We start from the raw sequence: 242,237 nt of genomic DNA on the forward strand, positions 1-242,237 counted from the left end.
TACCTTCTTTTTACCTCCCTTCCCCTGCTTATGTGTAGTTTGATTCACAAACCCATTCTTAAGCCTTTACCTCCTCAGCTCCAACAGCAGAAGTAAATTATCCTTCTATACAGTTGGGATGGTTGTCCCTCCTCCCCTTTTACTTGTGAACCACAGTCTTCTGGAAAAGATTAAATTAGATAGGCTGAGGGCCGGCCCCGTGGCTTAGCGGTTAAGTGCGCGTGCTCCACTGCTGGTGGCCTGGGTTCGGATCCCGGGCGCGCACCCACGCACCGCTTCTCCGGCCATGCTGAGGCCGTGTCCCACGTACAGCAACTAGAAGGATGTGCATCTATGACATACAACTATCTACTGGGGCTTTGGGGGAAAAAATAAATAAAATAAAATTTAAATTATAGGCTGACTATGCCAGAACCATTCATTAACATTTCTCCCCCTTCTTTTCTAGAGCTGGTACTCAAGGTGAGGATTCAGAACCCATCTCTTCGAGAAAATGATTTCATTGAAATTGAACTGGACCGACAGGAGCTCACCTACCAAGAACTGCTCAGAGTGAGTTGCTGTGAGCTGGGTGTTAATCCAGATCAAGTGGAGAAGATCAGAAAGTTACCCAATACTCTGGTAAGAAAGGTAAGAAAGGTCTGTTAGGCATGAGTGAATGGTTGGTTGCTTTTTGCATTTGGAAAATACCAGCTTCCTCCTTCGTTATATGGGTCATAGTTGAAAAAATGAAAAGAGAAGAGAAAAGGAGCAAAGGGTGGTTTTCCAAATGTAATCATTGAGCTTTCTTTCCCTCTACTGGGTCTATATTGACATTGGCATTTTTTCTTTTTTTAACAATCTTTTTTTTTTGTGTGAGGAAGATCAGCCCTGAGCTAACATCCATGCTAATCCTCCTCTTTTTGCTGAGGAAGACCAGCTCTGAGCTAGCATCTATTGCCAATCCTCCTCCTTTTTTTTTTTCCTCCCCAAAGCCCCAGTAGATAGTTGTATGTCATAGTTGCACATCCTTCTAGTTGCTGTATGTGGGACACGGCCTCAGCATGGCCGGAGAAGCGGTGCGTCGGTGCGCGCCCGGGATCTGAACCCGGGCTGCCAGTAGCGGAGCACGCGCTCTTAACCGCTAAGCCACGGGGCTGGCCCGACATTGGCATTTTTGAAAGTTGTAGGATACTAGAGAGAATTTTCTGAATTACCATTCACATGTACCTGTTTTCGGTAGTTTCCGTGGCGATCTGTAAGGGTTACCTTAGTGCTCTATCAGAAGTGCCTTGTGTTTTATAACATAAGAACCAGGTTAAATTGTAGGGCCAACCCACATAGATACATGTGTGCTCCTTCAACTTGTCTGGGTTCCTTGAACATCATTAAGCTTCTAGCTTCTTAGGGCATCTGAGGAAAACTGCTCCCTGAATTGCCTCTTCCTTCAAGGTGTGCTCATCCTGTAGCACTGTGGTTGAGGGCTCCACCATGCCACCCCAACTTCTGCCCCTGGGGACTCTCCTGCCCTTTCGCTGACAGCCTGCCACAGGGATATTGATGTATTTTCTTGCTTCTAGGCTTTAAAACGAGCCAGGATACTAGTATCAAAACAGCACACCAAACATATAGAGACAAGTGGCTCCTCCTAATCTGTTTAACTTGTTTGTTTTAGGACAAAGATGTTGCTCGACTTCAAGATTTCCAAGAGCTGGAATTGGTTCTAATGATAAGTGAAAATAACTTTCTGTTCAGAAATGCTGCATCCACACTGACTGAGCGGCCTTGCTACAACAGGAGAGCTTCAAAACTGACTTACTAATGCAGCAGGACTTTTATCACTGAGTGTTGTGACAGTGTGTTATCTCTGGGCCAAGGACAAGCCATTGATCTAAATGCCTTGGATGCCCGGGAGGGCCCCTGGTGCCACCACGTAGCATACACTAACATCATTCTGCCAAGGTAGGAAGCCCCTGACCCCGAGCAGCGGTGCCACACTTCTAAGCCTCTTGGTGCACAATAAACCTATTGCTTGAAGCTGTGAACAGCTGAGGAGTGGTCTGGAGAGGCAGAGGCCGGCGGTTCTGTACCCGGTGTGTTTTAGTGCAGAGTGTAAGGGTGGTCTGAGCAGAAGCTGCGAGAGAGCGGAGCCTGCTTCTAGCCACTCCTGTTGACAGCGCACCTGAAGGGCCGGGATGCACTTTTGGTGTTGCATGCTCACAACTCTCCTGAAGTGTGACCTGACTAGAGAGGAAACTGGGGAAAGCACAGGTACTGGACAAGGGAATTTTAGTGTGACTTGTGGCTGTGAGGTTTCACATAACATATTTATAAATGTTACTCAGGTTAAAGTATTTAGGAATACAGTTACCTAATTGTAAATACGCTGTTAACCAAAAGAGCTTCCCCTCCCCCACTTTTTCCTTTGTAAACACTCATGACTGCTTCTCTGTCTGCAGTCTACCTTTGCCTAGACAGTCATCTCTGCATTAACTCCCCTTCGTGGTCACTAGAGGGCTCTCTGATGCTTTCCAAAAGAGCAACTGCTTTTTTTTTTTTTTTTTTAAACTCTGAAGTGATTCCTGTCATCTACACATTTAATCGCACCGAATGAGAAGAGCACAAACATTGCCAGTCAGTCTTCTCCACTTTCATTGTCTACTAGGAATGAAAAGCAATTTTTGAGACTGAATCTGTTGCTGTTTTAAAGGTTATTGTGGGAAACTGAGCTAAAGAAGTTAGCATCTTTATTTTTGTATCAAAGATAAAGGTTATTTTGAAATTATTAGGATTTTTACACAACGCTGAAGTCTGTTGCTTTTGTAAACAAATTGTTTGATCTTAGGGATCCCCTACAAGCACCACCAATCCACTTAACAAAGTCAATTGTGAGTCTACTGGGCATTGTTCTGGAAAACACAAACACACATCTGATTAAACTCTTCAGCATGGCATAAGAATTTTTTTGAAGAATGCATTCAAGGATTCTTTTCCCTTCCTTCAGTGTCATTACTGTTAAAAGCCACTGTCTTATTGAAACAAACAGCTTAACTCTAGAAATAAGAAAGAGCACACTTAGACAAACAGGAGAACAGGGGTTCAAAGCCAGCTGTTGAAGAGCCTCCCTGCTGTCTTAAGAAGCTTTTCCCCATAGTGCCTATAGTTTCCAAAGAAACTTAACTTCCTAACTGGGTTAATTTTATTGGAACGCCACGACTGAGAGACATCGTGCAGAAGGTGTCAGTGGAAGAGGACGTCGTGCTAGGATAATGGCCTCCTGCTGCCGCCTAAATGCTGAGCTGAGGTTGAGGTGTGTTCAAGGCCGACTTCATGGAGTCACTGTTCAGTGACTTAATTGTATTCCACCAATTAGTGATGGTGAGTTACTCACCCTTTACAGTGTTTGCATAGCAGAGTAAAGGTTACTTATGACCCTCTGTCTATGAAGTGCTTTCAAGAAGAAACCTCCCTTGTGTTTCAACCAGTCAGAAGCTAGTTTATCTAGACATACTAACCTCTTTTTCCCTTTCCTTTGAAAAAAATTACAATTTACTGATAAATTAAGGCTAGTTCTATCCTGGAATCAATAAATTCAGTATTAACTCATTTCTAAATCACTGGGGTTAAAACTCTTCCAGCCATCCAGATCAATTCAAGATTCTCAGAAGCAGTGGAGGCCCCTGGCTGGGAGGTAGTCTACACAGGAGTAGCTCCAGGGCTTTCCTGGGCCTAGAAACAGAGGCCAGCGAGGGGCTTGGCGCCTCCAGTGAGAGATGAGCCAACACTGGTCTCCTCTTCTCCTTTATAAAGTCCTCTGGGGTCAACTGACTCCTGTATACGGCAGTGGGATAAGACTGCACATTGCTGGTAGGTGAGTTTAAAGTCTTAATCTATGCATTCAGAGAAATATTTTTATATGCTTTGTGTATTTTATAACAAGGATTTTTTTTTAGCTTTGTTAACTGTGAATTCACCCCTCCTTCTCCACTGCATATTTACAGCATGTGTTCACACTGTGTGTAAACATTCACTGAAGATTTTTTGTGTGTGCATTGCTGACTGTTCAAACGTAACAACTATTATTAAAATTAAATATTAACTGACTGAGCCCATATTCTGTAATTTTGGCCTCCTACACAGCACTATACTTTTTTTTTTTTTTAAAGATTTTATTTATTTATTTTTTCCCCCCAAAGCCCCAGTAGATAGTTGTATGTCATAGTTGCACATCCTTCTAGTTGCTGTATGTGGGACGCGGCCTCAGCATGGCCGGACAAGCGGTGCGTCCGTGTGCGCCGGGATCCGAACCCGGGCCGCCAGCAGCGGAGCTCACGCACTTAACCGCTAAGCCACAGGGCCGGCCCAGCACTATACTTCTAATCACAGGGGGTTCAAATTGTTGGACAGCCCAGGGACAAGACGCACTGGGGAAGAAGAGAAGGCCTGTTCCCCACCGGAGCCTGTTCCACCCCGCTGCTGCCCCGTGCTCAGGCCGTTAGTGGCGCCTGGAGACAGACACTTTGTGCGCTGTCTTTCCTCCCATTCACAGCCGTCAGCTTCATTTCCCCGGAGTAGCTGAGCCAGCTAGATAGAGGTCATCCTCTAGTAACCACATTTTTTGATTATCCTATTTACTTTACACAACTGAGCCTCTCCTTTGGGCTGTCAGCACCTGTCAGGGCCTCAGTGAGCTCAGAAGCAAACTCCCGAGACAGGAGAGGAAATATAGCCCACCAGCCGTATACCTTCAGATCTTCAGCTGAGAAGGATGCCGAATGAATCTGCGTTTCTGTTGGTTTAGGGTAGCGAGAGCCTCACAAAGCAGATGTCATGCCAAATTGGCCTAATAAATCAGGGAGCATAGCAGAGACCTTCTCTTAGCGCCAAGGAGAGGCGGAATAATTTGGGCATTTGTGCTTTCATACTTGCTTTATCACAAGGATGGAAGTCTTCTTCTATACACTCATAAACATCCTGGGAAACAGCCTGCCAAAAAAAATGTGATTAACCTTTAACAAATGGTCCTGCAGCACAGGCCGACCCAATGCATGGAGAAAAACCAGATCAAAGGAGCCATCTCCACACCTACTGAAAACCATTTAGGGTGGGGGAGAAAAAAACAAACCATCACTCACAACCAGTCACATCATACTAAGAATAAAGGTTGAGGAAATGAGAGAGTCAGAGGAGACCAGAAAACTCAGGAAGGTAAGAGAGAGAAGAGATCCATTCCAAATATAAGGCCTTGTGCCGGGTTGACTGACCTGCAGAAAATAAACACTTCACTGGCTTGCTCAAGAAAGCACATTTAATTCACCTCATCTCCTTTACTAGCCTTGACTGTCAGGGCAGGGGGCAGCCTCTGGGCTCTCCTGTGCTCCCACATTCAGCTTCTGCCCGACTGAGGAAGGGGAATGACGCGGAGGCCTCACTGGTAGTGGGGACCTGTCTGGAACAGACTTCTAAAGGAACAGGGAAATAAAGCACCGTGCACTTCTCAGCCCCTAGAGAAGCAGGCTGAGAGGTCTGAGGACCGACATATACATGTAGGTGTTCACAGCAGCTTTCCCAAGAGGCCTCGGGTCAGATTTCAGGGGCTTTATTTCTCCCCTTTGTACAGTAGCTGCACAGCAGAGCAGGAACTACTGGCAATTTCCCAGTGAATTTTGGCTGTGGAGACATTTCCAGCCAAAAGCTCTCGGGTCTTAAGTTTTCAGATAATTCCAGCCATGTAGATGTGTGTCAAGTCTGCCTCCTCCAAAGGTCCTAACCCCCAACCTTGTGAACAGGCAGAGAAAGGCTCCATTGGGGTGTATACTGTTGACCACGTAGCTTTATTTCATCAGTGCTCCATTTTTAATGGATTCAGGCCAGCACCCCAGAGTACAGGATTCAGTTCCTAGGGACGGCCTGACCCGGCAGTCTTCTGTTCCAGGAGGAAAAGGCTTTATTTAAAAAAAAAAACTTTAGAGTCAAAAATATGAAAAATCAAAGGGGGTAGGGAAGTCATTCCATGAAATGATTGAAAACAGTGAAGTCTGGGAATCACACGAGATTGGGGAGCAGGAGACCCGGGGACTAGTCTGGGCTCTGCCTCAGACTAGCTGTGACGGTTATCCTGTGAGGCACTTTACAGGGGCAAAATCTAACAGATGCCCCCAGCATTTGCTGTCAAGTCCATTCTGCAGACATATTTGGTGTCCTTTCTCTTCCTGATAAAGCCAGGAGTGGCCAGGAGGAAAGCCCAGGAATATACTTTAGGCAAGTCCAGCGTCCTTGGCCATCCCGTAGAAGATGCCTCTGGCTGCAATGAGGTGGGTTGGAGAATCAAATTCGGCTACTGTCCCTTTGTCCAGGACCAGGACTCTGGCCAAAGAAAAGAAGTGGTCAGGTCTCCATCAGCCCAGACTTGGCCTCAGAGTCCAGTACCCTGCCCTTCTGGGTACTGCTCAGGCCCCGCAGTGACATGCCAACCCTCCCACTTCAGTCAACCCACCCAACACAGCCGCTACGCCGCATGGGCACGCTTGCAAGAGTGGTTATTTTAGCTGCTCGGTTTGCTCTCCTGGCAGATGAGGCCGTTTCTGGGATCAAACACAAGGTTCCTATTCATCTCTGCTCGTCGGGGCTCCAAAAACCTTCCCTAATGAGCCCTTCCCCTCGCTGGGGTCACCGGACTGTGCACAGGGAGCCACGGGCCTGTGTGCTGGGCCCTGTGCGCTTGCATCTGCTTTGTGCCAACTCACAAAGGCACACAGCGGGAAACCGGGCTGCAGTGAGGCCTGACACTGGAATCTGGGACTTGGGCTGCAAATCTGGCTGCTGCTGATGGGTGGGTATTCCCCACCCCCCACCCCCGTCCAATACACACAGTCAGGCCTGGGCCTGGAATTAGAATCTCTCGCCAACCAAATGCAGGGTGCACCTGGTGCAGGGCCAATAGCCTGGCTCCCAGGGTGAGGCAGGAGTGAAAAGGGCTCTACCAAGCCCGGGAAGATGCTTCTCGAGGGGAGGGAGCAGACTGCACTCTGTTTCCCCACCTACGGAGCTCCCTGAAACGTGTCCTGGGAAGGAGTTTGTCTGTGGACATCGCTGCCTGGCCACTGCCCAAATTGGAGCCCAGGAGACAGCCGCCCTCCCTTCAGTGGCTTCTTATTGCTCTTAGGGTAAGGATCAAATGCTTTACCATGGTCCTTAAAGTGCAGCAGTGGGGCCTGTCCCCCTCTCCCCCTCATCTTGGTTCTACTGCCCCCTTTGCCCTTTGCATTCCAGCCTCATGTGTCCTCCTCCTGAAGAGCCTTTGCATGTGTTGCATCCTTTGCCTGAAATTTCCAGCTCCTTCCCTACCCCATCTCCTCCCCTGCTCCCCAACTCTTACTCATCCTTTAGGGCCAGGCTGGTACTCCTTCCTTAGGAGAGAAAGTGTCCTAGCTGCCCTGTGTGCACTGGCTTCCTCTGCCTGCACACATGGACCCCTGCTTCCTTCCCGCAGGCTCTAATTACCTGTTCAGTAGCATGATTATTTAATTTCTGCCTGCCCCACTAGAGTGAATGAATTCCCAACCCCCAAAGTCAGTTTGAACCTTCTACCCTCAGGGCTGCTGGTGAAAATCATGTTTAGTTAGGCCTGGGAACAGATCCTCTTAGCCAGCTCTGTCCTTTGTCTGGACGCAGGGCCCAGCACTTCCTGCCACCTTCCCTTTTCCCAGTGGGTCCTGGAAGGGAGTGGGGTGGGGTAGGGATACAACAGACAGAGGGTAGCATCAGGCATGCTCAGCTTGGTTCCCAAGCCGCTGGGGGCTGTGTGGGGACACTCCTGAGAGAGGGACAAGGTCTGCCCCACTGCCCTTTCCATGGTACCCTCCCCACCTCCCCATGCCCTGTGGGTGTTTGTTTTGTGAACGGAGGCCTGTTGATGTACTCCACCACATTCCTTCAACATAGGTTTGTTGCAGCTTCCTGCCTCCTCTTCCTCACTCTGAGCTCCCGTGTCTGCAAGGGGAGGGCCAGCTCACTTCCGTGAGGCCTCTGAGTCACACAGCAGCCCCCTTGCCCTCCTGCACCACACCTTGACACTGGGCACAATGAGGGACTAGGTCACAATTTTTCCTTTTGGCTGAGTGGCCTACCTCCCCAAGGAAGGAATAAGATTCCGAGGTCAAGACCCCTCCCCTAATCCTGTGAGGGACTGGGGCTAGGGAGAATTACAGTCAGGGGCTGGGGAGGAAACTAACATCTCCCAGGACCGCCTGCACTTTCAAGGCTTTATTTCATTGACTCCTTACAACAACCCTGAGCGAGTCATGATTTTGTGAACTGCCCAAGGTCACACAGCAGTCAGCAGCTGAGTGGGGCCTGGGACTCGGCCCTCTGCTCTCCGACCACAGGGCGTCTGCCCCTTGTGGTGCTGTCAGGGTCCAGCCCACCAAGGCAGGGACCCAAGCATTACGCACCTTCCCTCAGGGGCTGCCTCATCTGCACACCCACCTCATGGGGTGGGAGGGAGGCGCAAATGAGGTAAAGGCCACGCGGGCATTCTGTAAACGGGTCCTCAGGGATTGATGGGATTTGGCATGAAGGACCCAGTTCCCCTCATCTCAGAGCGTTAATAGGAGGCTGGAGGGAGGCGGCCTGTGCACAATTCACCAGAGCCCCAGTGTGCCCCGTCCCCACACGTTGGTACCCCCAAAGTGCCCCCTGTGTCTCAGAAAACCTCACTGTGCCCCCGTGCCCCCATAACCCCACTCTGTTCTGCCCCTTATCCATAACTTGGGAAGCCTTGCTCTGCCCCCCCACAACCTAGACAATCCCACGAGCTCTCCCATGTCCAGATAACTTTAATCTGCCTGCCCCTTCCCGATGGCCCAGGCGACCCCACCAGGCCCCTCCCTGCTGGGTTCTGGTGCCCCACCTGTCATAGTCCATGATGGTGTTGAGCCGGTGTGCGATGGTCAGCACCGTGCAGGCCTCAAACTGGGTGCGGATGGTGGCCTGGATGAGGTCGTCAGTCTCCAGGTCGACGGCGGCCGTGGCCTCGTCTAAAACCAGGATGCGGCTCTTGCGGAGCAGGGCTCGGGCCAGGCACACGAGCTGCCGCTGGCCCACGCTGGGAATGGGGAAGGCAGGCATCTCCAGCTGGGCGCCCTTAACCTGCCTCCAGCCTCACTCCCCAAACTGTTTCTGTCTCCGCTCCACCCCAATGGCCCAGGACTGGCTTTCTGTCTAACCTCTTCCATTTCTGCCTCAGCCAGGTCCTCCTGGAACATCGAGGTCTGGACACCACAGGGAGAATGAGGGGCCTTTGGGTGGAGCTAGTGCTCAAAAACATTGTGAAATCCTCAGTCTGTCTCTGGCACCCCCGGCCTCCTCCTTCTATACTTTCTTCCTTGTCCTCACTCCTCAACTAGTGTCATGATGTTTCTCTGCTTCACTCGATCAGTCATTTACACCTTAGTAAGAACACAATTAAAAGGCTCTTCCTGGATATTTGCACACATTATGCCATCTTGCTGAGCCTAATATCAGACTGTCATCTCCCACCCCCATAGGGAATACAGGCCAGGGCTCTGTTTTGAGAATAAGGAAGGGGTAGGGTAGGAGAGGACCTGGGGACTCCCTCGTGTCTGGTCAGTAGGGAAGTAGAGGAGGGGCGGGATGCATACCTTCAACCTCCCGCCTTGGAAGCCAGAGCTAGGGAACAAAGTGAGGCTGTGTTCCCAACCACAGAGGCTGCTGCACCCCCACAGCCAAGGCCAAATACCTCAGCCTTTCCCAAAGGGGTGAGTCACCACAGTGCGGGTCAAGGCCGGGCTCTCTCCCTGGCCCATTCCCGCAACTAATGAAGGTTTTGGCAGCAGAATGAGCCACCAGATAGAACTCAGGGCTGATTTACGGTGGGACTGGCACAGGATACAGATTATACTTAAAGTGGCTACAAGCTCAGTGAGGGAGGAGGGAGCCGATTTCTGTCTCAGATCCTGGTGTATGTGGGGCTGGAGGAGGTGCTCTGGGGGAGGAGCAGGGAGAGAAGAATGGACCAAAAAAGAGCTATGGGGTGCAGGGTCTGGAAGCCTATGCTTGTCCACCAGCCACCCCAACGTGGATGTGTAAGTGAAATCCAGTTAAAATGCACATTCAGTCTTTCGGGGCTGCCTGGGGAGGCGGTGGCGTCCCACTGGTGGCTATGATGCAGCCAGGAAAGGTTTGGGGCAAAAGTCCCCACTTCCCTGAGTCCCTGCCCCTCCCCTCGCTAGCTGAGCAGCTTTGGGCAAATGTATACTTCAGAGCCTCATTTCGGGCCCATGGGACTGCAGTCAAGATGAAACAAGATAGTGGACGCCAAAGTGCTTTGAACACTTACAGTGCTGAGCAAATGTAAAGGTTTTTGTTTTTGTTGTTGAGGTCTGGAGAGAGTCCATGGGTATAGACTCAAAGAGAGCAGAATAAGAATAGCTATATTTCTCAGGAGACTTTTCAGGTGATGTGCTTTCCATCTCATCACACAAATCACACATCACATCACAGTGACCCTAAGACCGCTCTGTTCCAAGGTAGCCCCCGGCCACATGTGGCTACTGAGCACTTGCAGTGTGGCTAGTCTGAATTGGGATGTGCTGTAAATGTAAAAATACACATGGGACTTCAAACTTACCATGAAAAGATGCAAAGTATCCCTAATAACTTTTATATCAATTACATGTTGAAATGATAATATTTTCGATAGATGAGGCTAAATAAAATACATGATGAAAATTTATTTTACTCATTTCTTTTTGCTTTTTTTAAGGTGGCTACTAGAAAAAATTTTAATTACACATATGTGGCTCACATATTTTTATTGGGCAGCATGGTGCCAAGAGGTATGGGTATTATTATCCCCATTTTAGAGTGAAGGAAAAGGAGGCACAGAGAGGTTAAGTGACGTGCCCAAAATCACACAGCTAACACAGGCACAGGAATCTCAACCCTTCAGACTCAGTGAAAAGTGACTTCTGGCCCTCCCTGATGCACAGCCCAGTGGCTGGGGATATAAAATCTGGGGCTATAACAAAGCAAAGAAGGGCCTGGAGAGCTCACTCTGTCCTCTCCTAAACCACAGACGAGACTGCGTCCATCTTGGAAAATATCTATGATTTCCCTAAAGCACTGTGGATTTCCTCTCACCTGCTCTGCAGGTTGAGTCCACACCCCTCTCCTCAGGCCAAGCACAGAACCTCACAAGACAGGACTGAATAGGGCTCTAGAATCTCCCAGACCTGGTTCAAATCCCAGGCATGCCTCCTCCCAGCTATGTGACTTTGGCCCTGCCTCAGTTTCCTCATCTGTGAAGTGGGACCATGGACCACCTCTGGGGCTTGTGTGGTAGTGCGATGTGCCTGGCACACAGAATATGCTCGATACAAAACAAGGCCCCCTAAGTTTACGCAGGCTGAGATGGGAGAGCAGAGGGCAGGAGGAGGCTGGAGTGGGAAGGGCAGGAGGGGGCTGGAGAGGGCTGGAGAGGGGAGGGCAGGAGGGGGCTGGAGAGGAGAGGGCAGGAGGAGGCTGGAGAGGAGAGGGCAGGAGGGTGGGCTGGAGAGGAGGGGGCGGGAGGGCAATGGAGAGGGGAGGGCAGGAGGGGGCTGGAAAGGAGAGGGCAGGAGGGCAACGGAGAGGAGAGGGCGGGAGGGGGCTGGAGAGGAGGGGGCGGGAGGGCAATGGAGAGGGGAGGGCAGGAGGGGGCTGGAGAGGACAGCGCAGGAGGGCAATGGAGAGGAGAGGGCAGGAGGGGGCTGGAGAGGAGAGGGCAGGAGGGGGCTGGAGAGGAGAGGGCAGGAGGGGGCTGGGGTGGACTCTGTGTCATTTGATGTTAGATCCTCTGGCTCCACAGAGTGCTGTTTCTTTATTTCCCTCTTTCTTTTTTTAAAATCATTTTATTGAAGTCATATTGCTTTATAACCTTGTGTAAATTTCAGGTGTACATTATTGTATGTCAGTTTCTGTATAGACTGCATTGTGCTCACCCCCAATAGTCTAGTTTTTATCAGTCACCATACATATGTGCTCCTTTACCCCTTTTGCCCTCCCCCGATCCCCTTCCCCTCTGGTAACCACCAATCTGTTCTCCTCATCCACATGTTTGTGCTGTTTCTGACCCACTCCCAGCTGTTACCTGAGATTCTCCCCGCCCTCGGAGCACTCGAAGTCCAGGCCTGCCGGCTGGGAGCTCACAAACGAATGCAGGTGGGACAGCTCCAAGGCTCGCCATATGTCTTCCTCCGAGTAACTGCTGGAGGGGTCCAGGTTCATACGCAGGGTCCCCGAGAACAGGATGGGGTCCTGGGGACACAACAATGCCTCAGAGCGGGGCAGCTCAGGCCCCATAAGGAGCCATGGGCCCCAGGGCCAGGGCCAGGGATAAAGAGAGGGATTGAGGTGGCAGCATTCCCACTCTGTCCCCAGCCCTCCAGGAGGGAGGCAATGGCCAAGGAGATACAAAAACGCCTGCGGGTAAGTGATAACCTCAGCCTTGCCGCACAAAGCCCTCCGCTAAAGCAGAGACTTGAGCCGCTAACCTGACTCCAAAGTGTCCAGTCAGCAGAAAAAATGCCCCAGAGGAGCCAGAAAAAGTGAAATGTAATTCTGAGCTGTGAAACAAGGAGACCAGGAGAGCATGTTTCAGGGGATGGGGTATTTGAGCCGTCCTGTGGTCCTGGTCCCATTTGCTGGCCCAGGAGGTAGGAGGGCAGGGTCCGATTGGGCCAGGGTGCGTCTGACCCTTCCAGATCCATGACAGGCGGCGACTCTGGGGCTCTGCTCCTGTTGGTCGGCTCTCCAGCCTCCCAGATAGAGGTCCCAGTTTTGGACCTCAAGCCACAGAACAGAGGTGCAGCCTGCTCCCCAGAGTCACTGGTCAGTGTGGTCGTCAGGCTGGTACCTGGGGGATGATGGTCAGCCGAGAACGCAGGTCATGGAGTCCGATGTCTCTCACGTTGAGGCCGTCAATGCAGATTTCACCCTCTGCGGCCTCCAGGACGCGGAAGAGGCCGAGGGTCATGGACGATTTGCCAGCCCCAGTGCGGCCCACGATCCCCACCTGGAGGAGGTACGGAAGGGCTGTCAGGGGTAGTCTGAGGGATCAGTGGGGGCATCTCCAGGACTCCCCTAGGGCGGCCGAGCAGACGTGTGGGCTGAAGCACCTGCTCTCCCACAGATCCAGGCTCTCCGCAAGTACAGCTTTCCCCGGCGCAAACCCACCCCACGCGCACCTTCTCGCCACCGCGCACGCGCAGACTCAGGTCTTTCAGCACCAGCTCCAGGCCCGGCCGGTAGCGCACAGAGTAATTCCGGAACTCCACGTCGCCCTGCGAGGGCCAGCCCGCGGGAGGGCGGCTGCCTTCCACCACCCAAGGGGCCTGGCGTGAGGGGAATACCGCTCTGCATCAGCGTGGCACTCTTCCCCAGCCGGCCCGCTCCCACTTTCCAGTCTCGCTCCCTCCCTCCCAAGGCCCCCTCCATCCTCACCCGCCTCGGTCCCTGGGGGAGAGTCCCTGGTGTCCCTCTGGCCCAACCTTGTGGTTCAAGGAATCTTTTCCCTCTGACTGTATTCCCCACAGAACTGCTCCAGAACCTCCCCATCCCGCCCTCTCCTACTCCCTCCTTGTGCCCCAGTCTCCTGAGCTGCCCCTCCCTGCCTGCCCTAGCTCCCCCTTTCACCACTCATTATTATTGAGTGGCTACTCCATGACAGGTACTGGGGTCACAGTGGTGAACAAGACAAAGTCCCTGCCCCCCCCCCGTGAGGGTTACATTCTAGTATGGGGGGCATACAATCAACAAATAAGCACATCCATATAATGTAAGAAGGTAATGAGTGCCAAGAAGGGCTTGGTATTGCTGTTCTGTACAGGGTGATCAGGGAAGGCTTCCTGGAGGAGGTGATATTTAAATAAAGACCTGAGGGAGGTGAGGGAATAAGCCAAGTAGATATCTGGGGGAAAGGCATGCCAGGCAGAGGGAACAGCAAGTACAAATGCCTCCAGGTGTGTTCTGGGGCACAGTGACAAAGGGGAGAAGTAGTTGGTGGCCCCCTCACATGGGGCCTTGCAGGCAATTTTAAGGACTACGGCTTTTACTCTGAGTAAGATGCAGAGCCATTAGAAGGCAATGCACAGAGGGATGACGTAATTTGATGTGTTTTTAAAGGATCCCTCTGGCTCCTGTGAAGGGAAGGGAGAGGGGAGGGTGGAAACAGGGAGGCTAGTTAGAAGGTTGTCAAAATAAGTTGGACATAAGATATGGTGGCTTCGAGACAGGACCAACTACATAATTTGGGAGGCCCAGTGCAAAATGAAAACAGGGGGCCCCTTGTTCAAAAATAATGAAGAACGTCCAGGTGGCGACAGCAGAGCATTAAACCACGCATGAGGCCCTTCTAAGCATGGAGACCCGTGTCCCCGCACAGGTCCCACACCCATGAAGCCAGCCCTGCTTCAAGACGGGGGAAGCCAGCCAATCAGCGGTCAGAAAGCAAAGCAGCCAGTACAGACGGCTCTTGAGGAGGAGGAGGAGTCAAAGAATGGGCAGCAGGGTTGGGGGCAGAATTGTTTAGGATATGGAGACAGGACCATGTGTACAGACATGGGAAAATGGGAATACCAGACATCAAGAGGCAGAATTGGAAGGTCCCAGAGAGTGTGGGGGGGGTGGGGGGGGACACCTGGGGAAGGCAGGGGTGGTGGAGGTCACAGGCCCAGGAGAGGCCAGGCTGGGAGGAACAGGTGGGATGGGGGCTCAGTGGAGACTGACAGGGCCAGGGCTGGAGTCACAGAGGCCATGAGGGAGGGCCTTCCAAGAAGAAGAGAGGGGTCTTTTCATCTGAATGTCACTGAGAGGTTGAATTAGAAAAGAACAGAAGTGTGTCCCCTAGGTTTGGAACCAAGGAGGTCCCTGGTGAGCGGCTGCAGTGGGGTGATGGGGCCAGACACCAGGCTGCAGGAGGCGGATGGGTTCAAGGGTGACGAGGAAGTGGGGAGAGCACATGTGGACCACATTTTAAAATAAGCTGCGCGACAAAGGAGAGCAGAGAAATGGGGCAGTAGGATGTAGGGGAAAGGGCGGGTTGGTTTGTGTGTCTAAATGGAAGACATGATGGCATATTTTTGCACGTGGATGGGAATCATCCAACAAAGGGAGCAAGACAGACGATGTAGGAGATAGAGCGTATAATTGGATGATGTAGGAGATACGGGGTGTAATGGAGGAAGTGAAGTCCTTCAGTGGCTGTGCAAAGAAACAGAGGGAGTGGACTTTGAAACAAGGAGGGACACTTCCTGTTATAAGAGAAAGAAAGAAGGTGAAAGGGCCACAGCAGCTTTGAAAGGTGGGAGACAGGAAGGTCAAGGGAGTTCACATCTTATTACCTGTTTTCTCATTGACCTGTCAGGGAGGCCGATGGCTGAGCACAGGGGAGAACGAGATGGGGGGCTTGAGGAAAGAATGTTCAAAACAGATCTTTCGGAAAGTGGGAACACATGCTTCTTGGGGAAGCAAAGCAGGAATACCCAGCAATGGTGTGGTTGTAAACTGGCAGTAGAAGCAGTGATGTTCTCCAGCAACATTTCAGCTGCTCAGTGCTGGCATGTGGAAGGTAGACAGATGGGCTCAGCTGGGGTGGGGTTTTGTAGGTGAGTACAACTGAGAGAGAGAAGGGCGGGGGAGTTGAGTGCTGGCATTGCTGGAACATAGAATCCAGGCTAGATAAGCTAATGGACGGGGAATAAAGGCAGGTCACCGGACTGGGGATCCCAATGAGGACAAAGTACCGTGACAATAGAAAGCTCAGGACACGCGAACTGGGAGGGATGGGAAGGGTGGTCTAAAAGTGGGAAGCTTGACATTGAGATCTCAGAGAGGCTGCAGCTTTGGGACATGAAGAAGGCTGGGGTGCAACCACAGGAGGTAGTGGGTGGAGAAAAGTCTGCAGCCCTCAGCAGAGGACAACTCCCTCTCCCCAACAAGGGCATGCTGCCCCACCACTCCTCCTTCGTCCAGTCCGATGTCTGTGGCTAAAACGCTTACCTGCCCTGCTCACCTGAGCTGAATGTCCCCCCTTATCTGCCCTCTTTGGGTGCACCACCCAGAGCTCTTGTCATCCACCGTAGAGCCCTGCAGTGTCTGACCTCTCCCACTAACTCAGAATCTGCTCGAGGGCAGACCCTGCCTTGCTCAACTCTGAATCCTCTACACTTTCTAGCACGGAACCTCTGGCTGATGCTCAGTAAAGGTTGAATGAATGGGCGAAGAGCCACCAGAACAGCTGGCCTTGGGCTATAGGGATGGCGGGCCACCAAGCACCCTTCCCCAGCTATTCCAGACTCCTCCTGCCCCAGGCTCATCCCAGTACGCACCTCCGTCTCCGTCTTGGAGTACTCCTTGACTCTCTCCACGGCCACAATATTAGACTCCAAGGCTGACATCATTCGTATCATCCAGTTCAGAACAAATGTTACCTGGCCAAAGAGACTGGGTCATGGGTAGGCTGATCTCCCTCCCTCTGCAACAGCTTTGGGAGGAGTTTGGACTCTTTGATTATGCTCCTATCCCATCTACGACCCTGGTGGGGCTAGGCAAGTCCATAGGGGTGCCACCTGGGGCTCTAATCACAACTGCACCTTAGGCAGTGGCAATGCAGACTTAACCAATGGCCACCTAGCCCAGTAATTCTCAAACTTTAATATGTATAAGAAAGACCTCCAGAGAATCTTGTTAAAATGCAGCTTCTGCTTCACAGGTCTGTGGTAGGACCTGAGATTCTGCCTGTCTAACAAGCTTCCAGATGATGTTGATGTGACTTGTCCCTGGGCCACACTTTGTAGACCAAGGAGTCTTGACAGACGTGCAGAATCCTGAGCCCCATTCTAGGCCTACTGTGTCAGAATCTCCACGTCAACAAGCTCTCCGTGTGATACAGATGCACGTTCAAGTTTGAGATGAATGGTCTGTCTGGATTGTCCTTTGTTTACCAAAGCATTCAAGACTTGAGCCATGTGAGGCATCAGAAATGTGATCTGATTCACACAGGTTCCATTGGCAATTATCTCCCCCTTTGACGACACAGGCTGCTATCAGCATGACCTGCCCCACCTCCAGCCCAGGCTCCGGTCACCTTCTCCATGTACTTTCTCCACCGGCACGTGAAAGGAGGGGTATTCCCTGTCCTGACCTCTGTCAGGTGGACCTTTTAGATCTTGTGCACAGGCAGGACAAGTTCAGTTTGTCTTTTGGGGCCAAGCTCCAAGATCATTTCTCCAACACCCCAAGGTAGAGAATCTCCTCCGGGTTCTTACAACATTTTGTTCCTCCCCCCACAAAGACCTGCCCACCCTGCATTATAATTCCCCGCGGCGGGGAGTGTCTCTCCATGCTGGACTGGGAGCTCACAGTCCTGGTGGGTAGCATCTGTGGCTGGTCCCCACACTGGGCAGAGTGAGGTGCTCACATGATGTCTGTGACACCTGTGTGTCCTCCGCCCCAGCAGTGGCCCTGCCCTGGGGCCCGGAGCCCTGCGTACCTGTAGGGCGTAGGACACAGAAAGGCCCACCAGCCCCGGACTCAGGCTGCTTCTCCCAATCACAGCAAAGAGTGCAGCAAAGAGCACAATACAGTTCCCCGTGAACTCCACGTGGATCCCCAGCCACCTGTGGGGATCAGACAAGGGGGAAGTGGGGCAGGTGCAGGGAGAGGGCACTTTTCTGTTTAAGGGGAAGGAGGGGCTAGGACCCAGAACCACAGAGACTCTGGTGGGAACTCCTGGAGGAGCAGGGGGTAAGGGGCGCAGGTTTCTGACCGGTTGGAGGCAATGTCCACGTAGCAGCTCCTCTGGTTCTTGTCCACCTTAGCGTCATTGATGGCCTGGAAGTCCTGGCTGCGGCCGTAGGCCCGGATGACGCTAGTGCCAGTTACCGTCTCCGAAAAGTGGGAGTAAATGGGTGAGCGACTGACCGATTCCAGACGCTTCAGTTGCCGTGATGTGGCTGCATAGAAGCGCTGACGGAGGATGGAGAAAGAGCTTGGGGTCAGAACTATGGAAGCCTGACTCAGTCCTGCATGCCCTCTGAACCCGTCCATTTCCCTCCAGGCCTCCTCCCAGACAGCCCCACTCCCCCATAAGACCTTGCTCCCTCCCCCTACCTCCAAGGACACAAGACTTAGGGTCCCGATGTGGCTCCATGATCTCATTCTCCCCCATTCTCTCTGCTCATCTCTGCTCCGTCTTCCAGGCCACTTCCTCCATGAAGCCTTTCCTGATTCCCTCTCAGCCCCTGACCCCCTCACCCTCTGTGGGGGCCTGGATTACAGCACTGATCTTGCCTGGCTCCTAAATCAGTGAATAAGCCTAGCTCCACCTAGGGGCCATAGCCATGTTCTCACACAGTCAACATTTTGCAAAGTTTGCAAAAATAAGATCATTTTGTATTCTTTTTCTTCAAGAGCCTCTCCCCACCCCACCCTCACTTCAGCTCCACAAAAACGTGGTTCTGCCTACAGCTTCCATCTTCTGCCCTGTGGGCCCCGAGATGGCCAGGGCCATACAGGTTACGTATCTGGGAGTCCCCTGTCCCAGCACAGAGCACAGCCCAGACCACGGTCTCTGCCCACAGGGGCTGAGCTTCTGGCCACCTTGTGGACGACCTGCATCAGTTGATTTATCCTGGCAAGACGGGTTCAGCAACGCAAATGCCTTTTACAGTTAGCTGTACCTGAATGTTATCAACTCATTCATGTTAAAACCTGCGTACAAGGCTAGAAGAGAATGGCATGATATATTTAAAGTGCTAAAAGGAAAAAACTTACAGCCAAGAATACTCTACCCAGCAAGGTTATCATTCAAAATGGAAGGAGAGATCAAAATTTTCCCAGATAAGCAAAAATTAAAGGAGTTTGTCACCAAGAAACCAGTGCTACAAGAAATGTTAAAGGGACTGATTTAAGGGGAAAAGAGAAGACCACAAATAGGAAAAATTATCTATTTCCATGATTAGAATGTAATGGATACAAATACACAAAAAAGAGGTTAGATATGATATCAAAAACATAAAAGGAGGGAGGAGGGGAGTTAAGAGTACAGCTTTCAGACAGAGGTCAAACTAAAGTGACCATCAATTCTGTATAGAAGAAGAAAGGAACAGAGAAGGACTACTAAAACACTGAGAAAAAAAAAAAAAGTTAAAAAATGGCAGTAAGTACATACTTATCAATAGCTACTTTAAACGTCAATGGACTAAATGCTCCAATTAAAAGGCATAGGGTGGCTGACTGGATAAAAAAACAAGACCCATATATATGCTGCATACAAGAGACACACTTCAGACCTAAAGACACTCACAAACTGAAAGTGAAGGGATGGAAAAAGATACTCCACGCAAATGGCAATGAAAACCTGCGTACATATATATGTTTATTTATTTATTTAGTTTTTGTGAGGAAGATCAGCCCTGAGCTAACATCCATGCTAATCCTCCTCTTTCTGCTAAGGAGACCAGCTCTGAGCTAACATCTATTGCCAATCCTCCTCCTTTTTTTTTCCCCCTCAAAGCCCCAGTAGATAGTTGTATGTCATAGTTGCACATCCTTCTAGTTGCTGCATGTGGGACGCGGCTTCAGCATGGCCAGAGAAGTGGTGCGTCGGTGCGTGCCTGGGATCTGAACCCGGGCCACCAGTAGTGGAGCACGCTCACTTAACCGCTAAGCCACGGGGCCAGACCCACATATATGTTTAGACAGGTATAAAAAGAAGGGAAGGATAATGTGGCTCAAACTGTTAATATTTTATTAAAAAACAGCGAGCATAGGGAGAGAATATTTGCAAAACATATATCTGACAAGGGGTTGATCTCCATAATATATAAAGAACTCACACAATTGAACAACAAAAAAACAAACAACCCGATCAAAAAATGGGCAGAGGAAATGAACAGACAATTCTCCAAAGAAGATATACAGATGGCCAATAGGCACATGAAAAGATGTTCAACATCACTAATCATCAGGGAAATGCAAAGCAAATCAAAACAACACTAAGATATCACCTCATGCCTGTTAGAATGGCTATAATCACCAAGAAAAAAAACAACAAATGTTGGAGAGGATGTGGAGAAACAGGAACCCCCATACACAGCTGGTGGGAATGCAAACTGGTGCAGCCTCTATGGAAAACAGTATGAAGATTCCTCAAAGAACTGAAAATAGAGATCCTCTATGATCCAGCTATCCCATTACTGGGAATCTATCCAACGAACCTGAAATCAACAATTCAAAGAGGCTTATGCACCCCTATGTTCATTGCAGCATTATTCACTATAGCCAAGAAGCAGAAGCAACCTAAGTGTCCCTCGACTGATGATTGGATCAAGAAGATGTGGTATATATATACTACTCAGCCATAAAAACAGACAAAATTGTCCCATTTGCTTGAACAACATGGATGGGCCTGGAGCGTATTACGTTAAGTGAAATAAGCCAGAAAGAGAAAGACAAACACTGTATGATCTCACTCATATGTGGACTATAAACCAACACATGGGGAGGAAACTGTATTGTGGTTACCAGGGGCAATGGGGGTGGGGGGTGGGCACAAGGGGTGAAGGGAGATATATATATGGTGATGGACAAACAAAAATGTACAACCCAAAATTTCACAATGTTATAAACTATTAAAACATCAATAAAAAAATAAAAAACAAAAAAACAAAAAAAAACCCAGCCAGCATACGGAGTTCCAGGGCCAGCTACAATTTGCAATGATTTCATTTTATCCAACAACAACCCTATGAGGTAGGTTCCATGAGTCTCTCTATTTTACAGGTGAGGAAAAGGAGTTTCAAAGAGCTAAGTAATTGACGTCTACCGTCCCTAAGCAAATCCAGCTGTGACACTGAAGTCCAGCCTCCTCACATCCCACCCCTGGTCCCCGCCCACACGAGAGCCAAGCCCACCCGCTGGCAGCGCACCTGCACCAAGATGTAGAGGACCGCCAGGGGCAGGATGACCACAGCGAAGAGCGGTGTGCTGGTCATGACGACCACGAGGATGGAGAGGGAGTTGAAGAAGGAACCCAGCAGCATGAGGATGGTGGGGGACAGAGCCTCGTCGATGACGTAGATGTCTTTGGAGAAGCGGTTGAGGATACGGCCTGAGGGCGTCGTGTCGAAGAAGGACTGTGGCGAGCGCATCTTGTTGTGTAGCAGCGCCTGGTGAAGCAAGCGCCCGGCTTGGACGCTGCCCACCACCATTGTGACGGCTGCCAGCAGCACCAGGAGCCCTGTTGGAGGAGGCAGAGGGACTTTCACTCACCTGGGCCAGGTGGCGGGCAGGCAGGGGCAGGTTCTGAGATAGGGGATAGCCAGGGTGGGCTAGGTGGGCTCAGAGGCAGGGGGACCGCTAGGGTGGGTTAAGGAGGCATTGGGGCGGGGCAATGGCTATGATGGTGGAGGGAGACTCAGAGGCGAGGGCATGGCTGGGGGACCCAGGAGCCCAGAGGTGAGGAAGGGGCTGTTGGAGCCCCTTCCAGGTATCTCTGTAGGCTCACCTTGCAGAATTCCCAAGGCGGCATAGACACCCAGCCTCAGGGAGGTGTTGTTCTGTCGACCCTCCACCATAGCCTCGTTGGTCCAGGCACTGAGCCACACGTTGGCCCCAATGGAAGCTGCACTCTGACCAGCGTATAGCAGACAGACGACCAGTGTTGTGCAGAGCCCCATGGCCTTGGCATAATCCCAGAACACACTCAGCTTCACCTGCACAGCCATGGGGGTCGGGGACAGAGGACTCCTGTGAGGCCCAGGACTGCTGGGGGCCTGCCCACCCTCTCCAGCCCTCCTGGTCCACCCTACTCACGGTGCCCGTCTCCATCTTCTCCTCCTGGACCAATGCCCCGCTCGCTTTTGCCTCTGCTGCCTGCACAACCTTTTCTGCTGGACCCACACGTCTCCGGGGCACAGGCCGACCCTGGCCCTCGCCTTCTGAGGACATGGCACTCAGCTGTCTGTAGAGAAAGCTGGTCAGGCCCAGAGAGGAAGCCTCCACCACACCCACAGGACAGAGCCCCAGGAGGAGGGTTCAGGCTGCAGCCGGAGGCCCAGGGTGTGAGTGTCAGGGAATATGCCCACCTGCACCCCACCTGGCAGACCTTGGGGAGCCCTGATGCAGCCTCCCAGGGGGCTGAGAGCACTCAGGAGCTCACCTCATAAACTGCTTCTGGACCTCATACATGACTGGCTCATTCTCCAAGTCTGTGTGACTGCTGAGCGTGTCTTCAATCGGCAGCGCCTCCTCATCGTCTACAATCTCCAAGGCTGCAGCGGGGTGAGAGGAAGGAGACAGAGGTCAGCCAGCTCCCTGCAAGCCCCTAGTATCCCCGAATGCCCCCTCCAATGACGAGGCCGGAATGGACAAGCATGAGAGAAGATGAGAGGTTTGGAAGGACAGCAAGAACAACAACAAAAATGAATGACGGTTTTGTGTTAGAAAAGAAACAAGGGCAGGGGCCAGCCCGGTGGCATAGTGGTTAAGTTTGTGCGCTCTGCTTCAGCGGCCCGGGTTCACGGGTTCGATCCTGGGCGTGGACATATGCACCACTCATCAAGCCATGCTGTGGCAGCATCCCACATAAAAAATGGAGGAAGATGGGCACGGATGTTAGCTCAGGGCCAATCTTCCTCAGCAAAAAGAGGAGGATTGGCGACAGATGTTAGCTCAGGGCCAGTCTTCCTCACACACAAAAAAAGGGCAGCAAGACTTAGGTTAGACAAGAAGAAACACTTCCCATCGGGGACTATGAGGAAGGGGACTCAAACATAAACGTTAGGAGCTAGGGCTCTGGAGTCAGACTGGCTGAGCTTAAATCTCACTTCCTCACTGCATGACTTTAGGCAGACATGTAAAACGGAGACGAGAATAGTACCTACTTCATCATGTCATTGTCATTATGAGGACTGAAGCAAAGAATGTGTGTCAAGTGCTTAGCGAGGGGCATGGCACTTACTCAACGCTCAAGACATGTTAGCTGTATATACAGCAAGAACACCATGGAGAAGGGCTGTGAGCCAGCCCAGAGTCTGGGGATGGGGAGCCAGGACTGGACCACAGGGAGGATCCCGTGAGCCCAGGGGCTTCAATACGTTCCATGAGGACAGGGATTTTTCTAATTGTTTGCTGCTCTCAATGCCTGGATATAGTAATTGCTCAATAAATATTTGTTGATAAATAAATGACTTTTCCCAGCACTCACATATTTGCAATTTATCTGAAACAGCCTTGCCATACAAGCTGGGTCCATAAGCCCTTTTGAGACTGGGGAAAATCGAGGCTCTGAGACCTGAGCTGTGGATCCCAGGTCACCCAGTTAGGGAAGAGGAGGAGGAGGGACCTGACTGCACCCAGTTCACTTTCCCTCTTGGTGGTGTCTGACTATCACACAGATGGTCCAAGTTTCCAGAACCTCCCTCGTACAACACTGGGCCTGTCCAGAGACATTCAGAGACCCCGAGACAGAGGAGACACTGGGAGGGCACGGGAATACGGAGGGCCAGGGAGGGCGCCTACCGGCCCTGCGGTCCTCCTCCAGGTGCTCCTCGTCCTCATCAGGTGCGTAGTTCCGGAGGAAGTTGGCAAAGGAGTCGTTGCGCTGCAGCAGGGCTGTGTAGGTGCCCACCTCAGACACCCGCCCGTCAGCCAGCACGATGATGAAGTCTGTCTGGGGCAGGAAGCTGATGCTGTGCGTCACCAGCACCCGTGTCTGGGGAGAAGACAGCAGGCTGTCACTCACACTGCCCTCAGCACGCCCCACCCGCCGCACAGGCTCAGGGCCACGGAGTGAGAGGCGCCCGTGTGCCGGGGTGCACAGACAGGCACATCAGTGGCTCACCCCATGCTTTCGGCAGCCGGCTCGGTGCCTCTGCAGTGTGTCCTTTCCTGGGTTTCCCCTCCCACCCAACCCACTCTCCTGCTTCTCAGGCCTCCCATACCTCCAGATCTCACCCAAACCCCTTGGCCTCCCACCAGTTCTCTCCCAGGGTCCTAGATCTCACCTTCGCCCCCTTAGCCTCCTGCAGGCCTCACCTTGCCTGCCAGCACACCTTCTGGCCCGATGACTTGGTCAAAGATGTGCTTGGCCACATGGGAGTCCACGGCTGACAGTGGGTCATCCAGCAAAAAAATGTCGGCAGCGCTGTAAACAGCTCGGGCCATACTGACCCGCTGCCGCTGGCCCCCAGACAGGTTAATGCCCTGGATGGAGGAGGGAGGGGAAGTGTTAGGGACTCAGACAGGCACAAGGGAGACAGCGCCCTGTCCACTGTCATTCAGCAAGGCAGACCACTGAATCCACATGTCATATGCTGGGTCCCGGCCCTGCGAAGCTCTGAGGCCACGGAGGAAGGGGAGGGGGCTCTGAGTCCTCCCAGAGTGGACGAGGACATCCTCCTCCCTCTGCTCCACCACCCTGCCCAGCAGGGTTCCCTGCCTGCCACCTTCACACTCTGGGAGGCTAGAAATCCCCAGAAGGTCCTTCATAGACCTTTTAATCTCCCATCGCCCACACAGTTTGCAGAAGACTTTCTTAACAATGATCTCCTTTGGTCCTCGTGTCAGTCCTTCTGGGGAGATATCATTAGCCCCACTTTCTAGACAAAGAAATTAGAGCCCAAGGTGTTAATGACTTTGTCCAAGGTCCTGAACTATTGAGGGCAGAAGCAAGGACTGAAACCCAGCATCTATCCCAGAATTCATAGACCCTGAGATTGTTCAGGTGCCAAACGGGAGGTTAGATCTCTCCTTTAACCCATGATGGGTAAACTGAGGCACATAGTGGCAGGGCTGGGCCCAGAGGGCAGACCCCAGAGGTACAGCCTGCTTTCCTACCACCATCTTTCCTCATTCCCTCTGAACAGGGCCCAGTTCTTTGGGGTACCCTGAGAAACTGACCCTTGAGGAGAGCAAGTGTGAGGTGGGAGCTGGAGCTGCTGGGGAGAAGCAGGGGGCAGACGTGCAGCTGTAGTGACTGAGGCATGCGAGCATGCCTGCATTTAACCAACCAGCCCTTCTTGAGTGCCTACTATGCACTGGGCACTAAATTAGGTTTGTGTGTGCAAAGTCAGTGCGGGTCCAGGGGAGATGGGAAGAAGGAGTTGTGTCGTAGATAGGGAGGTCTTCTCTGGGTTCCTGTAACCTCGGACTTCTACCTAGAAGTTTCCCATCCCCACTGCCAGGCTCAAACCCTCATCGCTTCCCCCAGACCCACCAGGAGCGGCTCCTCACTGGTTCCTGTGCCCGCAGGCCCCTCCACAATGCAGCCAGAGTGAGTTTTCAAAATGCAATTCCTGTCCCTGCTTAAAACCCTTCACTGACTAGTTGAGCATCAGGACAAATAATGATGGTAATGGATTATAACCCATTGAATTAAATCAGAATCCTTGAGTACATATTGATATAAAGAAATTAATGAATAAGTAAAAAATGGGGAAGGAGGGAGAACCTCTCTCTTAGAGTAGAATGCTAACTAATGACTATACAAGGAATGGAGTTAGGAAATCACTGTTTGGCAAAAGTCATAGTAAACACTGACTCAGGCAAGAAGCATCAATGAAAGTTACGAAATAAAATCATCAATGAAAGACACCACCTCAGTCAAGTGATCAAAGTTAACAGTGTCAATAAGGCATGAACTGACATCTTGTGCCTCCTGATATGATGCACCAAGAAGGACGCAACATCATTTCTTTGGTATGTTTCCCAAAAAAGCATATAGTCATGCATCATTAAGTGTCCCTGCACTTAATGACAGGGACATGTTTTGAGAAATGCATTGTTAGGTGATTTCGTTGTTGTGCTAATATCATAGAGTGTACTGAAGAGGAACAAAATTTGCTATCCCAAAATGTGTCTCTTTAACATGAGGATTATTTTAGGTTGATTTTTTTTTTCTTTTTTTTTTTTTTTTTTTAAAGATTTTATTTATTTTATTTTCCCAAAGCCCCAGTGGATAGTTGTGTGTCGTAGCTGCACATCCTTCTAGTTGTTGTATGTGGGACTCGGCCTCAGGATGAACGGAGAAGTGGTGCCTCGATGCGCACCCGGGATCCGAACCCGGGCCACCAGCATCGCAGCGCGCGCACTTAACCACCAAGCCACAGGGCCGGCCCATGATTTTTTTTTTTTTCTTTTGGTGAGGAAGATTGGCCCTGAACTAACATCCATACCCATCCTCCTCTATTTTCTATGTGGGATGCCATCACAGCATGGTTTGATGAGTGGTGCATAGGTCTGTGTCTGGGATCTGAACCTGCAAACCCCAGGCCCCCGAAGTAGAGTGCGTGAACTTAACCACTACACCACCAGGCCAGCCCCATAGGCTGATTATTTTATTTTATTTTTTTAAAATAATTTTTTATTTTTTTATTTTTCCCCCAAAGCCCCAGTAGATAGTTGTATGTCATCCTTCTAGTTGCTGTATGTGGGACGTGGCCTCAGCATGGCCGGAGAAGCGGTGTGTGGGTGCGCGCCCGTGATCCGAACCCGGGCCGCCAGTAGCGGAGCGCGCGCACTTAACCGCTAAACTACGGGGCCGGCCCATAGGCTGATTATTTTTAAGAAGCAAAAGACTCAGGAAGTTTTTCTTGTTACTTCTCCCTTAACTGCTGAAAAGAATTCAGATTAAAAAAAAATCTGTCTCAGGAAGCAACTGCTGAAAAGAATTCAGATTAAAAAAAAATCTGTCTCAGGAAGCAGCTATCCCCTCAGCATAACATGAACTAGGTGGTAGACAGGGAGGAACCTAGAAAAGCCTGTTTGTTGGGCTCCCCCTGTGTTCTTCTGTTTCTGTGTGGCCAAACAAACTCTTGTTTTTCAAAGTTTGCTCCTTTTCACCTACATGTGAATTGTCTTCCTTCCCTTTGAAGTCCCTGACTCTCCCCACTCCCAACATCTTTTGTCTTTAGCTGAGGATGGTATTTAAGGTGAAGGCTTCAGCCATTTTGGTGAGTTACTCAGTTTTCCTGGGTTTTTGCCTTGTATACATGTTATTAAACTTTTCTTTGTTTTCCTCCTGTTATTCTATATCTCATGTCAATTTAATTCTTAGACCCAGCCAGAAGAACCTAGAACTACAGTACTTACACAAACCTAGACGGTGTAGCCTATTACACACCTGGGCTGTATGGTACTAATCTTATGGGGCCACTGTCATATGTGCAGTCCGTCATCGACAGAAACATCGTTATGCGGGGCATGACTGTAATTCTGAATCTAATCATGCTCAAATTGAGAGACATTCTAGAAAATGACTGGCCTATACTCTTCAAATTGTCAAGATCATGAAAGACAAAGACTGAGGAATTATCCAGACTGATAGAGAATAAAGAAATACGACAACTAAATGCAACTCATGATCCTGAATTGGATCCTAGACCAGGAAAGGAAATAGCTTAAAAAGATGTTACTGGGACACCTGACGACATTTGAATGCAGATAGTGAATTAGATAACAATATTGTATCAATGTGAAATTTCTTGATTTTGATAGTCCCACTATAATTATGTAAGATAATGTCTTCATTTTGAGGTAATACTCACTGAAATCTTTAGGATAAAAACAAATGACGACAAAAAAACAAAAGAAGAAACTCTTAGAAGAAAACAGAGGGGCAAGTTTTATGGCAATGATTTCTTGGATATGACACCAAAAGCCTAGGCAACAAAATTAAAAATAGATAAATTAGACCACATCAAAATTAAAAACTTCTGTGCATCAAAGGACACAATGAACAGAGTGAAAAGGCAAACTATAGAGGAAAATATTTGCAACTCACATATCTGATGACGAGTTAATATCCAGTATATATAAAGAACTCCCACAACTCAACAACAAAACAAAACTTGATTAAAAAATGGGCAAAGGACTTGAATAGACAATTCTCCAAAGAAGATACACAAATGGCCAAGAAGCAGACGAAAAGATGCTCAACATCACTAATCATTAGGGAAATGTAACCAAAACCCCAATGAAATACCACCTCACATCCATTAGAATGACAACAAAAATAAAAACAGAAAATAACAAGTGTTGGCCAGGACATGGAGAAGTTGGAACCCTGGTGCATTGCTGGTGGGAATGTAAAATAGTACAGCCATTATGGAAAACAGTATGGCAGTTCCTCAAAAAATAAAAAAAATACAATTACCATATGATCTAGCAATTCCATTTCTGAGTATATACTCAAAAGAATTGAAAGCAGGGACTCTGAGAGATATTTGCACACCCACGTTCAAAGCAGCATTTTTCACAATCACCAAAAGCTGGAAGCAACCCAAGTGTCCATTGACAGGTGAATGGATGAGCATAATATGGTCTATACACACAATGGAATAGTATTCAGCCTTAAAGAGGAAAGTGATGGGGCCGGCCCCGTGGCATAGTGGTTAAGTGTGTGCGCTCTGCTGCTGCAGCCCGGGTTCAGATCTCGGGTGCGCACCGATGCACTGCTTGTCAGGTCATGCTGTGGCGGCGTCCCATATAAAGTGGAGGAAGATCGGTACCGATGTTAGCTTAGAGCCGCTCTTCCTCAGCAAAAAAAGAGGCGGATTGGCATGGATGTTAGCTCAGGGCTGATCTTCCTCACAAAAAAGGAAAAAAAAAAGAGGAAAGTCATTCTGACACATGCTACAGCCTGGATGAACCTGGAGGATATTATGCTAAGTGAAATAAGCCAGTTACAAAAAGACAATGCTGCCTGATTCTCCTTATATGAAGTACCTAGAATAATCAATTTTATTATTTTTTTTGGTGAGGAGATCAGCGCCGTGCTAACATCTGCCAATCCTCCTCTTTTTTTTTTTGCTGAGGAAGACTCGCCCTGGGCTAACATCCGTGCCCATCTTCCTCCACTTTATATGGGACGCCGCCACAGCATGGCTTGACAAGCAGTGCGTCGGTGCGTTCCCGGGATCTGAACTGGCGAACCCCGGGCTGCTGCAGTGGAGTGCGCACACTTAACCGCTTACACCACCTGGCCAGCCCCTCAAATTTTTAGAAATAGGAAGTAGAATGGTGGTTGCCAGGGGCTGGGGGGAGAGGGGAATGGGGAATTATTCTTTTTTTTTCTTTTTTTTTTTTTTTGTGAGGAACATCAGCCCTGAGCTAACATCCGTGCTAATCCTCCTCTTTTTGCTGAGGAAGACCGGCTCTGAGCTAACATCTATTGCCAATCCTCCTCCTTTACCCCCCGCCAAAGCCCCAGTAGAGAGTTGTGTGTCATAGCTGCACATCCTTCTAGTTGCTGTGTGTGGGACGCGGCCTCAGCATGGCCGGAGAAGCGGTGCGTAGGTGTGCGCCCGGGATCCGAACCTGGGCCGCCAGTAGCGGAGCGCGCGCACTTAACCGCTAAGCCACGGGGCCGGCCCGGGAATTATTTTTTAATAGATGTAGAGTTTCAGTTGTGCAAGACGAAAAGAGTTCTGGAGATTGGTTTTGTGAATGTACTTAACACTACTGACCTGTACACTTAAAAATGGTTAAGATGGTAAATTTTATGTTATGTATATTTTACAACAATTAAAAATAAATTCATTTAAAAAACTTTCACTGATGTCCCATAATTTTTAGGGTAAAGGCCAAAATCTTAACCAAGGTCTTCGAGGCTCTGCCTTGCATACCCTCCCCACCTGTCCCTAACCTCCAGTCACACCAAATTGCACCGGAATGGCTGTCTAGCCACCCTTCCTCAGCTCACACCTTCAAACGCTTTCCATCACTCTCGGTAAAAGCCATAGTCATCATAGGGTCCTGCAAGGCCCCATGTAACCTGGCTGCCTGGATGCCTCACTGGCCTCATCTCCTCCTCCTCACCCCTGCTCACTCCACTCCAGTCATGCTGGCCTCCTTGCTGGTCCTTGAACGCCCTAATCACACTTCTACCTCAGGGCCTTTGCACTTACTGTTCTCTCTGCCTTGAATGCCCTTCCCTCAAACAGGGCTCCATGTCCCCAGACCTGGCCCACTCCCTTGCTTTGCTCAGGTCTCCGATTCCCAGTAAGAAGCCACCCTACCAATATGGCCCGCACATATTCCTATATCCCTTCCCCATTCTGTTCTTTCCCCTTAGCATTTAGCTAAATATTATATATTTCACTTATTTATCTTGCTTATCATCTCTTTCCCCCACTAGAATGTAAGCTATATGAAGGCAGAGATTTTGGTCTGGTGTATTCACTACTGTATAATATTGCCTGGCATATAGTAGGTACGTAATAAAATCTGATGAATGAGTGAATGACTAGAAGAATGTTGAGCTCCTCTTCCTCAGCTGTTAAGATTCAGCTCAAAAGTGACACTTTCCCTTATGCAGACTCCCTCCTCAGTGCCCTCCCTGTATCCCACACAGGCCTTCAGCTTGGCCCCCAGGACATTCTACAGTCCCTACCGGTGCAAAGCCAGCCTCCCCCAGTGACAGATCTGTTTCCCCAGTGCCTAGCACAGAGCTGGGCATGACATTACATGAATGTGTGAAGGAATGAACGAACACATGGACCCCGGCTGGGCTGAGGTAGGCAGCTGTATGTGCCAACTCCCCAGGGGATGGGAGGGAACCCTGTACCTTCTCTCCAATCTCCGTCTGGTCCCTGCCAGGTAGCACCTCCAGGTCAGCTAGCAGGGCACAGGCCTCCAGGGCCCGTTGGTAGCGCTTGGGGTCCAGGGCTTGGCCAAACAGCACGTTTTCCTGGAGAGTGCAGTTCTGGATCCATGCCTGCTGGGGCACATAAGCCACGGAGCCCTGGCCACAGGAGGAGCTTACCTCAGGGTTTGCCCAAGGCCAGGCCCAGCTCCCCTTCCCAGGAGTCCCCACCGCTCTCACCTTCACATGCACCTTGCCTTCCAGCTTCTCCATCTCTCCCAGCAGGGCAGACACCAGGGAGGACTTCCCACAGCCCACGGGCCCCACCACGGCCACCAGTGCCCCTTTTGGCACTTGGATGTTTAAGCTGGGGGCAAGGAGCCCAGGAGCCAGTCAGAGACAGGAATCAGGTTTTTGGTCCCCAACCTTCTACCCAAAGACCCAAACCCCCCTCTCTTCCAGACACCACCTTGGCAAGCTGAGGCTCTTCCTGCTTTCCAGGCCAAAGACTAGGGGGTGAGGCAGGGGTTCTGCAATTCTTCTGACCTTTGCCCACTTAGATAGCTGAGAAGGGATGGGAAAAACTGGTACCTGTGCAGGATGGGGGGCAGGTCCTGGGCCCAGGTGAAGGTGCCATTGTGTATGGTGATGGCATGGCCTGGGAGGACCAAAGTGTACAGGGTCAGGGGGCCCAGGGGATGGAGAAGCAGGCAGGGAAGGGTGGGAGGAAGAGGAGGAGGGGGCGGGAAGCCTGGGCAAGGCGGAGGGGATCCCTGGGGGAGGGCAAGGGGAGAGAGGTATGGGGAGCTCTGGGGGAAGGGCCAAGGGGAGAAGGCAGAGAAGCTTGGGGGGCAAGGGAAGGGGCAAGAAGTTCTGGGCACGGGTGGGGGGAGCCCTAGGGAAGGAAAGAGACAGGGGGATACCTGGGGAGGCATGGAGAGGAGGAGAGCAGAGAGCTTTGAAGAGGGAGACAGTGGGGCATAGCGTTGAAGCAGATGTGAAAAGATGAAGAAGTAAAGGGGGCCACGAGAGAAAAGGTTAAAGCTTGGAACCGAGGGTTTTCTGGAGCCGGAGCTGGGGAGAGGGCAGCCCAGGTAGAGGGTGTCTGGACCTGGGGTGATGGTCTTTCTTTCCACACACTTGGGGTCAAGTTCATCTTGGCTCAGGAAATGCTGGATCCGTTTCAGAGACACACTGGTCTGCAGGAGGGTGTGAGTCAGCCCTGGAGGCCCCCACTCCCTCCCACCCTTGCTGGCCCCCAACTTGCTGGGCGAGGTGGGGCCCCTGAGGACCCAGATACCAGTGCTGAGGCCCCTCCCACGACTGAGTCTTCCCTGGCTTCCACTGCCGAAGACAGGATCCAGGTTGGTAAGAGGAGGCTGTCTCCAGAACTCAGGTTTCCAGGGACCCACATGACCTCAAATGACCCCTAATTCTAATGACCTCATTCAGCTTTGAACAATTCTTCTTAATGTCAAATGGCACCCCCTCCCATTCCAGTAACTCTCTTGGATTACCCCTTGACCCTAAATGACCCCAACAACTTGCCCTAATTCCAGCAGAACCCCAGCCCTACCCCGGGGTTACCTGGGCCATAAGGCTGATTAACTGGGGCAGCATGTTGAGGGGCATCTTTAAGATATTAAACAGGGATATGGTCACAAAGGCCTTCTCAGCGTCCAGCACGTTGTTCACATCCACAGACACGTATGTCCCCAGGGTGATCAGGGTCACCTGGGGAGTGGGGAGGATGGGTGTCAGAGTGGAGTCTGCTGGGACCAGAGGCCTGGGCTGGCCAGGCCAGTGGGAGGCAGGGGGCCAGGCCCAGTGGGAGAGCCTCACCAGGAAGGGGGTGCAGGTCCAGATGAAGGTAGATACGGCGTGGAAGTAGGCGGCCTTGCGCAGCAGCCGGAGCTCGTCCTGCCGGATGCCCTCCACCTGTTTCTGGAAGCTGGGCTCCCAGGCATACAGCTTCAGCACCTTGATGCCACTCAGGATCTCACTCATCAGCTTGGTGCGCGAGTCCTTGAATTTCATTTGCTTTACCTGTGGAAAGAGTGGTGGTGTCACATCCCACTCGCCTCCCCAGACCTCTGCCCACAGGGGCTGGTACCTTCCATGTACTCGCCTCCACTGCAGGCGTCTGGACTGTTCACCCTTCTTCCTCCCTCCTCCCTGCCAGCCAGCCTGGCCTCCCCCCCTCCTGAGCCTCCCCCCTCCTCTGTGTGACAAAATCCAGCTCCAATCTCAGTGCCTTGTCACTGACCCTCCCAGGCAGCATCCTCTGCCCCTTCCCTGGGTTTCTAAGGCTTGTTGTCCTTTTCTTTCATTCCCACGGCGATCCCTGTGCATGTGTGCTTCCCCAGTTAGACTGTGAGCCTCCCAAAGGTGTAGATCTCTTATTTCTCTTTGTTCCCCCAGACTCTAACCCAGAGGGAGGCACGCCAAATTAATTATCCATTCAACCCCCATTTACTGAGGGCCTACTATGTGCTAGACGTGGGGCAGATAATGATGAACAACTCAAACAAGGCCCATGCCACCAGGAAGCTGACAGTCTGATGGGGGAGGCAGATAGGAAGCAGACAATTCCCTGGATAAATACTTAACGAATTAGTATGTATACTCAAAGGGAAACAACAGGATTCTGTGAGAGAATAACGGAGTGGGGACTGGGAAATCAGAGTTTATGCTGGGAGGTGAAGGAAGAGGAGTTGGGCAAACAAGGAAGGGATGAAGTGCATTCCAGGGAACAGTGTGTGTGGTGCCCCAGAGGCACGCAGAGCTTGGTGCTTTGGAGAAAAGATAGAAGGCCAGACTGGATGAAACTTGGCCGTACCCCAGGGGGTAAGGGCTTGCAAGGTGAGCAGGGGTCTGGCGGGTGGTCCTAGGGAGTTTGTCATTTCTTCTATGTGCAATGGGGAGCTACTGAAGACTTCAATAAATGTTTGCAAAGAAAGGACTGAATGAATGGCTATTTACACTCAGCACAGTGTGGTGGGAGAAATACTCATTAGACCAGAAGATGCAGGTTTGAGTCCCAGCTCTGCCTGATTCTGGACTACCATAATCTCTCTGGGCCTTGGTTCCTCAGCTGCAAAATGAGAGTGTTTCTAACACCCCCTCAGGGTTTTTGTGAAGATAGAGTGAGCTAAGGTTTGAGAAAGGGGCTTGTAGTCATCCATACTCAGTAAGCCAGGTAGTTGGGAGGCCCCAGGTTAGTGAATGCCCTTCCCCAGGCACCTGGCAGGTCTGATAGCACCCACCTGGAAAGTACGAATCTTCATGGCCAAAGCTCCATTGAGTGGGATCAGCAAGACCATAAGAGCAACTCCAGCCAGGACGGAGGGCCCCAGGTTCTGAGGAGACATAATGGATATTTAAGACAGACGGATAGATAACCACAGTATGTAGACAGAACCCGACAGACAAACAAAGGCCTATTGACCTGAAACGTGGAGATGGGCAGGAAGCAAATGATGGTGGTCAGCCAAACAGATAGACAGCGAAAAGCAAACATACAGATGAAGCCAATGACGAAAACATTTGCAGAAGCAACCGCCATCAGATAATGACAACAGATAGGGACAAACGGGAAGACATAGAAGGGGTCCAGACACACAGGAAGGCAAATACAGACAGACAATGACAGCCAGAGTCACACCCACCCTGCCTCAAAGTCCCTCTTTCCCCCCCTGGGTTCTTCGAGAAGGATAATCGCACACGCTGGAAAGACTGGGTAGCAGACACAAGCATCCTTGCAGTCCTGTCCCCCACCCTAATATCCAGGGAAGCTCTTGTGTCCGTTATGCAGCCCCTCTGCTGACCCAGAACTCTCTCTTGTCCCTTCTCAGCAAGGTCAAGATCAGCAGAAGGGGACAGAGGTCGGGGTTCAAGAGTCACCTGCCAGAGGAAGTAGATTGCCAGGATGATCTGCACGGGTGCTGACCACAGCAGGTTGAGGAAGGGGGCAACTTCCATGAGGCGCTGGGCGTCCACTGACATGAGGTTGACAATTTCTCCCACAGTGGACTCACGTTTGACTGAATTGGTGATGATCAGAGCCTGCAGGTGGACAGCAGCGTGGTGGACTGGACCCGCGAGCCTCTCCAAAGCACCCCTGGGCCACCTCCCCAGCCCTCCACACCCTGCTCCAGCTGACCTTCCTGTAGACGACGCCTACCACTGCCGTACGAATCCTCAACCCCATGACAAAGATGCACTGGCAATACTGGTGTAGGATCAGAGTCTGCATCACGGAGCACACGAACATCAGCCCAGCCACCAGGAAGCCCCACCAGGCGGGGGCCATGGGGTTTGAAATAAATCTGATCAGGATGCTGCAAGAGGAGGAGAGAGGCATGAGGGGGGCAGGGGTCGCTCCGCTGCTCCGTCTACTGCTGCCCTCCCCTTTCTCCCTCAGCCTCCTCTCTGCCCCCGCCTCTGAAACCTCTCAGGTGGGGCCCGCTGGCCCTCCCCACCCGCCCAGGCCCAGGGGACTCGGCTCAGTGCTGCCTCAAGATCACAACCCTCCATCCTTGCTCCCTTCTGCCTTTACCTCCTTTCTCATCTACTGTGGTCCCCGCCGTCCACGCCTTCTATCACCACCAGCCTCACCAGCCTGCCTTCCTTGCCTCCTTGGATCACAAGGCAGGGAGAAATGCCCTGTGTCCATCGATTAGACTTTCCCGCACCTTCTCCTGGGCTCCTGAGGGCTCTAAGGCCCACCGCATGACTACACAGACTCTTGCCCTGCAAATCCACCCTCTCCGACATCAGCAGCCCCCAGTGCGGCCCTAATCCACCTCCTCCCACAGCCCTCTTCGCTTCTCTTCTCTTCCCTCCTGACCGTCCCCACTGCCCACCCCTCTCAGCAGTCACCCACTTAAGTTTTCCCATTCAACCACCCACAGAGAACTCCCTGCCAACCTCAAGCTTCCCTCCAAACACTGCCCCTCTTCCTTTTCTCTAGCCCCAGGAGAGGAGATGTCCATGTATCTTCTGAACCTGATCCTGCCCCCTGAGCCCTGGATCCCATCTGCCTCCTGAGGAACACGCTCCATCGGTGCCCTCCTTTCTCCTCAGCTTCAGTGTCTTCATCTCCACTGGCAACCCTGTACCTTCACCTACTGACAGGACCAAGTCTCTTCCACGTTGGGACAGACCTCCCCTCGACCTCACGGAGCTACCGCCATAGTTGAAGCCAGGCCTCTCCTGCTGTGGGTTGAGTTGTCTCCCAGAAAGATACGTTCAAGTCCTAACCTCTCATACCTGCAAATCTGACCTTATTTAGCAATAGAGTCTTTGCAGATGTAATCAAATTAAGATGAGGTCATATTGGAGTAGAGTGGGCCCTAATCCAGTTATTGGTGTCTTTACAAGAGAAAGGAGAGGGAAATTTGCACACAGAGACACAGATGCAAACACACACACAGTGGAAAACAGCATGGGAAGATGGAGGCAGAGATTGGAGTGATGCATCTACAAGCTTAGGAATGCCATGGGTTGCCAGCAACTACCAGAAGCTAGGAAGCATGGAACAGATTCTCATTCAGAGCCTCTAGAAGGAAGCAGCCCCGGCGACACCTTGATTTCAGACTTCTGCCCTCCAAAACTGTGAGACAATAAATTTCTGTTGTTTTAAGCCACCTAGTTTGTGGTGATTTGTTACGGCAGCTACGGGAAACTAATACACTTTTCTTTATGGAAGTTTCTAGACCTCCATGGCCTGTTTCCACTGCAGACCCCCTGCTCTCAAGCCCTTCCCCTCTGTCTCAGTCTCTATTCTTGGCAGTCACTGACAAACTCCATGGTGCCTTCCTCAGGCTCTATCTTACTGGCCAACATGCTTCACTGGAGGCCACGCCCCCCACCTCTCACTCTTGAACACTCTCTACGCTCTCTGTTCTTTTCCCAGCTCTGGCCCCAGTCTTCTGCTCAGCCCTCACCTGTCAGAATTCCCTAGAGTCCTGTCTGTGGCCTCTACATGAACTCTCTGGGAAAGCTTAGCCACAGATATGGGCCCCCGGGCTTCCACCTGGTGGCTCTGAAAAGGTGACCTCCAGCTAGCTAGGAATCTCCCCTGGGGGGGCCCCACGTGGCCGAGACTCAACTCATCACCGTGCCCAGCCCCCTTCTCCCGCTGACTTCATCCTCTCAGCAAAAGATCTGTCACCCTCCAGTCACCCAGGCCAGAACCCAGGTCACCCTTGACTGCTCCCTCTTCCTGGTGCACACACTCATCTCTGATTAGCTCCTGACTCCTATCTCATTCCTGGGTGGGACTCTCATCTGACCTGGTTTGCCCACTTCCATCTGGCCACCTGCCCTACATCCCGCATACTACAGGCAGAGGGATTCTTCCAAAATGCAAACCAGGTGCCCCTTCCCCCGCACTCCCTACACACAGCCCGGCTTCAAATCTTTTTTTTTTTGGTGAGGAAGATCAGCCCTGAGCTGACATCCATGCCAATCCTCCTCTTTTTGCTGAGGAAGACCGGCCCTGAGCTAACATCTATTGCCAATCCTCATCCTTTTTTTCCCTTTTTCTCCCCAAAGCCCCAGTAGATAGTTGTATGTCGTAGTTGCACATCCTTCTAGTTGCTGTACGTGGGACGCGGCCTCAGCACGGCCAGAGAAGCAGTGCGTCGGTGCGCGCCCTGGGTCTGAACCCAGGCCGCCAGTAGCGGAGCACGCGCACTTAACTGCTAAGCCACGGGGCCGGCCCCTCAAATCCTTCAAGGATTTCCTGAGCTCTCTCGCTCTCTTTGTTTTTCTGCCCCTCCCTCTGGTCACCCTCTCCTCCAGCATTCAGAAACACCTGGAGTTCTGGAGTCACGCTGCCTCAGGTCTTTGTGACTTTGCCTGGGCTGCACTTTCCCCTCCTTCCTCACCTAGTTAACTAATGCCTGCTTGTCCTTCCAAACTTGATAACCTCCTTAGCTGGCAAGCGTACCCTGCTGGTTTCCCTGCCCCTCCTGGGGTTTTCCAGACACCCGAGTATACCTCTGCCTGCAATGTACTGGATTTACACGTTGGCTTCTCCCACAAGACTTTAAGATCATATCTTATTTACTTCTGTATCATACTGTCTAGCACCATTCTGGTACCCTGGGGGCTCAATAGGTGTCTTTTGAATGAACGCATGGATGAATGCATGAATGCATGCATGAATGGAGGCACAAGGGATCGGGGGCTCAGCTGCCAGGCAGCTCTCCTCCCCACTCCCTCATTTGAGAGTCCTACTAGTCCAAGCTCTTCACGTGATGGATGACGGATTGCAGCAGAGCCCTGGACTCAAATCCAACTTTACCAGCTGTGTGCCCTCAGGCAAGTCACTTTACCTCTCTGAGTTTCTGCTTCCTCATTTTTTTTAGCTTTTAGTTTTCCAGCTTCTTCATTTGTAAAATGGGAATAGGGGCACCTCTCTGTAGGATCATTGGCAGGATTTCAAGAGAGAAGGTTTGTTAACACATCCACCCGGGTGCCTGGCACGTAGTATGTACCAGGTAAATAGAAGCTGAATGTGAATGGGGAAACTGAGGTGCAGAGGCATTGCCACTTGCCAAAGCTCCCACAGAGAGTGGGGACAGCCCCTTCAGTTCCCGGTCTGGGGTTCTTTTCACTCCATGTTATCCCTTCCTCTGGGCTCAGACCTGAGGGACAGGCAGGCAGCCCCCCAGCCCAGGGAAGGGCTGCAGCAAGAAAGAGTGTGGTGAGACCTGAGCAGCTGTGGATTGACGAAGGCGAGCAGGTCCTGGATCAGCTTGAAGCATGTGCCGATGAGGAGGCTGGGCCCAAAGGTGGCCAGCAGGGCCTTCAGGAAGGAGGGCTCCGGGGGCCTGGGCCGGGCCCCCAGCAGCACTTCATCCTCACTGGAGACTGTCTTCCCAGATGCCGCCTCAGGCTTGTGTCTGGCCCGGGGAGGAAGGAGCAGCGGGTAGGAACGGGCACCTGCGCCCAGGAAGCCAAGTGCTGGGGAGGAGTGGGGAGGAGTGTGGAGCTGCTTTCTTGGCTCTCAGAAGTGGGAGGGAGCGGACAACATGACGTCACAGCTACTTCCCTAGAGGTCTCTGTGTTCAGGTGCTAGAGGGCATATGACGGGTGCTCTAACTGCTGCTCCAGGAACAGGTCTATGGACACAGCAATTCCCAGCCCCCGGGCCTCCCCCTGCCTCCCCAGGGCTGGCTCCAGGGAGCATGCTGACACGGAAGGGACACATGGTCAGGGATGGCTAGCGGCCTAGTCACTGGGGAGCCGAGCAGGGAGGGGTGGGGTGGCAGGGAGGACAGAAAGGGGGTGCAGTAGGCAGACTGGGGGCCCTTAGGTCTTCCCAGAGGCTCCAAGCCACGAAAGCCAAGACACTGCAGATCAAGCCCAAGCCCCTGGCTCCTCCAACAGCCTGTTGGCAATCGGGGGCTCTGGCTGAACAAGCACTGAGCCCCGGGCCCCGAGTTGTGGGTGGGAGGGAAGAGGGTTCAGTCCTGGGGTCAGAAGCGGGTAGGGAAGGAGCCCCAGCTCCCTCGGCTGGGCAGTTGGCCAGAGAAAGGTTTCTGGGTCCTGGACCAGAGGCTGCCAGTGGGAAGGTCCCTCAGCCGGAGGGTCATCTCCTCTAGTCCCTGCTCCAGACAAGAGGAGGCAGGATTGAGAAGAGGGGCCAGCCTCAACCATCTTCCCTCGGCCCCTTCTCCTCCTGAGGGAAGTCCCTGGAATCTACCCTTCGAGTCAGGCAGGGTAGTGCAGTGGTAAGTGTGGGATGGATTCCAGCTCTGCCCACTACCAACTAGGGGACCTTGGGCACGTCATTAAACCTCTGTGCCTCAGTGTCCCCATCTGTAACACAGGGACAATAGAACTTACACTGTAGGGCTGTTGGGGATTGATTGAGTTAATCTACACACTTAGGGCCGTGCCTGGGACAGAGTAAGAGCTACGAAAGTGGCAGCCATTCTCCGGCCTCAGTAGAACTGGGGAGAGCTGGTCCCACCCAGGCCTGAGTGTCCCATCCCAGGACCACCTGCACCTGCTCTTCTCCCCACCCCCAGACATGTGATCACCCCAGATCTATTGACCCCCTCTGCAGGAGAGCTGGGGTGCGTGAAGGGGCTGGGGTGGAGGGGCAAGGGGAACCCGGGAGGGCCTCACCGCGCTGCCCCCTTCTGCTGCTTGTTCCACGCCTTGAGCAGCCTCTCCACCACCTTCTCCGAGCGGTCCTCCTTGTTCAGGGACCAGAGGTCCTGATCCTCCAGGGGGCGCCGGTAGCCGAGGATGGCCATCCTAGGGCAGCAGGCAGCCCCACATGGGGTCAGAATTTAGCAGCCTGGAGCTGGGGACCAGGGTCTCCAGAAAGGAGGGTCTCCCTAAAGTGCTGGGGTCAAGGGAGGGGTCTCTTTTATTCCCACAGTGAACAGGCTGGAGGTCACTGCTTCCCACCCCAAGTTCCTGTCTCAGCCCCTTCCCCCACTCCTCTCCAGATGTGCCACTGACCCCTGCGCCCTGGTGATGAAATCCATGCTGGCTGAGGCCCTGGGCGAGGACAAAGCCAGGTGGATGGAGCTGCAGCCCAGGTGCCTCCTCAGAGCAGCGTGGTTAATGAGCTCTTACTCAGGTCACAGACACAATTATCTTGCTCAGGCTGCTCTGAGGGGCGGCCGAGGAAATGACAAGCTGCAAGCTTATCCCAGACAGGAGAGCTCGGAACTAATTACAGTCTGCCTCCAGCCCCTGAGCCTGTCCCCACAGCCTGCCAGAGGCAGGGCTGGCCTGTGGCCTGGGATAGGAGCTGGGCCAGGTCCGGCCTCTGCGCTCAGCCCCTAGGCCAAACAGATAGGTTTCCCCAGCCTCGCCTGCCCCATGCCCGCAGGCGCAGGGGTTTGGGGTGGGGAGGCCAGCCAGGCCCAACTTCTCAGGCCCCTGAACTTCCAGCTGGCTCTCCCTCCTCCTTCTCAGCCCCATCTCCCCCTCCCTCAGGCCTAGGCTGGAGGAAGAGCCAACTCACTTTGTGAACCACCAGAAACACAGGCGGGAGAGGAAGCCAGCGCTGGCCTCTGGGCAGGGGTTCTAGAAGGTGAGAGGGTGGAATGGGAGAAATCAGGAGTGCCCACCACCCTCTCAAGGCAGAGTAGAGGGAGGAGGGGCCTGTTCCTTCCTGCTCCAAGCCCCGGTCAGCACACTGTGGAGATGACATGGAGATGGAAGGAACCAGAAAGGATGGGCGATGTCGTTAAGGGCTGGACTGAAGAGTGGGCTGTGGAACTCCCACTACCACCCGGCCTCCATGGAAAACTCACAGGGTCGACATCTTTTGGGGAGAAAAGCGGCGGCTTCTCCCTGAAGCAGGACAGGACGAGAGCAAAGAGCACCAGGGCGAACTGGATGTAGAAGGTGGTGAAGCGAAAGGGGTCTGAGATCTTGCCCTGGGGGAGGACGGGGCGGGGCATCAGAAGGTCGGGTTCCTCTGGGGTAGGAGGTGGCACCCGAGGGGCACACGGCTCCCCCTCCCAGAGGGTTCTGCAAGAGGGGAGGGGCGATAAGGGGGCTGCTGTTCAGTGAGGACTTGCCCCGCATCGTGCCAAGCACCTCACCTACACCCCCTTGTCCAGCCCTCTCTCTACAGGTGGGAAACCTTATGACACCCGGTTTGCAATGGAGGAAACCAGGCTGCAAAAGGCAAAGCAACTGGCCCAAGATCGCACAGAATAAGTGGATCATTCCAAGCCTGTGCTCTTACTGCCACGCTTGACTGCCTCCCCTTGAGATGGAGAAATGGGGAGACGCTGGATTGATGCCCAGTGTTCCTACCACCACCCCATCACCCCCACCCCCACCACCAAAGATGAAGAGGAAGGCCAGGAACTGAGGAAGGTGGGAAGAAAGGGAAGACAAGATAATGGGACTTCCAGGGAAGCCAGAACAATCCATGCATGTCTGCATACACCTGTTCGTCACACAGACACTGGTGGATGCTCCTGTCAGACACTGCACTTGGTGGTGGTGCCGGTGGAGGCTACAGAAGAGCCCGCCACACTCCCACGGACATCTAACAATGGCTGCGTCTTGCCCCATCCCCTGGGTTGCACTGGCCCTCACCCCCGCCCCCAGTCTGCTTCCTGGCAGAGATGCAGCCAGGAGGGAGTAACACAGAAGACTGAACAGCAGAGGGGCCCTGGGAGGTGGGGAGGGACAGAGGGGCGGAGCCTGGGACCCAGCAATGACCTTGAGCCCTGAGGTCACCCCTGAGGGAGAACATGCCTGACAGGTTCCCTTCTTCCCCCTTACCTTGGCCAAGGCAGAAAGGATCTTGGAGCGGAAGGGGATGACGCCACAGACCACACACAGGAACCAGAAGATGATGAGCACCCCTGAGGACTGCACCCCCCGCAGCCGCTCGTACTGGATCAGCAGCGTGGCCAGCAGCTGTGCAGGGAGGACAGGGGAGGCCCGGCCAGAACACACATGTCTGGACCTGCCTCCCTTCCTCCACACCCCATGTGGCCAGATGTTTCTGGGGTCACCCCCATTCTCTTCCCACTGCCTAGGTGTCCAGCCTTCTCCTCAGAGCCCGTGGCTCCCCCGTCACAATCCCACAACCCACTGGAGACCCTCCCCCATAAGCTTCCTGGGCCCCACACTGACCATGGTGACCCCCACCACCAAGGGGGTGACAAAGAAGACGGGGGCAGGGGCCCAGCCGTGGACCAGGCCATGGAAGGAGTAGAAGAGGTCAGCCCAGGAGACGCACCACAGCAGGAAGCCCAAGGCCTACAGACAGGGCACATGTTGGAGTCTCCATCCCCAAAGGTAGGGACTGCCCCGGTGGGGAGGGGCTTTGCTTCTGAAGCCACCAGACTCTCCCGGGGCCTGGCCCTGAGGGCTGGCTGGGCACTGGCTGGAAGCTTCTCGAGGGTGGGGAGAGTGTTGCTGAAGAACTTGCTTGAACTTCTCCAAGCAGGGAATATCTCTTGGCTGCAGACCCAATTGGCAGGCTGCCATGGCCCAGAGTGCAGGGCAGGTGGGGCTGGGGGACCCAGTCCAGCCGCTGAGGGTAGGGGAAGGGCTTCACTATAAGGAGACCCCGCAGGTCCCAGGCCCACCCGCAGGAGAGCCCCGAGCCCCTGACCGTCTTGAGCCTGGAGAGGGGGGAGAGGATGATGTAGCCTTGATGGTGGTGCTGCAGGTATAACAGGTAGCAGGGGAGGGTGACCCACAGGTAGATGCAGGGGACCCAGGCCAGCAGGGAGTTCTGGAAGCAGGGAGTGAGGTCCGGGTTGTCTGTGTGCACGGACAGATTGGAGTCCTGGGGACAGAGAGAACAATTCAGCACGGTGGCAGCATCCTGCAGAACTGGACTCTCCCTAGAGCGTGCTGGCTGGGCCAGAGAGACGCTCCATGCGTGATGGGGGTCGGAAGGTATTTGAAGATGAAGGAGGCTAAGTGTGCAAATGGGCAGGTGTCGTTCCGAGTGTGAGCTTTCCGAGGAGGCCGTGATTGCCCCATTTCCTCATATTCTCTCTCTCTCTCTAATTGAGGTATAATTTAAGTACAATAAACTGCACCCATTTAAAGTGCACAATCCAATGAGTTTGACAACTGTACACACTTGCAAAACCACAGCCACAATAAAGATATAGAATATTTCCATGATCCCACAGGTTCCCTTCTGCAGCCCATCCCTCCCAGGCAACCACTGATCTGCTTTCTGGCATTCTAGATTTCCACCCTTTTTTTTTTTTTTAATTAATTTTTTATTTTATCAAAGCAATATATGCACATGGTTGAAGAGCCCACTTCCTCCCGAAGCTTCTCCCAGGAAAGGAAGAGGGAGCTTCTCTGCGCTTTAGTTGTCTCTCCTTTAAAGTGGGAGAGGCCATCTCCTGCCCCACCTACCTCACCGGGTATGTGTGAGCTCAAAGAAGCAAGGGGATGTGGAAAGAGCTTTGCAAATCACAAAGCCTAGGGCAACCAGCCATCCTGGTCTGCGTGAGACGGTCCTGGTTCTAGCACTGACAGCCTGGGGTCCTGGAGAACCACTGAGTCCAGACAAGATCCCCTCTTGTCTTTGCATATAACTCTACTGAAGAACTTTCTTAGAAAGAGACGGGAGAATACATTCAAACGCATATTTTACTGAGATTGTTTCCTCCAAGGTCACCAATGAACTAATCTTTTTTTCCCTTCTTGCAAAGTATTAGACATTCTTTACAGAAAGCTCAGAAAATATAAACAAGTTAAAAAAAAAAAAAAACCCATTCACAATCCCATCCACCTAGAGACAACTGTTAACACCGGAGGATATAACCCCTCACCTTCTAAATGCCAATTTAAGGAATTATCATTTTTACTTTTGTCGAAGTTATGCATGCACATAATTTAAAAAGTCGAACTGTGGAAAAGAAAATGGTATCTTGCCTCATCACTCCCCACCCCTCATTCCATTTCCCGGGGATAAATATGTTCAAATATGCTAACTTTGTTCTGGTATCTACTTCCATATTTTTAAGCAATTTGCTTTTACTATTATTTTGATTTACCACTATTTGATCATCACTATTTTCTCCTGTTTTGAAAGGTGAGGCTGTACCTCTCTTATGTCCTCTCTACTTGAGCTCCCTTATCCTTCCAAGGTAGAAACAACCCAGGCTTTTGTTAAATAATATTCTGTTATTATTGTTATTGTTACTGTTATTATTCTCTGTTATTAACAGAGAATTAACAGAGAACATCTCTCTGGGCCTTGCTTTCTTCAAGGGTAACAATGGGATGATAACATCTCCCACATGGTCCCTCTCACCTGGCCCCTCAGCCATCATACTAGCCCAGGTCCTCACCTCTTCCTAAGCAATTTCCCTGGGGTTCTGGTCTCTTCCCTTCCATGCCCTAGGGGCCCAACTCACTGCCTACACTCTCCTGGTCTTCCCCTTCCTCCCTGGTCTTTCCTTCTAAGTCTCTTCCCTGGTTCCCCCCTTGGCACCGGAGTGCCCCAGGGCTCAGTCCTTTCCTTTTCTCTGTAGTCTTCTCCATCTGCACTCACCTCCTGGGCAATCTTATCCAGTCTCATCTACATGCCAAAGACTCCCATGTTTCTCTCTCCAGCCCACCACCCTCCAAATCCCCAACTCTATATCCAACTGCCGACTGGACATCTACACTTTACATACCCTACAGGAGCCTATGAGGACCTGCGCAGTGTCCCTTCCCACCAACCTGTGACTTCTCTCACTGCCTCTCCTGCAACACTCCAGCCAATGGCCTCCTTGCTGTTCCTGAACACACCAGGCACATTCCTGCCTCAGGGCCTTTGCACCTGCTGTTTCTTCTGCCTGAAGCACTCCTCCCTCAGACATCCTTAAGTCTTCCTTTCTCAGTGAGGCCTTCTCTGACCACCCTGTTTAATATTGCCACCTGCACCCCCCCTAGCATTCCCGATCCACTCTCCTTACCCTTTTCTGCTTTTTCATTTCTTTTTTTTTTTTTTGCTGAGGAAGATTTGCCTTGAACTAACATCTGTTGCCAATCTTCCTCTATTTTGTATGTGAGCCACTGCCACAGCACAGCCATTGATAGAGGAGTGGTGTAGGTCCACGCCTGGGAACCAAACCTGGGCTGCCAAAGTGGAGTGCGCTGAACTTAATCACTAGGCCACGGTGGCTGGCCCTGCTTTTTCATTTCTCTATAGCATGTGTCACCTTCTAATATGCGATATAATTTACTAGTTTATTATGTTTTCTCTCATCTCTTCCTGCTGGCATGTAAATTTCTTGAAGGAAAGAATCTTTATTTCATTTGTTGATGTATCCTAAGTACCTAAACAGTGCCTAAGGCATAGTAGGTGCTCCATAAAAATTTGCTTAAATAAGTTAAACAATTGTTGAATAAATGGATGAATGAACAAAAGGATAATCTTACACCCTCCCTCTAAACCTTCAGTGGCTCCCTACTGCCCAAGCATGGGCAAGTCCAAGCATGTTACTATGGCATTCAAGGTCCCCAGCTGGCCTTTAATTTCTATCTACATGAACTGTTGAACTATCTACGCACTTGAGTTCTCCCATCTTCAGAAAATATTTCGTGGAGTGCACACCCTGCTTCCCTTTCCTCAGCCGACTTTCACTCTTTAATCTCATCCGGGTCAGCCCTCTGTCCTCCAGTGCCCCTGCCCACTGCCGCGAGATGACTCTTCCTGAAATGCGGCTCTGTGCCCCTGCCCGCTGCCCACACACCCGCAGTGGCTCCTGCTGCTCACGGAGCCGCGTCAAGCATCCCACAGGCTTCTCTTTCCACCTCCCTTCCCACCACTCCTTCCCACCACTCCTTCCCTCCTGCCAAACGCACTTCTCCCAGCATCTGCTTGGAGAGTCCCCCTCCTACACCTTTGCTCAGTCGGGCCCCTCTTTCTTCCGCTTGTCAAAATCTCAACAACCACAGGGAAGCTGTGGTGGGCCCGCCTTAGGACCCACCTCTTCCATCCGGCACCCCCTTCCTCCTCTGACGTCAGCACCTTTCTGAGCGTGGGTCTTCCCCTTGCTGATGCTTTGGTGAGGGCCTGCTGTGCGTCACGCAGTGGGCTGGGCGCACCTGGGGCACACCTGTCCCTGCCTTTGGGAAGCGTGCAGTCCAGGGACATGCTGCTTTGGGGCATTTCACCCAAGCCCTGGTGGGCAGAGGTTGTACCACGTACATCTCGTATTCTAGAGCCCTGTATTCAGTAGTTGCTCAAGCAATGTGAGCTGAGGACTCACAGATTCTTGCTGAGCACCCGGCATGCTGGCCCAGGGCTGGGCACTGGGTCACAGAGCTGGGTACCCCACTAGGCCTGGTCAGGTGCCCCAGGGAGAGGAGAGGCAGACACAGCTAATCCAGCCTCAGCCCACATCTTTTTCCTTTGTGAAACATTTCTTATTCAAGTATAATACACTTACGGAAAAGTGCACACATCGTAAGTATACACCTCAATGAATTTTCACACACTGAACACATCTGTGTAACCAGCGTTCAAATCAAGAAAGAGAACATGCTGGCACCCAGAAACCCCCTCTTATGCCCCCCTCCCAGCCACTGCTCACTCCAGGAGAATGCCATCCTGACTTCTAACAACGTGGATTAATTTCGCCCATTTGGATCCTCCTATAAAGGAAATTGTACGGTATGTATCTTGCACATCTGGCTTCTTCCACTGAACACTGTGTTTGTGGGTGTCATCCTTGGGGTTGAGTGTGAATGAGGACACTCCCCCTTCACTTCTGCATGGTGATCCATGGTGTGAATGGACCCATGGATTTATCCATTCTACTGACACTGGGCAGCCCCACCCAGCTTTAAACTCAGTGAGCCCATTACAGTCACGTGCCATATAGTGACGTTTTGGTCAACGACAGACCATATATACAACGGTGGTCCCCTAAGATGAGGACCATATAGCCTAGGTGTGTAGTAGGCTACACCATCTAGTTTGTGTAAATACACTCTATGATGTTCACACAATGATGAAATCTCCTAATGGTGCATTTCTCAGAATGTAACCCCGTCATTAAGTGATGTGTGACTAATGCCATGCACTTAGTTGCCATCCAGACAGCCTGCCTGAGGCCACCCCTAACTCAGACCACTGGGCCTCCAGGCCTGGCGTGCATGTCCCACCTCTCTGGGCACAGCCTGAGCCTCACCTCCTACAGGAAGCCTTTCTGGGGCACCGCAGCCTCTGACGGGGTTTCTCCTTGCTTTATCTTGCATGGCCTTGGCAGCCAGGTGACTGTTACCCGAGAGTGATAAAGGCCCCTTACGTCTTAGTGGCATTTTATTATGGCACTTACATGGTCATTATCCGGTTGTTGATTCAGAACAACTTCCAGAAGTAGAAAGGATGAGCACTATTAGGACTGTGTGCAAAAGAGAAAGCCAGCTCCACCTGTCCTGGCAGGACCCCTGGCAGGAGGGAGCTGGGACTAGCACTCTGGCCTTGTGACGCCAAGCTGGGGTTTCTCCCCTGCCTGTGCCACCTGGACCCAGACCTGTGAACATACCCTCTCCTACAGCAACGTGAGCCCTTGAAGACAGACCCCGGGCCCTGCTCCTATTGTTCTCCTCTCCTCCCCACCCTCCAACTCCCAGCACAGGCCCAGGCACGCAGGAGCAGCCCAGATATGGTCTAGTCATTGACTGTCAGGGAGTGTGCGTGTAGCGGGAACGAGAGCCCAAATTTGAGAGCACAGCAGGGAATCACCACACGGGGCGGTGCAAGTCGGTGGCACGGCTCTTTGAGGCAAGAGGGGAGTGGCCACAAGAACCCCCTCTCTTTCTCTCACACCCTACATCCAACCCTTAGCAAATCCTGTCCCCTCTACCTTCAAATTACAGGCTGAACTCTATGAAAGTGCTACATTCAGTGTTCTTATGTACAAAAAGGCAACTTCATCTGGTTCTCCCTCATATATCCAGAATCCAACCACCTCTCTCCACTGCACTCACTCACCTGGATTCTTGCCGCAGCCCCCTCACCAGTCTTCCTGCTTACACCCCTGCCACCTGCCCAGGCAGTCTTTTCCAGCACAGCAGCTAGAGGCAGATCTCTATGAAATCTAAGTCAGACCACGCGACCATGTCACTCCTCTGATTACAACCTGCCAAGGGCCCTCCATTTCACCAAAGTCCCCACGTGGCCCTCAAGACCTCATTATGGCCACCCCCCCGCCCCCAAGTTTTTGCTCAGATCTCATCTCATGGACGTCCACCCTGACCTTCCTAATTAAAATTGTAATTCATTCCTACCCCCACCCTGTCCCTGCACCCCTATCCTTCTTAACCTGTCCTATTTTTCCCATAGGCCTTATCACCTTCTAGCATACTCTATAATTGAGTTATCATATTTATTGTTTCTGTTTCCTGCCACTGAAATATATGCTCCATGAGGGCAGGTCTGTTAGTTCTGTTGACCAGGGTATTCCCCACTGCCCAGAATAGTACCGGGGACAGCGCAACACGCATATGCATTTGTCGAACAAAAGAATGAATGAATGAAGGGTATTCTCTGAAGCCCAGCTTCTTTTTTATTATTTTTATTTTTTTGTGAGGAAGATCAGCCCTGAGCTAACATCCATGCCAACCCTTCTCTTTTTGCTGAGGAAGACTGGCCCTGGGCTAACATCCGTGCCGATCTTCCTCCACTTTATGTGGGACGCCGCCACAGCGGAGCGCGTGCACTTAACCGTTACGCCACGGGGCCGGCCCCTGAAGCCCAGCTTCTGCAGCTGCATGCCCAGGAGCACAGTTTGCTCTCTCCCTGCTGGTCCTTGGCGCACAAGGGGGTCTCTGACCCAAACAAGGTTAAGTGTAAAGAACAGGGTGGGTGGAGGTCCTTTCCTGGACCCCATGATACTCCCTGCAACCCCAAGAGGCAGGATGGATAGTCCCTTCTCAAACCACTGCCCCCCCTTCCCATTCTGAAGAGCACCGACTAGGCTGGGCTGGGCTGGGAGCTGGGCCCACAGCCCCTCCCCCGCTGTCGCCCACACAGTTTCCACAGCAACAACCACTTCCTTAATGATGTGATTAAACAGCTGGATGGGGCCGATAAGGTCTGGCACCCAGAATGGACCGCACGACAGAGGCCCCTTCGTGGGCACCAAGGCTGAAATCCCTGTAGACCCAAGCAGGGGACAGGGGAGGGAGAACCCCGGAGCCCTCTGCCCCGCTGGGCCACAGCTCTGTGACGGACTTCCCAGGCCCCTGGGGCTGCAGGCTTGCTGACAGCCTCTGTCTTGAGAAGAGTAACTACTTCCTTAATCTTGCGTGGTGGGGAGAGGGGATCAACTAACAAGTTCATTTATCTCAGCAGAAACGGAGGGACAGGAAGGGCAAGGGCACGCTCAGATCCCCGGTCACGCTCACTGACCCACGAGGGCTGAAACAGCAGCCTCTGGAAGGGCCTGGGGGCGGGGGGACAAAGCCTGGCCGTGCGGCCCGTCTATGGCTCAGAGGCCCGGCTGGCCCATCCACTTCTTAAAGGGGCCATGCCAGCCAACAACAGCTTGGCTAATTGAGTACCACTGTGTTCTAGGATTATCATTTAATGTTCATACAAGCTGAGACCCACAGACAGTGACGGGCCCCAGTTCACACGAGATGACGCCGGGATTTGAACCCAGGCAGTCTACTCCAGAGTCCAGGTCCCAGTTCCACTGCATTGCCTCTACACTCTGTAGGGCTCCCACATGACATCGACCTTAGGGATAGAACACCTCAGACCACCTGAGACATTAAACAACTCCTTTCAGCCACGCAGCCTGCCCCGGAATCACCTCTTCTCACAGAGCCGAGGGGCTGCCCTCACCGGGCAACAGACTTGCTGGGGTTCAGGGATCCACAGGACTAGAAACCACAGGACTAGAAATATCCAGTTGGAAGGAAAAATCCAATCCAAAGGTTAGGCCTCCATGAGCCGCCCCCTCAGCTCCACCTCCTGGACCCAGCCGTGGCAGAGGAACAGCTGCCCATGGGGGAGGGGAGAGCCTCCCAGCAGTGGCACACCCAGCCTCACCCCCTCCCAGGGATCCTGCCCCACCTGTCACCCCAGGGACAGCCTCCCTGGGGAGGGGCGGACACAGCCCAGGCACTCTGACCCTGCCTCCTGGGTAGGTCAGCTGGCAGGTTCTGCTGGGACCTCCCTCTCTGGGGGCTAGCCCGGTGCTCCAAGACCCGGCTGGTCTGGGGGGTCAGCAGGAGGGTTTGCCAAAGTTCCCTCCCAAATGCCACTTCCCTGACTCACTTCCTTCCCTAGGTCTCCAGCCCGCGACACCCAGGTCCAGGGGTCACGGGGGAGCAGCAGGGCTGGGGAGAAGTGACAGACACCAGGCCCTGCTCCCACTGCTCTCCTCTCCTCCCCACACCCTCCAGCTCCCAGCACAGGACCAGGTACACAGGAGCAGCCCAGATGGTTCAGGGTCGTGGGAGTTGGAGTTTTTCCCCATTTCACAGGGGGGGAAACTGAGGCTGTAAGGATAAGCTAGTGAAAAGCCTGGGTAGAGTAAATGAGTGGCCCAGAGGGGCCTGAACCATGCCCCCCACCGCCCCCACCATTCATGGCCACAGGGGACCAAATTCTGCCACCAGGAGCCAGGAACTCAGAGGTCACAGCCATCCAGCACCAGCTTTGCTGCCTCTAGCTGGGATGGAAGGAGGGGATTCTCGGGGGATGTTTTGGTGCCCAGTAGGCTGAGGGGTGCCCTCCTCCCCGCCACCTGCCTACTTCAGCCGCAGCTTTGCGTCTTCATCTGAGAGTCAAAGCATATTGAAATCAGAGCCTCAACCATTACACATATGTTCTGGCGGCTGCCTACTCATGTTGGCCAACACCCTAGGAGGAAGCCCAGGAAGACCCTGACACCCAGGAGCCCCAAAGCTCAGAGGCCTCAATTATGACCTTGGGCCCCCAGCCTGAGGTTCAGCCTCCCAGAATCAGCACTGGGCAACTAGACCTGAATGGGGCCCCAGAGCCCACGTAAACCCAGCTGGAGCCCAGACACGGTGAGTGATTTGCCCAAAGTCACACAGCTAGTGAGTGACAGAATGGGACTAGCTGGAACAGAGCAGGAGACACAGGGAGCTGCATCTCCAAGGGACTAGGGCTTTGCCCCTCCCTAGGGTGGGTAAACAGCCAAGGGAACAGTGAAGGTGCTGGCGCCCAACCAGTGAGAGACCCACCGACCTCTACCAAGAGCTGCTACGAGGTCAACTCCATGTCTAAAGTAGGGAGAGAATTTAAAGGGAAAGAGGAGTCTGGAAAGCTCAGAGGAGGAACTGGGAAATCTCCTATTGGCCACAGCTTCTCTCTTCCCAGTTGATCACAGAATTTGAGGGTGGGACCCCACCTCTTTCCTTGGCTTGAATCCTCTCTCCAGCATCCCCACCAAGTGGTCCCTAACCATGTGCTTGCACACCCCCAGTGATGGGGAGCTCACTACTTCCCAGGCAATCAGTGCCATCTTTGGACCACTCTCATCGTCAGGACTTTTGGATTTCTGAGCCAACATCAGCCTCCCAGGAGCTTCCTGGGGCCATTAGATCACGGCTAACACTGCAAACAGGTCAAGACGTCCTGAGGGTAAACGGCCCCAGGCCCTCCTCTGTGTACTCCTCACCACCTGGGTGCTCCTCTCCCTCCACTGCTCAGAACAGAGAGTAATCCTTCAGGCAGGGGACAATGGGACTCAGCAGAGGGACACCACCACCTCCTTTGTTCCAGGGGCATCTCTGGCCTAGGCAGTTTGGCCATAGCTCATTCTTTTTTTTTTTTTGTGAGGACGATCGGCCCTGAGCTAACATCTGCCAATCCTCCTCTTTTTGCTGAGGAAGACTGGCCCTGGGCTAACATCCGTGCCCACCTTCCTCCACTTTATATGGGATGTCGCCACAGCATGGCTCGACAAGTGGTGCCTCGGTGCGTGCCTGGGATCCGAACTGGCAAACCCTGGGCCGCTGCAGCGGAACGAGCGCACTTAACCACTTGCACCACCGGGCCGGCTCCCATAGCTCATTCTTTTGAAACGTATTTTCATGGAAACTCCCAAGGCACGCTCAGAGACGTTGGTAACCCGCCAAGGTAGGTAGAGGTGAGAGACAGAGTCAAAGAAAGCGATAAATGATTCAGCCGGTGCACACTGTGTGTGAGTCCAAGGAGTCAGGGGTACTCTCGGGCCTCCTACCCTCAGATTTAGCCGGGGCTGAGGCTGATGGATTCAGCCACAAACTCCCCAGCAAACAGCTGAAGTGGGAGCCCCTGGCCCAACAGCCCTGCCAGCCCCTTTCTTGTAGGTCTTCCCAGATCTAACACCCTCTTCTAACCTCATTTCCCTTTCTCTTCCCTCCTCTTTCCAGGAGTATCAGGACCTGTCACTCAGAGCTTTTTAGTTCTCAAAATTGTTTCACATTCCCTGTGTCATCTGATCTCCACAACAATCTCGTGATTGTTGGTGGTAGGAGAGGGGTTATTTCCCCATTTCACAGGGTGGGAAACTGAGACTGTGAGGATAAGCTAGTGAAAAGGCTTGGTAGAGTAAATGAGTGGCCCAGGGGACTGAACCATGCCCCTCACCGCCCCCACCTTTTCACTCCTGGCTCAGGTACTTCCTACAAGGTGGGTCACCCACAAGCCCCTCAGATAAAAGGTTCAGGGCAGGGGCTGGCCCAGTGGCGCAAGCAGTTAAGTGCACGCGCTCCACTGCAGCAGCCGGCCCGGGGTTCACCGGTTCGGATCCTGGCACGCACTGATGCACTGCTTGACAAACCATGCTGTGGCGGCGTCCCATATAAAGTGGAGGAAGATGGGCATGGATGTTAGCCCAGGGCCAGTCTTCCTCAGCAAATAAAGAGGAGGATTGGCAGATGTTAGCACAGGGCTGATCTCCTCACCAAAAAAAAAAAAGGTTCAGGGCAGGTGTACCTGAATAATATACAACGCAAATGAGATGCAAAATAGCCCACCACACTGAGTCCCCTTTTGTGTAACTGAGCTAGAGCCTCAGACCCTCCCTTGTCTTAGTTCTGCCAATGCTTGGAGGATGAGGAAGAGCTGGGAACCTTCCTGCTTTCTCCCCACCCCACCCCAGTCACCAACCACGCTGGGTGCAGCCTGGAACAGCTTTCAGGAGCCAAGAAGATAATGTGAGGCCGGCCCTGTGGTGTAGTGGTTAAGTTCGCATGCTCCGCTTCGGCGGCCTTGGGGTTCGCAGGTTCAGATCCCGGGCGTGGACTGACGCACCACTTGTCAAGCCATGCTATGGCGGCGTCCCATATAAAGTAGAGGAAGATGTGCACGGATGTTAGCCCAGGGCTAATCTTCCTTACAAAAAATTAAAAAAAAAAAAAAAGATAATGTGGAAGATGGAGGGTGTTTAGAGATCGGGATGAGGATGAGGAGTAGTCAGTTCCCTTGCCATTTGAGGTAACCAAGCAGAGACCCCACTATAGATACCGAATATAGATGAGCTGGTTCCCACGACCCTGAGGTCCTCCGAGGAGGTACATACAGCTCATTAGCAGCAAGAAGTTCCGGGACCAGGGGCCCAGAAGCCCAAAGGTAGGGGCACAGTCAGGCAATGGCAGAGTTGGAACCATATCTCAGGGGTCCAGCTTCCCAATCCAGCACGCTGCAACTGATTGTCGTATGACCTGGACAAGTCCATTCCCTCCCTGGCCCTCAGTTTCCCCAGCTCTGTAATGAGGGGCTGGGCTAGCTGCTCCAAGCCCCCAAGGGCTGACAATCTTGGATTCCGCAACATCACGGAAGGGTAGAGCCAGAGGATCTTTAAGCTTGGAACAAGAAGGGAGTCCTGAGTTCCCTAACTCCAAGTTCCTCGAAGCTTCTCTCTGTATAGTCCTAAGCTCTCAGGGTTAACTGTCCACCCAGGAACAGGAGCCCTTACCCTCAAGGCTTGGGCACAATTGCTCCCTTGATTTGCAAGTCCTCTGCCTGGCCACCGTAGACACGATGACCACGCCATGGCCACAGCAGCCAGGCTCAAGTGTGCAGGGAAAGGATATATACTCATAGGCCAAAGGGGCCACCTCTGGACTCTGGTGACAAGTGACCAGTCCAGGCTGGATGACAGACGGGGTTTCTGTGGGGCTGGGCAAGAGGGGAAGCTGCAGAGAAGTTATACCATCTCGGATTAACCCTTTAGTGACCCAGAGAAAAAGATCACCCCCCAAAAATAGAGATCCCCAAAGATACTTTTTTACAGATACTCCATTGCCCCAAGTTTCAAAAATCCATGTAACCCCCTCAGCCCATCCCAAACACGGCCTAAGAGCAGGGCTCCTGACTGTATATACACACTTATGTACACACATGCACACGCACCCACACAAGCACACACCCATGGAAAACACACACTGAGCATACACACACCAGGCACATATGTACAAATACTTGAAATGGGAAAAAGATTTAGAGGTTGGGATTCAGAGGCCCTGGATTTGAGACCAGCCTATCCAGGTATCCACTGGATGACTACAGACAAGCCCCTTTAATCTGAGCCCATCTGTAAAATGGAGACACACCACCACTTGCCTCCCAGAGCTGCAATGAAGATCAAGGGAGCTGCTGTGAATAGGTTTTGAAAGCTGTAAGAAAGCTCTCGGGCTGTCTACACTTAGTGCACCTGAAGTGTGCGGGGAACTGGGGTCAGCAGTCTGAAAAGCATCCTGATGTCTTAGAAAGAGATTTGGTGTGTGAGTCAAAAGGCCTGCTTTTCTAGTCCAGCTTTGCTTTCTTCCAACTGGTGATTTGAGCAATTCTTTTCCTTTTTCTGGACCTCCCTTCCCTCATCTGTAACAAAAGCAAGTTCAACCAGGGAATCCTGATATCCTGCACCTGTAAGGGCCTGTTGCCAGAGTGAGGTCTGCCTCTCCCTCCTGAGGCCAGGGCAGTGAGGATCGCCTGCTCTCCAGTGGCTCTTGCCAGGAGAAAAAAGGGTGGCAAGGACCGTTTTCAAGAAGGGCAGAGCCCAGCGGGGACCAGCCTCCCAAAGTAACAGGTTGAACAGGAGCTCTGGATGCCCTGGGCCCCCGGGGCTGGTGGGGGGTTGCACAACTGAGCCCTAGTCCATGGCGCAGGCGCTGAAGTGTCATCAGGAACGTAGCTAATGGGGAAATGCCCCTTCAGCACCCTGCGAGTCAGCCCCAGAGAGGGACTGGGGCGAGGCGGCAAGTGGGGGCACCTTCGATTTCGGGATGCCACCCATTGCGCCCTCGAGGAGTCTTGTGCCTCGCCTTCCCTGGCTCCTCCATGCAGCCGGGAGGGCAGGGCAGGTCCCGGACGCCGCGAGGGACCGGCTCTGGGTGGCGCGCCAGAACCCCTCCTGGCGTCGCATCGCCCCCTCCCCGCGGCCGTCTCAGGGGCTCACCGGTGCGCGCCCACGGTCCCGGGACACCTCCTTACCCAGAACTTGGAGCCGAGCTCCCCGGAGCCGCACAGGGCGTCCATGGGGCCGAAGCGCCGCGGCGAGGAAGGCAGGCGCGGTCGCCTACCCAGCCCGGGACAGAGCCGAGCAGCGCCGGGAGCCGCCTCCGCGCCCCGCGCTCCGCCCCGGCCCCGCCCCGCCGAATCCTACTCCCAGGGCCTTTGGGATGAATTCTCGCCTCCCCGCGAACTGCGACAGCGCCTCCCTGAAACGGCAGCTCCGGGAGGGACTTAGGGACAAGGGTGGGGGACACTGACACAGTGACATCCCCTTCGAGTGGCCACTGGGCCGCGCAGGAGAGATATCCCTTCAGATACTGAGGCTGATAGGCCTGGAGCAGGGTCTGTTTCCGAGGGGCACATACCCGCTTCCACCGGAGACATGGAAAGGGACTTAGCAAGACTCTCTCCGTGAATAAATCCTTGATAGGGTCCCGTTCATCTCTGGACCTCAGTATCTTCATCTGTGAAATGGGCACAACTTGTGTGCCCAGACAATCCGGAAGGCTACCTCTGCCCGGAAAGTTGCTGGAGAACCGGCAGACACAAACACATAATGTGCACGTGTGTGCTTGTGTACCCAGGAGAGGGGGCTGGAAGGGGGGCTCAGCATCCAGCATCCAGATGGTGGCTTCCGGTGATTCTCTTAAACTGCTGCCTTCCTGAGGTCCTGTGGCTCCCTGATCTTGTGCACGTTGCTTCAGTGCCACTCTGTGCCTCCACTTTCACGTCTGTAAAACGGGGATAATCATAGGACCTATCTCATAGGGTTACTCTGAAGATTTAATGGGAAAGATATGTAAAGCATCAAGCATATTCCCTGGCACACTTAGTAGGCACCCAACATGTGTTAATTTCCTCCACTTCAGCCTGGTCAGGGTGAGGGGTGGGCAGGGGAGGCCCCAGGAGGAGCCCCACATTCGCACCCTCTTCCTGAGGCTGAGTCTCCACATTCCCCATCTGTAAAATGGGTTTGGGGTCAGTGGCCTCCTTCTCCTGCTTCCGCGGCTTGGCCATCCTGGGATCCACCTTCTCACCCCCTCCGCAGCTTTCCTCCTGGCCCATGTCTCCCCTGCCCTCACCTCCCCAATGTTGTCCCTGTCTGCGGGGTCTGCCCAGGCTCACCCTGGGAAGGAAGGCACTTGTTCTCAAGAAAAGGTGTTTTCTTCCTTGGCTGCTCAGCAGCAGGCATGGGTGGGCGCCAGCAAGATTGCACAGAAGCAGCCAGCCACTGCCTGTCCCTCTGGGCAGGCAGGAAGTCACCGGAAGGAAGTCTCTTTAGCCATGGGCTAGCAGAACAAAGATGTGAGCCAGCACGGGGTGGGGCGTGGGAGCAGGGTGGACAAGGCTCCCCCTTCCCAGGCTGTGGGACCAGGGGCCTCTCCGCCTCCACGGGGCAAGTCCTCTCAGCCCTTCGTCTGTCCCCACCCCCTCCACTCACTCGGTCACACCCCCACCCCCCAACTCTGAGCCAAAGACCTTACCGAGCTTTCACCTCTCCTCACAGCGCACCTTCAGCTATGTTTAGTTGTGAAGAGTCTGTCTTGCCCACCCGTCTCAGAGGTCCCTGACAGCAGGGATGGACTGGGTCACCTCCAGTCCCCATCCATACCTTGGGCAGTACGTTCTGTGTACTGTGTGACCTCAACAAGCCCCTTGATGTCTCTGGGAGTCAGTTTCTTCAGAGCAGCTCGGGCAAGAAGCCATCTAAGGTCTCTTCCAGCCCCAGTGTTCTAGGCTTCTATGGTCAACAGTGGGGAATCCCCTCCAAACCATCCTCTAGTTCGGGGCCGGGACCCTTGGCTTCTGTCTTCAGCACTGAGGCTGAAGCGCCATCCCCTTTGGCCTCAGCCTTCTCACTTTGCCATTGGAGAGCCCTTCCCAAGTCTGCGGCCCTAGGTGGGAGCCTCCGAGGTCATGGTGGGAGACCTTGACAATCCTTGCCTCCTCTCGTCTCTCTTGAGACATTCATTGGGGGTTCGCCCTTCCTGGTCCCTTATGGAATGTGGCCCCTTTCTCACAGCCCTTGACAATAACCACAATGTTCCTAGGACATTAGAGTTTGGGTTGTTCTCACCAGAGCAAAAAAACTGAGGCCCTGAGACACCATATCCTGGCAGAGGCAAGATGAGCTCCAAATCTTCTGAATGCCGGGCTGCTTCCATGCAGCCTCCTTGGGCAGGATGCGTTTCCTGTATCCTTACCCATTGCACTCAGTGCCCCCTGGGCCACCTTCAAGGTTGCTTGCAGACTCTCTGCTCTATGCCTCGCTTCCCTTTCTTTTTTTTTTTAAAGATTTTTATTTATTTATTTTTCCCCCCAAAGCCCCAGTAGATAGTTGTATGTCATAGTTGCACATCCTTCTAGTTGCTGTATGTGGGACGCGGCCTCACCACAGCCGGAGAAGTGGTGCGTCGGTGCGCGCCAGCAGAGGAGCGCGCGCACTTAACCGCTAAACCATGGGGCCGGCCCTCGCTTCCCTTTCTGCACCTGGCAAACTACTCATCCTTGAAGATTTCGCTCAAGCCCCACCCACCTTGAAGACTTTCTTGAACCTCCCCACCCCAATCCTGGGCTAGGGACACTTCCTCTGCACAGCCTTCCTTGCCCCTGATGTATTGTATTCACTGATTATCTGCTTACCTCCCCCAGACAACAGTGGACACCTTAAGGCTAAGGACCAAGTCTTGTTTATCGCTGTATCCTCAGCACCCAGGACAGAGCCTGGCAAAGCTGGTCCTCGGGAAATGTTTGTTGACTGACTGAATAAGTATCTCCTGTCCTCAGGAGAGGTCATAAGTAGCAAGGCCACTGTGGCATGAGGTACAGTCCTAGCACTGGGCACTGTCCACTCTGCTTTTGAGTTTCAGAACCAAGATGTTTCCAGCTGGAGGCTCCTAAGAGAAGCAGTAAAGACCTGTGGGTTGGGCTGCAGCAGAGAGAGGAACGGAACCTCCCCCAGCTTCAGTGGCCCTAACCCCATCCTCCCTCCCCAGCTGACTGCAGCTCCAGGCAGGATGGACAGAGCATGTGCTGTGCCTCCCCCGCCAGTGAGCACCCCAGGGGAACCCAGCATCAGGGATTTCCTTGCAGGGATATGGAAAGATAAGATAATTGCAAGGTACAGCTCCAAGCAGGAATGACTGCAGAGAGAAGAAAGCAGAGCAAAAGAGGGATGGGGAGACCCAGGGCCAGGAAATGCTGCAAACAGGGAGAGTCAGGTGGGAGCTGACCAGACGGAGGGAGCGGCATGGAAAAGCAAAGGCAGGCTGCGGATTCTCCCCTCCACTCACTGCCTGATCCCTTTTAGCCCCTTGTGGCTCCTTGAAGGCCCAGAACACCCCCAAACCAGCCTCCAGCTCCCAAACTCCAGCCTCCCCATTCTCTCCTCCCATATAGTGGGGCGGGACCCGTTTCCTCCAGACTCCAGCCCCGTGGGGGCTACACTGGCTGCACTCCACCCCTGGCCTCAGCAAGGCTGCCCCTCCACCCCAATTTGCACGTGGTCTGATTTAGCATGCATGTGAGCACTGGCTGCTGTGCCTGATTCAGGAGTTTTCAAAGCAAGAATTAATTAGCTCCACGAGCCACAGTCAGCAATTCCCACACCTGGACCAGGGGTAAGATACACAGAATTCCAAGTTCCCTCCTGGGCATTCGCAGGAGCCGCCACCTCCTTGACCTACCTTGCCGTGCCCTCCGAGCAGGGCGCCAGCCCACAGCTAAACTCACTTTTTTAATTTTTAAAAAAAAATTTTTATAACAGTGTTTCAAAGAGCAAATAAATTATCAATTATTATTTTTAATTGTATGTGCAACTGTGTAGTGTTTGAGAAATCTTTGCCCATAAGCGAGATACGGTTTTTGCTATGTTTTCTTCTAGAAATGGTACAGTTACAATATATATATATATTTTTTATGGTGAGGAAGATTGGCCCTGAGCTAACATCTGTGCCAATCTTCCTCTATTTTGTATGGGGGATGCTGCAAAAGCATGGCTTGATGAGTGGTGTGTAGGTCCATGCCCAGGATCCGAAGCCACGAACCCTGGACCACAAAAGCAGAGCATGTGAACTTAAACACTACGCCACTGGGCCAGCCCCTAAACTCGTTTTTGAGAGTTATTTCCCTTCCTGGCAACCTGTCCTGGATTAGTCCTGGGTGTGCTGGCCTTAGGCAGGGATCACGGGGAACCATGGGCTCAGCACTCTGATGGCCGATTCCCCACGTACAGACAGGTCCTTCGTTGGGCCCTGCGAGCCTGTTTCCTCCTTTGAGGGGCTATACAGAGCACCTGTCCGTAGGTGTCCATCGGTGTCGATGTCCTCTCCCTGGCTAGGCTCCTCTCAGAGGGGGCACTGGAGTGGAGCCAGGTGAAGGTGCCTTGTACTGCCACATGGTGTCTGATGACCTCACTGCTCTGCTGTCACAGCCCCCCAGGCCAGGCTGCTCAGCTGGCCCAGGAAAGGGGAGAGGAGGCCATGGGGCACCAGGCTGTGATGGGTGGGGACCAGGGATGACGATGTAGGTGAAGGCTGTTTGGAAAGTGGGAGAGGTCTGGGTGGGGCAAGGGGAGAGGACAGGAAGAGACAAAGAGGTGGGAGGAGGAGCAGGAGAGCAGGTGCTGCGGGGTCCAAGGGCAGCCTCATGCCGGGGAAAGTAGTGCCTGGGAAACTGGGTGATTGCAGAGCCAGCCCTGGCCAGCCCTTGGACAAGCCCCTAGAGCTGAGGGACGCCTTCTCTTGTGCTTGAATCTCTCTCCCTACACAAGGTGGAGGGCTGTGGGCTTCTTTAAGCTGCTGAGTACACCAAGCTGGGAGCTTGAGTGTACATTTCTATGAACACAAATGTGACTGCTTTGGAAAAGGCCTCCCTTGCAAGTCATTTTGTGATCAGGATTCCTGGCACCATGTCCCATTCCCTCCACAACGAGAAGAGCCTGGGGTAGTGTGAAGCCAATGGGCTGGAAGTTGGCCAGACCTAGGATCAAATCCTAACTCTGCCTTTCCCTGGCTGTGTGATCTTCGGCAAGTCACTTAACCTCTCTGAATCCATTGCCTCATAGATTAAAAATCATAGCAATGGTACTTCCCTTGCTAGGGTGTTGTGAGGAGTAAGTGAGAGACTGCAGATGAGCCTCAGATTTGTTTTCAGCACCAGCTCAGCTTACTCATCTTCCTAGTCCCCCCGCCCCCAGACAGACCTTTTCCTGGAGTCTTGTGGTGGAGGAAGCAGAAGCAGCCAAGCCCAAGGTGGGGGCCTGCAGCTATCGACACAACTTCCTCTGAACCCCCAAGGAGAAGGCTGGGAGCAGAAGTGCCAGGGTAGATGTTCTCACCTCCGAAAGCCCCCCATCCCTGAAGTTCCTGGTCAGCCCCAGCTCCGCCCCCGGAGGCCCTAATCCAAGATCTGCTGCCTCCAGCAGCCCCTCCCCACCCCAGCCCCCTCAGACTCCTCCACTCCCCACGCCCGATATACCCTGGAGCAGAATCAAATAACCATCCAGACAAGCATCATGAGTCGGCATCATCGTTATTATTACTTCTGTCAATAAGATTCAGCAGCGTCATTATTTCCACTTCAAAACCCTTTTAATGAGACACAACGGTTTCCAGCATTGAAAAGATTTTACATTCTTGGGGGAGAGGCCACAATTCTCTCCCCCAAAATATCCACTTTGATTCTGGGGGATCCTGGGGGGAGCCTGGGATGGAGGGGAGGAGGTGACAGCCCAGCGCTCTGGCTTCATCACGACTCAGAATCTTCCAACCATTAGAAGAAAAAAAACCCCAGAGCCCTCCCCGAATCTCCCACCCGCATCAGGAATAGACAGCTACAGAATTCTACAAAAATATAAAAGCTTAATCTGTAGACCCAGGTGACAAAGCTCTGGGAATTTTGTAGTTTTGCTTTATATATATATATATATATATATATAAAAAGGCAGCTCTCTCTCCCCACCCAAGGAGGCCAGAGGAAAAAGAGTTCCAGGCTATTGCACACCCCAAGAGGATAAAACCAGGTGTTTGCTTCAAGGAGTGGTATCATTTCTGTCCAAAAGAGCAGTTAGAGAAACTTTCACCAGCTTAGAGAACTGGGGGTTGGACAAAGCCTGCAGGTCCATCCACCCAGCAGCCTGGCACCCTCAGCCCCCAGGTTCAGATGAGGGCTAGGAGTGAGGGCTGCCGAGATGCCTTCGAGGTTTCAAGAGTCCTGGGTTTTGAAGGCGCTGAGGGTGAGGGGGTGGGGATGTTCAAGGGAGTGGGAGTGGGGTGGATGTTTCGGGCTGGCTGGCTATGGACAGGCTGGCTGAGCCAGGTTGGTGCCCATGGCACCGCCTCTTGGCACCAGGGTTTCAGATAAGAGCATATTTGGTAGCACCCGAAAGGAGGATCTGGGCCATGCCACTAGTCCCTCCTCTTCTCCCCATCCTCCTCTCCTGCCCGCGGGTGGCTGCCTTCACCCCCTCCCTCCGCCGCTGGCTCCCACTGGGCAGGCAGCAGCAGACCGTGTAAACACCTTGATGGGGCTCATTCATTACCCCCCAAGGGGCCAACTCCCCACCCACCCAGCAGCCTGGCAGCTGACCCTACCAACTTCACTGGGAGGTCGCCTCTGGACCCTGGGCCCTGGCCCCCTAGATCTCGGGAGGGAGCGGCCTGCTATATTTGTACAGCTTCATCCCCTTGCCAGACCTGATGGGGCAGTGACCGCAGTGCCGGTCAGTGGGCCCCCCAAGGCGGGAAGGCTGAAGCCCAGACCGCTCAGGTCACCTGGGCTGGAGCCTGGGGAAGGAAAACCCAGAAGCGCTGGTCTCTCCCCCAACAACCCAGAAATCCCCATTGCAGCAGCCGAGGCCGCCTCCCCCAGCCTCAGTCGGCCCCATTAACCAAAACAGCTTCATTACGCCAATTTCCAGCTTTCAATGTGCAGCTGATAGCTGTCAGCAGAAATAAGAGTTAATCTGGAATTACTCACATTCACAGAGCTGCCTGGCCAAGAGGAAGCGATAAAGCTTTGATAGAAGCAGGAATAGAGCCTGGTGGCCCAGTCTTCTGCCAAGGGAGGGGCGTCTCTCCTCCTCCCTTGCCCCTAGGAGGTGAGGCTGCAGGGGTCAGCCCTCCAGGGAGAGGCGTTTAGTTCTCTCTCTCTCAGACACACACACACACACACACACACACACACATACACGTGCACACACACACCTCATACACACAGAGGCATCCGGGACCCCTTCCCTCCCGCCCACCCCCATCTCCAGGACTCTCTCCAGTGCCCTCTGGAAATGCCTAACTGTCCCTTCCGCTTTTACTCTGGACTGTGATTAACTTTTTATTTTGGAAAATTACTTTATTATATAGATATAGATATGTATGTATGTATATATAAAAAGGTTCCATTTCATTTGTAAAATCTTATTTTTTTTTCTCTTTTTCTCTTTTTTTTTTTCCTACAGAAAATGATGATGAGGTTAAAGGAGAAAATAAGTTACATTACAGTTTCCGAAATGGTTCTCGCTCTCCACTGAAGAAGGGTCACCGTCAGGGCCGTAATGCACTCGCGGTCCCAGCTTGTGCTTTGCAAGAAGAGGGAATATAACTAGACTGGTTATTTTAGGTTAAAATAGCCAAGAGACAGACGCCTTCGCCTCAAAAATATTCTGAGACACATAAAAGTAGAAGGAAACAAGTCTCTTCAGTCACAAAATGTCGTACATCCCGCATATACTAGATTCAATTAATTTAATAAAATAGAATATACATAGAGATTCTGCACAAACGTATTGCTTTCTCCCAACAGCTCCTAGTGTCGGGAAGCTCAGCTACACTGGGCCTCTCTCTTTCTGCCTGGAGCCGGGGTGGCCGGGGCTGCTGCTTTGAACTCTGGAAATTCTGCTTGCCAATGCCCAGAGCCACTGAGGCGGCGAGGAGCGCCCCCTTGGTGTCCAGATGGAACTTTTTTCAGGAACATAGCCCAGGAGGAGGAGCTAGGATTTGGCACCCAGTGGAGAAAGGTGAGTGGGAGAGTGGGACAGGGCTCAGGGGTCCAGGTCTGCCGGGTCAGAGGATAAACCGGAGAGGCTCAGCACGTCTTTCTTTGTGGGGGGCGAGGCAGCCATGCTGTCAGGGGGGCCAGAGGCCGAGGGATCCTTGGAGTCGCTGGACGGAGCCCTCCTCCGGAGGCAGACGCCAGGGCTGGGTGGGGGCCGAGGGCCCTGGCTCTCCGGGGGGTCTATGGAGATACTGGGCGGGCTGAGTTTTTTCTTGGGCCGGCTCCCAGGCCCCCCAAGAGGCTGGCCCCCGAGGGTAGAGGGGCTGGGGCCCAGGTGGGGTTGGGAGCCGCTGTCCAGGCAGCTGACTGCGATGGAGTGCCTCCTCTGTTCGTCCAGCCAGGACGCAGGCCGGCGCCGGCAGCTCTGGGCCTCGACGCTGTGGCACTTCTTCAGGTCCCGCGGGGACGGGGGCTCTTCCTGGCTGCCGACAGGCAGGAGGTCTCCTGAAACCCAGCTCAGCTCCGTGTCCAGCTCTAAGCTGCTTCTGGTCTCTGATGGGCCCGTGCCCCACGTGGGCTCTGGGCCTGAGCAGGGGGCTGGCAGGGGCATGTGCTTCGAGATCTTGCTCTGGTTGCGGGAATGCTGCTGCACCTGGGTGCTCAAGCGGCCCCAGAAGGAGGAGGCCCGGGCCAGAGGCGGAGAAGGCCCACTCACCTCTGACAGCAGGTCCTCCCGGCTGCCCAGGCCCTGAACGTCCAGGGAATCAGTCCTTATTGCTGCCTGTGTGGGGTAGAAGAGGGCTCAGCCCAGGGGCTTCCTCTCCCCTCAGAACGGTCCCACCTGTGAAGCCAGATAGCCCCTTCTTCCCTCTCCATGGAGCTGTAGGACCACCCTAAGCAGGGGTACCAGTATTTGCTCTTGTTGGGAGATGAGAGCCATGTGCAGTCTGACCTCTATTGTCCACCATGCCTTCCCCCCGCTCCCCTAAGCCTGCAGGAATCGCTCTCTACAGCTCCCAACCCCTGGGACACAAGAAAGCACTGGGCCAGCTCTGCTCCACAGCTGGCTCCGTCATGCCTCCTAGCCTCCACATAGGCTATTTCTTTGGCCTTAAATACCCTTCCCGAGTGGCAAGCACCCCTCGACTTTATGGACTCAGGTCCTCTATGACATAGTGCCTGACCATCGCCACCCCCAAGTAAAACTGGCTCCTTCCCCCTCTTTGCTCCCTGCTGCCCCGTGCACATGAGCTTCCCAGCAGCTGTGACCTGTCGCTGCAATGATCTGACAGGTGTATGTCTCCACTATTAGATCATGAGCCCCAGAGGGAGGGGCTGTCTCATTTGTCCGTGTCCCTGGGGCCTGGCACACAGAGGCTGCTCAGTGAATATTTGCAGAATGGACGAAGACTGTGCCTGCTCCCTGAAATATGTGGGATTGAGCGGATTCTCCCGTGGCCATGCTCACACATAAGGGCACCCACAGCATGGCTGTGGCCTTGTCACAGGGGGGCAGACAAGCCTCACTAGGCTACATGAGCCTCTGTTCTGTGCCCCTGGAGTGTGGGCTCTGAAAGGTCGCCCTGGGGCTTGGCCAAAGGTGGAGATACCTAAAACATGCCTCATGCCCCTTAACTAGGTCTAGAAGCACAGAGAATAGGGAGGCAGCCCTGGGCCGGGGAAAGGGGGTCCAGAGACCTGGGTTCTACCCCCAACTTGACATGTGTCCCTCGCAACCATGCCCCCCTCTGGCCTCCAGGCCTCCTCAGTGAAACAAGGGCACAGACCTCTTCTGCTTTGCCCAGTATCGTGGCCCTGGTACCTTGAACTCAGTCTGGCACATCATCAGCACACAATAAATGTTTGCCAGGAGAATGAAAGTGGCAACCCCAGTCATCACCAACAGCCTAGGATTCCAGGAGAGAGGCCAGCCCCCAGCCCCATGCCCACCTCTCCACACCTGCTCACCTGGCGTCGGAGTGGCCTCTGAGCCAAAGGTGAGCGGCCCGGCGGGGGCAGTTTAGGGATGGTGCCCCAGGTGGGAGTGCTGTGGGGCTGGAGCAGATGGGGTGCATCTTTGGGAAGCTGCAGGATGTAGCTGGTGTCTGCTGGCTGGGAGTGAACGGACAGGATGGAGCCTGTGGGGGGGGGAGTGGGGGGCGAGAAGAGAGAAGAGCTTGAGTCCCCTCCCTTCCACTCTCCCTCCCCCATCAGGGCCTCCATCCTCACCACATCACCCTCACCCTGCATTGAAAGCCACCCTCCTCAGTCTGGGGGCTCCTCAGAGGTAGGAGAGACCTCTTTTGCTGTCTCAGCCCCCCATTCCTGGGTGAGGACAAGGCTTAGGCAAGGATGGGGTCTCCTGTGTGAGCCGAGCCCGCCTGCCCCCAGCCCTGGTACCTGACTGAGCTTTGGGGAGCCCCCAGCCCCCATGTCCCAGGGACCCCTCGGCAGTGCTCCCATCCCGGCACATGTAGCTGTCATTGGGCAGAGAGTGCGTTCGGCTGACCCCAGACTTCCGCACAGTCAGCAGGTCTGGTCCCATCGAGAGGGGCACCTCCTCAGGGTGAGGCTCCATCTGCAAAAGGAACAGGGCAGGGAGGTGGGAGGAAGAGGGGTGGTCCGGATTGGGTAGCTGAGGCAGAGCTGGACAACAGAAACCAGAAGTCCCCCCAACCCGGGACCCTGGCCACCATCCCCTCCCTGGGCAAGGTGGGATAGGATGAGTGGTCGGGAAGAAGGGGCAGACACATGGATGAGCCCTCCACACTCAGGGAGGAAGCGGATGGGAGGAGACCCTGCCCCCAGAAAATGATCCATACTGCATCAGCTTGGAGCCTCCCAATGGGGATGGTGGAGGGGTGAGGCGGTGTCCAAAGGAGGGAGAGCAGCCCCCAGCCCTGCAGGTGGTTCAAGAGCTCATTCTCAAGGCCCCGTTGAGAGCCTCTGAAGCAGCACAGTGCAAGATTAAAAGCCAACAGCAGACCCCCGAGTCCCTGTGCTGGGGCTGTGGGGGTTGGGGAGTGGCAGAGACCCCCCCCCCCAGGGAGCAGGAGACTTGGTAGCCCAGACTGCCTGCAGAGCAGAGGCTGGTTCACCACCCAGTTCTTTAAGGCAGCCCCAGCACCCAGCACTGGGCATGGCTGGGGTACTGTGAGTTGAATGACAGATTAACACTGGGGGATGTCCCAGCTGGCTCACCCACCTGTCCCCCCCCTTATAATTACACAATGACACTGGTAGGTGGCAGGTGGGGGGCAAGGCCTGGGTACTATGGACTCAGGGTCCTCCCTTAGTGGACAGACTGAGGGTGGGAGTGGGTTTTTTGAATCTATTTTAAAGAAAGGCAATAATCAGCCTTTGACCCCAGCCGGAGGGAGATAAGGTTTGCTCCCAAGAGATTCCTCCATCACCCTGTCCGTTCTTAGTTCTCAGAGAGGCTGTAGGATTCCTGTCCCCACGAGGGCCCAGCCAGTTAGGCAGCCCCAGCAGGCCTGAGCACGGCTGTGTTGGAAGACAGTCTGGATCCTTTGCTGCCCCTCTCAGCCCCAGGCTCCATATCTGCCAGCCACCCCAAGACCCCTAGGGCTCCCCAGCCCGTGGTCAAGGCCCGCCCCAGCAGAGCCCTGCTGTGAGGAGGGGGCCTCTGTCCCTTCTTAAGTCTCTAGAGGAGGGGGAAGGCAGGGAGAAGGGGGCTGCTCATAGTCAGAAGGGGACAGGGAGCCGGCCAAGGGTTGGAGAAGCTGTCAAAACATGAAGAAGCCCCCCCAGGACGCAGGGACATACAGGGACAGTGACGAAAGAGACAGCACGGCCCCCCAGGTGGAGAAGGGCATGGTAGTGGCAGCAGAGATGTGGCTCTCACCCACTACGTGGTGGCAAATGGCTCATGTTAGGGGGTGGGGAGGAGGGGTGCAGGGTGGGGGAGGGCTGGCTTGCACAGGGCTCCACATACAGAGACTGACTCTGCATACAGGCAGGCCCTTTGGCCAGCTGCCTGATGCCACCTCTGTTTTGGGCTGTGTCACTCCTGGGTGTCTGGATTAAACCTTTCACGACTGCCACCCTTGGGCCCTTCTGGGAGGCCCCAGTGTAATCTTATCTGATTTCTTTGTCCACAGCGGGGACCTGAAAGACCTAGCAAAGCCTGGGGCACTAAGTGCCTGCTCCTTGTGTCTCTGGGTGGAGCCTGGTGTCACAGTGAGAGAAGGGGAGGAATGTGGAGCCCGGCAGCCAGCCCAGCCCCTGGGGAGGCCGGGGGAGCAGTGAGGGGCTGTGTGTATGTACATTGCTCTCCGGGGCACTAAGTAAGAGTGTGTGAGTGTCATCAGGCAAAGAGTCATCCGTCAGAGCTAGAGAGCAGGACGGTTCAGACACAATCTCTGACGTCAGAGACAGAGCCTCCATCTCAGCTAGAGGGATCTAGACAGGGAGAGAGACGATCAGGCATAAGAAACCAGGACAGCGCACGTTCCCGCGTGTGCACGCACACACATGCACAGGCACACACATGCGCGCGCACACACAGAGCCCCCCCTACCCCTTTTCACAAAGCACAGGGGAAAAAGGCCTCCCTTCCCTCTCCCCACCCCTTCCCCACGTAAACTGACAGCACCTTCCCTCTCTCCACCTCAGACCTCCCCATCCCCACCCCGCTCTGATCAGAGAGGCTGAGGCAGGCACGAAAGAGCCAGCGCAAACACTGACAAAGCAGGAGACACAGAAACAGATTCTAAAGATACCCCAGGACCCCGAACAGCCCCCTCCCACACTACCACCACCCAGGGAGGGAGCAGGGAGTAGGGAGGGCTTTTGACTCCCATAAAGATGATATCAGGAAAAAAAAAAAAGGAAGAAAGGCCAGCAAAGCGCCTCTCTGCTCTCGGCACAGACAGAGCAGCGTGGGGGGTGCTGAGGACAAAGCCGCCAATCTGACGGCTGTTTTCTGCCTATTCTCTCCGCTTCTAAAAGCTTGGCAGGACTTGGCCTGTCCCCAGATTCTGGCTTCTCCCCTCCTGGGCCCTCCTCCGCCTGCCGGCAGCGCCCGCCCTCTCCTGCTTGGGTTCTGGAGATGCTCTCCTCCCGCCGGCCTGCACGCGGGTGGGCCGCCTCACCATCTGGCTGGCTCACTTGGGATCTGCAGGGGGGCTTCAGCGCCTCCAGGACCCTGGGGGGGAGTGGGGCCACCATCCCAGATGATCTGGCTGTCATGGTCACCTTCTCATCATATCTTTTCTCCCAGCACCTTTTCCCAGGATCCTCCTTCAGGATGGGAGGCCTCTGGAAGGGACTAGCTCTCACATTGATCATTCTAGGCCATTGCCAGGTTCAGGTCCCTATAGCCTATCTGAGACTGAATCCCAACCAGAGGTCAGGAACCCTAGAGGCAAGGTCCCTTCCCATGTAAGGGTCACTGTCCATTTCTTTGGATCAGGCTACAGGTGTCCCTGGCACTGGGAACCTGCCTGCCCCCCCTTCCACGTGCAGAACACTAGGCTTTTCTAGTTACAGCTGACACCTGTCTCCTTGCCTCTCCTCCACATCCACTGGGGGCTCTCCTGCAGCCCCTGACCTAGGAGGAGGGACAGTGGGGTGCTCTGCAAGGGGAGGGGGTCAAAGGTAGCCAGACAGGTAGCAAAGGATAAAGAGGAGGGCAGGAGGACCCCAGAAAGCAGAAGATCCACGTTTAGATGGGACTGGAGGGGAAACATGTGGTGCTGTGGGAAGGGGCTGGGCTTGGGGAGGAAGCCAAGTCCTATTTCACACCGAGGTCCCCAGAATCCACTCCCACCTGGAGCCTTCCATTCCCTCTTGGGACCAGGTCAGAACTCCCTGGCTACTGACAGTACTCATCATGCCCAGTGGGTTCCATGACTTAAAAAGCCACCAAACAGAGGACTGGGGGTGGGTGCTGAATACAGAGAAGCAGACAGTGGCCTAAGACATGTCCCTCAGTGGGTCCCCTGGCCACCTGCACTATCCCCAGAGACCCTTCTCCCCTGGATCCAGCATCTTGCTTCCTCCACCCCTAAGGTGCCACTGCCAACTTGTCTTCTGCTCCATCCACCTCTTCTCTTCCAGCTTCTTTCTTACAAATGCCCTCTCCAAACCCCTCCTCTATCCATCCTTCTCCCTCAGAAGTGCAGTCTCAGCATCCCTACCTTATGTGTTCCAGAGGTTGATCTCAGCCTGAAGAACCCCTGGCTGCCTCCTGCCAAGCCCAAAGCTCAACTGAGGCCCTGAGGCTGCTCTTTTTCCAGATACCCAGTGGGCAGGAAATGCCCCCACCTCCCCAGAAGCATGGCACAGCATGGCACAGCCCGGCACGGTCAGAGGAGGGGGCACAGCACGGGGTCACGGTAACCTGTGGGTCGGAGCCGCCCAGGCTGCGGGCGGGAGGGAAGGCAGAGGGCTGGCCCCCGGGGCCTGCCAGCTCGTCCATCAGCTTCAGCTCCCCGTCCAGGGAGCCCTGGATCAGCAGGGATATGGTGTCAAACAGCTGTCTGTCCTGAGGAGGACCAGCCCGTGAGGGGAGCCGGAGAGTCGGGGGAGCCGGGGTCAGAGGGCAGTGATGGGAAGTGTTGTGGCAGGAGATTGACAAGAGACACAGAGGGAGAAAGAGGTCACACATACACACACAAACACACACATAGACACACATACACACAGCACCAAAGAGACAGAGAAAGAGGAAGAGATGGGGAAGGTGGCGGAGAGGAAGGTGTGGGAGGAGGAAGGAGAGATGGGAGATGGAAGATGAGCCGAACCCACAAGGAGATGGAGAAGGAAAGAAGATCAGGGGAAAGGATTGAGAGATGGACTCAGGCAGGTTGAAGGGTGGGAAGGAAAGAGGTTTGGCAATTGGGCAAGGGGAAGAAAGAAACGGGAAAGAAACAGAAAACTTAGCCTTGAACCTAAGAGCCAGGAAGGGCGGCCAGGCCGGGCTGGAGGTACAAGGGATGGATGAGCCAGCACACGTGCCGGTGGCTTGTGGGGTGGCCCTGTGCAGCGAGTATGGGCAGTCCCTCTGGGGATGGTCAGGGGACTGCTGGCCCCTCCACATCCAGGCAGGAGGGGCAGAAGGATCCAGGAGGAGCCTTTGGATCTGCTGTGCTGCCCATTCCCTGTACATCACCCACCCACTGAGCCACTGGCCACCGGGCCCACCCGTCCCATCCCTATACCCCCTCGCGGCAGGGCTGGGTGTGTGCTCACCGTGGAGTGCTCCAGGGAGAAGTGGGAGGCTGCTCCGGTGTGGGCCGTGGCGTGGGGGGCCCCAGATTTGGGGCTGTTGGGGCTATCAGGGCCCCCAGGCCAGAAGAAGGGGCTGCCCAGTGGCGAGTGAGGCTGCGGGCTAAGCGTCTTCATCTCCAGCTCCAGCTCGGCCTCCAGCTCGGCCTCCTCCTTGGCCTCCTTGTTGCTCTCCTCCAGATGCTTCATCAGTACGGCGATCACCACATTGACCAGCACAAACTGGGCAGTCAGCACGAAGGATACGAAGTAGATGGGGGAGATGACAGTGTTGTAGCAGGTGGACTCCTGGTCGCAGTCCCGGAGGGTATCCTGGGGGAGGCGGGTTAGAGGGGTGAGGCCAGGAGGACAGCAGATGGAGCCGTCATGGGAAATCGGGTCACCGGTGTCATGGAGCATGGAAGGAGGAGAAGGAAGGGCAGGAGGAGGGAGTCCTGGGGGCAGAGGAGCATTAGACACTGTCTTGGGAAGTGTGAGTCAGAACACGTCCCTGGGAGAGGGAGTTCCAGAGTGTTCCAGAATGGGGGATAGAAGGTCACATGCTCTTATTCATGTCCAATTCATCTTGTCAAGGAATCTTGGCTCAAGAAGTGGGGCTGTCTCCTTGGGGCCTGAGCCAGCCCTGGGAGGGACCCCACTGCGGTGGGCTCTCACCTTCATAATGCCGTTCCAGTTGTCACCTGTGGAGACTCGGAAGAGGGTCAGGAAGGCCATGCCAAAGTTCCGAAAGGTGGCATGCCGGCCCAGGCCCTCGCAGGGGTGCGTCTCATCACACTCTGGAGGAGGGAAGGGGAGAGAGGCCTGCGTTAGCCCAGGAGCCCCTGGGTCTCCAGCCCTGGCTCCTCCGCCCTCCCCACCCCAACTTACCCAGGTCTCCAAAGAGCTCCACGCCCAGAGCTGCAAAGATGAAAAACAACAACATGAAGAGAAGTCCCAGGTTCCCCACCTGGAAAAGAGGAGAAGAAATGGAAAAGGTGCCGCTGGATCTCCCAGCCAGCTTCCCTGAGCGGCCCATCCCTTTGGTGAGCACCTCCCTCCCCCAGAGGACACCTCCCACCTGCCTCCACCTCCCAGCTACCTGGGGCAGGGCCTGCATCACCGTGTCCAGCAGCGCCCGCATGCCCACAGCCATCTTCAGCAGCTTTAGCACTGCAGAACAGGACAAAGTCATGAGCTGGCCTGTCTGGGCCCCAGGTCACACATCTGGTGGAGCTGGGGCTGGGTCCAGGGCTGGGGCTGGTGGGATGGCCTACCCCGGCCAGCCAGGCTGCCGTGGTTCCACCCTCACCCTCAGCCCAGCCCCCAGCCTTCCCCTTTGGCAGAGGCAGAGGCTGGGAGAATGACCCATGGGAACCCACACCCATCCAGTCCCTGTGCAGCCACAGAGCTGACCCACGGGCCGGTCACCCTGGGAGGGTGGGTGTGGTGGGCAGGCAGCCAGGCACCGACCTCGGGCGATGCGCAGCACTCTCATGATGCGGATGATAGTGGGGTTGATGGGCAGCGAGGCATTAACCTCGATCTCCTCCAGTGTGATGCCCATGATGGACAGCAGCACAATGGCCAGGTCCAGCTGGTTCCACCTGGAAAGCCCAGGACACAGCTTCCTGAGTCGGGGGAGGCGCACTGCGGGGGAGGGGACAGTGTGGCAACACAAGTGGCTACAGAAAGGAGGGTGGAGGTCAGCTGGTCCAGCCTCCCCATCCTGCAGAGAAGGTGTGGCTTGTCTACAGTCACACAGCCATTAGTGGCACAGGTAGGGCTAGGACTTTAGCTTGAGGGCCTCTGCTTTTCATTTTTATTCATTCGCTTTTTTATTTAACACGTACATGGTATTTGCTGTGTGCCAAGCACTGTTTCAAGGGCTTTATGAATAGGAACTCATAATCTTCACAACTCTGTGATGTGGACACTGTTATTATCTCCCATTTTACAGATGAGGAAACAGAGGCACAGAGAGATTAAATAACTTACCCAAGGTCACCAGCTTCTAAGAGGTGGAGCCAGGATTTGAATCTGGTCCAGGCAGTCTGGCTCCAGGCTCTGCGCTCTTAAGCCCCAGTCTAGGCCACATTGATTTCCAGCTGCCAATGTCCCCCAGGTCCTGTCTTGTTAGGGTCCCTCTCTTCCCTCCTATCTCCCAGGCCCTGGATGCCCCCCGCCCCACCCCACCATCAGCCCTGGGTGGGTCCTAGAGTGGAGGCTGAACCTCAAGAGTCAAGAAAGGTCTTCAGGCACCAGATCCTTCCCTGGGAGACACGCCCGTTCCCCACTACCCCACACCCCTCCCTCTCTGTTACCTGTCCTGGAAGAACCGACGGAAGCCAAAGGCCACAAGTTTGAAAACGGACTCCAAGACGAAGATGACAGTGAAGATGTAGTTGCAGATCTTCAGAGCCTCGTCTAGGATCTGGCAGGGATGGGGGCAAGACGCAGGGTTTCCTAAGGCCAGGGCCATGCCTGCCCCTCCCCCTCCATCATGCCTCCCAGACCTGGGGACAGGGTGAGTCTGAGGGGACCCTTCTTCTCTGTTCCTGCCATGACGGCTGACCACTGGCAATCACGGCAGGATAGAGTAGGATCCTCATTCACATTTGTGCTAAAGGATCTCTCTCCTTGAGGGATGGTGAGGAGACCACAGGAGAATATGCTGGAAGGCACGGAATGCTAGAACCTGGAAGGGGCCTTGTGCATTACCAATTCAACATCCTCATTTTACAGATGGGGAAACTGAGGCCTGGAGGGCAGCCGACAGAGGCTGATTTGAAAAGTGGCAAGATCATGGGTGAGTTTTGGAGCTGGACACTGACTAGAATCTAAACTCCAGAAGGTCAGGCGCTGGTCTGCCTTCTTTACCCTCAAAGGTCCAGAGCCCAGTACACTCAATAAATATTTGCTGGGTGAGGAAATCAGGTCCTCCTCTTCCTAGCAGTGTGACCTTGATCTAGTCAACTAACCTCTCTGAGCCTCAGTGTCCTCATCTGTAACACCAAGATGATAGCCACCTCCGAGGGTCACTGCAAGGGGCATAAGAGGAACCCCTCAGAGTGCCCAGCACTTGCCTGAGGGCCCTGCCTCGGGCTGGGTGAGCCTCACCCCTGCAGCCCTACAGCTGGAGGCAGGGCCTGGATGGCTGGTCACTCGCTCCTACCTGAGGTTGCTGGTAGTGCTCCATGGCCATGGTGACCACGTTCAGCCCAATGACACCCGTGATGAAGAGATCCAGGTAGTGGCTGGTACACAGGTGGTGGACCAGGAGCCGGAAGCGGGAGTAGTCTGAGTAGTAGGGTTTGCACTGGGCTTCTGTGGGGCAGGGAGGAGAGCAGAGCAGCCATCGGGCCCCCGTCCCCTGTGCCCCCTCCACCCACAATCCCTCACAGCCGCCAGCCTCTATGCCAGAGCTGAAACATTCCAGTGTCATCAGCATCCTTGCCCTCCACACATTGCCCTTTTCCGGGGGTGGGGGCAGCTCTCTTGGCATCTCTCCACCAAGCATCCGTTCTGCTGGCTTGGTGCAGAAGGGGTCAGGACATGCAGAGCTCCCTACCCACATTAGACACCAGGTGAGCCCCCACCCCGAGGCAGCCTCCAGAATCCACCAGCCCCTCATAACGCCCTCGAAGCAGTGTTCTGCAGCGAGGCCAGATCAATAAGATGAAAAACAACCGGTCTTATTGGGCTCAGAGGAAGCCCATCAACGGAGAGGCGAAGGCTCTTGCTCTTCCACCAAGCTCGGCCCCTCGAGGGGAGCAGAGGAGATTACACAGAGCTGGGATTTGGAGATAAAACCGGAGATTGGAAATTGGACATCTTCTTGGCTGGCTGCACTGACCCACACAGAGGGCCTCTGTGGGGGCAGGGCCTGGGCCTCCTGCACCTTCATGCGGGGGAGGGCAGAGGGGAGGCCACAGGGCTCTGGCACATCCCAGACTCATCTGGGAGGGCCCACCGGAAGGACTCACCCAGTTTCTAATGAGGCAATGCCCAGCCTGCTCCTGGGTGTCAGGGCAGCATTAGACTGCAGGCTGGGCTGGAAGCACTGTCTGAGATCTGTCAGAGGCATAATATTTCTCTTATAATTAGTGAACCACTTAGTTATAAAAATCATGGTGCCAGAAGGTTGGCCTGCTAAGCAGGCAGAATGAATCTGGGGGCAGGAGGTTGCAGGGGGCCCTTCCTCCAGGTGCTGAGGAAAGGCCAGGCCAAGTTGGGGATCCATGTCACCTGGAGGCAGTTAACAGATTGGTCTCCACAAAGCCACAAAGAAAGAAGAGGCTCCCCAGAGGGAGGCTTGGGGCAGCCCCAGGTCCCAGACAGCCCTTCCTCCTCAGGAAGTCTAGGGCAGAAGCCAGCCAGCAAGGGCTGCAGCCTCTGAGGCCTGTGCCAGGGGTGGCTGGCTCAGGGGCGGCAGGAAGCTCTGAGCCCAGGCCAGCTCAGATACAATTGTCCTTTCCCATGCAGAGGACTATTTAACAGAGAAGTAAACTGAGGCAGGGAGCGGCCTGGGGTGGGCCCCCACCAAAGGCCGAAGGAAGAAGAGCGCCCAAGAGCTGCATGTTCAGCCTCGCCAGATGCCACTCTCCAGCGTCGGCCTTGAGGTGTGGATAACCAAGAGGCAGAAAGTCAGGAAGGTTCTGGTGCACCATAGGGTGCGTTAGGCCATCTTTTTGTTTTCAGAGATGAGCCAGCCAACTGTGGCTTTGTTTGCTTAGGTGGCTCTCCTGACCCCCAAGAGTGTAGGGGTGGAGAGACCGGGACAGGGGACCACAAGAGGCTGCGGGTCATCCACACGGCAATCGTGGAGGGTGGAGCGGGCAGCGGGCCTCTTGCTTCCTTCCTTCAGTACCCACGAGAACCAGGGGGCGCTAGTCGCCCTGCGTTGCCTTAGCAGCCGGAACTCTTTCTCTGCATTAATCTCCACAAGTGCCGAGAGCACCCGATCCCATTATGCTAAAATATGAATGGAGAATTAACTAAAATGTTTGAATACAATTAGGTTAGAAAAAGTGGCTCCTTATTAGCCCCATTATTAGCTGGGACAATGCAGAGGAGAGGTTGGGAGAGTCCCCCCTCTCCCCTGTCACCCCCGTCTGACTGTGTAGGCAGCCCCAGGCCAAATGGAGCCATGGTCACCACCTCTGCCTTGGGCCTTGCTCCAAGAGTCCGAGGGGTGGTGGGCTGGGATACAGCCAGGGACCCTCCTCCAAGCGGCCCAGAGGGAAGGTGGAGGCAGGACGACTGAGGTAGGGCATCTGCTCATAGCCACTGGTCCTAGGCCCCTGAGGTCTGTACAAATGCCCCTCTACCTCCGGCCCCACCCAGAGCAGCAGGTGCTGAGGCTGCCAGAAATCCCCCATCAGAGCACAGGTCCAGAGTACCAGGGCCAGTCTGATCAGCATCTCCTCCACCAACTCTTTGCTTGTACAGACAAGAAGGCTCAGCAAAAAGCCAGTCGTCCACACATTGCCAGTGAGGCAGTGACCCAGCCAGGACCCAAACTCCCAGCCTGAGTCCCTCGCCAGCTGCCAGGTGGGTTTAGACACAAGGCCTTGGGTTTTGGCCCAGACAGTGCCCTCGGAGAGTTTGCCCAAAGGCCCTCGCTGTTGGGCTCTGGATGATGCCACGCCCCTGCTGCTCCCCGGACCTCAGTTCTACAGGCAAGACCTGGGCTCAGAGAAGAAACAGAGACCCGCTGGCAGGAGCCTCGGCCGGTGTGCTGCTCTGAGAGCTCCTGACCGGCAGTCACCGGCATGTTGGCAGCCCTGGCCCCATCTCCCTCCCCCCAGTATGAGCTGCCTCAGCCAGAGAAAATACCAGTCAGACAATGGGGAGAAGGGCACCCCCAGGACTACCCAGCCCCCAGTCAGGGGCAGGAGCAGAGGAGAGGTGCAGGGTGGGGTGTGAGGCTGTGAGTGGGAGCAGCAGGCACGGAGTGTTAGTAGGGGTCACTGGAAGCCCAAGGCACAGCCAGGGCAGAGGGTTTGCAAAGGAGAGTGGCAGGGAGTAGGTGGAAGGCAGGGACACAGGCCCCCAGGGCAGAGGCCACAACCTCGGCTGCCGTGGCCAGGCCTGCTCACTGGTCCCGGTGGAAGGAGAGAGGGCGAGTGGAGGTGGGTGCCACAGGTGGCTGTGGGAGCGGAGCTGGTGCTGGAGGCCGAGCGGTCACTTGGGGCTGATCCGATTGCCCGGCACTTGGAAGCTGGGCTGGACCCAGGTGTCTGGTCAGGCCCATTCCCTGGGTAATCAAAGACTCTTCCCTTCTGCCTTTCCCTGGGGTCTGGCTGCCTCCAGGGAGCAGCACAGGGTGGGAGTGGTACTAGCAGCGAGGTGTGGTGCCCGTGTTTGATCCCAGGAGCCCCAGACCAGGGGGTGTGACTTCGCCCCATCACACTGCTAGATAGACCAATGCACCAGCATCGCCATCCCCTGGGAGCTGATTGGAAATGCAGATGCTCAGGTCCCACCCCAGACCACTCCAGGAGGATTTCTAGTGTGGGGCTCGGGAATCTGTGTTCTAATATGTTCTCCAGCTAATTTTTACGTACACCGAAGTTTGAAAGGCTCTGGTATAGACCACGCAGAAGACCAGGTCTGGGAAAGAGGGATATGGGATGATCTGAGCCCCTGTTTGGGGTCTCCGGGTCCTCATTACCAGCTGGAAAGGTAAGACACTATCATAGTCAGTGTACACACCTGCATGTGCTGACATGAGCATGGCAGAATGTCCCCAGAATGGGGGTGCAGTGTGAGAGTAACAGGAGTGTGTATCATTGAGTGGGTGTTAGGAGGAGTTCTTGGGGGCTGTGAGAGTCTGCATGTGTTAATTCTTGGTGGAGCAGCCTCTGTGGGCCAGCCCTACACTAGGGGGATGTTTTAGGGTGAGTATGTGCGTGTGGACCAGGTGAACCCACAGGGAAAGCTGAAGGCCACTCTCCCACCCTCCCCACATCCCCTAACACATCAGGAATTCGCAATACGGCCTGACGCAGAGCTGTGGGACCCAGGCAGTCCAGACACAAACCACTGGAGACTCCTGAGCCCCCAGAGAGACGGTCAAACCAGTCAATGCCAAACATCACAGCTCAGCACCATGGGGACAGGAGACATCAATCCACCCAGGGCCTCAGGGATGACCTCCCAAGTGGTGGCTCAGGGGGTCCCCCTGGAGTGGGTCCCTGAGTCCCCATAGATCAGAGAGCCTGACACCCACAGGGCGGCATCTGCCAGAGTGGCTTCTGGGGAGTGCGAGATAGCAGCGAGAGGGACAGCTCGGTGGTTCCCAGCCTGAAGTCCCTAGCCCTCAGCAGTCTGACCAGGCAGCCACATGGGGGTCCTTCCGTTCTTTTCAATATTTCTAAAAGCTTAAAAGAAATCATACATATGCCTGTGTTAAGACTCCACAGGTGAATTTAATGGCACAATGGTCTGTCTTGGCCATTATTCAGTGTGAAACCTTCTGCAGCTCAGAAGCTCTGATTAGCAATTAGATGGGCCTTTGATTAGTAAAACCGGTGAAACAAAGTCATTAGTGAAGTGCTCTTAACTTCAAACACAGTCTTTTAGAATGTAGAGTCTGTTGGAGGAGATGATAAGGGGGATCCTTGGGGATGAACAGGTTGAGAACCACCGGGTGGAGACATCAGAAGTGTGATGAGGCTCCACAGCCCTGTCACAGATTCTCGGGACCTCTGAACCTCCGGCTGGGGTCTGGGGGCCATGTTGTGGGAAGCAGGGGCCCGAGGACCAGGGAGGGCAGGCAGGATCACGAAGGTCTTCCCAGAGACACTGCTCTCAAAGAAAAGGACCCAACTCACTGCCAAATCTTGGGTTTTGGGGAGAAGCTTGTGGCTAACTCAGGCCTTTGATTCCCAATTCTGGCTGTTTGTAGCGATGACGTGGCCACTGCGATTACTTGACTATTAATGAGTCTGTTCAATTATTCATTGTTACATTTTTAAAACAAATCCTTCCCCTCTCTGCTCCTCTCATCCTGCTTGTTTGGATCAAAGTCTCCCCTTCAGACAAAAGGAGACGGGAGAGATTTGCAGCTCTAATAACCGAATGGTGTGACCCGGGAGGAGGAACAGGAGAGGGAAGAGGCAGCAGGGGCTGGGAGCTCAGGCCTTGGCAGCCTTGGAAGAAAAGGTGGGTCATCCAAGACGTGTCAGAGGGAGCGGTGTGCGGAGGCCCTCTCCTCCGGTCCAGGTAGCACAGGCCTATGGGATGACACAGAGCCCAGCTCCCCAGGGACCCTCAGCCCCTGGCCCCAGGAGGATAGAATCAATGAGCCATGGAGAAGGAGCAAAGAGGATGTCCCCGCACGCATCGCATGGCACGCATGAGGCAGGCAGGCCTGGGGGCAGGCAGGGCCTGACCGCCCCGCGGCCACGCCCAGGAACCCACAACCCCAGACGCAGTACCTGGCGCCGCGCTGGCTGAGCTGCCGGAAGCAATTACATCGTCCAGCATTAGATCTAAAAGAACGAAACACGACATTGGTCACTAGCCAGACCAGGTGGGCTGGGCAGGGCCCCCTCAGCAGCTCGCTCCCCCTTGGCTCTGACCCTCACTCTGCCTGCGAATGGGGTGTGCTGAGCAGGGGTGGCTGGTCCCGAGTGTCCAGCCCCAAACTCGGGGCACAGAGCGCTTGAGGAAATGAGCAATTCAGCCAGTTTGTCAGGGTCACAGGGGCAGGGAGTCAGAGGCATGGGGAGGGGCAGGCAGCCTGTCATCAGAACAGATGTCCACTCCTACCCACGCCGCGGCCTCAAGTGCACCTGAGATGGCTACAGACCCCAGAAGGGGAGCCAGCTGGTCAGGCAGGACCACAAGTGCCTCCTGCCAAAAGAATTCCATCTGCAGAAGCCCTGCTGAAGGCAGACTGCAAGGAGGGGCGGCGAATGGAGCAGGGGTAGGAGCATGGCTGCTGGGGGTGGTGCGCCTGCTCAGCTTCAGACATCCACAGGGAGAGCCGAGATGGGACCCCTTCCTCAGAGCTCAGCAGGAGGCCCGGGGCGCAGGTGCTGAGGATGTGGGACGTGGAGAAATCCACCCCACTGCTGCGCAGAGGCCAGTATCTCTCCACCTTCTACCTCGAGCAGCCCCCACCTCTCACAGGGGGCATCCGCTCTGTCCCATCCTCACCCACTCCCACACTCTCCCACACTCCCTCCCCTCACTCCAGGTGCCCCTCACGGGTAGCAGGAAACAGAGCGGGGGGAGGGGGGGGGCAGAGGGGAGGGAGGGGCCCCAGAGCCCCTAAGCCATTTGGTAGTACTCACATTTCAACAAACCAAAGGGAAAACTCAGAGCACTGTGCACATCTTATCAGCGGTTTGTGAAAGGGTGGAGAGGAAGGGAAACCCACAGACCAAACAGAGACAGACACACAAAAGCTCAGAGAAACCCACACAAAGACACTTGGAGAGACGTGGGCAGTGACTGAGAGTCACAGAGATGATCAAGCACCAGACAGACAGGTGGGAACCCTGAAGACAGGGAGACAGGTGCAGACACACCTGGAGACACACTGAGAAACAAGAGGCTCCCGTGCCTGTCACTTCCCTTGCATCCTTCCTGGAATCTGTGTGTCTTTTCACCTAGTCTCGGCCCACCCATGGCGTAACACCGTGAGGAGGGATGGGATGGGGCCTCACCCAGCCAATGTCAAGAGATGTTGGCGATCACAGGTGAGGGGCTGAAGGGTCTAAGGCCAGAGAGTCCTGAGCTTAGAGTTCCTGTGACCTCAGACCTTCCCTGAGCCACAGGGGGATTTTTATTTTTTTACAGCTTGGAAAAGAAAATGACAGGAAGCCAGAGAGTTTTGCTGGAGATAGGGAGGGAAGGTCGGTCTGGGGTTCTCTCACGATGCTGTCCGTTTGCAGCTTCTGCCGAGGCCTTGCTCAGCAGCTACAGACACTAGGCAGGCACAGGTTCAAGATGCTTGCTCGCCAACCCTGGGGCGGGCAAGGCTGGCACCTGAGCCAATCCCTGGGTCACTGGGCACCGGCACAGGGCAACGTAGCATGATTCTCATCCACTGAGGCTCCAGTGAGAGTTGAGCTGGGAGAGGCCATGTATCAACTTCCACCTGGCCTCATCTGGGGAGTATGATGCCGAGACCTGGGGAGCCCCGTAGGGCGGAGGGAGCGCCCCCTCCCCCACGGGGCTACACTGGTCTGCTCCATGCGGGCTCTAAAGGCTGACATGCTCTTGGGGGCAAGGAGGTGAGGAGGGGGGTGGGAGCATCTTCTCCCCACCCCCAACCCCAGCCCCTGGCCCCTCTGGTCTCAAGGCCAAGGTCAAGCATGGCTCAGAGAGATGTGGAAAGACTACCGACCAGCCATCTGCTTCTCCTTACTCCTTCTCTTTTTCTCCAGTCTCCGTAGACGCTTCTCCTCCCGCCGCCGGGCCTCCTCCTCCTCTTGGTGCTGCCGACACTTGTGGAAGTTCTCCACCACCACGCCCACAAACATGTTCAGGACAAAGAAGGCCACAATGAGCAGGAACGAGATGAAGTACAGCAGCATCCAGGGGTTGTGGTTCATGATGGGCTGGTGGGGAGCAGGAAGGACAGGGGGAGGTGTCAGCCCAAGGGTGACTGTCTCACGTGCTGCCCCACAGCCTGGGTTCCCTAAGACAGGGCCTGCAAACCTAATTAGCTACAGGGACCAGGCAAGTGATGTAAATGAGTGATGTGGGCTTGGTGGCAGGCAGTAGGGAGGAGTGGGGACAGCGGCAAAGTGGAGAGTAGACGTTTTATCCAAAAGAGGCAGCTGCTTCTTTGTTCCAGCTGACTCCTGCTCTGAGGGAATGCAAGCCTAGTGTTCCCAGGACTTTGGACTTCTCCTGGGCAGGCCCAAATCTGGATTTTCACGTGAAATTTGCCAATTTTTAAATGTTCACCACTAATTCAAGACAATTGAAACACGCTGTGAGCCAATAAAACACGCCCAGATTTGGCCCTCGGGCTACCAGTTACAGCCTCCACTGTAAGAGGTGATGCCTCTTTGATGGCACTTTGCCAGCCTGCCTTGCTTACTTTCTGTCCAGTGCCTGCACCCATCATGCCCAGAGTAGGCCCACGCCAAGCAACCGGAGCCCAAAGACGGATCCTGCCCACCTCGGCCCTACCTGCTGGTCCACGCCCACGGCATCCAGCCCGTCGTACATGATGTCCACCCAGCCATCCTTGGAGGCCAGCACGAACAGGGACATCAGAGCCTGGAGGGATGGTGGGAGATGGGAGACCATCTGAAACCTAAGATGTGCAGCCAAACCACTTACCACCTGCCCCCAAAGCACCTCCTGGCAGCAGCCCAGGGGAGTTAGGCTGGAATCACACTCCAGGCCCCAGGAGAGCTCTGTGTCCCAGGCCTCCATGGCTGGTATGAAACCAGAGGAGCCATGGGAGGTGATCAGACCCTCTGACCTCAGCCAGATACAGCAAGGGACCCTAGAGCCCTGGAAATCCAGAAACGCAAACCTGGGTGGGTCTGAGAAACAAACCAGCAAAACTGAGGGAGCTATTTCATTTTCTACATTTCTCTGTTTATGTGGATGTGAAGTAAGAAAAGGAGTCATCTTGACAACATGCCTGCCCCTGGACCACGCTAAGCAAATATACGCATCGTCTCACTGCAACCTTACTACCACCCTCCAAGGAGACACCATTATGACCAGTCACCAGCTGATGAACCCGAGGCCCTGGCCAGTCATCTGTGCTGCACGCATCGTTAAGCATGGACTTGTGCCCTCTCCAGCCTCCACCACCACTCCCACCCCCACCTCGGAGCCTGGCACTCACCTGGCCCAGGTTGTCAAAGTTGTATTTGTGCCGGACCCACCGGTAACTGGCCTCGGCACAGTCAGACTTGTTGGTGATGTTCCTGGTGTCCTCGCCCTGGCACACGAAGAACTTCCCTTTGAAGAGCTGGCCACACACACGCGGAGACAGAGAGAAGTGAGCTGTGACTACAGGAAGCCCAGACCTCCCCAGCCCCTGTGCCCCCACACCAGCCCTGGGGCCTCAGAGATCCAGGCCCGCCCCGGGTGAGGGTGAGGCGCTCAGCCCTAGGATCAGTCAAGTCAGGGAACCTCCCCTGCAGGCACCCCCTCCTCTGTGCTCCTTGGAGCAGAGGCCCTAGAGAGGGGAGGAAAGGTCGTGGGGCGGCCACTGGGAAAGAGTGGATGAGGGGGAACAGTCATTCATTTTCTACAAAGGTGAGGCCAATGGTTCTCCAAGTGGGGTCCCTGGACCAGCAGCATCAGCATCATCTGGGAACATGCTAGAAATGCAAATTCTCAGGCCCACCCCAACCCACTGAATCAGACACTCTGGGAGAGGGGCTGAGGGATCTGGTTTAATGGTGGGGGTGGGCTAGGTATTATCGACCCCACTTAACAGATGAGGAAAACTGAGGCTCAGAGAAGTAAATTCACTCACTAAGGTCATATAATCAGTAGGTGGCAGAAAAGGGGCTTGAACTCAGGTCTTTCTGACTGGAAAGCTCCCCCCTATTCCAGAACAGACCAGGCTATGACTGTGGGGAAGGGATCTGAGGGACGGGAGGAACAGCGGGCCTGAGCAAGCCGCTCAGGACAGACCTGAATCTGCTGGAAGAGCCCAGGGCCGGGATCAGCGATGGTTCCCTCTACTGGCCCAAGCAGGCTAGGAAGGAGGGAGGGGGAAGGGGGACGGGCGTGCAGAGGGCACCACACGGCCTTGGCAAATGTGCCCCAGCCTGGTCTCTGGGGCTAGAGAATTCTAGGAAACCTGAGAACAGCCCCCTCCCCAGGGCAGAGTGGATACCTCAGGAACCCGAAGGCAGGGAGGGGGAGGGGGTAACCACTCAGGAGCTCCCCGCTGCCCCAACAGCCAGCTCTCTACCCTGCAGCTGACACATCTGGAGCTGGGGGGCTCTGCGTGGAGGCACTCCCCGGCTCCCAGAGGTGCTTGCCGAATTCTGCAGGCAGCTCCCGCTCTTTTCCCTCCAAAGCCAAGTTCCCTCCCTGGGCCAGAGGCCAAGTTTCCCCAGCAGCCCCCACTTCCCGCCTCGTCTGGGGTCTGCACCCGCCCGCCTGCCAGCACGGCTAACCTGGCCCAGCTGTCTGGGCCCTGGATCCCCAGACCTGGCCTGCAGCCCGCGCTGCTCAAGCAGGGAAGGAAGGGAGGGGATCCCTGAGCACACTGTGGGCCGGGGCCAGCTCTGCGCTCCAGAGTGCAGTGCGCGAGGGGGCGGACAAGCAGCCTGCGCCTATCAAGGGCCAGAAGCCTCTCTGAGGCCCTCTCCCCTTTGGGGCCTCTTCTAGGCTCCCAGCTTTCTGTAAAAAGCCCAGGAGGCCAAGGGGCCTGAGGCCTAGGGCCGTGAGGGAGGTCTCCCTGTTTATTCCTCTTTGGAACAAAGGCGGCAGCAGCAGCTTGAGCCTCAGGATCCAGGGGCCAAGAGGAAGGCCACTCCTCAGGCTTCCGCAGACAGCTGGCCCCCAGACCCCCACAAACCTGCACCCCCAGGATGCCAAAAATGATGAAGAAGGCACAACAGATGACCACGATGTTGCCGATGGGCTTCAGCGAAGACATCAGTGTTTCCACCACCAGCTTCAGCCCCTGTGCCCGGCTGATTACCCTGGGGAGGGAGAGAGGGGGGTGAAAAGGGTGCTCCCAGCTCAGACACTCCCTGCCCCTTGCCCTGCTGGGCCCCCCTCAATGTTGGTTCACGGTCTGCATCCCGGGCTCTGGCAGAGGGAAGAGGTCGGCTTTCTGGGCTCACTGTGCAGAGCTGTTCTCTTTTTCTGGGACCCCACCATCAGAACTCCCACCCATAAGCTCTCAAAATAGGACACAGACACCCCTACACCCTCACACCTCTACCTCCACTCCCAGGATGTCAAAGTATTACCTGATGGGCTGGGGTGGGGACTCAACTCAGAGAGGTGTTACCCAGGATGCAGCGTGTTGGGGGCCAGGGAGATGGACTTGTGGGGAGCGTGCAGGGGGCAGCAGGGGGGGGAAGGGGGCAGGGAGGTGGATCATCACAGCCAGGGAGGCCTCCCTAGTTGGTCAGTATCGTCCCCATCCACGGAAAGTCCTGACTCTGGGTGGGGGTAGAGGTGTTGCCTTATTGGGGAAGGTTTTCTGAGGGCAGACTCCCTGCTAGAAGTGTTACCTGGTGGGTAGGCCCTGAGAGGGGGCGAAGGTGGGGAAAGCCACGGAAGGGAGTCTGTTACCTCACAGGGTCCCACCCACAGGAGAGCTGCAGCTGAAGGCTATGAGGGCCCCTGCCTACGGCCCCTTGTACTGTGCCCTGCAGGAGAATGTCAGGTGGGGAGTCACGGAGGGCGGGGTGCCCTTGGAGGGAAACTGCTGGGGCCATAGTTTAAGCTGAGTGATGTGGGGTACAGGGTTCCCTGTGGGGGTCACAGGCAGGAAGCGGGGCATGTGGGGCTCTCACTCCATTGTGGGGGTGCTGGCTGTTGGAGGTGTCCCTGAGGGGGATGCGTGGCTGGGGGGGTCACCTGAGCGGGCGTAGGGTCCGCAGCAGCCGCAGCACCCTCAACATGCCCAGGATCTTGGTGCCGCTGTCAGAGACCATGGACACCAGGATGTCGATGATGGAGATGAGCACCAGCAGCCCGTCAAGCACGTTCCAGCTGCTGCGCAGGTAAGCCTGCTCCCCGAAGCACCAGCCCAGCGCCACCACCTGGGGATGCCCGCTGGTGAGCGCCACCGCCACCTCCCTGCGGTCCCCAGCCCTGCCTCCAGCTCGTGGCCGATCCTCTCCACCCCCAGCAGGAACCAGAAGACCCCAAACCAACGTCGACCCCCCATCACCTTCACTGTCATCTCTGCCAGAAAGACTGCGGTGAAGATGTAATTGGAGAGGGTCAGGAAGATGCGTTCCTGCAAGAGACAGCGGCCACGTGTTGCCCACCAGGGCCCCTCCTTGGGCCAGGTCTGCTCTGCATACAGAAGCCAGGGACGCCTCCAATATTTGACTCAGAAAAACCATCCTTACCCTTCCCAGCAACGCAGGCAATCTCCTCCCCCTCTCCACACACACACACACACACACACACAGCCAGTGCCAGGCCCCCAACTCACTTGCAGCTCCATGGACCGTCTCGCCCCAGCCCTCCCACCCTTAGAGTGGCCTGGAGGGGGAAATGATCCCCACCACACTGCTGTCTGAGCCCCATATCCCAGGCCCTATTCCCTGATTCCTTTCTGAAAACTGGGGCAGGATTTAACTTGATCTCTGACCCCCCATTCTACTCTCCTCTCTGCTCCACGTTCTTGCTTTCCTGCTGTGTGCCCCAGAAATGGAGCCGCAGGGCAAGCTGGGGGCCTGAGTGTAGGCTGTGCATCCCCAGGCACCATATTTATGCCAGGCATAGGGTGGGGCAGGGTGGGAAAGAAGGTGACCCAGTCCCCTGCTATCTGTGGGCTGCTTCCATCACTGGGTAGCCAGGAGAGGGGTGTAGAGAGCTGGAGAGGCAGCAGGCAGAGTGTGAGTGCCAGAGAGAGTGAGAAACTGAGAAAGGGGAAGGAGGGAAGCATGCACAATGACAGAGCTGGAGATGGGGGAGCTGAGTGGGAAGGTTGGGGGAGAGATATGGCGACAGAGAGCTCTGCGGCAGGGCCTTGGGCAGGAGGCAGACAAGGGGGCCAGTGTGACCAGCTGCCCTGGCTCCAACCCACACAGACGCCTCCCTCACCCACCTCTTCCTGGGCCGGCCCCTCTATTCCTCAGGCTCCCTCCATCCCTGCCCTGGCCTGGCTGGAGCCCACCCTAATGGAAAACAGAAGCCCCAACAGCATTGAAATCTGAACAATGGTAGGGGAGGCAGCAAGGAGGGGTGGAGGGCCACCCCCAAGCACATGGTGCGAGATGCCATGAGGGGCAACAGAGCCACCCCCCACCCACCTTCTAGGACCTGAATCATTGTCAGGGAGGAGGAGCTATGATGGCAGGCTGGGAAGAGACAGCTCCCAGAACCAGCTGGGCCCATCCTGCAAGAGGTAGGCCCCTAGGAGTACATCCAGATACTCAGGCCTCTGGCGTCTCCTCTCCTTCAGGTTCACAGCCAAGCAGAAGTGACTAACATCCCCGCTAACATCCTTGAAAACCTACTTGTTTGTGACCTGGCAGGACCAAGAGGAGCAAAGGGCAGCTTCCCTCTCCCACTCTGCATCACCCCTGGGGCAGGCTGGGTGAGTTGTCTCCCCCATCGGTGCGTAGGTCATGGGCGAAACCGAGACCCTTTGCCGGGAGCAGGGGAAGGAAGACCACTCAGCCCAGGCAAGGCCAGTCTCGCTGTTCACATTACCCCAACACTCACCGACTCACACATGGGCCTCACAAGTCTCTGGCTCACGAGAACACGCCGTCTGCAAACAGCCAGGGTGCGACGGAGCTCACTTTTCACCCAGGGAAGGAGCAGGGCCCACTCCCCTAGCCAGGCTGACGTATCACAGAAGGGAAACCAAGGCAGGAGAGGGACACAGGAGGCATCTCGGGGCGCCAGTTGCAAGGGGCGGAGTCAGGGAGACCTAAGGGAGACTCCTGGCTCCCTCCCTCCCTCCGTGTCTCTCGGCCCCCTTGCCCACCTTGCTGGCTCTGTGAGTGCTAACCCGGGAGGGGCCTGGCACCGAGCAGGCACTCCACAGCCACCGCATTTAGTCCTGGTGACTCACAGCGCTGTGGGGGTCAATCTTGGGACGCTCCATGGCAATGGTGATGCAGTTGAGGAAGATGATGACGAGGACCACGTGGTCGAACATCTTGTGGGTGATGATCCGGTGACACAGGAGGCGGAACCTGCTCCAGGGAGGGGGGGCAGGCTGAGCAGGAGGCAGGGCCGGGCAGGGCAGCAGTGAGAGGCATCGCCCCACGGCCCGAGGCCCCTCTCTCACACGCCCCACATCAGGGGACACTTCTAGCATCTTCTAGCATCGTTGGAATGGCATCGTGGGATGGTTTCCTATGAGGAGAGGTCAGGGCGCACGTCAGGGCCCCCCCTGCCTACCTTGACTGAGGAGGGAAGATGTAGGCAGACCAAGAGTCTCGCTCACGGCAGCAGGCAGGGAGCCGGGCTTGGATCCATGCTCTTAGCCGTTCTGCTTTGCTCTGTAGAAGGATCACTGGAGTTGTGAGCAGGGCCAGGCCTTCTCAGCAGCTCCATGGCCCTCGCTCCTTGTCTACTCTCCCATTCTGGCCCAGCCCTCTGCCCTGCTTCTCTTCCTGTATTCCTCAAACCTCCTCCCCACCTCCCTCTAAGCCCCTCCTGACCCCTGAGCATCCCTCAAGTCCTTCATCTTCCCGCCTTCTCCCCTGCACCATCCCCTCCCCCAGGCTCTCCACTCTTTTCCCATCTCTGCCTCCAGCCCGGCCCCCTGCCTGCCCTCCCTCCTTCCCTCCCCGCTGGGCTCGAAGCTGCATCAATTATCAAACATTGTACCCATCACAGCTGTCTGTTCAAAGACACACCTGGGATGAGGAGACACTAGCCCCTTCTCCTCACGTGCTAACCCTGAGGTCCCAGGTCCCCGTGCCCCATCCCCGGGGTTAAAGGTGGCCGCCAGGGGGCGGGGGGAGGGGAGGAGAATGGGTAAGGATGGGAGAGAAGTCAAAGCTTGTGATGAGGTCAAGATGAGAGAGGGGGACGGGGAGGGCATCAGTTTGGAGAGATGAGTGATGGGTCTTTCTGAGTCACAGGGGGAGGGCCATGAAAGATTTATACACATCTGCCCGCAACCATTCATATCCACCAAGGGACGCAGAGCCGCAGGCCCAGGCAGGACGAGGATCTGGGGCTCAGCAGGGCAGGCAGAGAGAGAAAAGGGGTGTTTGGAGCTCGGCTGCCAGGGCTGGCACCCCGAGATCCCTTGGGCATGATGGTAACTCCTGGAATGCCATGGCACGGGGAGGGGGCTGTCCAGCCCTGTGCTAGCCTGGGCACAGCTCCCCTTGTGCAAGGTCAGGGGTGAGGGGGCCACTGTGCCCACAGGGACCTCACCAGGTTGCCCTCGTCATCTCCATCGTCCCCATCCAGCGGGGGGTCGTCGGGCCGCAGGGCTCGGGCCAGGCTCCCCAGAGCTGACTTGCCATTGCAGTCCTGGTGCTCAGAGGTGGAGCTGCGGCCCGTGGCTGTGCGGTGCAGCCCAGGCACCTGCAGTGTGTCCGGCAGGTCAAAGGAGCTCTTGGCCTCCCGCTCCAGGGAGCCCCCATGGCGACGGTTACCGCCCGCTGGGCTGGCCCGCTCCTCTTCCGAGCTCTCCTCCTCATCCTGGCTTTCCCGGCCTTCGCCTGACAACAGGGACCGCCGCTCCCCACTGGGGCTCCTCCGCTTCAGGCTGGAGGCACGGCCCAGGCTGTTCCGGCTGGAGCGCCTGCTGGTCCAGCTGCTGGCTGCGCTCCAGGGGCTGTGCGGGGAGCTGCGGGCGCTAGGCTGGGGGGTGAGCGGGAGAGGGTGGTGTTGGGCAGGACCGCGTGGACCTGCTCCCCCTCACATGCAGCCTGTCTCCTGTGAGCTTCCCTGGCATTCCATCAGGTGTAGAGGCGTGAACAAGAGCCCTGGACCCGGATGCCTGGGTTCAGATCCTGGCTCGCTCAACCAGCTGTATGACCTTGGGCAAGTGACTAAACCTCTCTGTGCCTCAGTTCCTCATCTACAAAACAGATATGACACTAGCACCTTTTCCTCATTTAGTTGGTGAGAGAAGTCTTATCATCAGCTGAACAGTAGTATAAAATAATGGTGAAAGCATGGGCCCTGCTAACAGCCTCCTGGATTAAAATGCCGGCTCTGTCACCTGCTCGCTGCAGAGCTTCCCACAAGTCACCTGGGCAACCTGAGACTCAGGTCCCATCTGTAAAATGGGGATAATAATGGCACCTACCTCATAGGGTTGCTGTGAGGATTAAGCGTGTATAGGACACTTGTGAGCAGTGTCTAGAACAGTGTCTGGCACAGCATCAGTAACTGGATGGGGTTTGTTATCATCATGATGAGCTCTTAGGGAAGTAGGGACCCCTCCACTTTACAGAGAAGGCTCAGAAGTTGAGTCTCGCCCAGGGTCCCTCAGGGAACAGAAGCAGCAGGATTAGAACCCTGATCTTTTGCCTCCAAGGCCAGAGCTCCTCCACCTGCCTGCATTACCAGCCCTACTGACTCCCCTGGGGCTTGTCCAGCCCATAGCTCAGCAGCTGTCCCCTTGAGCCTGCCCATCTCCATCCTCTCTCCTCTCCTGACGTCAGCACATCGCCCACCTTCGTTCACCCACATGCAACCCCTACCGGTGACTTCATCTCGTGGGTCGCCCCTGGCTCCACGGACCCGCAGCTGCTGGTGCGGCGGGAGGCAGGGCTCAGCACCTCGGCCAGGCCAGTGCTGGAGCTCTTGGGCAGCGACATGGGCGTGGCGGCCGTGTGGATGATGAGAGGCGGCAGCAGGCCCCTCGGCAGCTCTAGGCGCTCTCCCAGGGACACCACTGCAGGGGGAGAGAGGGAGCGACCCTGTGTCCACTCAGGGCTGGCTCACGGCCAGGGCCGCACCCCGAGGATAGGTACTCACGGGCCAAGGGCTTCTTCCTGTCCCCATTCCCATCCAGGCTGGGTGAGAGGAAATCGGGCTCCGACTCGGACTTGGTGGCATCTCCCTAGGGTGGGGGAGCAGCGCATCATTAGGGACCTGGCCGAGCAGGGGTCGGCAGGTTGGACCGAGGTCTTCCTATCTTCGCATACACACACCACATATAGGCCACAGGAACCAGCAATCACGGCACAAGGCATGCACCGACGGAGGTCAGACCACCTGGGGGCCCTGACACCTCTGTCTCCTGCCAGCCACAACTCACAGAAGGTCACGGCTAACCCCAGAGCCCACAGCACAACCAGCCTGGCTGGGACTGGCTCCAAGAATGGCTGAGGGGAGAGGGGATAGCAGGGCAGGTTGGTGGCATAGGCCGGAGGGAGCTGGGGACCTGAGTGAAGTGGTCACTAGAGCCTCAATTCCAAAGGCTACTTGTGCCCTCGGCTTTCCCTCAACGGTTGCCCTCCCTAAGCCTCAGACCCAAGGACCCCGGAAGGCAATGAAAAGACCCCAGACAGAGCGGCTCAGCCCAAGGATGCCGCTTCAGCCCCCTGCTACTTCCCTCCATCCTCCCCAAGCCCCGCCCCTCCCCCGGCCCCATTTTTACCTCTCTCCCTGTCTCGGGGACAGTTTTTTCTTCCTTCTTAGCAGGTCAGTAGGTTTCCCAGTAATTACACACTTCTCCTTAAGAAGTTATTAAAAAATACTTGATTGCTACTTTTGATAAGGACATAAATATTGCGTAATTGGCATCTCGGGGGATCATTTTCATTAACTCAGTTTACATCCCTAATGAGGCCTTTAATTATCAAGTGGGATCTCCAGGGGGCTGCTCGGGATGCACAGCACCATGGGGTCCCATGGAGATCCTGGCTTTGCCCCGAATTCTGGTGCCAGCACAGGAAACAGCAGGGCACTGGCTCAGTGTGGGAGCCAGAGGAGGAGTGTGCCCTGAAACACCTGCTGGATCTCCTGTGTGGTCAAGGGGCCAGAGACTTGGAAGTGGATTTAAAATTCTGGTGCATTCTGGCAAGAGGCACCTCCACCCCCACATCCTCCAAAGACTTGTCCTGAGCTGAGGCAGCTATGGGGTCTCCAACAGGGGCTCAGGGCAAGAGGGATGGGAGAGAGATGGAGGCACACGGTCTGCAACCACCGGTCCTGACTCCACTGAGGCCCTACAACTCGAGCTCCTTGGGGACCTCAGCGTAGGCGCACACACGCGGTGTACCACACACGTGCACACAGAGGATTCTAAGTCCCTTCCTTCTCCCGTCCATCCACCGGTCTAACAGGACAAACGGTGCCCTGTGCAGGTTGATGGGGGCAGAGGCAAGGAGGCACCTCCCCTCAATGTCCTCTGCAGAAGGGACTTAAAATCGAAGCAAATCTCACGACACCAGTGACCACCACGGCTACCACAGGTTGCACAGCAGCTGAGCGTGAACACGAGCACAGAGACACGGAGGTGGAGTGGAGGGGGCACGGGGCGCATGCTGACTCATGATTGCGTACCTACCCCCTGGGAGTCGACAGGCAGCTGAATACAGCTTAACTGTCCACTCGCATCTTCCCGTTTGCTGATTTCCTACAGGGAGAGGGGGAGGCAGGGGACAGGCGCTGGTCTCAGGTGCTCGGGCTCTCAAACATCAGCAGTGTAGAAAGAGGAGGAAGAAAAGGAGGGGTGCAGACCCGACAGTGGGGGGAGGGAGGGAGATGAGACACGGGGGGGTGGGGAGGAGAAGAAAAGGGACAGAACAGCCTTCCAGAATTCAACCAAGGCCCTCGGGCCAGAATGAATCTGAAAGGTGAGGGCAAAGGCCATGAAGATGGGGCAAGGGCTAGAAGGAGATGGAGCCCCCAGTAATCCTCATAGTAACAGCTACCATTCTCTGGTGGTGTGCCAGGCATCACAGAAGTGCTTCATTAACACTAGCTCGCCTCCCCACAAGGCGGGAAGGAGGTACCACTAGCTCCATCTTAGAGGAGGCACCAAGGTTTGGAGAAGTTAAGGAAACTGCCCTAAGTCACAGAGAGAGTAAGAGGTGCATCTGGGCCTCACAACTGAGTCTCCCGCTCATCTCTCCCTGGCAGTGAGGCAGCGGGCTTGGGGAATGGGCAGGGAGGGTGGGAAGGAAGAGTGGATGGAAGTCAGAGGCTGGGGAGGAGACGGAAGGCCAGGAGCAAGAATAGGCCTCCTAACTCTCATTCGCTCGGCCTGCGTCCCTCCAAATCAGAACGGGTCCAGCTGCTCCTACTGGGATGGGATGTGACAAGTAACACTGAGATGCCGGCTGTGATGTTGTTTCATATCAATTAATGGCCTCATACCAGGCCTGCTGCCTGTTCATTTAATTAAGTGTGTGGATGATAAATATACAAGGATTCAGGGCACTGCCCCCGGCTAGTTGGGAAATCAACAGTTGAGTAGGCCTGGTTCCCTGGCCACCCCCTCCTACCTCCTGGCAGGGTGTCAAGGCCAGCAGGGGGCTACCCTTGAGGCCTCCTGCTGGTGAAGCCCAACAAAACGCGGCGGCCCCTTCCTCCACTGAGGTGGGTGTCCTTGTTTGTAAAAAAGCAGGCCATCACAACGGTGAGCAGCAGCCTCCCCTGCCAGATTGTCGGGCTCCCTCAGAGCCACAGGTGTGGCCCCCTGAAATTCCGTACAGGAGAGGACAGGTACCTCTGGAGGTGTCCAGGTCTCTGGCATTGAGTGACCACCCCCCCTTCCCCCGGTGTTGGCCCGCCACATGCAAGACAGTGAGCAGCTGGTCCAGCCTCTCACAAGGGCACTTCAGGGCCAGGCCACTGCCCACCCCCATCGGGGGGGGGGGTTGATCCTGAAATCCTTTCTCTATCCTACTCCAACCCAGGCATTACATCCTGAGTGAGACCCGCTCCCACAGGCCCCTGTACCCTGAAGGTTGAGGAGGATGTGGCCCCAGACCCTGGCTGACCCCTTAGGCTGGGGCAGCCACAGGCCCCAGCAGGGCCGGAGTGACCAGGCCCGGCCAGAGTGACCAGGCCCGACCTGAGGGCCAGGCTGCTCTCTGTTCCCACACACAGACTTTGCCACTGCCTAGCAACCAGCCTGCTCAGCGGCACTCAATTTAACAAGGTGTTTGCCGAAAGGGCCAGTGGTGGGGAGGGGCCGTCTGTGTGGGGCACCCCCAGGACTGCCAAGGTGGCTGAACGGCCAGTTGAGGGGAAGGCAATAGGCTCGGGGTGTTCTCCATTTCCCTCCACAGAGTCCACAGGAATTTTCCTGAGGGAATCTTAGTCATCAGGAGTTGTGGTTTGGAAGGGCCTGAAGGACCCCCGTCTCCACTCAGCTCCTCCTGTCACAGGCCAAGAGCAGCGGCTGAGAGTGGTGAGTCTCCATAGAGACCCTGTCTCTTGTGGGAGCACAGTGGCACCTTAACCCTTTAGGCCCCAGAGAACCCCCGAAGAAGTGTCCCGTCCCAGGGAGAGCGCCAACGTCCCTCCCTCCCGGCAAGAGGCCCAGCTGTCACCGCAGGCAGGGCCCGCCTCCCCACCAGCTGCCCTCAGCTGCCACCCAGCGGGGATGAAATGCGGTGATAGAGAACTACAGAACTACACGGAAGCGGGAGAAGGCCAGTGCGGGACACATGCACCCGCGACCCACCAGCCCAGCCTGGCCCACGGGAACAGCCCTCCCTCGAAAGGCTGGGAAAGAGACAGAAAATAGATTTTTGTTTTTCCACCGCGTGCCGGGTATTTATAGACCAGGCCGCAGCGGGAGTTTCCATCCGGGTCACCCGAAGAGAACTGGACCAAGAGCTTCTCCACTCCCAACCTGGAGCATTTCTAGGTTGGGTCAACCTGCCCTGTGCGGGGTGCCAGGATGCTGGGCTGGGCCTGGGGCTCGGGTGGGAAGAGGGGCAAAGCTGAGGGAGAGGAGAGGGTACAGCCCTTTGGGCAGAGACTGTGCCCTGGCACGGCAAGGGTGGGATCAATGTAAATCAATATTAATTGATGACGCTGCCTGTGACGAAGGTGATGGAGCCTGGGCTGGAAATAGGACGCTCATCTCTGCCAGGCCCAAAGCTAATTGGGCTCATTTCTCACCCTAGGCAGCTCAGCTCTGCCTGGGCCCTGGTGGTATCTTCATCAGCTCAGCCAGAGCTCAGAGGTCTTGCACACAAGCTTCCCCCACCCCTCGGCTCAGATGGGTACCCTCTGGATACCTCCGAGAGCATCTGTGCTCAGGGATCTGGCTGCACCATGTGCCAACACTTATCCCGTCCAGCTCTCTGGGGAAGGGTCTAGCCAACTTTGAGGGGGAAGCCCAGTCAGCAGCTAACCTGGGACCCGGGGACCCCACATGACCACCCTGTCTCCCAAGTGCTGAGGGGCTGCCTGAGATCCGGAGCCTCCCACCTCTAGACACCCCGCTGCCCGGTCTGACGGGTGCTTCCTTCAGGACCCTCCAGGCCTCCACAGCTCAAGCTAGGCAGCCGATTCCTCCTGGAAATGGACTGTTGTGGGTAGGGGGTTACCTCTGCCTGGAAGCCCTCCACCAGAATGGCGACAAGCAGATTAAAGAGCACGTAGTTGCCAAAGGTCATGAGGGCGATGAAGTAAAGGGCAGCCCAGGACGATGTGGAGGCCATTCCATTGTAGAGCACCTTGTTCCAGTCCTCCTGGGTCAGGATCTGCGGGCAGAGGACGGGATGGGAGTCAGGGCCTTTACCAAGGGTACCCCACCGCCCCTCCACCACTGCTCTGTTACCCTCCCACCTGAAAGACGGTGACGATGGCCCAGAGCAGGGAGTCGAAATTCTTCCGGTCCGGCAGCGTGTCCCCGTCCCGCTCAGATGCAAATTTGCAGCCGAAGAGATGCATGCCCAGGATGCTGAAGACACAGGAGCCACAGGAGGGGGGTCAGGCCCCAGCACCCCTGGCCCCTCGGGCCCCTCTCCCGGCCGGCATGGATGCCGCACCTGCCCTCACCTGAAGATGAAGATGAAGAGCATGAGCAGCATGCAGAAGGTGGCCACATTGTCCATGGTCTTCATGAGCACCACGAGCTGCCGCTGCAGCGCCGGCAGGAAGCGCACCAGCTTCAGCACCCGCATCAGGCGGAACGTCCGCAGCACCGACAGGCCGCCCCCCTGCTGGCCCACGATCTCCCACACGCTGCAAGGGGTGGGCGAGCCTGAGGCCACGCACGCTCACCCTCCTCCCGCCCCTCCCTTTGAGAGGGCCCAGCAGCACCGGAGGGCCTGGACTGGCCGGCACAGCATGAGAAAGTGGGGCACAGATGGGCCCTCGGGCCTCCAGGCAGGAGCCTCCGAGATGGTGAGGATCTGGGTGACAGCTCCAGCCCTCTCCACCCTCCCCTCCAGGCCAGAGATCACATCCTGGCAGTGGACAGCCCTCTCCTCAATCCGGCCAATGCAATAGCATCAAGTTATAGAATATTTGCTTTGTTCTTTTCTAATGAAATCTAAAACCAATTCTAAAAAGCAATAAAGCAGTTCTCCTGGCCCCAGGCCTGGGGGCACAGAGCACTTTCCCAAGGTCTTGGAAGCCCTAAAGTAAGTTGCCAGCGTCTGAGACGATTTCCAAGTACTTTGCAAGCAAGGACAGCTAGCTGGGGCTCATTCCTCCTCCAACTCCTCTCCAAAGCCAACTCCCCAGTCCTCACCCACTCCAGGCCTGCGTGGGGTCAAGGACAAGGAGCAGAAGCGGAAAGAGGAGACTGCAGAGGGGCCCAGCTAACGGAGATGTGAGGCCAAGCTCCTACCTGAGCAAGGTAGGGCCGAGGGAGAGAGCGGAGTGGACCGTGGGGGGCACAGAGAGTCCCCTCCTGGGGGAGTGGCAGTTCCTGTGGGTCAATGGGGCCTGACTCCAGACCCCTCCACTCCAGAGGAACAGGCTGCGTGGCTCCTCACCCCAAGCCACCTGTTGGGTATTCCTCGGCTGAGAGACAGCGGAGGGGCAGTCATACCTGATGACAACAATGACGCCATCAAAGATGTTGTAGGGGTTCTTGATGTAGCCAAAGGGACCGTACACGAGCAGCTTCAGCAGCATCTCCAGGGCAAAGAGGCTGGTGAAGACGATGTTGCTGATTTCCAGGGCGTTGGTAAGCTCCTCGGGCTGGAGGGCAGGGCAGGGCGTGAAGCAGCTGTGGCTTGTCCCTGAGCCCCTCATCCTAGTGCTCCCGGAACACGGGGCCACAGGGAGAAGAGGAGCAGGAACAGCAGGCTGGGGGAGGGGGCCATGGTGCTGCTGGATGCTCAGGCTTGTGGGGAGAACCCTCCCCCAAAGGGTCCATGAGGAAATGCACCCACGGGCAACCGCCACACGGAACCCTCAGCCCCCAGCCATTCCCAGCCCTGGGTCTCAGATCCTGGGGCCACTGGCTCGCTGGAGGCCTGTGCTGTGGGTTCTGCCCACCTCCTGCTGGGAGCCCTGAGACCCATCCTGTCCTTTGCTGCCATGTCAGCTCGGTGGGCCCAGGCTAGCAGTGCCATGATGCTGGCTGACGTCACAGGGCGATTGCCAAGGCCTCCCGCACACACCCAGTCACACGGCCACACACAGAGTCACATGTGCTCTACAGTTACTCTGTGGACTTGGCAGCCTTCTCTTGAACAACTGTTAGCTACACTACTTCCTTCCAGACACACCCACACACAAACACGCACACACACATGCATACACACACGAACATGTGCACACAAATACATGCACAAGCATACACATGCACAAACACACTGACGGGGAGCGGGGAGACCCCAAGAATGGTTGTCACAGACGAGGAGGCACCTGGGGCCACTACCTGAGACTAGGGCACCTGGGTTAATTCTCAGCCTATCCTATCAACTCACTGTGTGACCTTCAGCAAGATTCTCAACCTCTCTGGCCAAACGTAAAACACTGGAGGTAATTACTCTTATGCGCCTAAGGGTCCGGGATTGGAACCAAGGACACATCCAAGAGAGGTCATCAGAACGAATGACAAACTCGGTCTCATCTGCTATTCTGGCTCACTAGTCACCTCTCTTCTTTTCTCCTCCTTTCACTATTAAGTGCCTACTGCATGCCTAGCAATGCACCAGGTATTACAGGAGCTGCAAAACATGCCAGCCGTGCTCCCTGCTCCCAGGAGTTCAGAGTCTAGCTGGAAACAAGTTGTACACACACAAAACAGCTGAATAACCACAAGAGGCCTTAGATGCTACGGAGCCAAAATAAATTATCCAGACGGTAAATCCAGGAGTTCAGGAGAGAGAAGGCGAGGGAGGGACACACAGGGAAAGCCTGAGTCGGAGGCAGCCCTTGAAATAAACTCTGAAGGGTAAGTGAGGTCTTGGCGAAAGCAGGGCAGGAAGGCATCACTGTTCGAGCACAAGGAATGAGCCATGTTTGGGGAAAAGGGAGGGGCAGAGGGCTGGGGATGCAGGGTGAGATGCCATCGGTTCGAGGGAGCCCACTGCCCACCTGATGGGGTGTCTTGACCACCCAAAAGCCCAAAGTCCGTAGTAGCTGCTCAAGAAGTTTGAGTTAAATAAATAACCAAATGAAGCCCTTAGTCTGTCAGACACCTCCCTCTGTTTACCCAGCTGCCTCGTCTGGCTGGCTGCCCAGGCAGGTCACCCAAGCATGGAGCCAGGCCTTGGACACCACCAAATGTATCCTAATGGCCCCAATCTGTGTGGCCAGCCTGGGCGGGAAGTGGGGAGAGCTGGAAGGAAGGGCCTTCCGACTGGCAGGTGGACATTTGGGAGTCAAAGGCTCCTCAGAAGGAGACAACCTCTCAGCCTGTGCATGGATTCTTTCCAAAGGCAGGGCCTGGGGAGCAGAGCCAGGGTCAGCAGGCAGGGCTGAGAGCGAGCTGTCCAGAGAGTGAGTAGCTGTCGTGGGGGCTGGTGTGGCACGGAGCCCATCTCTCTGGCAGATTTCAAGCGAGTCTTTGCTCCCCAGACTGCGAGTAGGGGCAGGAGGAGGTACTGCCACCTCACCTAGTGAATGGGGTCACAGAAAGACAAGACCTTTAGTCCCTCCACGTGAGCACAGTGCATGTGGTGGGGAAGGGCCATTCTCAGGACAGATAAAGCCCAGGGCTCAGACCCCTCCTGCCTAAGTGGACCCCCCACACTGTGCTCCCAAGTCCAGTCTGCTGGGGGAGCCGTGGTGGGCGAGCCCACCTCCCTGTCACTCTGCCACAGGCCCTGCTTCCCACCCTTGGAGTGGATAAAGATGATGAGCACAGACCATGTAGATATGACGCTACACGGGTTCCCCGGTCACCGTGCGTGTCACCTCACGCCATCCACACAACAGCCCTCACACCCTTGTTTTACAGATGAGCAGAAGAGGTCAAGAGATGGTGAAGGACTGGTTCAAAGTCACAGGGCGGGGAGAGCCAGGGAGTGGGACCAAATCCCACGTCACTCTGACTCCAACACTCGACAGTCAGGATCCAAACCCAACCCCGGGAACAGCGAGGGGCCTGTGAAGCTAGACACGTGAGTGGACTGAATACATCGTGTGTCTTCTAAGGTATATAAAATGATATTTCACACGAACATAGATGTATGATAAAGAAGAAGTTGATATGAAAGAACAGCTGAGGTACACCTACAACGGGTGGATTTATGGCATATAAGTTATACCTCAAAAAAAGCTGCCAAAAATAAAAATTAACATGTTTTTTAAAAAGTACCTGAAAGCACCGTAGCTTTCGGGATGATGTATTTACTCAATCAGTGAATCATAAAAGGACATTGCCCACTGGGCGTGTGAAGGGAGGGTGTTCTCATCATTTCCTGGTGTCATCAACGGGCGTCGCAGCAGCCCGACCCCGATGGCTCATGGACACACACAGACACACATACCCCGCTCACCCGCACACCAATGAAGAGCCTCACCAGAAGGGTGGTACAGGGCTCCCCCAAGGCCTGCATCACGGGTCCTCGTCGAGGCGGGTGGCAGCAAAGGCTGGAGCTCCTGTCCTGCCCAGCCAGGCGGCTCCGGGACCGCGGAAGCAGGTGGAAAGGAGGGCCGGGCACTGACCCTGGGCCTGCTCTCACTCTCCTCACTGCACACACTCAGGGGCAATGCCTTCTCCTTCTCAGGGCCCCGGTATCCCCCACGATCCCTGGGAAATAAGCCCTCTTCCCCCAGACGGCCAGGTCTGTCCAAGTTACTAAATCGGAGGCTGGGAATGTTCTGCAAACTCAAGACCAGGACGCAGAGACACAATCTTAGCAACACGGTTGCCCCAGGGACCAGAGCTGTGATCACGGCCACTGCAGCTGAAAAGGGGTGGGGAGCGAGCCAACTTCTGCTACTACCCTCCGCGGCCCCTGCACTGCTAATACCTTCCTCCCAGGACCTCATTTCCTCCCTGCTCACAACCAACGAGGGAGGGATGTGAGCTCCTAGACGCCCAGGGAAACTGAGGCTCCGAGAGGTGTGGTGACTTGAGGGAGGTCACACCATCACTTAGGTGCAGAGCTAGGTCCGTCTGCACCTTCCTCTACATCTTTCCACACTGCTGCCCCCCCACCCAAACAGCCCTTGCAGACGCACACAAGCACATCAGCGGGTACCAGCCTCCCCTCGCTGACTCTCTCCTGCTGCCAGGAAGTCCTTTCTCAGGGCCGGACTGAATCCTCTCTCCTGTTCACAGATGTCAAGGCCCAATGGGGGCTTCAGTGAGTTGAGGCCAGGCAGCCTGAGCTTCTCCCACCCAGAGGCCCCAGGCTCTTCTCTGTGCTGATGCTAACTGTAAATCTCCCATCTCCCAACACTTTCCCTCCCCTCAGCCTGTCACCTGGAGCAGCTGTGGCCCCAGGTAAGCTGCTCAATACTTCTCAGCACCAGGACTCCCCTGAAACCCATAGCACCTCCATCAACCAACCCTTAAAGTGCCCACAGTGTGCACAACCCTGGTGTTAAAAGGGGGGGTTGAACCTGAATGCAGGAGCCTGCCAACTCTGAGACTTTCTACCTGTGTGACCTTGGGCAAGTCCCTTAACCTCTCTGATCCCCAGAGGTCTCTTCTGTTAAACTGGGTAATACCATCTTGTGGGGAGGCTGCTCTGCAGAACACAGGAGTTAAAGCCTGTGAAAACAGCCAGCCCAGAGCATGCTCAGGGGGCCCCATGGGCACTGACGGTGGAAGCAGGCCTCACACGCGGCAGGACAGAGAGCTTGCAAGGCTACAACTAAGCACCACGCTGGGGGTCAAACCAGGAGCTCAAACCCAGCTGAGGTCAGTGGGCCAGTGGCGGCATGAGCATGAGCAAAGGTCCAGAGGAAGGAGGGTGCAGGGACCAAGAATCAAGTGGTCTGCCCGGTCACAGGCTGGGAGGGGCCCGTGGGGGACAAGGCTGCAAAGTCAGCAGGGCCAGGCAGAATGGCCTTGAGCTCGCTCCACGACGCAGGCTGGACTTGCCTCTGCCCACAATGCTGCCATTGAGGCTTCTCGGGGGAGGGAGGAGATGTGCAAAGCAGTGTATTAGGAAGATTAATCTGGCTGCAGCAGTGGCAGCGCGAGGATGGCTTGGAGAGACAGAGAGATGGAGACCAATTAGGGGATACTGCAGCGGTCCAGGCAGGGGGCATGAGAGCCGGCTTTGGCAGGCAGTGACGTGCCTTTCGCAGGGAAGTCTCGAAGGGATGAACAAGCCAGGCCAGAGCCGAGCGGTGACTTGGCCAAGCCACCCCAGCCCTGCCCAAGCGCCACTCCCACCCCCATCTCCTCAGCTCCCACTTGCTCCACTGACCTTGAAATCTCTGCTCCCCAATTCTGACTCCTTGGCTCACCTCACTTTTGCCTTGGACAGTCCTGCCTGTTGCTCCCACACACCCAGGGGAGGTGGTCCAGGTGGGCTGCAGTGACGGGGTGAGGGTCAATGAGTCAGTGGGAGGCAAGACTTCAAGGAGGTGTGGGAAGTCAGGGGACACCCGGGTGCAGGGGGTTTCCAGGAATCCCACAGGCCTCATCACACAGATCATGGCCTTGCTCTTCGCCATCCCCCTGGAAGCTCTCCAGCTTGCAACTCTGCCTCTCTGAGCGTATCTCTTTCCGGCCCCTCGTGCCCACTGGGCCCACTGTTAGGTGTCATCGTGTCCCAGTGCCTCCTAACCAGGGGGTGGCTTTAGCCCCTCCCCACAACCTCTCGCCAGCTCCCTGAAGCCACCCCAAGTAAACACACAAGCTGAGTAGGCACCGGGCACCCACAGTGCTCACTCAGCTTGGAGATAGCCAACCCAAAGCCCCTGCCACTTACAACTCTGGAGTTGCGGCCCCTGGCTCTCACTTGCCTGCACACCCTCTCAGCCCAGAGCCCACGGTGGACCATTTAAAGGCTGTCCTCATGCCGCAGACCTTCAAGGGCTGCTGCACTGCCCAGCCCCAGCCCAGGTAAGTCCCCCCCGCCTCTGCCTCTCTGCTGCAGCTGTTAAATTGCTGAGCACTGCTAAACAGTCAGAAACAGGTGCTGACTGCACAGGTGAGGCCCTGCTGGGGGCCCTATGGCTGCTCTGTACCTTTATTCACCCTCCTCTGTCGCTGGGTCTCCATCTCTCTCCCCCAGGACTGCCCCAAACCTCCCTCTCCTCGGCTCCCATCCCCACGCCAACCTGGCCTCCTGCTTCATGGGGCTCCACTTCCCTCCCCCAAACAGCTCTGCGTCCTGCAGCCTGCTCATCTCTCTTCCCCTCCTGGAAGGAAGCCAGCCCCTCCTCCACCTGCACCTCCATCTCACCCCCACCCCCCGCTCCCCTGGGCCCTATTCCATTCCATCAGTTATCCCTGATTCCCTCACTTCTCCAATCTCCTTTCTCCTGCCTAAAAGCAGAAACCTTCACACGAATCCAGGCCCATTCACCTCTGAACCCCGGGCCCCACCACTCCAGCTCTCTCCAGGGACTCTTCCCAGCCCTCCTCTTTGTGGAGCCTGCTGCCAGCCCCTCCTGCCTGAGGGCCGCCTCCCCTGACTTTCCTGACCCTGTGCCGGCCACCTCTTGCCCTCCTAGGGCTCCTCTCTGGCTTGCCTTTCTCCCCTCAGGCCAGCGTTCCTCAGAGCTCAGTCTGAGCCCACTCTCTCCCTTGGCTCCCCGCTTGGCCATCTCCCCCATTCCCACCTCCCCAGCTGTCACTGGGGTGTGGACGACACTAAACAAACCCTCCAAGCTCTCGGCTCCTCGGCTCCTCGGCTCCTCACCAACAGAGCCAACCGGCCTGATAGCCTTCCCAGAAGGCCCACAGCCAGCAAAAGCAGTGTGTCCAAAACAAACCCTCTCACCTCCTCTCCCAAACCTGCTCCTTCCCCAGCCTCCCGCTCCATCCCTCTCCAGAATTCTGTCCTGGAGCCCTGGTTATCGAGGGGTCATGCCTGCCCTCATCCTTCCAGCAGCAGGTGCCCGGGCCCGCAGACCCTGCCAGGGGAACTGCTGTCCCCCACGCCCTCGTTCTCCCTGCCACCACACGTGGGGCCCTCACTGCCTCTGATCTCAACGACAGAAATAGCCTCTGGGCCCCTCCCTCAACCCAGCCCGCACCTACTGGAGGCTCTGGCTTCCTTCAACACTGCTGGACTCACGTCAGTCCTGCTCAGACACCTCAGGTGGGAGGGGGAGGCAACATGACTGTCCTTCAAAGAGTCCCATGCCACCCTGTGCGTTCCCGGGCCAGGCTGCCCAAATTTCCCCCAACCCCTCCACCTAGACCTCTCTGCTCCTAGCCCCAGTTGCCAATCCCACTTATCCTTCAAGGCCCCTCTCAAAAGCTACCTCCTGTGTGAAGCCCTTCTACATCCCCCACCTGGTGTGAGCCTCTCTCCTCTGTCCCCAGAAGCCTCCCTTACAGCATTTGGCATAATCATCCATGAAGCAGAATGGACTTTTCCATTAGAAACTAAGTTTCTGAGGTGCTTCTGGCTCTGCCCCCGCCCCCTGCCATTCTATTATTCCATTCCAGCGTGCTGTGCACAGGAGGTGCTCCCCGTGTTTGCTCAATTAGAGTAGACTAGAACCAGAGGGCATCTGAAGGAACGTGAGCACCCCCTTAGCAGGCCACCGCCAAAAGAGCACTCTTCTCCCTCCCACCTGCAGATCCTTTGAAAGTCTGGGAAAGGATTATCCCCCGAAGTCCAGCTTGGCCCCCAGGCCCAGCTCCTCAGCCAGGGCTCCTCTGCTTGGAGGCCATGGACTCCTGGGAGGCCCAAGGGATAGGCTTGGGGTGGGAGGTGTCCACAAACCCTTGTCCTCAAAGGCCACATTTGGGGTGTCTATGCATGTGTGTATTTTCTGGGGAGAGGGCCCCCAGCTTTCAGAAGAATTCAAAAGGAGTCTGCGAACCCCCTCAAAAGTTAAGACCTACCATATCTGGACTCTCCCTCACCCTATCCCCAGCTTCCCTCGCCTTGAACAGCCAACCTCACTCACTTATAAATAGAAACCCTCCCTGGACATGTATCTAGAGTGACAAGATGGGCCCAGATTCTGAGCGGCAAGCAGAATCATCGCCTGTCCTGTCGTCTCCTGGCCTGAAAGGCTGTCTACTCTGGACCCTCCCTCTCTCTTCTCTGCAGCCCAGGAGACCACTGGGCCACATATCCCTACCCCACCCCCACATAGGCTGTTGTCCCTCTTCTAGAATATCAAGTTAGCCCCTGCCCTCAGCAACCCACAACCAGAAGCTGGATGATTAGGAAGCTCCTGTGTTCCCAAGACCCCATCCCTGCACACTCCTCTCCTCCTGGAGGGGCTTTACTTCAGTGCAGAGGCAGGTGGAGACAGGTTCCAGGAGACAACATCTCTTCTGAGCTCCACAGTCTACTGGATATGTACTGGGATGTCCTACGGGCACCTTGTATGCAATGTTCTCCAGCCCAAATCTGCTCAAGCCCCAGTGCTCCCAACCCAGACAGAAACCTGGGTGGCATCCTTGCTGCCTCCTCCTCCCCGATATCCAGTTGGTGTTGAGTCCTGCAGGTTCAGCCACCTGCCAGGTCTCCCCAGCCCTCTCCTCTCCGCCTCCAGGGAGAGAGATGTACGAACTGCCTGGACCACTGCAGTAGCGAACTGCCTGGACCACTGCAGTAGCCCTCTCATTGGCCTTCTTGCCTCCTGTCTCCCCTCCCTCCCTCCTACTCCCCCCATGGCTTCTGGAGGACTTTTAATAGAACACAAACTTGCTCATATCATTGACCTGCTTAAAACCTTTGTTGGGAAGGTATAATCTTCAGGACAAAATCCAAACTCCTTCCTATGCTTCTCAGGACCTGGCCTTGAGTTTTTTCCAAACTCATCTCTTGTCACTTGCCCATCCCAGCCCCCACTCAGTGCCCCACTCATTCTGAACTCCTTATAAATGTCTCCTTTTGATATCTGGTGCCTCTGGCCCTCCCCTAGGCTGTGCCCTACCCTCAACCCTTCACTAGTTATGTCCCACTCTTCCTTCAAACTCAGCTCCCAGGTCATGTTCTACATGGAGCCTTCCCTGAACCCTTTCCCCAGGCTCCGTCATGGGCTACTCCTCCGTGCATCCTCTCCGAGCACGTACTACATCAAGTAAATGTGACTGTTTACTTGTCGATGACCTCTTTGAGAGGATGGACGCAGTGCCTCAGACCCAGTGGTGTGCTGGAGACATCTTGTTGTGCACATCCCTTCCTACCTCCATGTTCAGTGACATCACGTTGGTAGCTTGAAATGGGCCATGGCGGGAGCATTTACACAATGGAAATTGGCAAACGTTACAAACGCCACAAATCAAGACTTTTTTTCCTTCTTCCTTTTTAAAGGGCTGGTTGTTAAACATTTATCAGCATGCCACCACATAGGCCCACCTCTGATGCACAGGAAATGGTGGACAATGGATGGATGGATGGATAGATGATTCACAGTAAGTTCCTTGCTCCATGTACTGCCCCCTAGCGGATGGGGCACACACATGCTGGCCCTCCATCAGATCACACTTCCTCCCTCAAATCATCTTCTTGCTCCTTCCTCAGTGTCCCGTGTCCTTGTTCTCCTCACCCAGTCCCTCTGGGCAAACCAGTCCTGCCAGTTCTCTGGCAGTGGTGGGTTGAGTGGGGAAGCAGGAGAGTGTGGACGGCCCAGGGCCTGCTTTGGATAGGATGGGGATGAAAAAATGGGGGCTTCCTCAGTCAAGAGGTTGGTAGAGGGGGGCAGGCGTGCCATCGCCATCCCTGGCTTGGAAACTGAATGATGGGTAAGGTAGGTGACAGTGGGAGAGGACAGGCCTGGGGAGGGCAGCAGCAATGGCCGGCCAGGGAGAGGGCAGGCCTCCTCCCCCAGGGAAGCACCAGCAACACCCTCTCCCATGCCCCCTAGTCTGATCAATACCAGGATCGATGGACACAATTGCCTCATTGAGTCCTCTGCAGGGGAGCCGGGAGCCTCTGGCCATCGCCCCTCTCAGCATCTGCCGACACCCTCCTTTGCTGTCTCTCAGCTCTCTTCCTCAACCAGCTCCACCTCTCTCCTCAGTCTGTGAGGCTCCCTCTGAGCCTGTCTCCCCATCCCTGCCCTGTCTCTGTCCTCATCTGCATCTGGGGCTCGTCTCTGTCTTCGGCTCCCAGTTTGTATCTCTCTGTCTCTGTCACCTCTATGTCTCTGTGCCTCCACCTGTCTCTGTCTCCTCCCCCCGAGTCTCCGTCTTCTCCCCCCTGTATCTCTGTCCCTCTTGTCTCTGCGTCTTTATATCTGCCTCCCTCCCTCTGGGTCTCCATCTTGCCCTCTGTGCCCCCATCTCCCTGTCTCTGTCTCCCCCTTTCTCTCTCTGTCTCCTCTGCTGTGTTTCCATCTCTATCTCTGTCTCCCTCCGTGTCTCCACCTCTCTCTGTGTGTCTCTGTCTCTCGGCCCCAGCATCTCCTCGTTCTCCTCCCTGCCCCCCACCCAGGCTCCAGGGGCCCAGATGGTGGGATGTTCATGCCGCAGTGCCTGCAGGCACAGGGCCGTGGCTGCTTCTGGGACTTCTTACCACCCCCGGCCTCTGAGCCTGCTGGGCGGCTCAGTCATTCATCTGCCCGGCTTGCTGGGGACTCCCACTCACCCCTATGGGGCCCTCAGCAGCCAGGTATTGGGACAAACTCCTCCCTGGAGCAGACACTATGCCACCACCGAGTGGGGATGCTCTGCTGCTGACGGCTTGGGGGGCCATCCCCCGCTTTCCTCAGGAATTTGGGCAAGGAAGTGCTGCAGGCATTCCTGACTGATCACTTTTACTTCCTCCCCAAGGGGTTGTCCTTCTTGACGTCTAACTGAAAGCCCTCTTGCTGTGGCTTCATCTGCCCTCGGTTTCTGTGACTCAGCTTCTTGCCAATGCAGTTAAACCTCCACCAGCAGCATCGGCGGGGCAGAGATTGCTAGGCACGCCGTCCCCCAGGGGGAGGCGCTGAGGAAGTGCCCCACTGGGGGAGGGGCATCTGACCAGGGCCAGAACTGGGGTGAGGGAGAGGAGGTGGAGATTCAGGCTTGGGGAGCTGGGGTAATGGGAGGTTGGGAGCTGCCACCACTTGGGTCCCCGCAGCAGAAAATGCTGTCCCTACCAGCCTGGCAGAGCAGAGCACCTCTCCCCGGAGGCTGGCTGAGCGGGCGTGTGTACACACACCCACACCCCATGTGCCCAGACACAACACACCCACCACAGTGCCATACTCCACACCTGCTGGCTCTGCAGCCGGTGTCCTGCACCCCTGCACCTCACCTCCATAGGGAGGAACAGGGCATAGCTGGCTGGGTGGGGGGCTGTTGAGGCAAGAGGAAGGGGCGCCAACGTGGTGTGATGGTGATGAGGGAGGGGCTGGGGCTGGGGTGTGCCTGGCCGGACAGGGCAGTTGGGGTAAGAGCTCACAGCGTTGCAGGCACAGAGTCAGTGGGGTCGGGGGTTGGGGCTTCAGATCCCCCTGAAAAGCGAACATCTCCTGTTGGCTCCAGCCCCGGTCAATCCCAAGCCTGGACCCAGACCACCACCCCCCACTCATGGGCACCACTCAGCAGAGCCCAGGCCCTGCCCCATGGTCACTCGGCCCCTTCCACACCTGTGCGGGGGCCCCCTCCACGCTCCACTCCCCACCCCCACCTCTATGTGTGATTAGGGGGGTTGGGGAGGCCCATAGCCTCGGTTCCATACCAGGAAAGGTCAGGTTCTGGCAACCCAGTCCCTTCCCCGAGCCCCAGGGAGGCGAGAACACAGAAGAGAAGAGCACAGAAGGTCCTGTGGACTGCAGCACCTGCCTGCTGCCTCCTCCTTTTTCAAGAATCAGCCAAGGGGGTGACCTGGAAGGCCGAACTGGGGGGAAGGGCTGCCTTCCTGAAAGAACCCTACGGGGGAGGAAGTCAAACCTGGTTACCAGGCCCCATGCTGCCTGTTCCCACCCCCAGTGAGTGCCGGGGGGGGGTCAGTGGGGTCCCCCAGGTCACCCCTTCTGTCCTGACACAGCTCTGAGAGTGACCACAGCCTCCTGCCCCTCAGCTCAGATCCCACTGCTTGCAGCCATCGGCCCCACAAAACAAGCCGGCTCCCTCTTCCACATGACAGCCCTTCAAATATTTGAAGACAGCTCGCCTGTCCCTGCTGAGCCTCCTCTTCTCCTGACTAAACACCCCGCTTCTTAGAACGATTCCTCAAACGCGATGGTTTCAAGTCCCCTCGCCATGCCGGGCCCTCTCATCCACCCAGCACCGCCTCGCTCACAGCAAGGCTCCCAGAACAGACGCCAGGAGCAGGTGGCCTCCCTCCCGACCCCGACGGGCAGTGGATCCACCCAGGCACAGCCACCAACCCTCCATTCCTCACTCCCACCTACACGGCCTCTTTCTGCCTCTAATCGATCACAACCCTACCACTGAATCAGGTGAATGCTGAGGGGCCCGGCATTGGGCCAGGGGACCCTCCAACACGTTCCCTCCCCACCATATCTCCTCCAAAGACCCCAAACTCTTCCAGTGACTTGTCCCTCCACAGAGGTCTTACCCACATCTGATGCTCGTCACTCATTCAAATCCTTCAAAGCCCTCCTCCTCTGAGAAGCCTTCCCGGATATAACACACCCAGCTCAGACCCTGCCCCTGCCCTGGGCAACCTCCACACTCATAGACTGCATGACATTCACTGGTTTTCACTCTCCAGAGTCCCCATGCATTGCCCCATCTCCTTCCAGTCCTCCTCCCGGCCCTGCAGGCTAGCAGTATGGAGAGGAAATTGAACACAGGAGGTGGGAAGGGAGGAAGGCAGACAGTCCCCAGCCCCGAGGACGGCACCCATGCCCACGCCCCTACCTGCTCATGGTATTCGATGCCCATGCTGAGTGTGTTGACCAGGATAGCAATCATGATCCCCCGGCCAAAGTATTTGCTGTCCACAATCTTCCGGAAGGTGTCGCAGATCAGCCTCCAGAAGGCCAGCACAGAGTTGGGCTCCACGTCCAGCCCCAGGCTCCGTCGCCGCCGGCTGTGGGGGTCCCGGAGGTCGCTGTGCTGGGCGTCCTGTGTGAACTCATAAACCGCCTCACTGTCTGAATCAGGCATCTCATGGCCGGCGAGCTCCACCTCCCCTGCCCCTGCCCCTGCCCGGGCACAGTAGGGGCAGCTGTCTGGACCACAGGCTCCACTGTCTGCCTTCAAGCAAGGGCTGGAGATCTTGCAAGAGCGTTGGCAGGAGCCTGGGACAGGAGGAGAGAGGTTAGAGGCTCCAGGATTTCTTACCTGGGAGGTCCTTCCCTCTGAGTGTATATAAAATGAGTGGGGGAATTGGGAGTTGTTACAACGATGGGGTGCTAGGCACTTAGTGGGCCAGGAGTGCTGAATGCCCTGCAACGTGGGCAGTCCTGAGGAAGAGGCTGTCTCCAAATGCCAACAGCATCCCACTGACAGTCACCGCTGCTGTCCTAGGGTTCAGGCAGGTGGCCTTGATGTCCTCTGAGGTCCTGGGCAGCTCCCATATCCTAGGAGCCTTCAGCAAGTCTCCTTCCCAGGGAAGCCAGCCCTGTATCGACACTGCTCTGAGTAGCATTTTCCAGGGGATTCTTAAGATACACACCCACACACGCGTGCTCGTGTACATACACACACCAGACATGTACCTGTGCACTAGACACACACTTGCATACATACATGTACTGTGTACACGCAATACATGCACAGCCAAATACATGTGTATACAGACAGATGCACATCACACAGTGCACATGTGCCAGGCACGTGCACACATGGGCATGCACACACACCAGACAGGAGCGCCACTCCTGTGTGCACACACACGCACCTACACACATCAGACGTGTGCACACATACGCACATGAACACCAGACATGTGCACGCACACGTGCACATACACACACTGGACACCTTCATGCACACACACACACATACACACACACCAGCCTGCACGTGTGCATGCCCAGTGACCTATCCCAAAACATCAAGGTCGGTTTAAATCCAGCTTTGATCGTGGAAGATGAGAGCTGAAAGGAACCTCAGAGACCACCCAGGGAAAGCATAGACGGGAAGGCACCAGGCTCAGGGCCCGGCCGCTGGTAGGCATCCGGCTGCGCACAGGAGGGCGTCAGTAAGCACCCACTGACAGCAATGATGGTCCCAGCCCTGCCTGTTACACGGGAGGGAGATGAAACGTGCTTGCGTGCGACTGGCTTGCGTCCCGTGGCAGAGTAGTGGAAGAGCTGGCACAAGAACCTTCACACTGCGATCTGTGATGGCACCTTCCTGTCCCAGCCCACATTCCCACATAACATCCCACAAATATACCACTTCGCCCACGTGCCACATCCTTCCTGAAACACAGGCTCTGGGCTGCGGCTACAGTGAGTCTGTCTGCGGAGGAGGGCTCACCACCCTTCTGACTGGGGGACGCCCACAGGCAGCGAGAGTCTCAGTTCCCCTAAGACGCTGGGTCAGACTAGCAGCCCCCTGAGGACTTGCTGCTTCCCTCTGGGGAGGGAATGAAACTCATGTTTACAAGAGTCCCCTCAGCATGGGACACGGAGCTGGCCATAGTCGCCCACCATGCCCCCTCTGAGCCTTGCAGTATAGAGTCTGAGCCTCAGAGTCAAATGGTCCTGAGTCCACCCTTCACCAGCAGCACAACCTTGGGCAAGTCAGGCAACATTTCTGAGCCTTCTTTTTCTCATCAGTAAAATGGGGACAGTGAGAAAGCTTATCACCTAAACTGTTGAGAGGATCCAATGGGAGTCTGCCTGCAAAGCAGGTGACAGGCACACAGCACTCCGTCCACAACTGTTAGGCATCATCGCAAACAGCTGGAGCAGAGCACAGAGCAGTGCCCATTACACGCGAGTTATTGTTACTATTACAGTGTAGGGAGTACGATTCTTAACAGATGAGAAAATTAGGGCTCAAAGAAGTTACGTGAATGGTCAAAGGTGCCAAGGCTGTGAGCAGCAGAATGGGAATCCAAGCCTGGTCCTTCTGACTCCAGACCCCCAGTCCTTTCTGAGACACCACCCGACCCCCGGGCGAGGGGTACCAACATGCCCCACCCGGAGTTCTCACCTGTACTCTGTGTCTCTAGCAGCTTGTGCATGGAGCTGTAGGGCCCAGGTGGGATGTTGAGGCTGGTGAGGGTGGGGGGTCCAGAGGTGGGGGCCACCTCCACTAGTGCCTTCTCCTTCAGCATCTCTGGTGGAGGGCTGGTGTGCACAGTGGGGTACACCTTCCCGCTGCCCACAGTCCTGCCTGATGCCTCAGATGGTGACCTGGGAGGAGGTGCCTGGCAGCGGACTGGCTCCAAGTGGCAGTCGGCATGGTAGAAGCTGTGCACAGACTCTGCGCCCCCCGGAGGGCCCCCAGAGAGGGCGGGTGTCGAGGGTGGTGGCAGCATGAGCCGACGGGACCCGCTGGCATCCCTGTCCTGGATCTCCGGGCTGGCCCGGGTGGCCCGAAGCGTCCCGTTGCCCAGGTGGTAGTGGTGGTGATGGTGGTGGTGGTGGTGCACCAGGTGGTGGATGGATGGGCGGCGGTGGGAGCGAGAGCAGCTGCTGCTGGACTGGGGCTCCTGGCCCCCGCGGGGCGCTGGGCTGCTCAGCAGCCCGGCCCGCACGCCCGCTGCCCGGGAGACCTGGGCCACCCTGCGGGCTGCTTTACGGAGGATATATACCAGGTACTTGAGCAGCTCCTCGTAGCAGCTGCCCGGCTCGGAGAAGCTGGCCAGGGTGCTGGCGTTGGACAGGAACCGTACACGCTGCTCCCGCATCAGCTGGCTCTCCCGCTGCTTGGTCTCCGAGAACTGCGTGGCAATCACCACCAGGCACAGGTTGATCATGAAGAAGGAGCCCACCTGTTGGGGTGGGGACAGGAAGAGGAGATGTCCTGAAGAAAAGGGAATCACAGTGCCAGCCACCGTGTACCCAGCACTTCCTACATGCCAGGCGCTGGGCTCCATAATCGTCTAAGCCTGATCTCATTTTATTCTCAGCACGGCCTCAAAATGTGACACTTTTATTATCTCCACCTTTCAGGTGAAAAAGATTGAGGCCCAGAGAGGTCGAGGAATTTGCCCAAGATCATTCAGCCAATGCACAGCAAAGCTAAGACTGGACCCAAACTCTATGGAATTCCAAGGCATTGCTATTGATCACGATGCTATTCTGCAACTCCCTGCCCCTAAACACCCCCATCCTCAGAGATTCTGAGCACAGCTCCCCAATTCCCATCAGGAATAGAGAAGCTGTGGAAATGAATGCAATCTTGGGGACATGGGGTTTTCACATCAGATTGAACCTTTGAGATATTGGCAGAAACATCGTTCACAAGACTCCTGCTGCTAGTCCAATTCTAGCTGCATGACCTTGAGCGAGACCCTTAACCATGGGGCTCGTGACCATTGGCCTTGCCTGTATCCCTTTTCCCCATGCCCCTCCCTCCCCTAGCTGGGTAATGGGCTGAACCCTGAACCCATGCCTCAGTTTCCCCAGGACTCTGGGATGGCCATTGCTGGAACAACAATCCAGAATGAAGGAAATGAATATTTATAGTGACAAAGCAGATTTTTTTTCTAGATTGTGTCCTAGTAATTATGATAATTAGCTTCACTAGTGTGATTTCAGAGAGCTGTTTGGAAAGATTTTTCAAGGGGTGTGTGGGAGGGTGGAAACTGGGCCCCTTACCCCCCTGTCTGCTTCCTTCCCCTTCCCCCCAGCCCACGGAGAGAAGCAGGGTGAAAAGACCATGCTTCTGCTTCCTGGAGGTGCTGGCCCTGCCACCAGAGGTGATGGCGGGGAACGGGGACAGGCCTCAAGCCTGGATACTCTTCTGCACCAGGGAAGGATTCAAGGGCAGGAGGGGGTAGCCTCGAGGACTTGCTGTTTCTCAAGGCCTACCCTCTGTCTGTCACTCACCAAGAGCTGCCTTATTCTGTCTCCACCTCTCTCTGGAGTTTGTCCTAGGTCCTGAGTAGATCTTAATCTCCTTCTCTCAATATCTGTCCCCCTGTCTGGCTCTGTCACTGGCCTCTCGATGACACAGAAAAAAGGCTGGACTTGGAATTGGTAGCCTGGGGTTGAATTCTCAGCTCTAGTCACTTACAGAGCCCAGTGACCAAGCTCAGAGTTCTCATTTAGGGGGTGGGGCCCCAATCCCTGCACCTCACAGGAGACTGTGACGATTAAGCAGGCAGCAGATATTACAACACACTTCAGCAGTAATGTCCCTCCCAGCAAGATTAATCCATAGCACATGCAAAGCCCACGACGGGGTCAGACAAACGAGGAAACCTCAGTTTCCTCATCTGTAAATGGAGACTGTCCCAGGATTGTGGTAAGGATTAAATGCACCAGCACACAGAAAGTGCTTAGAGCAGGGACCGTGCATAGTAAGTGCTCAATAAATACCCGCTATAATTAGTAGCAATTAAATTATTAACTACGAATGGTAGTGATTAAAACTATTAAATATTGCTACTTTCGCCTCTGCCTTCTGCCCTCATAAAGTCTTGGAACTTCTGAGCTCGAAGGAATAAGAGATCATGGAGTATTTCTCAACACCGAATGATGGGAATTTGTGGGGGGAACAATTCTTTGCTTGCAGGACTATATTTCAGGATGTTTACCATCTCCCTCCTGCCCCCTAACAAAATGCCAATAGTGCTCCTCCAGTCCTCGTGAAAAACAGGACCACCCTTTGCCATTTCCAAATGCCCCCTGGGAGAGGCGGTATCACCTTGGATTAAGAACCATCCATTTTACTGATGAAGAAAGAGGCCCAGGGTGAGGCTGAGAGCCTCGTGGGGAAGGTTGTAAGTGGTGGTAAGTGACCAAACCAGGCCTGGACCTTGGATTCCCTCCTGACTCCTCACGACAGGTATCCTCTCTGCCTGCATCTCCGTGGGACTTGTCCTGAGAGCTAGAGCCTCAGAACCTCCCCCTATCTGGACTCTCCCACCTGTATCCCCAGGATCCCCCATCCCCACAGGGACCTGAGGAATCACTCACGATGATGAGGAGGATGAAGTAGATGAAGTTGTAGAAGGAATGAGCATCCATCACAAAGTACATGATGTCGACCCAGCCCTCCAGCGTGATGACCTGGGGAGGTTGCAGAGGGGCAGGCTGACTCTGGGCCTCCGAGAGCCCCCTGCAGTCTCCTCCAGAGGCCCAGACCCCCTCCCAACCCTAAGAATGACCACTCTAAGCCTGGACTGGGTCCTGGCGCTTGTGTTCTGGAGAATCTCCCGGTGCCCAGGCTCCCCTACCTGGAAGATGGCGATCCAGGCATAGCCGATGTTGTCGAAGTTGATGGCGCCCTTGAAGGGGTTGTGCTCCCCCGCGGAGCAGTTGGTGTAGTATTGGTTCCAGTTGACACAGGTGGTATTGCTGGAGCTGTTGTAGGCCTCGTAGTCCAGGCCGCAGGGCGGGCCGCCGCCGCCCTCCCCGCGCAGCGTGGGCACGCTTCTGCAGGAGCGCATGCCGTTCTCCCGCGGCTGGGAGCAGATGAAGGGGTTCTCATCCTCATTCTCCGTCTGGTAATAGCGCTCCAGGTCCACGCTCAGGGGGCTGCGGAGGAGACAGGGATGAGGTGGGAGCAGGCTTCTCTGGGGGAGGGCCCAGGAAGGGAGAGCTGGGTGTGTGCACTGAGGCACGCAGCGTGAGCAGGGCAGGGGACAGAGTCGGGGACAAGCACTGGGCAGAGGCAGGGATTTTGGGGTGTGCATGGGGGTGCTAGGAGTGTGAGGACCAAGTGTGAAATTCCAGAGTCAGGATGTTGGAAGCTTACGTCCTAGAGCAGTGGCTTTCCAACGTGGCTGCACATTAGGCTCACCGAGGTGCTTTTCAAAATCCCCACGCCCAGGCTGAACCCCACACCAATGAAATCAGAATCTGTGGGCGTGGGACCGAGGCCTCGTAAATTTTTAAACTCCCCAGTGAATCCAATGTGTAGCCAGGTTTGAGAACCAGACGTGTCACCAAGATGAAAACAGCAACAGCAACTGAGGGAGGTCCCAGCCCCACAACCACTCCCAGGTCACCCCCCACCCCGGGCGCCACTCACAGGCTGAAATTCTCGGGCAGGAAGCATCGGTTACGGAGCAGCCCTGCCCACAGCTGGACGCCGACGATGCCGAAGATGAAGAAGACGAAGAAGCAGAGCAGCAGGACGTTGCCCAGCATGGGCAGCGTGTCCAGCAGCAGCGTGACAAGGATGCGCATGCCTGTGGGGGCAGAAGCCACGCTGGGGGCCCCAGACTGGCCGGGCTAGGCTGGTTGCCATGGGCCTGACGGCACTCCCAGAGGGGGCCCACAGGGCCTCTGAGGCTGAGACGGCCCAGCTCAAGCTGGAGGGGAGACCAACAGACACCTCTAACTCCGCAGGCAGCCCCTGCAGCCCCTAACCCCTACCTGCGATCCCTCTCAGCCCGCCCATATTAATCAGTGGTCAGGACCACCAAGGACGAGCCAGAGCAACTGTAGTTTCTACTCTCCTGCGCCACATCCCACCTAACTCTCCCAACATCATCACAGGCACAGATATCACCCCCAATTTACAGATGAGGATCAAGGCTCAGAGAATTGTCATGACTTGTCCAGTATCACAGAGCTGCTAAATAATGTAGGTGCCAGGACTTAAACTAGGCTTTCTGCTTCCAAATCCCACTCTGTGAAACAAACACACACACACACACACACACACACACACTCACACCCTCCCCTCCTACTTCCTTCTCTCACCAGTCACAGTCACCTGACCTTTCTAAGTTATCGCCACCACAGTCATTGGGGAAACTGAGGCAGAGAACTCCAGGAGGGATGTTACCAGGAAGGAATCTCACTTTGGGAGCCAGCCCCTCAGCAGGGGCCAAGATGCCCTGCACTTCACCACGGTTCTGAGCCCCCTGCCCTGAGTCTATTCTCTGCTTGGTCCAGATCCCCACATCAGGGCCTGAGAAAACACAGGCTGTCATCTCAAGTGGTCCTCAATGAACAACCCCCTCCACGGGGAAAGCCACCACAACCCCACCCCCACAAGCCCTGTTAGAGATACTGCCTTCCTCCCCACTCCAGGTCTAGGACTCAACCAGCCCACAGGGTCTGAACCAGCCCCCAGGCCACCGAGCCCTTGTCAAGCACACAGACCTCCAATGGCTGGTTTCCACCCCCAAAGTGCCACTCATGGCCCCCCGCCCCCTCCAGGGAAAAAGCTTCTAAGCAGCAGCTAATTAACCCTCTTGGTGACTGCAGCCGCCCTGCCTCCACCCCTCCCAGCCCAGTCTTTTCACTCAGTCCCTCTCCTCTTCCTGCAGCCCCATCCCCCTTCAGCTCCTCTGTGCTCCAACTGAGATCAATTCCTCAGGGTTTGCATTAAAGGAATTACACCAGTGGTTAGACAGAAGCCTATAAATCTGCCAGCCGTCACCTGGGGCGGGAGAGGAGGTACAGGCATGCCCCTCGTCAGGAGCTCCCGTTCACACCAACACACTCCAATGCCTGGAGGACTCAGTGAGCAGCTCTGCCCACCCAGAGGCAGCCGCATCTCACACACACAGACACACACACACACACACACAGACACACACACACACACTCAGCAAAGGGGGCTGCTGCTCCCTCAGGCACAGAGCCCCAGAAACCTGCCCCCACCCCCACCCCCACTCCTGGGACTGCAGCGGGGACCATCTGCAGCTTGTGTAGGCTGGGGAGTTGCAAAGGGGGCCCAAGCAAGGGTGGGGGGGGGCAGGATGTCGGGGGAGCTAGCGCTGCCAAAGCTGCGCTGGCTCGGGAAACCAATGCGGTTTAATTTAGATAATGGTCCAGGCAGTCAGTTGCTGCAACGGGTTGGAAGGGGGTGGGTGGGAAGGAGGAAGGGGACACGGCGGGAGGGTAAGGCACGGAGTGGCCTTGTCTTGAGAGAAGTCATGCTTAGCGTGGCCAGTGTGGTCTCACCAGGGAGAACCAAACCCCGTGGGAGGCTGTTCTGGCTAGAAAAGGCCATCACACTTTGCACCCACTCCTCTGGGCCTGCCAGCCTCTCCGTAGCCTTCCCACTCACCCCTATTTCACTAAAGGGAATGGTTGTCTAGCTGGAGGGAAGGGGTAATCTGAGACATTTCTAAGACTCTGACCCCAAATCAGGCAAAATGAGGAGGAAGGGTCCTTCCAGGTAACTTTCACAGTGCCACAGCCAGGTGTGGGGGCTCCATCTGGCTCGTGACCTCAGCTCCCCACTTATAGCCCTTCTCTGATGGGGTCTGCCTCAGAGTGCCAGGCCCTGATGCGGCCTGTAAGCGGTCAGGAGGTAGGGGTGGGGTCGAGATTTCCATATTTCCTCTTGGGGCTCTCCTTCCAGGGGCTGAGGGCCAAGGGGTCACTCACTGGGCACCCGGTTAATGGCCCTGAGCGGTCGCAGCACACGGACTGTTCTGACAGCTGAGAGGCTGACGTTCTGCAGGTCCAGCGAATACTCCAGCATCCTGCAGGGAGGGGCCCAAAGGGAGGCCTTTTGAGTCTGAGGCCGCCGTGGGGGGTCAAAAGAGGTCAATGAGGAACCTGCTGCCGTGAGGCAGCACAACTTCTGACTCCTCCCCCTCCTCCACCAAGGAGCTCTGAAGAGCCGGCAAGGCCACCCCCAAGCCAAGGACAGATGCCTCCTCAGAGAACGAATGGAGGAGGGTGTGGATGGAGGGGAATCCGGAAGCGCTACAGACAGGGCAGCCTCGGACCCTCAGTGGACAGCCAGGGAGAAAGCAGCACTGTAAGTGGGTTGGGCTGGGAGCTGGGGCCTAGAACCCTGGCCCTGGGGAAGAGACGGATCTGATCCACTGCCGTCCCACCCCCAGCCCAGGCCCTCACCCTGCAATGACGATGAAAAAGTCAAGCCGGTTCCAAGTGTCTCCCAGGTAACACTTTTTCCCAAAGATGCCCAAGGCCACCATCTTCACCACCATCTCCACGGCGAAGAAGGCAAAGATGAAGTCATCAAAGGCCTGATGTGGGGACGAGAGGCTGCTGAAACTGAGAAGCAGGTGGGGGAACACCCCCGCACCCCCACCAGCGGGGTCAGGGCCTCTTGAAGAGAAGGTGTCAGGGTTATTAACATCAGGAGCTGCCCCCTGCCCCTGCCACACACACACTCACCTGCAGGATCCGGCAGCGCTGGGAGTCACAGGCGATGTCCTCACACGGCCGGAACATGCCCAGGGTCACGCAGTTGAGAAGGATGACCAACATGCTGATGCGCTCAAACCAGGTATCCCGGTGGTCAAGGAAATGGCTGGCCAGGGCTGGACTGAGTCAGCGCCCCCACGGCCCGCCCTCGCACCTCCTGCTTCTGCACCTCCCAACCCCATCAGAGACCTAACCAGGTGTGATGGGAGGGCCCTGGCCTACACCGAGCAGCCCCCAGGCCCAGTCCCATTTTGGTCCTCTCACCTCTCCGGACCCTGCTTCCTCATCTGTAAAGTAGGAAAAGCCACAAATGCTCTATTTGCACGAGCCACTTGGGGGATAAAATCGATCGTGCTTATGGAAATGTCAGACACCAAGAGTTTGCTGCTGAATCTGAATCCTAGTCTCCCTACCTCACAGGGAAGATGTGAGAAGCAAATGAGATAATGTATGAATATGTGCCACAAACCTAAAGTCGGATCATGCCTGCCTTACAGTTTACCCAGCACATTCACACCATGCTGCATTTGATGCTCACAACAGCCCTGTGAAGTATCCGGGGGAGATCATTTTCTTCCTCAGAACCCAAGGAAACTGAGGCCCAGAGAGTCAAAGTCATGTGCTGAAGGTCACAGGAGAAGCCAGGACAAGACTGAGGTTTCCAAGCTCCTGATCTGGGATAGCTCCTCGGGCATGCAGGCAAGGGCTGTCATGACCATCCTGGCAAGAGACAGACAGGCAGAGGCAAACAAGAGGGTCCACAGCTGTAGTGCCCCTTCACCACAGCACCGGAGCCCGATGCTACCTCTTCTACCACCAGCCCCCTGGCCTCTCAAAGCTCTCAGACGGCCTCTAGACACATTCATGCATTTAAATAATGAGGACCCACTACACACCAGGCCACGTGCTAGGCATAAGCCCCCAGCCTATGCAGAGTGAACAGTATCCTGCATATACAGACTACGCAGCCATCACACCTTCTGCGGCTTCCAGCAAAATCCCAGCCCAGACCAACTAAAACAGACTCTGTTCTGCAGCAAAGGGGAGAGAGGGGCTTTTTAAACCCTGAGTCTTTCCACATAGTGGATTTTATTAAGGGGCTCACTTCTAGCCCATCAATGGGAGAATGTATAAAATGTCCTCCGGACCTTGGAAGGTTCTGTGCACCAGACTCACAGAGAAGTGACCAAGCATCCTATTTTTCTCAAGGAAAATGAGAGGGGTGGGGAAGAGCAGAGAGGCCAGAAACAAGCAGAGAGTGAGGGACTGGGGAAAGGAGAAGGCCTTGGGGATGGAGGTGGGGAGGGTATCATGGCAGCCCACGGCATGACCCGCCAAGCCAGACTCAGTGGAGTGGAGAGGGCCCAGAGCAGATGGACTCTTCCTGTCGTGGCCCCACTTCTGGAGTGAGAAGGCTTTGGCCAGGGACCCAAGGACTTTCCACTGGGCTAGTCCCAGCCATACCCCATCTCTGTCCAGAACCTCAGACCATGCCCCCTCCCCCGGAGCCCACAACTCCCTCAATCCCCTCACAGCCCTCTCACTTCTTCTCTGTCACTCAGGCCCTTCTCCCTCAGACTCACATCCCTTCCCACCAACAGGTACCCAAACGTCCCAAGGCTCTGCAATTTCTCTAACCTCCACCTCCTCATAAGAATAAGAGTAAAAAAATAAAATAAAATAGTTCTAGGTTTTTGGGGTAAGTAGATGGAAGGGGGAAATAAAGAGTGCTCTATTTTCATGGAGCTGTTTTCCTGGTGGAGCCAGAGCCCAATGGACTTCTCCCAAGAGTGAGGGTCAGCCAGGTGTCACCTTGAAAAGGGGGACATGGAGGGAGCTCCCTGGGGGCCATCATCTGGAAAGGGAAGGACACAATTATCCTCAAGAACTGGCCTGCTTTCCCCAAGCTAGCCCCCTCCTCTCCTCTGCAGAGAAGGGACCCAAGTGAGCAGATAGCTCTACGTGGGGAAGGTGAGTAGTTCTCCTGGGCAGAGGGGCTCCCCGGACGCCTATTTGGACCCCTCTAACGGCAGTGGTCCCACCATGCCACCTGTGCACTTGTCTCATCTCCCTTGCTGAGGCATGGGCATCCTGTTACATCTTTATATCCCCTACAAAGCTTAGAGTAGTGCCTGGCATGTAGCAGATGATCAGTACATGGGCAGAATGAATGAATGAATGAGTGAATCAATCAATCGATCAATCTCCCTGCCTAGAAGCCAGATGTATCTCCCTATTCATGTTTTCCTGCCTTGTTTGCCTCAATAGTGATGAATTGATGATAACTATGGGGGGGAGGGCAGAAGTGACACCGTAGAAGAGCTGTCCCTCCTTCTGTCCTCACCTTACACGTGCTGACATTGGGGCCTCTCATAGCCAGTCTGCCTCCAAATGACCCCACCTCCAGCTCTTCACCACGGAAGTCCCTTCTCAAGAGCCCCCTTGACAATTCACCTTACTCCCAAGTACATCCTGCCTGCTCTTTACCTCTCCTCTTCCCTACAGGTAAACATAAATGGACAGGGAAGACACCAAGGCACAGGAAAATTTGGGACAATCTGAATCAAAGAATAATTAGCGGGGGTGGGGGGTCTTTCACCCTTCTCAGGGTAGGGCTCGTTTCCTTGGGAATATGGCCGTATGTCACTGTGTGATGTTCCTCTGTTGCCATAACAACGGGAGGATGTGTCACCAGGTGGTGTGGATTTGTTGCCATGGTAATTAAAGGGACCCCTCACACATGAACTCCCCTTACCCAGGCTACTGTCTTGTCCTCATGGAGGAAAGAGGAAGTGGGGAGACCCACAGGTTATCAGGTTGAGGGGAAACCATGTGACAAATCCCCATGGCAACCAAGGGAACGGGGGACACTGGTTGCCTAGTGACTATGAGAGACCTGTGCAGTCATATGTCTACTGTTGCTATGGTGACTGTCCGGGCTGGAGTGGATCCCAAAGGGGGAGGTGGGTAGGAGAGGGGAGGATCTTTCTTCTCCCAACAACCCACCATCAAAAGCAGACAAAAAGGAAATGGCAGGGCGAGGAACCCCACTTCCATCCCTCCGCCTCTTCTCCCTCCAGGAGAGAGAACTAGAGCATGTTATCTGCACAACTGAGTCCTCTCTGTGGGGCTCTCTCTAGAGCCCTTGCCTAGCCTGGCAGCAAGGGACAGGGAGGTGGGGAGAGGAGGGAGGAGGGCTGGGGCACCTCCAGGGGCACGGGGGCTCTGGGCAGGGCATGACTGAGAAGAGAGGCAGGCCTTCCGGCTGCCCCGTTTCCCTCTAGGAGCCTGGAAATCTGCGACTGAGGAGTGCCGAGGAGGAAACGGGCCTGGACCCAGGAATCCTGGCCTCCTAGTTCACATTGGGAAGGTGGGGTCCTTGTCTCACCCAGCCCACAGAGAGGCTGGTGTCTGTAGGATGCAGCATTCCCCAGGGTGGGGAGGGATATAAGGCTCAGCAGCGAGGCTCCTGCTAGGGATGCTGAAAGGGGGATTCCCCTGGCCGAGCCCCCACTCCCACAGCCCGTTTCCCAGTGGGCTCCCCGCCGCCCGCTCCAGCGTGTGGGTGTGTAGGGAGAGAGGTTTCCAGCTGAATTGGAAACTGAAGCCCGAAGAAAGGCAGCCGGCCCCACCCAGGGACAGAGATGTGAGACAGAGACACAAGAGAACAGGCCCGTTGGAATCTTTGGGAGGGGAAATAGGCCAGAAATCTGATTCAAATGTCTGTGACTGTGTGTGTGTGTGTGTGTGTGTGTGCATGTCTGCGTGTGTGAGCAGTTGTGTCTGTCGCCATCCTGGCTGAGGCAGGCAGGGCGGGGTGAGGGCCAGGGCGGGAGCAGGCGAGGGGTGAGGGGGAGCAGTGTGGTGGGGGTAATCCCAGGAATGGCTCCAACTGGCACTATATGCAGTGGGGAGTCCCCCAACAGTTCGGTGGAGCAGAGTGGGTGTGTGATACAGAAGCAAGATGGGCCTCGGACAGAAACGGTGCCAGGGGGTGCTCTGGCCCCCCTAAGTCCTGTTCAATCCCCTAACCCCAGCCCTTCTCCCCAGACCCCCTCTGCAGAGCCCTGGGTTTAAAATGAGAGGAGGGAATTGGTGAGGAGACAGGAAGAACACCACCCCCATTTCCTCTGAGGACCAAAATGGAGAGTTCTCCCTAGGTAAGAGAAACAGGCAAACTCGGGGCACTGGGACAGTGGCGAGGAAAGCTCCAGAAATTCCTAGTGCCCCCTCCCCTCCAGACGCACACACTCAGACACACACAGCGACGCAGTCACACACTCACATTCACTTCTGGAAGCCATTAGGGCTCCTGCAGTTTGGGCCTCCCCCTTTTCCTCCCCCCACTCCTGGCAGGCTCCCCTCTCCCCCACTGGCCCCCCTCCCACTCCCCCTCTCGGCATCCCAAATGCCAGCCTGTGATTTCCAAATGAGAAAAAGCTGTGCTGGGCTCTGAGCTTGGAGAAACTCCTACACAAACTTCCAGATGTGACACAACAGCCGGAGAGGGAATGCTCAGGATCTCCTGCCCGGGAGGGGAACGCACTCCCTCACACTGGAAGAAACACACTGGAAAGTCCAACACACTTCTCTATAACCCAGGGGGAGGGCGCCTTTCTGACAACGAACTGACTGTCCACGAGGATCCCTGGTCTCCCCAGCACTAAAACTTGCACTTCCGAGCCCCTCTTCCTTTTGCTGACCTCTCTCCTTCCCCAACACACACACACACACACGCACACACACACACGCACACACACACACACACACTTCCTACCTGGGTCTGGATCTCCTTTCTAGGAAACTTGGTCTCTTAAAGAGGCTAAGAGAGGAGAGGGCTGAGAAGAAGACCAAGAGGAGTCTAACTGGTTTCAGTTAGTTGAGGGGAGGTGTCTTTACGTCCCTCAGGCTCAGAGGTGCAGAGAGGAACCTTGTGGAGCCACGGGAAGCTTCACAGATACCAAAAAGAGAAAAAGAGAATGACCGAGGCCCAACAGTCAGTTCAGAGCCCCTCTGGAGGTGAAAATACAGGTTTCCCTTGACACTTGGGTGCAATGGGAGTGGTAGGGGGCACAGCTTAGGCAGCCTCCTTGCCAAGAAATTGTCCTCCACCCATCCTCAGCCACCCCAGGCTTAGCGACTTGTCTAGACCTAGGATGCCGGGACCCCACACCCCAGACTCCCACACCCCAGACATGAGACTGCTCCCTCACCCCCAAGACGAGCACTAGCTCCCACCTCTCTTGATCCCAACCATCTCCACTTGCCCCCCTCCAGAAGCCCTCAAGGAAGAAATCAGCCCCTAGATCATCCACTAGCACCTGGAGATAGAGCAGGTAGGGAGACGCTAGCCAAGAGGTCTGGTTTTTTTGGAGGGGTAGGGAAAGGGGAGAGAAGATCTCTCTACCTCTCCTGGACCCCTGTGAAGGAGAGGATGGGCCTGGTGCCTTTTCCCATTTATGGAGAGGGTGGGCGGTTAGGGGCACAGAGGAGGGATGCCCAGAGCCCACCCTTCTCAGAGATTTGTTCCCCATCTCCGCCATGGATAAAGGGGCCTAGGGGTGGGGGTGGGGGGGCAGGAGGGGGGAAGTCAGAGCCCAAGATGTGCCTATTCAGCAGGTCCACAAACCTCTGAGCATCCCGCCCCCACTTTCTCCAGCTCAGAGAGAAAGGAAGAAGGGGCAAGGGATGGAGAGAGGGTGTCATGAGGCGAATGTCTTAAAGACCCACAGAGTGTACAGGATGGGGGCTGGGGGGACCCAAGCTCACATCTCTGCTTTGCGCACTAGAGGCAGCAGAGCTGCAGAGAGTGAGGACGGCACCAAGCTTCCCCCCCCGTTTCCCAAAGCAGTGTCCCGGTTGGGTTTTCAGGGGTTACAAGGGAGACCTGAGGTTTCCCACCCTGGGTCCAAAAGAGCCTCTGAGCTGGGAGGAAGGAGCCAGGAGGAACTGTCAAGATCTGGGATGGCAGTGCACCCCCCCTTTCCTTCCGGCAGTGGCGGGACCCACCCGGGAGCCTGGAGCCCAGCAGTAGTCAAGCAGCGCTTTGTGCTAGGGGCTGAGGGGGAGAGGCCCTGGGGATGAGGGGGCTGGGGTCTCCCATACCACTCCAGACTGGGCAGAGCATCTCTCTCTCCCTGGAATGTGGGGCTTGCATTCCACAAACCCATCTGAGGAGTAGATGCTGGGGTGGTGGACTAGAGTCCTCCTTAGAGAACCAGCTCACAGTCTCACTGTCCCCCCAATACTTTATTGGAGGGCTGCGGTCTCCCATACCTGCTCTACGTTCAGGTGGGAGCACTCATTATTTGTGAAAGGGGATGGGTAACTTGGACTGGCTTAATCCCATCCCCCACTTGCCAAAGCTCTCAACACAGTCTTTCCCACCACAAGAAAAAAATCTAGCACAAAACTCCCCAACCCAACCTCAAACACCTCGCAATGAAGAAAGAATTGGAGAGAAGGGAGGCACTCTGGACATTGGGCTCCAGCTGAAAGGGTCTCTACCCCAGCTCTGGGGGCAGACAGCTTCCCCTCCACCACATCTTGTTCTCATTCTGCGCCCCTGGCATCAGCTGCCGCCGGAATCTCCTTGTTGTGCCTCCAACCCGCGGGGTGGGGGTGGGGGGGTCAGGACCTGGTCCCCGCCCCCCAACATTTCCCTCTGGGTCAGTAAAAACCTCAGCCTCAAGGACCTGATTGGGGGGGATGAGATCCTAGAATCCACCGCAAACTTTGGAGCGGGGGCAGGAGGGAAACCCAGGAGATTGCGGTCCCCCCTCCCCCGTTCCCGCAGCTTCCTCCCCACCCCACCCCCCAAACTCGGAAACCAAACCCAGCTCGCTAACGGGCGGCGGGTGGAGTAGAGCTCCCAGGCTCCCGAAGCTTCCCACATCTGGAGGATGACGACCCTCCCCTGCCCACATCTGGAGAGCATCCAGCTGCAAACCAGCGGGGCATCTCCTCTCTTTTCCTGGCCAGGATCCCAACCCCCCCAAGGAGGACTGAGGTGTGTGTACCGAGGCGGGGCTCGCCTGGGGTATCGGCCAAACCTGCTCGCGTCTCCGCTCCCACTCCGAAGCCCCCCTCCCTCCCTTAGTAGCCCCCCTCTCCTCTGCCCGCCTTCCAGGCTCACTTCTCCCACTCACCTGGCTTTTGGTCCCCTCCGGCGGCTCGGCCCGCCCCCCTGCGGACCCCCCAGCCCGGCCGTCGTGCCCCGGAGGATATGGGTTACAGACCGTGCGGAGACACCAGCTCCGCGGGCGGCTGTCCTGGCTCAAGTAGAAGAAAACCACCGGGGCCAGCGCCGGGTACGGCAGCCCCTCTGCCTCGGAGTCCGCGCTGCCCGGGTCCTTTTCCGCCGACCCCGGCCCCGGCCGGCCCCCGGCCCCCGACAGGTCGTTGAGCCGCATGAAGCTCCGGGGCTGTCCTGACTCCTCGGCGCCCGCTCCATCCTCCTCCTCGTCCATCCTCTGGCCAGCCGGGGCCCCGGGCGGTCTCGAGAGGGGCGAGCGGCGCCCCTCAGAGGAGGTGTCCTCACGCAAGCGGGGGGCCCCGGCGGGGGCGCATTTGGGGGGCTCTAGGGCGCAGGCTGAGCCCCCGGGAGGGCCAGTTCAGCCCAGCTCCCCTTGCCCGCAGGGGCATGCTGCCCGCGGGGCGCCGGGTCGCAGGGGAGCCCCGCCCGGTGCGAATCCCGCTTCCCCAGGGCCTCTGGGGCCCCCCGGGCCAGCCGGCCGGCTCCCCCTCACTTTGTTCCGGCTTCTTCGCTTCGCGCCCAGGCTCCGGCCGCCCGATTCGGCGCTACCTTCGGCGAAGCGGCCCCGAGAGGGGGAGAGAAGGGGGCGGAGGGTGGGGGTCCGGGGAGGGGCGCCCCCTCTTCCCGCAGCGCAGCTGGAGCAGGATCTAAGGGGTCAGCATCGTCCCGGCTCCACGCCAGCGGCGGCGGGGGGAGGGGAGGAGGGATCTCTTTGGGGGTGGGTTTGGAGGGGTGGGGGGCGGCTCCTTCCTCCGCCCCTCGGCGGGCTCACGGTCCAGGAGGGGCGGGGAGACGGTGGGGGGCCGTCCCGGGCGGGGGTGGAGGCGGAGATGCCGCCGCCGCAGCCGCCGCGGTGGCTGCCGTTGCCGTAGCTGTCGCCGGCGCCGCTGCCTCCTCCTCCGGCCGAGACGCGGAGCGAGCAAGCGAAAGCGGCGGCGAGGAGCCCGGCGCACGCCACAGCTGGATCCCTCACTCCAACTTCAAGCCTCGGCCCCGCCTCTCCCCAGCCAGCCTCGCAGCCAATCGCCGCGCGCCGCCGGCCCCGAGCCGCGCGCCCATTGGCCGGCCGCCGTGGCAGTGCGGGCGGGGCGCCCGGGGAAAGAACCACAGCTGGAATCCGATTCCCACCCCAAAGCCCGAGACCGCCCCTCTCCCCTCCCCTTACCCCTGGGTCCGCTCCCGAAGGCCGGAGCCAATTAGATGGCTACCCAGACCGAACCCACTTTCCTATTGGCCGCTGGGGTCTCTGGGACTCCCCTGGAGGGAGCCCGGGGGAATCAGAGTATTCGCCGCGGGGTCCTGGGATGGTGCTGCCGGCCCGGGCATCCTTTGTCCACGACCCCTGAATTGAACCACAGCAGGAAGGCGGGGCTCAGCTCCGGGTGAGCCTGGAGAAGAAGGCAGGCAGGCGGCCGGGGGTGTGGGGTGTGACCAGGGTCCCGGAGCGAAATCCTGGGTCTCCACCTGATTAATCTCTCACCCTGGAGCTGAGGCTGGGAGCGGGACTGAGGAAGGAGAGGAGCGGAGCAGGATGTCCCGGGGGTAGGGCTCCAGGCTGAGAGGGACGGTCTTGGGGAAACGGGAGGAGCCAAGGAAAAGCTGGAGCAGGCAAGGTCTGGGCGTGGCCTCCACCAACCTCTTGGGCTTGTTGGTCCTGCTCCCAGGGGTCCACTTCTACGACTTTGACCCTGACCTCCTAACCCTAACCCGCTGACCATGACCTCACCCTGAGCTTCAGCCCCTCTGCCCCTAGGGATCCTGTGGAGGGTGTGGATCCCACGCGGGGGCTTCGTGCTTGAACACGTGGCCCCAGGCAGGTCACGTCGGACCCAGAGCCGGGATCCCCAAGAGCTGCTGCAGAGCAGAGAGAGCGAGGAGTGTGTGGGAGCGGGTGGCAGCACAGAGCTGGGCTTTGCCGACTCTTAACCTGCAAAGTCTCACCAACTCTCCCACTCCGTGCCTCAGTTTCTCCCTCTCGAGTTCCAGTACGGTATGGGGAGGCTGTCCGCAGGACAGGAGCTTCGCGGGGCTGCTCTCCCACCGGGAGGGGTCCTCCAGGGTCTGCGGCTTCCCACGAGCGCACACGCACGTGCAGACCCCGGTCCTCGCCCCTCCTCACCTTCCCGAGTCCCCGGGCTCAGTCAGCTCCAGCTCCCTCTCGCCGCCGGCGCCACCCGGAAAGGCTTTGGGTACCCGGGAGCGGAGCGCCGCGGGAGTGCTGAGCGCTGGGGTGAAGTGGGACGGAGAGGGCATCGAGGATTAGACGTCGGGAAGCACTTGCCCATCTCTGCGGGAGGTAGACTCGGCGGAACAAAGCAGGTCAGTCGGTTCCCTCTCCCGAGACCTCGGGGCGCTTACGCCACTGCGGAGAGGCAGAGGGATGGACCGGATGACCTCCCGCACCCGCGCCCCGACTCCCCGGCGTCGTTCGCTCTCCCAAGGCTGCGCCACCCACGCAGCCCTCGCGCGCCTCCCGCCGCGTGGGGTGGGTGTCTCAGCTCCCGCCTCCCCGGGCAAGTTGCGGGGAATGCGGTGGGGGCAGGGGGGGGGCAAACTGGCTGCTGCGCCGCCGCCTCCCAGGTTGCCCTGTCGCCGAATCCGGGCACCGAGTTGTGCAAATGAGGCCGGGCTCATTTGCATTTCATGCTAATGAGCAGATCCCTTAAGTGCCTTTCTCTCCTAGCGGGAGTCTCTGCTCTCATTCCGCCTGTGCCGCGCCAGAGTCTTGAACTCGCAGCCATCTTCTGGGAGAGGGGCCTATTTATGGTTCGCTCCACGTGTCTGACACCTCCCTCCCTCCCGCCGGTCCACAGTCTGCCGGGTCGACCTGCCCTTCCCCAACAGGGTCAAGAGGCCCCAGGGCTGGCACCGGGAGATAGTGACTCTAATCATCCGCTCTTTGCAGAGAGGAAAATAAGGCCCAAGAGGCTTGCCCAGCCCAACAGCCAGGTTTCCTGGTGGTCAGCAGGCCCCATGCCTTCATCTATCGTCCAGGCCACCCCCAGTCTCTGGGCTAAACTCTGTTCTAGAACATACCCAGAAAGGGGGAACAGACACATGCACCATCTGGACAAAGTGAGACCCACATTTAATTCCCTGGGCTTGGGGTGTGGGGTGACCTGCCACGTAAAGCATCCTGATCCTTGTGAGGGCTCTGGGGACTCTGACATCCCCGTCAGAGATGCTCACTATTAGCCTGAGTGGGGGAGGGGAGCGAGGAGGCAAGACCCACAGAGAAGGCAAAGGAAGCACGAGACCATCTTTAAGTCCCACCCTCCAAGCCTCAGCTCTGACATCGCCTCCTCGGTGGACTTATTCAAGCAAATATTGCAGTGCCTGCTAAGTTTCGAGACGCTGAGGACACAGTACTGACCCAGAAGTCTGGACCCTCATTGCATTTCGCCCAGGCTGGGATTATATGTTTGTTTGTAGTAATGAAACAATGGTCTCCCCCCTAGGTTGTGTGTTCTCTGAGGGCAGGGCTGTGTCCATTTCACTCCCCAGGGCCTAGTCCAGGGTTTGGCACACAGTAGGTGCTTAATAAATCTGTTAGAGGAATGAATAACCTCAGGCAGGGAGGGGGGATGAGAGGGACAAGTAATTGCTTTCTTTGGGCCTCAGTTTCCCAAGAAAGAAGTTAGGCTAAAGTGTTGTCTAAGGTGGCTTCTGGGTTTGAGGGAGAACCCTCATATAGGCCTTGCTCCGCCAGCCCCTCTAGCCCCTCCAGCCCCTCCCCTTTTTGCCTCCCTCTTGGCCTGGATGGCTCCCTCAGGAACCGACACAATCTTCCCATCTGTGATGCTCTCTGTTCAGCAGTGATACAAACATTGTCCCATTTAGTCACCTCACAGCCTTGGGAGTTGTGTGGTAGTTGTCCCATTTTTTAGATCCGGAAACTGAGGCTCAGAGAGACGAAATTACTTAAGTGACTGCCCAAACCATGAGGCCCTGTCTCCAGTGCCCTGTCCCACAGCTCCTCCAGGACAGTCCTGCCGGCAGAGCAAGCAGCCTAGACGGCAAAGGGGAAAAGAGGCTGCAGACTTAAAATCCCACATCCGAGCAAGACTTGTGTTCAGCCTTGCCCTCTTTAGAAAAAGCGAGCACTCCCGGGAGAATTCACTCGGTAAGGCCCTACCTCCTTCCTCTGAACCCATTTACAGAATCCCATTGTCAGGTGTGTGCTGTTACCGGGGGAGGGAAAGAGGACGCAAAGAGCAGAAGGAAGCCTGGATGGTAGGGGCAGAAGACAGCAAATGCACCCTCCTTCACAGCTGTGCCTGGACCTCTGGGGAGAAGAGGAAGCCTTAGTGGTCTTTACTGTACCCTGAAGACCCCAGAAAGAACCGGATGTGTTGAGTGGTCTCAGGCCAGCCTCTTACCCTCTCTAGGCCTTGAATATCTATCCATGTGAGGCCAAAGGGATCTGCCTTGCCACCTCATTCATGAGGGTCAATAGGATGACAGAGACAAGAGGACTTTGCAAACTGCCTAGACCTTTCCAAAGCCAGGGCTGGGGCTGCCAAAAAGGCCACCTGTGCTTCGCCACGCTCACCCTGCTCCTCGCTGCCCCCAGACCAGGCTCCACTTGCTCAGTCCTGAGACTTCCTGGCAAGGCTGTGCAGGCTCCAGCCAGGAAGGGGCCAGCTGACCTTGTTGGCCGGAGCCCTAATCTCCTCCAGATGGGCCGGTGGCTTGCACCGAGGGGACAGCTGCCCAGACAAAGCTGACCCTGGTGCCAGTGACCACGTGTGTGACGGTGTGCAGGGGGTGGCCACGGTCCTGAGTGGATCTTGGAGAGCCTCAGTCTAGTCTCCCAGCTCCTTCCTGCCCACTCCTGCGCACTGCTGACACCCCACAAGCAGAGGCCCCATTAGGACCTCGTCTCGAGCAGCCTCTTCTGGCTATCTGTACTGCTTGGCTCTGGGGCTACGAGGGTGCCCAGGCTCAGAAGACCCCTGAAGGGCTGGGGAGGACATCTCCTTTCCCTCCTCCACGCCCGTCAGCCCCATCCCCCTATACCTGCCCTTCCCAAAGCACACTTTCCAGTCTCCTCCCCGCAGTGTAAGCCAGATGGGGTTTCTGGGGCCAGTAAAGATGTGGGTGCCCAGGACGGGACTTGTGAGCATCTCCCAACATTGAGGGGACAGGAGGAGGTCACAGGAAGGCACTAGCTTTCCCTGCAGCAGGAAGGACTCAGATGTGGAGAAGGATTTCCAACCCAAATGATGTTCCAGATGAAAGAGAACTCTCCCTGGGCTGGCTTGTGTGAAAGCAGGGGGATGGACAATATGACTTCCTGCAGGGCAGCTTTGGCTCCATCTTGGTGAGGCTGGAGGCTGGATGGATATCCCGAAAGAAATGTCCTTGGTCCTGATAACAGCAGCTCCCACGCCATACCAGAGCATATGCAAATGTCACCATTCCGTGAAAAATAAAATCTCACAGAGAGCCCTCCCTGCCTCTTCCCCAGCTTAAAACAGGAGGAGACAACGGGAAGGAGAGGGCAGGCCCCTTTTTAACCCTGCCTGAAGGCAAGGATTGGCCTTCCTCTCCTGGGCAAGTCCACATCCCCGTCCCCACCGCTGGTGGTCATTTCTGGTCCCCTGACCTCAGTTTCACTCAGGCTGCAATGACCACGGGCGGGGGCAGGGTCAGCCTGGTGACCTCTTAAGGTGAAGGAGGAATTCGACAAGGCAGAGGGGTCAGCTAGGAGCTCCTGGAGGAAGGGGCTGTGGGCTCCTGGTTCCCAGGGTGGAGCCCAAGGCCCCTCCCTCACAAGCAAGGCTGAGGCCCTGAGGTTACCACGGGACGCTGTTAGGTTTATTCCAGGGTGAGTGGGTGCCCATGGCGGGGAACAGCGAGGATGGCCGAGGTCACCTGGTGACAGGGTGCCCAGGGATGGCCACAGGTTCTGCAGGGCCCTGCAGGGCCCTGCAGGGCCGGAGTCTGGTCAGCTGGGAAGCTCCGCCTTCTGCCCCGGCCCGAGGGGAGAGGCGGCGATCACGGATGCAGCAGTTTTCGTAATTCGCAGGGCTCAGTGATAGGCAGGGAGCAGGCTTGATTCTCACACACATAGGCGGTGGCCCGGTCGTCTAGCCGTCGCAGGGTACTCAGGAAGGGCAACTGGCGGGACAGGAAGCTCGAGGGGTCCCCGTCAGCCAGAATCAGCACCTTGGGTAGTGGTGGAGTAGAGAGGGTGACCTGGGGAGTGCTGGCACACTGGCAGGGCCCACTGGTGGGCTTCCTCTCCCAGGGCCTTCAGAGAAGGAGGTACTGGGGAGCCGAGGAGGGGAGGGGCCCCAGGCAGGGGAGACGGAGGGTGGGGCCGGGCTCACGGACACAAACCTTGTTAGGCATGTAGATGGAGTGGACACACTGCAACAGAGCCTTGGTGTCCTTAGCCTGGGGGTCTCCACAGATCACGATCTGGCCGGAACAGAAGGCACCTCCAGTGACAGGTGTGGGGGCTGGACGCAGACCCACCAGCCCTTCCCCTTCCTCCCTCCACCCCACCCTACATCCCTAAGAGAGAATGGGGACTCAGCTCAGCAGCCCCCAGACCAGCTGCCTATCTGATAAAGGCCATATCAAATTACACAAAGTGGCAGTGTCATGCCTAGCAGTAGAGATAGAAACACGGGGAGACACACACATGGGCAGACACTCCAGCACACACGTACACGCACACACAGAAGACTCGACACACTGGAAGACACACAAACACACAGAGACCCATACACAGGGAAACATACAGTTGTCACATCTACACACAGTGGATGCCCCCAGAGAGGCAGATACCACACATACAAACACCAGACACACATACACACAGGCAGACACAGAGGCAGAGACATACAGGCGAGTGTGCAAATATAAACAGGCAAACCTGAATATGGGGATATACAAGCAGACCGACAAGGGGATACACACTGGTGAACACTCACACCAGCACACACTCAGAAAGGCAGGCATGCACACACACAGTCACACACCTCCAGGCTCACACATCCAGCGGCGCACACACAGCAATAACTAGGGACATACACGCAGATAAGCATATACCTGCACACACACTGGCAGACCCAACCACACAGACACACAGAGAAGCACTTCACCAACCACAGGGACCCATGTTTAGCCCCTGCCTGCTGGCCCCCCTACTCTGAGAGCCCCAGTCACAGGCACTCACACGGCCCCTGCCTGTGCCGGAGGCCTGTCTCAGACACTCACACCGACTCCTCCACCTGCACAGAGCAGCCTTACAGATGTTCCCGTGGAGACACTCACTCACAGATAGCCACACACTCACAGACTTGAGCTCTGGGGGACAGCCCCAGGAGCCCCACCCCATGCCACCATCCTGCACTGCAGCCCCAGCTCCCCTGCCACCCATGGTCCCAGCCCAAGTGCTCTCACCACCCCTACCTGTTTGAGAGTCTGCTGGTGGGCTGAGAGGGCACGGACCATCTCAGGCAATGCCACGGGGACACGGCGCATGCGCTCAGAGAAGGCAGTCAGTAGGCACACACACTTGTCCATCCAGTCCTTGTGGCCTGTGAAGCCGTGCAGCCGAAGCAGGTTGTGGGCCGACACAGAGTTGGCACTGGGCTCTGCACCATCCTGGTCTGCAGGGCACGAGGGGGCAGGGGTGGTGAGGGATGGTCCTTGGGTTCCAGGACCCTGCCCCAGGACTGTGGCCAGGGTGGCTGGGGGGATAGGATGGAGGAGTCCCTGCCCACCCGCTCCAGCCCCAGCTCTGCAAGTGCACTGCCAGCACTGGCAGTTACAGATCCTTCCCTCGCTCACACGCATCCTCAACTCCACCTGCCCCAGGCTGCACTGCTGGTCCCGGGGCTCCCCCCTCTCACTCCAGCACCTCCATCCAGCCACCCAGTGGCTGGAGCCAGAGTGGCATCATCCTTGCCCTCCCTTCCTCTCCCTCGCCTCTCACTTCCAATCCACTCACGAGTCTGCCAGGTCTGTGGCCAGAACAGACCCATATCCGACCACTTCTCCCCTCACCAGGCCTGCCTGGACTGAGTGCCATTGACGGCCTCCTAACTGGTCCCCTGTCTCCCCTGCCCCATCAGTTTCCACCATCAGTCAGAGTGACATTCTCAGACCTAAACCAGAGCAAGTCACAATCCACTTAAAATCCCCGTTCTCCAGGGCACAGGCTGCCTCCTCCAGGCCTCTCACAGGCTGCTGCCTCTGCCTGAGTCCCTCCCCAGCTCCTCCATGGCCGCACGGCCCCATCTTGCCCTCCAGCCCTTGATTAAATGGCACCTGTCACAGGTTTAATCTGACCTCCCCCCAGCAGAGTTGGGCTCCGCTGTTGTTCTCTCTCAAGGCCCTTCCATTCATTCAGCTGACACTTACTGAGCCCCTACCAGGTGCCAGGCCTGCGCTAGATCCTGCGGATACAGCAGTGGCACAAAGTCCTGCTCCCAAGATGCTCACATTCGAGTAGGGGAGAGAGACCATTAACAGACACGTGGGAGACGGTAAGCACTACCGAGAGAAGAGGATGTGGTGCACGGTAGAGGACTCCTACTTCTTCGTGGCGTCACAATTTTACCTACGCGTTTGTGCGTGCAGTTTTGCATTAAGTATTACTGTTTCTAAGCTGTTTCCCCTACTGCACTGTAAGCTTCGTGAGGGTAGGGACCAAGTCAGCCTTGTTCAACATCTGAATCCAGGCGTGTCAGTTACTGCTGCTAAGCCTGTTCACGAAATATTTAATCTTTACATCAACCCTCTCAGGTAATACCGAAGGTAGCTCCGTTTTGCACATTAAGAAACCGAGGCTCTGAAATACGAGACCAGCCCAAAGTCACTCGGTTAGTAAGTGGTGGAGACACGAACCCCTGCCCACGCCAGCTCTTCACCACCACATTGCGCTCACGCCTCCCCCAGGGAAACCAAGCCCCAGTTGGGCCCAGGACCCCAGGCCAGCTCCGCACCCCCACTGACCATCCTTTAGACGCAGGGGCAGGCCAGCCCCCAGCTCGGCCTCACTGCAGAAGTAGCCGCCACCCTGGGAGTCCCAGAAGAGCCTGTCCTGCGTGTCCTGCAGCCGCAGAGCCCACTCGAGCCACGCGCTCTCCTGCGTGGCCTCGTACAGGTCCAGCAGGCCCCGCACCACGAAGGCGTAGTCCTCCAGGAAGCCCCAGCAGGGCGGGTTGCTGGGGGGACAGGCATTAGGGGAGGGGACAGGCCAGGGAGAGAGGGGCTTTCAAAGAGGAAGCCCTTTTCACGCATGCTCTCATTTTACCCTCAAAATCCACCTCTCAGGTAGGTCCCGTTAGCCCATTCCCAGATGAGCAAATGGGCCCAGGGAGGTTAAGAGCTCACAGCGGGCAGATGGCAGACCCAGGAGTGGGGCCGACTCGGAGGAGAGGAGAGGGGCAGAGATAGGCCTGGGACACCCAGGGAGTCCAACCTTCCTGCTCTGCCCGGCCCCCGACCTGTGCTCCACAGTCGCCCCGGAGCCTGCATAGCAGGTCCGCATCAGGCGGCCACTGGCCACGTCAAACATGTGCCGCTTCAGGAACTTGGCACCGTTGATGGCATAGCTGATCAGCCTCTCCAGGCCCAGGACAGCCCCGGTCACGGCATAGCCAGACACCATCAGCCCTAGAGGGAAGAGACACCAGTGGTCCTGAGAAGCTGGCGGGGCCCTCCAGGTATGTGCACCCCAAACCCCCTCCAAGCCCCGACACCTCTCTGGAGCGATGGGGTGAGCGGAGAAGACCTTGGGCCCCAGCACCAGGCAGGGCTGGGCTCCTGGCCCCTGTATGTGACATTGGGTGGGTTACTTAAGCTCCCTCAGCCTCATTTGTAAATTGAGGACAATAAATCTTATGAAGGAAGAATTAATATTTAGCAGGTGTCTGACATACAGAGGGGCCTCGTGAAGGGCAATTCTATAAACGGGATCAGGCCTCAGACAGGGCGGCCCACCATTCCAGGCGGCCAGCGTCTTGCTGTCCAGGTGCGGCTTGGGCCGGTGTTTCCGGGCCTGGAAGAGCTTCTCCAGCCCCGTATTGAGCAAGGTCCGTACAGCCTCTACGTCCAGGCCAAAGCGGGCAGCAGTCAGCTCCAGTGAATAGCGGACGGTCAGCACATTCTGGCCCTGCAGCTCCCCCTTGGGGTCCTGAGGAAAACAGCCCTTGTCCGAGGGAGTCCACTCACCTGGCCAGCGTCAGCACCCCTCCCGTGTCCCCAGGAGTCCTCACCTGACTGGAGCTGATGTTGCCGGCCTCCGTGAGCCCATAGTGCTTCATGAGGAGCTGGCCTGAGGTGAGCGGCTCGGTGGCACCCGGCACGGGCTCGGGGAGGAGCTGCTGGACCTCTTTGACCGTCCACACATAGAAGGCGCCTTCCTTGGGCCGCCGGCCCTGCTCCGGGGGTGAGTCTGCGTCCTCTGCGCTGTAGAAGCCTCCAGACTGTGGGGAGGGGAGAGTTGGCTGGCCCCAGCCTTCAGGGCAGGGGAGGCCCCGAGCCCTCCCGCAGCCAGGTCCGCCTGCCTCCATGGACACACACCCGGTGACTCAGGTTCCGAGCCACGTACTGCAGGATGCCTTTGGCAACATCGGAGTAGAACTCGTCACCAGAGATCTGAGGGGGGGAGGAAGGAGGCTGTAAACAAAGGATCCCAGGCAGCCTAGGTATGTGGGGGGCAGTCAACATTCTCCCCAGGGGTGGGGACGGAGCCGGGGTAGCATGCATACTGGAGGGAATTAGGGGTGAGGTTAAGGGGGAGCCACAAGCCACCAGGAAGGCCCTGGGAGGGGCAGCCAGGGGTAGGTGGACAGGCTGGGAGTCTTTGCTTCAGGCTGGGGTCAGGGGTCACCTGGAAGGCCTGTGAATAGGCCACTGCGAGCTGCGCCTGGTCATACAGCATCTTCTCGAAGTGGGGGACGTGCCACTGGCGGTCCGTGGAGTAGCGATGGAAGCCCTGTGCCAGGCAGGACACGGGGTTGGAGGCCAATCCCAGCCCCTGCCGCCCCCTACCCCCCAGCTGCCTCCTGCTGCCCCCTCCAGGGAATGCCTAGCGCCCCTCACCTGCCCCACGTGGTCTCGGATGCCCCCGTTAGCCATCATTTTCAGAGTGTGCAAAGCCATCTGCTGGGCCCGAGAGCCATCCTGGGTTAGCCGATGGCTGAGCCAGTAGGAGAACAGGAAGCTCAGGATGACTGCGGGCACCAAGAGCAGCCGGTATGAGGATGGGGGTCAGGGGCTGGGATCTGGGTGAGCAGGAGGCCCTTGGCCAGGCTGCGGTTGGGAGTTCACTCAACAGGCAGTCTCTCTGGACAGGCTGGGGGTCAGGAGGTCAAAGGTCAACCCAAAGCATGGAAGATCATTATCCGGGTCAGTGTCAAATGTCAGAGGGTCGCCGCTAAGACGAGAAGTCAGGTTTTCACTAGATAACTACCGACAGGCTGGGGATAAGGTCACTGGCCAGTCAGGAAAGCAAGAGGTTAATGACTAAGCCAGGGGTCAGAAGATCATTGACCAGGACAGGCACCAGGAGGACAGGCTGGGGTTGGGGCAGGCTTGGGAGGCACTGACCTGGCGTGGGGAACTTGGGGGCCTCAGCAAAGCCGCCGTACTCCTCATCGTAGCCCTCGTCCAGCTGCTGGAAGCAGCGGCTGTTCATGGTGGCAGCAGAGGGTGGCAGCTGGCGGTCACCCATGCTGATCTCCGACCGGGCCAGCAGGGCTGTGGTGACACGCTGGCTGTTTTCTAGCAGAGCATTCTTGTTCTGTTTCCACTGTGGGAGGCAGCGGCATATCTGGAGGTCAGCATGGGTGGGGGCCCCTTGTTCCCTCGCCCAGGATCCCTAGTCCCCCCAACTCCCCACTGCACACTGACCTGCTCCCGTATTCTCTGCAGCACAGTGCGGAAGCCAACTCGGGTCAAGCCGTCCTCAGGGGGGAAATAGGTGCCCCCCACAAAGGGCTGGAGGTTGGGAGTCAACCACACACTCATGGGCCAGCCCCCACCACTGCTGGTGGCCTGGCAGAGAAATGGCCAGGGTGAAGAGAGCAGCCCCCTGTGCATGGGCACTGCCCGCATGGGAAGACCACTCACCTGCACGAAGGTCATATACACCTTGTCCACATCTGGCCGCTCCTCCCGGTCCACCTTCACGCTGACAAAGTCCTCATTGAGCAGGCGGCTAATCTCCTCGTTCTGGAAGGACTCCTCCTCCATCATGTGGCACCAGTGGCAGGTGGAGTACCCCACTGGAAAGCCGCCATGGGGGGACCAGGGGGAGCCAGTTACTGGTCGGAGGGGCCCCAGCTGGACTGAAGAGGCCCAGACCTCTAGTTTCCTGGGAGGCCCCCAGGCCCAGAGGACCCTTCCCCCATCCCCCACCACTCCCCATCCCAGGGAAGGTGGGTGCATTACCTGAAAGGAAAATTGGCTTGTTTTCTTTCCTGGCCTTGTCGAAGGCTTCCTGTCCCCAGGGGTACCTAGGCCCGGCAGGGTGGGGCATCACTCACCAGCCCGGGGGTGTGGAGGGGCTGAGAGCCCAGCTGCCCTGGGGGAGGGCCCCGGGAGCTGTACTCACCAGTCCACGGGATTGTAGGCATGTTGCAGGAGGTACGGTGACTTCTCATTGATCAGGCGGTTGGGGACCTTCTGGGGTGTGGCCTGGGAGCAGTTGGTCCGGCTTCCCTTCCCTCCAGCAGGCATGGGCACTGAACTACTGACCGTCACGCTTCGGTCCTTGTCCCGGGAGGAGCTACCCCTGGCATGGACAGGTGGGTCAGGTGAGGGGTCTCCACCTACCTCCCCCTAGGCCCAGACCACCCTGCCCTGTCCTCTGGTCCTGCTCCCAGAACCCCCTGCTCCCAGCCCAGCCCACCTGTCTGAACCACGGGGGAGACCGTGGCCTTTGTGCTCCCCCTTGTGTTTTTGGGGGGGTGAAGAAAGGTGGCTCATTGGGGGCTCCCTGCCAGGTTAGTCTCCCCCAACCTCTCGGACCTGGTGGTGGGAAGGATGACTGTGAGGTCAGGGCGAGTCACAATGGGCAGAATGTTCTTCAGGCTCCATTCTCTCCCCCTAACCCGGCCCCTCCCCAGGGCAGTTGTGAGGGAGGTGTCTCTGGTACGCCTGGTTGCGTGTTCTAGGCAGGAAGGCTGCCCACGGCTGGTGGCTGGACAGGGCAAGAAGAGTTGGGCCTGGGACCGGACCCGGTGAGGGGCAAGGAGAAGAAAATCGACACAGGGGACTCCCTCACTCAACATCCACCTGCTGGGCACTTCTGTGGGGCCAGGGCCTGTGCCAGACCCCCCAGACCCTCAGGGACTCAGAAATGGGTCCTGATCTCAGACGCTCAGCCTGGGAGGGTGGCGCTGCTAGGGAGATCTAACTAATGACAGGCTCATGCAGCAATGAGGACCATGACAGGGCGGCCCAGGGTGCTACTGGACAAGGACCCTTGGCCCAGCATTGGGACTCAAGGAAGGCTTCCTGGAGGTGGTGTCAGAACAGAGTCCCCTGTAGCTAGCTCTGCAGCTGGAGGGGAGGGAAGGAGGGCGTTACTGCCTGGGCCAGATCGCGAGGGCAGATGGCGGGGTGGGGGGTGGAGGGGGTAGTGGCGGGGTGGGGCGGGGGTAGGGGCAGTGGCGGGGGAGGCAGACATGAGAGCGTAGCCAGGCAGGAACTGGCGACCAGCGCCAGGACGACAGGCCCCAGGGCCCGGCGGGCGCAGGGCGCGCCGCAGCGACCCACTCGCCCGCCCGTACCTGCGGCTCGCGGCGAGGCCCGGCCGGGCGCGGGGCAGCAAGAAGCCACGGCGGTGCCAGGCCCGCGCGCCCAGCATGGCTGCTCGGGGCCGTGGGCTGGGACACCGCGGACGGGAAGGGAGGGCCGGAGGCTGCGAGGGGCGGGCCCGGGCACCCACCCAGCCGCGGGCGGGTCTTCGCCGAGACTCCGGGCCTCGTGGCTGGTCTCCGAGCGCCGCCCGGTGGCCGAGCGCGGGATTGCAGACCGGACAGCCCGGGTTTGGGAGGACCCGGGTCTGTGCACAAAACTGGGCGGACTCAGCTGGACCTAAACGAGCTGCCTGCGGAGAATGACCTTCATGAGGAGAACATGGAGGGCTGTGAGGATGTCAGGGCCGTGGAACGCCAGAGCCTCATTTTGTCCAACGCTTGCCCATTTTACAAATAAGAAATGAGGCCCGCCCAGCCAGTAAACTGTGCCTTTGCTCCGCCCCCCTCCCATCTCAAGGTCCTGCGCAAATCCCTCCCACTCCAGGAAGCCTTCCCCGAATAGTAATCACCAGCCAACTTTAGGTCCTATCACGTACTTTACACACTTGTCTCATTTGCTACATTCAGCCAGTATTTATTGAGTGCCCACTGCCTGCCAGACACTCTGCTAGGTACACTGGTGGGCAGAGACCAGGCTCCTGCCCCTTGTGCTGCTCACAGTCCGATCCGGGAGGCAGAAGCTACCCGGACAGCCATACAAACGAATGCACAACTCCCCACTGTGAGAAGTGCTGTGCCGAAGGATAACAACGAAGCTGGTCTGGTGGGAGAAGCAAGCGGGGGAAGGCTTCCCTGAGGAAATCACATTTGTGTAGCAGCCATGGAGGAACGAGAAGATGGAATCTGGAGAGGGCGTGGGGGTAGTGCTGGGGAAGCAGGAGGAACAGATGTGCAAAGGCCCTGTGGCACTGCAGTGAGTCAGGGCTGAGGAACTGTGGAGGCCAGCATGGCTGCAGGACAGAGTGCAAAGGGAAGAGAGGTACTAGACAAGGTTGTGAGGTTGGGAAGGAGGGCAAGGGCCAGGTCTGGGAGGGACCTGTGAACTGTGAGATGGAGTTTTGGTTATTGATAAGAGCAGAAGAAAGATGTTGAAGGGCTTTAGTCAGGGGAGTGACCCCGCATTTTGGAAAGCTCCCTCTGGCTTCCTGGTGGAGAACAGACTGGAAAGGGGCAAGAGCAGAAGGAGGAGGTTAGGAGGCCATAGGTGGATGGTGGATGCCCGCACCTGGTGGAGGTGGAGGTAGAGAGAAGGGGATGGACTCGAGGCCCGTAAAGGAGGAGACGTGGTCAGGATTGACAGTGAGGGAGAGGGGGGTGTCACAAATGATTCACAGAGTGGGACTTGTGCTGGATGGTGGGACCACTTGCCGAGGAGGGGGCACAGGAAGAGGCTCAGGTGGGGGGGTTCATGAGGTCATTTTTGGACGTGTTGGTTTGAGATGCCTTTGAGACGTACATGTGGACATGACAAGGCTCTGGAATGCAGAGGAGAGGTTGGTGGGAGAGAGGAATCGGGGGTGTTCAGTGTGGAGACGGTGCGGGCATGGGAGAGATCATCCAGGAGCCTGCAGCGAGAGGAGAGAAGGCGGCCCAGGCGCAGGCTCGGGGGAACTCAGGAGTGCACCTGTGAAAGACAGAGAGGGAACCGCCCGAGTGTCAAGGGAAAACCAGGAGAGGGTGTTGCCGCGGAGGCAAGGGGGCAGAGAGTTGCAAGGAGGGAGGGTCCGCATGGTCAGATTCCAGAGAAACCAAAGAGGATGAGAAAGATAAAGGTCCACTGGCTTCAGCCACATGGAGGCCATCGTGAGCTTGGTGGGCAGTGTTCCAGTGAGGTGAGGCTGACAGCAGAAGCTGACTGGAGTGGGTTGAAGAGGGAGGGGAAAGAAAGGGGACACAGACAGGACGGGCGCTTGATGTGAGGGGAAAGATGGAAAGACATTTTCAGTGGATGAGGCTAATTATGACAAACAGCAAGAGGAAGGATTCGGTTGGGAGAAGGCCGCTGACTATATGGAGATCACAGAAGGTGGGGGTGGTGGGGTGATGGAACAGTTGGCAGGCTGCGGGTCTGGTGGGTGCTCCCTGGAAGGAATAAGGTTAAGATCAGAAAACAGGAAGCCTGCCTTGAATGTGGAGGAATTGGGGGTGATGACAAGCCTGAGAGGTCAAGGGGCAGCAAGGTCATCCTCTTGGCTAATGGAGTCATGCGGGATTGAGCAAGATCTGGGTGAGAGCAAGACTGTGAGCCAAGACTGAAGCATGGCAAGAATGAGGTGGAGAGCAGCCCCAGGCAGGGAGGAGGCAGGACTGCCCAGTGGCTCCAGCCTCCAAGGAGGAGGGATCTTACAGGAGGGAGATGGTCCAGAAGTAGCTATGGGGAGCAGGGCTACCAACCTCTTCTTTGTGGGAGTCAAAACAGCACCCCTTGAGAGTCCCCAGGGAAGCAGTGCCCGCAGGGAGGGCCAGTTTAGAAGAAGAGGAGGGCCCAGGTAGGGGAGGGACGAAGGGGGGGGTCAGTGACCAAGGAGGATGGAGACCTCCTGGGTTTGTGTGCAGAAAACAGATGGGGGCTGGACTCTGGGCACTGCCTGGCAAAACCAGGAACAAGGGGTACGGCAGGTTCATTCCTCATGGTTAGTCTCTGAAGAGGGTGGCCCCTGGGCCGAATGGACACTGGCTGGGCAGGAGCCACACAGCAACCTCATAAGGAAGGAACTCTTGTTCCCACTTGACAAATAAGGAAACAGAGGCACAGAGTCATAGAGAGGTTAAGTAATTTACTCAAGGTCACGGAGCATAACCACGCATTACTAAGTGATTATTAAGTGATAACTTCGGAGCAGAGTTTTGAACCCTGTTGGTCTGACCCCTAAGTGCTCTTGTCCATCCTGCCTGGAACAGCCAAGGTGGGACTCCTTCCCTCCAAAAAAACCAAAGCAGCTCCTTTTCCCACCCCCGTCGTAGGAAGGAGAGCGACACGTGTCTTCCCCCCAACTGTGGTGTTTCTGACCATTGGAAGGCCATTTTCCCCCAGCACTCCAAAAAGGCGTGGGGGCTGGCAGCAGGCTGCCTGCAAGGCCAGACCCTGAGCATTGAGGACACATCAGTGTCCAGTGGTCCAGTGGTCAGAAAGCATTGAGTAGAAAAGGAGTGGGGGTGACCATGGTGGCCTCCAGGAGGAGGTACCATGCCCTGCCCCTCCTGTTGGTTTCCCAGACCCCACATAAATCCCCAGGAGGGGCCAGGCTCCCTCTGCATGGCTGAGATTGGCTTTCTTCCCAGCCCTGGTGAAAGAGAGCAGGGGGGTAGAGCCAGATTTAAGGTGACTCAGTAAAACAAAGGAGTGTGGGGGCTCCTGCACCTGACTTGCCTGCCCCACTGAGTTCTGAGCTCTTGGAGGCTGTGGGCTTAGCAATTCTTGGATCCCTCCAAGGTGAGCCCAGCACTGTGTCCACAGCAGTCTGTCAATATTTGCAAATTAAATCTGGGGCCCAGCCCAAGAGCTCAGGTCTGTGGAGCCAGACTCTCTGACTCTGAATCCCAGCCCCATGCTGTGCTAATTTTGTGACTTCCAGCATACCACTTAACCTCTCTGAGCCTCAGTTTCCTCACCTATAAAATGGGAGCAGGGCCAAGGGCTTTGTGCTTGGTTTAATGCTCTGCTGCCCCCATTTTGAAATTCTTAACCCAATTTTGAACAAGGGGCCCCGCATTTTCATTTTGCACTGGACCCCACAAATTCTGTAGCCAGTCCTGAATGCGCGTAATATTATTATCTACCTCAGAGGATTGTTGCAAGGATTAAACGAAATAATCCGCCTAAAGTGCTTAGCAAATGAGGAGCGCCCAAGGCTCCTTGCTATTTGATCATCCCCAGTGCTGCGTGTGATGAATGAATGAAATGATCGAATGAGTGAGAGCCTGGGGAGCATTTGGAAGCGAAGGTCCCAGGCTGAGGGGGCTGTACGGAAAGTGGGAGCATTTTTGCACCCCACATTGTGGAGCAGTTGTTTCCACGGGAGCCGGTGACTCGCGTTGGGGTCCAGACAGGCCGGCACGTCTCGCAAAAAGTCCACTTGCTGAGAGCTGAGGACGTGGTTCCCGTCCTTATTACGGGGGTGTGCTCAGGCCCCCGGGAGGTCGTCAGTCTCTAACTCCTGGAGCTGCAAAAGGTCTGCGGAGGCCGGAAGCCAGGACCAGCGTTTTCTCAGGCCTCGGGGCGGAGTCTCAGCGGTTCAAGGCTTCCCCGCCCGGTCTTTGGTGGCAGCCCCGCCCCGGGGCGGGGCCCAGCGGCGGTGCACGCCGTGGGGGGGGCGGGGCCTCGCGCGCATGCGCCAGCCGGGCGCTCAGAGGAAGGGGTTGGTGCCGGCCTGCGCGGGTGGGTGGGGCGGCGCGGTCGACCCCGACGTGGGTAGCAGCGGCTGTGGCAGGCTCGTGGGCGGCGGCGTGAAGGCGCCGGCCTGCGGGAAGACGCTGACCGAGGCGGGGAGGCTCACGCCGGCTGGCACGCTGCTGAGCGGGAGGGGCAAGGAGGCGCTGTAGGTCATGGAGCCCAAGGGCGACCCGACCGGTCCGCTGGCCGCCAGGCCCAGCGCCGGCGACCCGCTGCGCATCTGGTTCAGGGTCGGCCTGCCCTGCTCTCCCCCGCCGAACGGGTTGGTGGGGGATGGAGCGCTGAGACCTGCAGAACGAGAGTGGGTGGGGGGTTTGGAGCGTTGGGGAACAAAGCCCTAAAATGAGAGGGGGTCAAGATCTGAGGTCTTAGAAATAGGGAAGAAGAGTAAGATTCAAGGGCAGGGGCCAGGCTTTAAAAGGAGAGATGGAGAGAGCAGGGGCCTCCAGTGTTGAGACCTGGCAGAGATGAGGGAGTGTCCTACCTGTCAGGAAGGGGTTCCGGGTCTTTGCAGCCTGGGGCACCTTGACTAGTGAGTCAAGGTTGACCAAAGAAGAGGCTGAGGGGCCCAGGAAGGACTCAGGGGTCCGGCAGCGTCGGGCCTCCTTGCTGGGCTGGGCTAGCGCTTCTCCCAGTACAGCCAGGTCAAAGGCATCTGGCTCCTTCATGCCATTTTGCTTGGAACTGGGGATGAGGTCTCCAAACAGGTCCAGCTCTGGAATAGAAATGATAGGGTCACTGGTAGGGAAAGGGATTGGTCACTCTGTGGGAGGAAGAGCACAGAGAGGCCAGCTCTGAGTGGGCCCCCATTCCCCAGAGCTGTATCATCCCCTGCCTCCTGCTTACCCACAGGACTGCTTGGCTTCCCAGAAGGCAGGTTCTGGGCACACTCCAGACCCTCCTTGGTCTCTGTGGATACGGGAGGTTTGGCAAATGGGTCAAAGGTCGAGGTACCACTGAGAGCTAGTCAAGGAGGAAGAGGCAGATGAGATGGGTTGGCAAAAAGGGCAGGCACTGGTCTGACCCCTTTCCAGGCAAGCAGCCCTCAACACAGAATTGGCTGCCCCTTGCCACTGGAGGGAGGGGGGACCCAGAAGGTCTCTAGCCCCTTACCCACACTCTCTGGCCCCCCACTTACCAGGTGTGTCAGAGGTCTCCACTGAAGCCCCCCAAGGGTCGGCCCCAGTGTTGGGGAGTTTGTGGTGGGGGGACTTCTGTGTCCAGGGGTCTGTGGTGGGCAGTCCAGCAGGCAGCACTGGGGTCCGGCCCCAGGGCTCAGAGGAGGAGAGCACGGGGGGCAAGTCCCAGGGCTGGCCTCGGGACAGGGCACTTCCTGAGGGGATGGGAGACCAGGGGTCTGCAGAAGGCCCCCAGGAGGAGCCACTGGGCTCTGTGTTCGGCCTGAGACCTGAAATGGGAACAGTACAGACGTGACCACATGCCCACCCTTACCCCTAGTCCAGTGCCCTTCCCAGTGACCTGGAGCAAGTTGCGAGGCCAAGGGACCCATTTCATAGATGGGTCTGACTCAGGACCACCCAGCAAGCCCATATTCAGCAAGTTATTCAAGGACCCTGGACCCCCAGGCATGGGCAACTGGGGCCACCTTCCCAGTCAGGGACCGGCTGGGGCAACAAGGGAACATCTCTGAGTTTCCCATTACCTGAACTCTTCAGACGTGCTCCCCCATCCCTCACTATGACCCCATGTCACAGCGGAAGCTAAGGCTCAGGGAGGGGAGTGACTTGCCCAGTGGCTCTCAGCTATGGGGAAGGGGTTGCCAGCAAGTGGCTGGGAAGGAAGGGGCTCTCTGGGGCTGGCCTGGGAGCCCCTTGCAGCCCTGCATGCCCACCTGGGATGTCCCATGGGTCAGCAGAGCAGTGTGTGGAGGGCGGGGCCAGGGCAGGTGCGAAGATGTCAGCCAAGTCCAGGACGGAGGACTGTGGAGGGGAGAGGCAGGTGGCTCAGAAGTGGGTGGGGCCCAGAGGGAGGGTGGGCCCTGACCTGTCATCCTAACTCCAGCTCATTCTCTGCTTTATTCATTCCACAAACATCTGTTAATGATCCTTCACCATGGTACAGTGCTTTCCAGTTTATAAAATGTTGCCTCATCTATTTGGTGCCTGATTTTCATAACAACCCTGTGTGGTAGGTAGGGCAGGTAGTAGTGTGCCCATTTTACAGATGCATTATCTGAGGTCCAGGAAGGGGAAACAATTTGCCTGAAGTCACACAGCCAGGGAGAGGCAGAGCTGGGATAGAACCCAGGCCTGCCTGACCCCTTCCTCGGTTGTCCAGCTCCTCAGACCATCGGTGGTAAAAGACAGATTTTATGACAAATCTACCTTCCTAAGTCAGTGTCCAAGGGAAATTGGCCACAGTGAACATGGGCAGAAAGGTGCAGAGACACCCCAGGGGTAGCATGGACAGCTTTGGAGGATTGCCTTGCTCCCAACAGCTGGCCACTCCCCTCTCTTGGAAAGTATGTATATGAGCCCAAGATGTTTTCAGCACCGTATGCCTGAGTCCACCTCCCGTCTGGATCCGCAGGATCACATAATCCTGGAATGTCAGAGCTGGAACTGTCCAACATGCCCACTGTACAGAGGAGGAAACTGAGGCCAAGACAATGACATGCCCCAAGTTATAAAGTAAGTGGCAGAAAATCCAGAACCCAAATCCAGGGGTCTCAGATCAAGATTCTTTGCATCCCACTTTGCTGTCAGCTCAGTCACCAGCCCATGTGGTGTGGGGACCCGGGGCTGCCACACCCCTTCCACCCTCATTTTCATTGAATAAACACTTAAGTATTGCTTACTATATACCAAGCACTGTTCCACACTCTTTACAAATATTGACTCAATTCATCTCCCAGGCTGCCAGCCCACGCCCCCTAGCCCGCTCCTACCTGGCTGGTTTTCAGCTTCTCCTCTTCCTTTCTCTGTTCTCTTTCGGGCTCTCTGTCCTGCCAACGGCGGACTGCGGCCCCAGTACCATTGGCCGTGGGAGAGTCATCTCCCCGCCAGGACCTCACCTCCTGCAGAAGGCACAGAAGGAGTGAGGAGAGCATGAGCAGCCCCGCGTGGCCTTGAGGCGACCTGAGCTGCAGTCAAGAAGAGTGCAGGGTGGGAGGTGGCCGAGAGGTTAGGCGCAGCGGGACCACCAGGAGAAGCGGGAGGAGCCTGGTTAGTGCCTGGGTAGCACCTCCACCAGCACCAGCACCAGCACCAGTCCAGGAGGCTCGGCCCACTACCTTCTCGTGCTCCTGCTGGCTCAGGCGCAGAGCCAGCTGCAGCTGCAGGTCCTCGTCCCTGTGGGAGGCTGGGGGGACCGGCTGCAGGGGAGGAAAAGAGGGGTGAACTTGGCCCAGTGCTCCCACTCCTGGGCCAAAGGGCAACACAGCCCTGTGCAGTAAGGAGGTTGGAGAGAGAGAAATGCCCACCCTGAGTGGGTGTGGGCAGCCTGCCCCGAGACAGCACTGTGGGTGTGGCCTTCTCCCTGCCTGGATCTGAGACAGCCTAAAAATCAAGAAGATTGATCCTTTTCTTCAGGGTCCCCTGAGTGCCCCCTAAGCCCTGCTGTCTGAGGCCCAGCTGCTTCCTGCCCGGTCTGCCTTGATGCACAGAGGTGACGGCAGAGAGGATGGTATCAGGGAGGCTGTCGCTGTCCCCCAGAGGACAGCTGGTGGGGGGGCAGTATATCTCTGTGTCTCCTGTGTCCGTCGGCACACTCGCCCCCTTCCCCTCCATGAGGCGGCAGCAGCCCCACGAGACACACAGGTACCTCCAACTCACTACACTCTCCCTGCCCTTTCCAGGCCCAACCAGAGAAGACTGGAGGCGGGGAGGTGGAGCCTGCAGGACCATCCCAGGGCCTTGTGCTGCCCTGGGGAGCAGGCCAGGGCTTTGGGTCCCAAAGTGGGGGAGCCTAAGAGTCAAGGCTGTGAGGCATTCGGCGCCTCTCCTTCCTCTTCCAGTCCCCTCCTCATGCCACCCCAGCCCAGCGGTAGGACTTCCAGGGCTGCCCTGGGAGGGGCCTCACCTTCTCGGCCTCCTCACGGCTCATGGCCAGGGCCAGCTGCAGCTGCAGCTCCTCTTCTCCTGACGTCTGCGGCCGGGCCTGCTCCAGGTCGGAGGTGTAGCGGGGGGATGAGGAGGAGGCTGCAACGACCATCGTGGCTTCCATAACCCCACAGGTGCCCACGGGCTCCCCCCACCCCCGCCAGGAAGCCAAGGCTCAGAGAGGGAAACGGGGAAGGGAACAACCGGCAGTGAAGGGCCCCCGGGGCCAGACACTGTGTGCCTGCACTCTGTAAGGTTTCCATTCCACCCCCGGGAAAGATTCCAATCCCGCCTTTACAGATGTGCAGACGGCTCCAGGGGTGCCTGGCCAGGTCCTGTAGCAAGACTCGAACCCGGTCCCCACTCCAGCTCCTGGATTCTTCCAGCTGGGCCCCATCCAGCTTGGGGTCAAGTGGGGATTGGGGGGTGAGAGGCTCCAAGCAATCAAGGTCACGGCCCTCAAAGCCCTCAGCACACTGTCAAGGGCTTCATGAAAGGAGGGCCATTCTGAGTATCCCTCAGATCAGGGAAGCCCCCACCGCTGTGGGGGGTGCAGGGGGAGAGGCAGGAACTGCTCTGCAGCTGCCTCCGTTTTCAAAGACAGTGCCCTTGAGTTGGGGGATTAGGGGAATGCCATGTGCCATGTGTCCAGGCACAGGGCTGAGGGCGTTGCTGGGCCTGGTCTCATTTAGTTCTCCCATCTAACAATTGAAGTAGGTAAGATTATCCCCACTTTACAGATGAGGAAACTGAGGTTCAGAGAGGTGGTTGTCCAGATCACACAGCTTGGAAGGAGCAGAATAAGGTTGCTACTGGACTCCAGAGTCTCTGCTTCTACCACTATGCCATCCTACCAGACAGCTAATTAATAATAATAACAAATATATAATAACATTATGGTTTACGCCAACCTGTTAGGCACCTACTATGTGTTGGCATTGTGGCTTGCCTGTCACATTCCTTATCTCACTGAATCCTCGTGACATCCCTCGGAAGTAGGTATCATTGTCCATGGCTTGGGGTGGCAGAGCCAGCATTGGAAGTCAGGCCGCCTCCCTGTCCCCAGCGACACCCCTGGGGCTCACTCACAGTTGTAGGAGGAAGGGGAACCACGTGAGCGGCCGTAGTCATCGCCGTGGCGGCGGCTGAAGCCCAGCTGCCCGCTGCCGATGCCGGAGCCCTCCAGCGCCATGCGCTCCTTGGTCTTCAGGGCGTGGGTGCGCTCCTGCCTGAGGCGCTCCTCATCCTTGAGCAGGGCCATCACCTGCTTGACCTTCTCGCGCACGTTGACGCCCTGGTCCTTGCCGTCGCGGTCGATGTACTGGAAGTCCTTGAGCGTCTGGATGGTGTAGAGGTTCTCGCGGCACTGGTGGGCCACCCGCTCGGAGCCCGTCTTGAGCAGGTAGTCCAGCAGCGTCAGCGCCTTGTACACATGCCGCCAGTTCTTGCCGCTGTCGTTGAGCCGCCGCCACAGCATGCCCATGACCTCGGCGAAGGCCACTGTGTTGAAGGTCAGGTCGGCAATCTCCGACATGAGCGAGCTGGGCGGGCCCCACGGGTCATTGCTGGTGGCCTCGCGCACCTTGATCTCCGCCTCCGAGTAGTTGTGCACGATGTTCTTCACCTGGCGCCGCAGCGCTGAGGTCGTCATGGCTGGGGACGTGGAGATGGGCGGCCCCCGACCCAGCCGGGGGTGGAGGGCCTAGGGCCACCGTTGCACGGTCACGGTCTCCAAGGATGGGCCACCGTCCTCTCAGCAGGGCGGCTGTGTCCTTGGGTTCCACATGGGTCTGAGGAAGAGAGGGTCTGGAACTCAGGGGCAATGGCCCGCCTCGCTGGCCACTGAGCCACCAGCCTAAGGTCTAGCCAGGGTGTCCCCACTGCCAGGAACAGCCTTCAGCGGGCTCTTTTTATTTTTCTTATTTTACTTATTATTCAGCAGGCACTTCTAGCTTTGCCGGCTTATTTATCTTCACAGTCACACTACAGAGATGCTGTTATTCTTATCTCCATCCACAGATGGGGAAAGTGAGGCTCAGGAAAGGATTAAATGACTTGTCCAAGATCACAGAGCTGGTAAGTGGGGAGCCAGGATTAACCCAGGCAGATGCACCCCACAGTCCTTGGCCTTTTCGAGGGACATGAAAGTGACCCCAGGAATGCCTGCCCGCCTCACTTCTGCTTGGCTACCTCTCCTGTTCTGCCAGGATCTAGCTTAAGACCTATCCTTTCCAATCTGTCGGTCCTCACTTTCCTCTCCTCTCAAATTGTTGATTTTTGTGGCTTGGTTCATTCAACACCTATTTCCTGGGCCCTCTCTGAGCCAGGCACGATGCCAGGCACAGAGCTCAAGTCCTGGTCCACCCACGTCTAGTTGAGAGGGTACCCACAGTCACAGTCCAGCCTGGGAGTACAGAGGACCACAGGCGTACCCAAGCTAGGAAAATCAGGGGAGGCTTCCAGAGGAGGTGAGGGCTGAGCTGAGAACTGAGATCCAAGGGGAAGGGTGAGGAGGAGTGAGGCAGCAAGGAGGAGAAGGGCAGCTGAGAGGGCATACTGTGAGCTGGGCCAGAGGCAGGAGAGGAAGGAGCATTTGGAGGAGGCTGCGCCTCAAAGAGATCTAGTCACCACCACCCCAGCTGTACACATGAGAATACTGAGGCCAGAGAGGGGACATAGTCTGCCCACAGTCATACAGCATGTAGGTGGCAGAGCTGGGACTAACACCTAGGTCTCCAGAAGACTAATCCAATACTTATTGTCAGCGTCACCAGTTTTGTAATTAATTCATCCTATTGCTTTATTGTCTCAGTCCCACCTTCTCAGCCAGAATGTAAGCTCCCTGAGGGCAAGGCCACTCTGGGCTCCCCAAACCCCTGGCCCTGGGCACATGATAGACCTCTGACATCCCAGCTGAGGGAGGATTGGGCCAGCCCACTGCCCTCAACACAGCCTCAGGACCAGGCCATCTGCTGAAAGCAAAGGCAGAGAAAGGCTCTCCCAGGGCTCTACCAGAAACCAAAACCGGAATCCCCCTGCCACGGCCGTTCCTCTGGCATGGGTGTACACTGGCATGGGTACATACCGGCATAGGTACATATGCACGCACACTGGCTGGACCTGCAGAGCCTGTACTTCACCCGTGAACCCCCCACTAACACCAACGCCCCTGAGACTGCACCTCTCAGCTCTACCCTGGGACTCAGCAGGAGAAGGAGCCTGTCCTGCCCTCCCCCCATCTCAACTCTCCCTCCCACCCAGCCCTGCCAACCTTGGGCTCAGTTCAAAGTGGCCCCGCAGGCCTTGGCAGGTTTCATCAGGGCCCAGGCGCCTGGGAGAGCTTCAGCCCAGAGGATGGGATCCCCTGGGAGACCAGGTGGGGTGGAGACTGCTGGTTGAAAGTGCTGCCTACCTTCTGTCTGCTGTCTTTCCGTCCAGCTGGTGGCAGGCCTTCTGTGGGGATGCCTCGGCCAGCACTCGTTTAACTTCTGCCCTCCCCCTCACTAGTGACTCAGACCTGTCTTTACCTTCCTAACCAGTGGTGGCAAGAGTCAAGATGAGAAATAATTGTGCCCTAAAGCCCGCCCCGAGTGCACGCCCCTCCCAGTGCTGGCCACAGAAACCAGCAGAACCAGTCAGGCATCACAACTCCACCAGCAGCCCTACCTGGGCCTGGCTGTCCTGGACCTCTTGCCTGGCCTGGGGTAGTGGGAGGGAGCCCTCAGTGTGGGCCCTGCAGCCCTGCCTGGACTTTCCTCCTGGAAGGTGGGCACGGAGGAGCCTTCTCTGCACACCTCTGCCGGAGCTGGGGGAAGGGAGGGATCAGAACCACCAGGGAGGTGCCTCGGACCTCCCTCCCCTGAAATTTGAGGGGGCAAGGTGGGGTAGAAGAAGGGGCCTGGTGAGGCCAAGGGAGCACGGAGGGGAGGGAGGAGGAAAGGAAGGAACACGGGAGGGAGCGGCTGGGAGCGCTGCCAGCGGTGTTACAAGCAAAGGGTTTTATCGAACACAATATGCCCAGAAATAAAAGGGAGTGAAACAGAAACCTAGCAGCCGATAAGGCGGCGGCAGCAGCAGCCCGGGCAGCCGGGTATGGAATTACTGCAGTGACCTTGAGCCAGACCCTGTCAGGTGGAGGGAAGGACACTGAGAAGGCAGGGCCCTGAGGCCAATTCAGAGATGGGGGAGGGCGAGGCGGCAGGAGGGTACAGGGCAGAGGAGGGAGGAGTAGGCTGGGGGTATGGGAGAAGGGCCAGCAGGGGGTGGGAAGGGCCATGGGGGGCCTGAGTCTCAGCACTCTCCTAGATATAGGGTCCCAGGGAGAACTTTACAGGGGAGGGGGCTGCTCTTTTCAGGGCCCACAGGACTGGGGGACCCGTCAAGACTAAGGAAGCAGATGGCAAGAACCCAGATCTGTAGAGTCACATGCATGAGTTGGTCCAAAGTCTGTGTGTGCCCCTACCAGCGTGCACCCCTCCCATCCTCTGTCCTCCATCAGGTCCAGCAGGAGAACTGGGGGGAGTGGCAGTGCCCTGCCTCCTGCTGCTGGAGGGGCAGGAGAGTGAGCTCTGGCCAAAGTCAGCCCTCAGGTAGCTGTGTCCTGGGGGCACTGGAGTTGGGTGGGGGCTGCCCTGAGGCTAGAGGTGCAACAGGGGCTGAGGAGGAGGAGTGGGCAGAGAGGAGCAGGAGTCTGTGGGGAATACCACCAAAGATGCTAGTCCCAGGATGGGGAGTGAGCCCCTGAGTCCCCCTTCCTGGGGGCTGCGGGCGGAAGCATCCAGGATGGCCCTGCCCTCCTCACCCCTCTCCCTGGGACCTGGCAGGGAGACTAAGCCCCAGCCTTCCATGCCGGGCACCACCGCGGATGGGAGGGGCCAGCTTACCTCCAGTGCAGGCTCCCTTGGCCCCAGCCCTGGGACCGGGACGATGAGCAGCCTCTGCAGTGACCCTCTGACCTGCGCGGCAGGGGGACGGCACGGCCTTGGGAGCCTCCCCAGAGCCATCCACCATGGACCCACGTCCTGGAGACCAGCCCTCTCCCAGGAGGCGCAGACCCCTTGGAAGGGGGGCCGCAGGGTTCCCAGAATGGGCTGCAGCTCTGCCTCTGGCTCGCCTGCTTTCTAAACGCCCAGCCGGCAGGCAGCACTCAGAGGAAAGTTGCTCAGCTGGCCCGGCAGGTCTGCCTCAGCAGTAACAGGACACAGGAGGAAGCGCAGGGCATGTTAACCCCTTCCTGCTGGCGGGGCAGACGCACCTTCAGAGCTGGGAGGCCTGCCTGCTGCCTGTCCCCAGGAGGTGCAGAGCCAGGGCCTGTGCTGGCGGCCTCCTTGCACCCTGCAGAGAGTTAACCCTTCCCCTGCCTCCTCAACAGGAAACAGGGCAGGGGGCCTCCAATACCCATCCCACCCCTACCCCTCCTCCTCTGGGCCAGGAGGACCATTCCCTGGGGCTGGCCCTTTGGTGGAGTTACTGCCTTCTGTAGGCTTCCAGCTGGCCCCCTCAACCACCCTGATGGGGGCATCGGGACTCCACACACAGCCTCCTTGACATAGGAACTGAGTGCCCTACTCTTTCAAATCTCTTCCCAGGTCTCAACTGAAGGATGCTTGAGGCCCAGGAGGTCCTGATCAGCAGCACCAAATACCCACCAAGTGGGTGGGAGACTGTGGCCACTCCCCTGGTCTCCCACCCACACCTCTGCTCCATTGGCACTAAGGCAATAAGCTCACCATTAGCAAAGTTCTTCAATCTCTGGGCCCCTGAAGCCCACTCCACACAGGAAGCCTTGCCCAGAATGATGATTACTGACAGCAAACAATTGTGGTACTGAGTTTGAGCTGACAGCACCTTTCTTTCCAAGAGCCATCTCTTACCTACTTCACATTTCTCCAAGCAGGGAGAGAGTATAAAGTCCAGACGCTGTTTTTAAGGCAGAAAAATGGTTCAAGGAGGCCCAATGGTTTGACATGAGGCAGGGGACGAGACAGACTTAAATCCAGAATAATGACCTCTGGCCGAGGACAAAGGGATCTGGCCTCTAGGTTTTAAGAATGTGGTGAGCTTGATCCTCAGGGACTGGGACAGGGCCCTTGGACCCAGCCCAAGTGGGAGGATCTCAGGGAGCCAGTCCCATGGGGACTAATTCTCCTAGTCTCATACTTTGTCATACCTGGTGATGACACTTGGGGAAGACCTGGCTCCAGGAAGCATGACCCCAAAAGTATGGGCTAAGGAAGGCCAGAGGCAGGGACTATAAGGGGTGACGCTGTCTGTCCTGTCACCTGATTCATTCCTTGTCCTGCTACCAACTTGCTCTTCCGCTCATCATCCCACACGTCACCTCCCAGGTGTGTTTCTCTCTCCTCCTGTTAGCCGGCTCTGGGAACTGGGAGGAGGGGAAGCTGAGGGCTGGTGGGACAGGGGAGGACCTAGGCTATAAGTTGACCTCATCAAGATCTGACATTCAAGACACAGAGCCATAACAGAAGTGGTAGGAACCTAAAGGTTCTTTATTGATTTGTTTGTTAACCAGTTTCCCAGAAGGCTGCTTGGGCACGCGAGTCAGGTTCAAAGACACAAAGCTTCCCCGACATTCTTTACGGGGCTGAGCTCATCAGCCAGGACCACCAGGTTGGTCACCAGGGTGTCCAGCAGCTCGTAGACCTGGAAGAACAGGACAAACTTCACAGGCAAAGGTTCACTCTGTGGAAAGCACCCACACAGGGGAACATCGACCGGGCTATGAGGGTGGACATCTCTACACCACAGAGAGAACAGCTGGTGAAGGGATAAACCAAAGTTGTGCGAGTTTCTGTAGAACTTGTGTTTTTGCAAATAGTTTTATTTTTCGAACCAGTCTGGGGAGGTAATCATGTACTGGCCCCTTGGACATATGGGGACATTGGAGCTGAGCATGGCTGAAGGGGCAATTCCAGGGAGACCAGGGAGCACTTAGGCCCTTGGGTGGCCAATTCTACCCTGGCCTCCTGGAGGCCAATCTTCCTTCCTGTAAGATCACAGATCCACGGATGAAATGTCTTCAAGACTGTGCCCCTCCAGTGGGGCTGGACCACAGAAGCCTCTGCAAGTTGATTCTTAATTACAAAGAGCCGAGGAAGAGTCTACCCCATGGGTCCTGAGAGCCCTATGATTATTTTCTAGACTCCATCGACCTTCAGAAATGTCAGTGATGTCACTAGCAGCAAATGGAGCTTCTGATCAAATGAGATCCAGAGTGTTACCACAACGCATGATGCAATCCCAGCTACCCGGCTCTCCACACCAGAGGAAGACAAAGCATCGCCATTAGACACATTGACACATCCAACATGGCTTTGTGGACCTCCCCTCCAAGACAAACAACAACAAACGACCAAACACGCACCTGGGTGAATCTCTAAGGACATACTGCTTAAGAATACATCATTATGAAGTCTCTCTGGTGTTTCAAAACCCTTACACTTGCTGCAAATTCACTCTACATGGTGTTCCCCCAAGGAGGGCATCTGCCAAGACACACCTAACGCAGAGAGGCAGTGGGAGCGGCAGAAAGGGAAGGGCTTTGAATGCCTAAGTCAGACCATATCACGCCTCTATTCAAAACCCCGCATGACTTCTCATTTCACGAAGAAAAACCCCAAGTCCTCAACGTGGCCTGCAAAGCCCCACATGACCTGCTCCCTCTCGGTGGCCTCTCTGCCCGCTGTCGTCCTGGCCCACTCCCTCCCCTGCATTAGTTGCTCCCTCTGCCTAGGGCGCTCTTCCTTGGATGTCCACAAGGCCACCCCTCACCTCCCTTCAAGTCTTTCTTTGATGTCACCTTCTCGAGGTCCACCTGTCCCCGCTAGGGCCTTCCCCATCCCCCCGGTCCTGGTCTCTCTCTTTTCCATAGTGCCCATCGCCTACCATACTAGATGCGTTACTTATTCATGAGGTCTGTCTGGCACACCAGCATGCCCTTCACAAGGGCAGCTCTGCTTCCATCATGATGCGGTAGGCACTTATCATTTGTGGAACAAACAAGCTGAATGAGGGTGTGGGGGAAGGTGCGCAGGGCAGGCGTGAGCAAGGGGAAGGCTGAGCACCGGGCTCTCGCCCTCACCTCAGTGTGCAGCCTCTGGGTGTACTTCTCCATGACCAAGGGATCTATGGGCTCCTGAGAAGGGGTGGTGCTGTCAGGGGCAGGGTCTTCCAAGAAAAGCCTGTCCCGACTGAAAGAGGGTTTCATAGGTTTCTTGTCGTCCTTTGCCTTCTGCTTCTTGCTGTTTAAACGGTCCTGCTTGGAGAGACGGAGACACACACAGTCTTCAACAGCTCCTGAGGGAGGTCCAGGACTTTCTCAAGAGCAGCGCACGGGGAGAGCCGGGGCATCACGCTGGAGTGACCACCCATTTCCGCAGCCCCCCGAGGCCCTCCCCAGCCCCACCCCAGGCCCAGACCATGCCTCTTTCCCTGGCTGCTTGGCTCCTTTTTTATCCTCTTTGTCTCTGACTCCCAACTGCTTCTTTTCCTGGGCTGCCCCTCTCCGGTCCTCCTTCCCAACTCTCCCGGAAGCCACCTTCACTTCTATGACAGGAGGTGACTTTCGACCTAAGGGAGGCGAATGGAAGACAACGTGGCCTGTGGCCCAGCTGACCCCACATGCAAGAGTCGGGAAACAAAGGGTCCTGGGCTGTCAGCGCTCTCAGCAGCTTTGAGAGAATTCCCACAGAGTGAGAGCAAAGCCTCTGGTTCAGGTGCATGACCCTGTGGAACAGGACTGTGGGGCAGGGGCAGGAGCCCTGGGTTCTAGTCCCAGCTCCGCCACTCCCCCAATTATGGCATGGACAGGTCATTTAGCCTCTCCGGGACTCCATCTATAAAACAAGGGAACTGAACTAAGGTGATCGCTAAGGTCGCTTCTGGGTCCCAAATCCTGGCAGCAGACAAAAGGGTGGCAGGGGCCTTCTCCATGGATCAACATAATGGAGGTTCCACCACAGGGGTACAAATGGCTGAGGTGCCACTGCCACCTGCGCAGAGGGATGGGGAAGACTCCATGGAAGTGTGGCTGCACAGTCTGACCTTGCTCTCCTGGCACGTCCAAATAGGTGGTCTCCTTCTCAGGCAGGCCCAGCAGAGCCCTCAGCCACAGGGAATGGCTTACCAGGCTGTCAATCACATCTCGCCACAGCTGCAAACTGGAGGGCAAGACACATTGGAGAGCAGCCATCACCCCTCACTTGCTCTTGAACCTACAGGGGCTTGGGTCCTTCCCTTCCAAGATGCTCGTGCCAGGAACTGCCATGGCGACGCCATGCCTCTGTCCAGCCAGCATCCTCACCAGCACCTGTGCAAGCACTTGGATAGGGATCTGGCTTCTCTCAGACACAGCCAAGAAAAAGTGGCCTGGGACTAGGGTCAGGTCAGTCTAACTGCCAGCTTGAAACAACGGCTAGATTTGGGTCCAGCCTCACTGGAGGGGCTAGACCTTGCCCAAGATTTCCAGCATGAGGCTCCCAGGGATGTGTTCTGAGGGTCTTACTAAAGGTCCCCAGCCTCTCCAGACAAGTTCCAAACAGGCGATGAGAAGGCCGACAACCAAGAAGTGAGGCTTTCCATGGAACATGCCCCTCTTCTCACTGCCCTCAGGTTTCTCCTCTTTTCATTCCTCTGCTCGTTGAGAAGGAACAAGGTGTTTTTTTTTGGTGAGGAAGATTGGCCCTGAGCTAACATCTATTACCAATCTTCCTTTTTTAGCTTGAGGAAGATTGTCCCTGAGCTAACATCCATGCCCATCTTCCTCTACTTTGTATGTGGGATGCCACCATAGCATGGCTTGATGAGCGGTGTGTAGGTCTGTGCCTGGGATCTGAACCCATGAACCCTGGGCCACCGAAGCAGAGCATGTGAACTTAACCACTACACCACCAGGCCGGCCCAAGAAGAAACAAGGAATAAGGAAAAATTTTAAAAAAGACTAGGTGCTTATTCTGCTGTGACTGCTGTCCCGACAGCAGCAGGGACTCTGTGGCATGGAATGTCTGCAGCATCTTGTAGCAACCTGAGCTCAAGGGTTGTCCTGGGACTGCCTGCCCTGAGGTCACAAGGGGGAGGAGACTGGGCGGCTCTCCTGGGGGAGCACCTACCACATCTGGTACAGGAAGTCGGACTGCAACGGCCTCTGTTCCTGGCACAGCTCCAGGGCTGCTTTGTTGAGCCTGATTAGGGCATCTTCTCTCTGGTTCTCCTCAGGGAGTGCCATCACCGCCTGGCAGGGTCATAGGCACCATGGGCAACCATTCTGCCCAGGACACCAAGGGTCTTTGTGTCTCTAGTGACAAGCATGGTGCAGTGAGGACAGGTGGCCAGAAGGGGATGCGGCCATGGAGAGTCTGTTAGGGTGCCTTCTGTGGGAACCTGGGGCCTCCCTCAAAAATTGGTACCCATGAACTCCTTCTCCAAGGGATGCTGGAGTCAGAGAGGGAGCCCCTCCTGTACCACAGTGACCTAGGCACCAGAGACAAAAAGAGATGAACCAAGAGGTGGCTTTCTCTGGGCCCTGGGGTTTTGTTTCTTTGCCCCTAGAGAGGAGTGGGCTCTTCTGGGGCCCTCCCTCGGTTCAGGGCAGGAGCACTGGCACCCGGCTGAGCCAGGGCCATTCTCCACCAACCCCTTCCAGGCTCGGGGAGGCACCTTTCTGAAGTCCTCCAAGCAGAGGTTCCACTCAGGTCGAGGAAGGCCATCCAGCTCCCAGGGGCTCCTGACATTCTCTAGGTCTGGGCTCCCCTCCACCAGGAGATCCTCCATGATACTCTTCTGCTGAAAACTCCCGGCCTCCACTTGGGTCTTCTGGGACCCGAAAAAATCTTGGGAGTCCTCCTGCCAGGCCAGTTGGGATTCCAAGACTGGGCTCTTAAAGCGCCCTGAAGACTCGACATTCACTGAGGCCTTTTCCAAATAGGCCGGCTGGGCCATGGCAGCCAGGGCCCCGGGGCTGAGGTGCTCCTCCTCGCCCAGCCTGGCCTCCTTGGGAGGCAGGATCGCGTACTGGTGCCACAGTCGGTGCAGGTTTTGGACTACTTGGTACTGGTAATGCAGCTGCAGCAGAGGCAAGGGAAGACACGTGATGAGGAGGCCGGGGTGTAGGGTACCCAGAGCCCGAGAGGGCCCGCTCTGGCTTCCCGTTCCCTCCAGGGCACTGATGGAGGAAGCAGGGAGGAGGCATCAGGAGCGGCTGTGGCCAGTGGGTCTCCCCACGTCTCCTTCAACCTGAGCATCTCCAACTTAAAGCTCTTGTTACATTTGGGCTTCCAAGTAAGACAGGGTTTGAAGGAAGGAATGTGTGAAGCTCTGTTCTCACCAAGCATCCACTTACTAGCTAAGTGATCTTGGCCCTTATCTTCACCTCCCTGGGCCTCAGTTTCCTCCATGTGAAATGAGGATATAAATAGTACCCATCTCACAGGGCTGCTCTGAGGGGAAGGTGAGTTACTCGTGGAAGATGCTCAGAACGGGTCCTGGCACACTGCAGGGTTTGCTATTGCTTTCATCCAGGGCACCCAGGAGGGACCGGGGCCAGCGCTGGGCCTGTACCCGAGGATTCCTGTGGGAGAACAAGTCCTCCTCGGTGAGATAGGCGTCCACAGGTGACTGCGCACGCTCCGGCGTCAGGATCCCCCTCAGCAGCTCCTGCAGCACGCTCTCCACGATGGTGACCGCTTCGTGGGCAGCCAGCTTGCTCTGGGGAAGGGAAGGTGGCAAACGATGGCGGCTCAGGCTTTCAAAACCCATGCTGCATCCTCGAGGGGAGCCAGATCCCTCGGGACTTTGTGCCTTCCTAGGGGTCGAGTTCCTGCCATTGTCTGTCTGTCTGTCTGGCACACACATGCACCCCTATTCCCAGACTTGACACCCCCTGAATCTTTCCAAATATCCTTGTTCCCTAAGAGGTTGAAAGGATCCAGAGGAGGGGCCAGTCCCAGCGCAGCTGCTCAGCCAGTCAGCATATCCTTTAGACTAGGAAGAAGGGCAAGGGGCAGGGGCCACATGGTTTGGGCCCTGCTGAGAATGTGGCTTGGTCACACGGTCAGTGCCACAGAAACAGTGGAGGGGCTGAGAGAGGCTGGTCCTACAGTCAGAGAGTAAAGCAGAAACGATGTTTGTCAAAGTCACCTTTGGTCACTGTGGACTGAGGCCCAGCTGAAGTAGCTGACTAATGTTTGGGGGCCACAATGAAGAAAAAAGCACAGCTTTCCACAGAATCCCAGGAAGCACAGCCCCAGATGGCCAGCTGTGAACTGACTGGAGCCAGCAGGTTCCCAGTTCCCTCCTCACACTCATTCCGGGTTGCCAGCCTCACTAGTTAAATTATTCTCTCTAATTTTGCCTACTTTTGAAGTCTTGCCAGTTAAATGCAACTCCACTGGATAGCACCTGACAGCGTCAAACAAATACAGCAGCGGTGTGAAGGGTCCTCCATTGTCGTGTTTGTACTCAAGTACTTCCACACAGTCTGCACCTTAAGGCCCAGTCTCCTTTCTTTCTAACGCAGTGGGGGCTGTGCATGGTGGGGCTCAAAGCTGCCCCTCCTCTTATCTGCCCACCCATCTTTTACATCACAAAGCCCTTGGAAGTGTTTGTTGAGCAAGTGCAGCTGCCTGCTTGTGAAAAATTCACTCCTTAGGCTGGCAGAAACAAGATCGCTGCAGGCAGTGCCAGGAAGAACACCAGGGTAGCCTGTCTGGTGTCCACAGGGGCCAACATCCTGGGTCCCTTACCTCCAGTAACTTCCTCTCATCCTTCAAAATATCCTGGGCCAGGGAGACTGCATGGAGAGTGACCTGCAGCAGAGCACCTCCTAATAGGGTGGGGTGGGTTCCAAACTCCCAACATTCCCTGAAGATCCCAGCATTCACAGACTTGAAGAAGAAGGTAAAGTTTTTAGTTTCTCCAGGCAGAATCACACCTGAGAGGGATGGAGATAGCAGTCTTCACCAAGTAGGAGCTAGCTGAGCCCCAAGCCTGCATGTATAAAGTTAACTGAGCCCCAAGCCTGCATGTATAAAGTTAACTGAGCCCCAAGCCTGCATGTATAAAGTTAACTGAGCCCCAAGCCTGCATGTATAAAGTTAACTGAGCCCCAAGCCTGCATGTATAAAGTTAACTGAGCCCCAAGCCTGCATGTATAAAGTTAACTGAACCCCAAACCTGCATGTATAAAGTTAACTGAGCCGCAAGTCTGCATGTATAAAGTTAACTGAGCCCTAAGCTTATGCAGACACATGTAACTGAGCCCCAGGCAGGGTAACCAACTATCCCAGTTTGCCCAGGACTGAGGGGTTTCCTGGGATATGGGACTGTTGGTGCTAAAACTGGGAAAGTCCCAGGCAAACAGGGACAGCTGGTCATCCTAGCCTCAGGCCTGTGCATATAGGTCACTGAACCCTGAGAATGCTCCTTGGTAGCTCACCTCCCTGTCTTCTCAAGAGTTCAACCATTCCCCAACAGACATGAATAGTTAAGAGATAACAAGAAATGGGAGGGATGAGGTGGGGTAGAGGGGCTCAAACTTGCAGCAGCTGGGCATTAGCTCGACTATGGCTTCTCACAGACATGAAGGACAGGACCAGGTGGGTAGGGCAGCTTCTCCTAGGTACCTGCCCGACTGTTAAAGTAAAACCGCTGCAGCCTGTTTCTCTTCAGGTCTTGGAAAGAGTCCAGCTGGCACCGCCGCCGCCAGTCATACCAAATGGCCACTGTGCCGTTATTGACCACAGTTAGTTCCGAAGATGTTTTCTCCCCTTCTAGAGTTTCAAAGGTCAGGCGGACAGCAATTCCAACATGCTTCTGGGGAAGGAGGAGGTATGAGAAAGGTCTTTGAGGGAGGCCCTGGCCTAGGGTGACCAGCTTATCCTAGTTTGCCAGGACTTTCCTGAGTTTGGTGCTGCAAGTCCCGTGTCCCAGGCCTCCAGGGCCTGGCTGCTCTCAGACAGTGGTATCATTCTCCGAGGGTGGCTGTCTCTGAGGTGCCATCAACAGTAAGAAGAGGAGACAAAACATGTTTAATATCTGATGAACATCTCTGCTCCTTAGTATCTGAAGAATATTTTAGAACCTTCCTAAAGCCATACCTGTTTGAGAAGTTTTGCTTATTCACATGCTTGGGGGCTAGGTACAAACTGTGTGGCTTATGACACTCTTTTCAGCCTTGTGATTCTATTCTGGCTCAAGTTAGCATTGCTGTTACCATTTTCAGACATGCTGAATGCATAACCAGATAAAAACGCAAATAGGAGACCATGCAGGCTCCTTGGGATGGCCACAGTCACCTTGGGACTGCGCCATGAGGGAGCCCTCCCAGCAGGTAGGTGAGGGTGAGGGTGAAGGCAGTTTTACCTTGTCCTCTGGGTTACTGCCTCTGATCCAGCAAGCTGGCTTCCCACAGAACAGCAGAGAAGGGCCGAGAACAGGCATGGGGACCTCATCAGGGTAACTGGCTAATGAGTCTCTGTAAGAAAAACCAATGACTTATTTTCCCTGAGGCTGCCACAGTCTTGCCCTATGGAGCCCATGGAAATGGTTGCCAGGAAGTCTGGAGAGCTGACCCGCTCTGCCCTCTAAAGGAGAATCATTAGCTCCATCAAGCTCAGCTTTGTCCTGCTCCATTCCTGTAGGTGGGAAGTTGTTGGACATACAGAGACTGTTCACACGCAGCCATTCACTGGGAGACTGGAGGGGCCCTGTCTACCAGCAAAGGAAGGTCTGGGAAATCCCCATTAGGAGCTGGTTGCTGGAAGGGAGCAGATGGCAACAGAAAAGCTAGCACAGGCGTTGAGGAGTGGGTGGCAGCCACTAGAGAGAGGCTGGGATGGAGGCACTGTGATTTCAGGGAAGGAAGCCTGCCCATGGGTGCTGGGGGAGGCCATCCTTTAATACTTGGGGGGTCCTGGGGGAAGCCAGCCTCTCCAACCTCTCTCCCTAGGGCCCAGGCCCGACTCACAAGGTCACTGTGTCTTCAGAGGAGCTTTCCTGGTTCCTTTCAAACACTGGGTAGTCTTCCACTGTAACAGTCGAGAAAGGCTGCCCTCTGCCCACCACCTCCAGGCCATCAATATCCTCAGAGAGACCAAGAAAGGAAAGATTAGCTGACTGAAGACAGGTGCCACCTGAAGGGGCTTCAGACTGGGCACAGAGGCATTACCAACCTGCTGGCTAAAATTCAGCTCTGCCATGAGGCTCTGCAGCTCCTTGCGTCGGTAGATCAGAAACAGACTCCGATCCCAGGTGTAGCGGTACCAAGCATCCTTCTGGGCCAGCAATCCTAGAGCAGGGTTCAAGGACCCTCAGCACAGGCTGCTGCCGTGCCCCTTCCCCACCCACTCTCAAGGGCTCTGAGAGCGCCCATCCCAGCACCATTTCCGGGAAAGGTGAAAACACAGTTTCCCTGTGCAGCTGGTTCCAGTCCTTCTGACCCACAGCTCCCGCCTCGGCGGCCCTACACAGGACTCCTGCAAAAGTAGCCTCCAAACCGTCAAATATTTGAATTATAATAAAAATAACAATAGCAGCGACCTTTTATTGAGTGTTTAACAATGGGCCAGAACCTCTTAATACACATCATGTCTCATTTAACCCTCTCACAACCCGGTGAATATTTTACAATGGGGACAGTGAGGGCCAGAGAGGTGCAGTAACTCACCCAAGTTCACAAACCCAGCACAGCTGGGAAGTGAACTCGGGCGGCCTGGCAGCCTTGAAAGCAGTGCTGCCCAAAAGAAATATCATGCAGACAAATGTGAGCCACACGTGTCATTTACAATTTTCTAGATGCCATAGTTGGAAAGGTAAAAAGAAACAGGTGGAATCAATTTTAGTAATATAGTTTAACCCAATATATCAAAAATATTATCAACATGTAATGAATATAAAAATTATTAATAAAATCTATATTTTCATACTAATCTTTGAAACCCAGTGTGCAGTTTATACTCACAGCACATCTAACCACCAACCACATTCCAGGTGCTCAGTGGCCATGGTGGCTCGTGGCTGCCGTACCAGACAGCATAGCCCTCCCTACAGCCCATGCTCCTACTCGCTTCTCCTGCCACTTCTATCACGGTCTTACTGAAGAGGGAACTGGACCCCCAGAGGATTATGGGACTTGATCCCAGGTCAGTCTCACAGTACAGCCATGCTGTCCCGCCTCCTGGCCCAGTCACAAGCTGCCGGTTCATTTGCAGCCTGCTCCTCACCCATCTCCGCCTGGATGGAGTGGGGCTTCCTGATGTGCGTGATTGGTTCCATGAGGCCACGCTGAGTTTTTATCTTTGTCATGACCAGACCTGTCATTTCATCTCCCAGGTACTCCAGTGGACTCCAGAACCCATTGGTCTCCTCATGGCCCTGGCAAGGAAGGGCGGATGAGTCAGATCACCTGGACACCTCGGAGAGAGCTGGTGGGGGGCCTGGGAAGACAAGAGCACCACAGACTACAGATGCTCCCTCTGGGGGATTCGCTGCTGCCCTGTTTTGTGTTTTCAGGATGCCTGTTAGGGCCTCTACCTGGCCCCAGACAGACTGGGTGGGCAGACAGGTACTGCACTGACATACCAGAACACAATATGGCGCCCTGGGTCATCTGAAAGCTGGAGCCTCCGTGTTTAGGAGAGAACACTCAGACTGTTCTAATAACTCAGTACCTGTGATGTCCTTCTCCTCAAATTAACTACCAGTGACCACCACAGGCTGAATTACTTAACTGGCCAGTCCCCAAATGCCCAATAATAAAACCAATAACATAATTTAGTGAAGGTCTAGAGGGCTTAACAATGCTTTGCAACAGACAGATTTTTTTTGTCCCCTATTGTGCAACCAGAGGCAGCCATCTCTGTGTCCAGACTCCCTCCTCACAGGGCACTTGGGAATGCTGTCCTTACCTTCCCATCGTGTCGTGTGGGAAGTATTCGGTCAATGAGCTCCCGTTCCTCCTGGATCTGTCTGTAGGTCTCCCCGGTGTGCATCAGCAGCTCACCGACTGGCTTCTTCAGGCGTTCTAGAGCGAGAAAGCCAAGAATGCAGCCCCTCCACCAGATCCGAACAAACAGGGGCCCTAGGACTCTGCATTGGTCAGCCCCACCACTGGGCTGATTCCAGGACCCACTAAGAGCAAGAAGCAGTTGGGATTGACTAGCACAAACATGATCAGCCTGAATCCAGGCTCTGGACAGGTGGAGGGAAAGAAAAAATAGAGGCACATACGAGCCTCGATGCCAGATGGAGGCCAGGCAGGAGCCCTGTCCACTCTGCTCACCACTGAGGGCTTCCTGCTGCTTCTTCCGCAGGGCTATGTTGCGCTGCCAGTTTTTCAGAAAGTTGTGCTGACGGGGTGGGGCCCAGGGATGTGCCTTCTCTTCTTTTGGGGCTTTCTGCTTCAGCTCTTCTTTAGCTGAGATGAGGGTCATCAGACAGGGTGGGGTGTGTATCAGCTCAGCCAGCTGAAAAGTACAATGTGAGTGCATGGAGGGTGGTGAGAAGTCGCTGAACCGGGGTTGAGCAGAGATTTCTCGAGACCTAAATCCCTGCTTTCTTCCCAGGCTGCTGAGACTCTCTCCTCTTCAGGACCCTAAGGTAGCGAGTGACAGAAAACAAATCACAGAACCCAGGGGCCTTGGAAACCACTGTCAGTCCCCTCTCCCCCAGAAGGGGAACCTCTGCTCTAAGACTGTGGTCAACATCTTTCAGTGCATCTGTCCTCCTCACAGCGGATGCTGATACCTTCACAGGCAGGGTGATGGAGCCATTATGATCCCAGGCCTCTTAGCACCTGACCAATCAGAGATTCTTTGCCTGGAACCAGGGAAGTGAAGAGCTGAGAGACAGAGAATAGCTCTGCAGGATGGGAAAGTCGTAAAGACAGGCAGACTCTTCACATGGCCCTGGGAGCTGCGGGAAGCCACTTCCTCCACTATGTGGACCGAGGAGGAGAGCAGGCCAGTCTTTGGAGAAGAGAAAATGAGGCTGATGCACAGAGGAGCAGAGGGTGATGAGGGAGAGTGGGCCCTGAGCCCTGATGCCTTTCTGGGTTCAGTCTAACCAGAGCGAGGCACACTCTCGCCTTCGGGTCCCTCGAGGCACCTCTGTTTCCTTATGGTGAATTCCTTACTTCAGCTGAAGCTAGCTTAAGTTGGCTTCACTGTGTCAGAGGGAGGTTACTTACCACCTCAGACTCCAGGGCCCAGAGACTGGACTGTCTTTCTAACCCCAGCCCTGCTGGACTCTGCCAGGTAGTGAGATGAAATGCCTTCAGTGACCTCCCTCATCCACGCAGCCCTGTACAAACGAACCTGGGTGTTCCCTCGAGCAACTGCAATTCTCTTAAAGTCTTCGAGACTCCCCAAGATGTGGTGGGGCAGGATCTGGTCACTGCCATGGAAGCTGTCACCTGGACCTGGGAGGAAAAAGAGGAGGGGGAAAGACAAGCCGTACTTTCTGATGGAGACCTGGCTTTCTTTCAAGGCTGACCCTTCAGAGATCAGCGATGCCAGGGCCAAGGCTGGGCCTACCAGAGTAGTCCAGGGGCTTCGTGGCTGTATCTGGAGTAGCAGGATGTGCTACTAAGTGGCAGACCTTCTTCCTAGAATCCTTGGGTTTGAGTTTACGGATGATAAATTTCTGGGTAATGACAGCTTTATCTTCTGTTTCAATAAGGCGAGGAATGTGTTGCTAAAAAGAGACAAAACAGAGGAGAATTCCACTTGAGATCTGGAGGAGGAAAAAAACCACCCATCTCCTCTGTCCTAATTCTTGGTGGAATTCCTGAAGGCTGACCAATCTGTTTCTCCAGCTCTGTCCATATGTTCTGTTGAGGAAATGCCTGTGTAACAGCATGAGACTTAGCAATGTCCTGGAGGAAAAAAATAATATCTTATGCCTCCAGACAGTTCAGGTGAGAAGTGGCTGCCTCTTCCAGGTAAAGCATGGCGTTAGGGATTAGTGGCTTTATCCACATCTGTAACTTTGCTTCTTAAACTCATCTTCCCTTCTGTGAAATGGGGATGCTAGGTCTGGCCTCCATGGAAAGCAAGATACCTCATCATCTCATTACCCCTGTGGTTGTATAGGAATCTCAGAAATGTTAAAGCAAACCCAGTAAATTCCTTTAGATGCAAAAGTGAAATGAATTTGTGTTCCATGGATTTTTTTTCCATGGAATTAGACATTGCCTATGAGTAGGGAGGCAGTGGAGAAACAATGGACATGGTTGACGTTCTAGGCCACACAGCCTGGCAGGGAAAAGTTCCTGCAGTAAGGGATCCCTGGACTTCATCCTTACCTTCCTCAAGTCTTCCTTCTTAACGGCCAAGGCAAGAATGTCATCTCCTTGTAGGACATTGCTAACAGGCTCAGGTTCTTCCTGAATGGGGGGTGTGGGCTGTTCAGATACCTTTGCCCGCTTCTTTTCTGAAGAGAAACAGAAAGTTATAAGTGCTTAAAAACAGATATATATTCGACTCCACGGTGGGGGGCAGGGGGCACACTGGCCACCTGGATGGACAGCACAGGCTACCAAGGTGGCCTGGGCAGCAATTTGCTATGGTGACAGTTTTCTCTTGAAGGTCCCCCTACCACCACCCTTGGCCTGCCAGTGACTGAGACTTCCGTGGCCAGAACTGCAATCAGAAGATATTCCATTCCAGGCTGTGCCACTTAAAAGCTGGACAACCTTGGGTACATCACTTAACCTCTGTTGGCCTCAGTCTTCCCTTTTGTAAAAAGAGGAAGCTGGGCTAAACCAGTGGTTCCCAAATGTTAGTCAAATGTCTGCCTCAGAATCTTCTGGGGAGATTTACAAACACAGCTTCCTAGCCCCTGCGTGGAGCCAGGGCCTGGGAGCTGTATTTCTTTAGACTCCCTAGGTGATTCTGATGCACAGTGGTTTGGGACAACTGGATGAGATGCCTTCCTAGCCTCTTCCATTGTTGGCACCGATCCTTTCCTCTGGGTGAAGGCTTCAGGTTTCTTAAGATACAGGTTAAAATGTAGATGCTCTGGGAGAAGCAGAACATTCACCGCAGACCATTTATTTCACATTCTTTCATTTAATAAATACTGTTCAAGCATCTTCTATGTGCCAGGCAGTCTGCTAGGCTCTAGGGATATAAGGCAGAGATTCAGGATTCAAAGAGCACACGCCTGTGGGAGACAAGACTGTCAAACAGACTGAATTGGGGTTACTGTGGGAGCATCCAGAGGGCCCAGCCCAGTGTGTGGGGTGGTCAGGGAAGCCTTCCTAAGGAGGTGATGTTTAAACTGAAAGTTGAAGGATGAAGAGAACTTAGAGGAGGGAAAGGGCATGGGGGAACAGGCATTGCGAAAGGACCAGCATGAAGAGGCCTGGCGGCAAGAGAGAATGGAGCTCACTCCTGGAACTCAAAGCATGTGTTTTTAAAATAGCTGGAGTGCAGTGAGGTAGGAGGCAGGGAGCAGGGCCTGAAGAGGGAAGTAGGAGCCATATCACGAAGAGCTTAGTGAGCTGTGTGAAGGACTTGGGTCTTTACCCCGTGGGCCGTGACACGATACGGAATGGATTAGGGGGTGGCAGACTGAGGCTGAGATTCTCTCATGCAGCATTCCGGAGCCCGGCACCGAGAACACATGGACAGAAGCAAGTTATTCTCCAGTGAGGACACACTCCCTGCCTTCCTTCCACAGAGGTCGGGTAACGGTGCCAAATGCACCTTGTGTCTCTGGCTGGTATCCTCCTGTCTGCTGCCCCCTGGTTCAGAATGGTTTGATGTAAGGCCCTACACAAAATCAAAAGAAAACCTAAGTCCCGCCTTCAGAGACTTTAAAACAGAACTTGGTTTTGTGCACCGCATCGTTTAGTACTTCAATTTTTAAGAGGCGATATCCCGAAAACATCAGGGCAGGTGTTTTGGTTACCAAAAGCAAACTATTTTTTAGGAAACGCCCACATAGTTGGTGGTAAAAACCCCAAGCCAGAATCATTCCAAACATAACTCTAAATTCAGCCTATCGGCCAGAGTCCATCTCCTTAGCAATGGGGTCAGCAAACTCAGAGTATCTGTCAGTTAACCGCATGGCTCTGCACAGATGCAAACACACACGGGCCGAGCGGCTTGACCCCAAGTTCTGGTCCCACCTGCTGCCAACACGGACGTGCAGCCTTGGGTTTTCATTTTGACTTCCTCACTCCCTTCTACACAGTCACCAAAGTTGGTGGCAGCCCAAGAGAGAACTGGAACCAGTTGAAGATCTGCTTTTATAAATATTTTGGTACTATTTATATTTTCTAGGACGTTGGCTTCGTCTGTCCATCACCTTGGCTGGTTTAAATCTTCCCAAGAGATTAAACATCTCCAGATCCATGCTTTTTGCTGGTGGGTGTATAATTACTACATGTAAATTTATAAACCTTCACGATTGCTGAACATTTCTGAAATAGTGAAACTCTGGTCTGAGGTTTTTCTGAGAAGGTTATCTTGAATGTAGTACAACGCATGCTGTTACTGCAGTCAGGGAATGGTGTGTTCTAGTTGACGAAATATTCATTAAAATGATATATACCTTTTATTTTTTGGTGAGGAAGATTGGCCCTGAGCTAACATCCGTTGCCAGTCCTCGTCTTTTTGCTTGAGGAAGATTCGCCCTGAGCTCACATCTGTGCCCCTCTTCCTCTATTTTGTATGTGGGTTGCCACCACAGCATGGCATGACAAGTGGTATAGGTCTGTGCCCAGATCATAACGCGCGAACCCGGGCTGAAGCGGAGAGTGCTGAACTTAACCACTATGCCATGGGGCTGGCCCCCGATATATACCTTTTAAACTTCAATTCACCTTAAAGAATATTTACCAAGCACCATCTATGTGCTATAAACTACAGAGAAGATGGTATAAAAGGTTAAGATATGGCTCCTTCTCTTGAGGAACTGAAACATGCAGCAGACACTAACACACACCAATCATAATTTAAGGCCTAAGTTAGTGGCACAGGCAATAGGTATGGTGACACATCAAAGAAGGAACAGATGGATGTGGATCATACAGTTTAGGGCTCTAAAGAAAGGTTCAGAGGAGCTGCTGCAGGGGTCAGAGGCAGCTTCACAGGCTAAGTCAGGCCTTGAAGGAGAGGAAGGCGTTGCACAGGTGGAGCAGCAAAGGGAGGTATTCCAGGTGAGGTCACAGTGAGAGCAAAGGTGGAGGAAGGGCTGAGCACAGCATGTGTGAGGCATGGGGACACAGGCTTTTCCAGCAGGTGGGGGGTGATACTGGGGATGAGAGGGAAACCAGGGCATGAAGGCTGGGCGTCTGATCTTCCTCTGTTGGCAGGAAGGAGGTTTGGTCCAGGAGAGTGAGTGATGAAAGCAGCATTTCAGAGTGATTCATCCAATGAAGGTGAGCCAGGTGGACTGGAGGGGCAGAGGCAGGCTGGGGAGACCAGGGAGGAAGGACGATCCTGTGGGGTACAGTTCAGGACCTGAGGGAGGACTCCACAGGGTCGAGGTATGTCTCACTATTAAACCTGCAGAGGCCCTGCTAGTTCCTATTCTTTGGTCTGGAAACCCAAGCTGAGTGGGGCTCCTGGGGAGCCATACAGCTGGCATTTCTCCCTGGATCCTGAAGCTGTGACAGGGTCAAAGAGTCCAGCCCCCCTGCACGGGGCAGTCAGGTGACACCTCTGCTGGAGCTAGGCCAGCAGCCGGAAGCAAGGTGCTCAGGTCGGGGGGAGGCGAGGGAGCCACGGAGAAGAAACCTGGCCTCTATTTTTCTGCTTCTTGTTTTATCTAAATGTTATTCTTTTTTAGTGTTGATTAAGGTCTTTGGGAAATTCTGACTTCAGGGTTTCACTGGGGAAACAAAGGGAAGGGCTGTTTCTGCCAGGCCTGGGCTTTAATTGATGGGGGAGGGGCATCTGGTACTGCTGGGAGGCTTCCTGGTTTCTTAGCAACAAGGGCAGGGAGAAACCTGGAATTTAAAAGGGCCCAGGTCCCTAAACAGGTCTACAGTCACAACAGTTGCTTGCCTTTTTGCTTATAATTCAGAGACCTTGGAGAAACACAGCACAAGATTACTTTTGTTGATTAGCTGTATTATATTGAGGCGGGGAAAAGATCGCCCTACTACATTAGTGGCTTCCCCTGAGATATTTAGGGGGAAAAAAGGTATCTTGCATGCTAAACATTTTGTTTTTTTCCCTCCTCACCCTGGTGCATGTTCTTAACTCAAGGGCTAGTTAACAAACTAAACTTCCTCTTATTAAAAATAAATACACAGTGAGAAATCTTTCCTTGATTTGTTTACACTAGAAAGCTCAAATCTGATAAGATCTCCAGAAACTAGGTGTGCAGGAGGCAGCAGCTAGGAAAGCCCTCAACTGCCCTTGGGAAAGGAGACCAGTGATTTTTCTCTTTCTCTTTTAACTGTTAAAAAGTATATCATGGGGCCGGCCCGGTGGTGTAGTGATTAAGTTCACGCGCTATGCTTCGGTGGCCCGGGGTTCACAGGTTCGGATCCGGGGCGCGGACCTATGCACTGCTTGACAAGCCATGCTGCGGCGGCAGCCGACATATAAAATAGAGGAAGATTGGCACAGATATTAGCTCAGGGCCAATCTTCCTCAGCAAAAAGAGGAGGATTGGCAACAGATGTTAGCTTGTGGCTAATCTTCCTCACCAAATAAATAAATAAATAAAAATTACAAAAAATAACAAAATAAAAAGTATATCATGAAACAGCATCTCAATCCAGCCTAAATCGGACTTTTATACTATGAAGAAGCATTAAAGAAAGCCATACTGAAAAGCCGCTAAGCTCCAGGCCTCCGGGGGCCCCTGCTGACTCCAGGCCTGCCCCTCTCCTCACACTGAGCTGTCACCATGACTCTGAGGCAGGGTCTCCCCAGGGCCTGCAAAAGCACATCCAGACTTTCTGACCTAGCATGTAAAGCCTTTTCGTGGTCTAGCCCCTACCCACCTGTGCAGGCCCCTTTGGCTCCTTTCCCCCTCCTCCACTCACCCCCTCTGCCCTGGCCACCAATGGCACCTACGTCCACAGTTCCATGCCTCAGCTCGTGCTGCTCCCTGGACCTGGAGAACCAAACCACTCCTTTTTTTTTTTTTTTTTTTGGTTAGCCATAGATGTCACCTTCTTCAGAAAACCTTCCCCCCGAATTCTACCATCCAAGGCCTGGGTCAGGTGCTCTGAGACCCCCTAACCTGTCCGGATGCCTATATCACAGCATTTATACTTGTCTGGTTACCCCTCCAGGAGTTCACTAGACTGAGTTTCTTGAGGGCCAGGGTCCACAGCTTAGACGGATAGCCTTGTTGCCCAGCACAGTGCCCACACACAGCAGGCCCTCAATAAGTGGAAACAGCAAAAAGAGATGGAAGAGGAGGTGGGTGGAAAATGGAAACAGGTCCGGTGGGGTCAGTCTGCTGTCAGAGATGCTGGGGCTCTCCCACCTGCAACCAGAGGGTAGCTGCAGAGGCCAGGAAGCAGTCACGGCTAGTAACTATCTCTAGGTTAAACAAGCAGGACAGGTGTCATCGGGCTGGAAAGGGCATGTGGTGGGAAAAGGAGGTCAGAGACGGAAGTGGCAAGTTAGACATTTCTTCTGGGTTTTTCCAGCAAGACTCTTATGTGACACCCCCCAAAGAACCCCACCAAGGTTGTGGGTTTCACCACCTCAACACGTTTCTTGCTTTCTTTCCTGAATTCCTTTTCCCAAGGACCCCAGGTCCTTCTAGTCTTAAACTCTTTCCAGGTTCTTCTGCACCCCACCCAGTTGAGGGATCCTGCCTTCTGCATCCCACCCTAAGATATGGTTCCGGATAGGGGTCTCCCATGCCTTCCTGCCTAAGGCCATCGCCCAACAATTGATCCCTGAAGCCTCTGCCAGTCCCCCACTTCCTATGTCCCCATCCCCAAGACCTAGTGCCCTGTGTCCCCCGTCGGGGGTCTCTGCCTTGTCCATCATCTCTAGGTAAGGGGTAGGCCTTGTCCCGTACCCCATTCCCTCGTGATCTTTACCTCCATCCTGATGTCACCCCCATCCTCCAGGCCCCGTGTCGTGAATCCTATCCAAGAAACCCTGCCCCTGTCGGGTTCTCCTGAGCTCCCAAGGCAGCCAGCGCCAACCTTTCAGGCTCTCTGCGGCCTCCAAGAATCTGTTTGGAGAGATTCTGAGGCGGGATTCCTTCTTTACAGACTTCATGGTGCCGCCCGGGCTGTGAGCGTGGCCCTGCGCCGCGGGGACCCGGGATAACGAAGCTGCGCGGCACCCCCCGCGACCCCGCGCGCGCGCCCGCCCGCCCGCCCGCCAGCGGCCGCCGCCGCGTCCATAGCAACCAGCGCCCGCGCGGGGGCGCGCACCCACCCAACAACTTGGGCGGAGACGGCTTGGAAACCACCTTCTTCAGCATCGCAGGCGACTCCTCCCGCGCGGACCCTGAGAACTACACGGACCGTGACGTCACAGGCGTCACCGGAGAGCGCCATGACGTCACCAGCCAGGTGGGGCGGGGCGAGGCCCTCGGGAGCCGCCGGGGAGGTGGAGGGCGGGGCTGCGTGACCAGCCCGGTCTCGCCCGGTCCAAAGGACCAGTGCGTCCCGGCTGCCAGCCCGTTTCCCGGTGCCTCCGACTTCCGCCTTCCCTCGTCCCCTCCACCCAGCCGCCACAGGATCGTTTCTTTCATGCCGTGCTGAAAGCCCCTGGATGGCTCCCGTGGATTTCGGTTGCCCGGCGGCCCCCGCCTGTCGCCTACACGCGCCAGGTGACCTCCTCCGCCCATGCTCGCTGCAGCCACCTAGGCCTCCCATCACTTCCCAAACAAGCCAAGCTTTTACGCCGACTTGGGGCCTTCTCACACTGTCAGTTTCGGTCCTTGGAGATGCTGCCCTTGACCTCCCAATTTAAAGTAGCCCTCTCGGTTATCTTGACTTTATAAATGCACCTGGTTTATTTCCCCCCCACCCCGCCCCAGGCCTAACGCATTCTGGAATTATTTTGTGTATGCCGTTGCCTGTTGTCAAGCTTGATCTAAGAATATAAACTCCATGAAAGCAGGGATGGCCTGTTCTCTGTCCCCAGCCCAACCCAAAGTTGAGCACAGGGTAGTCACTGTGTGTGGAATAATGAAGGGGCTCTAGAGCCAGACGGAACTGGGTTCCTATCCCAGCTCTGCCGTTTGCTAGCTGTGTGTTCTTAGGCTAGTCCCTCAAACTCTGTGAGCTACAGTTTTCTCACTTATAAAATTGAGGTCATAATGCTTCCCACATAGGGCCACTGTAAGGATTAACTGAGAGTATGCATTTGAACTACCCAACACAGTGCCTTCCATAAAGTGGAATGTCTTCTCAGTCAATTCTCAATATCATGCTGGGGTTGGGGAGAGGCACTCTGTACCCATTTTACAGGTGGAACAACTGAGCTCCACCAAGGAGAAGGGTGTAAAGTCAGCTGACTAGCAAGAAACACAATTTGAACCTGGTTCTCTCAAGTCCAAGGCTAGGGCTCTTTGGACCCTGTCAGCTTTGCTGCAGTCACCCCAGAGAGAGGAGGAGCTGGGAGGATGGCAGCAGGGCTGGTCAGTCCCTGGGGTCCCTGTGTGTTCCCCACTTCCGGGCCTCTCCCAGGGGCGTGGCCCCTTCTTCATGCCCCTCTAGACCTTCACTCCTCTTGCGACGGAGACATCCTCCATGGGCAGCCTCTCCTCTCCTCTCGGAAACCCAGGCACCAACCTCCTTCTACCCGCCAGGGAATCCACAGTTCAGTTCACTCCATGAACATTTACTGTGCACTTATGATACACCAGGCTGTGTACTGTGTCATCAGGGCCCTCCAGGAAGCAAACACTGAAATGGAGATGGGACGTGAGAGGTTAATTGTGAGAAGGGGTGGGGGCAGTGGTAAGACCTAGGAAAGAGAAAGGGGGAGGAAGCAGGACTGGCCTGGGAGAGCCTCAGACTGTGTTTCAGATCTGACCAAGTCTTAGCCAACCCAGTGTGGACCTCTTAGGCAAAGAATTTTCGTTAGAGGCTATCAGCTAACTGCCCTGCTTGCAGGTAAACAGCAAGCTCTTTCTTGGAGGGAGATAGGAAGAGCTCACAGCCCTGGCCGCCGCAGGAGCTCTGCAAGACATGGAGGAAAGTCAGAAACATTTCCTCTTGCCCTCTAGAAGCTCAGAGTCCACCCTGGAGCAAAAGATAAACACTCATGAAACTCTCATCCGTGCACCCAGCTTCTGGAAGGTCTTTGAACTTTGGGAAGTTACACAGCTTGTAGGAGCATGGCTAGGAGCAGGACAGAGGCCTGGAGGCTGTAAAAGGGCTGTTCAGTGAGGTTAGAGGACAAGGGAAGAAGGGGATGGGAGAAGTGCATCGTCAGGCAGGTACACAACCTGGCTGGGCTCTGCCACCAGCCACTGAGTGACCTTGGACAGGTCCGTGCCCCTTGTGCCTCAGTCTCACCATCTGCATCATGAAGGTGTTGGACCAGCTCAGAGCTGCTTAACCTTTTGAGAATCTGATGGAAGCTAGGAACCTTCTCCCCAGAAATGTGCATTTGATTTTTTTTTAATGTGGTAAAATACACATAACATAAATTTACCATTTTAACGAATACAATTCAGTGGCATTTAGTACATTCACAATGTTGTGCAACCATCACCACTATCTAGTTCCAGAACTTTTTCATCATCCCCAAAGAAAACCTGTATCCATTAAGCAGTCACATCCCATTTCCTCCCTGCCTCTAGCCCTTGGCAACCACTATTCTACTTTCTGTCTTTATTGATTTGCCTATTTCCTATAAATGGAATCATATAATATTTGGCCTTTTGTGTCTGCCTTCTTTCACTTAGCCTAATGTTTTCAATGTTCATCCATGTTCTAGCATGTATCAGTACTTCAGTCCTTTTTATGGCTGAATAATATTCCGTTGTATGGGTATATCACATTTTGTTTATCCATTTATCTGTGCATTTGATTTTGCACATGATTTTGCATTCAATTTCAGGGATTTTCTGAAGTTCATTCATGTGCCCCTGGGGTGGGCTGAGGTCAGTGTGTCTTAGACACAGAGTCGAGTCATCTGAAAGTGGGTTTCCAACTCTATGTGCTCGGCGGGTAGTGAGTAATCGCAACTTGGTAGTGGCAGAGTGGATGCTAGGGGAGCCTTCTTAGAGGAGGGAGCATCTGAGGTGGGACACTAAAGATGAGTTCAACAGGCAGGGCAGGTGGCAGGCACTCCATATGGGGACACAGCAGAATCAAGGCCTGGAGGCCATAAAGCACAAGTTCAGGGAACAGCATCATTTAGCCACTACAGCTCTGGCAGTCTCCTCCCAGCTCAGCAACTCTGAGCAACCTCCTCGAGCCCAGGGAGAAGGAGGTTGCTGGGTTGACAGAGGGCACGACATCAATTATTGCTTCATGTCTCTGTTTATTTCCACCCAGCCAGGTGCCGGGCATGTCGTCAGCTACTCTTTGCAGAGGCTAAACAGCCTCCCTAAATAGAAAGTGTGTTTCCTCCACAAACTGCATCATCTCTTTCCAGGACAGCCACCCTCCCTGAGGCTGGCGCAGTCTGTTCTCAAGCCCCTCACATCTAGCCCACCCCCTTCAGGTCTGGCTCCCTCCTCCCAGCTCATTCTGCCACTTCTGTCTCAGCTCCACATACACACCCGGCCCCCTCCCCTATCATCTGCATTGGCCCTCCTTACATCTGGCCATCCCCCCACACACCTGGCTCACTCTCCACATCTGGCTCATTCCCCTGAAATCTGGCTGCTACCCACATTAAACGATGCAACCACCAGTACCCTTCTTACTAGGACCTTGCTCAGCCAACACACAGCAGGAATCTTACATTCTTCTTGGCCCTGAAGTCAGGCCACAGCTGGACACTTTCCAGAATAGACTGACTTCAGCCTCAGGGATGATTCACAGACTCCAGGGCACCACCTTCAGGTTCAAATTGCTCTTAGTCCCTTCTGGAGAAGGCCACAGGGGAGATGTGTCAGAGACCACGTACAGTAGGGTTAGGAGCAGGGGGACTTTGCATGTAAAACATGGGTTTGCTTCTCAGTGTAGCCCCTTCCTAGGCCGTCCCCCTCCTCTTGAGAGTGGGGACAGGGCCAGTCTCATCCTGATTTGCTATCCTCAGAATCCTTACCCCACACTTCTGGGTGGTCTGTCTGTCTCTCTGCCCCCACTAAAGTGTAAGTTCCAGGGGAGCAAGGGCCTTGCCTGTCAGATTCACAGCTCTGTCCTAGTCCCTGGAATAATGTCTGGCATACGTGTGCCATCAATACTGGATAGGGGTGGGGGAAGCCTGGAGAAGCACCAGTGGGTTCATGGTAGCCGCCTTCCAATATCTGTGGAGCAGGGAGAAAGCCCGGGTCCTCCTGTGCAGCAGGACTCAAAGGCAAAACCATAAACCACAGTGACACATTCCTGGGAGATTTGCTATATGACTTTTCTAAGAATCAGAGCTCCCTCCTGGTGCGGGAGTTCCAGCACAGGTCCTGGGACCAACTGCCTGGGCTGCTGTTGGGGACGTACCAAGATGGATGGACATGGAATTCTGGGGCTCTCTGCCATGGCTCTCCACCAAAAGGAAGGTTCTCTGTCTGCATCCCCATCCCTTCCTCTCTCCTTCCCTTCCTCCTTGTCCTGGTCAGGAGAAGGCTGCTTGCCAAGCACAGAATTAGGCCCAAGGGAGCTGGCTCACCTTGGGGGCTTCTTCCTCTAGATTGTGGGGGGTACCCGAGGAATCGCCCCACTCCACCAGTGAGAACACTGTTTTAGTGGCACATGGCCAGGACCGAGGGGTGTGTGTGTGTGTGTGTGTGTGTGTATGTGTGTGGGAGGATGCTGAATTAAAAGCCCTGGGCCCAAGTCCCTCTAGCTGTGTGACCAGACAACACGCCTCCCCTCTGAGTCTCATCTACTTCCCTTACAGAATGGGCTCAAGACTGCTTAATTGACTTCCCAGGATCAATGCAAGGAGCAAAAAAAAAAAAACTAAGTACTCTGAAAAGTGTACAGAGGAAAGGGATTATAATTAAGGCTCAGAACATTCAAATCCACTAGATACTTTCTCTCTTAGACAGTGTGGTAGGCAGAATAATGGCTCCCCAAAGACATCCACATCCTCATCGCCAGCAGCTGTGAATTTGTTACCTCAGAAGGCAACAAGAACTTTGCAGATGTGACTAAGGATTTTGAGACGGGGGCCTTATCCTCAATTATCCAGATGGACCCACTGTAATCACCGGGTCCTTATAAGAGGGAGGCAGGAGGGTCAGAGTTAGAGCAGGAGATGTGATGATGGAAGCAGAGGTCAGAGTGATGTGGCCATGAGTCAAGAAATGCTGCGGCCTTTAGAAGCTGGAAAAGGCAAAGGATGGATTCTTTCCTAGAGCCCGCAGGAGACACACAGCTCTGCTGACACCTTGATTTTATCCATTTGAGACTTCTGACCTCCAGAACTGTAAGATGATAAATTTGTGTAAGCCGCTAAGTTTGAGGTAATTTGTTACAGCAGCAATAGGAAATTAATACAGACAGAGTCATATAAACACTGGTTCAAGTCTGATTCTCCAAGTCTCTTTTTCAATATTCCTTCTCAGTCTTCTGTGGTTACCAAGTTAGCTCATGACTCCCATGTTATCATTAGGTAGATCGCTGCTTATCTGTCTTGAGTTGCATCTTATCAGGGTATGCCAAACTTGACACACCCAAGTTCCAATCTCAGCTCAATAATTTTCTAGTGGCTGGCCCCGTGGTGTAGTGTTTAAAGTTCGGGGAGCAGTCCGCTTCAGTGACCCAGGTTCATGGGTTCAGAATCTGGGCGTGGACTCGTCAGCCAGGCTGTGGTGGCGACCCACATACAAAATAGAGGAAGATTGGCACAGATGTTAGCTCAGGGCTAATCTTCCTCAGAAAATTAAATAAATAAATAAATAAATAAATAATTTTCTAACCAGGTGACCTTGGGCTAAGTCACTTAACATCTCTGAGTCAGTCTCTTCTATGGCAAAAATAGAGAGCTGTGAGAATTAAATATGGTTCCACTCAGAAACTTTTTCCTTTCACAGAAATTAAGGGTCGTGTCTAGGGTTGCCAGATAAAATACAGAATGCCCAGTTAAATTTAAATTTCAGATAAAACTATTTTTTTAATATAGGTATGTCCCATGCAATATTTGGGACATACACTAAATACTTATTCATTGTTTTACTTGAAATTCAAATGTAACTGAGTGTCTATGTTTTTATTTGCCAAATCTGGCAACCTTAGTCTTACCCCAGGTCACACAGCTTGTAAGCAACAGAGCTACGCCTCAGTCTCAGACCTTTTGACCCCAAGGTCAATGAGCATACAGGCCTGACCTTGAGTGGATTAGCTGAGCCACAAGGCAGCCCTGGGTTTACAACTTAATTGAGGCTTTAAAAACAAATGCAGTTTGAGCCTTGGAAACCCATTTCATATCTTAAAAGTATCTACAGTAGTCATAAAAATAAGATTTAAAAACACAGCACACATATAAATGCTTATACATATGTATACATATACATAGGCATAAAGTAAGTAAAATCCAAACTGACTATGAAAATAAACAAAAGAAGAAACTACATGTAAATGAATGCTTTAACTTATATTAAGTATGTGAATTCAATCTCCAAAGGCAATGTGCCTTTTAGGGTTTTTTTCCTTCTGCCCAATCTGGACCAACACGCAAGTCCAGTGGAGTTGAAACTAAATGGCAACTAACCTGACTGTGTGCTTATCATGAACTGGGAAGCCTTCTAAACACTTATGTGTACTGACTTAAAAGAAAATGTATATAAAATTTTATGTAACAAAATTTACCATTTAAAGTGTACAATTCAGTGGGTTTTTTTTTTACTGTATTTAGAGGTTGTACAACCATCACCACTACCTAGTTCCAGAACATTTCCATCACCCCAAAAAGAAACCCTGTACTCGTTAGCAGTCACTCCCCATCCCCCTCTTCCCCTAGTCCCTGGCAAATGCTAGTCTACTTTCTGTCTCTCTGGAGTTGCCTATTCTGGACATTTCATACTATGAAATCATACAATATGTGGCCTTTTGTGTCTTGTTTCTTTCACTTAGCAAAATGCTTTCAAGGTTCATCCATGTAACATGTATCAGTGCTTCATCTGTTTTTATTGCCAGATAATCTTTCACTGTATAAATACCCCACATTTTATCTATCCATTCATCAGGTGATGGGCATTTGGGTCGTTTCCAATTTGTGGCTATTATGAATAGTGCTGCTGTGAACATCCGTGTACAAGTTTTTGTGTGAACATACGTTTTCAATTCTCTTAGATATATACCTAGGAGTGGAATTGCTGGGTCATTTAGCCACTCTGTTTAACTTTCTGAGGAACCGCCAGACTGTTTTCCACAGCAGCTGCACCACCTTATATTCCCACCAGCAGTGTATGAGGTTTCTGACTGCTCCACATACTTGTCAACACTTGTTATTTTCCTTGTTTAATTTTTATTTATTTATTACTTTGGTGAGGAAGATTGTCCCTGAGCTAACATCTGTGCCAACCTTCGGCTACTTTATATGTGGGATGCTGCCACAGCATGGCTTGAAGAGCAGCGTGTAGATCCGCGCCTGGGATCTGAACCTGCAAACCCCAGGCCGCTAAAGTGTAGCACGCAAACTTAACCACTACACCACTGGGCTAGGCTCTTCCTTTTTTAAAAAATAATTGTGACTATCCCAGTGGGTGTGAAGTGGTGTCTCATTGGGTTTTGATTTGCATTTCCTTAATGGCTAATGATGTTGGGCAGCTTTTCGTGTGCTTATTGGCTGTTTGTATATCTTCTCTGGAGAAATGTCTATTCAAATGCCTTGCCCATCTTTTAATTGGGTTGTTTGTCTTTTTGTTGTTGAGTTGTAGGAGTTCTTTATATATTCTGGATATTAAACTCCTATCAGATATGTGATTTGCAAATATTTTCTTCCATTCTGTTGGTTTTCTTTTCACTTTCTTTTTTTGTGTGTGAGGAAGATTAGCCCTAAGCTAACATCTGTGTCCATCCTCCTCTATTTTGTATGTGGGATGCAGCCACAGCATGGCATAGGTCCACACCCAGGATCCGAACCTGCGAACCCCGGGCTACCAAAGAAGAGCACGTGAACTTAACCACTATGCCACCCCTCCTTTTACTTTCTTGATAGTGTCCTTGACACACAAAAGTTTTTAATTTTGATGAAATCCAATTTATATATTTTTCTTTGGTTGTTTTAGCTATGTGTGCTAACTTCTGGAACGTTTACAACAACCACATGAGGTAGAGACTATCATTAGCATTCCCATTTTACAGATGAGGAAACTGAGGCATAGAAAGGTTAAGTACCTTGCCCGCCTGAGATGAAGCAGCTAACAGGCCGCAGAGCTGGGATCTGAATACAAGCACGCACACTCCAGGGCCCAGGTGGGAACCGTTCACAGCTGCTGGGCTCAACCTGGTGTGCATGAGTAGGCTCCTTAAATTGTCCTGGACCTTCAGGCCTTCTTCAAGATTAGAATTGCCTGCCTGATAGTTTTCATAGCTTATTTTGTATTTCATGAATTAATCTGAAGGGTCAGTGCAGGATGGGAACTGAGAGGAGGGGCGTTTCCACAGCATCTTCCTCAGTGATGGAGAGCAGCCTCCCTTAGTTGAGGTCCTGCCCACCTTGTCCCCCACCAGTGCCGCCAAGGCCTAGAAAAGGGTTCTGGCTTCTTTCTACGGTCTTAATCCAGTAAGAAAGGTCAGCAAAGCAAGTGAGGCCTGTGTAAATTGGTCAAGTTCAAGGGCAGGGGAAGCCTCAGGCTGAATCAGGGACAGCAGGAATGGAGGTAAGGAGGCCCAAGGTCCAGGGAAGGATGAGGAGCACCAGGCACCGCAGGAGACCTAATCCAGAGGTGGGGCAAAGCACATGCTGGGAGTGTCTCCCAGCTGTCAGGGGTCTGGGAGGCAGATGGGGTTGGGCCCTGCCTGCACAGGTCAGCCACCCGAGGAATGGGGCCATTCCTGTCTGACCTGCTGCGGGAGAGCAAGGAGCACTGGTATGAGGAGTCACCAGTGAGGGGCCCTTCCTTCCACCACGGGCGCCGCTGCCTGGAGGCTGTCAGTCTGCCCTGTGACACACACCCTCTCAGCGACCTGGGAGGTAGCAAGTTCTACACTGGGCCAGGGGGAAAATTTTCCAGAAGCCCAGGGCTACCTACCAAGTTTCAGCATCACAGAGAAATGACAGGTCTCTCTGTCTTGTCAGGCACCAGGAATTCCTGTTCGGGACCTGCCTTCCTTAGTGCTGGCATGCCCAGGGCACTGTAAATCACATGTGCTAGTGATCACTACCACATTTGTCAAATGCGCATTTTGTGCCAGGAACTGCACTAGGCTCTTTCCATCCATCTATCCATCATTGCCAACCTTAGAATAACCTTGAGGAAGGCACGGTCCCTGCTTTCAGAGATGAGGAAATGGAGACTCACAGAGTGAGTGGCTTAGCTAAGGTTACCCAGCTAGTAAGTGACACTGGCCCCCTCCCCCAGGGGCACTGCTGTGGCAGCCCCCAGGCCACACCCCAGGAGCCTGACCACCACCTCACCCCACCCCCACCCCCAAGGAAGCAGGAAGGGGGTGCTGCTTGGTCGGGATGTGAAATGGGGGCTGTGACCCCCCATTAGGATGAGGCAGGGCTGGTTGGCTTCAGTGGATACAACCTGGCCAAGTGGCCAAGGGCTGCCGCCCTCCTATCACTCACTGCTCAGACAGCCCAGCACAGGAAGCAATCTCAGACACTGGCTGGTCCAGAGGTTCCAAAACATGTCTGAGCATCAGGCTCACTGTATAAACAAACACAGATTCCTGGATACACAGATTTGGATTCTATAGAGCTGAAGGGGGCCCAGGAACGTGCATTTTATGGAGCCTCCGGTGTTTCTGATGCAGAGCCAGGTTCGAGAACCTGGGGCTGGTGCACCCCCTTCACTAAACAGCCAAGAAAACTAGATCCCACATGAGGGAAGAGTCCTGTCTACGGTCCTACAGGTAGGAAGCAGCCGAGTGTAGATTTGGACCCAGGTGGGCATAGCAGCCAATATTTAGACTGTCTCCTGGGAGGAGGGAAGCCAACTTGAAAGGTGACCATATCTCTGGAGACTGGAACTGACAGAAAAAGTCACAAGGCAGAAGATGGACTCGATACATAAACATTTAAAATTTCTGGAAAACTCATTTCCAAAAAAGTAAAAATCCACGAAAGATAAAAATGGCATATTGGAAACAATACTTGCAGAAAATAAGACAAAAGAGTCAATATACTTGTAACATCCATCCATCCATCCATCTACTATCTATCTACTACCTATCTAGACAGTTCTTCAACTCCATCAGGAAATCATCAAGGCTCTAACTGGCTGAATAAGAGCTTACCTGTGCACACAACACAATAGTTAGTAAACACGTATTTAATGGAGAATGTTTAATTTGGTTGGTAAACTTTAAATGTAAATTAAAACAAGGTACTCTTTACACAATAGACTTTCCTAAATTATATTTTTATATATGTACATATATATGTAAGTTTATAGAAAAGGATTGGGAAGGATACCCATGGTGGCAGAGCTGTATGATGGCCTCTTAATATCTATTCTCCCTTTTTTAAAATTAACCAAGCCCTTCTATTATGGGGGGTAGGGGGAAGCAGCAAGATAAACAGTTTAAAAATTACACTCCCTAGTCTCCCTTGTGGATAACGGTGGACAGTTAGAAGTCAGCTGATGTCATGGGGTAGAGGGACTTTCAGGGAAGCTCTTTAGAGGGGACTGAAAAACACAGTTGCCCCTCCAGCCTTTCTTCTTATTGTCTTGAATGCATATGTGATGGCTGGAGCTCCAGGGGAATATTAGACCATGTGGAGATCTTAGGGATGGAAGTTACATGCTGAGGATTCAGAGCATCAAGTTAGAAGCCTGAGTTCTTCATGACCAATGACCATGCTAGCACTGAAATGCTCTGTCCAAACTTCTTTTATGTGGAATAAAAATAAATTTATTTGTTTAAGCTTATGTTACTTTCATTTTCTGTCACACACAGTTGAACCTAAACTGATAGCACACATCAAGCTTCTATAGAAGAGTAAAGAGGACGTTCATACTTTACTTTCTATGCCATGGTATTGCTTGCATTTATTATTATTACATTTTTACAGTAAGAATATATTCATGTATTATCCGTATAAGCATCTATTTTGGAGCCCCAGACAACTCAATTTGAGTGCCAGTCCCACCACTTCCTAGCTGTGTGACCAAGGACACAGCTTATTTTCTCTGAGCCTGTTTCCTCTTCTGCAAAATGGGCATAATAATAATAGAACTTACCTCATTGGGTTGTTGTGGATCTTAAATGAGCTGAAGCAGACAACATTCTCGGCACCAGGCCTGACTTACAGCTATTACTGTCTTACGTTATGCTACCACGTGGGCCCTGGGGGTGGCAGAACCAATTAGAAAAACCCAGGACACGTTGTTGAGTAAAAGAACAGGTTGCAAAATTGGCACACGAGTATGATCCTTTTTGTGAAAAGTTATTTTTATTTCTACATCTATATGTGTATCTATACATCAAGAGATGTCTGGAGGGATGGTTGTCCAAACATTAGTAATTGTAATTTCTGGGTTGTAGAATTTTTGCTTTCTTCTACATGGTTGAAAAGGAGCCTTATTATTTTTTGAGCAGGAAAATAAAAACCCTTTGGAAAACAATATAACAATTCACACAAAGAATCATGAAAGCCTTCATACCCTTTGACCCTCCTGAGAACTGACCTGAGGAAATCATTCAAATGAACAAAGAAGCTATATCCATAAAAACATGCACTGCAGGGTTATTTATAATAGGGGAGAACGGGGAACCACTTAAGTGATTTACATTAGGGTAATAATTATTAAATTATTCACTCATTGGAACATTGTGCAACAATAATAATGAGAAAGATGATGACCATGGAACAACGTGGAAAATTGCTGATGACAGAACAAGGAAAAGGGGGAGAATGCAAAATGAGATTTGTGCCAGGAGCGCAGCTGGGCAAAAGTCTTGTCTGCATTTGGATGAGGGCTGGAAGGGAACCCAGGCAAATAAAAACAGTTTAATTTGTTGGGGCCGCTGATGGCGGGTGACTTTTTTTTCTTCTTCATTTAGAATTCTAATGTTTCTATAAAGTTGTTTGTGTCATTAAAAAAATGGGCTTTAAAAGTGCCCTCAGGGAAAAGGAGAGCAGGGGGAGGGAGATAGAAGAGAGGTCTGGGATTTTCCCCAAAGGGGATCTGGACAAGAGGAATTCAGAGGCGATCTGGAACACACAGGTCCTCTCCTGGGCTGGCCCCAGAGGTGCATCCCCTTTGCTATCTGACTTGAGAGTGATCAGATGGACCAACACAGCTGCCAAATTTAGGGTAGCAGAATGTTAGCTGATAATAAAGCCAGGGTTAAGAGCCCTCTTCAGACTGGAATCATTTGGAAAAATCAGTCATGCTTGCTACTGACGAGATCGTAGAGAAATGAGCACCAGCGAGCTGGCTAGAGTGTGAACAGCACAGGCATCCTGCAGGGCAGTTTGGCATTGCATATCCAAAGAAAGGCTGTGTGTATCCTTGGTCAGCAACCCCATTTCTTGGGATTTATCCCAAACCTAAGGAAATGATCAAGCCAGTGCATACAAATATTTACATAAAACATTCACCACAGAGTTTATAAAAATCAAAAATTACACCCTCAGTTTCACCAAACAGGAAATGGTAAACTAAATTTTGGCACAACCATGCAGTGGTACCTTACAAATGAAGGGCCACTAAAAAAGTAGGATGTAGATATCAATTTGACAGGAAAAGATGCCCATTACATATTAGGTAGAACAAGAGGGCTCCAAAGCAAGATGCATATTATCCCATTTTGTAAGATCGTATATCTAAATATGCAATAAGAATTTCTCCTAAGATACACACCAGAATCTTAACAGTGGTTAATCTCTGAATGGGGGGATTACAAATTGTTATCAGTCAGTTTAGTCTCAATTATGCTGCAGTAACAAGCAACCGGAAAATCTACTGACTTACAGCAATGAATGTTAATTTCTCACTCCTGCTCATGTCTGTTGTGATGGCCTGCTCCTCTGCCCAACACTTCTTCACTCCAGGACCCAGGCTGATGAAACGGTCTCCACTGGAACACTGCAGGTCTCTGTGGCAGAGGGAGGAGATGGTGGACCACCCGCTGGCTTTTACAGTCCCTACTGGGCAAGTCTCCTGGCCCTTCCCAGATTCAACAGGGCAGGGATACATAATCCCCCACAGGCCCTCAGGGAAGGGCACTCAAGGAGGGGTGGTAACATTTTGAAGAATAATACAATCTACCACACAAGTTACTTCATCCTTGTCTTAGTCCATTCGGGCTGCTATAACAAAAATGCCATAGACTGGGTGGCTTAAACAACAAACATTTATTTCTCACAGTTCTGGAGGCTGGAAGTCCAAGATCAAGGTGCCCGCAGATTTGGTGTCTGGTGAGGGCCCGCTTCCTGGTTCACGGATGTCTGTCTGCTCTCTATGTCCTCATATGGTAGAAGAGGGGAGGGAGCTCTCTGGGGTCTCTTCTATAAGGGCACTAATCCCATTCATGAGGGCTCCGCCCTCACCACCTAACCACGCTCCAAAGCTCCACCTCCAAACACCATCACCTTTGGGATGAGATTTCCACGTGTGAATTCCGGGGGGACACAAACATTCAGTCTATAGCAATCCTATTATTTAACGTCCTTTTCTTTGCAGAATGCAGGTCTGTCCCAAGAAGTGGACGGTCTCATGGAGATGGGACATGTGGGTTCTCTCTGTTAGAGCCTCTTCAGGAAGGAAAATACAGACACCAAGTCCAAGCTACCCAGTACCAGGCAGAAACGCGGCTTCAAGCCTGAGGCAGAGAGGCCAGAAAGAGGTCAGGATTTTGCCTAATTTAAGAGACAGGTCAATTGACCTGGACCCACGGTAAGTATAAAACGATGATGTAACAGAAAGTTCTGGATGTCTAGAAGTGTTCTGCCAGGTCTGCTACTTACTACTTATAGGACTTGAATCAAGGTAGAGGGCCCCTTTGAACAGTCCCTACAAGTAAAATGGAAATTAAAATAGCTGCCCTACCCACTTCACACTACTTGGTGGGGGTTGGGGGTGGCGGGGCTCAGTGGTAGGGCTTTAAAACTGTTAGTGCTCTGGCACACGAAGGGTTTGGTCCTTCAAGCTGTAACCACACTCACACATATCACATTTCCCCACCTCCTCTCATCACCAAAGTAGCTTGTTCACCCCTTGTACTTGTGTTCGTGTGCTTTTCAGTAGAGCAGGTAGAAAGATGACACCCAAAGCCTCAATATGGAAGAGGAGAGCCCCTTTGATGGATGAGCCATGGAAGGCCTGGGATGCAGAGGGAAGGACCCCACTCCACTTTGTTATGTCTGAAAGTAGCCACGTCTCCCTCGTTCCTCCTGACCCCAGCCTCTCAGGATGAAGGCAGATGACAGGGCTTCCCAAACTGGCCTGATCATTAGAGCCGTTTAAGAAGCATTTAAAAACTAGACTCCCTGGCTCTACCTCCTGGAGGTGATTCACCTGGTGAGGGTGGGACCAGACTGAGTCACAGAAGGTGATCAGTGCCACCTTGACCTGGCCCTGGCTCCCATCCAGCCCCTCTGCACAGGCCTCGTGAGGTGCCCCAGCTGGGAGGGCCTGGGCATCTCAGGTGGCACGAGCCCTGGCAGCTGGGAGAAACCTGAGTAGGCGCAGCTTATCTGATGGCGCACCTGCTCCAGCCCCGTGCTCACTTCTTGAATATCAAGATCAGGGGAAGGCTTGGGAAGAGCCCCCCCCCCCAGGCATCCCAGGTCACCCTACAAGCTGCCCCAGGGCCAGAGGACATAGTAAGAAAAATATCTTCCCCCTTTCCCGCTCCCAGCCCCTCAGAACCAAATGCACTGCAGGCTTCCACAGCCCGCTGGCACACCTTTCCAGATAACCCTGGAATTTATCTCTTTGCACATCTATCAACATGGTGGTGAGTTCCTCGAGGGCTGGAGCCGGTCTTATTCCTCTCTGCATGCCTGGTGCAGTGCCTGGCAGACCACTGGTGCTTGCTGAATATTTCATGAATAAAGGAGAGGTAGTAACGCTTACCATGTTACCACGGGCTCAAAGAAGGACTGATATTCACACCCACCAGGCATGAGGGGAATGCACGTGCTCACCTCTGGGGTGGGGGGAACCCCATCTTTAGTCACCCAGCTGGAGGCTGAGCTTAGCAGGCCCTGATTTGCAGTGGTACTAAATTACTTTTGGGATCACAATACCCTTTGACATGATAAGTTATGGAGCCTCTTCCCAGGAAAACACCTTTCTCTCTCTCATATACACACACACCCTGCATATAATTTCCCTTCAAAAACAGGGAAAGCTCTTTTTTTACGGATAAATGCCAGTTAATGAATGTAGATGGAATGCTGGGGTCAGAAATCAACATTTTGCAACCCTCAATCTAATCATTGATTTTGGCAAGGATCATCGATGGATGCTCAAATCGTTGGGCAAATGGTTGTCCGGGAACAGGAAGGAATCTCAGCCAGAGACAAAGCCCCTAGACCCCAAATCAGGATTTCACACTCTTGGGAGGAGCCCGGACAAAGGGGAGGACCACAGTCAAGACAGGCTCCAGATGGGCTTCACAGACTAAATAAAGCCAGGTGACCATTTCTGCAGGTAAAAGGCTGGGGGAAATCTGGGCTCTGGGTCTTTCCTGAACTCCTTCCCCTTCCTTCACTCTCTCAAGGGAAGGGCTGCAGTGGGGAGCAGTTGGGGGAGGGGACTCAGGAGGGTCTGTGGGGCTCCTGACACCCCAAACGTATCCTGGTTGCCAAAAGAGAAGAGGCAAGGCTTGTTCTGATCTTTCCACTGTTCTCAGAGTCCACTACGCCGCTGTGCTGGATATACACATGGGTCCATGAGCATACCAAGTCCTGTCTGTGTCCTGTCCTGTATTGTAGGGCCTGTAAGCCTAAGAGCTATATTTCTCAGAATCTCTTGCCAGCCGGGATTTGCTTTAAAGATTTTATTTATTTTATTTTTTCCCCCCAAAGCCCCAGTAGATAGTTGTATGTCATAGCTGCACATCCTTCTAGTTGCTGTATGTGGGACTCGGCCTCAGGATGGACGGAGAAGTGGTGCCTCGATGCGCACCCAGGATCCGAACCCGGGCCACCAGCATTGCAGCGCGCGCACTTAACCACCAAGCCACAGGGCCGGCCTGCTTTAGAGTCCACTAATGAGAGGCACTTGCAGAAACTATTACTCCCTCTCTGGCAGTGGTGAGTGGACTTGATGCCAGTTCCCAGACCAGAAATGTCCTCCCATCTACCTCATTGTAGCCATTCCCTTGGGGATGCCAGGGCTGGGCAATGACCAGAGCTGAGACTGCATCTGGCAGTGGAGATGTCTGCAGTGTGAGCCCAACCCCCAAAGCCCACCCGGCATTGTCCTGGGATACAGGAACATCTGGTCATCCTCCTGGCACAGGGGAGGGAGTTCTCTGCTGCCAGGCCTCTTGGAGTTGAGGAAGAAGGATCAGCAACAGAGAGTCCAGCACAGCCAGACCCTCCCAGGAACACCGAAGACCCCTGGAAAACAGAGAGGCCTGGATGTGACTGTGTCACCTTACCAATGTAAACCCTCACCCTCTACCAGTGCCAAGGCCCTGGCACCCACGCCCCGCCTCGTCAGTCTTTCTCACTTCTCCCAGGTCTGTGGATCTGTGGTCAGGGCTCCCCAGGACTCCTAACACCCCCCTCCGCCCCAACACACCTGTGATCCAGCAGCAAGAAGCCCTGTTCCCGCAGCACCTTCACCTCCGTGCTCGCTCCAAACACGTCCCACAAGGTCAGCTGCGGCTCAAACTGCTGCCAGTGCTGGGGAAACCAGAAGGGTCAGAGGGACAGGGACCACAAGGCGGGCAGCTGGTGAGGCTACTCTGGGCCACCTGTCTTGGGGTGGGGTGAGGGAGGGTCCAGTCCAGCACAGGGACCTCAACAACTGACTCATGCACATCAGGACCAGGCCAACGGGCCAGCAGGGAGAGGGGCATCTCCACTCCTACTCCACGTTCAGGCCGAAACTCAGCTCCCAGCCAAGCCAGGTCTTCCTCTGCTCCTCCCCCGTCTCTCTGCTGGTCAGGGTATGGCCAGCCCCAGCCAGGCCTTTACGGCCTGACTTCATCCAGAGCAGCTCTGAGTTTGATCGATAATTATCTGCTGCACTTCCTATCCGAGATTTCAGTGCTGCTTAAAAACATTTGAAAATCCTAATCTAGTCTATTCCCCGACAAAGCTGAGAAAATTAAGGTTCAGAGAGGTGAAAGGATGTGTGCCCAAGGTTGCAGTAGAATGGGGACCAGAGCCTGGGTCTCCGCAGCCCTGGTGTAGGGTTCTCACCATTGCACCACCCTGCCCACTGCTTCTGCCCATCAGGCCTTGGCTGGACTAAAGCCCAACCATCCAGCTGCCAGCCCTAGGGGAGCGGGGTGTCTGTGTGTCTGTGTGTGTGTGTGTGTGTGTGTGTGTGTGTGTGTGTGTGTGTGTGTAGAAGAGAGAGTGAGAGACAGAGTGATTAGGAGGAAGTGGTGTGCAGGGGAGCGGGGGGTGGGGTGTGTGTGTGTGTGTAGAAGAAAGAGTGAGAGACAGAGTGATTAGGAGGAAGTGGTGTGCAGGGGAGCGGGGTGTGTGTGTGTGTGTGTGTGTGTGCAGAAGAAAGAGTGAGAGACAGAGAGAGTGATTCTGCAAGACTTAGAAGGAAGTGATATGGCAGAGCCCCTCGACCCCTTACTTGGTGAGTGATCCCCACGTCTGTGCGTAGCCCCATGGCCAAAACTTCCTCCAGCCTGAAAGAAAAACCACCAAAGGATCCTGGAGAGACCTGTGCCTCTCCCCTTCCTCAAACCCTATGCTGGAATGTGTGTACGGGGGCCTTATGAAGATCATGCAGTATGGGGCGGGGTGGGGGCAGGACAAGGCAGGAAACAAAGATGTTCACATTGAGGTGGTTCTGGGGGCGCAGGGGAACCCATGGTGACCTCTGATGCTCACAGCTCCAGCTCGCCCAGGGGGACACGCTTCCGGGTGCCGTGACCGCAGAGCATCACTTCCTTCATCCAGTTGTCAGGCTCCAGGGTCTGGATCCGAGCCTCCCGGATGTAGCCTCCAGCCCCCTGGGGCATAAATCGCCCATGGGCCCCTGACAACATCAACAACCACCCCCTCTTTAATAGCAACTAACACTGTGTGCTTGCCAGATGTTAAATCAGTAGTTCTCAAAGTGTGGTCCCTGGACCAACAGCATCTAATATGCTAGAAATGCAAATTCTCGGGCCCTACCCCAGCCCCGTCCAGTCAGAAATGCTGGATGTGGGGCCCCACGATGTGGGTTTTAACAAGCCCTCTGGGTAATTCGGATACATATTGAAGATTGAGAACTACAGTGCCAGGCACTACATCAAGCACCTCAAAATATATACAGAACGGCTCTATGAAGTAAGTGTTTTCTGCCACACTTTACATATGAGGAAGCAGAGGCTTGGAGAGGTTAATAAGTGGCCCAAGATCACAAAGCCATAACATTCTTCTCCTGAGTCATCCCTTTCATGGTTCACAGGGGACTCACCAGGCCCAACGCCAAGGTACTGCCCACACTGCCAGTAAGTCCAATTGTGGGTACTGAGCGCCCCCTGTGGGGAGGGAGGGAATAGTCAGTGCAGAATGAAGAGGGTGGCCCCGTGTCTGCTCAGGTAAGGGGCACCTGGTCAGAAGGTCCCATCATTTCAGGCCTCAAGAGCACCCTTCTCCCCGAAGGGCCACAGTTCCCTGGTCACACCTCAGCTTGCCCATTCCCCACCTGCAGCCATCAGCCCCAGGACTCACATTCCGGGCGAAGTTGGAGACCTCATACTGGCGGAAGCCAGCCTCCCGAAGGACTGCCCGTCCCTCCTGGTACATCTCAGCAGCAATCTCGGGGTCAGGGGCAGGAAGGGCGTTCTGCTGCACCTGGGTGAAGAGTGTGGTGCCGCGCTCCAGGGACAGCTGGTAGAGGGAGATGTGGTCGTCACAGTGGCGAAGCAGTTCCCGCAGCTGCCCAAGCCACGGCCCCACCTGCTGCGCCGGCAGCCCCAGCATCAGGTCCACAGATACACGCCCGGGGAAGAGGTGCCGGGCCTCCGCCAGGGTGCGCAGAGCATCGCTAGCCGAGTGTGTCCGCCCCAGCAGCCGGAGCTCAGTGTCATCCAGTGACTGGGGAGAGAGGGTCAGGAGTAAGTATGCGGGCCGGCTTAGAGGGAGACAGGAATGCTTCACTGACCTTACTGTAGACACAGATATAGGGGAAAATGCAGGACATGGCAGGCAGCTGGAAGGCAGATGGTCAAGCCAGTACCAAGCGTACCATTCACTGAAGGGTCACTACGTGCCAAGCATTTTCATGCAGTGTCTAATTTATCCTTAAAAACCCTCCAACATTAGCTCCATTTTACACGTGAGAATACTAAGGTTCAGAGATGCTAAGAAACTTGCCCAGGGTCATACCATGGCAAAGTCAGACCTGGAATTTAGGACTGTCTGACTCCAAAGCCAACGGTCTTCTTTAATTTTAATTTTGAAACATTTCAAACTTATAGAAAAACTGAAAGAAAAGCTCAATAAACACTTTCCTCTAGATTTACCAACTAACATTTTGCCACATTTGCTTTGTCTCTCTCTGAATGTATACACATATAATTATTTTGTTGAATCATCCGAGAGTAAGTTATAGACCAGCACTGTCCAAAAGAACTTTCTGCGATGATGGAAATGTTCTATATCTGCACTGTCCAATGCTGTAGGCACTAACACATATAGCTATTTAAAGTTAATTAAATTTAAATCATCACATCCCAAGGGCTTACAGGCCTGTGGTCAGTGACTACTGTACTGGTCAAAGCAGACACAGAACATTTTAGTAGAATATGGTAGCCACTGGCCACATGCTAGTGAGCACTTGCAATGTGGTTATTTAAATGTAATTAACTAAAATATCGTACCCCTATACATACTTAAGTGCCTATATCCTAAGAATAAGGACACTCTCTTACATAACTACAATCCAATTACAGGGTACAGGAAATGTAACATTGAGACAACGCCATTATCTAATACATAGTCATATTCAAATTTGGCCAATCGTCCCAATGTCTACTGCAGTAAATTCCTCTCCCTCCCCAAGCCAGGATCCAACCAGGGGTCACAGATTGCATTCAGCTGTCATTGTCTCTTTAGTCTCCTTTAGTCTAGATCTTCAGCCTTTCTTTGTCTTTCATGACAACGACATTTTTGAAGAGTACAGGCCAGTTGTTTTCAAAAATGTCTCTTAATGAATAAGTTCTCGAGATACGCTGTACATCATTGTGCTTATAGTTAACAATACTGTACTGGAAAAGCAAAAATTTGTTAAGAGGGAGCCGGCCCGGTGGCATAGCGGTTAAGTGCTCGCACTTTGCTGCAGTGGCCCAGAGTTTGGATCCCGGGTGCGCACCGACGCACCGCTTGTCAAGCCATGCTGTGGCGGCATCCCATATAAAGTGGAGGAAGATGGGCTTGGATGTTAGGCCAGGGCCGATCTTCCTCAGCAAAAAGAGGAGAATTGGCGACAGATGTTAGCTCAGGGCTAATCTTCCTCACAAAAAGAAAAAAAAAAGTAAGAGGGTAAAGTTGATCTCATGTTATCTGTTCTTAGTGCACACACAGTCTTTTCATTTAGGTTTTCTCGATGTTTCCTCACAATTAGACTCAAGATATGTATGCATTTAGTGCTAGAATATCTCAGAAGTGATGTGTCCTTTTCAGTATATCCCATTGGGACAGAGCCCTGACCCCACTCCATGGTAAGTGGTACACATATTAGAAGTGGAAGCAATACTGGATATGGAAATACCAGGGGTCACCCTGAGAGGATTATGTTTCCCCTGCTTAAAAACTTTCAACGGCTCCTCTGTTACCATTAGGCAAAAACCCAAACTCCGTAGTATGGTGCTGATGGCTCTGGGCCCTACCTTGCAGCCTTGTCTCCAGCCTCTCCAGTCACAAGGAATGACTCACAGCTCCCCTAAACATGCAAGGCTCTTCCATATCCTGTGTCTTTTCCTCCCACACCCTCTCCCCTGGTGAACTCCTCATCCTCATTCAAATATCACCTCCTCCAGTGAGGTTTCCATGATTTAATCAGTCTGAGATGCCCTTCAGGCTGTACTATGAAAGCCTTTTATAGAGATCTTTTTTTCCATGCTGCAACGGTCTGACCACCTGTTTGCTTCCTCCTGTGTTTCCAACCATGTAACAAATCTCTTTTGAGCATCTCCTATGTGCCAGGCACTGTGGTGGGTGCTTGGAATGCTGTGATGTACAAAAAGGCATGTATGATCCCCGCCTCAGAGAGCTTTGGTCCAGCACAGAAGCAGACAGTTAGGAAGTTACACAAGTGTCACCATACACTTTTCAGTACCTACTGGGCCTTGGCACCCAGAAGGAGGTCAATAAACGTTTGCCTAATAAACGAATGTGACCAGAGGAGAGACAGCACTGAATGCCTGGGTGCCCTGGGATGGGCTGGGTAAGATGGGTTACCTGGAGGCCAATGGACAACCTGTTGACTCCTGCTGCCCCGAATGCTGCCAGCCTGGAGCCTGGGGCCGAAGTGGGGTTGACCTCCAATGTGACTTCGGAGTCTGCAGGCAGGCAGGTTGCCTGGGCCACTGCCTCCAGGACAGCAGCCACAGTGCGGGGACTGGCCAGACTGGGGGTGCCCCCACCAAAGAACACAGACTCCACCCTGGGAAAAGAGGATAGAGAAGATGAGACCTGCAGGCACTCTCTGGGATGCCTGCATCTGTCCTATCCACTCCCCCAAATAACTCCCAACACCCGCCTACAGCCCCCAGTACCCACCGCCGCACCCCGCTGAGCCGCAGCAACGTCTGAGCCTCGGTCACCAAACAGCTCCGCATAGCGGCCTCCTCCACGCCGCGGGGGATGTACTTGTTGAAGTTGCAGTAACAGCAGCGCTTCTCGCAGTACGGCCACTGGGGGCAGGGAGCGCATGAACAGGGAGAGGTGACCGGGGCGGCCTTGGCCACTTCCAGGGTTCAGTCGCCCAAATCCCGGTCCCCATTCCGAGGTCTGTCAACAGTGGCTAGCTACGTCATCTAAGCCACACAACTCCCCAAAGCAGGTGGCACTGGGATTATTACGCCCACTTCAATATGAGAAAACAGCTTCAGAAGGGAAATCACTTGGTCAAGGTCACAGAGCTGGTGAGCACCAGAGACCTCAGGTCTCCGGACCAAGACATTTCCCGGCCAGGGCACCAGGTCTCATCCCAGACCTCCTCTGGGGGCGAGGAAAGTCGGCAGGTGGGCTCATGCGTGACAAGTCGCCACGTGGGCTCCGGACCCCCGCGGCCACGCCCCGCGAGCTCCACCTCCCCCTTCCACTCACGTGAACATACAGCGCCGCGCGCTGGCTCCGGGGCGCCAGACTCGGGGATTCGCCCGCACCCTGCGCGTGGCGGCGCCTCTGGGCCATTCTGGCTGCTGCCGCCCAGCTTCGAGCCCGGGCCCCAGGGAGCGCCATGACGCCCACTGCGGCGGGGGACGGCCGGTGCGCGAGGCCAGATCCGAGCCCGAGATGCGCCCAGGGCGCACCCGAGTTCGCAGAGCTAGGCCCAGCGGGCCGCCCCGGCGGAAGAAGGGGCTGCGTGAGCGCGCGCTGCGTCCGATGACGCGCCGGGAGGGCCCGGGGCCTCGGGTCTGGGCGCCACCTGCTGGGCGGTGATGCGCTCGCCGCAGGCGCCTGTCCGTCCTTTGCCGGCCTGGAGAAGGTTGTGGGCTGAGCTGCCCGCGTTTTGGCACCCTGTTCGGGGGCGAGTTGCCTGACCCATCCAGGAACTCTTAGTTTGTTCCATCAGTTCCTTCATTTTATGTGCCTGGCTCAGAGCTGGACGCTGGGGACATCTAGATGCATAAGAGCAGGCCGCAGTACCCGTGCATAAGACAGGAGAGAGGCAAACCAACGAGACACAACAGGCAACAGATATTAATTCAGCACCTCTGAATACCAGGCCAGTGTGCTCCGTGCTGTGAGGCGGTCTGTTACAGGGCCGTGGAGTCAGTCGGTGAGGAGAGGGCACTTGGGCTGGATGTTGAAGGAAGAGAAAACCCAGGGGGAACCGGCTTGGCCAGGAGAGTAGCTGTCATCTCCTGGGTCAGGCCAACCTGGGCCCCTGCGGGGAGGCGAGTCAGAGATGGTGTATGTGGGAGAGACAGGGTGCAGGTGAGGGACTGTGAAAGCAGGCACCTGGCGAACTGTCCCATGAAGTGGAAAGATCATGGGCTTCAGAGTCAGACACCTGGGTTCTAATTCCAGCTGTGTAGCCTTGGGCAAGACTCTGAACCTGTCTCAGTTTCAGTTTCACCATTTGTGAAATGGGGCTAATGCCTACTTGATAGGGTTGTTGGGAAGATTGCAAGAGAAAATGTATACGAAAGCACCTATCATGGTGCCTGGCACTGAGAGTATCCTAAACTTATGTTCATTTTCTAAAAAGTAAAGAGGAGGCAGACACACCGGGAGGTAAGGACTGCAAGCAGGGGCAAAGTTTCTGTTTCTGGACTGGAAACATATGTGTCTTTTGGAGCCCAGGTGTTTTTATTTCTTGGGTCAAGCTACAGCCTGCTTGATCTGGCCCTGCCCATCAGGGAAGCCCCAGGTTCATCAATTTAAACAAAAAATCAAAATTGAGTTGGCTGAGGGGGGATGGATAGGGGAATAGGGGGATGTGGGATCATAGCTAACGAGTATGGAATTTCTTTTTAAGGTGATGAAAATGTTTAAAATTGACTTTGGTGATGCTTGCACATATCTGTGGATATACTAAAAACCATTGAATCAGACACTTTAAATGGGTGGATTATATCTTAATGAAGCTGTTGTATATGTATAAAAAATAATACTTCTTGAGGGACTAATCTGACAACAATGTGAAAAAGAAATGAATAAATGAATATAGCCTTAAAAAAAATTGGGTTGGTATCTCAAAGGGATCGAATGAGGATTAAAGTAAGTAGATAATGCAAGCCAGAGCACTTAGGGCCATCGTGGACAAGGAACAGGAGGTCTAAAAGTGCTAGTTTCCCTTCGGTCTCTCCCTTTCTCCATCCCATAGAAGCTGCCAGAAGAGCATGTCAGCAAGAGACCAGCCAAAGAAAACAGAAGCTCTTTATGCCAAATCACAAGGACGGACAAGGGGAATGTGGGGGAAGAGCAGGGAGGGCCTGGGAGGTTCACAGGTTTAGATGTTGTTCCATCTGCTCTCGAAGTTTGAATTTCTGGATCTAGAGGAAAGAGAACGGAGTGAGAGCCAGGCTTGGGGCCTCCGCCAGCTAGGGTGACCAACTGTTTTGGTTTGCCTGGGACGGAGGAGCTTCTTTAGCTAAGGCCAGGAAAGTTTGGGGCAAACCAGGATGAGGTGACTAGTTGGTCACCCTACTGCCAGCCTCTCGACAGACTCTTGCCCATCTCTGAGGAAGGCATAGGTGGGGCCACCTGGCCTTCTGCACCTGGGGACCCAGGCTGCCCTGCCGCTCCCTAGTCTCCTCCACCTTACACACCTTTCCTGAGACGGTGAGGGGGTACTCTGTGACAAACACGATGTAGCGGGGAATCTTGAAGTGGGCAATCTGCAGACCAGAGGGAGATAAAGCGTGAGGCTGAGTGGGTCGTAGGGTTGGGGGTAGGGAACAGTGGGCTGGCTGGTTGGCAGGGAGAGGGGGTTGAAGAAGTGAGCAACATCGGCTTGAGTGGGTTGAGGCTCCCACCTTCCCCTTGCAGAAAGCCCTGATCTCTTCCGGCGTGGTCTTCTCCCCCTTCTTCAGCCGAATGCAGGCACAGATTTCTTCTCCCAACCGCTTGTCCTTCACTCCCACCACCTTCCAGAGTCAGAGACAGATGTCAGACCTCACCATCCCCATCTGTGTTTCCTGCTCCTGGGCTCTCATCTGGGCTGGGTGCCTCACCTGTACTTCCTGCACCTGCGGATGTGTGTGAAAGAAATCCTCGAGCTCCGCAGGGTAGATGTTCTCACCGCCCCGGATGATCATATCCTTGGAGCGGCCCACGATCTTGCAGAAGCCCTGCTCGTTCATCGTGGCGATGTCTCTGCAAGGAAAGTCCAGGAATGGCCTCCCACCTCTGCCTCATCTGGCTGCCTGGCTCGCTCACTCATCAAACATTTATTGAGTACCTACTCTGTGTCTTGCATTGCTCTAGACTCTGGGGGATAGAGCATGAACAAGACATTCCCTAGAACTTATAGTCTAGCAGAGGAGACAGACAAAATCAAAAACACCAATACCTATAACATATTATCTCTCTCTCTCAACATATCTATACATATACTTATCATGGCTAGCTTCTTTTTTACTATTCAGGTCTCAGCTCAAATGCTTCCACCTTAAAGAGGCCTTCTCTGACCACCCAGTCTATGAGAAGCTCCCCTCCCCACCACAGCCACTTTCTCTCCTATGACCCATTTTACTTTCTTCATGGTGTTTATCAATGTCTGAAATTATCTTGTTTGTATCTGTCTCCCTCCACCAGACATGTGGGAAGTGAGAGCAGGACCGTTCTCATCTTGCCTTCCACTGGACCACCGGTGTCTAGAATAGTGCTGGCATCTGGGAGGTGCATAATAAGAATTTGTTCAACTAACAAATGAGTGAATCTTGGCTCAGAGTTTGCAGACACGCGTCTAGTGCACCGTCCTGGGCGCTCTTATCTGTACTGCGGGATTTGATCCTTCCAGGAGCCCTATGATCCTTCCAGGAGCCCTATGCGGAGAGCATGACCATCCCCATTTTACATATTTTAGAAATTAAGTCTCCAAGATGTGAGGGGCCATCTTGACACGCATGTTCTCCCTGTTCAAGTTTAATGTTCTAGTTTTAATGTTTAACGTTCCCAGCTCAGCCTCAGGCCCCGCCTCCCCTTGGCAGCCAAGCCCTCCGCCCCGCCCTGCCTCCTCACCCTGTCCGATACCACTTGTCCTGTCCGACTGCTTCCTCAGTCTTCTGGGGATCACCCCAGTAGCCCAGCATGACGCAGTACCCTCGGATCCATAGCTCTCCGGGTGTGTTCAGTTTTGTCAGTGTCCCCGTCTCTGTGCTCACGATCTGGGCCTGGGACCGGGTAGCTTCAGGCTGGGGCCTCCCGTCCTCTCACTTCAGGATGGGGGGCCCTCGGAAATGGGGAGAGCTTTGCCTTCCCTCCCCCTGGTAATGATGCCCCCTGGCTCTGCCCATTTCAATCCAGGGAAGGGAGACAAAGCTGGAGGAGATCCATCACCAGTCAGAAACCTGAGCTGGGCATGAAAGAACAGTCTAGGCCCAGGCCAGGAGGAGCTGAGGAAATGGAGTGGGCAGGAGCTGCCACAGAGAGGAGGGCCCATGGAGGGCTAGGCCAGCTGAAGAATTATAAACTGTGCAGAAGGAAGGAGGGGTCTCCTCTTACTTTCCGCTAAGCAGCAAATAAAGAAGCCAAAGAGAGTGGCATGGCAGGGCCATGTGAATGAGAGAGGTGGCAGAGAGGCAGTCTGAAAGCCTAGCAGACAAATGAGCCATAGCCAACGTGCAAGGAAAGCTTAGCCTGTGTGCCTCAGTGTCTGCATCTGTGAAATGGGGAGAACTACGCTTGTCACTGAGTGGCAGACACAGGGGAGGGGGCTAACATCACTGCACACTCCCTCCAGGGAGGAGGGCAGGATAGCAGTTAGCCCCCAGGGAAGCAGCTGCTTAGGCATAGTGGCAGTGACCCTGGAGGGCCCAGGGCACAAGGCGCAGGGAAACCAGGTGTGCGCTGTCATAAAACACCCGTGTTGGAGCAGGAAAGGAGTCACGGCTGGGAATTTGAGAGTAAGGGATGCTCTGGGTCAGCCTTCAAGGTGCAAGGGACCCCCAAAGGGATAGGCTGCTTGGGAAATTGTTTACGCCAAGCAAAAGAGGAACTTTGCTGAAGTGAGAGGTGGATGGGGGCTATGAGAGAGAAGGAGCTGTGTAGGAAAAATCTCTGTGCTCTGGCTCCTCTTTGAGGCTGTCCTGGCTGCCCTGAAACAGACAGTGGGGCTTGGCAAAAACACACCTCAGACAGGAAGGCAGACTGCGGAGAAGTTCAGCTGGCGGCGGCTCAAGGCCGCTGCTCCAGCTCTTCCCCCTCTCTGGCCTCAGTCCACAGAGAAAGCCCCAGGCCAAGGAAGACCCTGCTGCGGTGGGGTTCTCAGCATCTAGAGCGAGCTGTTTGGATCTTTAATTGAAAGCAATAAACGTCCTGGGGGGTGCACCCCAGTTGACTGGTGGGAGGTGGGGTCTGGGGGTCTTGGTCTGGGCTCACCTCTGTGTGAGGCATAACTCTGCCCACACTTTCTGCCTTCTGCTCCACAGTGTCCTCAGCGAAGTTCATGAAGGTCACGGGACTGTTCTCTGTGGTTCCATAAGCCACCTAGAGGGTCCGGAAAGCGTGTTTGGAGGGAGTGCAGGGACTGCAGAGGGATGGGGCAAGCTCCCCTGGGGGAATGGGAAAGAAGTCAGGGGAAAGTGGAAGGCAGCTGAATCAGGAGGCAGGAGGTCAGGAGGCAGAGGTGTTGGGACAGTGAGCAGACTAGCTCAACCAGCCGGGGCCACAGGTCTGAAATAAACTGAGAGCAGGGAAGCCATTCTCTTTTACCCAGGGCTCTCAGTCTCCCTGCTTCCCTGGAGCAGCCACATGCTGAGCCTGTGGCTCCCAGCGTTACCAATGCCCCAGCCTTCTCTCTCTCATCCCTAGGCTGCCTCAGCACCCTCCTCCTCTTCCTGATTTCAGGCCACAACATCCCCTGCCCCTCCCTTCCAAGCCAAAGGTCCCATAAACTTGATGAGAAAGCCAGCCTGCCTTGGCCCACCTGGAAGCTGTACAGACACACCCAACCACCCACCCACCCACCCACCCACTCACTCCTACCCTGCCCCACCCACCCAAAACTCGGGACAAGTGCCTGGCCTTGCAGTGGGTACCCCCCAAGCTCTGGGGACTTTCCTGTAAATTTATTTCCATCAAAATAAAAATACAGTCAAAGCAAGGATTTAAAAAGCCAGTGGCAACCCCACCTCCCCACACTTCTAGCGGTTGGAACATCCTGAGTAACAGAAAACCAGAAGCCAGCCTTGGAGGAGCCTAAATACCATCAGGGAATGTTCTGGGCCAACTATGACCCCCATCTAGAGGCAATGGGTGAAAGGGGCTTAGGAGAGGGGCTAGCTACCCTGTATTCTAGGTTCCTTCCCGCCAGCAAAGACACCAGAACTTTGTCTGTCCTCCACCCCCACCCCACTCCCAACATCCTCCGTGTTAGCTGGCCTGGCTCAGGCACAGCTGGGGTCTGGCAAGATCTGAGGTCCCTTCCTCCCCCCACGCTCCAACACAGACAACAACCCCTACCAGGCAGCCCAGAGCTCACGCTGGGCCAGAGCTGAGACCTTGCCTGCCCACCCTCCCCTTTCCACAGGAATCCGGACACCGTGGCTGGCAAGTGGACAAGCAGATACCTGGTCAGCTGGGGCAGGGCTGCCCACAGGACCGAGGGTCTGGCAGCCTGAGTTGTCCAGAGCTGGTCCCTTGTAGCCAGGACTGTGCCCCCCTCACCCGCCCTCATAGTCCTGGGGCCACTGCCCATGTGTGGCCTCTGCCAAGTACACCTTGGCGCCACTCTGGCCGCCACCCTGAGAGACCCCTCAGGGGCAAGTCCTGACCACTGGGGTGGGGGTGAGGAGATGGGGATATTTTAGGGAGATTAAGTGGGGGGAAGTGGTGCGACTGTGCTTGTTCAGTTGCCCTGACTCCATGCCTGTGGTCTTCAGGTGTGTTTGCGAGTCCTATGGGTCACCCCCACCCCCACCCTCAGTTCCCACTTTCTGGTTAGCCCTCAGCCGTGGAGAACGGGGACAGGGGCTGCAGGGGACAGAAGCTCAAGCCCAGGGCTCGGAGAGAGCGGCCAGAGGCCAGTCTCCGTGGTGCTGGCTGCGCGTCCGGCCGGCAGGGGGAGCCCGGTGCCAGAGCGGCTCTTACGCTCCGCCGGTGCCGCACAAGAGCCCCATTAAAGCGCCGCCGGCCGGCCGACCGCGGCGAGACTCGCGTCCGGCTGTCCGGGCCCGCTTCCTCCCTCCCCGGGCCCAGGGCTCCCGGCCCAGTATGTCTGGGGGTGTCGTGGACGCTCAAACTTGAGCAAACAAATAAGTTCAGGGAACGCCTCCCTCTCTCCGGTGTAAACTCGGGGCTCTAGACACCCCCATCCCTCCCCGCCTCCCCCCGCGAAAAGCGCGAGGAAAGGAGGTGGGGGGGCGGAGAGAGAAGCAGGATCTGAGAGCAGGGAGGAAGGGAGCCGGGGCTGGAGGACGAGGTTGGGGGCCATGGTCCCAACCTGCAGGGTCGCCCGCTGGGGGAAGGGCCCCGCCCCCCTCCCCGTCGAGGGCGGGGGCGCATCTCTGGGCGGGAGGGAGTTAAGCCCGGTGGCCTCGATGCTCCACGTAGGAGCTGGCTCTGGCTGCCGGCTGCGGTCAGGGCCACCGTATAAATAGGGCGGGAGACCCGAGCGCCGAGGACTTGCCGCCGCCCGCGCCCCGTCGCCGCCACCGCCGCCGCTGCCCGTGGCCCCGGCCCCTGGCGTCCCGGCCATGGCCCGCCCGATGCTCTTGCTCAGCCTCGGCCTTCTGGCCGGTCTGCTGCCGGCGCTGGCCGCCTGCCCCCAGAACTGCCACTGCCACGGCGACCTGCAGCATGTCATCTGCGACAAGGTGGGGCTGCAGAAGATCCCCAAGGTGTCAGAGAAGACTAAGCTGCTCAACCTACAGCGCAACAACTTCCCGGTGCTGGCTGCCAACTCGTTCCGTGCCATGCCGAACCTGGTGTCACTGCACCTGCAGCACTGCCAGATCCGCGAGGTGGCCGCCGGGGCCTTCCGTGGCCTCAAGCAGCTCATCTACCTGTACCTGTCCCACAACGACATCCGCGTGCTGCGCGCCGGCGCCTTCGATGACCTGACCGAGCTCACCTACCTCTACCTGGACCACAACAAGGTGACCGAGCTGCCCCGGGGGCTGCTCTCCCCGCTGGTCAACCTCTTCATCCTGCAGCTCAACAACAACAAGATCCGCGAGCTGCGCGCAGGCGCCTTCCAGGGCGCCAAGGACCTGCGCTGGCTCTACCTGTCTGAAAACGCACTCAGTTCCCTGCAGCCTGGCGCTCTGGACGACGTGGAGAACCTTGCCAAGTTCCACCTGGACAGGAACCAGCTGTCCAGCTACCCCTCGGCCGCTCTGAGCAAGCTGCGGGTGGTGGAGGAGTTGAAGCTGTCCCATAACCCCCTGAAAAGCATTCCCGACAATGCCTTCCAGTCTTTCGGCAGATACCTGGAGACCCTCTGGCTGGACAACACCAACCTGGAGAAGGTGAGTTCCTGGCTGCAGAGCTCTGCTCTGGCTCCTTCTTCTCTGCCTGGAGGCCCAGGCATCCAGGGCCACAGCGGAGCACCATCCCCTCTCCCCTAAAATTGCCTTTCTCTCTCTGGCTGTCTCCAGGGTGAGTTCTGCCACCTCTGTCCCTCATATCACATCCCCACCCTAAGTCCTGCCCTGCTGCCCCTGTCCCTTGTCTCAGCCACTGCCTTCCTAGGATTCCTACTTATAAACCGAGCTGGGGCTGCCCTGGACCCACCAATGGCCCCTAGGAGGCATCTCCGGTGCTCCCAAACCCCCCCGCTGTGGGCAGCAGCCGCCTCTTCCTGTTGGGCCTTCCGCCCCTCCTCTGCTGTGTTTTTCCTGTCTCCAGTCAACCTACCACTCCATAAAGGAAGGTTTGTTTATTGAGGAGCCTTCCAGAGGAGCTGGGTGAATCAGGCCCACAAAGAGACCCTGTTCCTGGTGGGGGTGTGCATGTGTGCTAAGGTGGGGTGGGGGGCTGGGAGTGAGGGGGGAGCAAATACCTAAGGAAGACCTCCTCCACACCCCCCAGAGGCCCTGGTGGATGCCCCCCCCCCCGCCCCGGCAAGTCCACATACACACACACACACTCACACTCCACTGCATTATCAGGTCCATTTCAACTGAGTGGGGACCAGGGACCAGGGGCTCCCCCAGGTTGCAGGCATGGCACCCATGGGCTCTGTGAAGGGGCAAAGAGCCATGCACCATTGGCAATCTTTGGCACAGGACTCCAGATATCTCCCCACAGGGAAGACTGGCTGTGCCTCACTGTGCTCCAGACCACTGACTGCCCTTTGCCCACCCCAGTCGCCGGACCCATCTCTTGGCTGCATCCTTGCTCAGTCCTTCCTCCCCTGTGATGCCCAGCACCTGGCCAGGTGGGGCTGCCTTGAGTCAGGGCAGAATCCCTTCTTGGGACTGGAAAATCTCTCTGGTACAGGGGCTTCAGCCAGGAGGTTTGGGCGGGGACCAGGGCAAGGTGGAGGAGCCAGGTCATCAGAACAGTCCGGTTACCAGAGAACTTCACACCCCTCCCTGAGCCACAGGCATGGAGATGAAGGCAGAATCATACCTGGATGGCCGCCAACCTTTGTCTGGGTGGATGGAGCCCACCTGAGCCTGCCCTTCTTCAGCCCTGGCCCCTCCTCAGCTGAAGTCAGAGTCCCTTGTGGCCCACCAGTGCCAGTGTGGCTCTTCATTGGGAAGCACGGGCTGATCTGGGGCAGGGAGGCCAGGCAGGAACTGTGACACTTGGGCCAAGAGGTGGGCACCAATAGAACATTTCCTCTGTAGCCACGCAACCTGGCCAAAGGCTCCACCAAGGAGGCTCCACAAATAGTGTCTGGCAGGCAGTGAGGGAGCAGTGAGGACAGAGCTGGGGGAAGTCCCAGGACCGAGGGTCTGTGGGGAGCCTGGGCCCACTGCCCATCCCACCAAACACTGACCAACTTCACTGTGTGCCAGCTTGGGTCGTTGGGGCCAAACCCTGGCTGCCACTTCAGTCCCAGTGTTTGTGCAGGGAGCATGGTGCCAGGGGAAGAGGAGCTGGGTGTGTCCCTGCAGCTACTGTTTACTTGCTAGTGTGACCCTGGGAAATGGACTTAACTTTTTTTCCCGTCTGCATTTTGGAAATAACACCACCTGTCTCAAAAGGTGGTTGTATGGATTAGATCATCTGAGACAACTTAGTCACACTGTGGAACTCCTCAAAGTGCCACTGCTTATGTCCAGGGAAGGACTCTGCCCCTCTTGAGCCATAGAGCCGGGAGAGGCTGGGGTGCTCAGTCATGTCCACCTTGCTCCCCAGTTCTCCGACGGTGCCTTCCTGGGTGTGACCACACTGAAACACGTCCATCTGGAGAACAACCGCCTGAACCAGCTGCCCTCCAACTTCCCCTTTGACAGCCTGGAGACCCTCACCCTCACCAACAACCCCTGGAAGTGTACTTGCCAGCTTCGGAGCCTCCGGAGGTGAGAGCATCCCCATGCCACCCCTAGAATCCATCCTTATGTGATGGAGTGGAGACACACTAGTCCTGCGCTAAGATATCATGGGCATATGTCCTAGATCTGCTACCTAACGGGTGTGTCCTGGGAGCTTCCCCATTTGTAAAATGAAGATGTCGGTTCCAGACTATTCTGGAGCCACATTGATCCTGGCCCAGGGCTCACTGTCCCATCCCCCAGCGCTCCCACGTCTCTTCCCCAACCCCAGCAACTCTCTGTCTCTACAGGTGGCTGGAAGCTAAGACTTCCCGCCCTGATGCCACTTGCGCCTCGCCCGCCAAGTTCAGGGGCCAGCACATTCGTGACACGGACGCCTTCCGCGGCTGCAAGTTCCCCACTAAGAGGTCCAAGAAAGCCGGCCGCCATTAAACAGGTGGGGGCTGGGTGGACAGGTCCCCCATTCCCCTCTGGAGATTCTGGCAAGTTAGGAGGGTGTCCCAGGATACTCCCTCCCCACAGAGGGGCATGTAGACCCTCCATTTTTGCAGGGAGAGGAGGGGAGGACTGGGACTTCCCTCTGAGGGAGAAAATGATACTGCCCAGGACTCCCACCATTCTCTCCAAGCATTGCTGGATTGTTGAAGTCCTGACACCGATCATCTGAGTTGCTGAAGTCCTGACACCGATCCTTGCCTCACCGCAGGTCCTGATCCAGCCAGTCCTGGTGACTGGCCTCTGCCTTCTGCTGGAGAAACTACTGACCCTCCCACCTCTGACCCACACCTCCTCCCCACAGCCTCTGCTGATGCACAGAGCTGTCCACACCTACGCATGTCCTGGCAGGGGGACTCCGGCACTCCAGCATGAACTCAGCTCCACCTGATGGTGAGAGCTCCATCACACCTGGCCCCACCGTCATGGCTCCTCTTAGAGAAGCTGTTGCTGAGACCCCCAAGTCCTTCAGAACCAGAACAGAGTGGTCATCAGGATGGCCACCCCTCCAGAATCCTCCTTCCCTCTGCCCCCCTTTCCCCGCTATTTGGAAACAAACATCAGATCCTTGCCCCACCCTTTGCTTCCAGAAAGGGTCTTAAGCTCATACCCCAACTCCACCAGCCCCCACCTGCCAGGACACTCTAGCAGCACACCAGTGCTTTGCTGCATAGCCTCCCATGCTGCGTTTCTTCCCCAGATGTCTATAAATATAAATTTATGTATGTATAATATTTACTCCCTTGTCCCCTATCTCCATGACTCGCCAGCTGCTGAAGAGGTCAGACTGCATTTTCTCACATCTGCTTTCTGGAATGAGGGCCGGCTAAGAGGGTCTTCCTTGGAGATCTTGCCTGGGCTCATCCCCACTCCAGTTAGCCTGTCCTCACCCCAGGCCTGGCCTGCCCCCCGTCCACAGCCCCAAGCCCCGGCCTCCACTCACCACCAGCTCCTTCATGTTCAGCTTGTTGATGATAGCTCGGATCAGCTCTGGGGGTGCAGGGGACCCAGCGATCACACCTGAAGCAGAGAGAGAGCTGACACAGCTCCCCCCTTCTCCAGGCCCACTGGCCCCCCTTCACTTACAGCTCTTTCTAGGGAAGAACATTCCCTTCTCTCCCCTGACCCGGGACCTGTTTCTACACCTGGCAGCTGGCCATGGGCTGGAGTCCAGGGACACTGGGGATTTGCCTCCCTCCCACCCATGTTTCTACAGTGACCTTTTTGTCCCCTGACTAAAAGATTGGGTGCATATCTAGCTCACGAGGGCCAATCCTGGCCTGGCCACCCTTGGCCCCATCCCACCTCCACACATGGTCGAGATGTCGTAACTGGAGAAGTCTGGCTGGTTCAGAATGTCCACGAACATTGTGGGAGTGCCATACAGGAAGGAGCTTCTGTATGGGGGCGGGGGGGCACATCTCAAAATCAGGCTTGGAAGTGGAAGGGAACTCCTTCTTCTCCCCCACCCCAGCCTGAAGCTGCACTCAGGGCCAAGGCTGTAACTGGGGGGAACAGGCAGGAGAGGCTCTTTGGAGGCAGGAACTGGTCCTCTCCTGGGGGTCCCCCACTACCCCTGTCTCCATTTCTCCTGGCTGGAGGGAGGACAGATCTTGGACAGGGATGAGGGTCCATGAGTGAGGAATGGGAGGGTCTCAGCAGCCCACGGGTGGCTGCCTACTGACGCCCACCTCTCTCTGCTGATTGCCTCCAGCGCCTTCTTGCCATCAAAGCCTGGAGAGGGCAGGATGAGGGTGACACCATATATCACGCTCACCATTGTGCCCCCCACAGAACCCAGGCAGTGGTACAGGGGGGTGGGCAGGACCATCCGCAACTTCTTCGGTTCCTGGAGATGGAGGCAGGAATCTGGTTCTATCCTGGAGCCAGAAGCCCCGGAAGCCAGTTCCTCCAGCCAGCAGGGGAAGCCCAGTAAGCCCCCGACCCCTGCAGGGTGCCAGTAAGCCTTGGTCCTGGCCATCACCCCCTCACCTTCAGCTGCAGTCTGAGGCGTGCCCCTATCATGTTGGCATTGTTGACAATGTTGTAGTGGGAGAGGGTGGCACCCTTGGGTCTGCCTGTCGTCCCCTGATAAGACAAGCAGGTGATGCTTGGCCTCTTTCTCCCCATCTCCTTCCTACCCTGGGCCACTGCACGGAAGAGCACTAGCCTGGGAGGCAGGAGACTGGGACTGTTGCCCCAGATCCATTCATTCAGGCAATACATATTCACAAAGGTTTACCACATGCCTACACAGTGCCAAGTGTTAGGATCCAGAAATGTGGAGGATAAGGCCTCTGTCCTCACACCACTCATAAAGTGGCTCAGAGAACTCTGTGGCCCACCAGAAGATTCCCTGTCTGGGTTTTAGTTTCCCCATCTGCTAAATGAGGGGCAGGTTCTACCAGCTCTGACCTGTGGAGGCATAGTGCATCTGCTCCTGTGCTGGAGACGAGAGGGCCAGGGGAGGGGGGCATGTGACAAGGACACCAGTTGCTGATGTTTTCTAGGGCAGAGAGGACAACTAGGGCTGGCCCCGGGAGAAGAGTGTCTGCACGCCTGACCTCCTCTGCTCAGGGAAGGGTCACAGAGGCAGGCAGGGTTAGCATGCCAGCCTGGGCTTGGGGCCTAGAGACCTCTGCCCTACCGAGGTGAACTGGATATTGATGGGGTCATGGCAGGACAGGAACTGCTGGGAGTGCCGGAGCTGGGCCAGATGCTGCTCTGTGCTGCCAGCTGCCACCACCTCATCCAGGAGCAGGGTCCCTGGCAGAGAGGCATCCACCGAGATGACTGTGGTTAGATCTGGAAGCCTGGTGGTAGGGGGGATGGGGAGAGTCAGGGGCTGAGGGAAGGCTCAGGGAGACACCAGCCTCATCCCTGGGGGTGGGTAGGAGATGAGGGGGCCAGGATGCTGCACGATGCACCCTTCCCAACCCAGGACACCCCCACCTCTGACTCTTCAAGGCCCCTGGCTCGGCCTTCTCCAACTCTGGACAGATCTGCTTCAGGATATCGTAGTATTGCTGGGTCTTGAATTGCTTGGGAAACACAAGGGCTTTGCAGCCCACCTGTGGAAGGGGAGCCCCCCCCTGCCCTCAGTCAGCAGGAAGCCCCAGACTGGGGATCTGGTGGAGTCCACACTAACAGTTGCTCTCTCTCACACACATGCACCACTGCCCTGACACACACATGCACTACCCTCTAACATACACACACCAACTCACTCACATGCCCCACCCCCAGGACACACACACACACACATGCCACCCCCAATACACACACAAGCCTTGTGACTGCCCAACTACTCTCTCCTTCCACCCACCCACAGCCTGAGGAAGGTATAGACTCTGGGGGTCGCCCACCTGTGCATGCCCTCCCCACTGTCAGACCTCAGTGACAATCAGACACCCCCTGAGCCCGGCACCAGTTGGGCCCCTCCCCCAGGAGTGAGTCCTACCTTCTTGAGGGCATACTCCAGCTCCGTAGACTGGTAGGCTGGGTTCACAGACACCTGGTGGAGACAGCAAGGGTATGTCAGTGTCCTGGGCAGACTCTGTTCCTCTCACTGCCCCTCCACCCTCAGGAGGCACATAAACACGGTGTAGACAGAGGCAGTGCCCTCCAACTCTGGGCCTCCTTGGTGGGCTTCAGGGGAAAACACTACCTGGTCTGAAACCAGCCAGGCCCTGGTTTGGTTCCAGGGCCAAGGGGCTGGGAGCTCCCCCTGAATGATGTCCCCTCCACATACCCAGCTGTGCCAGGCAAGCCCCTCCTCACCAGAATGATGCCCGCCTGGGCAGAAGCCAGCTGCATGAGCACCCATGCGTAGGAGTTGGGTCCCCACATGCCCAGCCGGTCACCCTTGCAGAGGCCGATATTCAGGAGCCCAGAAGCAGCTTTGTCCACCTGGTGTAAACCGACGGGGCACAAATGGATGAGATGCAGGCAAGCAGGAAAGGGCCCATGATTCCCACCTCAGCCCTTGGCCCAGGGGTTCATTCACATCTGAACCACCTGGGAGCAAGGGACAGGCAGATTCCCAGGCCTCAGGGGATCTGGAGCGAGGCCTGGGAATCTGCATAGTTAACAAGTGCCCTAGGAGCAACTGATGCAGGAAGCATCCAGGCCATCTCTGCCTCAACCCTGTCCCCTTCTCCTGACATCCCTGGGGTTCTCAGGCAGCCCCAGCACCCTGCCCCACAGCCAGGTGCCGCTCTCATGGCTCCACCCAGCCAGGGCAGCCTGGGAGCTGGCAACTGCCCACTTTGAGGATTCAAGATCAGGACCCACCTCCTCCTTGAGCTGGGCAAAGGTCATCCGGACGTTGTCATGGAGGACGACCAAGGCCTCTCGGTCCGGGAACTTCTGTGCTGTGGCATCCAGGCACCGCCCTACGGTCTCATTGATAAGATGCAATCTGGAACCGCCCTGGATGTAGCTGCAGCCTCCAATGGGCAGGGGGGCGGTGTGATCCGCCTCTACAGAACTGTAGGGAGAGGGGCATGGGGTTGACTGCACCAGGCCAGGCCTCCCTGGCACCAAGGCCCTGGCACACCCAGCTGGGAGGTAGGCTGCTTACAATGTGTTAGGGACCACTCCCGAAACAGTCCGACCCCACCCCATCCCCAGGAACCATGGTCCTTTAACTTAGGGGCTGCTTCACCCTTGGGAGATCCAAACCCTGAGGCTGACTTCCTGTCCTTAATCAGAGAGAAGGTTCTTTTCCCAACCTACGCCCCAGTTTCCACTCCGTGCTAGCAGCCTGGAGCCTGGAAAGGGAAACTGAGGTAAATCACACTGCTATGACTCAACAGAGAGGTGGCCTAGGAGGGCTAGGAACGGCGTCATCCTAGACACTGCTCCCTCCTGATGAACAGGCCTCTGGGTATTTGTCAAAACCCACAGAATAGTCCAACACAAGGACTAAACCTTAATGTAAACTGGGGACCATAGTCAATAATAATGTATCAGTACTCGTTCACCAATTTGTAACATGTATCACACTATTGCAAGATGTTAATAATAAGGGAAACTGTGCCTGGGGTGGGGTGGGTATATGGAACTCTATGTACTGTCTGCTCAGTTATTCTGTTAACTCTAAAACTGTACTAAAAAAAACAGTCTATTAATCGCTAAAAAAACAAAAACAAGAACAGGCACCCAGAAGTCCAAGTATCACAAGCTTAGGCCTGCGTGTGCTCACTGGCCCACCCTGGGTGAGAGCCTGTAACAGGTCTCAGGCCCTGTTCCCATCAGAGGGCATGCTCCAGGTTCCAGGACTTCCAGGCCACCACTGGGTGGTGTGGGCCTGAGAGCCAGTCCTGATTCAATTCTGCAGCTACCTGTGCTAAAAAGACCACATCTGTCTTTTGTTGATTGACTGCTTATGGCTTGTGGGGGAGAATTTCTGGGAAGAGCAAGGCACGAGGGAGAAAAACTGTGTTCTCCTGTAAATGGGAGAGGAGGCCATTGCCATCTCACGGGAGGGTGAGTGAGGATGCAGGCTGCTGGGGAGGCTGCTCTGACTTGGACTGCAGAGCGGGAGCCTGGGAGGGCAATGAGTCACACAGTGGGGACTGCTGAAGCTCTGTGGTGAGGAGCGAGCACTAGGCTGGGGCTGGGGGTCTGAGGTCTCATCCCAGGTGTGCTGCAGCCTGGGTGGGTGACTGTCAAAGACTCCTTTGGTGTCCCGTGTCACGTCTCCTCAGCACATCCCTGGTTTCAGCTGCTGGGACAGTTCTGGGGTCTGTCTGCTCAGGAACTTCCTCAAGTCTCCCCTTCTTCAGCTGGACAGTTCTGAGAGGCATCTGTACCTTCTCAGAGGTCCTGTTGGGTAAAACCTGGTTGCCTGGGCGATGACTTCAACAACACATCCTCTATTGGCTTCTCTTCCTGTCTCCTCTCCCCACTCCCCATTCCCCCTTCTTACGATCACAAATAAACCATCTGCACCGACCATCTGCAAGGAACCACCTTGTTCTGGGGGAAATCCAAATTAAGACACAAGATTTCTCCTCTCTAGGCCTCAGCTGCCCCACCTATAAAGACTGGGGACTGGATCAGTGGTGGTTCTCAAGCGGATGTTATCTAAATTACCTGGGCAGTCTTCTCAAAGGGTTGTAGTGAGCCACCTAAGCCAGGTGGTTCCTGCAAGTGTGCCGGGCCAGAAACCAGCCAAGAATCGCAGGGCTCTAAGGTCCTGTGAGCCCCCACTCCCTGGTATCTGTAGGTTGACAAACCTAAGGAACTGCTGAGGTAGTTCCTGGTGGTCATCGTGACACCCCTCAAGAGAGGTGTACCCCAAATCCCTACCTCGCAGACATACTGTAGAGGGATCCATTTTTGCCCACTGGGAAACGATACGCTCTTTTCTTTGGGTTTGCGAAAGGGATAGTTGCAAGAGCAAAAGCATGTGGAGAAGAAAGCCAGCACAGAGGACAGTAGGGAGAGACAGAGACAGAGAGACAGAGACAGGAAGACACATGACAGACTTAGTCTTGAGGTTGTTGAATCCCTAGACCCAGCCACATAGTAAGTCTACCTACCTCTGGACTTTTCACTGTCAAAAGCCAATAAGTTCTCTCTTTAAATTTAAACCAGTTTGGGGAAAAAAAAAATAGCCAAACTCCATTTGCAACAAGATGAGCCTGAAGGACATTATGCTAAGTGAAATAAGCCAGGCACAGAAAGACAAATATTGCGTGATCTCACTTATATGTGGGGTCTAAAATTTACCTAATTAATGAAAGCCAGTTTGAGTTGGGTTTCTGTTACTTACCGGTGAATCCTAACTCTACCTACATTGTCCACATGCAGTGGATGACCAGGGCCCTTAAAGGCCTGGAGGGCCACCTCCCACAGCCCAGCATCTGGATTAGGAGGCAGCAAAGTGCAAATCTCAGCCAGTTTAATGGTTTTGTTGTCAACAAAGCATTAAAGGTGGGTGGTTCTGCCTCACAACAGACATCCTCCTATTCTCACAATGACCTGGAGTCCTATTTGGTTTGGAACCTGATTTTCTGCTGACTCACCATGGTTTTCAGACTGGACAGTGGCCTCTTGGAAAGTCTAGTTGGCAAATCAACAGATTGATTGACGTGCCAAAAAAAAAAAATCCAGTCCGATGGTCACATGTGTTATCTGCTTTATCTTCACAGCAGCTCTTATAGGTGCTGTGACAGAGAGCCCCAAACGCCCTTCTTCCTTTTTTTTTTTTTTTTTTGGTGAGGAAGAGTGGCCCTGAACCAACATCTGTTGCCAATCTTCCTCTTTTTGCTTGAGGAAGATTGTCGCTGAGCTAACATCTGTGCCAGTCTTCCTCTATTTTGTATGTGGGATGCCACCACAGCATGGCTTGACAAGCAGTGTGTAGGTCCATGCCTGTGATCAGAACCCACGAACCCCGGGCCACCAAACTGGAGAGCACGAATTTAACCGCTATGCCACTGGGCCTGCCCCCCTTCTTCCTTAATAACACATCCTCAGATGTTTAGCTGGCCACATTTCCAAGCTTCCCAGCAGGTGGTCTGGCCCAAAGGTGAAGTTCTGGCAGATGGGATTTAAGGGGAGGTACTGTGTGCAACTTCTGAGGAGAATCCTTAAGGGGAAAGGGCATCTTTTTCCTCCTCCCTGCTGGCTGGAATGCTGCCTGCGACAGGAAAAGAATGGCAGCCATCTTGGGCCACATGGTGAGCTTGGGCACCGCAGAGCAACAAGACAGAGGGGCCTGGAGCCTGGCAGCAAGATGTACCATGCCAGCCATGGACTGGCTGTCTCCCAGAAAAAGAAACTCCCATCTCCCTTTTTTTTTTTTTTTTTTGTGAGGAAGATCAGCCCTGTGCTAACATCCATGCCAATCCTCTTCTTTTTGCTGAGGAAGACTGGCCCTGGGCTAACATCCGTGCCCATCTTCCTCCTCTTTATGTGGGACGCCGCCACAGCATGGGCTGACAAGTAGTGCATCGGTGCGTGCCCGGGATCCCAACCCGGGCCGCCAGCAGCGGAGCGCACGCACTTTACTGCTGCGCCACGGGGCCAGCCCCTCCCATCTCCTTTAAACCACAGTGAGAGTGGGTTTCTCTGATATACACTAAGCTAATCCTAAAAAATACAGGTGGGAATTATGAACTCTCATTCTACAGGTAAGGAAACTGAAGTGCAAGGAGACCAAGAGGACTGCCTGGCTGGTAAATAGCTGAGCCCGAAGTGGAGAATCCAGTGTAACTAGGGCAACGTTCCACCATGCCTGCCTATACCCCACCAGGATCTGGTGAGAAAGGGGTGGGATGGGTAATTCTGTTTGGGCTATGGATTTATCCCCTATCTGATCACCAGCGATTGTCTAATCTCAATTTTATTTTTCTCACAATTGTTTACTAACTGAACCCAAGAAACTGGGACTAGGGTAAGGCAGGGTTGAGGTGAAAACAAGTGGCTCCTCTAAAGGCCTTAAGATTTCTAGAAACTCCAATCAATGCAATTTGCTCATAAACTAAAGAACCGCCCATCATTTCCAAAGCCCAAGCACAAACAACTGATTTTACCTCCCTCTTTCCGTGAACACACCCCAAAAGCTATGGGCAAAAAGGACGGCCACTTCTTTTTCTATTCTTAAAGTGGCAAATATGTCCTTTAAACCTGAAAAAGCAAGAAAGAGATTTGGTTTGAGGAAAAGTTTTCTGTTTGTTTGTTTAAATGTGGGTGGGAAGCTTAAAGAGTTGGAGGAGCACGAGCAGTCCCAGTTGCTCCTAATTCAAAGAATTAAAGTAAATACTGAGTAAAGCTGTCAGCTATTTGGATTGGGCATCGTAAAATGCAGGGCTCCAGGTTGGAGCAAGGCTCCAGGTGGGACTGAAGCTAAGTAAACTAGCCAGGTGGGAGTTGTGAGGGACCAGGAGACAAAGCAGAGCCTCACCTAAAGGTGCCCTCGCTGACTTGGCACGTGTGAGAATTCAGACCCAGATCTGCTGCCACATCTGATTTCATAAGAGAAGTCAAGAAACAAAGGACTTTTTAATTATTTTAAGAATTCTCTTGAATTCATTTTTGGCAATCACTGTTTTTATTTAGAGCCTCACAGGGCCTGGAATGTAAGAGTGCTCAATTGAATGACCAAATGAATGAATCATAAATAATGCACATAACAACCCAATTAAAAAATGAGCAAAGGACTTGAATAGACGTTTTTTCCAAAGAAGATCTATGAATGGCCAACAAGCATGAGAAATGCAAATTAAAACCACAATGAGATGCCACTTCAAACCCACTAGGATAGCTATAATCAAAAAAAACAAAATAACAAGTATTGGCGAGCACGTGGAGAAATTGGAACTCTTGTGCATTGCTGGTGGGAAAGTAAAATGGCGCAGCCACTGTGGAAAACAGCCTGGCAGTTCTCCAATAAGTTAAACATAGAATTACCACATAACCCAGCAATTCCACTCGTTGGTACATACTCAAACGAATTGAAAACAGATGTTCAAACAAAGACTTGTACACGAATGTTCCTAGCAGCACAATTTATGGTAGCAAAAAGGTGAAAACAACCCAAATGTCCAGCAATGGAGAAATGGATAAACAAAATGTGGAATATCCATACAATGGGATATTATTTGGCCATGCGAAGGAATTAAGTATTGATACATTTGTGAAAATAAATAAAGGAAACTTCATTTAAAATGGACTTGGGAAGCCCTGAAGGGGGAACTCTCACACACATACCACTTGTTGCAGCTGCATAACCAGCAGTAAGAAAGAAGATAAGAATTATTTTGACAAGGGAGGACATTAATCCCATGGGAATTTCATCTCCTGCTTTTAAGAAAAGAAGGAAGATTCCTCTCTGCCCCAGCAACAACACACTAACCACAGCTTGTAGCCAGTGAGAAACCGCCATAACTTGAACTCTTGTTCTTCTCCAAGGAACTTTTGTTCAAAACAACCTTCCCCAATTTCCTCCTGCAACCTCATAAAACCTGACTTTCCCTTTGTCTCTCCGGACTTGCCTATGGTTCACCATAGCTTGCATGTCTCAAATTGCAATTCCTCTGCCATTCCTGAAGAAACCCATTTTGCCGGTAAAATAACTTGCTGTTTTCTTTTTAAGTCGACACATTCTACAACATGGATGAACCTTGAAAACGTGGTAAGTGAAAGAAGCCCGACACAGAAAGCCACATATTGTATAATTCCATTTATATGAAATGTCGAGAATAGGCAAATCTATAGAGACAGAAAGTAGATTAAGCAGTTGCTTAGGGCTAGGGGGATGGGAGGAGAGAGAGGTGACAGCTAAGGGTATGGGGCTTCTCTTTGAGGTGATGAAAATGTTCTAAAGTTGACTGTGGTGATGGTTGTACCTATCCATGAATATACTGAAAACTATTGGGTTGTACACTTTTAAAAACAACGCACATAATTCCACTCCTAGGTATATATACAACAGAAATCATATGCGTGCTCACCGAAAGACAGGTATGAGGATATTATTATGTCCATACTATTCATATTATCTCCAATATGGAAACAACCCAAATACTCATCAACAGCAGAACAGATAGATAAATGGTGATTTATTATTTGCAATGTTATACAGCAATGAGAGCAAATGAACTACGGCGACACCCAACGATATGAATGAAACTCACTAAAAAAGTGTTAAATGAAAGAAGCCAGATTGAAAAAGGTATATACTGTCTGATTCCATTTATATGTACAAAACAGGCAAAACTAACCTATGCTGTTAGAAAGATAAAAGCAGCACATTATCACTTCTGTGCAAAATACATACATTAATAAATAATGCTGGGCAAGCCAAGAAAACACATCTATTTATGATCTCTGTCTTAGAAATTACTCAAGAAAAAATTTCCATTTTGAACATGGCAGGATTTTCCTGCGAGTTTCAATAAATGACAAAGCAGTGTATGTGCCCTCTGTACGGTTCATGGCACTCTGTGCCTGTTGGCTCAACCAATCTGTTTTGTACATGGACGCACATTCTTCAGGTTCAGGGGCACAGAGCAGCTTATGACACTTTGCTTATTGTTTAGAATATGGCTTATTAGAGCAAGGCTTTGGTCCAGAAGGCAACTCTCAACTGGAATACTGCTCCAGCAGGAAACTAGAATCCACCTGATTATGATCTGCTTTACAATGTAATTTCCAGAGTGTCTGTAGAGACTATTTTTTTTAATTGAGGTAACATTGGTTTATAATGTAAAGACTTTTAATGACAAGTTGAGAGTGTCATGATTCTGGTTTATGAAAAAGATGGGCCCTTTCACTGGGGAAGAGCAGAGATGGGTAAGTCTCCCGCAGGGTATGTGAACTGAAGAAAGAAAGGGAACATTGAGCACCTCCTCTGTAATGCTGTCATGCAGCTTTTCTCAGGCAAATCATCCTGAACGCTTTTATCCCTGTCTTACAAACGGAGAAAATTGAGACAGAGACGTTAAGCAACTTGTTCAAGATATTGCAATAAAAATTGATTAAAATGGCTTTGTCATTTGATCACAAACAGCTTTCCAGTGAAACAGACCAAGTGACGCTGACACATAAAACACTAATAACCAAATCTGCCCCAAAGTCACAGAAGGAAGATAAATGACCAGTAGCACAGGAAAAGAGGTCCATGTCACAAATCAAAGCAAAACAACCAGGAGGGGGGCCGGCCCCGTGGCATAGTGGTTAAGTGCTCGCGCTCCGCTGCTGGCGGCCCGGGTTTGGATCCCGGGCGCGCACCGACGTACCGCTTGTCAAGCCATGCTGTGGCGGCGTCCCATATAAAGTGGAGGAAGATGGGCATGGATGTTAGCCCAGGGCCAGTCTTCCTCAGCAAAAAAGAGGAGGATTGACATGGATGTTAGCTCAGGGCTGATCTTCCTCACAAAAAAAAAAAAAAAAGATAATGATTTCCTTTGGGCCGGCCCCGTGGCTTAGCGGTTGAGTGCGCGGGCTCCAATGCTGGCGACCTGGGTTCGGATCCCGGGTGCGCACTGACGCACAGCTTCTCCGGCCATGCTGAGGCCGCGTCCCACATACAGCAAGTAGAAGGATGTGCAGCTATGACATACAACTATCTACTGGGGCTTTGGGGGAAAAAATAAATAAATAAAAAAGATATCTAAAAACAAACAAACAAACAAAAAAAAACAACCAGGAGGTATTTGGTCCCTGGAAGATCAGCAAAGATGGAAAACATTGATATTATGATGTCTGAAATTTATTTTCAAATGGTGGCAAAAAAGTGTGTGTGTGTGCATCTGCAGAGAGAGAAAGGGTAGGGGTGGAGGAGACCTCCTCTCTGACTCCTTAGCAGCTGATATTTCCAACTCAATCTTTTCGGTCATTCTTCTGGTTTATTATGCCACTGGGCCACATAGCTGTTATTCCAAAAATCCTATATATATTGGAAGTAATTAAATCTGTCTAATACTGTAATAAATGAAAAGTCACTACAAGGGAAAATATAACAAATCAGTAATCTTCTGCCCAAACCAAAGATTGCTGTCTTTCTAGAGGAGTCCACAGCTAATTTCAAATTCCATGACAGGTATTCTTGTCAAAGAGTACTCATAGGCATAGATGTTAGCGCAGAGCCTGTCTTCCTCAGCAAAAAGAGGAGGATTAGCACGGATGTTAGCTTAGGGCTGATCTTCGTCACAAAAAAAAAAAAAAGTACTCATAGGCAATACTAGGAAGCAGTTCCAGTTAAATCAGAGTTCATCCTTGCCAGTACAACGAGTTTGTGGTATCCTTGGCTTTGTGCAATCAGTAAGAGAGCTTATCGTAGAATAAGGAGGAAGGAGGATTCAGCAGAGAGCACCTGGATTATAAGGCTGCCCTCAATATTGCCTAAAGCCCCCCAGCCAGAGAGGATTAATAAAATGGCTATTAATTTCAACATAAAAACAACGATCGATAATACAGAAAGTTGGCAAGGATGTGGAGAAATGGGCCAGAGTGTAAATTGGTGCAAGATTTTTAGAGGATATTAAGTACAGAAGTCAGGAAACCTCTGAAGCTTATGCTTCCATACCCCTCACCCCACCCTAGTTCTGGGAGTTCCTGGGAATTGGAGACAGGAGGCTGATTGCAAATCAAGAAGCATTTATAGGGGCTGGCCTGGTGGCGAAGTGGTTAAGATCGTGCGCTCCGCTTCGGCAGCCTGGGACTCACAGGTTCGAATCCCCGGCGTGGACCAACACACCGCTTGTCAAGCCATGCTGTGGCGAGGTCCCATATAAAGTAGAGGAGATGGGCACGGCTGTTATCCCAGGGCCAATCTTCCTCAGCAAAAAGAGGAGGATTGGCAACAGATGTTAGCTCAGGGCTGCTCTACCTCACACACACACAAAACCAAAAAGAAGCATGTATACGTCAGCATTTATGGCAAAATGCCCAAGAAATCTCGTAAGAAAAGGAACTGAATCTTCAAAGCCCCAGCAATTTGTAGCAAATTATTTTCTTACTCTAAATTAATATTCAATTTGTGCTGTTTGGTATTTATAATTTTGTATTCTTTTTTATAAAGAGGGTGTCCCAAATTGTATAAGCTTCAGAACCCCCAAATCTGGATCCCTTCTGATTTAGTAACATCTATTAATGTTTGAATATGCATACGTTTTAACCAGCAATTCTACTTTTAGGAATCTATCCTAGGGCCGGCCCTGTGGCTTGGTGGTTAAGTGCACGCGCTGCGATGCTGGCGGCCCGGGTTCGGATCCCGGGTGCGCGTCGAGGCACCACTTCTCTGTCCAGCCTGAGGCCGAGTCCCACATACAGCAACTAGAAGGATGTGCAGCTGTGACATACAACTATCTACTGGGGCTTTGGGGGCAAAAAATAAATAAAATCTTAAAAAAAAAAAAAAGGAATCTATCCTAAAAAATGAGAAACAAAAAAACTAACAAATGCCCAAGGTACGAATAAGAACATTGCTGCTTAGCAAAGAATTGAGAAAAAAACTTTATTTCTATAAGTAAAGGATTAGATAACTCAATTGTGGGGCATCTATTCAATGGAACACTATGCCATTAAAAAAAATGAAGACACTCTATATTTTTAATGATATGGAAAATGTCTAATATATTTTAGGTGAAAAAGCACATTTCAGGATAATGTGAACTGACATTCATTGGTGTATCCTCACGCCAGCTCTCTTCTAAACATTCCATACACATGATCTCTTGTGATCTTCATAATCACTTCCTGACCAGGATGCACACCCACTTTACAGATGAGGGAATGAGGCTCAAAGAAATGCAGGTAAGTGGCTAAGCTGGGATTCAAACCCAGGACTCGCACTTCCAAGGTCTCAATACAATAAAAAATGAGTCTTTGTAGAGCCTTATGGCTTAAAAAGGGCTTCCACGTGTATGTCATATGATCCTCACTTAGTCTTGGACCATCTATGAAAAGGATTATTCCTTCTCATGGATGAAGAAGGAAGAGGTTAGTTTTCTCTTTTGTGTGTGTGTGAGGAAGATCAGCCTTGAGCTAACATCAGGTGCCAATCCTCCTGTTTTTGCTGAGGAAGACTGGCCCTGGGCTAACACCTGTGCCCATCTTCCTCCGCTTTATATGGGACACCGCCACAGCATGGCTTGACAAGCGGTGTGTCGGTGCGCGCCCAGGATCCGAACCTGGGCCACCAGCAGCGGAGCGCGCACTTAACCGCTATGCCCCAGGGCCGGCCCCAAGAGGTTCGTTTTCTTAAGGTTCCCAATCTGGTGAGTGGCAACCCTGGACCCCTGCCTGCGTGCACTGCTCTTTACACTGCAACCTGTCCATAACCTCCCTTGGGAGTCCTGCGGAGGCTGGAGCAGCAAACCTGAGGCTGAAGGGCCCTCTGAGTGCCATGGGCCCACCGAGAGCCACCCTCACTCGGCCCCCCACCTCTCGTCCTCAAGCACACGCTGGCTCTCTTCAGGGATTTACTTGTGGTATCCGATTCATCTTCTTTGCTGCCTCTGATATCACTGTCCTATTCTCATGGTTCCAGCTCACCTCTCCTGGCACCAACCACAATGGCTTTGTACCCTAACTGCACAGCCTTCTGGTCACACCAACCTGGAAAGCCTTGTGCCCCAGCGTTGGGCCCCGTCCTGGAAGACTAGCCTTGCAGCAGGACCTATACAGCAAACGTGGGCTGGCTGGTTCCTGTGGAAAATTTTGTGACATTCCAGGTCTGGTGACTAAAGTCAGGGCTAGAGGCTGCTCTAGGCACCAAGGTCAGGCTGAGACGACAGGCAGAGCTGGGCCTGGAGGAGCCATTGATGGGAGGTAGGGAGACCTCAACGCTGAGTAAACAGGTCTGCAGGATCTACCTGGAGGGGAAGCTGTTTGTTTAGCTACCTGTTACATACTACCTGCTGGGTGAAGGTGCCTGGGACCTGGGCCAGAGGCTTGAGGGTGAGCTCTGCCTCTGCTGGAGACTGAAATTCTCCAGGTCCTGGGCAAGGCCTCTTAATCCTTTCAGAAGCCACCAGGCAGGGAGGATGACTAGATGTGAGGGCCCCATAGAACTGCAGGAACATGTCCCATGCTGAGGCTAACCACAGCTCCCCTGTGGTGCCATGCCAGCCACCAGCAAGAAGGCTTTAGAAAGGAAATTGGAAGCAACAGCCTGCTTTTGTTCTAAGTCATGAATTGGCCTCTGCCCCTCCCGCTACAGCCAGTGGATGCCAGGATGCTCCCCAGGCCCTAAGAAAAAGATAAATCACCAACAAAGCTAAAGGACAAGCAACTGCCAGGGTTTACAAATTTTATTTTCTATATAAGAGACCAAGGGGCCGGCCCGGTGGCTTAGTGATTAAGTGTGCGCTCCGCTACTGGCGGCCCGGGGTTCAGATCCCGGGTGTGCACCGATGCACCGCTTCTCCGGCCATGCTGAGGCCGCGTCCCACATACAGCAACTAGAAGGATGTGCAGCTATGACATACAACTATCTACTGGGGCTTTGGGGGAAAAATAAATAAATAAAAATTAAAAAAAAAAAGAGACCAAGCATTAGTATTTAGCCTGTATTTAAAAAAAACAAACCCACAAATTAATAAGGACAAATAATCTAACACAATAAATGGGCACAGAATATGAACAGAATACTCACAGAAGATGTTTCAAAAGATGCCCAATCTTACTGGTAATCAGGGAAATATAAGTTCAAACCACAATGAGATACCTTTTTACCCCCACCAGAGTGGCAAACATTTATGGTTCAGCAATACTAAGTACACGCGAGGATGTGGGGAAACAGTGACTTGGATGTTACTGGGAGTTAGAGCGGCACAGCCCCTCTAGGGCAATTTCTAGAAAAGCTGAAAATGTCAACCCCTTAACATAGCACTTGCACTGCCAGAGACCCAGTCATACAAAGGACTACTATACAGAAGGTTAAACAAATAATCTAGCTCTATAGGTGTCAGTGCAAATAGATCTCAAAAACATACTGTTGAGTGAAAAAAGAAGGGCACTAGGATACTATTTTTGCTAAAATTAGGAAATCATAGTAAGTATCTTTATGGATACAAAAAATAGGAAAACTAAGAGCACTTATTACTTGCATGACATGATTCTAAGTGCTTTGCAAATGATACAATATACTGTTTATGGATCCAGAGACATATTAAAAGCAAAAAATATGAGGCTGGCCTGGTGGCGTAGCGGTTAAGTTCGCGCTCTCCGCTTCAGCGGCCCAGGGTTTGCAGTTCCGGATCCCAGGCGTGGACCTACACACCACTTATCAAGCCATGTGTAGAGGAAGATGGGCACAGATGTTAGCCCAGGGACAATCTTCCTCAGCAAAAAAAAAAAAGCAAAAAATATGCTCTGACACAATATACATTAAATTTACAACAGTAGCTCTCTCTGGTGAGGGATGGGTTAGAGGAGAGATATAAAAGGGACTTCAACTTGATCCATAATGTTTTATTTCTTTTATTGATAATTTTCTGTATCAAGTATGGCTATATTTTAATTTGGAGTAGTAGGTACACAGGTGTTTGTTATTTTATCATGGGATTGTGTTTAAAATTATTTTCCATACGAATTTTTTTTTTTTGCTGAGGAAGATTTTTTTTTTTCACGTGAGGAAGATCAGCCCTGAGCTAACATCTGCCAATCCTCCTCTTTTTGCTGAGGAAGACTGGCCCTGGGCTAACATCCGTGCCCATCTTCCTCCACTTTAGATGGGATGCCGCCACAGCATAGCCTGACAAGCAGTGCGTTGGTGCGTGCCTGGGATCTAAATCTGGACCACCAGCAGCAGAGTGCTCACACTTAACTGCTACGCCATGGGGCCGGCCCTGCTGAGGAAGATTTGCCCTGAGCTAACATCTGCGCCAATCTGCCTCTATTTTGTATGTGTGTCACCGCCCACAGCATGGCCACTGATGAGTGGTGTAGGTCCATGCCCAGGAACTGAACCCAGGTTGCCAAAGCAGAGCGCACTGAACTTAACCACTAGGCCACGGGGCTGGCCCCCCATATGAAATTTTAAGAGGAAAAATACAAGAGGCCTGATGATCTCCTAAGAAGGGTACCTAAAATATTTAAAAGGTGGAGCAACTTCCTGGCATGGACAGAATGAGACCCACAGGACCTGTCATGTGAAGTGCCAGGGCAAGACTAACATTTATCCAATGAGGAAGAGCCCCAGTCTGTCCATGAAGTTCACGTGCTGTGCTCATAGGCAAGCCTCAGTCCTCAGTCAACACGTTCACTCTTGTGTGAGAGACAGTTCTAGTTAAATGTGCCAATGAATCTCCTAGCTCATGGCAGATGAGAGGCAGGCTCTCCTCGTGCATCTCCCTTACACATCACCCCAAGATTCATTATCCAACATTCCATTCTTCCAGCCTGTGCATCACTCACCAATCCACACACCGTGGGGCTGCATCCTCTCGGGGCGGGGAGCTCCTTTCCCTAATTCACACAAAGATACTAGGCTGGTGGTCAACCGGGAGCAGGCCCTGATATGGGAGTAGAGATGGTAGATTCTTGGGCAGGAAGGGACAACTTAGAACCTGTAGTAGTCATTTTATCCTGAAATAAAGTCATAATTTTTATGTACCTGCACAGATCGGTGACACATTTATACCAGCTACAACACACAACTATTGTTCAAGAAAATGAAGGTGCTGTTGTGACAAATAAAATCCAAAGAAGAGCACTACCAAATGGTCATTTTCTTAATTGATGGCTTTTTTTTTTTCTGAGGAAGATTGGCCCTGGGCTAACATCTGTGCCCATCTTCCTCTATTTTATATGTGTGACACCTGCCACCGCATGGCTTGATAAGTGGTGTGTAGGTCCACGCCTGGGATCTGAACCTGTGAACCCTGGGCCACTGAAGAAGAGCGCATGAACTTAACCACTATGCCACCGGGCCAGCCCCTGATGGCCATTTTAATGAACAGTGGCCACCAAGAGCACAAGACTATGATGTTGAAAAAGGTCCTCAGCCAAAAAAAAAAGAATTTTGACCTAAGTCTCTTAGAAAAATAAAGTAACTCAAAATCACAGATCTTACATGTAAAACATAAAACTAAAAAACACTAAAAAAAAACATGAGAGAAAATCTTTAGGATCTAGGGTGTTAGATGTAATACTACAAGCATGATCCATAAACTTGATAAACTGGACCTCATCAAAATTGCAAATTTTTCCTCTGTGAAAGACCTTGTTAAGAGGATAAGCTATAGAATGGGAGAAAATATTTGCAAATCACATATCTGATAAAGGACTGGTATCTGGCATACACGAAGAACACTGAAAACTCAACAGTAAAAAAACAAACAGCCCAACTAGAAAATGGGCAAAAGACATGAAGAGATGTTTCACTGAAGAAGATATACAGATGGCAAATAAGCATGAGAAAAGATAGCAACATCATTAGCCATTAGGGAAATGCATATTAAAACCACAGTAAGATATCACTATACACCTATCAGAAAGGCAAAAATAAAAAATGGTGACAATACCCAATGCTGGCAAAAATGCTGGATCACTCATACATTGGTGGTGGGAATATGAAAAGGTAAAGTCATTCTGGAAAACAGGCAGTTTCTTTAACTAAACGTGAAACTACCATATGAGCCAGCAATTGCACGTCTGGGCAACTATCCCAGAGAAATGAAGAATTATGTTTCCGGAGAAATCAAGACCTATCTTCACACAAAAACCTATACACGAATGCTTATAGCAGTCTTATTTGAAAAAACTGGAAACAACCCAACTTCTGTGGGTGAATGGTTAAACCAACTGTATATCCACATCAAGGATATGACTCATCTTATACTATAATATTTAGCAATTAAAAAATGGAACTGTTGATACACAAAACAACCTGCATGAATCTCCAGAGAATTATGTTGAGGGAAAAAAACCAGTCCCAAAAGGTTGCATACTGTTTGACTCTATTTACATTACATCTTGAAATTACAAAATCATATAAATAGAGAACAGATTACCGATTGCTAGAGGTTAAGGAGGAGGTGGAGGTAGGAGAAAAATGGGTGTGGCTATGAAAGGGAAACTTGAAGGATCCTTGGGGTGATGGGAATGTTCTGTATTTTGATTGTATCAATGTCAATATCCTGGTTGTGACACTGTACTACAGTTTTGCAAGATGTTACCATTAGGAGAAACTGGATAAAGGATATATGGGATCTCGTTGTGTTATTTCTTAAAACTGCATGTGAATGTACAATTGAAAATGAAAAGTTTAGTTACAAAAAATGTCCTTAGAGGGGCCGGCCTGGTGGTGTAGTGGTTAAGTTCGCGTGCTCCACTTCAGGGGCCTGGGGTTGGCAGGTTCAGATCCCGGGCGCAGACCTACGCACTGCTTATCGAGCCATGCTGTGGCAGGCATCCCACCTATAAAGTAGAGGAAGATGGGCATGGATGTTAGCCCAGGGCCAATCTTCCTCAGCAAAAAGAGGAGGATTGGCAACAGATGTTAGCTCAGTGCTAATCTTCCTCACCAAAAAAAAAAAAAAAAAATTATTAGGGCCAGTCTGGTGGCGTAGTGGTTAAGTTCACGCACTCTGCTTCGGCAGCCCAGGGTTCACAGGTTTGGATCCTGGGCACGGACCTACACACCACTTATCAAGCCATGCTGTGGCAGGTGTCCCACATATAAAGTAGAGGAAGATGGACACAGATGTTAGCCTAGGACGAATCTTCCTCAGCAAAAAGAAAAAAGAGGAGGATTGGCAATGGATGTTAGCTCAGGGCTAAACTTCCTCACCAAAAAAAAAAAAAAAAAAGGCCTTAGATTATATAATATTAGGAACCACAAGGTGTAACCAGGCTGCCCAGTTCAGCAGGCCTTGAAGCCACACTGTCCCCACCGCTCTCTGCTGGGATGGCCCCTTGACACATTTGTAAGATCTACTCTCGGCCCCCACTTCTCAGCTTGCCTTTCTGCTGCCACATCCAAGAGGTGAAATATTGGACAGGAGGATCACGTCCTTTTCCCCATGGTTATCAAGGAAAGCTATACTGTTTAACGTATAACACACACTTTCACGAATTCTTGTCAGAGTTAATGAGTCGTGCCTCCCAAAGCATCCCTTGGTTTTTGAGCAAAAGAAGCCAGACACAAAAGTATATAATCTAAGATTCAAGAAGAGGCAAAATTAACCTATGGAGATTAGAAATCAGAATAGTGGTAGCCTCTGGTTGGGGAAGGGAACTGACTGGAAAGAGTCATGAGAGAAATTTCTAGAGCTATGCTGTCAATACGGTATCCACTAGTCATGTGTGGCTGTAGAACAATTGTAATATGGCTAGTCTGAATTGAGTGTTCTGTAAGTGTTAAATACGTACCAGCTTTGGAAGACTTTAAGAAAAAAAAATGTAAAATATCTCATGAACAACTTTTATAAGATTGATCACATGCTGAAATGATATTTGGCTATACTAAGTTAAAGAAAATATATCATTAAAATCATTGTCGTCTGTTTCTTGTTATTTTTTTAATATGACTACTAGAAAACTTAAAATTACATATGTGGCTCACATTATATTTCTATTGAACAGCGCTGTTTAGAGTGATGGACAAGTTCTATCTGTTGAGATGTTGAGTAACGGGCTGTATATATTTGTTAAAATTTATCAAACTATAGACTTAAGATTTGTGCATTTTTTATTTATTTTTTTTAAGAGATAATTAGGTGCTTTTTTTCCGTGGGAAAGATTTGCCCTGAGCTAACATCTGTTGCCAATCTTCATCTCTCTCTTTTATTTTTCCTCCCCAAAGCCCCAGTACATAGTTGTATACTCTAGTTGTAAGTCCTTCTGGTTCTTCCATGTGAGCCACCACCACAGCACGGCTACTGACAGATGAGTGGCGTGGTTCCACGCCCGGGAACCAAACCCGGGCTGCCGAAGCAGAGCACGCCAACCTTTAACCACTAGGCCATCAGGGCTGGCTCAAGATTTGTGCATTTTAGTATATGTAATTATACCATTAAGCCCCATGATCTTTCCACCATGCAACATAACCTTCCTGAAGGAGTCTACAACCTAAAAAGGACACAACGACAAAGAGCTCCCCAGTGGGGAGAGCTACAATAAAGATTCAAGCAAGATACTCTATATTGGTGGAAGCTTCCATTTTTAGCATCTCAAAACCACTGGTGTATGCGTGTTTGTGTGTATGTAGAGAAAGTATGCAAGAAATAATTATTTGAGTCTAGCAAACTCTAGAAGACAGAGGACATTTCTGAAAGCATGAAATACTTGGGGTTGGCAGGCATCCATGCTGCAGGTTTTCCCTTGGGCCACTTGAGCCCCTGGGGAAAGCACACAGGAGTCAGGGGTAGAGGGTGATTCTGAGCACTTGCGCCTGAGGGTCAAAACCCTCGATGTTCTCTGTTTACTCACAGAGGACTAGAGAGAAGACAGAGTGTGGGAAGGTTAGGAGGAGTTAATAAATGTTCAAGTACAGTCAGACTCCATATAAGTATGAAGGCCTCATCCTTCAACCACAGCCCTCTGGGATTCAGGAATCAGGCTCAAAACCCAGCCTCCTTAGGAATCACAGAATGTCTACAGAAATGCAGAGTGCTTCTCAGCGGAGTGGCCTATTCTACAAAGAAACCAAGGTCCAGAGAGGTTGAATGACTTACCCTAAAGCCCTACTGAGTTAGAAGTGGTAGGGCTGGGACTAGCTTTCCTGTCATCTGACTCCCAAATGGAGAAACACACTCATGCCAACGAGATTCACAAAACATGATTCCTAAGCTAGAAACATAACCTGTTTATTTCCCAAGGGAGAGGCACCTGGCAGAATTGTTGGTACCTGTCATTTATCAGGACACTCCTCTAGCAAGGCCCACTTAAGAGATGAAATTACATGCTGTACTTTGGTTCGTTCACTATACGATCAGCAAAAAAAAAAAAAAAAAAAAAAGCAGCCCTTTATGTCAACAGTCAGTATAAGCACAGGCCTGTCGATACCTCCAGGCCCAGCTGAGTTCAGGCAATTGCCCCTGCTGGAACTGTCTCCCTCCTACTCTCCAGACAAGGCTACTAAAATGTAGGGCTTGGGGTCACGGCAGGAATGTGCAAAGCCATTGTTACACAAGCACTACTCACATAATAGCTCATTATTAAAATGGGTTGAAAATTTCCTGGGCATCAGGCTGTGGGTTAAGAATTTTCTTGTGTGACCTCCTTTAACAACCCTCACAACACAATTTACACATGAGAAAAGTCAAGTTCAACTTAGTCCCAAAGCTATTAGCTAAAAAGTGGTTCATTTGAACCCAGACTGTCTGGCTCCAAAGTTTTTGTCTACAGACTGAATAAATAAAATAATGGGGGAGATTAGGAGGGCTTCATACCATCCTAAAGGGTTCAAAAGAATTCAAGCACAAGCAAGATTTTGTACAAATATAGGCTTCATACTTCAGATCAGGCTCAAACCCCAGCCTCTTCAGGGAGTCTTCTCTAATCCCACTCCCACCAATCAGATTCTTCCCTGCTTTGATTCACATTCTCCACGGTACAACACCCTTTCTGCTTTGAATTGGTGAGTCTACAGTCTTCCCCTGTAGATCCTTTTTAGGCAAAGAACTCAGTGAAAACAAATTCATCCATCTTTGTATCCCCCACTGCACCCTCCACAGTAGATTGCACGCCTATTATGTGCAAGGCAGGAAAGGTAACTAATACCAATTTGTACCATTCACTGAATACAACGTCCAAGTTTATGGTTTATTTTCTAGTGTTACGTTTAGACTGGAGGATCCTCCATGTAATGTGTAGGGATATCATTACCAAATCACTTATTAATCATCTTTGGGGGATTAAAGGAAGAGTCTATTTTTTGTTGATTAGTTTCCACCCAAAATACTTCCTGGCTTAATACAATCTTCACATATAGAGACACCATTTTAGAGTTTCCGATACTGGTCCCACCTGATTACAGCCATCCCCCTGGAGGGTGGTCCATAAAGCCCACTCACCCCTCAGCCCCCACCATCAGCATCTAGTCACTGGATCCCCAGCTCTGAGCATCACATCCAATTCTGAGGGGCTTAAGCCACTGTTCTCTCTGTCTTTCACAGCTTCAAGTGCTCCCAACACCCTGGATGTAGCTGCCTCGCAGGCAGTCCCAGGCCAGCTTTAGAGGTCTGGAGGAAGCCTGCTCATCTCAGGTTCATCAAGGAGTCAGCATTGGATTCCCCACTCCAAGGCTCCCTGAAGCCCCAGACTAGCCCATCCACCTTCCTTGGGGAAAGGGAAGTGTGGCCAAGGGGAAGGAGTTGGTGGTTCAGGACACCTGGAGAGCAACGGACAGCTTCTTTCCTTCTGGGGAAAAAGGCTCTGGACAGCCGTGACTTTGATGGAGAGGGGAGTGTCCAGCAGATCAAAGGACTGGACTTATGGCTGGGCAGAGGCTACCATCTTGGCAACTGGCCAAGATAGAGAACCAGGTGCAAGAAAGAGGCCACTGAGGAGAGGATCCTCTCCCACTTTCAGATCAGCAGTAAGTCCTACCCAGACACCATTTGAAGGTTCTCAGGGAACAGTCCTGCCCAAAAGGAAAGGCCGAGAAGAACAAGCCTCTGTCAATCTAGCAAGCAGGTAGCATTAGTGACACTCACCAGGCTCAGAGGCAAGGTAAGGTACTTAAGGTCATGCATCGAGTAGCTGGAGGAGCCAGGGCTGTGACCCAAGGCAGTCTGGCTTCAAAGTTCTTGCTCTTTCCTAACAGGCAAAACTGGGGATCTGACAAATAACAGGCCTGGGGTGTTGGGCAGCAGGAAAGCAGGCTATATGTGACCAGATCAGAAAGAGCAGAGGACAGAAGTCCAGGAGCTTTCCACACCATAGCACTTGGAACACTGAGTAGCGACCACCTTGACTCATCTTTTCCCCACTAGACTACAAAGTCCTGGAGGACTGGGTTCTATGGCTTCTATAACCACAGCACCCACCAGGTGCTTGACACGACATATGTTCTGGGGAATGTCTGTTGAATGCTTGAGATTCTTGAGGGTTTCTGAAGGGGAAAGTAGGAGCGACATGAGGCCAAACTACCATAGTCAGCAGGTAACGGTTCAAGCACAAGAAATGGAAGGAATTACGCCAAATGCTCAGGAAATCTTATCTCTCTGGACATATGGATCTCTTCCTGACACAGAGCCAGACTTTCTCTGAAGCCTGCTGCCCCTATTATGAGGTTGCAGGCCTGTAGCAGGTAAGGAACCTGTTTTGTTTCTACACAAAGAAGTCAAAGTTCAGGCATGTTGCCATGTGGCCAGAGGTAGCCAGATTTAGCATCATGAAACATGTACACTTTTGGGGGTAACTTTCCTTAGAGCCCTCACAGTCTAAGGGGGCCTCCAGGAGTCCAGAGGTAGGGCTTGGAGGCTAGGGGGTAGCAATGGCGGAGCTTGCCTAGGAGGCACTGGGAAGTAGCAAGTGACAGAGCTAGAAGAGAACCCAGCTCTCTTCATCAGAATCCCATCTACTGATCAGCCTTCAGCCATTGGATTTTCCCAGAAAACTAGGCACAGCAATCTTAAAGCATTGCATGCTTTCTAGTTTTCAGGAACCAGCAAGTTCAAAACTTCGCGATCTTGGAGTTCTAGCCAAAAGAGGAGTTTGCATCTCTCGCCAACTCCCCACAACCAATTTATTATTTTTTTTTAACCAAACAGTTTTCTCATTTGAGAAGTCTCTTTGGCTTCTCCTCGCTTTTCCGTGCCCAGGCCCACACCTCACCTGGTGTCCAAAAACCATGTCCTGACCCCAGACTTAGTACCTGGCCCAGCTGTGCGTCAGGGCAGGCTCAGTGGTGCGCAGGCCTCCCCTCTGCTGGGTGCTGAAGATAACAACCACCACTGAAAACATCAGAGGGAGTTCAGCCCTGCTCAACCAACACACTTTCATATTTGCAAACTTACAGGAAGGCAGCCTTACTTATTATACCGCTATAGAGGCAGCCAAGCTGCTGGGAAGGCATCCTCCGCCAGCCGGCCCCCATCCCACCCTTTGCACTGAGGACAGAAGAAAACAGGCCCAGTAGGTAGCAAGGAGCAAAAGCAGTGTTTGTCAGCAGCTGGTGAGGAGAGGGGAGACTGCTGAGCTTAGTGGCCTGGAAATGGGCAAGACAGGGCTGAAGATCCCCAAGTTCATCCCTGAAGTTTATCCAGCTCAGAGGCAGTGTCCTGGGGACAGAGCCCAGGCCTTGCCTCTGCCCCTCCCCCTCAAACTAGACTGCTAAAGGCCCACACTCCTGGCCCTCTGTGTTCCCATGAAGGGAAGAATCTAGAGTCCTAGACCAGAACCCGCACTCAGCGCAGGGTCACTGCCAGCCCCCAGCCGCAGCCCCAATCTGTGCGGGCCAGGCCAGCATTTCCTGTTGCCTAGGTGCTAGACGCGGGGTACCGACTCCCCAGCGGGAGCCATCCAGAGGTGTGGCAGCCGCGGGCCTCCCAGCCCAAGAGGGATCGGCCCCCAGCGAAGCTCTGCAGGACCCCCAAGACCCCCCCTCGGGGAACTGGCCCGTCCTCTCTCTTCCCCGGGCCGCATACCTGAGGGGACGGACGCCCTGCCACCTCGCTTCCTGCCAACCCCGGGAGAGGACGGCCCGGGCCCCCAGCACCCCCGGGCTCCCGGCGCACAGCCTCCCGAGGCGCAGCATCCCGACGCAGACAGCCATGGCTCGCTAGGCCCCGCGTCCTGGCCCGAATAAACTTTTGAAGTGAGCCGAGGCGGGGCGAGAGCGGAGCAGGCGGGGAGGCGGGGAGGGTCGCCTCTGCCTATGGGGTGCGGAGGACTCGGTCTCGGCGGGGCGGGGCGGGGCGGGGTGAGGGGTGGAGGAAGCGACTCCGCGCCAGGCCACCTTCCCCTCGGACCCGCGGCCCTCCCCCTCCCACCCTCGTAGAATTGCCCTGGTTTCCCACGGGATCTGAAGGCTCCGGCCGCAGTCCAAGGCAGGTCCCCCTCCCAACCACCAGGAGCCTGGGTTTGGGGGCGCAAGAGCTTGTTGATTTCATAGAGGGGGTGCTAGCGGTGCGCGAATGCGGGGCGGGCGGCGAGGCCCAGACGCGTCCAACCTCTGAGCCCGGTTTAGCGCACGAGTCACTTGCTGGCCCCCCGGGTTGCGAGCCCGAGGCCAAGGGAGCCGGCGCTAAGCGCCCCTGAGTACTGCCAGCTGGAGCAGACGGCGAGTGGGGGGTGGGGAGACAGCCGGGACAAAGGGTGCAGCAGGGGAGCCTTCTCGGGGCCCGCGGGGGCAGGCCGAGTCCCGGCTGCGGCCAGACGTCAGCTTGAGAAGGGACGCCAGTTAGGTACCCCTATCTCCCACGCGGCAGCCTCCCATCAGTCCCCCTGGGCCTCTGCCTTGACCCGCCATGCACCATAAGGTGGCGCCAGGGATTAGAACCTGTGTTTCTCATCCCGCATCTGCCCTCCCTAGCTCTGGGCCGGGTCCCGTGCGCTGCCCTGAACGCGAAAAAAGCGACCTTACGTGAGGCTCCGCGCACCATCCTTGTCACTCTCACTCCAGCCCCTCCTTATGGTCCCTAAGGTGCTAAGACCTGGGCAGAGCTGCAGGATGACTGACTGCCCATCTCTGGTCCTGGCAGGAAAAGGTGGCACTGGGCACATGTGCCAGATCACATGGTCTCACTCTAGTCTTGACCCTTTGTCCAGAGGAGGAGGGGGAGACCAATGGGGGATAGGCCCTGGCAGCTCACCTCTCCTGACCCAGAGGTGGTGATGTAGGCTGGGCTAGGTAGAAGGGGTGGCTAAGGGTGGGGCCTGGCCTGAGAAGAACTTTGCCTTTATCTGGGAACTCGGGCTCAATTGAGGTCATGAGGAGACTCTGCTGCTCCTCTTTATGATCCTAAGAGTGAGTTCGGATCACCCTGAAACCCTGGCTCCTGGGGAGGCTTTCCACACTTCAAATTGTGTGCTGATAGGGCAAGAAAGAAGACAAAGGAGCAGAGAGATTATGAGGAGCTGGGCTCGCGAGGGCATGCCTTCCGAGTTAGACTAACTCACTGACTCTGCGAGCCTAGCCCAGGAATGTGGGGCGCTGGGGTATATCCAAGTCCAAGGTATCAGCCCTGCCTGGCAGGCTCTGCCACCACCTTGCTGGGTAACCCTGGGTAAATCGTTGCCCCTCTCTGGGCCTGTGAAGTGAGGGGTGGAGATTGATACGGGCCCCTCCACATAACGTGCTAGTTTGAAGGTCAGTCCTAGAAGAAGAGAGGGACGAGTTGCTCCTTGGATTTTGTTCCAGCCTCGGCTCTCCACACTTGGGGCTTTCCTGACTTCCCAGACACACAGGCGTGAAATCACAGCCTCCAGTTTCAGGATGATCTCCCACGTCAGGCTCTTCAAGGACACTGTCTCTGGCCCTCACAATCCCCCTGCAAGGGATGGGCATGCCTTGGAATGTGTCTCAGTTTTTATGGATGAAGAAACTGAGACCTAGAGAGTTTCAGTTACTCGCCCAAGGTCAAGGTGGGCACAGCGAACACAGGCCAAGGCTCTGCCCATACTCTGTGGCTTTGGGCAAGGCCTCTCCAGCCTCAGTCGTCATCTTTAAAATGGGGATAATAATACCAGCCTTATGCAGAGGGTTGGGGTGAGGATTGAGTCCAGTGGCACAGAACTGGTACTCGGCCAGCCTTCAGTGATTGTTTCTTTCTCCATCCTCTCCTTCCTCCTGTGTCTACACTCTGAGACCTTCCTCTGTGTTAGGTATTGCAAACCATTTTTAGGAGGAGGAATTGTTTTTCATCTCTACAAAGCCTTCAAAGGCCTGGTAGGCACTGGTTCTGTGAAGGGGGAGGGGGGCTGCGAGAAAGTGGAGTGAAGACACCTCAGGTGGGAGTCCCTGAGTCAGGGTAGCAGATCATGTTGACCAGAATTCTTGGGGGCCGCTTTGAGGGAGAGGGAGCAGGACACATTGGCCATCTGGGGCCTGCAACTTTCCTCCCTTTGCCTTCAGCCAGCTCAGTTCCTCACTGCTCCCCCGGGTGCTTTCTGCCCGAGCTCAGCACGTGAGCTGTGTGCTGCACGTGGTCCCTGTGATTTTTGCTTATGCTATTGGCTACCCTGAGAAAGCCCTTTGTCCTTCCCTTTTGCCAATATCTTTCCCTTCTCTGCTTCAAAAATGGGCTTAAAATATAAACACCATTTATTGATTTTTTTAATTCTTAGCATCAACCTATGAATAAAGTCCAGAAGACTTAATCGCAAGTAGGGAACAGAATGTAAATACTATGAACGTTGGAAGTCACACCTGACAGTAGTTGAAGGCAAGAGATGGGGAGTGGAGGCAGATATTCTTACCTTATAAATTGAGATGTCAAGAGATCCTGTCTACCAACGATGGAACATGAAATAAAGGAGTATGTTATTTAAAGTTACAAAGCAACGAGTGTATGTACAAAAATAAAAATAAACTATATTAGGAGGACTTGAGGAGAAGAGATGGGCGTGCAAATCCTTACCTATCAAACAGAAAATCAAGAAAAAATCAAATCAATGAATAAGTATATTGTTTAGAGGTAAATAACAGAAGAAGATAAAACAGAAATGGTTAAAATAGTTCAAAATGGTTTGCTTTGGACTTGAATAGACATTTCTCCAAAGAAGATATGCGAATGGCCAATGAGCACATGAAAAGATGCTCAACATAGCTAGTCATTAGGGAAATGCAAAGCAAACCACAATGAGATACCACTTCATACCTCTTAGGATGGTTACTGTCAAAAAAACGGAAAACAACAACTGTTGGCAAGGATGTGGAGAAATTGGAACTAAGATGCATTGCTGACTGGAATGTAAAATGGTACAGCCACTGTGGAAAACGGTATGGCAGTTCCTCAAAAAAATTAAAAACAGAATTACCACATGATTTCAGCAATTCCACTTCTGGGTATGTACCCCGAAGAATTCAAAGTAGGGCCTTGAACAGACATTTATACCCCAGTGTTCATAGCAGCGTTATTCACAACAGCCAAAAGGCAGAAACAACCCAGATATCCATTGATGGATGAATGGATAAGTAAAATGTGGTATATTTCTACATATACAATAGGATATTATTCAGCCTTATAAAAGAAGGAAATTCTGACACATGCAACAACAGGGATGGACCTTGAAGACATTATGTGTAGTGAAATAAACCAGACACAAAAGGACAAATACTGCATGATTCTACTTATTTGAGGTTCCTAGAGTAGTCAAATTCTTAGAGACAGGAAGTAGAATTGCGTTTGCCAGGGGCTGGGGGGAAGGGGAACTGGCAGTTGTTTTTGTTTGGGTACAGAGTTTCGGTTTGGGAAGGTGAAAAAGTTCTGGAGATGGAGGGTGGTGATTGTTGCACAATATTGTGAAGATACTTAATGCTACTGAACTGTACACTTAAAAATGGTAAAAACGGTAAATTTTATTTATGTCTATTTTGCCACATACACACAAAAAAGGTTCTCTTTGGAGCATGGGACTGGGAGGAAGGGTGGGGCAGAGAACTGCTGCTTTTTTTAAAAAAGTCTTTTTCTAGTCTGATTTTCCTAAGACAGGGTACCAGCTTTATCTTAATAAAATGTTTTATTTACCGGCCGAGGGAAGCATCCTGAATGTGCCATTGTTCAGTTACAGAGACCAGCATGTTATGTGAGGTTTTCACTGTAAAACAGTGAGTGCAAAGGGCTTACATTGCCCTGCAGTCAGCCTTGGAATCCGATCTGGGAGGAATCCAGCTCTGCTGCGTTTTCTCTCAATGACCTTGAGCAAATTTCTTTTCTTGTGTAATGTTTCACAGCTCTCTGTTGTAACTGACTGTCTCCAAGTAGTGTATGAAAAATGTCCCTTTTAAAGAATTTTCTTCATTGTATGTCTGAGATGGGAGCTGTCTAATAAATGCAGAGGTCATGAAGAGAGGTGGGAAAGGAGAGACTGCTGGCAGCTACACAAAGAAGAGGGGAGAGGAGCATGAGGAAGGGAGTTTTAATTTTGAAAGAAGAGGTGACAGTGACTTGGAACGTAATGCTTATTCTCTGCCAATCAGATCCAGTAACCAGTACCCACCACGGGGGGGCGAGGGGGGGACAAGGCTGATAAAAATTGTTCTAAAAACGGACGTTTCTGATTTTCAAACTGAAAGTGAAAATAAGGAGCTTGTTCTGAACTGCTGTGTAGAGCAAAATTATTTTGATTGAAACTAATAATTGATGGCAGACACAGGCAGATATGATCTTCAATAATCAGTATTTTCTTGCTGACAGCTCAAAATTGAAAAACTAAATAAGATGCAATGCTGGCAGCTGCCAGAAGTTGTGAAAGCCTTGCTTTTGTAGAGTGTAGGACAAAAATCCTTCTTTGGATGATGTAATTTTTAGCTTTTCTCCGGTGAAAGTCAAGAGCTAAAGTCAACTATGAAGTCTTGGATAAAGAATCAGTGTTATCAGACCAAATCTAATTTATCTTCCTTTGCTCATTCATTGGCTCAGCAGACATTCATTGAGTGTCCACTTGGTACCGGGCAATGCTGGGCTCTCAGGCTGGAGATATGAATCTCAAGATATGAGCTGCCCTCAGAGAGCTCACTCTCTTGTAGAGAACACCAACCCTGAGACTGATGATGGCATGCGGTGTGGCCAGTGCTGTGGAAGAGGGGGAATAGGGGACAGGCGCCTACCCTAGGTGTATTGCAGAAGGTCTCCTAGAGATCCGAGCTGAGTCCTGAGAAATGAGAAATGAGTACCAATTAGTTTCCTATTACTGCTGGAATAAATTACACAAATTTAGTGGCTTAAAAACAATAGAAATTTATTCTCTTATAGTTCTGGAGCCCAGAAGTCTGAAGTGAGTCTTATGGAACTAAAATCAAGGTGTTGGCAGGGCTGGTTCTTTCTAGAGGCTCCAGGGGAGAATCAGTCCTTGCCTCTTCTAGCTTCTGATGGCCCCAGGCTTTCCTTGGCTTGTGGCCACATCACTCTCATCTCTGCCTCTGTAGTCACATTGCCTCTCCTCTTCTATGTCCAATCTCCCTCTGCCTTTCTTATAAGAGCACTTGTGATTACATTTAGGGCCCAACTGAATAATCCTGGATAATCTCTCCATCTCAAGATCCTTAACTTAATCACATAGGAAAAGTCCCTTTTGCAGTATAAGGTAATGTATTCACAGGTTCTGGGGATGAGGACATGGATATCCTTGGGAGCCATTATGCAGCCCTCCACAGATAGGATTGGGAGGGGAAACTGTGGACGGCCAATGGGATGTAATAGGGGGAGTATATATAATGAGAGTAGGGAGAAAGTGTATGTGAAGGCAGAGAGCATGCACATTCTGGAAGTTGCTAGTAGTTTTGCTGGGGGAACAAAGAGTGCTTTTTGGGGACTAGTGGGAGATAATGTAGAGCTTTATGAGAGAGACAGTCAGGGCATATGTTATAATTATTATGAATTTTATTCACAGCCAGCCCCTAGTTAATGTGTGGCATGTGGTAGGTACTCAATACACTTTGGGTGATTTGAGTCAAATGAATGACTAAAGCAAGTAATATTCATAGAATGCCTACTGTACATTTTTTGGAGGTACAAATGTTGAAAAGTATCTCCATTTGATGGGATTCAAGCCCCCCAAGTGATGAAGAAGTAAGGCCTTTCAGGCCTGGGCTGTGTGTCAGGATGCTTCCAGATGCCGGTACCACAACCTAAGCTAATCCATCTCGCCACTCTGCCATTCTCGGTGCACAGGCAGTGTCTCCCCTCATGGTCTCGTCGTGGCAGTTCCAGGCATCACACACAGACAGAACCAACAAAGAAGCATGGCAGCCTTTGATGAGCAAGGAAAGCCTTTCTTTGGAGCAGACTCCCTGGGGTTCCATCATTGTTATCCCTGCCAACAACTCTAATGTGAAGCAGGACACAGTGCTACGGGCATGGGCTAGCTGGAGGGCATCAGCAGAAAGAGCTCACTTTCGGTCAGAGTGATCAGGCAAATATTTCTGGAGCTGGTGGCATCTAGACTGGGCCTTGAAGGATGAAAAAGATGGTGACCTTGGAAAGGGAGGAAAGGGCATTCCAAGCTGAATGGCATGAGCAAAAAAGGAGGAGGAGGGAACATACAAGGGGAAAGCAATTGAATGGCTTTACAGGAATCATTTTTTGAGTGCCTTCTAGGGACTGGGAACTTTGTGTATTTTTTTTCCCATTTAATCCCTAGGAAAAATATACATGGACAGAGAGAACAGTTTGGTGGTTACCAGGGGGAAGGGGGTTGTGGGATGGGCACAAGGCGTGAAAGTACAACTAAAAGTTCACAATGTTATAAACTATTATGACATCAATAAAAATATATATATATGTATAGCTTCCCCAGCAACCCAAGTGCCCATCAACTGATGAATGGATAAAGAAGAAGTGGTGTATACATATACAATGGGATACTACTCAGCCATAAAAAAGACAAAATCGTCCCATTTGCAACAACATGGATAGACCTTGAGGGTATTATATTAAGTGAAATAAGCCAAAGACAAACACCGTGTGATTTCAATCACATGTGGAAGATAAACAAACACATGGATAAAGGGAACAGATTAGTGGTTACCAGAGGAGAAGGGCATGGGGGAGAGGGCAAAAGGGATAAATAAAAGGGCACAAATGTATGGTGATGGATAAAAACATGACTATTAGGGGTGAGTACGATGCAGTCTATACAGAAACTGATATATAATAATGTACACCTGAAATTACACAATGTTGTAAACCAATATGACCTCAATAAAATAATTTAAAAAATATATAGCATCCTTTATACATGGAAATTTATGATTGAGAAAATCCAGGCTTGGAGAGATTAAGTAATGTGTCCAAAGTTGGCGGAACCAGGATTTAATCTGAAGTTTGACTCCAATTTGAAGTAAAATCAACCTATGGTGATTTTACTCATTCATTCATTCATAGTTTATTTATTTATATTAAACTTTTCTGCATTATAATTTATTACAAAAGTAATACATGTGCCTTGTAACAAATATTCAAGATAAGCAAGGTTAAAAGTGTGGATATTCTTCCATACCTTTCCTAGGCTCATACAAACATGTAGACACATGTATGTGTTTCTCCATCCTCCCTTTTATATATTTTCTCAAAAAAATGAGATCGTGCTGGACAATTCATGAAGATCCATAAATTAGAAAGTAATATTGATCAGTGTTAATTTGTCGATTTTTGTAATTGTGGTTATATAAGAGATTTCCTTGGGAGATACACACTGATGTATTTAGGGATAAAGGAGCATCTGTCTGCAGCATACTCTTAAATAGTTCAGAAATATGTATATATTTCTGTAGTAAAATGTTAACAGTTGGGATATCTAGGTGAATGGTATCCAGGAATTCTTTCTTTTATGCTTGCAACTGTTCTGTAAGTCTGAAATAATGTCAAAATAAATTATTTATTTATTTATTTATTTATTTATTTATTTATTTATTTATTTATTTTTTGTGAGGAAGATCAACCCTGAGCTAACATCCATTGCCAATCCTCCTCCTTTTTTTTCCCCAAAGCCCCAGTAGATAGTTGTATGTCATAGTTGCACATCCTTCTAGTTGCTGTACGTGGGACGCGGCCTCAGCATGGCCGGAGAAGCAGTGCGTTGGTGCGCACCGGGGATCTGACCCCGGGCTGCCAGTAGCAGAGTGTGCGCACTCAACAGCTAAGCCACGGGGCCGGCCCTTAATTTTTTTCTTTTTAATGAGATCATGCCATGCATTTTACTGAACGTTTTGCATTTTTGTGTGTGTGTGTGAGGAAGACCAGCCCTGAGCTAACATCTATTGCCAATCCTCCTCCTCCTTTTTTTTTTTCCCCCTTTTTCAACCCCAAAGCCCAAGTACATAGTTGTATGTCATAGTTGCACACCCTTCTAGTTGCTGTATGTGGGACACCACCTCAGCATGGCCTGACAAGCGGTGCGTTGGTGCGTGCCCGGGATCCGAACCCAGCCCACCAGTAGCGGAGCGCGCGCACTTAACCGCCGAGCCATGGGGCCGGCCCCATGACTTGCATTTTTTACTTGACTATATACAACAGACATTTTTTCCAGGTCAATACATATAGTTCTAATTACTCTCTAATGGCTGCATAATGTTCCACAGTAGTGTTCCTTTGTATAAATACATTCTAGTTTATTCAACCGCTCTCCTTTTGATGGATTTGACTTTAAATGCAATCTTAATTATATATTAAGGACTCATATGCATTTATATCTGTTTCCGGGCTCTCTATGTTGTTCCACTGATACCTGCCTATGACAGTGCTATACTGTTTTGAGCTTTATTATAAGCGCTAAGATCTGCTTGGACCAGATCCTTGTTGCTATTTTTTTATTTCATCAAGTGTTCTTGGCAATTCTCATACAGTTATCTTTCCATAACAATGTTGTTATTTCCCTCTTCTATGCATTTTCAGATCATTTTTACCTAGTTCTAAAAACAAAACAAAAATCTTGTTAGGATGGCTAATTGCAATTGCTTTAAATTTGAAATTTACTTTGGGATAGACTAATTTATGGGAACAGGGTATATCTCTCTACACGTGGAATTATTTAAAGCAAATCTATGTGAATAAGTAAACTATACAAACGGAGATCATTGGCATTAAAAAGTACTTTGGGGGCCCTAATCCTCAAGGGCTATCTGAGTCTGTCCTTTTTTCAACCCACCTCCAGCTGTGGGGATAAATGGTGAAACCAGCTGCTCTTAGAAACGCTGACTCATGCTGCATAGTGCTCTTGGCTTTTTCTCATATGTGTCTCTCTGTGGGCCCTTGACACACTTTCCCATTTTATTATCCCCATTCTGCAGAAAGAGAAACAGAAGCTTGGAGAGGTAGAGCGAGTGACTTGCCAGGATCACACTAGAGTGGCAGAGCTGGCCTGATGCCCAAGGTTTCTCCAGGAAGAAGCTGCATCCTGTCCTGGTTCTGATCTTTGGCTTCTCAAGGGCTGCTGGTGATCTTGTGTGCACTTTGGCAGCTCCCCAAACAACCTTGGACATCCAGGCACAAGGTTGTACTTGGTTTGGGGGCTGCAGCACAGGGCCAGTCTGTCGTCCCCAAAGAAAAGCTGTCAACAGATGACAGCCTTCACTTTCTCGTGAGGCTGCAAGTTTCCAACCTTAGGGATTTAAAAAGTCTTTCTCAAAGTGAACAGCTGCTGTGAATTCCTCACTCTGCTGCCCTGCTTCCCTGGGCTGCATCTCTGCCTGTCTGAATCTGACCCATTGTTCAAAGCCCAACTTAAACGCCACCTTCTTGGAAGAGCCTTTTCTGATTTATTCCTTCCTCCCAGGCTCCTCCTCTCTGCCATACTGGGTATGACCTACCTTCCTCGGAATACATTTACTTACTTGCTGTGATTGTCCTTAAATAGTTGACTTCTCTGAACCCCAATTACTTCTTTTGTAAAACCAAAATAATGTCTGCCTTATAAGGCTGTTGTGAGTTAAAAGAAATAATATACGTAAATCACAGTCCTAGGCACACAGAATGTGCTTATATGTTAGTCTGACGTCATCACATTCAAACATACACCTGCACAGCCCTGTACATTCACACACAGATTTTATCTGTATGTGTTAGGGCATTTTTCCTCTCTACCTTATATAATAATTGTTTGTGTTGACTGTAGGCTCTTTGGGGATAGGGATAATAAGGTGTAGTGAAAAGAAACAGGATTTGGAATCAAAAGACTTGGGTCTACCCCTTGACCAGTTATATGACCGAGGACAAGTTACTCCTCCTCCCTGAGTTTCTTCCTTCATAAAAGAGAGGTAATAAAATGCCCTCATAGTCACTTCATGTACATTATCAAAATAAGATAATGCATGCTCAAGGGCTTTAGAGATTGCCAAGTGTTAATGTATTATTGTTACCAAGTAAAGCTTACTATCTGATGTGAATAAAGAGCCAATTATTATGGCATCAGCCTTTGGGAAAAGAAAAATAGCTTTATTTGTG

General features: G+C 54.0%; 9 protein-coding genes across 22 annotated transcripts in view; 2 read left to right on the forward strand and 7 right to left on the reverse strand.

Annotated features, from left to right (window-relative positions):
* ANKRD40 (ankyrin repeat domain 40) overlaps positions 1-4,086 on the forward strand; it is a 13,511-nt gene extending 9,425 nt beyond the window's left edge. For 2 of the 3 annotated variants that reach the window (XM_004434721.2, XM_087440985.1), the window contains exons 4-5: positions 449-630; positions 1,655-4,086. In XM_004434721.2, the coding sequence (XP_004434778.1) occupies positions 449-630; positions 1,655-1,801 (329 nt within the window). In that variant the 3' untranslated portion in view covers positions 1,802-4,086. The remainder of the gene's footprint in view (positions 1-448; positions 631-1,654) is intronic. The other variant, XM_014790829.2, reaches the window with a different exon arrangement.
* Positions 4,087-5,794: 1,708 nt separating this feature from the next.
* Positions 5,795-55,624, reverse strand: ABCC3 (ATP binding cassette subfamily C member 3). The gene is made up of 31 exons (XM_004434719.3): positions 55,557-55,624; positions 42,744-42,920; positions 42,260-42,385; positions 41,903-42,040; positions 40,915-41,040; positions 40,623-40,684; positions 39,770-39,901; positions 38,347-38,538; positions 34,788-34,965; positions 34,529-34,690; positions 33,892-33,984; positions 32,468-32,671; positions 32,213-32,359; positions 31,737-31,824; positions 31,217-31,283; positions 30,866-30,992; positions 30,608-30,784; positions 24,079-24,246; positions 23,563-23,755; positions 22,202-22,313; positions 21,856-22,003; positions 21,548-21,755; positions 20,970-21,280; positions 17,807-18,006; positions 17,531-17,657; positions 16,368-16,469; positions 13,227-13,373; positions 12,896-13,054; positions 12,131-12,297; positions 8,891-9,085; positions 5,795-6,345 (listed from the first exon to the last, which is right to left on the reverse strand). Exons 1-31 carry the CDS (start codon positions 55,599-55,601, stop codon positions 6,237-6,239), a joined length of 4,587 nt encoding a protein of 1,528 aa, XP_004434776.1. The 5' UTR covers positions 55,602-55,624; the 3' UTR covers positions 5,795-6,236.
* A 7,429-nt stretch (positions 55,625-63,053) lies between these two features.
* CACNA1G (calcium voltage-gated channel subunit alpha1 G) lies at positions 63,054-126,378 on the reverse strand. 4 transcript variants are annotated; one of them, XM_087440986.1, is made up of 37 exons: positions 125,289-126,378; positions 118,032-118,143; positions 117,747-117,880; positions 117,270-117,367; positions 114,952-115,111; positions 114,155-114,455; positions 113,895-113,987; positions 110,959-111,742; positions 108,709-109,091; positions 96,388-96,539; positions 95,388-95,573; positions 95,175-95,289; positions 94,934-95,089; positions 90,396-90,480; positions 90,119-90,312; positions 88,839-89,270; positions 87,849-87,949; positions 87,517-87,640; positions 85,654-85,722; positions 85,338-85,522; positions 84,322-84,448; positions 82,627-82,752; positions 81,954-82,043; positions 81,181-81,373; positions 79,241-79,294; positions 73,972-74,123; positions 73,121-73,230; positions 72,270-72,403; positions 71,899-71,969; positions 71,688-71,766; positions 71,475-71,596; positions 70,785-71,132; positions 69,934-70,077; positions 67,857-67,991; positions 65,970-66,147; positions 65,538-65,707; positions 63,054-64,350 (listed from the first exon to the last, which is right to left on the reverse strand). In XM_087440986.1, exons 1-37 carry the CDS (start codon positions 125,528-125,530, stop codon positions 63,616-63,618), a joined length of 7,074 nt encoding a protein of 2,357 aa, XP_087297112.1. In that variant the 5' UTR covers positions 125,531-126,378; the 3' UTR covers positions 63,054-63,615. The 4 variants fall into 4 exon arrangements, with proteins under 4 accessions (XP_087297112.1, XP_014646310.1, XP_004434763.1 ...); XM_014790824.2 differs by lacking the exons at positions 67,857-67,991; positions 69,934-70,077 and having other exon boundaries at positions 63,055-64,350; positions 110,959-111,691; positions 125,289-126,377; XM_004434706.3 differs by lacking the exons at positions 67,857-67,991; positions 69,934-70,077 and having other exon boundaries at positions 63,055-64,350; positions 125,289-126,376.
* A 4,718-nt stretch (positions 126,379-131,096) lies between these two features.
* SPATA20 (spermatogenesis associated 20) lies at positions 131,097-139,179 on the reverse strand. The gene is made up of 16 exons (XM_004434690.2): positions 139,077-139,179; positions 137,897-138,076; positions 137,734-137,798; positions 137,413-137,567; positions 137,194-137,337; positions 136,891-137,092; positions 136,384-136,514; positions 136,172-136,276; positions 135,862-135,936; positions 135,555-135,764; positions 135,280-135,472; positions 134,784-134,952; positions 134,290-134,501; positions 132,742-132,941; positions 131,662-131,742; positions 131,097-131,487 (listed from the first exon to the last, which is right to left on the reverse strand). The coding sequence occupies exons 1-16, from the start codon at positions 139,151-139,153 to the stop codon at positions 131,317-131,319; spliced, it is 2,370 nt and encodes a 789-aa protein (XP_004434747.1). The 5' UTR covers positions 139,154-139,179; the 3' UTR covers positions 131,097-131,316.
* A 2,687-nt stretch (positions 139,180-141,866) lies between these two features.
* EPN3 (epsin 3) lies at positions 141,867-152,720 on the reverse strand. 3 transcript variants are annotated; one of them, XM_014790819.2, is made up of 10 exons: positions 152,444-152,708; positions 148,650-149,350; positions 147,541-147,659; positions 146,753-146,833; positions 146,408-146,536; positions 145,352-145,439; positions 144,638-144,907; positions 144,346-144,462; positions 143,984-144,214; positions 141,867-143,787 (listed from the first exon to the last, which is right to left on the reverse strand). In XM_014790819.2, exons 2-10 carry the CDS (start codon positions 149,209-149,211, stop codon positions 143,453-143,455), a joined length of 1,932 nt encoding a protein of 643 aa, XP_014646305.2. In that variant the 5' UTR covers positions 149,212-149,350; positions 152,444-152,708; the 3' UTR covers positions 141,867-143,452. The 3 variants fall into 3 exon arrangements, with proteins under 3 accessions (XP_014646305.2, XP_014646306.2, XP_087297114.1); XM_014790820.2 differs by lacking the exon at positions 152,444-152,708 and adding an exon at positions 150,973-151,110; XM_087440988.1 differs by lacking the exon at positions 146,753-146,833 and having other exon boundaries at positions 152,444-152,720.
* A 1,444-nt stretch (positions 152,721-154,164) lies between these two features.
* MYCBPAP (MYCBP associated protein) lies at positions 154,165-173,021 on the reverse strand. Its single transcript, XM_087440989.1, is given in 20 exon segments — positions 154,165-155,552; positions 155,555-155,651; positions 155,653-155,835; positions 156,004-156,149; positions 156,624-156,739; positions 157,688-157,809; positions 158,235-158,639; positions 159,135-159,281; positions 160,319-160,506; positions 161,198-161,387; positions 161,937-162,048; positions 162,541-162,656; positions 162,746-162,861; positions 163,796-163,946; positions 164,480-164,595; positions 164,854-165,037; positions 165,887-165,990; positions 166,106-166,265; positions 166,876-167,003; positions 172,943-173,021. Coding segments are annotated over 20 exon segments (2,901 nt in total). The 5' UTR covers positions 172,989-173,021; the 3' UTR covers positions 154,165-155,478.
* A 14,653-nt stretch (positions 173,022-187,674) lies between these two features.
* RSAD1 (radical S-adenosyl methionine domain containing 1) lies at positions 187,675-196,850 on the reverse strand. Of its 3 annotated transcripts, XM_087440995.1 has the most exons (10): positions 195,218-196,850; positions 194,669-194,802; positions 194,348-194,552; positions 191,846-191,983; positions 191,618-191,740; positions 191,361-191,424; positions 190,787-190,934; positions 190,527-190,581; positions 189,510-189,613; positions 187,676-189,325 (listed from the first exon to the last, which is right to left on the reverse strand). In XM_087440995.1, the coding sequence occupies exons 1-10, from the start codon at positions 195,350-195,352 to the stop codon at positions 189,208-189,210; spliced, it is 1,224 nt and encodes a 407-aa protein (XP_087297121.1). In that variant the 5' UTR covers positions 195,353-196,850; the 3' UTR covers positions 187,676-189,207. The 3 variants fall into 3 exon arrangements, 2 of the variants coding, with proteins under 2 accessions (XP_087297121.1, XP_004434745.2); XM_004434688.3 differs by having other exon boundaries at positions 187,678-189,325; positions 191,618-191,983; XR_015554704.1 differs by lacking the exon at positions 190,527-190,581 and having other exon boundaries at positions 187,675-189,325; positions 191,618-191,983.
* Positions 196,851-196,978: 128 nt separating this feature from the next.
* On the reverse strand, positions 196,979-232,883 carry ACSF2 (acyl-CoA synthetase family member 2). 5 transcript variants are annotated; one of them, XM_087440992.1, is made up of 16 exons: positions 232,718-232,883; positions 210,016-210,211; positions 209,503-209,631; positions 209,183-209,236; positions 208,675-208,793; positions 208,370-208,535; positions 207,715-207,810; positions 207,414-207,571; positions 207,028-207,119; positions 206,666-206,742; positions 200,162-200,269; positions 198,803-198,954; positions 197,794-197,935; positions 197,596-197,706; positions 197,389-197,457; positions 196,979-197,112 (listed from the first exon to the last, which is right to left on the reverse strand). In XM_087440992.1, exons 1-16 carry the CDS (start codon positions 232,855-232,857, stop codon positions 197,062-197,064), a joined length of 1,860 nt encoding a protein of 619 aa, XP_087297118.1. In that variant the 5' UTR covers positions 232,858-232,883; the 3' UTR covers positions 196,979-197,061. The 5 variants fall into 5 exon arrangements, with proteins under 5 accessions (XP_087297118.1, XP_087297116.1, XP_087297119.1 ...); XM_087440990.1 differs by having other exon boundaries at positions 208,675-208,814; XM_087440993.1 differs by lacking the exon at positions 232,718-232,883 and adding an exon at positions 231,780-231,949.
* CHAD (chondroadherin) lies at positions 202,308-206,458 on the forward strand. Its single transcript, XM_004434687.3, has 4 exons — positions 202,308-203,250; positions 205,091-205,254; positions 205,518-205,663; positions 205,934-206,458. Exons 1-3 carry the CDS (start codon positions 202,477-202,479, stop codon positions 205,657-205,659), a joined length of 1,080 nt encoding a protein of 359 aa, XP_004434744.1. The 5' UTR covers positions 202,308-202,476; the 3' UTR covers positions 205,660-205,663; positions 205,934-206,458.
* Positions 232,884-242,237: the final 9,354 nt, after the last annotated feature.

This window comes from Ceratotherium simum, chromosome 16 (assembly GCF_057802395.1).
Source record: "Ceratotherium simum simum isolate JZ-2026a chromosome 16, ASM5780239v1, whole genome shotgun sequence".
In the NCBI taxonomy this organism is placed as follows: domain Eukaryota; kingdom Metazoa; phylum Chordata; class Mammalia; order Perissodactyla; family Rhinocerotidae; genus Ceratotherium; species Ceratotherium simum.

Bases quoted from the DNA above. Each gene is read 5' to 3' on its own strand.
- ABCC3 (XM_004434719.3), bottom strand. From the start codon at position 55,601: ATGGACGCCCTGTGCGGCTCCGGGGAGCTCGGCTCCAAGTTCTGG. The intron at 21,281-21,547 runs GTGAGCCTACAG...CTCCTCCAACAG, and splicing joins CGCCTTGGGAATTCTGCAAG to GGCTCCTGGTGCTGCTGGCA. The intron at 6,346-8,890 runs GTGGGGCACCAG...TTCTTTGGCCAG, and splicing joins ACCATCATGGACTATGACAG to AGTCCTGGTCCTGGACAAAG.
- CACNA1G (XM_087440986.1), bottom strand. From the start codon at position 125,530: ATGGACGAGGAGGAGGATGGAGCGGGCGCCGAGGAGTCAGGACAGCCC. The intron at 71,597-71,687 runs GTAAGTTGGGGT...TCCCTCCTCCAG, and splicing joins GGAGCTCTTTGGAGACCTGG to AGTGTGATGAGACGCACCCC. The intron at 67,992-69,933 runs GTTACCGTGACC...CTCCCTGTCTAG, and splicing joins TGGGCGGCTCCGACCCACAG to ATCCCTCTAGCTGAGATGGA.
- SPATA20 (XM_004434690.2), bottom strand. From the start codon at position 139,153: ATGCTGGGCGCGCGGGCCTGGCACCGCCGTGGCTTCTTGCTGCCCCGC. The intron at 137,338-137,412 runs GTGAGTGGTCTT...TTTCTCTGCCAG, and splicing joins TGTATATGACCTTCGTGCAG to GCCACCAGCAGTGGTGGGGG. The intron at 135,473-135,554 runs GTGAGGACTCCT...TGTTTTCCTCAG, and splicing joins GCAACATCAGCTCCAGTCAG to GACCCCAAGGGGGAGCTGCA.
- EPN3 (XM_014790819.2), bottom strand. From the start codon at position 149,211: ATGACGACCTCAGCGCTGCGGCGCCAGGTGAAGAACATCGTGCACAAC. The intron at 146,834-147,540 runs GTGAGGCCCCTC...CCTCCCCTGCAG, and splicing joins GCCGTGAGGAGGCCGAGAAG to CCGGTCCCCCCAGCCTCCCA. The intron at 143,788-143,983 runs GTAGGACACTCC...CTCGTTCTGCAG, and splicing joins CCGGAACCCCTTCCTGACAG to GTCTCAGCGCTCCATCCCCC.
- RSAD1 (XM_004434688.3), bottom strand. From the start codon at position 195,352: ATGGCGCTCCCTGGGGCCCGGGCTCGAAGCTGGGCGGCAGCAGCCAGA. The intron at 194,803-195,217 runs GTGAGTGGAAGG...CCCTGCCCCCAG, and splicing joins GCGCGGCGCTGTATGTTCAC to TGGCCGTACTGCGAGAAGCG. The intron at 191,425-191,617 runs GTGAGTCCTGGG...CCCTCCCCACAG, and splicing joins TCTCCAACTTCGCCCGGAAT to GGGGCGCTCAGTACCCACAA.
- CHAD (XM_004434687.3), top strand. From the start codon at position 202,477: ATGGCCCGCCCGATGCTCTTGCTCAGCCTCGGCCTTCTGGCCGGTCTG. The intron at 203,251-205,090 runs GTGAGTTCCTGG...CTTGCTCCCCAG, and splicing joins ACAACACCAACCTGGAGAAG to TTCTCCGACGGTGCCTTCCT. The intron at 205,255-205,517 runs GTGAGAGCATCC...CTGTCTCTACAG, and splicing joins CAGCTTCGGAGCCTCCGGAG to GTGGCTGGAAGCTAAGACTT.
- ACSF2 (XM_087440990.1), bottom strand. From the start codon at position 232,857: ATGTGCCCAGTGCCACCTTTTCCTGCCAGGACCAGAGATGGGCAGTCA. The intron at 200,270-206,665 runs GTGAGTGGAGGC...CGGACCCTCTAG, and splicing joins TGAACATGAAGGAGCTGGTG to GTGGCTTATGGAACCACAGA. The intron at 197,936-198,802 runs GTGAGGAGGCAG...CTTTCCTTGCAG, and splicing joins GACAAGTGGTATCGGACAGG to AGACATCGCCACGATGAACG.